The following is a 288,051-nucleotide window of genomic DNA, read 5'->3' as shown; positions in this document are numbered from 1 at the left end:
TGCAGTATTTTCGTTTCATTTTAAGCGTCATTTAGATCAGTGTAGCGACCATGTCCAATTTTGAGACAAATTTCTCAGCCCTCTGGGAGAGCATAAACCAGCCCGGGTGCCAGCTCCTGTATACCTATGGGTTTTGTGCCAGATAAGCCTCCCAGCAAAGGGAGAGGCCAGCTCTCCGGCAGTTACGGAGGATACAGGTGGTTAAGTAAACGTCACACAACTTAAACATTAACGTTACTTATAAAAAGAACAAATAATCTTTTACAGCGCACAAACGTGCTGGTTATAGAAGTGATCTCGCTTCAGATTAAGGTAATTCATTGTTGGTAAACTGTATGCTTATGGTAGCTTGTTACATCACCATCCTAACAAATGTGAAGGATTAAGAAAACTTTTAGCGGTGCTATCCAATATTGACGTTTAAATTTTTTCCTTTTAAAGATCTTTTTAAATATTTATTGATTTATTAATTTTAGAGGGAGAGAGGGCACGGGAGGAGGAGGAGCAGAGGGAGAGGGGGAATATCTCCTGCAGACTCCTCACTGAGCACAGAGCCCAACCTGGGGCTTGATCCCAGGACCCTGAGATCCTGACCTAAGTGCAATCAAGAGTGGAGGCTTAATCGACTGAGGCACCCAGGCATCCCATCCTTTACATTTTAATTAAAATTAAGTGACATGACAAAGATTCACTCCTCAGACAAATTCTACTCAGGTTCCTCTGAGCACTTTTTCAACTAGCCATTGACTTTTGGACTTCCCTGTTTCTCTTTAGCAAAATCATGCTAAGTCAGTTTATCCAGGTCCCCCTTAATACCTGATCACCCTCAATATTTAATCAGGTTTCTCATCTTCCACTATCCTCCCAATCATACCTGATCACCCTTGCCTGCCTTCAGCAAGAATCCTAGTAAGTCAGTTTAGTCAGAATGCCCCTGATGTTTTTTGTGTTAAAAACAAAATAACAGGGCAGCCCGGGTGGCTCCGCGATTTAGCGCCTGCCTTCAGCCCAGGCCGTGATCCTGGAGTCCCAGGATCCAGTCCCACGTCGGGCTCCTCGCATGGAGCCTGCTTCTCCCCCTGCCTGTGTCTCTGCCTCTCTCTCTCGCTCTCTCTCGCTCTCTCTCTCTCATGAATAAATAAATAAAATCTTACATAAAAAAACAAAATAACATTCTTAAAATGGAGTTGCTTGCTAAGCGTCCTGTCACCAAACCTACACTTAATTTCTGTTTCAGCTCTCTCAGAAATGGGATCTTGAAGCACCTGGGTGGCTCAGCGGTTGAACATCTGCCTTTGGCTCAGGTCGTGATCCTCGGGTCCTGGGATCTAGTCCCTCATTGGGCTCTCTGCAGGGAGACTGCTTCGCCCTCCGCCTGTGTCTCTGCCTCACCTCTCTCTCTCTCTCTCATGAATAAATAAATATTTAAAAAAAGAAGAAGAAGAAAGAAAGAAATGAGTCAATTAGGAGTCACCTGATCAACACTAGTTAGGTAATCTGTTGATAGACCCCTGCCATCCTCTGAGAAAAAGTAATCTTGCAATAACCTCCTTTTTTTTGCCTAGCATAAGTAACTTGTTCCTGCCCCCTTTGGCCTGTAAAAGTTTTTCAATTTGTACAGCTCCTCAGGTCATGTCCGTTTGCTAAATTTGATGATACCCGATTCATGGATCATTGAACAAAGCCAATATTATCATTATAATTTATTCAATTGAATTTTGTTTTGTAATACCTCTTAGTAATTTCCTATCTGCTGACCCCTCACCCTGGACCTTGGCTATAAACTCCCATTTGCCCAGTCTGTATTTAAAGTTGAGTAGTTAAACACTTGTAACACAATCAATGTGATTCATCATATCAGCAAGAGAAAAACCAAGAACCATATGATCCTCTCATTAGATGCAGAGAAAGCATTTGACAAAATACAGCATCCATTCCTGATCAAAACCCTTCAGAGTGTAGGGATAGAGGGAACATTCCTCAACATCTTAAAAGCCATCTACGAAAAGCCCACAGCAAATACCATTCTCAATAGGGAAGCACTGGGAGCCTTTCCTCTAAGATCAGGAACAAGACAGGGATGTCCACTCTCACCACTGCTATTCAACATAATACTGGAAGTCCTAGCCTCAGCAATCAGACAACAAAAAGACATTAAAGGCATTCAAATTGGCAAAGAAGAAGTCAAACTTTCCCTCTTTGCCGATGACATGATACTCTACATAGAAAACCCAAAAGCCTCCACCCCAAGATTGCTAGAACTCATACAGCATTTTGGTAGCGTGGCAGGATACAAAATCAATGCCCAGAAATCAGTGGCATTTCTATACACTAACAGTGAGACTTAAGAAAGAGAAATTAAGGAGTCAATCCCATTTACAATTGTACCCAAAAGCATAAGATACCTAGGAATAAACCTAACCAAAGAGGTAAAGGATCTATACCCTAAAAACTATAAAACACTTCTGAAAGAAATTGAGGAAGACACAAAGAGATGGAAAAATATTCCATGCTCATGGATTGGCAGAATTAATATTGTGAAAATGTCAATGTTACCCAGGGCAATTTACACGTTTAATGCAATCCCTATCAAAATACCATGGACTTTCTTCAGAGAGTTAGAACAAATTATCTTAAGATTTGTGTGGAATCAGAAAAGACCCCGAATAGCCAGGGGATTTTCAAAAAGAAAACCATATCTGGGGGCATCACAATGCCAGATCTCGGGTTGTACTACAAAGCTGTGGTCATCAAGACAGTGTGGTACGTGGCACAAAAACAGACACATAGATCAATGGAACAGAATAGAGAACCCAGAAGTGGACCCTGAACTTTATGGTCAACTAATATTCGATAAAGGAGGAAAGACTATCTATTGGAAGAAAGACAGTCTCTTCAATAAATGGTGCTGGGAAAATTGGACATCCACATGCAGAAGAATGAAACTAGACCACTCTCTTTCACCATACACAAAGATAAACTCAAAATGGATGAAAGATGTGAGATGAATGAATGAAATGTGATGAATGAAATGAATGAATGAAAGATGTGAGATGAATGAATGGATGTGAGACAAGATTCCATCAAAATCCTAGAGGAGAACACAGGCAACACCCTTTTTGAACTCGGTCACAGTAACTTCTTGCAAGATACATCCACGAAGGCAAAAGAAACAAAAGCAAAAATGAACTATTGGGACTTCATCAAGGTAAGAAGCTTTTGCACAGCAAAGGATACAGTCAACAAAACTAAAAGACAACCTACAGAATGGGAGAAGATATTTGCAAATGACATATCAGATAAAGGGCTAGTTTCCAAGATCTATAAAGAACTTATTAAACTCAACACCAAAAAAACAAACAATCCAATCATGAAGTGGGCAAAAGACATGAAGAGAAATCTCACAGAGGAAGACATAGACATGGCCAACATGCACATGAGAAAATGTTCTGCATCACTTGCCATCAGGGAAATACAAATCAGAACCACAATGAGATACCACCTCACACCAGTGGGAATGGGGAAAATTAACAAGGCAGGAAACCACAAATGTTGGAGAGGATGTGGAGAAAGGGGAACCCTCTTACACTGTTGGTGGGAATGTGAACTGGTGCCGCCACTCTGGAAAACTGTGTGGAGGCTCCTCAAAGAGTTAAAAATAGACCTGTCCTACAACCCAGCAATTGCACTGTTGGGGATTTACCCCAAAGATACAGATGCAATGAAACGCCGGGACAACTGCACCCCGATGTTTATAATCAATGTCCACAATAGCCAAACTGTGGAAGGGGCCTCGGTGTCCATCGAAAGATGAATGGAAAAAGAAGATGTGGTCTATGTATACAATGGAATATTACTCAGCCATTAGAAACGACAAATACCCACCATTTGCTTCAACGTGGATGGAACTGGAGGGTATTATGCTGAGTGAAGTAAGTCAATCGGAGATGGACAAACATTATATGTTCTCATTCATTTGGGGAATATAAATAATAGTGAAAGGGAATATAAGGGAAGGGAGAAGAAATGTGCGGGAAATATCAGAAAGGGAGACAGAACATAAAGACTCCTAACTCTGGGAAACGAACTAGGGGTTCGTTGGAAGGGGAGGAGGGCAGGGGGTGGGGGTGAATGGGTGACGGGCACTGAGGGGGGCACTTGACGGGATGAGCACTGGGTGTTATTCTGTATGTTGGTAAATTGAACACCAATAAAAATAAATTTATTATTAAAAAAAATAATAAAACAAAAAAAAATAAAGTTGAGCACTTAGTTCAATCCCAAGTGTCCATTGACTGATGAATTATATACATATATATCATTATATATATAATTGATCATTATATATAATTCATATTATATATATTCAACATATATAATGGAATATTACTCAGCCATCAAAAAGAATGAAATCTTGCCATTTGCAGTGACATGGATGGAACTACAGTGTATTAGGTTAAGTGGAATAAGTCAGTCAGAAACAAATACCATATGATTTTACTCATATGTGGAATTTAGGAAATAAAATAGATGACTGTGAGGGAAGGGGGGAAAAAGAGGATGAGAGGGGGGAAGCAAACCATAAGAGACTCTTGATGATAGAGAACAAACAGAGTTGATGGAGAGAGGTGGGTGGGGGTGAGGCTAAAGGGTGGTGGGTATTAAGGAGGGTACTTGTTATTATGAGGACTGGGTGCTATATGTAAGTAATGAATTCTACTAATTCTACTCCTGAAACCAGTATTAGACTATATATTAACTAAGTAGAATTTAAATAAAAATTAGAGTTCTATGAGACAGAGCTGCTTGAAAGGATTAAAATGCATAGAGGGAAAAAAAAAGTCCTTATACGCATAGTGAAAATTTTTACCAGTAAAAACAGTCAACTATGCAAGGTAGAAGAAATCACAGTAACAGAAAATTAAGGGGATCCCTGGGTGGCTCAGCGGTTTGGCGTCTGCCTTTGGCCCAGGGCTCAATCCTGGAGTCCCGGGATCGAGTCCTGCATCAGGCTCCCAAGATGGAGCCTGCTTGTCCCTCTGCCTGTGTCTCTGCCTCTCTTTCTCTCTCTCTCTCTCTCTCTATGTCTATGTCTATCATAAATAAATATTTTTTAAAAAAGAAAATTAAGCAGCCAACTAGCCTTTCTCCTTATGTGGTGTAATTTACAAATACATGGCACCTCCTCCAGAAATACCCCACAATCTAATGGTCCTGGTTTCTAAAGTTCTGTCACTGTAACTGATTATTTCTATTAAAAGCATGATATCTCCCAAGATTGTTGGGAAGGAAAAAGTTCTCCTACCCCTTCAGATTCTTTGGGTGTTTCAAATAATTCAAAATAAATCATTAACAAGAGAAAAAAACAAAGTTGGTTGTATACATATGGGGGCCCCATAAGACTATGAGACTCAAGGGTGAGGCTGGCAATTGAGACTAATATGCCATCTTGAGCTAAGGAATCGGATAGGGGCCTAGGGTTTCTAGAGGAGGAGGGTAATTCACAGAACAGTAAGAAGAGCAGATATTTGGTAATTAGATATTTATTCTGCCGCACAGAAAAGAAAAAAAAAATCTCTTGGTAAAAGCTCTCTTCCTGGACCAAGACCTCTATCTAAATTTTTTTAGGTGGTTAAGGAGAGGTAAAAGTTTTTCTTGAGTCTGCTGGGTCATGAGTGCCTTCAACTGAAAATAGGCCACATGTCAAAGTAGCACATTTGCGGGGACTTGTTCTGAACTCCTTACCTCATACATTTGAAACTTTCCCAAGAAGTTTCACAGTCCAGAATTTAAACTCCAGCTCAATGAACCAGGGGTCTCAGTCCTGAGAATAGGCCAGTTCAGTTAAACAGTTGTGTCTCATTTCAAGAGACAGTGATGCAAGTGGGCTCCCAATGTTAGGCCTATCGTTCAAGCAATCAAGTGTTTTACTAAGAGGCATATCGATGAATAAAAAAAAGAAAAACAAAGGTTAATAATTGGAGCTGATTATAATCCCAGTTTCTGAATTCTGAAGGCAGCTGGTCAAGAAGATTTCTAAATGTCCAGCTTGAAGCATCTTTGGATGGAGTGAGGGCAGGCAGTAACAGTTTGATAGATTCTCCTGATTTGCAGCTTGAATGTCCCTGATGGTCTTTCTGAATGGCCTACACAGTAGCAGGCATTACAATTGTCTATACGGGAATGGTTGTGGTGATTTCTTTGAAGTTTATATCAAGTTGTCCAGTTTTAGTTTGCATGGCTTCAGAAAAAGGGTAGTTTTAGTTCTCAATGATTCCAAGTCAAAAGGTTGAGAGAAAATTGGAAACATTGAAGAGAAATAGGTGAATTTTTGAGTAAATTAGAATAATACAGGATCTAGTCCAATTGTTGAGAAAACAAAATCTCAAAGACTATTAATAGCACTAGAATTTTATACCCAAAAAGGTATATTACTGAAACACAATTTTTCCCCTACAGTTTTGCTCATTTGTATCAAAGATAATCACAGCAAGACTAATTCATCTGCAAATCAAATCTAATTTCAATAAACTCGGCCTGATTATTTACATAAGTGCATCAAGGATAGTGATTGATCCCATAGGCTCTTTTATATGTCCTTGGTTGGAACTTTTCATAGGGAATCTAAGATTGAATTTTTAAAAGCCTCTTGAGATAAAGAAGACGCCCCAAGGACTCACATCAGACTGTGCCTGCGATACCTATAGAGTTGGGTGAGTTCCTCTTTTCTCTAGGTCCCCAAAATACCCTAAGATTCCTGTGCCTGCCAGTAAGCAACCTTTCTTACCTGCTGTTGGGAACCTTATAAGCAAGGTACCAGGCCAAATTTTCCAATGGACTTTATTGGCTTGGTAAAGTCAACTTTAGTTCCTTAAAGCTATCTTGTTGTATCTAAATCTATTTATGTCTCTCTCAAATATAATTAAGGCCTTAGTATTATAACCAATGCTTCTTTCTTTTTTTAAAAAGATTTTATTTATTTATTCATGAGAGACACATACACAGAGAGAGGCAGAGACACAGGCAGAGGGAGAAGCAGGCTCCATGCAGGGAGCCTGATGTGGGACTCGATCCTGGGACTCCAGGATCACAACCTGAGCCTAAGGCGGACGCTCAACCCCCGAGCCACTCAGGTGCCCCATAACCAATGTTTCCAATTGGGTCCTGTTACAAGGAGGGCAGAGGGACAGGCAGGCTCCATGCCCAGAGGCCGATGCGGGACTCGATCCTGGGACTCCAGGATCGCGCCCTGGGCCAAAGGCAGGCACCAAACCGCTGAGCCACCCAGGGATCCCCAGGAGAACAGATTCTTACTGAACTTATGAAAAAACTATACTGCCATGAAAATAAGATTACTCAGTAAGGAGCACCTGGGTGGTGCAGTGGTTAAGCGTCTGCCTTTGGCTCAGGTCATGATACCAGGTGGAGGGATGGACCCCCACATCTGAGCTCCCTGCTCAGCGGGGAGCCTGCTTCTCCCTCTCTTTTTGATGTTCCACCTGTTTGTGCTCTCTGGCTCTCTCCCTCTCTGTCAAAGAAATTTTAAAAATCCAAAAATAAATAAATAAATAAAAGGAATACTCACTAATAGCTTCTGAATTCTGGAGAGATCCAGCAGGAAGAAAAAAACTATTTCACCTCTACTTATCAGGGAATAATTTACCAAATTTCTGTAAGTCATTGTTAGCTTGAGAGGAAAGACCTTATATCTGGAAAGTAAAAACTTTTAAATCAGCAATAGTTTGTTTTTCTCTTTTTTTCTTAAAGTTTATTTATTTATTTGTTTGTTTGTTTGTTTGTTTTTAAGTAATATTGACACCCAATGTGGGGCTCAAACTCACAACCCTGAGATCAGGAATCACATGTTCTTCCGACTGAGCCAGGAAGTGCCTCAGGAATCAGCAATATTTTAAATAAAAACTCATAAATAATTATAATTCTCTTCCTTAGCTCATGTAGTCCCATGTAATTAACACTTGTTTTGCTTGAATCCAGATTTGTTTCCCATTTGTTCTAGAAATTCTTATCCAGTTCAGTTTCACAATCTTAAAGTTGCCAGAAATCTATCTTAGTCAAAATCCTTTCAACAAATCTTGAAGATGAAACACATTTGCAAAAGCATCAGAGTAAAACAATAACTGTCTATAAATAACAAAAACTTAAAAATGTGCATGGTTAAAGATCTGATGATAGTTCATTATAATGTAATTGACAAGGAAATTGGGTTGTTTTTGTGACATACAACATTTGAAGATCATATCTATAATTATTATACCAGGACACAAGAATTTTAGGATTTTTTAAAAAACATTTTATCTATGCATTTAAGAGAGAGAGAAAAAGAGCAGGAGCAGGGGGGAGGGACAGAAGAAGGAGGAGAAGCAGGCTTCCTGCAGGGAGCCTGATGCAGGACTCCATCCAAAGACCTCGGGATCATGACCTGAGCCAAAGGCAGGGGCTCAACCACTGAGCCACTCAGGTGCCCCAAATATCTAATTAAGACAAAAGGAAGGGTGCCTTGCTGACTCAGTTAGGAGGAGCATAGGACTCTTGATCTTGGAGTTGTGAGTTTGAGCCCACTAAATAAATAAACTTCAAAAAAAAAAAAAGACAAAATGAAGCACAGGACATTTTTTTAAATAAATTTATTTATTTAATTTTTATTTTTTTACTATTTATTTATTTGTTTATTTATTTATGAGAGGAAAAAATGTGTGAGTGGGTGTAGGGGCAGAGGGAGAGGGAAAGAGAATCCTAAGCAGACTCCATGCTGAGCATAAGACTTTATTTATTTATTTGAGAAAGACAAAGCACAAGCCTTGGGGAGGGGCCTCAATCTCACAACCCCAAGTCAGCTCATGACTTGAGCTAAAATCAAGAGTTGGAGGCTTAACCAAGTGAATCATCACCCAGGCTCTCCAGGCACAGGATATTTTGACAAAACACAGAATTTTTGTTTTCTAGGTAGATTATTTTAAGGGTAAGGAAAATCCTTTCACAATCTCTTATTATCAAGAGCAGACCAATACTCCAAGAAAGCTTTGTCTTTTTAACAGAGAGAAAACCAAATTTTAATTGTGTATCAGCTACTTTTGATATTAAAGCTCATTCACTTAATTAAATTTATTTCAATCCCAAACACCTCTGACCATACCCCCCCAAAAAAAAAGCCTTTCCAAAGATTCCTTTTCCACAAACCTTTTACAATTTTCTTTTTCCTCAATAAAACATACATTTGACTTTCCTTGCACATGAAGATGTTTCCCTTATTATTTCAGTAGCTCTAATCACATATATTAATTAGAATTCTTAACCTTTGGAAACCTTAATTCCTAGTGAAAACTAAAAAGTAAGCAATTGTGAACCATATCATACTAGCACTCTTTGCATTCACAAATTTACTAATACATTCATAATTTCTAGAAGCATGTGCTTATTCACAGTATAATATTTCAATATGACACATGTTTACCAACGGGTCCAAATATTTTTATTTTCCCTGTAATGGTGTTTTTAAAAACCCACAAAGCTCAGATGAGTATATTTGATGATGTAATTGGCAAAATGCATGAATCAAACAGAATCTTATGTAGCAAATGTTAAGGAGATCCATGGAGCTGAACAAAATTGAAGACTTTTGGCAGAAGGCCCAGTAATAAATGTTCAATATTTTCTTTTATTTGGAAGTTATCTAGATATTTAATAATTATCATCTAATTTAACTTAGTAAAACTTTAAGGTTTTAAGTTACCAAAATGGTTTGAGGTATTTAAAACATAAATATTGCTGACAAGTTCATTTACAAATTTTTATCTAACATCTACTTAATTCATTTTGCTTAACAACTGTGTCTGAATTAGTCATGACAATTTGATGTGATATTAAACAGCTAAGCCTCATCTTAAATGATCTTCTTGCTGATAAATTCTGTAACAGAGATAACATGAACTCATATGACTTTTAGTAAACCTAAGTGGACTAAAAGTATTATATTTAATACTAGAGACATGTCTGTATTAATTAAAACAACATACTTAAACTTGTTTTTATTTTATTTATTTTTAAGACTTTATTTATTTATTTGAGAAAGACAAAGCACAAGCCTTGGGGAGGGGCAGAGGGAGAGGGAGAAGCAGACTCCCCACTGAGCAAGGAGCCCCACGCAGGGCTTGATCCCAGGACCCTAAGATCATGACCTGAGCAGAAGGCAGACACTTAACTAAGCCACCCAGGCACCCCTAAACTATATTTTATTTACTTATAATTATTCTAGATCACAAGAATTTGAGAAATATTTGGATTAATTTCCATTTTATTTCAAGTTTTAGAAATGCTTAATTTATAAGTGATTAATTTTAAGCCAATTAAATAGAGCTCCTTTACAAATTAATTTTAGCAATATCTTTCAGGGACAGAAAAATATCACACGTCTAAATATATCCACATAGAAATACATAAGACATACAGACTGATGCAGAGATCTTACAGTTAGTAATATTTGTAGATATTTTTCTATGCCCAATTTCCAATACTTCCCCTCTCCTCTTTTTTTTTTTTTTTTTTTTTCTTCTTCTGTTGAGAAACTTCTCTCTAAATAATGCATTTCAAAGAATGGCTCTGGCAGTCCTGCAGCCCGGGTAGCTGAGCAGTTTAGAGCCGCCTTCCACCCAGGGCCTGATCCAGATGTCGCACTTCAGTCTCCCTGCATGGAGCCTCCTCCTCCCTCTGCCTGTGTCTCTGCCTCTCTCTCTTTGTCTCTCATGAATAAATAAATAAAATCTTAAAAAAAAAAAAAAAAGAAAAAAAAAGAATGGCTCTTAGGTTCTAGAGAAAATGGGAGATAGAAAATCATCCTCAAAAAGGCACCAAGAAAGTGCCCAAGTTCCTCCAATAAAAACGTTGGTTTCTTGAAGACAATACTTAACAAGTCTTTTGAGATAAAGAGTGGAGGTTTGAGAATTGGTTAAAAGGAAAGATTGACTTTGAATAGTTTCTGGGGTCATGTTTTTCCTTTTGCAAGGATTTGTAAAATCAGGACAGTTGCTTTTAATCCCTCAAGGAATTGGGTTACAACCTAAATGGCATCATAGATTGATCTACTCATCCAACTACATTATCCTCAATTTGTTTCTTTCCCTCTAGGTACATAGTTTTACTTTAGCTTAGCGGAAAAGACCTTAAAATTTTTTTTATCAGGCTGAATATCAGTTTCTAATCTGGCCAACTTTTGACTACAGAGCTACGTTTAAAAAAAAAAAAAAAAAAATTGGGATCCCTGGGTGGTGCAGCGGTTTAGCGCCTGCCTTTGGCCCAGGGCGTGATCCTGGAGGCCCAGGATCGAATCCCACGTCGGGCTCCCGGTGCGTGAAGCCTGCTTATGTCTCTGCCTCTCTCTTTCTCTCTCTGTGTGACTATCATAAATAAAAAAAAATTTAAAAAAAGGTCTCTTAGCCATCTTGCCAGTTTTCAGCCAGGACAAACAGCTTCAGGGTTTATTTATTTTATTTTATTAAGATTTTATTCATTTATTCATGAGAGACACAGACGCAGAGAGAGACACACCCAGAGAGAGGCAGAGACACAGGCAGAGGGAGAAGCAGGCTCCATGCAGGGAGCCTGATGTGGGACTCGATCCCAGGACTCCAGGATCACGCCCTGGGCGGAAGGTAGGCACCAAACCCCTGAGCCACCCCCGGGATCCCCAGTTTCAGCGTTTAATGCAATCTGTCTCTGTAAAGTCCGCATAAAGTGTTCTAACAAAGGCTTTCCTTCTGAGTGTGGGATTCAACCTTGGATCGATTCACCTTAGGGGAAAGGCCTCTCTATCAGCCCCTGAATATTGACTCTCAGCTAATCATTTGCAGGAAGGCCTAGGAGAAATTCTGGTCATCTGTTTCCTCTGGAGGGGGGATGTTCCAGAGGGTTGTCTCCCTGTCTGATAGCTGCAATATAATCATGGACGCAAGGATTCCCCTCAGCAGCCAAACAAGTTCCTTTTAAATGGGTTTATAAATAGCCATTAATCCTTTTTAATTTCTTTTTAAATTCAAATTCAGTGGGGTCCTCTGAAAGTGGGGATAAGGGAGTTTTATAAGGATCTGCTGCTGCTCAGGGACATGAATTCTTTGAGTCAGAGTCTAGGATATATCTGGAAGGATACTGCACGGGAAGACCTGAAGCTGGTGGAGCCAAATTACAGAACCCAGCAAAGCAAGCGCTACCGCCAGCCCCAGGTGCTCCTGACTTTCAGCTTGTACACAAGTCACCTGTATACCTGGGCCTGGGAACATCAGGCCAGAGTGCTCTCTATAAAGCTTGTAGGGGAAAGGGGAGTTAAAATAGGCAGATAGATGGGAGTTAAAATAGGCAGATGGATGGAAGTTAATAGTCTGGATTTTGAGAAGGGACATTTACATTGCATTTAATTTTTGTTCTAAGTCTAACTTCTTTCATCTTATTAAGGGATTCTCTAAGGCTAGCCCTCATACTTTTGTGTGTCTCCTATTCGATTTGGTCCTCCCATAAAAACCAATAACAGGGGTGCCTGGGTGGCTCAGTGGTTGAGTGTCTGTCTTTGGCTCAGGGCATGACCTGAGGTCCTGGGATCAAGTCCCCATCGGGCTCCCAGCAGGGAGCCTGCTTCTCCCTCTGCCTGTGTCTCTGCCTCTTTCTCTCTCTGTGTCTCTCAGGAATAAATAAATAAAATCTTTAAAACAAACAAACAAACAAACAATAATATAGTTGTTTAGATTGAGAGCTCTCTAAAAAGAAATTTTTGTTTCTTTCAGATATAGACAATTCAAAGAATCCATTGGCCACTGATGAGTAGGATCTCATTACCACAAAAGAATGCAAAAGATGCAGCCCTCACAAGATCTAAAGATCTAAAAAATTCACTCTCAGACCTAGACTGAGAAAGCAGTCTATCTTAGAGAGTAGCTATCCCCAAGCCCCTCCCAACTCCCAGGTATATAATTAGCTACCCCTCCCAGGCCTGGGGTAGCAGCTCTTCCTGCCCAGGGGTCCTGTCCTCAGGTTTAATAAAACCACCATTTTACACCAAAGACATCTCAAGAATTCTTTATTGGTCGTCAGCTACAGACCTCACCTATTTTGCAAAACTTCATCAGGAGCCACAGTAAAGTTTCTTTAAACAAATGTCAGTCTGGGATCCCTGGGTGGCGCAGCGGTTTAGCGCCTGCCTTTGGCCCAGGGCGCGATCCTGGAGACCCGGGATCGAATCCCACATCAGGCTCCCGGTACATGGAGCCTGCTTCTCCCTCTGCCTGTGTCTCTGCCTCTCTGTGTGTGTGTGTGTGTGTGACTATCATAAATAAATAATAAAAAATAAATAAAATAAACAAATGTCAGTCCAGTGAAAACCATGAACTCACCAGTCTATGAGGCTGGCCTGAACAGCAGGTTAATAGGGCCTATGCCTGCATTCTGCACTATGGGTTTTCCTCCGTAAAACAAACAACACAATGGACACAGAAACAAAAACAGCAACCATCTCTGCGAGGAAAAGGATCAATAAAACCAAGAGTGTTCATGACAAATCTTTAACAGGGTCACTATACCCAAGGAAACAGTTCCACAGATATTTTCTCTTGTTAATCTAAATGTAGAAAAATAAAAAGGACTCTCACCACTCTCATTTCCACCTGACTCTACAGGTAGAGCTCCAGGAGATAAATGAAGTTAGAATTTTATCTTCTCTGGCACTTCAGAGGCCCCAGGATCTCTCTGCTACAGCAGCCCGCAGTGTCCAGCCAGCAAGGTATCCTGCCAACTGTGCCCACTGTTGGGAAGGAAAATAATTGTATTATATACCCTTATAGGTTTTTTGGCTGGTCTAATAATCAAGTTAACATAAAACAATTTGACAGGAGAGAAACAAATTTGATTACATACATATGAGAGCCCCATAAGAATATGAGAGTCAGGGACAGACTGGCAATTGAGGCTTGCTAAGGAATGGGCTAGGAGTCTAGCCTTCAAAGGGGAGGAGGTGATTCATAGGACAATAAAAAGAGCAGATGTTTGGTAATTAGATGTTTGTCCTGCCATACAGTTTGAAAAGTTATCTCTTGGGAATAGCTTTCTTTCTGGGCCAGGCCCCCTATTTAAATTATTTTAGGGAATTTAAGGGAGAAGTTAAAGGTTTTCTTGAGTCTGCTGGGTCTTGAGTGCCATCAGCTGAAAATAGTCCACATGCCAAAGTAGCACATTTGGGGAGACTTGTTCTGAACTTCTTCAGCATCAATCAGCCTATCAGATTGCTTTCTAACCTGAAAATACATACTGTTCAATAAGGAAAGGCAATCCATTTGCCCATTTAGATGAACAAATTTTCTCCAAAGTTGGCATTAGTGGCGGTATTTTCCTAAAAGGAAGAGCATCTTGATCTAAAAGCAACAATCCAGGGATCCCGGGTGGCTCAGAGATTTAGAGCCTGCCTTCGGCACAGGGCGTGATCCTGGGGTCCTGGGATGGAGTCCCAGGATCGAGTCCCACATCGGGCTCCCTGCATGGAGCCTGCTTCTCCCTCTGCCTGTGTCTGCATCTCTCTCTCTCTCTCTCTGTCTCTCATAAATAAATAAAATCTTTAAAAGCAACAATCCAGATATTTACCATTCCTTTGGAACTCATTTGTCCACCTCCCTGCTTGCTCCTCTAACAGTCTGCCTTAGTTTGCTGGGTGCAGCTAAGTTTCTAAGGCAGTGGTTCTCACCAGCATTATTTACATCAACTCTGAGCTTGTTAGAAATGCAAATTTCAGTCCCCAGCTTGGGGGACTGAATCAAAATATCTGGTGATGGGAGTCCAGGAAACTGCTTTTACAAGCTCTTCAGGAGATTCTTACACTATTGAAGTTTGAAACTATTGCTCTAGAAGAATAGGTGTACAAGCCTTTCCAAAAGCTCAGAGATGAAAAGAAAACAATAAAGTAACTTGCTTCCAGATATTCTATGTACACAGGATGGCTTGTTCTCTATGGTATAATGCCCAACCCAACAAGGTCCTACCTTGCCAATTCCAAGGGCTGCAAATCTAGACCTTTGCCCAATCTGAAATTGAAATCAGAAGTTTTCAAGAGTTTTAAGTATCAGGTTCACCTTTTGCCTCTACATTGTTGAAGTCCCCTTGATAGTAGCTATACTCTTATGTACATGTATTTAAATATTTAAGGAAATACATAGCGAACAAATCTGTTAATTTAGAAATTCTTTTTAAAATACATTTTAATTTTAAAAAGCACCCATGTGTATTTTTTTTAAGATTTTATTTTTATTATTTATTCATGAGAGACACACAGAGAGAGTGAAGCAGAGACACAGGCAGAAAGAGAAGCAGGCTCCATGCAGGGAGCCTGATGTGGGACTCCATCCCAGGTCTCCAGGATCATGCCCTGGACCAAAGGCAGGCGCTTAACCGCTGAGCCACCCAGGTGTCCCCCCATGTGTATTTTTAAATGCATATTATATATATGTATGTATATGAGATATTTATTCATTTTACAGATAACGCTTGATGGATCATAGTAATGTTTTGGCCCATTCAGCTTCTGCTGCCACAGATTGGGAACCACTAGCCAAGACCAAAAGAAATGAGGCATGGCAAGAATTTAGAGTCCCTTCTTTCACTAGCATAAGGCCTGCTTTCTGAATTTCCATTTCCTAAGAAGTTCCTCTTCCCCAAATTAACATCAGAAATTTATAACCCTTTCAGGGCAAACCTACTTACTGCCATTAGGCCCCTTAGCTGGAACTTCAAAGGGACAAATATATCAAAATATAACTAAAAAGTGTACTGTCTGTACAGAAGATGTACATTTACAGAGCTGAGCATACTTTTGTTATGTTGCATAGTTTCCAGTGAGAATGGAACATCAATTAAGTACATGTATTTTTTTGAAATAAAACTTTTATTGAAATTATTTTTTTAAAAAATGGGTGGTAGTCCCTGGGTGGCTTGGTTGAACATCTGCCTTTGGCTTGGGTTGTGATACAGGAGTCCTGGGATCAAGCTCCATGTGGAAAGCCTGCTTCTCCCTCCACCTGCTGCTCCCCCTGCTTGTGCTCTCTCTCTCTGTCAAATATATAAATAAATAAATAAGATTTTTTTTTTCTTAAAGTCCAAAATGGAGTCACATGTGATAGGCCCTATGGCAGCAAACAAAGACCTCATATCTGAACTACTTGCAGTTTCAGCCTCTCCCAGGAATGTAACCTCTAACCAACCAATGTGAAGTCACTTGGTCAGCACTAGTGTAGTAGCCCACATGGTAGATCCCTACTGTCACCAGTAGGAAGGTGACCTTGTCTGAAACAATCCACTCTGTTACAATAACTTCTTTGCCCTGCCTTCTTCTGCCTATAAAATCTTCCATTCTATACAGCTCTCCAGAGCTCCTTTTTCCTTGCTATATGGGATGCTACCTAACTTATGAATTGTTGAATATAACCAATTAGGTCTTCAAATTTCCTCAGTTGAGGGATCCCTGGGTTGCTCAGTGGTTTAGCACCTGCCTTTGGCGCAGGGCACGATCCTGGAGTCCGGGAATCGAGTCCTGCGTCAGGCTCCTGGCATGGAGCTTGCTTCTCCCTCCTCCTGTGTCTCTGCCTCTCTCTCTCTCTATGTCTATCATAAATAATAAATAAATAAATATAAAAAAAAACAAATTTACTCAGTTGAATTTCATCTTTTAACAAAGTACACATACAGAAATATACACAAATCATAAATGTATAACAGTGAGTGTTTACAAAGTGAACACAGCTGTACATCAATACTCTAGTTCTAGCTGACCTCCAGAAGCCCCCTCTAGCTCTAGCCTAGATACCATATTAACCCTGGGTAATCAGCACCCTGCCCTTTAATACCACTGATTGGTTTTGCTTTTATTGTACTTTATTTAATTATACAGTGAATACTTTTTTGTGTCTGATTTATTTCGCTCAACACATTCATGAGATTCGTCCATATTGTTGCATGTAGAAATAGTTCATTCATTCTCATTGCTAAATAATATTCAATTGTTTGATTATTCCACTATTTATTTATTTATTCTAAATTTGGTTATTTTCAGTTTGGGGGTGTATGTCTGTGTTCAGCTTTACCATACATTGCTGAACAGATTTATGAGTGGTTGTCAACTGGTAGTTGTCAAATGGTAGTAAACTACCATTTGACTTCATTTATATGTGTAATCTAAAAAACAAAACAAATGAGTAAAGAAACAGCAAAATCAGACCCACATATATAGAGAACAATCTCACTCCCCTGAGATTGGACACAGGACAATGATGTCCATCATTATCACTTATGTTCAACATTATATAGCTGAGAAAAATTAAGAAATGGCATAATGAATGTAAAAGATCAAACAAAATTGGTATTATCACAACCAATACAATATACAAACAGAAAATCCAAAGTAATCTACAACCAAACTATTAGATTAATAAGTGAATTTAGCAATGTCATTGAATACAAAGTCAATATTTATAAAGGTCAATTGTAATTTTATCTAACTACAAACAAATAGAAAATTAAAAATTTTATAATATAAATTGTTGCAGGAAATATTTAACAGAAGATTAACAAAACCTCTAGGCTGAAAACCACAAACTATTACTGAAAGAAACTAAAGAACTACATAAATGGAAGGATGATGCTCATGGCTTGAAAACTTTAGTGTTATAAAGTTACCAATACTTCCCAAAGTGAGTATGGATTCAATGCAATCTCAGTCAAAACCCTGCCAGATCTTATTTGGTGGCGTTAAAAGAAAACTTTCCACAGATGATTTACTGATCTAGTAGGCTTTTATTCAACAATTCATGACTTGAGTAGCCTCCACTCTGGCATGTAGAAAGGAGCTCTAAAGAGCTGTACAAGGTGAGAGATTTGTATAGACAAAAGTGAGCAAAAGACTTTTATGCTTAATTTTTAAAAATCTGTAAAAGGAAGTTATATTGGGCATTTGCTGACTGGTTAAAGCAGGGCTATTTTCCTTGTATGGGGCAAAGGGAAGTCTTGGCTCTGGGTCAGACAAGTTGTGCTGAGCAGGCAAGTACAGGCTGCTTGACTTAGGCTTTCCTTTTCTGGGAGAGCCAAGGGTAGAAAGTTAGGTGAGTTCTATGGGGCTTAGCAGGAGGTAACTCCATCTTGAATTTGGCCCAACACTTTAACAGTGGAAATTGACAAGCTGAATCTAACATTTATATAAAAATGCAAGGAGCCGAAAATAGCCAAAATAATCTTGAGGAAGAGGAAACCGGAGGTTTTGCTCTGCTAGATGTTAATACATATTCTAAAGCTAATTTAAAAAGTGCAAAAATAAACAAATAGAATGAAACAGGATAGAATCCAGAAACAAACTCAAGGTTCCAAGAGTAGAGAAGAAGAAGAATGGATCTGGAGGATTCATCTCTCCAGGTATTAGGGTCTACAGTAGAGTGTGATATTAATGCAAGAGTTGACAAGTTGAACAGGAGAACTAAATAGAAAGTCAAAAAACAGGCTCATACATATGGGTGTGTGTGTGTGTGTGTGTGTGTGTGTGTGTGTGTGTATTTCACAGAGGCTGACTCGTACAATGAGGAAATGAAGGTGTCTTCAAATGGTGCTTGTTCCAAAAAAGTAGATACCATGTGTTTCTAATTATATCAAGTACAAACATAGGCAGCAGACATTTAAACGAAGATTATACAACATTTGAGAAGAGGCAGCAGAATAGTACCTATATGGCAGCCAGGGGATGGAGATGTTGACTGTGAAGGAGCATGAGAGAAATTTATAAGATTCTGAAAATGACAATATGGATGGATCTAGAAGGTTTTATGCTAAGTGCAATAAGCCAGACAGAGAAAGACAACTACCATTTGACTTCATTTATATGTGTAATCTAAAAAACAAAACAAATGAGTAAAGAAATAGCAGAATCAGACCAACATATACAGAGAACAAAGGGATCATTGCTAGAGGGGAGCAGGGTCGGGGGTGGGCAAAACAGGTGAAGGGGAATGGGAGATACAAACTTTCAGTTATGGAATGAATAAGTCTGGGGAATAAAAGGCATAGTATAGGGAATATAGTGAATGGTATTATAATAGCATTGTATGGTGACAGGTGGTAGCTACACTTGTGGTGAACATAGCATAACTTATAGGGTTGTTGAATCACTATATTGTATACCTGAAACTAATGTAACATCATTTGTATTGTAACTATACTCAAATTTTTATTTTATTTTTTAAAAAATATTTTATTTATTTATTCATAAGAGACACAGAGAGAGGCAGAGACAGCAGAGGGAGAAGCAGGCTCCCTGTGGGGAGCCCAATGTGGGACTCAATCCTAGGACCCCAGGATCACAACCAGAGCCAAAGGCAGACACTCAACCACTAAGCCACCCAAGTGTCCCGATACTCAAATTTTTAAAAAGGTCAGTGGTACTATTATATTTATGAATATATTTAGAAATATGTCTCACATGATATTTAATAGGCTTATGTCATCTAGTGAATATATAAAAAAAAAACTGTACACAGATTACAAAGCTACACAATGCACTTTGATTTTCTCGAATTGCCAGCAACAACAAAGTATGGATATGAAGCTCAAGGGATTAAGATGAGTCCACATTTTGGAGCCATAAACTATATCTGCTGCCTAAGTTTATATCAAATGCAATTAATGTATCTAACAAAAATGCTAATACTTATTCAATTTTATGCATAGCCTCCAAAATAACTTTGGTAAAAGCCCAAATAAGTTGTAGCTTTAAAGAAATTTCCCCAGCAATACAAGAAACAATAGGTGTTGATAAGGATGTGGAGAAAGGAGAACCTTCTTGCGCTATTGGTGAGAATGCAAACTGGTGCAGCCACTCTGGAAAACAGTACGGAGTTTTCTCAAGAATTTAAAATAGTGGGGGATACCTGGGTGGCTCAGCGATTTAGGGCCTGCCTTCAGCCCAGGACGTGATCCTGCAGTCCCGGGATCGAGTCCCGGGATCGAGTCCCACGTCAGGCTCCCTGCTTGGAGCCTGTTTCTCCCTCTGCCTGTGTCTCTGCCTCTCTCTCTCTGTGTGTCTCTCATGAATAAATAAATAAAATCTTTAAAAAAAATTTTTTAAATAGAGCTGTCCTATGATCCAGCAATCACACTACTGAGTATTTACTCCCAAGATATAAAAATACTAATTGAAAGGGATGCATCCACCCCAATGTTTATTGCAGTATTATTTACAATAGCCAAATTATGGAAACAACCCAAGTGTCCATCAATTGATGAATGGATAAGAAGATGCAGAATAGATATACAACAGAATATTAGTCATAAAAAAAGAATGAAATCTTACCATTGCAATGATGTGGTTGGGGGCTAGAGAGTATTACGTTGAGCAAAATAAGTCAGTCAAAGAAGGATAAATATCATCTGATTTCACTCATATGTAGAATTTAGGAAGCAAAACAAATAGCAAAGGGGAGAAAAGAGAGAGGCAAACCAAGAAACAGAATCTTCATCTCAGAGAACAAAGTGATGGTTACCAGAAGGGAAGGAGGCAGGGGGATGGGCTAAAAAAGTGATGGGAGTGTTTAATCACTACATTGTACACCTGAAGCTAATATTACTTACACTATATGTTAACTATACTGAAATTAAAATTAAAACCTTGAAAAATTTTCAAAACTAACTGCCTATCACAGCATATGTGATAGACTCTCAAAAGGACTTTCATGGTATCTGAGTATACTGGTTATCCATTTATTGCTTTAAAGCTCCAACATGTCATTTTCTTGTCTTTTGTGTGAAAAGAGATCTGAGCCCTTTAAGCATTTTCCCCCTGTGTTAGAAGGCAGCTCACACAATGTCAATCACTGTCAGTAGAGAGACTTTGCAAGAGCAAAGGGTTTGCTTCCTGACTTCCTGAGCTATTCCTGTAGCTCAGCAGGCTCCTGTAGCTCAGCAGTCTTCTCCAACTCTAAGCTCCTGAAGCACCCTGTTCCTTGGGCAGTTTTGTAGCAGACTACCTTCTCCCAGGGGCAGCTTTCCTGTGCACCCTAGACAGCTGATTCCCAGCAGCCTTCAGAAAACACTGTAGTGCATTGAATTTCAGCCTTCCAAATATATGTGTCCTCCAAACATGTGAGTGTGGCCCTATTTCAACCACAAAAGGATATTTGTGGTTGAAATAAGGTAAGGGCCTCAAGATGATATGATCATTCTAAGTTATCTGGGTAGTTCTTACATCCAATGACAGGTGTCCTTAGAAGAGCAGAGAGACATTTGAGACAGGAAATAGCAATGTGAGGATGGAGGTAGAGATTAGAGCAATGGAGCCACAGGAATACCTGCAGCCACCAGAAGCCAGCAGAGACAAGGCAAGATCTTTCCCTGTCTCCTCTATTGCCTTCAGAAGGAGAATAACCCTGAAGACCCCTTGATTTCTGACTTCCAGCCTCCAGAACTGGGAAAGAATGAATCGCTGTTCTTAAGCCACTAGATTTGTGGTGATTAATTTTGGCAGCCAGCTGTACAGGATTTCCAGCAAGTTCCAATGCTGCAGCGCCACGGGGACTTCTCTGCCATTCAGAATGTCAGGAGCATGACTTCTCAAGAAGGTCTGGCTCTCAGCCCCAAGGGGGTGTCTGTGGCAGGAGGTGAGCAGAGGGGGTGTTCTTGCTTGGGCACTATCTTCAGCTACAGGGGTGATGGCTGCTTCTTATACCTACTACTCTTTAAAATTTCATTTATTTATCTGAAAGAGAGAGCCTGAGCAGGGGTTGAGTGAGGCGGAGAGGCAGAGGGAGAAGCAGACTCCCTGTTGAGCAAGCAGCCCATTGTGGGTTTGATCCCAGGACCTCAAGATTATGACCTGAGCCAAAGGCAGATGCTTAACAGACTGAGCTATCCAGTTGCCCCTATACCCACTACTCATATTCTTTAGAGTTCCCTGTACTTTTTCTAGTAAATCCTTTGTTACCCCAGCATTCTGCTGTAGTTATTAAATCTTTACATTAAATTTTTTCTGTTCAGTTATTATGTGATTTCTCTCTTCTGATTAGACCCAGAGTGATACTCTGAGAAATAAAAAGACTTAAAAACTATGCTTTTAAAAAAAACTATGCTTTTAAATTTTTAAATTTAACTTCTTGAATGAAGAAAAGTCCACACTTTTTTCTTGATAACTGGATATATTTAATTACTGAATAAATGAATGAATGATACACATTCTATGGAATTCACCTACCTTGCCTTATGCACTCCCTTCCCTAATAAATAATTATGTCAAAAAAGAAGGATAAAAACAAAATTAATGAGGCTGAGTCAATTGGATAAGCATTTGGAAAAAAGAATCTTGACCCTCTATTGCAGACCATTCACAGCAAATAATTCTGAAGGACTAGAGAGCTAAACATGGAAAGTAAATAATAAAGATTTGGGGAAAAGAAACATGAAAAAAGACATATTGCAACCTTAATGGGACACAAGAAAAAATATGTTAGGCTACTTTAAATTAAGAACTTCTGTTCAGCAAGAGACAGCATTAAAAAAGGGAAATGGTAAGCCACAGATTGGAGAAGTGTTCCAAAGGATAGATCTAACAGATGACTCAAGGGCAGAATGCATGAAGAATGGCAACAAATTGGTATATAAAAGATTACTGGATAGGAAAATGGACAAGAGATCTGAATAGGCATTTTATGAAGAAGATATTCAGATGGCCATTAGACATTTCAAGAGGTCACTAGAGAATGCAAAATAAATCCACAGTGACATAATTTCTCATCCCCACCAGAATGGTGAGAACTGGAGCAACCACAATTTTTCCAGTAGGATGAATAAGTACATTTTGACTGGGGGAAGTAAAGCTCTAGCAAGTAGAGGCACTTTGAACCACCCCAGAGGACAAAAGTGGCATAAAATCTGTTAAAGGAGAAGTTGCCTGAGACGGATAAATATGTAACTTGTGACATCTTTTTGCCTTGAACAATCTTAGAAGGAAGTATAAATAATGGATAAAGGAAGGCAAAAACAGGGTAATGGTGACCAGGATTTTAAAATAATTCATTTTTTAATACTTCATTACAACCATAATCTTTTGTAAGTGCCAGATGGTTCTTAAGTCTCCTTAATTCTTGAAATTCTGGATGTTTCCATCAATGTCCTATGAAGAAAAAGCTGGTACACTCAAAAAGAATAATTAAAGAGTGTTGACGGACAGGACCATTCACAAAGTCGTGAACAAGATTAAAGGAAATCAATAAAGCGGGATGACACACCTAACACCTTAGGTTAGCAATGGTGGAGAAATCCTACAGGTAGGGGTCTGAAGGCACAAGGTAAGGGGACAGTTATCAAACCCAGATAGTGGGCAGGAGAGGGCTGCCAGATGGGCACAGTGGCTTTCTTTAGAGGAACACAGACACTGCAATCCCATGACTTCAGCGGGAAGGCACACTGTATTAGTTTCCTACTGCAGCTGTAACAAGTTACCACAAACTTTGTGGATTGAAACAAATTTATTATATTAAATTCTGGAGTTCTGAATCTGGAAATGTGTTTTACTTCACTAAAATCAAGGTGTTGGTGGAGCTGTGTTCCTTCTGGAGGCTCAAGAGGAAAATCTGATCTTTGTCTTTTCCAGCTCCTAAAGGCTTCCCACATTTTTTTGGCTCATGGACATTTCCAGCAATGGCATCACTCTGACCCCTGCATCCATTGTCATATCAATTCTTCTATTCTGACCTTTCATTTCCTTCTTTCATCTTTCAAAGGACCCTTGTAATTACATTGGACACACCCAGGTAATCTCCCCATCTTAAGATCTTTAATTTAACCACATCTGCAAAGTCCCTTTTGCTAGGTGTTGGAGATTAGGACATGGACAGTCTGAGGGGCCATGGTTCTGTCTTCTACACATTACCTGCTTTCCCTCTCCTGTCCCTGATATCCTGCTAATATCTCTCACTGCTGAGAAACAGGTAGCAGAGGCAAGAAAACCCTGAGGTCTATAGAAGTCAATCTCTGGGCACACAAGATGGAGAGAAGGGTAAAGTATGCATCTGCAGTTGCACATGCAGGCTATCTGGCACAAAGGCAAATTAAGGATTTTATACATATTGACAAATAATATCTTTGTTCTGGCTTAAAAAGTAATACATGTGCAGCTGACTGGACTAGAGATGGATGCCAAACTCAAGCTGAACCAATTGGAACCTCTCTCTCTCTCAGGAATTTAGAATCAGGCCTATCAGTTTGTCTCTGGAGGTAAATAGAATGAAAATACTACACCTAATGACCTAGTATTTAATAGCCTTACACCATTAAGGCCAGAGAAGCAGAGAAAGCATGTAGCTAGAAAAAAAGAATCACACACACACACACACACACACAGAGGGAAGCAGGGATTTTCAAACTCTCAATTTCAGAGTTAGAATAAATATATTTTCAGACATGCTAAAACATATGCATATATATGTTATATATAAAAATTTAAAGATGATCCAGTTATAAACTACAGAAAAAATTAATGTCAAAGAAAGGAAATAGTTTATTTTCCTTCAGTCTCTGTCCCGGTTAATGGCATCACTCACTTGCCCAAGCCACAAACCTGGAAGTTCTCTTCAACATTTTCCTTTATCGTAGGTTATTTGGTTCTGTTTGTTCATGCCCTCTAAGAAATTTTCCAAATCTATACTATACTCTCTGTTTCCTCCTGCTACTATTTTAGTTCATTTTCATCATTTTCCTATTTGTCTCCATCTTATCCAATTACATGGCATTTCATTTGCATATCCTGACTGCCAGCATAGTGCCTAGAATATAACAGATGCAGGATGATTGAATGAATCTTTGATGAACATTTAGATTGTTTGCAATTTTCCTATCATTTAAAAATCCTTTTTGGATATAACTTTTCCTTCCCTTTTTTTTTTTTTAAGATTTTTAAAATTTATTCATGAGAGACAGAGAGAGAGAGAGAGACAGAGAGAGAGAGAGGCAGAGACACAGGCAGAGGGAGAAGCAGGCTCCATGCAAGGAGCCTGATGTGGGACTTGATCTGGAGTCTCCAGGATCACACTCTGGGCTGAAGGCAGCGATAAACCTCTGAGGCACCCGGGCTGCCCTCTCCCTCCTTTTTTAAGGATTATTTCACTTGGATAACTACCCAGAAGGAGAATTATTGGCAAAAAAGTGTCATTATTATTTCCATAAGATTTTCCTAGAAGCAAGCCCTGAAGTGGAGATTTGAGTGTAAGTCAGCCATGTGGGAGGTGATACCAGGAAACATTGGTAAGAGAGTTTGGAAGGGGGACAGGGCAAGGAAAGGAAGCTAATAAAGGGTTTGCTAACAACCAGTTACCACCATAAGCAACCAGACCTCAGTACCACTGGGGAACTCTGAGAGGAAGTATGGAGCATATTGTTGAGTTAGCCAAATTGAAGGGCAAGGAAACTGGGATATTATCCACCAACGCCCAGTCATGATTTGAAGAATGCTTCTAGAAGCTATTAGCCCTCTGGCACTTCCAGCTTGTTCTGTGTGTAAGCTGAGTATATTCCTGGTATAAACCAAATGTATTCCCCAAAAATTTGAATGTTGAAATCCAAACCCCCAATGGTTTTAGGAGATGAGGACTTTGGTGTAATTAAATCATAATGGTGGAGCCCTCATGAATGGGAGTAGTGCCCTCATAAAAAAGACACCAGAGAGCCCTCTTGCTCCTTTTCCACCATGTAAGGTCACATTGAGAAGACAGAAGATGGCCATTTGTGAACCAGAAAGCTATCTCCTCTCAAACACTAAAACTGTTGGCACCATGACCTTGGATTTACCAGCCTCCAGAACTGTGAAAAATAAATGTTGTTTAAGCCATTCAGTCTATGATATTTTTGTTAAAGCAGCCCGTATGGACTATGACAGTGCCCATGGCCAGAACATCTTTAAGCAGATAACGTCTGAGAGAAGAAGTGAATGTTGCAGCCTATGGGCAAGGCATTTAGAGCATCTATTGAAGATGCTTCTATACCTTTTGAAATGCACTGCTAAACTGATTTATGAAAGAATAGAACCAAAGTATACTCCATGTAGAAGTATAAAATGATATGAGTTTATCCACATCCTTACTAACATTAGTAACTATAATCATTTTTTTTCTTAAGATTTTATTTATTTATTCATGAGAGACGCGCACAGAGAGAGAGTGAGAGGGGCAGAGACACAGGCAGAGGGAGAAGCAGGCTCCATGCAGGGAGCCTGATGTGGGACTTGATCCCGGGTCACCAGGATCAGGCCTTGGGCTGAAGGTGGCGCTAAACCGCTGAGCCACCCGGGCTGCCCAACCATAATCATTTTAACAAATTTAGGATATTTGAAGGCACTATGTTGTTTTCCTTTTGCTTTCTTTTTGTCTGCAATTCTCCCCACTTCCTATTATTTTGTGCTCATGTGTAAGTTGAGCTGCTTCTAAAGTAAATTAAAATGAAATTAATATAAAATCAGAAAGAAAAAAAAAAATCAGAAAGAATTGGGAATCCCTGCGTGGCTCAGTGGTTTAGCACCTGCCTTCGGTGCGGGGCATGATCCTGGAGTCCCGGGATTAAGTCCGACATCAGGCTCCCAGCATGGAGCTTGCTTCTCCCTCTGCCTGTGTCTGTGCCCCTCTCACTCTCTCTCTCTCTCTCTCTGTGTGTGTGTGTGTGTCTTTCATGAATAAATAAATAAATTCTTTCAAATAAAAAATCACAAAGAATTAATGTTGCAAAAACACTTTTACACCTAGGTGGGACAGAGACTATTCAGTTTTTTTTAAAGATTTTATTTATGTTTTCATGATACAGAGGGAGAGAGAGAGGCAGAGACACAGGCAGAGGAAGAAGCAGGCTCCATGCAGGGAGCCTGATGTGGGACTCGATTCCAGGTGTCCAGGGTCATGCCCTGGACAGAAGGCGGTGCTAAACCGCTGACCCACCCCGGCTGCCGTCTATACAGTTTTAATTAATATTTTTTATTAGAAAAAATCACAGGAAGTACATTCTTGCTTTTTTCTTTTTTTAAGATTTTGTTTATTTATTTATGAGACACAGAAAGAGAGGCAGAGACACAGGCAGAGGGAGAAGCAGGCCCCATGCAGGGAACCCGAGGTGGGACTTGATCCTGGGACTCCAGGATCACTCCCTGGGCCGAAGGCAGAGAGAGCTCAACCATTCAGCCACCCAGGTGTTCCTATTCTTGCTATGGAATACACATTCAAAAGCCCAAATCTTTTCGGTTACACCCAGCATCATAGCAATATGAATTCTGTTTCTGAGCACCTTTTACTTCCTGCCCTAGGGTCTCTCTGATGCTGTGCCATGGCAAAGCCTAAAGTACCCACTGTTCATCCAAACGTGCAAAACTCAGAAGTGCAGGGGTGCCTGGGTGGCTCAGTCAGTTGAGCATCTGCCTTCAACTAGGGCCATGATCCTGGAACCCTGGGATCCAGCTCCACATCAGGCTTCCTGCTCAGTGGGGAGTCTGTTTCTCCCTCTTTCTCTGCCTGCCACTCCCCTGCTTGTGTTCTCTCTCTCTCAGTCTGTCAAACAAATAAATAAATACAATCTTAAAAAAAACAACTCAGAAGTGCAGGTAAAGTTAGCACAAGTGGGGTCACCCTTAACAAATGATGATTTCCTCTTTCATCCCTCAGGCACACAATTCTGAGATATGTTTCTTAAGGTTTCTTATAAGGTCTCAGGAAGAATAGGCACCATTTGTCCCTAGAGATGGCCAACATGGTATGGCATTCTCCTCCTATTAACTTTTTCTCCTTCTGTTCCACTCCCCAGTCCTACATCATTGCTCTCTAGAAGTGCCTTTGCAGGTATTGTACCTGCACATAAGCCCTGTCTCAGACTCTGCTTTCAGAGTATTCAAACTAACTCAGAAGTTGCCATAGATAGTAGATTCTGGATGGGATTTTGGAGCTGCATTATACAGCAATAAGGAACCCATTGTTGGAGGTAACTGCATGCAGTAACATCACAATTGCTAAGGATCTCACCTCTGGTGGCTTGGGTGAGGTACAGGTGGAAGGTGAAATGTTGGATTATGTGACAGTTCTAGCACCTAAATGGTATTGGGGCAAGAGTAATTATAAAGATTCTGGAGGTGGCAGGCCTTTGTCAAATGTTTTGGAAGACTTCAACAAAGTAAAAGCAAGTTTAGGTCAGTAATATCCAACTTGAGTCAGATTGTAGAAACAAGGGGGTCCAATGGCAGTGTTCAAAGTTACAGCTTCTTAGCCACTGATTGTGCTGAATGAAAATCAGGGACACACACACACACACACACACACACACATACACACAAAATTATGTGGAGATGTGGAGGGGAATAAATGCATAGCCATAAAAAGATTTCTTCATCAAAGTCAAAGCCATTAGAATTATTGGGTAGAGAAGCCTGGGGATCTTGTAACTTCAATGTCTTTGGAACCTCCAGGCACCAGATGCACACCTTCATTCTTGCGAGGCTTACTAAAGATCTCACCTGAAGAGGTGTCCAAAATGATGCTTCTACTTCTCAAGATTTACCTCTGCCACTAATCAGGGTTCACTCTCAGCACAGCTTGAGTGGGAGAAAACAGTCCATACTCCAAAAAGAAAGTATATACAATCAAAAGATTTGTAAGATCTGGCTAATCTGCACAAATAGGAAGGAGAAGAAAATGGGTAACTGTAAAGGTGCTGGATAAAGGAGGAGGCAAATATAAGGATGGGTAGAAGAGAATTTTTTAAAAAAAGATTTTATTTATTTATTCATGAGAGACACAGAGAAAGGCAGAGGCAAAGGCCTTCCCCCCGTGGGGAGCCTGATGTGGGACTCGATCCCAGAACCCCAGGATCATGGCCTGAGCCCAAGGCAGACACTTAACCACTGAGCCACCCAGTGCCTTGAGAATATATTGATATGGAAACACACTCCAGTGATTTGGGAGTCCTGGTGAGAGCACCAAATCCACTTCTACTTTATTGCTGAGATAGCTTCTTGAAGCATGGACAGAATTATGACCTACAAAGATTGAGGTTAAGATGTTTGAATTTCCTTGGCAGAGTTCTAGAAAAATTCAGGGAGGTTGGATGTTAGAATAGTCCACTATGTGAGAGCAGAGAACTCACCACCTGGCTGTGTTCCTTAGGAGAACTCAGAAGAGAAACCCTTCACAAAACATAAAAACTACCCTGGCAAGGGAGGAATGGTCATCTTTGAGAAGTTTGTAGGTCATGAGTTGACCAGTGGAAGATACTGTCAATAGGCGGCCAAGTGTCAATGTGGATGGTAGGATTCTGAAGTGGCAGAGCCGAGGTACAGCACAAGGAGAATGATATTACTGAAATGGGCAGCAAGGCCAGAATGGCAATTAGAGTGCAAAGATCTGCAGTGGAGACTGATAAATCATTGTGCTCTGTTCTAGTGGGTGAGCTAGGATGAATATGTCCGTCAACTACGGTGAGTTTTGACTTGGATTAAAAAAAATCAAAAAACAAAACTTGAGTATTGGAAAGCTGAAGTTTGAAATTTACCACAGCAATGGAAAATCACAATACTTTATTCAATGTCCAAAGCTAAATCAATTCACAGACCTAAAAGCACATTGATTGAAGGGAAGGCTGCCAGTTCTCCTTTATGAAGGACTCTGCAACACCACTAACAGTATAAATGATAAATATTACCTCAATCCTTCCCCCAAAGAAACCTACAGCCATGGGTAGAAAATCTGGATCGACACAGATACCACAGGACCTGAAATACCATCTCCAGTTAAGTTGGGGCTTATGAAGGGCAGATAATACATGCAGCTTGATCCAAGTACACCCTAAACGGATCCACTGGGTCTATGGACCTGCCCTGTGGTTGTTTTCCCACCTCCCACATGTGTAATAAGAATAGAAACTTAGTAATTTGCAGAACCCTTACAATGATTTCCTGAAATGTAGAATAAGAGACAAAGGGAGAAGTCACTGAAACTGCACCCAACCAAGTTGATAAAAATTAGAAGCAATCCAGGGTGTGTGGGTGGCTCAGTTGGTTAAGCATCTGACTCTTTTTTTTTTTTTTAATTTTTTATTTATTTACAATAGTCACACACACACACACACACACAGAGAGAGAGAGAGAGAGAGAGAGAGAGAGGCAGAGACATAGAGGGAGAAGCAGGCTCCATGCACCGGGAGCCTGACGTGGGATTCGATCCCGAGTGTCCAGGATCACGCCCTGGGCGAAAGGCAGGCGCCAAACCGCCGCGCCACCCAGGGATCCCAAGCATCTGACTCTTGATTTCAGCTCAGGTCATGATTTCAGGGTCGAGAGCTCAAGCCCCATATAGGGCTCCACAGTGGGCATGGAGCCTGCATAAGATTCTCTGTCTCTGTCTCTGTCTCTCTCTGCCCCTCCCCCCACTCACATGCACTCTAAAAAAAAAGAAAAAAATTAGAAGCGATCCTAGGAGGAATTGCAGAGATTAGCACCACTATTAAAGACTTCAAGGCTGGAGGGGTGGTGATCCTCAACACTTACCTGGCTGCCCCTTATAACTCAGATGAATCATGGCAGACAAGGGTGGCCTACTGCAAACTCAACTGATGGTAGCCCAAATCACAGGTGCCATGCTCCATGTACTATGGACTGAACAATCAATGTTCAGTCAACAGTTTCTAGAAACAACAGTTTCTACAACTTGTTATGTGGCTATTGAGCTGTTAGTACTGTTCTTCTCAATATCCATCAATAAAAAGGATCAAAAGTAGCTAGCTTTTACTTGGAATGAACAGTAATACATACTTAGTCTTGCTCTAGGACTCTGCTTTGTGTCACAATATAGTCCTCTGGGATCTTGATCTGCTTGGCATCTACGAAATATCACACTGGCTCACTATTTCAGCAGTTCATTCCAAATAAAAGCTAACTACTTTTGGGACTCCCGGGTGGTTCGGCGGTTGAGGGTCTGCCTTCATCTCCGGGTGTGACTCTGGGGTCCTGGGATTGAGTCCTGCATTGGACTCCCCACAGGGAGCCTGCTTCTCCCTTCGCCTGTGTCTCTGCCTCTCTCCGGGTCTTTCATGAATAAATAAATAAAATCTTTAAAAAAATAAGCTGGGATCCCTGGGTGGCGCAGCGGTTTGGCGCCTGCCTTTGGCCCAGGGCACGATCCTGGAGACCTGGGATCGAATCCCATGTCCGGCTCCCGGTGCATGGAGCCTGCTTCTCCCTCTGCCTGTGTCTCTGCCTCTCTCTCTCTCTGTGACTATCATAAATAAATAAAAGTAAATCTTTAAAAAAAAAATAAGCTAACTACTTTTTTTTTAAGCTAACTACTTTTGATCTTCTTTATTGATGGCCTCCTCATTTGCGTGGATGGTCTTACTTTGGAACATGGGAATCATTGGCATGTTTTCTTGAGGCCCCATTTGAAATTAGGACCTCAGCTTCAATTTTTAAGTTGGCAATATTTATTTTTAAAATTTAGATTAAATATAATATGACATAATATTGATATTTGTTTATTCCATTTGATAGCTATATGGGTATTTGTCTTATAATTTTTTTCCTTTTTGATATTTAAGGTTTTTTTTTTTACTATGGTAAAATACACACAACACAAAATTTATTCTATTTTTTAAAAGATTTTATTTATTTATTTGAGAAAGAGTGAGAGAGAGAGAAGGAGCAGGGGGAGGGGTAGAGGGAGAAGGAGAAGCAGACTCCCTGCTGAGCAGGGATCCTGACACCGGGCTGATCCAAGGACCATGATCTGAGCCAAAGTCAGACACTTAACCGACTGAGCCACCCAGGCACCCCCTTATATTATTTTTTAAAAATAAAAGATTATGGGATACCTGGGTGGCTCAGTCAGTTAAGCATTGACTCTTGATTTCCATTCAAATCAGTGTCCTGAGATCAAGTCCCACATCAGCCTCTACGCTCAGCAGGGACTTTGAGTCTCTTTCTCCCTCTTCCTCTGCCCTTCCTCCAGCTTGTGCTCTCTCTCAACTGAATACATAAATCTTAAAAAATATATAATAATTTAAAAAGTATAATAGTAAATAAATTTTTAAAAACTAGAAGCAGAGTTTCCCTTCAAGGATGTTAGCAGGTGTCAATCATGATCACGCAATGCTCAGCAGAGAAGTGCAGAGGGCAAGGACAGCACAGTGTGGACTTACAAGACCTTCACCATCTGACTCACACTGAGTGCCTGAAATCTGAGCCCCTGAGTGAATTCCCTCTTCTTCCCATCCCGTCCCTGGCTACTCTACCCATCCTCCAGGTCTTGGTTTACGGACTTGTTTCCTTTGGGACTTCTTTCCTGTACCTTAACACTTAGCTATTATTTCCCTCATTTGTTGTGAATCATGCAAGTGCTACCTTGTAACATCTATCACTCTATTATACATTCCTCCTTGTTCATCTCATATCCTAGACTGTCAGCTTCTTTTTCTTTAAAAAAAAGATTTTATTTATTTATTCGTGAGAGACATACAGAGAGAGACAAGAGACACAGACAGAGGAAGAAGCAGGCTCCACACAGGGAGCCCAATGTGGGACTTGATCCCCCGACCCAGATCACACCCTGAGCCGAAGGCAGGCATTCAACTGCTGAGCCACCCAGGCATCCCAGACTGTCAGCTTCTTGAGGACAGGGGCTGTGTGGAATCCATTTTTATGGCTCCTACCCAGTGCCAGACCCTGAGCACATGCTTCTTACATTTCTGCTGCATCACATTGATTCTTGGCCCAGACAGGATGCTGCAGTGGGAATCTATGTTGGCAGAGGGTATAATGGAGATGCTAGTGGGAAATATTCAAGACAGCCACCTACTGGAAATTGTATTGCCTCATGCTGATTCTCAGGAAAGGAAAGTGAACTCACTCAATTTTAATTAAAAATACAACAGCTGATCTTCAGGTGTCATTTTCATTTTAACAATTCCATTTAAATGTCCCATTACAATTTATTTAATCAGTCCTTTATTGTTGGACATTTAGATTGTTTCCAACTTTTCACTATTATAAATAACAGTAAAATAAAGAGCATTTTGATGCGTATTGCCAAATTTCCCTCTAGAGACACTATACTAATTCACTTCCCATCAGTAGTGTGCTCTGTGTGACTGAGGCACGTTAGTCTGGAAATATGAATATGCTGTGAAGAACCAGCAAAGCCCCTAGGTTGTGCAGTGTCCTAGACAAATGCATACAACTTGTTTTAAAACAAATATATACACAATTTAAGAATGTATTACAAAATTCATAGGACCATGTGATGTATATGCATTTATTGATACAGATTTAGAATAGTGAATTGAAAAGGGATCTTTCAAAAAAAAAAAAAAGAAAAGGGATCTTTCCATATTCATTTATCACTTAGTTGGTACTTGTGAATATTCTTTGTGGTGTCCAGGCACCATCTCTTCCTGTTCTGTATTGTCAAGTCACCATTTGGCTAGTGTTAGAGTTGTCATTTTTGAGAAAAAAACAGCCATGTGGCCATTACTTGCAATGCCATGGCGCTGGCAACCTGTTTGGGTTGACACAATGGTGACTCTCCTGACTGTGGCTCCCTAGGACTTTATGCTAGAACTAATGTTGTACCATTGCTCAGGAGGCTGAGACATGCTGTCTGCCTGTTGCCATAAACACTAGCATCCACGGACTCTCTCCAGGTTGCTTTGTTGATGTGGCCACCAATGCCAGGATTACCCAGGGAGTGTAGGAAGATGCAAACAAAGGTTCATTTTCCAATGTTAGAAAGGATACTGTTTGGAGTTTTATAGCATAATGGTAAAACAACAACCTTCCAACCACATTTTTTCTTGATTCCTTTAGGCTATAGTCATTGCACTCTTAGAATGTGATCTCTTTCATTGTTGGCCTCACTATGCTTTCCATACTACCCCTGGAGTGAGATGGCAGGCAAGTAGCCCATGGACTGAGCAAGAAGTTTATTCTGAAAGATTTAAGACTGACCAGGTAAAACAAGGCATCATCACATTGACTGAGTATAAGAGAGGACATCAACTGCAAGCTCCTCCTGGGGTCTGAAAGCAAAGGTCACACAAACCCTCAGAGGAGATGACATATGTCATGGTACCTGCAGAGTGGCCAAAGTCACAACTTCGGGTACCAGAGGGGGCGCATAGGGTAAGGACACCTGCTGCCAGCCCTGCTGCCCTCAGGTGCTGTTGACCCCAGGCAACATCCAATCCAGATGGCCATATGGATCCACACACACGGACTATTAGCAATTCAGAGCCCTGAACCTACCATATACCAAAGGTGACTGAGATTTACCAAAACTGGTGTGTCAACACTACTGTGGTGACCCAATCTCTCAAGAGTCTGTGAAAGAGACACCGTACCAGTAAAAGGTTGTGATCTACTTGTGGTCCTCCAGGAACAGCCTTGGCCATAAGACCCTAGAACTACTCCATCAACAGAGAGTCCTCAGTCTCGTTGCCCTCCCTCCCCTTTACCCCTGGCTAGCTCATTGCTAAGGAGAATATAGAGTCAATGTGTGCACTAAAGAAGGTTCTGAGTTCCTGAAGGATCTGGTCTAGGACCACTGTGACCACCTATATGGTTCAGCCTCAGGGGGACATAAAGTGTTGAGAAAGGCAGTACAGGGTAGGCTTCTGACCTCAGCAATGAGGTCACCCATTCCTGAGAATACCACCCACAGCAATGGCTGAATGATTCTTTTGCAGTACATTCATGGACAGTGAAGATTATTTTTGTTGCCACTGTTAGTGATGAGTCCAACACCAGTATCGAGCAAATGTGGGAAGTCTTATGCCCTCTAGCCAGGGGCACCCCAGTGCTGTGCTGTTTAGCTAGATTGTTGGCAAATGTACGGGAATGGTTTATAGAATAAAGGAGGGAAAGTATGGGAACACATAGTTCTCATCAACTAAAAATAACTTTTTCATGTTTACTTTTTTTTTTTAGTAATACTACATCAGCTATAAATTTGCTTTGTATACTATTGGATCCTTTACTCTCCTTAGCTAAGCTCTGAAACTAACTTTTGTTAAAGTGTTATTGCAAGGCAGGCTAATGTTTTCATAGAGCTTGCCAAAATAGATAGGAATTACTTAAAAAAAAAACAGTTCCAGGAAATATGTAATGATTTTTTTTTTAAACAAAGAACTCAGAATCTGGAATTGCGAAAAATGTTGTATTGATGCCCCCTATAACATTTTTGGGATATTTTAAAGCAAAAGTAATAGGTTAATTAATTTTTAAAAATACATGATTTGAAGGACTGTGGAGTTGTTAAAATCTTTTAAAGTGAATTTTTTATCTTTTATAGGCTGGTAAGGACTTTTCCTTGTATTACAAGAGTAAATGATAATTGTTTCTTCATTACACCAACTTTAAACTTGATATTTAGTCCTTAACCATCCTATGTTCTTTAGGGTCTAACATCAGCTTTCAAATAAAAGCTTTATGTAAGCAGTTCTGCCCTTTTGTTTTCTTCCATGGAAAAAAGAGCAGAGGGAAGGGAGGGAGGCAGAAAGAAAGAGAGAGGTAAAATAGAACATTCTGGAATCACAGTTAATGGACCATCCATCTAATGACACCCATGTTATGCTGTATTTGGAGGTCATTATCAGCAGATGTCTCTTCAACCTGAATTCTCAGCAATGCCCCTTGCCAAGGCTGCTTGTATTTCTCTCTGGTCTACGCAACTGGCTTTTGTGGGGGGGCAGGCAGGAATTGATGAGAATTATTTTGGAAAACCGACTTCTCTCATTCAGACATAGCTTTTCCAGAGCAGAGTATTTTCAGAACATTTACTGGCAGCATAACATAGATGATATCACAGAAGTAATTCCCGCACTGCTGAGCTGCCTAATTCCCCAGTTAAACACTGCTCTGATGTCAACAGCCTCACAGCCAAGAGGACTGCCAAAGTCATGATGCACTTAAAAAGACATCTCACCACCCCAGGAATGCCACTTACCATTGATATTAATTTCAAATAATAAGTTATTCTTTTTCCTAATTAATATTTGATTTATTTTAGGTATATGGAGTTGTAGAGATTTAAAATTTTTTTAAGATTTTATTTATTTATTTGAGAGAGAGAGAGAGAGTATGAATGGGGGGAAGGCCAGAGGGAAAGGAAGAAGCAGACTCTCCACTGAGCAGGGAGCCCTACACAGGGCTCTATCCCAGGACCCCAAGATCATGACCTGAGCTGAAGACAGATGCTTAACCAATTGGGGCACCCAGGTGCTCTTGAGATTTGAAATTTTAAACCAAATTTGAAAATCTCAAATGATTGAGCCTTATCCTATCACTATACCAACATCATGTGGAGTCAGGGATATGAAAAGACATGAAGTTGTGGGTTTCCATGTTTGCTACACCTTTGTCCCAGGTGTACAGCATGTAAAAATATGGAAGAATCAAGAATATTGGCATTTTGTAGGAATGCATATTCCTTGCCCCCAAAAAGACATCAAAAAAGTTATCTTAGGGGCACCTGGGTGGGGCAGCAGTTGAGGATCTGCCTTTGGCTCAGGGCGTGATCCTGAAGCCCCTGCTTCTCCCTCTACCTGTGTCTCTGCCTCTCTCTGTGTGTTTCTCATGAATAAATAAATTAATAATCTTAAAAAAAGATATCTTATCCTTTCACATTTCTAGTCCTAAGTTTGAATGACTGTAAGATATAAAATGGCATTTTTATAGATTACCTCTATGGTCCTTATCATTCTAATAACTCACTGCTTCAGGAGAGCAGAGAAGAATTCATGCTTAGCAAAGGAGAGGATTTAGTGGCCAAGAAAGACTTTCACTACGAGTAACAGTCTTGTTCATATTGCATTGTAAGACAATGCGGAGACTGGTGAGGAGCGGGCCTGAGAAGGCACTCTGCTATTACAAGGTTGAAGCTGGTACCAGTTCAGTTTCAGTTAATCAACTTCTAGAAAGCATCATATTCACATCTTTATCATAAAACAGAAGGCATCCGTGGCTGAAATTTTAAGGAGGAGTTAATGTGGGGACTATTTTCAGAGCTGTCGGCAGGGTTCGGGGCACCCACAAGGGATGTTGAGGCAGCCAGGACTAGACATAGCAGAAGGGTGTGTTTCAGGGGCCAGTGGGGGTTGGCCTCATCCCTGGCCACAGCCCACAATGCTGAGGCTGACACTTCTCACCCAGGCAGAGCCAACCCACAAGCTCAGCTAAGCCAGTCAGGTATTCTTTCTCAAGAAGTTGAACTTAACAGCCAGAGATCAAGCCAATCATATGATGTGAGACCCTACAGCTATAAGCTCTGGTGGAGCTGCAAGCAGTCAGGAAGAGCCACCTGAAGGCAGAAGTTAAGAGAATCACAGGAATCTGGTCTGGGGAGAGAAGACATGGTCTTTAACTTCCACATCCTCTGTATCTATTCAGGTCACAATCCTAGGGTCCTGGGATCCAGCTCTGCATCATCAGGCTCTCCCTGCTAGGCAGGGAGCCTATCTGAATAGATACAGAGGATGCGGAAATTAAAGACCATGTGGCCCCAGAAACATAGAGAGACATTATCTCTGGTATCTTTAAATCTCTAGTGTGGCCCAGCTAAGTTCATTTCAGTCCTTAGCTATCATTGACTCACAGCACTTACAGCATTTGGTTACACTGGCCTAAAACAACCCAAATTTTCCTGAGACACCATTAATATTCAACTAGCTTGTAATGGCTGCACCATAGTCCATTTTATGAAATAAACCATACTTTATTTGTAAACCTCTCATCATTTCCAATATTTTGCATTGTAAACATCCTTGTAATCTGAATGAATTTTTAAAAATATTTTATTTATTTATTCATGAGAGACACAGACAGAGAGAGAGGCAGAGACACAAGCAGAGGGAGAAGCAGGCTCCATGCAGGGAGCATGATGTGGGACTCCATCCCGGGTCTCCAGGATCACACCCTGGGCTGAAGGCAGCACTAAACCACTGGGCCACCAGGGCTGTCCAATCTGAATGTATTTATCATTTTTTTCTAGAGGTAAATTCCAAGAAGTGGAATTGCTAGGCTATCTGGGTAGTTTGATGCATATTGTTTATTACTTTTGGTTCAACTAATTTATACTTGGATAAGCAGTGCGTGAACCCCTATTTCAACCCATTCTCTAAATACTGTCATTCTTATTTTTTCATACATGCTGGTATGTTTGGTTGAAAATATTGATGGGCACTTATATTTGTATGTGTGTGTTCTGAGTTTATGACCTTTGCTAACTTTCTATTGCTGTAGTCAGTTTTTCTTATTGATTTGTAAGAGACTTGAATTAACCCATTGTCTGTTACTACAGTTTAAGTATTTTTCTGGTTTATTGTTTGATTTTAAATTTTTGTTTGTGGAATGCCTGGGTGGCTCAGTTAGTTAAGCGGCTGTGTTCACCTCAGGTCATGATTCTAGGGTCCTGGGATCCAGCTCCGCATCATCAGGCTCTCTGTGCTAGGCAGGGAGCTTACTTCTCCCTCTGTCTCTGCCCCTCCCCCTGCATGCTCTTTCTCTCTCTCTCTCTCTCTCTCTATCTCTCTCTCAAATAAAAATCCCTACACAGAAGGGATTTTGATACACAGAAGTCTTGCAATTTTTTTCCTGAAGAGATGTTCGTCACATCTGAATGTTATAGCCATCTTATGATTTTGAGAACATGTGAGGCCATGTGCTTGTCCTTTGAGGCTAACAGAATGGAGAGAAAGAAACCTCAGGCCTTGCTAACATTGCTGAGCCACTGGGTCAACAAGGTAGAAGCCAGTTACCTCTCGATTTTTTTTCTCTCTTGATTTTTTTGTCATGTGAAATACCACATTTCATTTCATCTAAAACACCATTGATTGATTATAAGATACAACATTATTTTATGTACCACTTAGAAAAGAAAATGCTGCCAATTAAACCACAGCATGCTATCAGTTAGAAGACTTGTCCTGATTTCAGGGATTTTAAAATGTAAAAGCCTGGATTTTAGAACCCATGAAATATTATCATACATTTCTTCATTGTTTAAATCAAATGACTCATGAGATTTCTGTTACTTGCAGTTTTAAGTATCATATCTAATATATTCAAAACTTATCAACTTCTCACAGGTATACTAGCACATGTGTATAAAGACATGATAAGAAAATTCATAGGAGCAAAATCCTGACAAAATTAAATGTTTATCATTGTGAATAGGTCAAATAAATTATAGAAAAGCACCCAATGAATATTGAACAGATATTTAAAAAGAGAAAGAAGAGGGACAAGTGAGGGGCTCTGCGGTTGAGCATCTGCCTTCGGCTCATGGGATCCAGGATCAAATCCCACATTGGGCTCCCTGTGGGAAGCCTGCTTCTCCCTCTGCCTGTGTCTCTGTCTCTCTCTGTGTGTCTCTCACGAATAAATAAATAAATAAATAAATATTTTAAAAAAGAGAACGAGAAAGAAAGAAGAAAAGAAAAGCCTAATACTGCTGTAGAGAAAAATTTTCTAAGATTTCTTGTGAAGTAATAATAAAATCATGTTTTATGTGTTTGGAGAAGTGTTATGGTAACTCACAATTTGTGTAAGTATATGTGTCTGAATATACACATATACTTTTACATATACACATATATATATTTGTTAATCATATCTTTGCTTCAAATGGTACTGAAGAACTAGTAAACATGGTTTCTTCTTAGAAAAACAAACAAACAAACCCAGGAACTAGGAGGGATTAAGGAGAGAGAGACCTTTTTATTATACACACCTTTCTGCTATTTGATTTTTATTTTTTATTTTTTTTAAGATTTTATTTATTTGTTCATGAGAGACACAGAGAGAGAGAGAGAGGCAGAGACACAGGCAGAGGGAGAAGCAGGCTCCAGGCAGGGAGCCTGATGTGGGACTCCATCCCGGGTTTTCAGGATCACACACTGGACTGAAGGCGGCACTAAACCACTGAGCCACCCAGGCTGCCCTGCTATTTGATTTTTAAAATATAAGTATATATTATTTATATAAAATTGCATACATTTAAAAGAAAAGCTCTTCCTCATTCCAGGATTATCTAATATTTTCGTTCTGTCATATTATACTCTCCTAGTTTTCTTCCAGTTTCAATACTATTCTTTTTCAATCTATAAGTGCCCCCAGGGCCAGTTTTGGGCCTTCTTTTTATCTCTGGCTACACTTAACCCCTTAGTTATTTCATTTAAATCCTTGTCTATAAATACTATTTACATTACTAAAATACTATTAATCACTTAAGTGCTATTTATACTATACACGCAGGTTTCTGTCTCCTGCCACTGACTTTCCTTTGGACTCCAGACTCAAATATCCAACTGCCTGGTTGACATCTCCATTCAGTTAGCCAAAATGCATCTCAAACTGAACATGTCTGAATCAGATAGAATACTTTGAGCTCCATGTAACATAACTTGGATTCCAGGAGTTGTTGAAAAAGTCCTGTGGTAGATTGTCAACCAGCAGTAGTTCAATGAGCAGCATGACTTTTTACTCTTAGCACTGCCCTCCTGTGAGGCTGGCTTCATCCTCAAGCTGATTCAAGATGATTGCCACAGTTCCAGCCTCACTTCTCCCTACTACAGTGTCCAGAGGAAGAAGGGACATTGCTTTTTTTGATAGATCCCTCTTAAAAAAGAATAAACTTTGTTCTCATAAAACCCCAGAAAACTCCTCACCTGAACCCATTCCTAAACCTTCCCTCCAGCCAATGGAATGCCTTACAATTATTGGCTTAGGCCAGGACTCCTTAATTAGTTAATAACAGGAAGAGAGTGCAATTATCCTTAGACTAGTTGCCAAGTCTGGTGGAGAAGGTGAAGCCAGCTTTTCCTGAATCACTTGGGGTATATGAAAAATTGGTAAGTACATGAAAGAGTCAGAATGCTATTAAGCATGATGAGATGGACACTGACTAAGGCAGCTGACAGTGTCCAGATGAGGTTTATTTATTTATTTATTATTTTTTTTTTTTTTTTACTTCTTCCCTCCCAGTCTATTTCTTCATGGATCTCTCAACCTTAGTAAATTGCACTGCCATAATCACAACTGTCTTGGACAAAACCCTAGGAATCATATTTTATTCTTTCAGTTACCCACCCTTATCATCTGTATTATTATTCACATACATTTTATTTCTATGTATCTCGTAAAAGCCATGACATGTTGTTATTATTTTTCTTAAGCAATAAATTGATTTTTTAATAAATTGAGGAAAGAGGAAAATATATTTTATGTTTATGCATTTCTTCAGTATTTTTTAACACTCTTCATATCTTTGTACAGATCTGGATTTCCATCAGATAAAATTTCCCTTCTGCTTTCATTTAACTGAAAGTGTCTTTTTTTTTACCCGGTTTTTAGAGGATATCTCATTGGATGTAGAATTCTAAGTTGACAGGTTTTTTTTCCTTTCTGTGTTTTAAAAATGTCATCTCATTGTCTTTTGGCCTACCTTATTTCCAGTGAGAACTCAGCTATCATTCTTATCATTGTTCTCATGTAATCTGCCTTTTTTTGTTTGGCTACTCTTAAGATTTTCTGTTTATCTCTGGCTTTCAGCAATTAGACCATGATGTGTCTAAGTGTGGTTTTATTTATTTATTTATTTATTTATTTATCCTGCTGGGATTGTTTGTGTTTTTTAAATTATAGTTAATGTTTCTCACCAAACTTGAGAGATTCATGACCATTAATATTTCAAAATATTTTCTGTCCGTTCTTTTTTTTCCTCTCTTTCTGGGACATCAGTTACATTAAGTCCATAGAAAAGTAATGTGGGATTACTTGATATTGTCCCACAGCTCATTGCTGTCTTTATTTACTTTTTTTTTTTCAATTATATTCCCTCTCTTGCTTCAGCCTGAATAATTTCTAATGAATTTAAGTACACTGAATCTTTCTTCTGTAGTGTCAGTCTGATGTTAAATATGTCCAGTAAATTTAAAATTTTTATATGTTGTATATTTTTAAGAAATTTTAAAATAGAATTTCCATTTGCCTTTTGTAAAAAGATTTATTTATTTATTAGAGATAGAGAACACAAGCAGGAGGAGTAGCAGGCAGAGGGAGAGGGGAAGCAGGCTCCCCATTAAGCAAGGAGCCTGATGCAAGCCTCAATCCCAGGACTCCCAGGTCATGACCTGAGCCAAAGGCAGATGCCCAAATGAACTGAGCCAACTAGGTGCTTCCCATTTGTCTTTTTACAAAGTTTCTATTTCTGTCTTGAAACATTGATTTTTTTTCAGCTATATATATATTTTTATAAATCTTTTAATATATTTATAATAGTTTTTTTTTTTAAGTTCTTGTTTGCTAATTCCAGCAATGAGTTCTCTGTGGATCTGCTTTTATTGACTGTGTTTCCTCTTAATTATGGGTCATATTTTCTTTTTTCATGTGTGTCATTTTTTTTTGTCTCATTCTTTACATAGTGCAAAAAAAGAATAGTGTAGATTAAAATATAGATTTTGTGCTTGTATTTTGTTTATTTCCAAAAAAATATAAGTCATTTCCTTTGTTTGATTGCTAGAATGGGGAGCTGATCATTTATAATTTTCATAGAGTTGGGCTGAGTTGGTATTGGACCACAACTTCAATTAGACTGAGTTTATTTCTGATTAGCTTTCTCCTAATATTCTATACAGCAGTTACCTTGTTGATCTTCTCAGACTTTGATATGGAAGGAAGTTGGACTATAACTATAAGTATTTTTGATTCACCTTTGGATTCAATTTCATCAGGATTTCAGAATCCAAAAGCTATGAGGGATGCATGGAACTATATGGTTACTCTCTGCTTACCAGCTCCTCCTCAGCTACTTCTTTTCAAAATGTAGAGACGGAATGGGGAATTATTCAGCCAAGTGGTTTGTATTTGTGTTTGGTTTGTACTTTTAGATTTTAGATTCTAATCAATCCTACTAGTTTTCACTTTCATCTAAGGCTTAGCCAATTTTTTGTCCTCAAGTCTTCATTGATGGCAGGCTTGTTACCCCTGCCCATATGTGGTTGCCTCCGTATATGAAAGCTGATGCAACTCTGTCCACCTACGAAGGTCTCCTTTCTCTCTAAATTCAGTTAATTGGACCTTATTTTCCCCACTATTCATTAGGCAAAGTATGATTGTTATCTTATTCTGTTTTTTCTTGCTGTTTCTATCAGGGAAGAATTTTCATATCCTTTTACATCCTAACTGGAATCAGACTTCAAAATGTCTTAAATTTCCTTGATTCTTTTTTTTTTTCCTTCCTCACATCCAATTTCTCTGCAATTCCAGCAGCTACATCTACAGTATAAATTTTGAATCCATCCGCTGCTTTCTGTGTACCCCTCCAGTGATTCTACCAAAGTTACCAGCATCACTCATGTGGGTCACTGAAATAGCATACTAACTCATATCCATGCTTCTATTCTTGACAACTTCTATATTCAATTCTCCGTGGAGAAGCCAGAATGCTCACATAAATGAAAAATAAGATTCATTTTTGTAAAACCAACAATTGTTTCTTATTTTACTTGGACTAAAATCTAAATTCCTTATCACAGCCCACAGTGCACTACAACATGTGATTCCCACTCACTTCTTTAACTGCATCTCATACCACACTTTTCTCACTGACCAAACTTTTTTTTAAAGATTTTATTTATTTATTCATGAGAGACACACAGAGAGAGGCAGAGACACAAGGCAGAGGGAGAAGCAGGCTCCATGCAGGGAGCCGGACATGGGACTCAATCCTGGGACTCCAGGATCACACGCTGGGCTGAAGGTGGTGCTAAACCACTGAGCCCCCCGGGCTGCCCACTGACCAAACTTCTGCCCACACTGATTTCCTTATTTTCATATCACATCCCAATATCAGCTTTTCTTTCTGCTTCCTACTTACTGGCCTTTGCATTGCTATTGCTTGCCAAGGAAGTTCTCCCAGATTATCACAATTTTGGGCAGTCAGACTGATCCTCTCTGCATTGCATGGTACCAAAATCTGCAAACGCATTTCCTGAGATTCCCTTGCCTACTAGGGTTTTGTTTTGTTTTGTTTTAAGATTTTATTTATTTACTCATGAGAGACAACAGAGAGAGAGCCAGAGACATAGGCAGAGGGAAGAAGCAGGCTCCCTGCGGGGACCCTGGGATCACACCCTGAGCCCCTGATCCAAAGGCAAACACACAACCACTGAGCCACCCAGGTGTCCTTTGCCTACTAGGTTTTGCAAAAGCACCTACAAGAGATTAAACAGAGGGAGGGGAGAGATTATGGTATTCCCCTCACCTCTCTGTGAGGAACTATCTTTAGCAGTGATTGCATCTTCTCTGTGGTTCCAGCTCTAGCCTGGCAGCCCATGCCATAGTAATCCTATGTCTCATTTACATAGGACTGGGAGTGGATTTCTTTCCTGCTCATCTCTGGGTTGCCTTACCACACTCCGTTTGACTTTAACAACTCTTCTGACATCCATATGAAACAACCTCTATTTAACCACCTGGTATAATTGTTTTGTGTTGGTTTTATTTCCCATATAATTCAGCTGAGGCATTTGGCTATATATCATTCAATTCTGAGTTCAGCTAATATCTCTTCAGAAAAATATTCCTTGACCATCCTATGTACAGTAGTGTCCTAGTAACTTTCATATCACTCTTTATTATTTTACTGCCTGTTTTCTCCAATAGAATATAGGCTTTAAGAGAGTACAGACTTCATCCATCTTGTTTAGTGCTGTCTCCCTGTACCAAGATGGTATCTAGAACATAGTAACACCTCAATAAATATTTGTGGAATAAATGAAAGAAAATTTCTAGGACCTTTATGATTTTAAGTTTCATGTCTACATATTAATCCATCTAAAATTTATTTTTGTGTAGATGTATAGATATAATTTTTGCATAACATAGCCACTAGCATAAATCCATTTATTGAAAAACTATTCCTTCTGCCCTGTTTCATACTGATCCCTTTATCATATACTGTATCTTTACATATATTGTGTTTATATTTGTTACTGGATATAAATATAAAGATATCTTATATCTTTATAATACGTTGTAATTACTGGTGGGCCAAAACCTCCCCTCTTTTTTAAAAAAACTTGTACCAAATTAAATTTTTGGGTACAAATATTTGGGTAAAATGTTAAATACATTTTATGATCTAGATGTACTTGAGAATAAAATTTAAAGGCCCACAAAAATCTTATTGGTGTTTGGTTGAAACTGTTTTAAATACATGGATTATTTTGAGGGGAAAAATGACTTTACAATATTGAATCTTCTCATATAGAAAAACAGTGTTTCTTTCCATTTTTTCAATTCACTTGTGTAGAGTGCAGCACTTCAGTAAAGTTTTAGAACTCTTATTATGTAAATCCTGCATAATTTTTCTTCTTAATTAGCAGTGATATTTATTGACTTCCTACTACTTTAAATGTATTCACATAATTTAATGCACACAGTCATATAGAGAGGTACATTTACTACCATTATTCCTAAATAATTTATATTTTACTGTATTTATTGTTATGCTGAATGAGATGATTTCCTTTTGCATTTTCCAGCACCTTAAATATAGGAAAGCTATTAATTTTTATAAATATACTTTGTAACTGGGGCATGTCTGGTTTTTAAAAAATAAGTTAAAGTAATTACCAGCCTGATTTAAGAATGCTGCTCTATGATAAATAACATGATTATGCACACCCACATTCACAGAACTTTAGTAAACTTTATGTATTTATCATTAATCATATTTAACAATAAGAATTATAATTCTCAGGGCACCTGGGTGGTTCAGTTGGTTACATGTCTGCCTTTGGCTGAGATCATGATCCTGTAGTCCTTGGATTGAGCCCTGACTCAATCTCCCTTCTTAGCAGGGAGTCTGCTCATGCTCTCTCTCTCTCTTGAATAAATAAAGTCTTAAAAAAATAAACAAAAAACAATTACTACTATATAAGAAGATCCCACTATGTGACAAACACTATGCTTAATAATTTACATATGTGATCTCTTCTAATCCTTGGCTATTGTAAGAAGTATTATAATAAGTAATAGTAAGAAGTATTATACCCATTATACAGATGAGAAAACTGAGACTCAGAGAGATTAAGCAATTTCTCCTAGTTCACATATTTCTACTCTGCTGCTTTAAATTTAACTTATACGTATAACAACTGTTTTCATTTTTAAAAGTTAAATGTTTAAAACTGGGTCACTGGAGTGGCTTAGTTGGGTGAGTATCAGGCTCTTGGATGCAGCTTAGGTCATGATCTCCAGGTCCTGGGATTGAGCCCTATTTTGGGCTCCATGCCCAGTGGGAAGTCTGTTTGAGGTCCTCTCTCCCTCTGCTCCTATCCCCTGTTCATGCATGCATACTCTCTCTCTCTCAAATGAATAAATAAGTATATTTTAAGTTAATTATATAAAACTATAATTAGATTTTGATAGTATAAGATAAATATAAATGCGAAGAGTCAAATATGGTATGAATTTCTGCACTCTTAAAATTTTTATTTTGGGGATCCCTGGGTGACTCAGTGGTTTAGTGCCTGCCTTTGGCCCAGAGTGCGATCCTGGAGTTCCTGGATCAAGTCCCACATCGGGCTTCGGCATGGAGCCTGCTTCTCCCTCCTCCTGTGTCTCTGCCTCTCTCTCTCTCTCTCTCTCTCTCTGTCTATCATGAATAAATAAATAAATCTTTAAAAAAAATTTTATTTTGGAGTGAAGGTGTTTATCTCTTTATGCAATTTTACTACACTTTGAGGCAGGGAGATGTGATGCTATCTGAAGGTAGCTTCTGATTTCATACTCCTATGAATGTTTTGTTTCTCAAAAAGCTTTACTTTCTCAGAGTAGTGAGAAAAAAAACCTCAAAAGAAAATTATGTGTAATAAGATACCAAGGAATAAACTTAACCAAAGAGGTGAAAGACCTGTATACTGAAAACAATAAAACATTGATGAAAGAAATTAAAGAGGACATAAAGAAATGGAAAGACATTCCTTGCTCATGGATTGGAAGAACAAATAATGTTAAGATGTCTGTACTACCCAAAGCAATCTACAGATTTAATGCATTCGCTATCAGAATACCAAAAGAATTTTTCACAGACCTAGAACAAAAAATCCTAAAATTTATATATCCACAAAAGACCCTAAATAGCCAAAGCAATTTTGAAAAAGAAAAACAAAGCTGGAAGTATTACAATTCCAGACTTCAAGTTATATTACAAAGCTGTGTAATCAAAACAGTATGGGACTGGCATAAAAATAGACACGTAGATAATGGAACAGAATAACCCAGAAATAAACTCACAATTATACGGTCAATTAATCTTTGACAAAGCAAGAAAGAATATCCAATGGAAAAAAGACTCATCAACAAATGGCAGTGGGAAAACGACTCAGCTACATGCAAAAGAATTAAATTGGACCACTTTCTTACATCATACACAATAAATAAATTCAAGATGGATGAAAGACCTAAATGTGAGAACTAAAACCATAAAAATCCTAGAAGAGAGCACAGGCAGTAATATTTCTGATGTGGGCTGTAGCAACATTTTTCTAGATATGTCTCATGAAGCAAGGGAAACAAAAGCAAAAATGAGCTATTGGGATCATCAAGATAAAAAGCTTCTGTACAGTGAAGGAAACAATGAACAAAACTAAAAGACATGATACAGAATAGGAGAAGATATTTGCAAATGACATATTGAATAAAGGGTTAGTAACCAAAATATATAAAGAACTTATAAAACTCAAGGCCCCTAAAACAAATACTCCAACTTAAAAAATGGGCAGAATACATAAACAGACATTTCTCCAAAGAAAACATACAGACACATGAAAAGATGCTCAATATCACTTATCATCAAGGAAACGCAGACCAAAAGTGCAGTGAGATTACCTAGTCACTCACATCTGTCAGAATGGCTAAAATAAAAAACACAAGAAAAAGAAATGTTAGCGAGGATATGGAGAAAAAAGAACCCTCTTGTACTGTGGGTGGGAATGCAAACTGGTGCAGCCGCTCTGGAAAACAGTGTGGAGGTTCCTCAAAAAGTTAAAAATAAAACTACCCTAAGATCCAGTAATTACACTACCGAGTGTAATTGCAAATACAAAAACACTAATTCAGCAGGATATATGTATCCCTATGTTTATGGCATCATTATTTACAATAAGGCAAATTGTGGATGCAGCCCATGTCCATCGATAGATGGATAAAGAAGATTATATAATATATATGTTTTATATATATATTTATATGTTTGTATATATATACACACAAACACACACAAGGGAATATTATTCAGCCACGAAAAGACTGAAATCTTGCCATTTGCAACAACATGGATGGAGCTAGAAATATTATGCTAAGCAAAATAAGTCAGAGAAAGACAAATACCATATGATTTCAATCATATATGGAATTTAAGAAACAAAAACAAGCAAAGGGGGAAAAAGAAAGAGGCAAAGCAAGAAAGAGACTCAACTATACAGGACAAAAAAAATGGTTTAAATAGGTGATGGGAATTAAGGAGTGCACTTGTGATGAGCACCAGGTGATGTATGGAAGTGTTGAATCACTCTATTGTACACCTGAAAACAATATAACATTAATAACTATACTGGAATTTAAAATAAAATTTAATTTAATTTAAAAAAGAGAAAAGTCTGTGGCTAACTCCCCAGCCCCGGAAGTGTTTGCCTTTACTCTCAAAGTCTATTTTAAGCTATTGGAAGGCTTTATTTCAAGCTGTCTCATACACTTTACTTTTCTCCTCCATTTTAAATTTTGCTCAATTTGAATTAATTCACTAAGACCATTATCACTGTCACTATTAAGTTCTTCCATTCTCTTGAACCTGCCAGCACTCAGGCAGAAATTATGACAAATCTGTAAGGTTGTGCTATTTCTGGTACATAATGCTTAGTGTTTCTTTTTCTCTATATACAACACTTTTAGAAATTTTATCATATAGGAAATCTATCATTTTATAATTTTGCTTATAATGGAATACTCAACTCCCATTTTTCATAGCATGCCATGCATGGAACAAAAAAAAAAAATCTTTTTCTTCTGCTTAGAAACTATAATCTCTTTCTTTAAGAAAACTCTAGGGGCACCTAGGGTAGCTCAGTCAGTTAAATGTCCTACTCTTGGTTTTGGCTCAGGTCATAATTTCAGGGTTGTGGGATTGAGCCCCATGTCAGGCTCCCTGCTCAGCAAGAAATCTGCTTATCTCCCTCTCCCTGTGCCCCTCCTCCTACTCTCTCCCTCTCCTTCTCTAAAGTAAATAAATAAATCTTTAAAAAAAGAAAACTCTATGTCACAGGATTATTTTATAATTTACATATTTTCATGACAGTCTCAACGAAAAGCTGTCCTTACTGGCAAAATAGATGTAGAACACTACTAATCACTAGGGAAATGCAAATTATAACTGTACTGAGACAAGGCCTCACACCCATTAGGGTTATTACTATATTAAAAAACAGAAAACAAGTACTGGTAAGGATGTGGAGAAACTGTCTTTTGCACTATTGGTGGCAATGTAAAATGCTATAGCCACTGTGGGAAACAGTATAGAAGTTCCTCAAAAGACTAAAAATAATGTTACTATATGACCCAGAAATTCCACTTCTGGGTATATACCCAAAAGAATTGAAAGCAGGTCTTGATTAGATGCTTGTGCACCCATATTCATAGCAGCGTTAATCACAATACTAAAACATGGTTGCAACCCGTGTCCATCGACTACTGAATGGATTACCAAAATGTACTGTATTCATACAACTCAATATTATTCAGTCCTAAAAAGGGAGGAAATTCTTCAATATGTTACAATATGAATGAATCTTGAGGACATAACACTGAGTGAAATAAACCAGTCACAAAAAGTCAAATACCATATGATTCTACTTACATGAAATATTTAAGTAGTCAAAATCATAAAGACAGAAGGTGTAATTTTGGTTGCCTGGTCTGGGGAGGAAGGGAGAATGAGGCGTTATTGTTTAACCAACACAGTTTCAGATTTACAAGATGAAAAGAGTTATGGGGTTAGATAGTAGTGGTAGTTGCACAAGAATATAAATGTATTTAAAACCACTGAACTGGGGGCACCTGGGTGGCTCAGTCAGCTGAGTGACTGACTCTTGGTTTCAGCTCAGGTCATGATCTCATGGGTCGCAGAGTTGAGTGCCACATGGAGCTCTGCACTCTATGGGGAGTCTGCTTGAAGATGCTCTCCATCCGCCCCTCCCTCTGCTCATGCATGCACACACACTCTCTCTCAATTAAACAAATAAATCTTAAAGACAACAGCACTGAACTATTAAAAATGGTTAAGATAAGCAAGCAGAGTGAGGCACTGGAAGCATGCTGGGCCCATAACCCAGAGGTCAATGGATTGAAAAATGGCTAAAATGGTAAGTGATGTTATGTATATTTTAAAATAATTTTAAAAATTAAAATTAAAATTTGAAATAAAGAATTAGAGTCCATCAGTCATCTACGTTGTTTGCCTTTATGTAGATAATTAGGAAAGGCTGATTTTACTGAACCCAGGCAGGCCGTTTTGTGTGGATAGAATGCCCAAATCTAGCCAATGATAACTTCCATTCCACCTTTGCTGAGAATTAGTTAATAGCCTTCAGCATGATTTATTTATATAGCTAAATAAATTTGACTCCTTGGTATTGGAAACTCACAGACACGTTACTGGTATAGAGAAAAGAACAACGAGCTATGGTTTTGTAAAATGTCACATTAAAGAAGCATTATTTTATTAATTTAATGGCTTTTTGTGAAAGCTCCTGAGATCACTCAGACTCCTTCATAATGAAAGAGGTGTTGTGTCCCTCATTCCCATCTGCAAGCCTTGTGCCAAACTAAATGTTAAGAAGAACCGTAAAGGAAAGTTTCACTGCCAAACCACAAACTATGCTCTGAAAGTACAAAAGAGCAAAGAAGTAAAAAGTCAAACAAAAACAAACAAGCTTAGGGTCCTATGAAGCCAGAATAAACCGCAGAACATAGAAAAACACTTTCCCTTCCACGGCCTCACTATCATCATAGTAGAGGACCATAGTGAGCAGGGATTTTTGGGTCCAGCCAACCACCATCTTGGGACCTCAAACCTATCCATCATTTCCCCTCTCAGTGGATGTTAAGTGAAGATAGAGTGTATTCATGGCTGTGAGTGGTCTTTGTTGCTTCTCCTTCCACGATGGCATCCAGAGAGTCTTCCTGTTGGCTATCGTGGTCTCTGAATTGTTCAGAAAGAGCATCAAAGGAACTACCTCCTCAAGCAACTCAAATGAATCACAAGTTTGCATAACAAGTTGGTTATTTTCCAGCTGGGTAGCATTGATTAGGAAAGGAGTAAAAGACTCCATTTGTACCATCAAGTTGCTCCTTTCAGAATAATCTCTTAAACATTTTAATAGCAAAATAGATAGCTATTTACCAAAAAGCTCCTATAAGCACATAAAATTCCACATTTTAGTGGCTTAAGAAAAAGACATTTATCCATGGGACACTTACATGAACAATAAATATTTTGTTTTAATTAATAGTTTCTATCATTGAAAGGAGTAAAGTTTGGCATTAAGCAGCTCAGGATCATATTCAAAGATCTATAATAAATTTTCCTCTAATGATGAGACGCCTGGGTGGCTCAGCGGTTGAGTTTCTGCCTTCTGCTCAGGGCGTGATCCTGGGACCCGGGATCCTGTCCCACATTGGGCTCCTTGCAGGGAGCCTGCCTCTCTCTCTGCCTGTGTTTCTGCCTCTCTCTGTGTCTCTCATGAATAAATAAAATTTTTTAAAAAAAATTTCCTCTAATGAGAAACAGTATGTCAGTAAGCTTAGTAAAGAAGCATGCATTGACAAAAAAAATACACATCTAGAAAATAAATTTTTAAAAAAAAATTCTGACTCATTATTCAGGAAATATAAACTTTGTTCTTCTACCTAAAGTAGGGTGTAACTCAAAACATAATAGACCTAAAAATGAGATCTAAAGAAACACCACACAGTCCAGAAAACAGGTGGGATATTTCAACTGTAGTTGGGAACAAACTCCAGGTGTTTGGCAAAATATTTGTCGAATATTTCAAACATATTTATCAACATTTGGCATGCCTCATTGGATGAAAGCACCTTACTTGATCAAATTTATTGGTTTACTCTCCTGGTGGGCCAATGTTCATATTCATATCTTCACTCATCTCTCTAAAGTGAGAAATGAGACAATGGTGAAGCCAGGTCAATGTAAACCCATTGCCAAGGGCAAAATAGTAACACAGGGAGTTCCAGCTGCACACACAAGTGATCCATGTCATCACATTTGCATATGAACAGCAATATTGTTATTGAAAACTGCTAAATTGCTAGCATTCTATCCAGGTTTGTGGACAGGAGAGAAAGAAAAAGTCCCATCTTTCTCTTAAATTGTGGATAGTCTGGCATCAAGTAAATCAAATGCATGTGAAACAACATGAGGAGAAACTACAAATCAATGGATCAGCAACTGAAAAATGATAGAATGCAAATTTATGAGTATCATAAATCCCAAGAGTGATGGAATCTATGGTCCAGTGGTCCAGATACTTTATTTTCCAGCAAAGCCAACTGAGACCCAAAAAAGGCCAACATGTAATAGCCAGAACTCCAACTCATAGAGACACATAAACAGATGCAGGGGAGTAGGGGAAAAGGTTATTTTAACAGGTATTGTTACCAACTAGACCCCATGACCTGCTCTTTACTCCCTACCCGCTGTTCCCACTGATTTTTGTCCCACAATTATCCTTAAGCTCTTCTTTCTAGTTTATCTGAACTGAGGCAAAAGAACCAAGGGGCATACCATCCCATGATGGAAACTGAAACTACTCCTCAAGTAATACCACTGCCCGTATGAAGAGCTCAGATCAGTTTGAACTCAACCCCTGACTCACACCTGTGCACATGGGCCATGTAATGACTAACCTTTACCTCCTTGTAATACTAAAATCTCCACTCAAGGAGGAGCTTCAGCCTCATTTACATAACATACAATGTACATTTAGGCATGTTCCCTTAAGGCACATGTGTGACCTTACGCCTACCTCTACATACCATGAAAAGGCTTCCCTATCTAAATATTCATCCTGTTCCTAAATAAAAGGAACCCACTTACCCTCTTTCTGGGAATCATGGCTTTGGAGTTCTTCCCTGCAATCTCTTTATTTGCTGAAAAGGAAGTTTCCTTTCTGTGAAAACTCTAGTTTCTATCTGTGATTCACCAAAGAGCAAACTTTTGTTAGTTTGACTACTGTGCACCAAAAAACCTTTGGGGTAAAGGTGAGACCTAAATGCATGGTCTATAGGAGGGAGCAGAACAAAGTAGCTAGATGGTCTCTATAAGAAGTTAACAGGAGTTTCACAAACAAAACTTTAATTTTAGAATAGTTCCAGATTTGCAAATAATTGGGAAGGTAATGCCAGAAGTTCCCACATGCCACATACCCAGCTTTCCCTCTATTATTAACATCTTACGTTTGTATTGTGCATTGGTCACAGCTAATGAGCCAATATTGACCCATTATTAAAGTTCGTATTTTACTCGGATTTCCTCAGTTTTGTTTAAAAAAATAACAACAACACAAAATTCAACTGAGTAAACTGAAGATCTTAGTGGCTTTATTCAGTGATTTATAAATCAGGCAGCATCTTACCTTGTAGATAGAAAGGTCAGAAGACCTGAGCAAAATGGAGATTACTAGAGGCAGAAGGGCGCAAGGACAAGGAAGGAGAGATTTACCTTCTCTTTCTCTGGGGTCAGAAAGGGTCCATCAGGTGGGTTCCCTCACAAGTACTGACTAGGTGATTCCAGATTGACTGGTTAGAGGTAACATACCTGGGAAAATGCAAATAGGTTACTTATTAAGTCTTGGTTTGCTAATGTGGTGTTTAGCACAAGTGACTTCATTTTGGGCATGTTGTCTCTCTTTTTTCTAAAAACAGTTTTTTTCTAATATCATTTTTCTGCTTCAGGATCCCATCCAAGAAACTACATCACATTTGGTCATCATGTCTCCCTAGGTTCTTTGACTGGGACAATATCTCAGACTTTCTTTGCTTTTAATGAACCTACCAACCAGTTTTGAGGGATAAAAGGAGGTATTCTGTGGAATATCCTTCTCTTGGGGCTTATCTTTTTTTTTTTTTTAAGATTCTATTTATTTATTCATGAGAGACCCAGAGAGAGACAGGCAGAGACACAGGTAGAGGGAGAAGCAGGCCCCATGCAGGGAGCCTGACGTGGGATTTGATCCTGGGTCTCCAGGATCACGCCCTGGGCTTAAGGCATCGTTAAACCGCCAAGCCACCCGGGCTGCCCGGGGCTTATCTTTTTCTCATGAGTAGACTGGGGTTATGTGTTGCTGGATGGATAGAGGAAACCACAGAGATAAAGTGCCCTTTTCATCACATTGGAACAAGGGAACACACTGTCAATATGATTTATCACTGTTGATGCTAACCTTGATCACCTGGCTGAGCCTTGTCTGTCAGGGTTCTCTGGTATTAAATTAGTTTTTTTCCTCCTGGATATACTGTTCTCTTTTTAAAGAATTCACTATGTGCAGTCCACAATTATGGATTGGAGAGCAATGCTCCACCTCTTTAAGGATGGAGTACCTACATAAATTATTTGGAATTCTTCAGCATGGGAGAATTGTCTATATTCTTTCTTGTTTATTTATTTTTCAACTATTTATTAATATTGGGATAGACACATGGATTTTATACTTTGGGTTATAATCTAATACTACTTTACTTACTTTATTGCTCCAATTGTTCCATTGTTGGCCACGGGAGTTCCTTCAGCTAGCTGTTGTGTCCTTTGAACTGATACTAGACCAAGATGTGGGTGCTATCTGCTTATTGCTCCTGGGCTGTTGCTGCCTTTAGGTGGCAGAACAAGAAAATACATATGTGTATGCTGATATCTAGAAATATTTCTATGTGTAACTATTTGTATCTATATTAAGCTAAAGAGGTGTTCATACTGGTGTCTCCATCTCTATTTCATTATCATATGAATCATTGTAGCCTCTCCCTTTTTCTTATCTGAGACCTCCTACTTCAACAGAGAGAGACCTGTTTCACACCATATATCATCCAGTTATTAAATTGTTTAAAACATGTTTAATATATGTTTAATTATTAACCCCTACCCCCTGAAAGGAATTTTGAGGTAGACTTGAGCAACTAGAGAAAGAAGGGAAGGTTTGGGAAGAGCCAAAAGGGCCACAATGTGGTAGAAGTTATAAGTAGGCATGAGGGCCCCAGGAAAGTTTCTGGTGACAATGCCAGATTTATAAGAGCAAAGAGTTCTCCAACAAATGTGGAGAGATGTACAACCTCACTTATAAATAGAGAAATGCAGAGTTAAACAATAAGGACAGTGTTACTTATCATATGGGGATAAAACAGAAAAGCAAGATGACATCCCACTATTGTCTGGTGGCATGGGGAGGCAGTTGCCAAGACTGTGAACTGGCGTGAGTACTGAGAGAGATAATCTGTCAGTGCCATCATTTATGATGTATGTGCCCTTTGGTCCAGCAGTTTCACACTATGTTCATAATTGCACTGTATATAATAGCAACAAACTAGAATTAAACGTCCATCCATAGGAGACTGGTTAAAATGCCTGGCACATAGCAAACACTCACTAAATGTTTATTGGATGAATGAGTGCATATGTAAATATATAAAATGCAACATACATAGCAGCTTATATACATACATATATATGCATATACACATACACACAGATATACATGTACATAAAGAAGGCCAAGATAAATGAGTAAAAAGAGCAAATCACAAAATAATTTTATTCATAATAGGAGCCAACTTTTGAAAATAATGTTTATATATGCATAACAAATTTCTGGAAGGATACATAAAAATCAATTCTGACTCTTTCTGGAGAGTAGAAATAGGAAAAAGTGCTAAAGGGATATCTATCTTTCCTTTTTTTTTTTTTTTTTTTGAATTTTTAAATCACATGTGTTGATTACTTTTACAATAAAAAGAACAAACAATCTTGGAGCACCTGAGTGGCTCAGTCAGTTAAGTGATTAAGTATCCAACTCTTTATTTCATTTCAGGTCATGGGATTGATCCCTGCATCAGGCTCTGCACTCAGTGGGGAGTCTGCTTGAGTTTCTTTCTCCCTCTCCCTCTGCCCAAACCCCCAGATGCTCTCTCTCTCTGAAATAAATAAATAAATCATTAAAAAAAAAGAACAAACAGGGGATCCCTGGGTGGCTCAGCGGTTTGGCGCCTGCCCTTGGCCCAGGGCATGATCCTGGAGTTTCCGGATCGAGTCCCAAGTTGGGCTCCCAGCATGGAGCCTGCTTCTCCCTCCTCCTGTGTCTCTGACTCTCTCTCTCTCTCTCTCTCTCTCTTTATGTCTATCATAAATTTAAAAAAATAAATAAATCTTTAAAAAAAGAGAACAATCTCATTTCTACATCACTTCCTTTGTGTTTGTATGGCTCTTCGTATTCAAACTGTTTATATAAAGGTTACACAAGAAAAAAAATAGGTCTGCTATTCAATTTTAAGTGGTATTTTCACGACGTAAATGTTCTCTGTAACCCCAAATCTTAGTTGAACTTGGCCAGTCACTTAAATGCTTTGTGTGCATTTATTTTAGGGAAACCAAGGACAAAGGGCTGTGCTTTCATCAACATAGCAAAGAACAGAACACAGCACAGGAAGTGGGTGTGAGAGAGGTTGAGGGTCCTGGGCAGTGACCCTTGGAAATCAGGCGACTATAAGAAATGTTGGCTTGTGGGAACACTGAAACATGAAAGAAGCCCCAGTTTAGTTGTATCAGCCATACTAAACGGGGTCTTAGTTTGAGCCATATTTTACTCACACCCAAAAGAAAGGATGAGCTCAGCTAAGATTTAGGTTGCAAGTTAAAACACACAGGTTGGGCCAGGGGCCATGTTAGAGACGTACACCAAGGCTTCTGGGAGCACCCAGGAGGACGTGGCTGGCACTTTTCTCCACACAGTGAAGAGAACTTCACAAAGGATGGGGCATTGAGGCTCAATGGTGAGAAGTGGATGGGAAAGTCTGGTAGGGAGAGGGGTGTCGGGGCACTTCAAGAATAGGAGCCATCATGTGGTGGTGGACATTAATAGTGCTCACTGACTGTTGGTGACAGTGCCTCCTGGCAACCTTGCAGTTAGTCGGTGATCAGTCATTTTCAATGGACCATGAAAGAAAGTGAGGTGTGTCAGCTGCAGACTGAGGTAATGAAAAGTCCCTATACAGCCCGCTAGCTTTCTCCTATCCTGTGAGGGCTGCCTGGAAACCATGTGTTGGTGTGACGGGGCCACAGGGCATAAGTGTACTGAATCCCTGAGTTCTTACATGGAAACAGCTGTCATGGAAAGCCGAGGAAGACTGAATAAACAAAAAATGTAGACTATAGGGTTCATTTGCTGATATTTCAGGGTTAAAATGTGGCCGCAGGGTAATTTGGGCTACCCTGGTTAATAGACATATGCTGTTGTTCCAGGGTTTGACTCCTCAATGTCTAGCATCCAGCGGAAGCATCTTTGTGTGGACAAGATCACTCCTATGGTGTGCTCTTTGCTACCATCTCTGTTGCCTTCAAAAGTCTGTTGGTTCCCATCTATCCTCCAAGTCAGATCCTCCACCTCCTGTTGATTCTGTGAGCCCTGATACCTCTTCAACAAATTTTCCCCATGTTTAAGATTGCAACCAAGAAATCTAATGGATCTGTACATTAAATATGGTAAAACAAACAAATTCGCTGTATACCAGATTCCACTTACAGCAAGCAGTATTCTATTTCAGTTCTAGTATAATTGTAGAGGTATAGCTTTTGAAATACTTTGGTTATTTGCTAATAGACCAAACAAATCTCACGTCAGCCCATAAGTGGTTTGGGAATGAAATGAGATCTCATCACTTGATATGGATGTCAGAATGGAGCTTGGTAATTAGAAAGGCTTCTCGAAGATCAGAGGCTTCAGCTGAGAGAGATATCCCAGGTATTTCACAAACAAATAAAGGTACGTCAATAATAAGATGCTCAAAGTTGCTAGTAGGCCTATTGATTTAGTTGCAGTGGATCAGCTAAGGAGGATAGTAAATCAAGGAAATTACAGAAACACAGGGTCAAAAGCAAGTGGAGGGTAATTCTTTTCTATGGGGCTTAACATAATAAGCACTAGGGAAACCCAAGCGATTGTGCTATTCAAAATCAGAACTGAAGAAGAGAAATTGCAGGAGAATAATTATACACAGTGACATTACACTCCACAAAACACTATCATCTAAGTAATTGTATTTATTTACTGTTGTATTTTAAGACATATATTTATTGAGAGAGAGAGAGCACACACACACACACACACACACACACACACACACACGTGTGAGCAGGGGGAGGGGCACGGGGAGAGGGAGATGGGGAGAATCCTAGGCAGACTCAGAACTGAACATAGAGCTGGCTCGGGGCTCCATCTCACCATGAGATCATGCCCTGAACCAAAACCAGGAGTCAGATGCTTAACTGACAGCCACGCAGGCGCCCCAGTAATCTGTATTTAATCTTCAGTGTAACTCTGTGACCTAGGTATTATTATGCATTTTGAAAATGAGGAAAGCAAGCCTCAATCAAAGGAATATATTTGTTTTTACCTGGAAGGCATAAAAAGCAAGCCCTGTGGTGAAGGCTAAGTGCTCTATGTATTAAGAAATGCAGTTCTGAAGAGCAGGAGTATAGGCCTGGGGGAACCTTTACTCAGAGGGGTCCATCTGGGATAATGGTTAAGTTGGCCCTGCTGAATGCAGGTCGTGGTCTGTGGGGACAGTCCTGTGAGCTGCTGCACGACTAAATATAGGAAAGCAGGGGGAGCAAATGTCCACAGTTCCTGTGTCCTATTGGATGAAACTTCACCTTACAGGGAGTTAACGCCCCCACACTTCTGGGTTGTGCACATGTGGGCACAGAGGGGTGGGTTCACTCTTTCCACGCCTCATCATCAACTGAGAACCTGGGCAGGAGGCAAGAGGGACAGAAAGAGAGAGAGAGAGAGGGAAAGTGCTCTAAGGATGCACTTGCTGGAGCTCAGCTGGAGCCATGTGGAACTGATCCTGCAGAGGCAACTGGAGCCAGAGACAAGCATATAGAGAAGACCAGGGGTTTTGGGCAGCTGTCGAGAGGGATCTTGTTTGTTCCCAATCTTCCATTATATCCAGAGAATGGGTGCATATGCAAAAGTAGAGGAGGTGGTGGTCAAGTTAAATCCTAGGCCATAGGTAGTTTAAGATCCTAGAGGGTTTATATAATTTATGAGAATCCCAGGATTAGCTTTGGTATGATGTAGGACTTTCCATTTGTCTTAAAGTCTCTGTCCTAGTCAGAAACTGGATAAATTGTAGACATATATGAGTGCAATAAAAAATTTTAGCATAAAAGAGCATAGAAAGCTTTCACTCATTTATGATTTGAACAAATACATTTCCAAAATGTATTAATCATACGTTCCAGTTGGATGAAACTACAATCTGGGTACTGCGAGTATTGAAAAACTTTGGCAGAATTTGCCTTCATGTTTCCGAGGGATGAGCAAATTGTTTCTAGGTGGGAGTCCTGATTACAAACCTCTCCTCTGGAAGTAAACTTCAGTGGAGTATAAAAATCTTCCTTCTCACCTCCATCTTACACTCATAGGATAAATAAGGGTCCCACGTTAAAAACGCTTTTGATGCAATGGGAGAAACGGAATCAATATGCCGATGGATGAGTCACAAAAATATGTGACTCATATGTGACCTCAGTAGCCTGAGGTTTATTTTTAATTGACTTTCATCACTATTGCAGATTATTCAATGAAGATTGAGTTATTATTAGCAAGTTCTATCAGTTGCCTGGAAAACATCCATCACCAGGGAGAACAGGCACTAACAGGCAGACTTAGATGCTGTGCAGAAGAACCCATTACACTCTCCCACGTCACCGGAGAAAAATGACTGGTGATTCACGGCAAAGGCCTGCACTCTACAAGGACTTTATAAATACAATGTCAGCATATTCATTCATCACATATAGTGGCTAATATGTATTATTTCATGCAATTTTCTAAGAATTAGAATTTACTCAGATAGAAAAATATCTGTCATTTGTTTTTGTTAGCATTCTAGTTTATAATCATGAAAACCAATGATTTAATTTGAATTTCCTTGTCCTTCTTACCATCATCTAAATCATTATTAAATGAAACCAAATGATATGCTTCACTTTATCTCTAAGTGGAACTGCACATTCAATTTATTTTAAAACATTTAGCAAAGCAACATCACTTTCGGAAAGCACTTAATAATTGCCTGGCAAATTATTCCTGATGGTGCAGCGCTATTCTTGTCATATCCAGGAGCATCTTGATGCAGGAAAACCTCAGGGGACTGAATAAGCAACAGCCTCCCTGCCCTAAGGTTGGGCTGGAGGGGAAAGAAGCCCAGAGTCCTTGCTTTCTCCATAAACTTAAACGTTAAATTAGCTGTGCTTCTGCTGCCTGGCTCCCTCTGCTCCCATCTCTCTGTTGCACATGAACCCGTCCCTGCAGCATAGATACAGCCACAGAGAGGTGGCTGGGGTGCGGGCATCCTAGTTTCCAGTACTGCCTGCAAACTTGTGTTCAACACAAGTTCTACACAGGAGCTGCTTGCATGCCTTCTGTGTCTGCAATGCAGGGGAGATGATAAGAAATACAGAACGGCCAGGACAGCAGGGGCACTGACAAACAGGACAGATGTGCCCCAGCGGGCTGCACCAGGGCCTCCTGGCGATGGTCAGCCCTGTTCAAACCCCCGATTTGCCTCCTGAGCACTCCATCCACCTGGCCCCCAGACGATGTTTCTAGGTACAAAAGAGGAGCCAGAGCACTTTAGCGGACATGGCCTTGGGAAAGAAACATGGGAGTAGTGTTCTAATCTGGACAGATAACGGTAGGCGCCTCAAGGAAGATGGCAGGAGAAAAGAGAAATGACAGAGAAAGAATAAAGAAGAGAGACAAGGACACACACGCTCAGAGCGGTGGGACAGGTGCTGAGGGAGTCCCAGGATCTGCTCTGGGTCCTGCCAGGTAGCTGGGAGTTAGACTCTGCCTCCCCCAGCCAGTGGTGAAGGGGCAGGAAGAGCTGGGCTATTCTGCACCCCTGTAACTGGCAAGCACAGTCTCTGGGAACAGTTAGAAGGGGTGAAGCGGGTATGAAGCCCCCTCCGAATGTCCAAGGGTCTGCTTCCCGTGCCTGACAATACTGTCCTCCACAGGGAGTTTTAGTTGGCCGCAGGGTGTCCCCGGGAGGATTTGGGGGAGAACCTTCATGTCCAGCTGGGAGGAGGTCACCTTATTTTTCCCTCTGTGTAGTCTTTTCAGTGCAGAAAAGTTTGGTTTTCAGAGAAATCTGATGCCTTTTTACGTTGTTTGCATTTTTTGGTCAATTTTGTATGTTGTGACACCAATAGAACATTCACACATTTGTGGGTAGATCCCAGAATAAGAATGGTAATCTATAGGCCATAGCAGTGCCCTACCTGAAGCCAGAAATCACATTTCTCCAGCATTTCATGTTTCTTTCTGTGAGGAATCAGGCCTACTCACTGCCAGAGTTCTTGACAAAGGTTAGGAGATTTTTCTGATACCAGGACCTTTTTATCACCTGAAGCATTCTTCTGCTATTTTCCCCTAGTTGGTCTCAGGAAAGGAGGAATAGTCTAAGGAAGTCAACCAAGGATTGGCTAATTAGTGAGGCTTACTCTTTGAGGGTGCACCTGGCCGAAAGCCAACCTGTACTTGATTTTTGTTCAGAGGTCAGCTGTGTATGGTGATGATGATGACACTGAGGATGGAGCCCTGTGGCTAGTTGATTCACTAGAACGTGTGGTGTAGTGCCTGGCCACTGAGTGTGGCCCATGGGTCAGTATCAGTATCACCTGGAAGCTCAACCTTCTTAAATACAAGAACTTGGCCCCTACCAAACCTACTAAATCAGAATCTGCATTTAATAGCTTCCCGCTCACTCCCCACCCCCACCAGGTGATGCAGACCCAAGTTTGAGATGCCCTGTGTAGAGAGTAGGGTCCTGGACTTGGACCTGGAAAATTTGACTTCCGGTGACATTTCCAAGCTTTTCCAATTGTGTATCCTCTGAGGCCCAGCTATATCATCCACAAACTGGAGAAGATGGTCCTTTCTACTCCTGCCTCACAAGATTATTATAAGGTAACTCCACCTAAAATAAATATATAAAAGCACCTATAAACTATACATCCCTTTGACTAAAGCACAATGAAAATAAGGCCATGCTGCTTTTAACATTCAATGTTGACTAAACTCATTATGATCACTTTGCAACATACATATATGAAATAACTCTTATATACCTCAAACTTTGTACAATGTTATACGATTATATCTCAATAAAATGGAGAAAATTAAATTAAATTGAAAATTTTTAAATAAAGTAATATAAAAATTTGTTACCTCAAATATGGGTTCAATTCCTATATTGATCTGTTACCTACATGTGTGTCATCAGTCTTAGCCAGTTGTCATGCAGACACAAGCCTTGATCCCAAAAGAAGCCAGGTATGAGAGTGACCTGGTTTAGCACTACTGAATAGTTGACATACCTAGTGCCAATTTTAGTCTTGAAACTGCATTTGGAAAACCTGCAGTGCCAGATTCTGTGTCACTGTCCGCCAATGCTGACCATCCTACATCTCCTCCCTCCTTTCCCTTCCCTTATTTACTGGAAACAATCTAAAGCACAAGGAGTTTAAAAAACAAACACCTAGTGGAGATATTATTTTCAAGGATTTCCTTATATATCTATTTTTTTAAAGATTTTATTTATCTATTCATGAGAGACACAGAGAGGCAGAGACACAGGTAGAGGGAGAAGCAGGCTCCATGCAGGGAGCCCGATGTGGGACTCGATCCCGGGACTCCAGGATCATGCCCTGGGCGGAAGGCAGGTGCCAAACCACTGAACCACCCAGGCATCCCAATTTCCTTATATATCTAAAGTATTACAACCATCCCCTCCTCCCGTCCTCCCACACCAGTCTTTTATACAGGGCACACTATTTATTAATGGCCTGAAAACTTTGCCTAACATAGAATATTGTCTGTAATTATGGGAAATTTTAAAATGGAAGCTTGCTACTGTCCTGAAGATCCATATGTTAGATCCAAGATGCCATAGTCCATGCATGTGGTGTCAGTTACTAACAGTTCTGCATTTGATCTCCTTTAATTATTATGGCACTCTTCATGGGTCTATTATTAACTCAATTTTAGAGATAAGAAAATGAGGTACACAGCTGTGAAGTGACCGGCAAAGTAATTAAACAAGGATGCCATTAGACTGGGGTCGCTCCAATGCCTTGGCAGCCCACATAAATAAACCAAAACCAAAGCCAGAGTCAATGCACTCTAATCCGAGAAAATGAGACTTCTGAACAACCAATCACAGACAACTGGACTTTCCCAAATAGGGCAACTGTTTAAGCTACAGTCAGTCAAATCATTTCCTCAGTTTGCTTCAGTGTCTTCACTATAAAAACCTCTCCCCTGACACCTGCGGTGGAGCATTCCTACCCAGCTTCCTTTGTGCTGCCCCTTTTGGATTGCTGTACAAACTATTGAAAAAAATTTTTTTTAAGATTTTGTTTATTTACTCATGAGAGGCACACGGCGGGGGTTGAGGGTGGGTGCAGAGACACAAGCAAGCTCCACGCAGGGAGCCTGATGTGGGACCGGATCCCGGGACTCCAGGACCATGTCCTGAGCTGAAGGCAGGCGCTTAACCGCTGAGCCACCCAGGCATCGCAATCCTGAAATTTTCATGTGCCTCATTTTCTCTTTTAACATGACTCACCAAAGGTCACGCAGCAGGTGATTATGAAAGCCATGTCAACACCAGGCAGTCTGACTCCAAACCCTGCATGGCGAACCCCAATTTTGCCTTCCAAAGAAAAGGAAGTAAGTGCTAGATCAGTGGTCTCAACCTTCACGACATCGCGGAATCATCTTGGAATCATGCAAATGTCACACAGACCAGGAAAAAATATTCAGTTTATCTGACAAAAGCATTATATCCAAAATATACAAAGAATTCTCATAAATGAACAATAAAAAGACGAGCAAACTAGTGTTTAAAAATAGACGAAAGATTTGAACAGATGTTTCACAAAAGTAGGTGTGTGAATGGTCAATAAGCACATGAAAAGGTTTCCAATATTATTAGTAACAGAAGGACTGAAAATAAAACAACAGTGAGATGCCTTGTCACACCCAGCAGGGTGGTTACCATCAAAAAGAAGGATAACACCAAGTGTTGGCAAATATGTAGAGCAACTGAAACTCTTGGTTGGGTGTGTAAACTAATACAACCACATTGGAGAACTGTAGCAAAATGTGGGATTAAAGTAAAAAACACATTTAATCTTTAACCTAGCAATTCTATCTGACATACTTAATGGACAGAAAAGAATGAATAGTTTCCCAAGACAGACTTCTCCAAGAATGCTCATAGTAGCACTATGCTAGTTATTCAGTACAACTAAAACATCACCCCAAAGTTGATGACATACAGCCACCATTTTTCATGACCAATTCTGTGGCCAGGGATAGAGTAGGTACACAGTGGACCGGCTCCTCTGTGCCCCAACATGGACAATATCTGACACACCATTCCCAGATGGCTCACCACTCACTCACATCCAACTTGGCTGGAATGGTTGAAGTCTGGGCTTAGCTGGGACTTTCAACCAGAGTGTCTACTAAGCCTTTTAGCATGGGAGTCTCAGGGTAGCCAGGCTTCTTCCATGGCAGCTCAGGGCTTTCAGACAGGTGTTCCCAGAGAACTTCCCAGTTTTGGGAAGCTGCATGACCTTTTACATATTTTTAAAAAGATTTTATGTATTTTTTTGACAGAGAGAGAGCACACAAGTAAGGGGAGTGGCAGAAGGAGAGGGGGAAGCAGGTTCCCTGTTGAGCAGGGAGCCTGACATGGGACTTGATCCCAGAACCCTGAGATCATGACCTGAGCCAAAGACAGAGGCTTAACCAAATAAGCCACCCAGGTGCCCCATGACCTTTTACTTTAAAGCCTCAGAAATAAAGTCTGTATTAGTCTGCTAGGGTTGCCATAACCCTAAAGGTGCCAAATACTGCAGTCTTAAACAAGAGACATTTATTTTCTCATAGTTCCAGAAGCTGGAAAGTCCAAGATTGAGGGTTGGTGTTTGGTGAGGCCTCTCTTTTCCTAGCTTGCAGGTGGTCACCTTCTCACTGTGTCCTCACGAGGCCTTTCTATCAGATTAGGGCCATGGGATGCCTGGGTGGCTCAGCGGTTGAGCGCCTGCCTTCCACCCAGGGCATGATCCTGGAGTCCCGGGATTGAGTCCCACATCGGGCTCCCTGCATGGAGCCTGCTTCTCCCTCTGCCTGTGTCTCTGCCTCCCTCCCTCTCTCTCTCTCTCTCTCTCTCTCTCTCTGTCTCCCAAGAATAAATAAATAAAATATTAAAACAAAAGATTAGAGCCCTAGTCTTTTGATCTCATTTAACCTTAATGACCTCCCTACAGGCCCCATCTCCAAATATAATCACACTGGGGCTTAGGGCTTCCACAAAGGACTTTCAGGGCCACAGTTTAAGTCTGGAACAACATTGCTTCCACTGTTCTCTACTAGTAGAAGTAGTCACAAGCCTGCCCAGCTTCAGCAGGAGGGGATAAGAAGACCATTTCTCATGGAGTGGCAAAAATTTTGTGGCCATGTTTTAAAATCACTATATAACCTTACTCATAACAACCCAGAACTGTAAACAGCTACAAAATCCAACAACTTCAAAATAATTAAATAAATTGCAATGTATTTGTATAACCAAATACTAATCAGCAATCAAAAGGAATGTACAAGCACATGGATGAATATCAAAAACATCATTTTATCTCGGGATCCCTGGGTGGCGCAACGGTTTGGCGCCTGCCTTTGGCCCAGGGCATGATCCTGGAGACCCGGGATCGAATCCCACATCAGGCTCCCGGTGCATGGAGCCTGCTTCTTCCTCAGCCTGTGTCTCTGCCTCTCTCTCTCTCTCTGTGACTATCATAAATAAATTAAAAAAAAAAAAAAAAAAAAGAATGTTCAAAAACATCATTTTGAAGAAATCAAACCTATCCAAAAATATGTATTCTATTTACATGAAGTCCAAGAACAGGCAAAACTCACCTGTGGTAATAAAAGTCGGGAAGTGGCTGCCTCTTGGAGGTGGGAGGTGGTCAGAATTCACTGTAATGAGACATATAACTTTCTCTTGCAGTAGAAATATTCTATATAGGGGCAGCCCAGGTGGCTCAGCGGTTTAGCGCCATCTTCAGTCCAGGGTGTGATCCCGGAGAGCCAGGATTGAGTACCACGTCGGGCTTCCTGCATGGAGCCTGCTTCTCCCTCTGCCTGTGTCTCTGCCTCTCTTTCTCTGTGTCTCTCATGAATAAATAAATAAAATCTTAAAAAAAAAAAGAAATATTCTATATATTGTTCTGGGCAGTGGTTGCACAGGTGTATACAACTGTGAAAACCCTTTGAACTGAAGACCCAAGACATGGACATTTTATTGTCAGGTGGACTGTTTCTCTATTTTCTCTATTTTTGTTTCTCTATTTCTTATATTTACATATATATAATATATATATATATATACTTATGTATGTATATATATACATACACAAATAAATATAATATACAAATAAATATATTACAAATATACAAATAAATATATATATTACAAATATATATATACTATATTTATATATAATGATAATGCCTGGGTGCTACTCCCAGGGATTCTGATTCAATTACTCTGAATTATATCCTTGGTAAAAGGAGCTTCAAAAGTTCACTATGTGATTCCATTGTGAAGAAAAGGTCAAGGCCCTCTGCATCAGGCCAATACTGGCCTGAAGTTTCTTAGTGGAGGGAGAAGCCTGTGTAATAAAAGAACCCAGTGTTTGCTGTGTGTATGTGTTCCTACTGCTGCTGTAACAAATTATAACAAATTAAATTGCTTAAAATAACCTAAGTTTATTCTTCTGCAGTTCTGGATGTCAGTATTTCAAAATGAGTCTTAAGGGGCTAAAATCTGGGCTATGTCCCTCAGAGACATTCCAGGAGGGATATGTGCCTCACCTCTCACAGTCTCCAAAGACTGTCCACATTCCTTAGCTCCAATCTCTGTTTCTCATCACATCACCTTTTCCTGTGACTCTGGTCCTCCTACAACCTTCTCATAAGGACTGCTATCATGAGATCAGACCCACCTGCATAATCCAGGGTCATCTCCCCATCTCAAGACCCTTATCTTAATTCCATCTTCCCAGCTCCTTTACTATGTGAGGCAACCTATTCCCAGGTCTCAGGGATTGGGACATGGACATATCTGGGGGCCTACTACTCTGCTATTCATAATACAGTTTTTCAGGGCCACTTGGCTGACTCAGTTGGTGGATCATGCAACTCTTGATCTAGGGTCTTGAGTTCAAGCCCCACATTGGGGGTAGGGATTACTTTTACAATTTTTTTTTTCTAAATGCAGTTTTTCAGATGTCAGAGAGAGGACTGACTCCTCACTTAGAATGTTGGGACTCAAAGAGCCGAAGAAGGTCCCATAGCCATCTCAAACTATTTTTAAAAAATGACCTGCAAAAATTTTCCTTTTCTCTCTAGACTATATAGCATTGCACATCAGCTGTCCCAAATAACCAGGCCCTGGGGTAGTGATCGAATTAGGAGAAAACTCAATTTCTTTTTTCAGGTCCCAAGACAACAAGCCCCATTACAGTGTGAAAACTTGAGAAGAATAACTGCCCTCTATTGTGAGGGAAGAGAAAGTGCAAACATTAGTTAAAAGTGCAATAAGAAGGGGCACCTGGGTGGCTGAGTGGTTGTGTGCCTTCCTTTTGGTTCAGGTCGTGATCCCAGGGTCCTGAGATCGAGTCCCTCTGCCTGTGTCTCTGCCTCTCTCTGTGTGTCTCTCATGAAGTGCAGTGAGGAATATTTGTAGAGGCATATATATTCCCCCCTAAACTGTGATGGTAGATTCTTAGAAAGCTGACTCTTAGAACAATGTATGTTGGTAGAACCAAGTGTGAGACCTTCATTCTCTCTCTCCCCAAATGTTTTTGAGGGCTTGCCATGTGCCAAGCGACAAATAGGAAGAAGTGGCTCTTCCTTCTCCCCTCTCATTCTTCCAGTTCCCTCAAGAGGCATGATCATTCCTAGGACACATCTTTCTATGTTGTTTCCCTGCTGGTGGAGCACTGGTAGCTCTCTCCTGCCTAGGGGATGAAGACTTTGGTCTCTGTCTGATGTTTGGAGTCCTGTCCTGACTACCTAATATTCTCCCCCAATACTCACAAAATGAACTTCACACTCCAGCAGAATCTATCTAAATAGAGATATTGAACTCTTTTCTATTTTGTCACTTAAAGTCTTGACCTAAAATATCATAAAGGATCCTTCCTGTGTGTTACAGTGAAGGATATCAAGGCTGCTGGATTCCACCACTGCAGCGCATGGCTATTTCCAGACACCCACAGTGCATGATGCCTCATCTCTTATCCTGCTCAAGGCCACTACCTCCCACCTGGCCACACCAGCCAACCCAGGCACACCAGGACACACCAATCTCTTCTTGTTCAAACTCCTATCTATTCTATTTGATCCCCAGTCAAAAGGTGAACATCCAGAGGGCCAAATGAGTAATGCTAGGAGAGGGCTGGACCCCTGCAACCTATCCATAACGGCCTGAGGAGCCCTAGAACCTCAGTTTAAAAATTCTTGGAGAAGGCCATCTCTGAGGTCCTTTCTACTAATAAAATCTGTTGTCCTCTAATGTTACTCCTATTGTGTCCTTTTAATAAATAATACAAATTATAGTGTAAGTATAGATCCTAGAGAAGTGACCATGGAAAACCTGTGCTGCCCACAATCACAGGCATCCTTGTCCTGAAACACAGACCCTTGTTGGCAGTTCAATTCCCTCTGAACACTTTTCAGGAAAGAGATTGAAGGCTCAAATGGGGAGAGAGGCTAGACTAGCAAGTTTCCCTCTAAAACCTAGCCAGTGTTCTGGAAACAGTCTCCATTCTCACTAACCCGTTGTTGGACCTACATAGGAAGGTGACCTTCCTGGGTTCCTACCATCTTCCTCTGCCTTTCTTAGCATGACTGCTGCCTCTGCTGCAGCCACAAATTACCACCTTCTCTCTCTTCCCTAGCCCAAATCAGAAAGGAAAACATGTCCCCTAGCTCTCTAGACAGTTTAGACAGGCTATCCCTTCCAAAAGTCAGAAGAAGAGCAGCAAAGGAAGTCTGCATGACTGGATTCTCCATAACCCATTGGAGGGAGATAAGAGAGAGATGCCACCTTCTTGAATCCTCAGGAGGAGAACACCATGAGAGGCCACACACCTTTTACCCTGAGGACCAATGTCAGTGCTCAGAAGCCATCTTCTTATTTCTAGAGGTGCACCTCTTTCTCCTTTGCCAAATCTTCCAGCGGGAGAGGACCTCCCTTGCCCTCTGCAATCCTTGCATGTCTTACAAGCAAGATGCTGGCTTTTCTTTGCTTTGGATTATCTTTTCAAGAACATTTGTGTAGTGAACAGCCCTTCTCCAGAGCAAGGGGAGATTTGTTTGCACCATTAGTATGTAGAATGTCTTCCTCTGAAACAAAGGGATAGTCAGGTTTACTGCCCATTATCACATATTCAGAGTCCCTATGCTCAGAATTCCTTCTGAATTGCAGCCCCTTGAGTGCGCTAGTGTCACCTGGCTCAGGGAAATGATGGAACAGAATATAGGTGCTGGGGCGATTTCTTCTGTCGTAAGTAATAACATGGCTTCTGCCAGTCTCCATGAGACTGAGACAGCCTCACTTGTCTTCTTGCAAGTAGGGTAAAATCTCAGTCCTTTTCCAGATGTGGACACTCCCTAGTGCTGGATTAAGGTCAAACCCCTGCCCTGGCTTCGTGCCTTTTCTGTCAAGGCCTTTAAGTCTTGAGCACTTCAAGTTGATTGAGTCAGTTAGCAGTGAATTTAGGAACATAAAGATTTTATTTCCAATTTCATGATATGCTGTTTGTCTGTTGTAGACTACGGAAAATTTGGGACTTTGCCTACACCTAAGAATCTGCAGTTACAGGGCATTTCAAAGTTTACCCTTCAAACATAAGTTGTTTTAGTGCCACCTACAGGCTACTGTCTAGTGAGGAGCTCTAGACAACCAAGTGGCCTACTTTTGCAGTCTAACCACAATGGGATGGAGGGACCTATGCAAAGTAGCAATGAATCTCACAAATGTAACACAGAGTGAAAGAAGCTAGATAGAAAAAAAATGTATATTGTACCATTAACAGAAAATACAAAAGCAGGTGAAACTAAATGTGTCAGTTTTTCAGAGAAACAGAACCAATAGAATATAGATAGTACTTAAATTCCTTCAATCTTCTTTATATAAAATTAGTGATATATAATAATTTATATAAACTAAACCCATATATAAGCAGGGAGATAAGAAGGATAATACAGATATTTATATTAGGGATTTATTTTGAGGAATTGGCTCATGTGATTGCGGGGGATTGGCAAGTCTGAAATTTTTAAGTCAGGCTGACAGGCTGGAAATTCAGGCGGGATTTCTGTGTTACAATATTGAGGTTTCCCTGTGAAACCTCAGTCTTTGCTGGTAAATCTTTCATCTGAATAGACATGTCCCATCTACGTTATCAAGGGTAATCTTTACTTAAAGCAAGTGATTATAGATGTTAATCATATCTACCAAATACCTTCACTACAACATCTAGACTGGTATTTTACCTTACAACTAGACACTATAGTCTAGCCAAGTTGACACATAAAATTAACCATTGCAGTCAACCAATTGTCAACTTGGTACCAAAACTAATTTCCAAATAAAGACAATAACAAGGCCATAATTCTGCCTAGCATGATACAACTATCCTGCATGCAAGCAATCCCTTCCCCAAGAGAGGACACCAAGTCTTTGAGTGGCATTTACTCCTCTCTTTAAGTATTATGATATAAAGGCTAAATACTATAATGTAAAGTTAATACATTTTATGTTACACAAAAGGGAATAAGAGGGGAAGATGACAAAGGTATTTTATACACACGCACAAACACACATATTTGTAACCAAATAGGGAAGAAATAGTCATTATAATCACCATCCCCATTTCTGCAACTAATAATGTGGTGATAGCTGTTATTTGTAACTATCTTCTTCCACTGCTCATTCTGTATTTCCTTTGCCTTTAGAAAGTATCTCAGCTGGTCATGATTCTTTGCCTGGTGGGGTGACCCAAACCTTCATGCTTGCTCTGCTTGAATTGCATTATTGAAGTTTTCCACTGATCTTAATCTAGGGCATGATAATACTAAGAGGCACCCTAAGGGGTCTCCAGCATTTCAAACATAACTCTTTCCTACCTCCACTGTAGAGTAGCAGCTCAATTTCCCCTTAGTAGTCATGAGTAGTCACCTAGTAGTCAGCACAGTAATCCCTTCTTTGTCCACCGACTTAGAGACATGAGGAGCCCCCCTCATTAAGGCAGTAGTCTTAATTTCCAGTTCAATGGAATCATTTCTGCATCTCTGGGTGGAAGCACTCCTTCCTCTGAAACTAAGATTTCTAAACAAGCAGAGAGTAAAAATTTCTTAGTGGGTCACTATGGGCAATGGCAAGTGATGCCCCTCTCATTCCCACCCCTTGACTCCTGGTTATGGGAAAAATAGCACCATGTATTGGATACTGACTCAGAACAATACAGCCTCCTAGAGAACATTGCCCCTGCCCTGCCAGGTTTTCCTGCCTAGCTCACTACCTAGTCACTGACTGTAACTGAGTCTTTAAAGGCTGTGTCACCATTCTATCATGACTGCTGCTTCTGGATGTTACAGAACATAGTAAGACCAGTCAGTTCCATGAGCACAGGCCTATTGCCACCCTTCATTTGCTATTAAGTGAATTCCTAAATCCGAACCAATGCTGTGTGAAATGTCATTATGATGAATAAGACATTCTATAACTTCACAGATGGTAGTTTTGGCAGAAGTACGGTGTGCAAGGAAGGCAAATCCATATCCAGAATGTCTCTTCCAGTAAGAATAAAACACTGACTCTTCCATGGTGAAAGTAGTCCATCGTAATCAACTTGTCACTAGATAGTTGGCCAATTACCCAGGGGAATGTTGCCAAATAAGGGACTCAATATTGGTCTCTGCTGTTGGCAGATTGGGCATTCAGCAGTGGCTATATCCAGGGCATCCTTGTTGAGTGGCAACCCATGTTTATGAGTCCCTGCATAATCTCCATCCCTGCCACTTTAGGAATATTCATGAGCCCACTGGGCAGGGTGGCTAGGACAAAAAGCTGACTGGTGTCCACAGAACATGTCATCCTATCCACTTGAATATTAAAATTCTTCTCCGCTGAGGTCACCATTTGGTGACATAGGACACAAATATCTTCATGACTTTTTTTCCCATGCAGAGAGGTCTATCCATACATCTTTTCACCAAGTTTCCTTGTCACCAGTTTTCCTATCATGTTTCTTTGTATCTCTGACCTTCAAGCCACAGATTATGAACTGGTATAAAATTGTATTCCTGGCCATTTCTCTTTCCAAGCAAAAGGAACAATCAGAGGTATTGCTGGACGTTCTGCACACTGGGAGGATATACCTTCTCCATTGTCTTTCGGGGATGTGCCAGAAGGGAGCAGTAGTCCTGTAGCAGTCCGCTTTTGGCTGATGCCTACTTTTTAGGCAGAACCTCTGTATACATGGCTCAACTTTTCTTTTTCTCAGTCAATAGGTTATACGCAACTCCCCATGAGTTCACCAGTGGTGGTTGCAACAAGAAAGTAATGTAGCAAGAGTGGGAACCAAGGGGTCCACTCAATAATAGCTACTTTTGGGGTCATTCAGTAAATAGGCTAGAGTGATATACCCACATGAAGAATATATTGCCTCCAAAGTTCATCCAAAAAAGCTCACTACACCTTATACCTCTTTTTCAGTTGTAGGTGGAGGAAGATGCAACAATTTATCCTTGATCATATAAGGGATAACTATGAATGTCTCACTCCACTGGACTTCTGGAAATTTTTTTCTTTTTTTTCTTTTTGAAGTTGATTTGCCAACATATAGTATAACATCCATTGCTCAACCCATCAAGTACCCCCTCAGTGCTCATCACCCAGTCACCCCCTCCCCCTGCCCACCTCCCCTTCCACTACCTCTTGTTCGTTTCCCAGAGTTAGGAGTCTCTCATGTTTTGTCACCCTCTCTAATTTGTCCCCACTCAGTTCCCCTCCTTTCCCTTATAATCCCTTTCACTATTTCTATATTCCACATATGAATGAAAACATATAATGTTTGGCCTTCTACAAATGACTTACTTCACTCAGCATCATACCCTCCAGTTCCATCCACATCAAAGCAAATGGTGGGTATTCGTCATTGCTAATGGCTGAGTAATATTCCATTGTACCTATAGACCACATCTTCTTTATCCATTCATATTTTGATGGACACCAAGGCTCCTTCCACAGTTTGGCTACTGTGGACATTGCTGCTATGAACATTGGGGTGCAGGTGTCTTGGTGTTTCACTGCTTCTGTATCTTTGGGGTAAATCCCCAGCAGTACAATTGCTGGGTTGTAGGGCAGATCTATTTTTAACTCTTTGAGGAACCTCCACACTGTTTTCCAGAATGGCTGCACCAGTTCACATTCCCACCAACAGTGGAAGAGGGTTCCCCTTTCTCCACATCCTCTTCAACAGTTGTTGTTTCCTGTCTTGTTAACTTTCACCATTCTCACTGGTGTGACGTGGGATCTCATTGTGATTGTCATTCGTATTTACCTGATGGCAAGGATGAGGAGCATTTTTTCATGTGCTTGTTAGCCATGTGTCTGTCTTCTTTGGTGAAATCTCTGTTCATGCTTTCTGCCTATTTCATGATTGGATTTTTTGTTTTTTGGGTGTTGAGTTTAGTAGGTTCTTTATAGATCTTGGGTACTAGCCCTTTATCTGATCTGTCATTTGCAAATATCTTCTCCCATTCTGTAGGTTGTCTTTTAGTTTTGTTGACTGTTTCTTTTGCTGTGCAGAAGCTTTTTATCTAGCTTAAGTCCCATAGTTCATTTTTGCTTTTGTTTCCCTTAACTTCATAGATGTATCCTGCAAGAAGTTGCTGTGGCCAAAATAAAAAAGGGTGTTGCCTGTGTTCTCCTCTAGGATTTTGATGGATTCTTGTTTCACAAGAATTGTGGTCTTCCAGAAATGCATCCATATTTTCTAGATTGCCTAATTTGTTGGCATATAACTGCTCATAGTATGTTTCTAAAATCATTTGTATTTCCTTGGTATTGGTTGTGATCTCTCCTTTTTCATTCGTGATTTTATTAATTTGAGTATTTTTTCTTTTTAATAAGACTGGCTAGGGGTTTGTCTATCTTATTAATTCTTTCAAAGAACAAACTCTTGATTTTGTTGATCTGTTCTACAGTTCTTCTGGTCTCTACTTCATTGAGTTCTGTTCAAATATTTATTATCTCCCTTCTGCCTGGTGTAGGTTTTATTTCCTGTTCTTTCTTCAATTTCTTTAGGTGCAAGATTAGCTTGTGTATTTGAGTCTTTTCCAATTTCTTGAGGGAGCCTTGTATTGCAATATATTTCCCTCTTAGGACTGCTTTTGCTGTATCCCAAAGATTTTGAATGGTTGTTTCTTCATTTTCATTAATTTCCATGAATCTTCTTAATTCTTCTCTAATTTCCTGGTTGACCCATTCATCTTTTAGTAGGATGCTCTTTAATCTCCACGTGTTTGAGTTTCTTCCAAATTTCTTCTTGTGATTGCATTCTAGTTTTAAAGCATTGTGGTCTGAGAATAAGCAGAGGACAATCCTAATCTTTTGGTATCCATTGAGACTAAATTTGTGACACAACTTGTGGTCAATTCTGGAGAAAGTTCCATGTGCACTTGAGAAGAATGTGTATTCATTTGCATTCAGATGGAAAGTTCTGTATATATCTGTGAAATCCATCTGGTACAATGTATCATTCAAGGCTCTTGTTTCTTTGGTGATGTTGTGTTTAGAATATCTGTCTTTTCCTGAAAGTGCCATGTTGAAGTCTCCCACTATTAGTGTATTATTATCTAAGTATTTCTTTACTTTGGTTATTAATTGATTGATATACTGGGCAGCGCTCATATTAGGGGCATAAATATTCATGATTGTTAGGTTGTCTTGTTGGATAGACCCTTTAAGTATGACATAGTGTCCCTCTTCATCTCTTACTACAGTCTTTGGGATAAACTTTAATTTATCTAATATGAAGATTGCTACTCCAGCTTTCCTTTGAGGACCATTTGAATGGTAAATGGTTCTCCACCCTTTCTTTTTCAGGCTGGAGGTGTCCTTAGGTCTAGAATGAGTCTCTTGTAGATGGCAAATAGATGGGTCTTGCTCTTTTATCCAGTCCGATACCCTGCATCTTTTAATGGGATCATTTAGCCCATTCGTGTTCAGAGTAACCATTGAAAGATGTGAATTTAGTATCATTGTAATACCTATTCAGTTCCTGTTTTGTGGATTATTTCTTTGGGCTTCCTCTTTGTTTTATAGGGTCCCCCTTAATATTTCTTGCAGAGCTGGTTTGCTGGTCATATATTCTTTCAGTTTCTGCCTATCCTGGAAGCTCTTTATCTCTCCTTCTATTCTGAATGACAGCCCTGCTGGATATAGTATTTTTGGTGGCATTTGGTGGCATGTTCTTCTCACTTAGTACCCTGAATAGATCATGCCAGCTCTTTCTGGCCTGTCAGGTCTCTGTGGAGAGGTCTGCTATAATCTAATATTTCTCCCCATATAAGTTAAGAATCTCTTGAGCTTCTTTAAGTATTTTCTCTTTATCTTTGGAATTTGCAAGTTTCACTATTAAATGTTGAAGTGTTCAACGGTTTTTATTGATTTCTGGGGGGGCGGTTCCTCTCTATCTCTTGGATCTGAATGCCTGTTTCCTTCCCCAGATTTGGGAAGTTCTCAGCTATGATTTGTTCAAATATACTTTGTGGCCCTCTATCCTTCTCGGCCTCTTCTGGAATCACAATTAAATGTATATTCTTCCTTCTGAGGCTGTTATTTTTTTCCCCTCAGCCTTTCCTCGTCGTCTCTTGATTGTTTTTCTCTTTTTTTCCTCAGCTTCCTTCCTTTTCATCAAGTTGCCTTCTATGTCACTCACTCTTTCTTCCACCTCATTAACCCTAGCAGTTAGGACATCCAGTTTGGATTGCATCTCATTTAATTGATTTTTAATTTCGGCCTGATTAGATCTCAATTCTGCAGTAATGAAGTCTCTAGAGTCCTTTATGCTTTTTTCCAGAGCCCCAAGTAGCTTTATAATTGTGCTTCAGCATTGGCTTTCTCACATGGAATAAAATCCATATTCTGTAACTGTGGCAGAGTACTGCTTCTGATTCTTTCTTTTGTGGTGAATTTTTCCTTCTAGTCATTCTGTCCAGTTCAGAGTGGCTGTCTGAGTAGGGTGAGTCAAAATTATCAGCCACAACCTAAGTAAATTCCATTCTAGATGATTCTGATGAGGTCAGAGACCCGAAAGTGAAAAAGAAGATCAGAAGAAAATAAAACAAAAGGACCACTAAAGTGAAAAAAATTTTTAAAACAAAGTATCAAAAAATAAAAGGCCAAAAATCCCAAAGAAGAAGAAAAAAGAGAAAGAAAAGAAGAAGAAAAAAAAAGAAGTAAAGAGGAAAAAGAGAAAAAAGAAAAAAGTGGGGAGCTGAGGGCTGGTGGTGGTGAAGAAGTTGTAGTGGAGAGAGAATGTAGTCTACCTGAGGGGTCCTAGAGGGTGATCCTTTTGGTTCTGAGTGTATTTTGTTCTGTATGTTAGAAGATGCTCAATCCCAAATTTATACAAATCAGCAATACTTGTAGAAAGCCCTAACACTGACCATCAAAACATAAACGAGATAAAAGAGGGGGGCAGAATGGGAATGAAGGGAGAATATAATCTCACAGAATGAACCAGCATGATATTCCCCTTGGTTCTGGGTGCACGCTGGTCATGTTTTAGAAGATATTAACTTCCACCATTGTAGAACAAAACAAGGCAGAGAAAACAAAACAAAACAAAAAAACAAAAACCCATATCTCATATATCTCCCAAAATTAAATTGAATATGTTGAAGGGAATCCAGAAGTGAAAAATGTATCTAAGACATGTAATTGTAGAAACATGAAAGGCAAAAGGAAAACTCAACAATGCAGAGCTGGTAAAATATTGTAGTTACGGTGGAAAAGGAGAAAAGATATTGGAAATTTTTAGTCTGATATAAAGAAGAGTTGTAATGGAAAAAGGAAAAGAAATTTTAAAAAGGGGAGGACCTTCTCATTCTATATACTATATTCCCTGATTTTCCCTCAGTCCTGAACTTTCTAGTGCTGCTTGGTCCAGAACTTGCTCTTCCCCTGTCCTTCCAGCTGGTCCTCTGGGAGAGGGGCCTACTGTGCTGATTCTCAGGTGTGTGTACCTGGGGGAGATGCCTTGCCCCCTGCCTGGTGCCGGGCTCAGTGGGAGCTGTTTACCCCGTGAGGCCCCTGTCCCCCGGCAGCTCCGCCCCTTGCAGGTACAGGGTGACTCCAGGAGGAACAACAACACTGGCAGTGCCCAGATCTCCAGTTCTGGAGTCAGCTCTCCACAGGTAACTACCCATAGCTTCCCAGTCCACACTGGCCTAGGTGCTCTAGGGCGGTGGTGGGAGGGGTGCTGATCTTCACAGCTTGGGGGTGCCCGGCAGCAGGAGAGTCCTTGCTGTCCTGTGTCCTCCCCAATTCTGCCTTTCCCCAGGGGGAGTGCAGGACTGTGGGCTGTGTCTTGGGGCCCCTGGGATCCGGGGACCTGCTCTGCTGAAATCATGCTCTTAGGGTCTGCCTCTCCCGAAGGAAATGGGGTTCAGCTGCCTCCGACCGGAGCCACCCACCTAACTGGCTGGCTTCTCCCAAATGTCCTGAGAGCTGCGGTGCTCCAGCCCTTTATGGAGATAAGACCATGGTTTGCAGTGCGCTCTCCCCTGGGCGCCCCTCCTCTATTAGTGACTGCAGGAATCTGGAGGCTTCACTGTCCCTCCTGCGATTCTGCATGATTTCCCTGCTGAGCACTTTTCCATCAGGGGAGACTCTGTCATGGATTTTTAAAGTTCTGCTGCTCCAGGGCTGGGCTCTCCCGACCAGAGGCTCTGCTTTAGCCTGGCTCCTTCCTGGGCACCTCCCCACTTGATTCTTTTGTATTTATTTATTTTTTCTACCTTCCAATCTTGCTAGAAGTGAAAACCCTTCTCTCTGTAGCATTCTGGCTGTTCTCTCTTTAAATCTCAGGTCGAATTTGTAGGTGTTCAGGATGTTTTGAAAGTTACCTAGGTAAGTTGGTGGGACCAGGTGAGTTGAGGACCCCTACTCTTCCACCATCTTGCCCCTCCCCTAGAAATTTCACTAAGGTGGAAATCTCCTGAATTTTTGTCAGATTTATTTCCTCTGACATAAAATGTCTTACCAATAAGTCTACAGTAGTTGCTTCTTGTCACTCACTAGGTCCAATCAGCATAATATCATCAATTTAATCAGTGAGTGTGATATTTAATGGAAGAGAAAGGTAATTAAGATCCTGGTGAGCTCAAAATTTCCAAAATAAACATGTCTCCAGCACCAGGAATCTTTTTTTTAAGGTTTTATTTATTTATTCATAGAGACAGAGAGAGAGGCAGAGACACAGGCAGAAGGAGAAGCAGGCACCATACAGAGAGCCCGACATGGGACTTGATCCCGGGTCTTCAGGATCACGCCCCGGGCTGCAGGCGGCACTAAACCGCTGTGCCACCAGGGCTGCCCACCAATAATCTTTTCTAAGTGAACTTTGGCAAGACAGTTAAGACGTACAGTGCATGTAGGAAATGTGGTTTGTTTAGAAAATCTCAAAATAAGATATTTGATTAGCTTTAGTGCATTTTAGTTGTTATTATAGCCAAGAACTATAGATTATAATAAAGTTACTTAATTTAAAAATATATTTTATTTATTTGAGAGAGAGAGAGAGAGAGAGGATAGAGAAGGAGCAGGGGAAGGGCAAAGGGAATGGGAGAAGCAGACTCCCCACTGATCAGGGAGCCCAACATGCTGCTCTGTCCCAGGACTCCGGGATCATGACCTGAGCTTTTGAAAGGCAGATGCCCAACTGACTGAGCCACCCAAGTGCCCCATAAAATTACTTTATTAAAAGAAATCCCTGTGAACTAGGAGTGCCTGGCTGGCTCAGTCAGTGTAGTAAGCAACTCTTAATCTCAGGATCATGAGTTCAAGCCCCATGTGGGGTGTAGAGATTACAAAGAAAAGAAAAGAAAAAATCCCTATGAACTAAAACATGCCATAAAGCTGGAGAGCTGATATACTCCTGAGGTAGGATTGTAAAGGTGTATTGCTGGTCTTGCCAGGTGAAAGCAAATTGCTTCTGGTAGTCTCTTTTGACAGATATAGAGAAAAAGCATTTGTCAGATCAATAGCTTCATGCTAGGTATCAGGGGATGTATTAATTTGCTCAAGCAATGAAGCCATATCTGGTATTGCAGCTGCAAGTGGAACTACCAATGCACTAGGGGTTGGGGCTTCAACATATGAGTTTTAGGGACTTGATATGACTGTCTTTGGAGATCGGGTCTACAGAGAAGTAATTAAGGTAAAATAGGGTCATAGAAATGGGACCTAATCTAATAAGACTGGGATTCTTATAAGAAGAAGAAGAGACACCAAAGATATCCCTGTGTTTTCATACACATAGAGGAAAGATCAGGTAAGGACAGAGTGAGAGGGTGGATGTCTGAAAGGAAGACAAGCTCTTACCAGAAATTCAATTTTCTTGTATCTTGATCTGAGACTTCTAACCTCCAGGCAGAATTGTAAGAGAATAACTTACACTTATAACTTAACTTTAAGCCACACAATCTGGGATATTTTATTGTGGCCAACTAGGCAGACTTATACAATAGTGAAGGTTCATTATTGGTCTTGTTGGCTGAAGGCAAGTTGTTTCTAAAGGAAGTATTCTTAGGGACGCCTGGGTGGCTCAGCAGTTGAGTGTGTCTGCCTTTGGCTCAGGGTGTGATCCCAGGTGTGGGATCGAGTCCCACATCAGGCTCCCAAAGGGAGCCTGCTTCTCCCTCTGCCTATGTCTCTGCCTCTCTCTGTGTATATCTTATGAATAAATAAAATCTTTAAAAAAAATAAAGGAAATATTTTTAATAAGTATTGAGGAAAAAGCAATTGCTTGATCAATAGCTGCAAACCAGGTACCAGTGATGTGCTAATTTCCTCAAGCAATGAAAACACATCTGTAACAGTAACTTCAAATGTACTGACTGCCCAGGTAAGTTTATGATAATCCCCTGTCGTTCTCCAGGATCCCTTTGTTTTCTGTACCGGCCAAATAGGTGAGTTGAAGGGGGATGTGGTAGGGATCACCACTCCTCATTCTTCAAGTGCCTAATGGTGGCACTAATCTCTGCAATACAGTATTGCCTTTGCTGTTCTGTTTTCCTAGGTAGAGGCAGGTCTGTGGCTTCCACTGTACTCCCTCTACTTGTCAGAACACCCACGTGAAGATTCTCTATGTCTATTCCAATATGCATTCCAGAACTGGGGAAGTAACCATGGAATGGGCTTGGGGACCCACTGTGAGATAAACCCCAGCCTAAAACTCCTCTGATTTCCCTAAACCCCTACTCTGACTGGTGGGCCAGTGATGTTTTGGGTCTCCTGGAATTAGTGTCAGTTCAGAGCTAGTGTTTAGCAATTCCTGTAAAGTCTACTTATTTCCTTTTCCCCAATGCATAATCACTATGGTAAAAGGCCATAGGTCCCTGAGGGAAGGCTGAGAGGAAGATTAACAGTACATATTTCTGGCAGTGCGGTACGGTCCTTCCTTAAGGGGATCTGGCCTCCCTTTTAATTCAAGGGTTTGTAGGTCTGTAAAGTGGGTCAAGTCAGGAATGGATTGAAAGGCTGTGACTCCTGGTTTTACGATATAAATTAGGTTTTTGTGCACTTGACCTAGAACTCTTCCACTTTTACAGAACAAGGAAGAATTTGATAGAATACCTATTTTCTTCCAGGGACACTGTGATCTTTTAAGCCAATGCCATAGGTCTCTGCCAGTGAGACTATTCTGATTACTACTTTGAATCTGTTGTCAATTATGGTAACTAGTCTCACTTTGTCTTTGGCAATTATCTCTATATCCTGGGATTCAATTATTCCCGTTGCATATAGGGATCCTAGATTGGAGGCAGCAGTTCCCAAGTGTTGTTTCTTTTTTCTTTTTTTAGTTTTTATTCAAATTTCAGTTAGTTAACATACAGTGTAATATTAGTTTCAGATGTACAATTTAGTGATTCAATACTTACATACACCAGGTGCTCATCACAACAAATACCCTACTTAGTCCTGTCATTTGTTTAACCCACCCACCCATCCCCACCTTTCCTCTGATGGTCATTGGTTTGTTCTCTATAATTAAGAATCTGTTTATTGGTTTGCCTCTTTTTTTTTCTTGCCCCTATGATCATCTGTTTAGTTTCCTAAATTCCACATATAAGTGAAATCATATGGTATTTGTTTTTCTTTGACTTATTTCACTCTTTCCAGCTCCATTCACATCATTGCAAATGGCAAGATGTCATTCTTTTTGAGAATAGCTGAGTAATGTATATATTAGCCATGAAACCTGAAACCACCCCTCAGGTGATGCCCTGACAAGACCTCCTGCTGGCCAGACCACTCAGACCTGGTTGAGTTAAACCCCTGACCTGTGCAGATTGACCCTGGAGTGACCCCTTGAATGATTGGCAATTGCCTTTACCTCCTTATAATACTAAAATCTCCACTCAAGGAGGAGCCTCAGCCTCATTACATAACATAGAATGTATGTATAGGTATGTTTCCTTAAGGCACATGTGTGACCTTATGCTGGCCCCTATGTACAATGACAAGGCTTCCCCATCTAAATTTTCATCCTAACCCTGAACAAAAGGGACCCATTCACCCTCTTGGTGAGTCATGGCTTTGGAAGCTATTTCCTGTGATCTCTTTATTTGCTTCAAATAAAGTTTACTTTGTGTGACAACTCCTGGTGTATTTGTGACTCACCAAGGAGAGAACTCAAGTTGGTTTGATTACAGTGATAAGAGATAAAACATTCTTTCAGGGCCAGATATAGACACTTGCCAGTTATGTGGTGCTTGAGCTGGGAATTTAAAGCCTTGAACTCTTCTTTTCCCTATTTTTCCAGCACAGAGAAGAGCAAACAGCCAATGTCATTATACTCGTTAGTTTAACAAAAAGATTCTAAGATATCAAATATATGGTAAACCTCAGAACTTTGTTTCTCATATGTATTTGAGTAGGAGTGTCCAATGTTGGTATTCTGGGCAACTGTTTTATAACATCATGCCATGGAAAACTGATGTCCCCTTCCCCTCTGGAAATAAAGTGATTATAGCCTTTAAATTGATTTGGATTAGATAACCAATTCAGAAATTCATCTTTAAGATTCTCTTCCTTTATTAGAACCACTCTTGGTATTAAAATCTATATTATGGGATCCCTGGGTGGCTCAGTGGTTTAGCGCCTGCCTTCAGCCCAGAGCATGATCCTGGAGTCCCAGGATCGAGTCCCACATCAGGCTCCCTACTTGGGGCCTGCTTCTCTCTCTGCCTCTCTCTCTCTGTGTCTCTCATGAATAAATAAATAAAATCTTTTAATAAAATCTATATTAGAGTTCTTCAGATATATATTTTCTATCGGTTCTGATCTCTATATATTTTAGGGAATTGGCTTATGTGATTGTGGGGATTGGCAAGTCTGAAATCCATAGAACAGGGAGGCAAACTGGGAGCTCAGGTAGGGTTTGTGCATTATAGTCTCAAGGCAAACATCCTTATTTTCCCATGGGAAACTTTGGTCTTTGCTGATGAGCTTTTCAACTGAATGGATGAAGCACATTCACATTATTGATGGCAATCTCTTCTACTTAAAGTCAACTGAGATGTTAATCACATCTACAAAATACCCTCACAGCAACATCTAGACTAGTGTTTGAACAAACAACTGGGTGCCATAGCTTAGCCAAGTTGACACATAAAATTAACCATCATATTAACTTAGACTTTTGGAAATGAGGATGGTGGTTACCCTTGGGGCAGGGGTATAAGGACCAGAAGGGAGCATAAGTAAGCCTTCTGGAGTGCTGGTCATGTACTATTTCTCAATCTAATAATGATTGCATGGATGTGTTCAGTTTAGAAAATTCAGCAAGCTGTACACTTATGATTATGTGTACATTTTGGAATATATATTTTACTTCATTAAAAAGAATAAAATGTCAAGAAAAAAGACAATAGAAACAAGAAAAAAGCATTACATCAATGTTTTTTTTAATTATAAGAAATTACCAGATGTAACTTTATATTGATACATTTAAATATCTTGGTGAAATGATTAATTTTTAAAGGAAAATAATATTCAAAATAGACTTGGAATGGTGGAATTCTAGAGACCAATAATTTTTTTAAAAGATTTTATTTATTTATTCATGAGAGACAGAGAGAGAGATGCAGAGACACAGGCAGAGGGAGAAAGAGGCTCCATGCAGGGAGCCCAATGTGGGACTCGATCCCGGGACTCCAGGATCATGCCCTGAGCCAAAGGTAGGCACCAAACTGCTGAGCCACCCAGGGATCCCCAAGACCAATATTTAAAAAAAATTTTAAAGATAATTAAAATCAACCACTCCCTCACTACCATAAGTGTCAGGCCTATATAATTTTGTGCATGTCATCTACAAAATCTTTGCAGAATAGCAGTTCCTATGTTTTTGTTTTTTTGTTTTGCCAAACAATAGAGCTTTATTGATAAAAGGTTACCTTCAATGGATACAAAATTGCTGTGTAAAATAAGTTTTCAAAATACATTTATATAGGTAAAGATCTCTTAGTAAAACCAATTATCTATAAGTAAAAGTATTTCTTTAGATTTGGACTGCAAAACAAAGGCGGATTTAGAAGTGAGATAGTGTGGGTCCACCACCCCTGCAGAACCCTTATCAGGTGGCAGCTGGGCCTAGTAGTTTTACTCGAGCATACACAGACCCTGCATTCACCACTTGCAGCTTTTACTAGGGTAATGACAAAATAACCCAAATAACTGGCCTTGCATCGAGGTTCTCTAATGTCATTGAACATTTTCTCTTAATAAGAACTTTGTACACCTGCGCATAAACCTAAGGCCTGTGATTCGTCACCATTATGGGACAGTGAGAAGACCAAGTTCTTGAGATACTGATTATTGTCTGTAGCCCACCTCTGTGACTAATATGTTTTAACCATGTCACTTTATTTGGTCTGGCCCAAACAAAAAGTCTTCCCATCTTCAAGGGAGGTGTTTTCTGCATCTCAATCCCTCTTGTTAGAGCAAAACGAAAACACTGAGCCAGTACCTGCTCCCTGTGGCTCTCCTTTCACCCATCACTTTCTGGCGACTACTTTCCCAGTATCAGTATAAATGCTGAAAAAAGCAAGCCTGGGAACCTCAGCACCCCTTGGAGGAAGGGAAGGGCTACTGTCACAGAGCACAGGAAACTGATCTACTGATGGCGTCTAGCAGTCAGACCATGGTGCAGATATGAAATCTCATTCAGTCTCACCCGATACACAGGGAAGTTTGTAGGACACATAACAAAGGACATGATGGTGGCTGAAAATGGACAAGTCTGCACATAAAAAAAATTGCTGCTATTTGCCTCCTTTCAGAAAACTATTAAAAATTTTAAAGAACGAGTCACCTGGGTGGCTCAGTGGTTGAGCGTCTACCCAAGCCAAAGGTCCTGGGACAGAGTCCTCCATTGGGCTCCCCACAGGGAACCTGCTTCTCCCTCTATGTCTCTGCCTTTCTCTGTCTTTCATAAATAAATAAAATCTTTTTAAAAATTAAAGAATTAGTTAAAGGAAAGCTAAATCAGGAAAACCTGGTCAACATTCAGGCATCATGGGCCATGGGCCTCACACCGGTCTGGGTTCACAGGGCTACCATCAAAGGACCCTGATTCTCACCCCTCAGGCACATCTCATACACCTGTATTAGGAGAGCACATTAAAATGCTAGATACAAGTATAAAAAGGCTAGCTTCTGTTTTTTTTCTTTTTTTTTGGAGTTCAATTTGCCAACATATAGCATAACACTCAGTGCTCATCCTGTCAAGTGCCCCCCTCAGTGCCCTCACCCAGTCACCCCAACACCCCTGCCCACCTCCCCTTCCACTACCCCTTGTTTGTTTCCCAGAGTTAGGAGTTTCTCATAGTTTGTCACCTTCTCTGATTTTCTGATTTTTCCCACTCATTTTCTCTCCTTTCCCTTATAATCCCTTTCACTATTTCTTATATTCCCCGTATGAGTGAAACCACATAATGTTTGTCCCCCGATTGACTTACTTCACCCAGCATAATACCCTCCAGTTCCATCCATGTTGAAGCAAATGGTGGGTATTCGTCCTTTCTGATGGCTGAGTAATATTCCATTGCATATAGAGACCACATATTCTTTATCCATTCATCTTTCTATGGACACTGAGGTTCCTTCCACAGTTTGGCTGTTGCGGACATTGCTGCTATAAACATTGGGGTGCAGGTGTCTTGGCATTTCACTGCTTCTGTATCTTTGGGGTAAATCCCCAGCAGTGCAATTGCTGGGTTGTAGGGTAGCTCTAATTTTAACTCTTTGAGGAACCTCCACACAGTTTTCCAGAGTGGCTGCACCAGTGCACATTCCCACCAACAGTGGAAGAGGGCTGAGCCACCTGGGCTGCCCTTGTCGATTGTTTTAAAGTTTTGAACCAACCTTGCATCCTGGGGATAAATCCCACTTGGTCGTGCATAATCTTCTTAATGTACTGTTGGATTCTATTGGCTAGCATCTTGGTGAGAATTTTTGCACCCATGTTCATCAAGGATATTGGTCTATAATTTCCTTCTTGGTTGGGTCTTTGCCTGGTTTTGGAATCAAGGTGATGCCGGCTTCATAGAACGAGTTTGGAAGTATTCCATCCCTTTCTATCCTTCAAAACAGCTTGAATAGAGTAGGTATTATTTCTTCTTCAAACATTTGATAGAATTCCCCTAGGAAGCCATCTAGCCCTGGACTTTGTGTCTTGGGAGGTTTTTGATGACTGCTTCAATTTACTTGCTGGTTATTGCCTGTTCAGGTTTTCTATTTCTTCCTGTTCCAGTTTTGGTAATTTGTGGTCTTCCAGAAATGCATCCATATTTTCTAGATAGCCTAATTTCTTGGCATATAAATGCTCATAATACATTTTTAAAATCATTTGTATTTCCTTGGTATTGGTTGTGTTCTCTCCTCTTTCATTCGTGGTTTTATTGATTTTAGTCTTTTTCTTTTTAATAAGACTGGCTAAGGGTTTGTCTATCTTATTAATTCTTTTAAAGAACCACTTCCTGGTTTTGTTGATCTGTTCTACAGTTCTTCTGGTCTCTATTTCATTGAGTTCTGTTCAAATCTTTCTTATCTCCCTTCTGCCTGGTGTAGGTTTTATTTCCTGTTCTTTCTCCAATTCCTTTAGGTGCAAGGTTAGCTTGTGTGTTTGAGTCTTTTCCAGTTTTTTGAGGGAGCCTTGTATTGTGATGTATTTCCCTCTTAGGACTGCTTTTGCTGTATCCCAAAGATTTTTAACGGTTGTATCTTCATTTTCATTAGTTTCCATGAATCTTTTTAATTCTTCTCTAATTTCCTGGTTGACCTATTCATCTTCTGGTAAATGCTCTTTAACCTTGACGTATTTGAGTTTTTTCCAAATTTCTTCTTGTGATTGAGTTCAAGTTTCAAAGCATTGTGGTCTGAAAATATGCAGGGGACAATCCTAATCTTTTGGTATCAGTTGAGACCAGATTTGTGACGTAGCATGTGGTCAATTCTGGAGAAAGTTCCATGTGCACTTGAGAAGAATGTGTATTCATTTGCATTCAGATGGAAAGTTCTGCATGTATCTGTGAAATCCATCATTCAAGGCCCTTGTTTCTTTGGTGATGTTCTGCTTAGTAGATCTGTCTTTTGCTGAAAGTGCCGTGTTGAAGTGTATTACAATAGTGTATTACTAATACACTATTAGTGTATTAGTATCTAGGGTGAGATAAAGTAAAAGCAGCAGTCCACCCTGTTATAGATGATGTGCCGCCTGTTCGTGCAGACACCATTCAAATGTACATCAATGTAGGAGATAATTTTCTTAAAACAATCCCTGTAGTGAATGGCATTCCCGTAGCTGGGTGTGTCTACCACTGTCAGGTGCAGCTTGACCCCTTGATCCTCAATTTCCACAGACAAAGCCTCAATCTGGACAGTTCTTTAAATTTTCTCTGTGGCTCCAGGTATGATTCTTTCCATGTAAAGATCAGTCAGGAAAAGGCTGTTTATGAGAGTTGATCTTCCTAGACCTGATTCACCAACCACCATTAGTGTGAACTTAAAACCTTTCTTCACTGTTTTTTTTTTTTTTTAGATTTCATTATTTATTCATGAGAGACACAGAGAGAAAGAGGCAGAGACACATGCAGAGGGAGAAGCAAGCTCCATGCAGGGAGCCCGATATGGGACTCGATCCCCGGTTGGGGATCACACCCTGAGCTGAAGGCAGATGCTCAACCAGTGATGGTCGGCTCTATTTTCTCCTTCATATTTCCTGCTCTAAGAGTGAGAACAGTTTCCTACAGTTATTAATCTCTGGGTTCCCTTTTTGCTCTTAATTTATGCTTCCAAGATATTTATAACCATTTTCCTGTGTTGAGTTCCCTGTTTCAAATAACTTGAATGGATACTGTTTTTGTGATTGAATACTGATACAAAGTATCTATACCTCAGTATTTGCACTTATATGATTTTTTTTAACCTATGTACCCAAGAAATTCAATGTAGAAGCTAATTGAACTAGAGGCCCAATAAGAGAATACAAAATAAGCATACAAAATTTAGGTGTGCCTGGGTGGTTCAGTTGATGGGGCATCTGACTCTTGGTTTTGGCTCAGGTCCTGATCTCATGGAACCCTGCATCAGGATCTGTGCTCAGTGGAAGTCCGCTTGGATATTTTCTCTCTATGCCCCTTTCTCCACTCTCTCTGTCAAATAAGTGAATAAATCTTTCAAAAAGTAATCATATAGAATTAAATAGCTTTCTTTTTTTTAAAAATAGCTTTCTTATAAACAATATAAAAAAGAAGAGTTCTCTCTGCCAAAAAAAAAAAAAAAAAAACCATTCACAACAGTTTCTTAAAACTGTTAAGGGGTCCTTGGGTGGCTCAGTAGATTAAGCATGGCCTCCGGCTCAGGTCATGATCCCAGGGTACTGGGATCAGGCCCCGCATTGAGTCTCACAGCAGACTCCCTGCTCAGTGGGAAGCCTTCTTCTCCCTCTCCTCCCCACTCCTGCTCTCTCTCACTATCTCTGTTGCTATCTCTCTTTCTCAAATAAATAAATAAAATCTTTAAAAAAAAAAGGAAACTGTGAAAAGATTTAATACACTTAAGAGAAACATGTACAACTATATGAAGAAAAACTTTGGAACTATAAATCAGCACATATAATTAAACTTACATGAACTTGCTATGGTGATCTTCACATGTTAGTACATTAGCAGGAAAATGGTTAAATAAACCACAATTCATCCATGTTTTGGACTGCAAAGGTAACAAGACTGAAAAAATGAACTGGGGCCATGTAGAAAGATCTCCAAGACATATTGGATATTTTTTAAAATGCAAAAAATGGTATAGTATTTGCAAATTTATTTTCAAAAACCCAAACTTTCTGATACTAGGTACATATATATATATATATATATATATTATGTTCTGTAAATCTGTAGAAAATGTGTGAAAAGGTAACAGAGTAACAATCACATTCTTTGGGCAGGAAGATTAGATTGTGGGGTAAAAGGGAACTTTCTTTTTTTTGTAACAGGGAACTTTAACTTTTTACTCTATATAAACTTGTATTTTCAAATATTTCTTGTAATAAATAGTCTCATAAAAATCATGTAAGAAATGGCCAACAGAGTGAGAAGTCACAAAATGGGAGAACATATTTGCAAAAGAGACATCTGATAAAGTACTATTATCTAAAATATACAAAGAATTCTTAAAACTCAGAAATAAAACAAAAACCTGGTGTAGAAGAGGAGGCAAAAGCCTTGGGCACTTCATCAAAGATATACAGACAGCAAATAAGAAAAGATGCTCCATATTGTATGTCATCAGGAAATGGAAATTAAAACAATAATGAGATACCACTACACACCTATTCAAATGATGAAAATCTAAAACACAACACCAAATGCTGGTGATGATGTGGAACAATAAGAACTCTTATTCACTACTGGCGTGGATGCAAAATGTTATAGCCAGTTTGGAAGACAGTTTGGTGGTTTCTTATAAAACTAAACATACAGGCAGCCCCGGTGGCTTGGCAGTTTAGCGCCACCTTCAGCCCAGGGCGTGATCCTGAAGACCTGGGATTGAGTCCTATGTCAGGCTCCCTGCATGAGGCCTGCTTCTTCCTTTGCCTGTGTCTCTCCTCTGTGTGTGTGTGTGTGTGTGTGTCTCTGGGTAAATAAATAAAATCTTAAAAAAAATAAAAATAAAAATAAACATACTCTTACCATATAACACCTCAATCACAGTCCTTAGTATATATCCAAAGACTTGAAAATTTATGTCCACATAAAACCTGGACATGGATATTTCCAGCAGCTTAATTCATACTTGCCAAAACTTGGACACAGGCAAGATGCCCTTCAATAGGTGAATGGATTGATAAACTGCAGTATATCTAGACAATGGAATTCAGCACTTCAACGATACTTCAAAATTTTTTTAAAACGTCTGCTATACATCAATTAAAAAAATACTATTTGGTGCTAAAAAAATGAGCTATCAAGCCCTGAAAAGACAGGGAGGAAACCTAAATGTGTATTACTAAGTGAAAAAAGATGATCTGAAAAAGCTATATATGATTCCAACTTTACAATATTCTGGAAAAGAAAATATTTGGTAACAATGAATGACAGGTCGTTGTAAGGGATGGGGGAGGGGGTGGGAAGTGGGATGAATAGGCAAAGCACAGAGAATTTGTAAGTCAGTGAAACTATTCTGTATGATACTAAAGTTGTGGGTATATGTCACCAAGCATTTGTCAAAGCACATAGCGTGTACAATACCCAGCATTAACCCCAAAGTAAACTATAGACTCTGGGTGATAGGATGATGAGTCAACACAGGTTCATCAGTTGCAAAAACTATACCACTGTGTTGCTAGCAATTGATAGTGGGGGATGCTGTGTGTGGGCTAGAGGAGGCTTGTATATGAGAACTCTTTATTTCCTGCTCAATTTTACTGTGAACCTAAAACTGCTCTAACAAAGTATTGAAAAAAAATCCTCTGTACTTCACCTATTCAACCTGGAAAATATTAATCTGTTTACTGTCTCTGAACTTTATTTTTTTTAAGATTTTATTTATTCACGAGAGACACAGAGAGGGAGAGATATAGAAAGAGGGAGAAGCAGGCTCCCTGTAGGGAGCTGATTGCAGGACTCCATTCCAGGACCCTGGGATCATGCCCTGAGCCAAAGGTAGATGCTCAACCACTGAGCCACCTGGGTAATCCTGTCTCTGAACTTTAAAAAGTTCTTTTAATTTAAAACATATTTTAAAGTTTTAGAGCTTTTAGGGGCACTTGGCTGGCTCCTACAACTCCTGATCTTGGAGTAGTGAGTTTGAGCCCCACACTGAATGCAGAGCTTATTTACATAAAACTTAAAAAAATAAAGTTTTAGAGCTTTTCTAAATTGATTGGAATTTGTAGAAAGTGAGTATGTTTTTTTGGAAATGAGTGTCTTTGACCTTAAAGCAGTTACAGTTGTTATTCGTAATCACACTTGCAACTCAAAGATTTGGGGCCTGTCAAAGTACCAATAGTATCTCTTTCTCTCTTCTCTCTTTTTTAGAGAAGGAGGGTTGTGGGGGAAGAAGGGCAGAGAGAGAATCTTAAGCAGGCTCCATGCTCAGCACTGAGCCCTACATGGGGCTCGATCTCACAGATCATTATCTGAGCCAAAAACAAGCTGGATGCTTAACCAACTGAGCCACCTGAGCATGCAACGTCTTATCATTTGTAGTTTAAAAAAAAAAAAAAAAGGCAAGTAATGAAATTTCCAGAAAGGCTAAGTCATTTCTCCACCTACTTTTGCAGGTTTCCGTGCAATTCATCAGGGGATAGCCGGGACTAATTATTTTGAAAACTTTTTAGCCTGCTAATTTCACCATGCCCCACATTCTTGTCATTTCTCATTTCTGGCCATAATCCAAAATATAAAACGTTTTTGGAGGTTTATTTATTTATTTATTTTTCTATTTTCATTCCCTTGACCTAATATTCCACCGTTTCCCATCCTAATTTTGTCACTAAACCCTCTGGAACGCCTGTAACCCGAAATACCTGAATCTCTAAACTCTGCAGAATACTGGTATCCCTTGTTTTTCTAAAGTTCATGTTACACCACCTTGCTTTTATGCAAGACCTACATCAGTACTCGTTTTTGCTAACAGAAAAAAAAATATACAGATTTTTACTGTTACAGAAAGAGGTGAAAAGTGAAAATAACATTCCGTGTGTGTTCTGCAGCTAGCTGTTACAGACGCAGCAGTAACCCTGGGCATCAGTTGCACCGCAGAGCTCCTTTCCGGGGAAATATAAGGCATCTGAATATCAAGCCCTCAGGGCTCTGACCCCTGTGAGCATCTGCACCTTAGGTTATTTTGTGCATCCATTAACATGAAAGTATCAGAAGAGCTTAAGAGAATTCATTTGTTGGGTCTGGGGCAGCTCAGAAAAAGTTTCCATGGAAACTTACGGTAATTGCTTCTTTTATGCCATTTGAGCTTAGGAAAGGTTTTATCAGAACCTCTACTTTCTGACAGGCCAGGGAAACCTGTACGCCTCTACTTCCCGGGCCTGACAGAACCTTTGATTGGAGGGCTCGTTTCCACTGGCTGCTTCCCAGGGTTCCCAGGGTTCTGGGTGTTTGACTTACTTCTTACTGAGAACTCTGGCTCCGCACTCCCGAGTTTTCCAGTTCATTCTGGATCCTGCCATTCTCCTGGGTGACTTTCTTATTCACGAATAACTTTTTTTTTTTTTAAAGATTTATTTATTTATTCATGGAAGACACAGAGAAAGAGAGGCAGAGACACAGGCAGAGGGAGAAGCAGGCTCCATGCAGGGGGCCGCGCGGGACTCGATCCCGGGTCTCCAGGATCACACCCCGGGCTGCAGGCGGCGCTAAACCGCTGCGCCACCGGGGCTGCCCTCCCTTCCGTTTTCAAGCCCGCCCGTGTCCCGGGGTGGGGATTGGACATTGACCTATACTGACTCGGGGCCCAGGAACTGTGGATGGTTTCTCCGTTTTTCTCGCTTTCCCGGTTATATTTCTTTTTTTTTAAACCTTTAAAGATTCTATTTATTTATTCATTATAGACAGAGAGAGAGAGAGCGAGAGAGAGAGAGGGACAGAGACACAGGCAGAGGGAGAAGCAGGCTCCATGCCGGGAGCCCGACGCGGGACTCGATCTCGGGAGTCCCGGATCACGCCCTGTTATATTTCAACAACAAATTCTCCCCGTCTTCATTACAGCAACAGCAACGCCCACTCAGCCGTGAGCCGGGCCCTCCCGCTGCGACGCGCTCCCGGGAAGCGCATGCGCAGTCGCCGTCGCGTCTCCGGGCGTGAAGGGCAGGGGGCGGGGCGAGCGCGGCGGCGCGCGGGCAGCTGGCGCGGTGCAGTGCGCGCCCCGGCAGCCGCGGGGTCCGGGTGGGCTGCGGTCCGGACGCCGCCCGCGTCCGCCCTCTTCGGAGGTGGGCGGGGCCGGCGGAAGAGACGGGCCCTGTCGGAAGCCATGTTTGTGGCGCGCAGCATTGCGGCGGACCATAAAGATCTCATCCACGATGTCTCTTTCGACTTCCATGGGCGACGGATGGCTACCTGCTCCAGCGACCAGAGCGTCAAGGTGTGCGCGAGGCTTTGGGCGGGGCGAGCTCGGAAGGGGGGTTGGGAGAGCACACCTGGCGGTTAGAGCGGAGGGAGCGGCGCTTGGAGAGGGGACTCCTCCCTTCCCCATTTTGAGGTGCGCCGCTGGGCACGACGTCTGGAGCCCACGGCGGGCGGGCGGCGGGCGTCGTCCGCCATCCTTGTCCGCGTATTGTGGGGTCACAGACACCCCGGGGCGAAGGCACGTGGCCCCGCGCCTGCGCGGAGGGGGAGGGCGGGCGTCGTCGCCACGTGCGCGCCCCCGCCGCTGGGCCTTGGGCGCCTTGTTCCGGGCGCAGGCTCGGCTCCCGGAGGGCGGGAGCGCCGTGGCGTCGTCAGGCGGGGCGGCGCGGCCCGGCCGAGCCTCTACCGCGCGTCGCTTCGGCTGGCGGACCTTGCCCTGCGGCCCGCCGTGCGGTTAGCTCGCCTTGCCCCTGTTTGGGGGATGGTCGTCTTGTGCTTAGGGAGGAAGCTCAGCTCTCTTCGCGATGGAAGGAACGTGAACCCATGTATATCTGGTGACGGTCTCCACTCGCGATTGAGAAAGTGGAGTGTCGGTGTCTGTACCCTGCTCTGACTTTCTGGATGTAGGAACTGCAGATATTATGGAAAATGATAATGGACTTGAAGACGGAAGCCGGAGTGTGGATGATGTGCGTCCTCGAGGACTTGGAGATCACACGATCTGAAGGACAGTTTAGACCACCTGTGTTTCTCAGACGAGTCGGATAGCGCTGATTCCCTCGGAGAGCCTCACTACCGACAGCTAGCTTCCGGGGCCTGGGCGGCTCGGCGGAGCGCGCACCCCGCATCCCGGCTCTCGGGGTCCTGACCCGAGGCGCCCCGCCCCGCCCCCCTCGCTCCGCCCCGCCCCCTCGCTCCGCCCCGCCCCACTGCACTTGGGCGTCAGTGCTTTGGCTCACTCTCTCCCCAAGTAAAGAAGCACCGTCATCCGCTGTTTTCTTCTGAAAAATAGTGTTGCCAAATCTATGGAATAACTGTAGCGTTGTGATTCTTTCTAAAAGGTTTAAAATCACTTAAGTCTTTTGAAATTGTGGTAAACTAATCATCTTAATACGCCATAGTTAGCACAGCATCACGTTGTGCTGTCATCGCCACTATACATCTCTGGAACTTAAACTAAAACTCCTTCCCCACAACCCCCAGCCGCTAGTCACTTCTAATCCTCTTTCTTTATAAATTTCACTGCTTGGTAGCTCATATAAATGTAACCATCCAATATTTATTCTTTTGTTAGTGGTTCATTACACTTATCAAGATGTTTTCAAGGTAGCATGTATCTTAATTTCGTTAAGATTGAATATTTTGGGGATCCCTGGGTGGCGCAGCGGTTTGGCGCCTGCCTTTGGCCCAGGGCGCGATCATGGAGACCCGGGATCGAATCCCACATCAGGCTCCCGGTGCATGGAGCCTGCTTCTCCCTCCACCTGTGTCTCTGCCTCTCTCTCTCTCTCTCTGTGACTATCATAAATTTAAAAAAAAAAAAATTTATTAAAAAAAAAAGATTGAATATTTTGTATGTGTACACATTTTGTTTATATATTCATTTACTTGTCGAATATTGCATTAATGTCTGTGAAGTGAATAAGCCAAACATTTTTTTCCTTATCCATTTATTATGGAGTCTTTCAATCTTTCAATTTGTAGGTTTTGTCTGTCTGAAGTAGCATTGCACCGAAAATCTTCATTATTTTAGCTTTTCATGTGTTTTGAAGGATTTCTTTAACCTCATTCAAGTAGAGAAATTAGTGAATATTTTAAAAGCTTTTGTGAATAATTGCCAGATTGCCTTTTCCAAGGTTATACTATTTTACACTGCCAGTTAATAGGGTCATTATCCATGTTAGCCATTATTAACATTTTTTTCTTTAATTTTGTGGTAAAGGGGATCCCTGGGTGGCTCAGCGGTTCAGTGCCTGCCTTTGGCCAGGGGCGTGATCCTGGAGTCCTGGGATCGAGTCCCCTGTCAGGCTCCCTCGATGGAGCCTGCTTCTCCTTCTGCCTGTGTCTCTGCCTCTCTTTCTCTCTCTCTCTCTCTATATATATATATATATGTATATCATGAATAAATAAAATCTTAAATAATTTTGTAGTAAAATACACATAATTTACTATCGTGACCATGTTTAAGTGTATAGTTATGGGGTATTGAGTACATTCATGTCTGTGCTACTATCGCCACCATTCTATGTACAGGACCTTTTCATTTTGCAAGACTGAAACTCTGTACCCATTCTCCCTGTCATCACCCCCTGGCAACCAACATCCTTCTTTCAGTCTCTATAAATTTGACTACACTAGGGATCTCATGTAAGTGGAATCATACAGTAGTTGTCTTTTTTGTGGCTGGCTTATTTCACTTAGCATGGGGTCTTTGAAGTTTGCACATGTTGAAACATGTTAGAATTTTCTTCCTTTTTAAGGCTGAATATTCCATTATATGTATTATAAATACTTTTTAAATTTTGCTTATCTTTCAGTGGACTTGGGTTGGTTCTAGGTTTTGTTTTTTTGTTTTGTTTTGTTTTGTTTTGTTTTTAATTGAAGTCGATTTGCCAACATACAGTGTAACACCCAGTGCTTACCCCATGAAGTTGCCCTCCTCAGTGCCTGTCACCCAGTTACCCCCCCACCCCGCCTTGCTTCTAGGTTTTTGGTATTGTGGGTAATTTTGCTAAGACTGTGAGCGTACAAATACTTCTTTGAGACCCTGCTTTCAACTCTCTTTTGGATATATACCCAGAAGTGGGATTGCTGGATCATGTGGTAATCCTATTTTTAGTTTTTTGAGGAGTTTATCACTACATTCTTTAAGTAGTTAAAAGGTCTCATTATTTTATTTTTTATTTATTTTTTTTTCTCATTATTTTAATGTATATTTTTTGTTGGTGGTTAAGATTCAATTTTGCTTTTGTTTATTACATATACAGTTGGTCCTCATTATTAGCAAATTCTGTATTTGTGAATTTACCTGCACTCTACAATTTATTTATAACCTCAAAATCAGTTCTCCCAGTTATTTGTTGACATGAGCAGAGTAGCAAAAAATTGAGGTCGCCTGATGTACATTTTCCAAGCTGAGGTTAAACAGAGTGATGCTGCTTTCTTATTTGGGCTTTCATTCTGTAAACAAGTATCCTTTTCATTGTCTATTTTGTGCTGCATTTTTCACATTTTTATTTGTTGATTTCACCGTCTAAAATTGTCCCCAAGTTAGTGCTGCTTAGTGTTCTTATGTGCAAGAAGGCTGTGATATGCTTCACGGGGAAAATGTATGTGTTAGGAAAACTTCATTCGGACAGGAGTTGCTGTTATTCCAGCGTTAATGAATCTATAATGTACACTTAAAAGGTGTCTTTAAACAGGTACATTGATTGACAGATATCTTGTGACCATAGGCTCCTGTGAATCTCACCTTATATTTTTCCCTTGGCTGGGAGCAGTGTTCCTTACTTGCTGATTCAATTTTTACAGCAACATTGTAAAACACTACTACTACAATAAGAAGACTTGACTGCAACTGTATTTGTCTTTGTTACCTATTAGAGCAGAGATCCTTGACGCCCTCAATGCTTGGCCTGATTTCTGGCACTCACCAGGTTCTCAAGTCTCTGAATGAATGAATATTTACTTACTGGATGTGTTGTTTTGTGAATTTATGTTCACTTCTTTTGCCCTAATACTGATTCCATATTAATTTTTTCATGTTTGTAGGAATATTTTGTATAAAATATATCTTATTTTCTTATAGGTCTGGGATAAAAGTGAAAGTGGGGATTGGCATTGTACTGCTAGCTGGAAGGTTAGTATTTTTACGGTACTTTTTTTTTAAAAATTGAGATGTTCACTATTTGATGGCATCATTGACTTGCTCTTCATCTCTGAGAAAATTATAAAATGCATACTTCTTTTCCTAAAATATTTTTTAACTATTAAAGTAACAAAAATATACTTAAGAAAATTTGAGAGTAGGAAAATGTGCAGTTCTCTAGCATTCTAATATAACTATTTTTAGTATCTTGGTATTATTTTTTTTCTTTGAACATGTATATATTTTTTAAGCCCTAACACAGGGCTTGAATTCACTTTCCTGAGATAAAGACCCGAGCTGAGATCAAGAGTAAGACTCTTAACTGACTGAGCTATTCTGCATATTTTTAATAGTTGTGATGTTTGGTACAGGTTCTATTTCTTTTTTATTTTTTTATTTTTTTTATTTATTATTATTTTTTAAATTTATTTATGATAGTCACAGAGAGAGAGAGAGAGGCAGAGACACAGGCAGAGGGAGAAGCAGGCTCCATGCACCGGGAGCCCGATGTGGGATTCGATCCCGGGTCTCCAGGATCGCGCCCTGGGCCAAAGGCAGGCGCCGAACCGCTGCGCCACCCAGGGATCCCCTATTTCTTTTTTAAAAACTGCATTACTCAGGTAGAATTTTACCTAGCCCTAGCACCACTGAACTATTTTCTTTCTCTGTAGTTTTACCTTTTCTAGACATTGTATATAAGTGGAATTCTACAATATGTAGTTATTTATGGTTGGCTACTTTCCTTTTCCTTGAGGTTCCTTTATGTTGTGTGTATCAGTAGTTTGATCTTTTATAAACAATTAATAGCACTTACTACATTACAGTGTTTACCATCAACTCTATTCCAAAACTACATCACTCTGAAAGGAAACCCCTATTTCTTGCTTTTCAGTTTAGCAGCTTATTTCAGAAATACTTTTTTTTTTTTTTTAAGATTTTAAAAATTTATTTATTCATGAGAGACAACACAGAGACAGACAGACACACAGGAAGAGGGAGAAGAAGCAGGCTCCATGCAGAGAGCCTGATTCGGGACTCGATCCCGGAACCCCGGGATTACACCCTTAGCCAAAGGTAGACGCTCAACCGCTGAGCCACCCAGGTGTCCCCGGAAATACTTTGGTGGATTTTAAAGTGTCTTAAAAAAACATGAGTATAGCAGTAAAACATAAGTATACCAGTCAATATGCCCTGTTCTTTCAACTGATAACTGATTTCCTTTTTATTTTGATGAACATCTCTGTGTAATCTTTATGTCTTTAGTTAGATTGCGCTTTATTGGAAATCTAATAATTAATAAAATCGCGCCACTCTAGTGCATTTTTTACCTAATAGCCTGTATAAGAATTAAAAGTGAAACAAAAAAGACTAGACAAAATAGAGGATAAAAAATAAGGGTGCAAAGTTTGCCTTTGGATGACATAATTTACCATGTAGAAATTACATGATTATGAAAGTGTCCTGAGATTGTTGAGTGTAAAAGTGTTAGATATACAATAGTGTAAAACAAACTTTATCAACATTATTGATGGACTGATGCTATTGTCATGTTGTGTCTTTACTGGAAAGTACAAATGAAATTCTGTGGATGTGAATTGCTTTAAGACCTATCTGTTCTTTGCTTTTTTGGTCAACATGAAGAGTTGAATAGTAATTTGACAGTTTTCAAATAGTAAAGGTAATGGTACTGAGCTTTAAAATATTTTCTCAGAATACAAGGATTTGGGCTTTTCTAAGTTTGATCATTCATTGCCTCTTTTCCTAGAATAGTCCATTGTCTAGCCAAGTATCAGAATCATTGTTTTATTGCTACAGGTTCTATTTATTAGGCTTTTGAAGCAAATAATTTTGATTAGTCTTATTTATTTTATCAGGTGGCTGTTTCCTGTCGAGAGAATTTGCAAGTAAAAACAAAAATGATGAACTGGTAGATCTTCTTTTTAAACCCTGGTTAGGATAAACTCTGAAGAAGTTAGTGTTGGAAGAGGTCAGCTTTATCCAGCTGGATTTTTCTTCATTAGTAAAATGTTAGAAGAATTTGACTCTAGAAGGGCCACAATCCTATCTAAAAGTTAAAAATTTCTGGAACTTACCTTTTTATTTAAACGTGAAATTGAATAGCTTTCTGTTCTTATTGAAGTAAAAATATCTGTACTGTTTACTCAAGTAAAACTTTATATGTGTGAAATGTAAAGTCAGGTTTGTTTGTTTTTTTTTTTATAATTCCTCAGACACATAGTGGATCTGTGTGGCGTGTGACGTGGGCCCATCCTGAATTTGGACAGGTTTTGGCTTCTTGTTCTTTTGACCGAACAGCTGCTGTGTGGGAAGAAATAGTAGGAGAATCAAATGATAAACTGCGAGGACAGAGTCATTGGGTGAGACATTTGTTGGTTTTCTGGGAGTTGGGAGGGTAGAGTGGGGGGGAGGAGTGCATGAACATCCCAGGAGCATGACTTTCCAAGAATGCTTCAGGCACTTGATGAGAACAGTGGTAACATCTTTATATTTACTAGTTCCATTTTTTCTCTTCTATGTTTTTCTCCTACTTGTTTAATTTTTTAAAAAAGATTTTATTTATTTATTCATGAGAGACACAGAGAGAGAGAGGCAGAGACATAGGCAGAGGGAGAAGCAGGCTCCCTGAAGGGGACCTGATGCGGGACTGGATCCCAGGACCAGGGATTATGCCCTGAGCCAAAGGCAGACTCTCAACCACTGACTGAGCCACCCAGGCGTCCTATGTAAATTTAATTTTGTCTCGGGCCTGAAATGGTACTCAGGAGCACTCATGGCATTGTTTAATTATAACTTTTATGATGAATCTTCAGTATTTGCTTTGTCATACAGTGAGTGCCTTCTTTTTTTTTTTTTTTAATTTTTTAAAGATTTTATTTATTCATGATAGAGAGAGAGGCAGAGACACAGGCAGAGGGAGAAGCAGGCTCCATGCAGGGAGCCCGATGTGGTACTTGATCCTTGGTCTCCAGGATCGCGTCTTGGGCCAAAGGCAGGTGGTAAACTGCTGCACCACCCAGGGATCCCCCAGTGAGTCCCTTCTGAAAAGCCATTAAAAAATTGCTTTTTCTCTTTTGTGGTTACCTTTGCTTTCTTATATACTCTTTGCTTCTGCTGTTCTAGCTCTCTCCCAATTGGATGTTTGAATTTTAACAAGAGTGTAGTGTATTAGTCATGTTCCTTGTTTATAAAGTGAGAGAATTGAACTAGATTATCTTTAAGACTCATTCCAATGTTTTCTTTTTTTTCCCTCTTTGTTAGAGTAGGTGCAAGGTATGAAATGCAGAAGGTGCAAATGAATGTATACGGTGATAACTTCCTCCCTTTGGCCTGCTTTCTAGAGGCAACCACTATTAGGAATTTTTTCTGTATCCTAGATATATTCTCTGCTTTTTTAAGGGTATAAATACACCCTTTTTAAGGGTATTTTCTTCTCTGTTCCTAATAGTCCTCTCCTCCTTTCTCCCAATACTAAAACTTGCATGTTGTCAATACTACTATTTTTTTTCTGCTGCATTTTAGAAAATGTAGAATGTACATATTTATTGTGTAACTGCAAGTGTACAGTTGAGAGGCATTCATTACATTCACAATGCTGTCACCAATATCTATATCAAAACTTCTCATCATTCCCAACAGAAGCTCTTTACCATTAAATAGTACCTCCTCCTTCCATTCCCCCAATACCTGGTAACCTCTATTCTACTTTATCAGTTTGACTGCTCTAGGTACCTCATAAGTGGAATCATACAGTATTTGTCCTTGTGTATCTGGCATATTTCACTAGGCAAAATGTTTTCAAGGTCTATCCATGTTGTTACATATACCAATTTCATTCCTATTGTGGCTGAATAACATTCCATTATGTGTATATCCCACATTTTGTTTAGCCATTTATTTGTAGATAGACTGTTGGATTGTTCCTACCTTTTAGCTATTGTAAATAATGCTGTAACCGAATTCAAGGGATTTGTCACCTAGGGTACATCAAATTGAACACAACACAAGAAGTATTGAAAACAAAAAGCTTTTTATTATTTATTATAAGTAAGTAGACAAAGAGATAGCTTCCAAAGTACTGTCTTGCATGGGGTTAGTACAGGAAACTTTTATTCATTGCATTAGGGGCAGGGGCAGGGGCAGGGAACTTGCATAAACACTTCAGTTGCACATGCCTAGCATGTCAGCATGCTAGTGCATACATCCATGTTCAAAAAATGGTGCAGGGACGCCTGTGTGGCTCAGTGGTTGAACGTGTCTGCCTTCTGCTCAGGTTGTGATCCTGGGGTCCTGGGCTTGAGTCCTGCATCAGGCTCAAGGAGCCTGCTTAAGTCTCTGTCTCTCTCTTTCTCTCTGTGTGTCTCATGAATAAATAATTAAGATCTTAAAAAAAAATGGTGGAAAACTCTGCCCATAGAAGATCTTAATATAATGAGCTAAAGGTCAGGGGCTTCTCTGAAGCTCCAATCCAGCTCAGACTGGCTTACGTTAGGGGCTGTCAGGTGAGGCACACTTAGTAAAGGACTATCAGGTGAAACACTTAGTTGAATATCTCTTTGGCTGGAACTGTTGGTTCTCCAAAACAAAATATATTCCTTCGCTGCTTTTCTCCCTTCCCCTCTCCCTTCTGTTGATGGCTTTCAGGTTTTGTTTTGCTTTGCTTTCAGCCTAGTTATTTGTGTAAATTCCCATTGCATCCTAGCTAATATTGCTATTGTGAACAGGTATCATATAGATACCTGACCTGTTTGAGACCTTGCATTCAATCCTTTTGGGTATGTGCCCAGGAGTAGGATTGCTGGCTTATATGGTAGTTCTGTGGTTAACTTCTGAGAAACTACTAAATTATTTTTCAGAATGGCTGTACCACTTTACATTATCATTAGCAATGCACGAGAAATATATACCGGTTTCTCCAGGTCCTTGTCAATGTTTGCGGTTTTTTGTGTTTTCATTATAGCTATCCTAGTAGGTGTCAAATGATGTCTTTTTGTTGAGGTTTGGTGGTTTTTTTTTTTTTTTTTTTTTTTTGTTGAACATCTTTTTATGTGCTAATTGGCCATCTGTATATCTTTTTTGCAATGTTTTGATTTATAAGAAATGTTTTTGAAAAAAAGACACAGAGACATAGACAGAGGGAGAAGCAGGCTCCCTGTAAGGACCCTGATGTGGGTCTTGGTCCCAGACCCTGGAATCACGCCCTGAGCTGAAGGCAGACACTCCAACCGCTGAGCCACCTGGTGTCCCTATGAGAAAAATTTTCAGATACATTTCGTCTTCCTAACACAGTTCCTAACTTACAGCTCCCAGAACCCTTGGAATTTTTTGAGTGTTGAAAGTGATGAGATCTCTTTTGTTATGTTAATGAGGTGACTTTGGAAAAGGCCTGAGGTTGGGGACTGGTTGTCTTTGGAGCTAACCCTGTGATTAGAGGCCTGGAACTTTCAGTGCCATCCCCTGACCTCTGGGGATGGCAGAGGGGCTAGAGGTTGAAAACAATCACCAATGGCCAATATGTTAATCAAATCATGCCTCTGTAATTCAGTCTCCTTAAAAACCCCAAAGAACATGGGTTTAGAGTTTTTTTGGGTTGATGAACAGGTGGAGATGTGAGAAGAGTGGTTAAGCCTGAAGAGGGCATAGCACTCCTCATGCTTTTTGTTACCTTACTCTATGCATCTCTTCCACTTGGCTGTTTCTGAGTTATATTGTTTTGTAATACATTGGTAATAAGCAGACTATCTGTCTGAGTTTTGAGAGCTTCTCAGGTTTCTGAAGTGCAGGCAGTATTACAGAATTGAACCCTTTACTGCTGGAATCTGATGTTATTTCTGGGTAAATAGTGTCAGAATTGAGTTGAATTCTTGGACAGCCTGCTATTCAAGAATTATTTGTTGGGGGGGGGATACGCCCTCTCCTTCATCCCCTGAATTGGTATTGGGACCAGAATCCTTTACTTTTTTAGGGAAATGTCTGTTCAAATCCTTTGCCCATTTTTAAAATTTGGGTGTTTTTTTTTTTTTTTTTTTTTTTTTTGCTGTTGAATTGTAGTTCTTTATATTCTGGATAGTAGTGCTTTCTCAGGTATATGATTTGCAAATATTTTCTCCCATTCTCTCTTGACTGTGTCCTTTGATGCACAAAATTTAAAAATTGTCATGAAGTCCAATTTATTTTTTTCTCGTTTCCTGTGTTTTTGGTGTCATATTCAAGAAGTCATGGCCAAATCCAATGTCATAAAGACTTCCCCCAAAGTTTTATATTGAGTATTAAAATTTTAGCTCTTACTTTAAGGTCTTTTGTTCATTGAATATGGTGTAAGTTAAGTGTGCAACTTTTTAAAAAGTATTCTCTACCCACCACGTGGGCCGAAACTCATGACCTTGAGATTGAGTCACAGTCTACCTATTGAGCGAGCCAGGAGCTTCCAACTTTATTTTTTTGTATGTTAATACCTAGTTTTCCTGTTATCTTTTATTGGAATGACTGCTGTAGGTAGAGGTTGCTTTTAGACCATAGGCTTGAGCAATGGAATGTAAAGCAAGGCAAAAGGGCCCACTTAAAATCCCTTGCTGAATATAAACAGGCCCAGAGAGGCCACTTACCTCAAAATATCCACAGGCCCTAACTAACCAATGGGCTACTTAAAACCAAGTCAGTTACCCAACAAGGAAGGATTCCAAATGTCTCCATACCTCGTTCGCCTTCCTTAAATGCAGCTCCCACCCACTGCAGCTGAGCAGGCAACCTCTACTTTGCTATCCTGCCCCCCACATCTATTTCCTTTGTTCTGGCTCTGGTGAATCCTTTTACTGCCCGTGTCTTAGACTTCCATCCAGTCGGTTTACCCCACGTTTGGGGGCTCCCACCCAATTGGGAGAGATGCCACTGGTTCCCCTTTGAATGGTCTTGGCATCATCATTGAAAATCAATTGACCATATATAGAGAGAAGGTTTATTTCTGGACTATATTCTCTTCCATTGGTCTATGTCTCTTAATGCCGTTATCATACTCTTTTTAATTAGGTTTATAGTTTGCATGCTATTCACAGTTTTACAAAGTTTTTTAAAGATTCATTTAAGTTATCTCTACACCAAACTTGGGGCTTGAAGTCATGGCCCCTGAGATAAGAGTCCACAGCCACATGCCCCTACAATTTTTTATTATTGGGTGGGATTGGTCTCATTGCCTTCCCTCACATCTCCCTAAGGCAAACAGCTGCTTGAGGGGAGGGGAGAAGAGAAACGTATGTAGTTGGAGGGATTTTTCTTTTAAAGGTTTTATTTATTCATGAGAGATAGAGGCAGAGACCTAGGCCGAGGGAGAAGCAGGCTTCCTGCGGGGAGCCCAATGTAGAATTCTGTACCAGAACCCCAGGATCACACCCTGAGCCAAAGGCAGACACTCAACCACTGAGCCACCCAGGCATCCCTGAAGGGATTTTTCTAATAGAGGTGAGTCAGTTAGTATACTGTAGGTTGGGTTGAGGCGTAGTGGCATATAAAGGCTTTTTATTTGAACTTAAACATTAAAGATTTCCCCCATTATATGAAACGGCATTCTTAGGACAACTTGCATAAGCTGAAATGGCATAAAGTAGAGAATCAGTTACCACTAACTTAATGGAAACATTTTTGAGTATTCCCAAGCCAAAAAATAACCTCTTTTAGGCTTTTCTGATGCCTTAGGGGACACACTTTGCTAATGTTTGCACTACATAAATCAAGATAAAGCATAGATGCTCAAAGACTCAGTTCAAAGTTATTGAGGCTTGATGCTGAGATGCTGTGTATTCCCATGGAAGGAGCTAGGCAGGGCCAGCATTGCATATAAGGGTGTGTGCTGCCTCTATAATGACTTGGAAAACGAACAATGCATGCTATTTTCATTTGTTACAAAAGCAAAAACCCTCTTCAGATTTCTTTTGGTTAGGAAAGGTACTAAAGTAGGTTTTTTTATAAAATGCAAAGTGGTATAACATACACCTTTGAAAGCCGGAGGATATCTGCATATTTATTTGTATTTAGTTAAATCAACTGTCATTAATACATTTACTAGTTCAGCTATTGTATTGATATTGATTATTCATTGGTGTTTATAGATAAAAATTCGCAAGGATGCGATCTTTGGAGTTTATGTGATATTCTTTTAATATTGAGACTCCTTCAAATATTATTTTAGTATCCATAGACAGTAAAATGTTGATTTCTATGTTTTGTTGATATTTTCAGTCAGAAGTCTAGATGCCAGAAAGTGGCTTGTACATGCTCTGTTGGCTTTTTGTAACTATCACAATGCCAGCTTCGTGCCATTCTCTTCGTCTCCAATAAACACCTTTTCTTGTGAGTAGATGGTAGGGATCTAAGTAGGGCTAAATAGCATTTATGCTTGAAGGAACAAGTTACATGCTTTCCATTTTACTGCTAAAGAATCTTAATTCCTTTAATTTACTGCTTGCAACATACTTTGTAAGACAAAAACCACCTAAGTGAAAATTTGAACATTTTTCTAGTTTAGTGACTGGTCAGCTCAAGGGAGAGTACTTACTCTTAATCAAGTTACACTTCTAAGGCCAACTTTTTTTTCTACCTTAAAAGGAATAATTGATTATAGGTCACTAATTTGTTATGGATTGTGACTTGTGTATGTGTGGTATTTTGCTGTGGAGGAAATTGAGACCTAGGTGGTTTTTAAATAACTTATTCAAGGTTATATACCAAGTAAAATAGCAGTGTAATTCCAGTGTTCTTCCCACTGTATCATCCTTTCTTTTTGTATATAAATAATCTTTTTCCCCCCCCCCCACCCCCAGGTTAAAAGGACAACTCTAGTGGATAGCAGAACATCTGTTACTGATGTGAAATTTGCTCCTAAGCATATGGGTCTTATGTTAGCAACCTGTTCAGCAGATGGTATTGTAAGAATATATGAAGCGCCAGATGTTATGAATCTCAGCCAGTGGTCTCTGCAACATGAGATTTCATGTAAGCTAAGCTGTAGTTGTATTTCTTGGAACCCTTCAAGGTAAGCTTACCCAGCAAACCTGACAATAAAATCCTTGTAAAACAAGTTAGTAATTTTTAAGCCAAGTATTTGATGGTTTAATTTCCTTAAAATGCTCTCCTTAAGAAGTCATGTTTATTACTTTTAAAAATATGTCTTGTAGAATCAAGATTCTCCTAATCTACTCTTACCATGTCATGTCTTTTGTACCCTATTTTTATTCCTTAGAAGAAGCTAACTCTTGTAAATATTTAGGTGTGCAACTTCTGGGCTTATTCTGTGTAAATACAAATACTTAATGTTGTTTATAAATACACAAATATATACCAATACACATTTATACTATTGTGTAAAGTTAGACACAAAACACTCAGATGTATATAAACATACATTCTCCTTACTTGAAATTTGCCTTTTTCATTTACAAATACACTGTGGTTATTTTCCAGTGCATTAGTATATTTAGTCCTACCTTATTTTTTTAACTTCTGTATAGAGTGTGACAGTATCATACTTGCTTTTTATGAAATTATTTCTTAAAAATTGAAAGAATAATGAATCACTTGGTAAAGAAAGAAATTTCAGGGGCACCTGGATGTCTCGGTTAAGCGTCTGCCTTTGGCTTGGGTCATGATCCCAGGACTCTGGGATGGAGGTGTCCTGTGTACCCCCGAAGTCCCCACCCTCGTGTTGGGCTCCCTGCTCAATAGGGAGTCTACTTGTCCTTCTTCCTCTGCCTCCCCTCCCCTACCTCGTGCTCTCGCTTTCTCTCTCTGAAATAAAATCTTTAAAAAGAATTCAGATAATCTAAAAGGATAGAAAATAAAAAGTTCCCCTATGTGCTAAAAATGCTCTTAATAGTTTTGATTTTAGATTTTAATTTTGCTAGTTGCTATTATATTTTTATTTTATTTATTTGTATTTTTTAAGGGTTTAAATTTTTAAGTAATCTCTATACTCAGCATGGGGCTTGAATCCACAGCCCCAAAATCAAAGGTCATGCGCTCTTCCAACTGAGCCAGGCAGACACCCCAGTAGCTATTATATTTTTTAATGATTTACTTATGCCTCTACTTCGTGTTATGTTAGCTTTAAACGGTTTTTATACTCACTATACAAAAGGTGAATTTAGCACACTTCCAAAGCTTTCCACTTCCCAAAGTAAGACTAGATATCTCTTTTTTTTTTTTTTTTTTTAAGAATTTATTTTTAAGTAATCTCTACCTCTAATTTGGGGCTTGAAGTTACAACCCTGAGGTCAAGAGTTGCATGCTCTACCGACTGAGCCAGCCAGATCTCTTATTTGTGGAAATGTTGATGGTTTTTTAGTTATATTGGTAATTATCATAATTTCAAATGATATATTCATTTTCTATATAATTTGTCAAGTTTTAGATTACATATGGCCTCACCTCTTTAAGAAGAAAAGGAAATTGGCTTATTTTGCTTCTACCTCCCATTCACCTATTTTCTTTTTTTTTTTTTTTTTTTTTTTTAAAGATTTATTTTTATTTATTTATGATAGTCACAGAGAGAGAGGCAGAGACACAGGCAGAGGGAGAAGCAGGCTCCATGCACCGGGAGCCGGACGTGGGATTCGATCCCGGGTCTCCAGGATCGCGCCCTGGGCCAAAGGCAGGCGCTAAACCGCTGCGCCACCCAGGGATTCCCATTCACCTATTTTCTAATATTTTTTTACATTGCTTATAACTGTTAACGGGACAACTGAGTATTTCACTCCTTGAGGAGAATTGGGGGCCTTTGATCACATTTTTGTCATCTGATAAATACTTAACCTGCAGTATTTTATTTTTTTTCTAAGATTTTATTTATTTATTTATTTATTTATTTATTTATTTATTTATTTATTTATGAGAGAGAGAGAGAGGCAAAGACACAGGCAGAGGGAGAAGCAGTCTTCATGTAGGGAGCCCAATGTGGGACTCAATCCTGGGACTCCAGGATCAGGCCCTGGGTCAAAGGCAGGTGCTAAACTGCTGAGCCACCCAGGGAATCCCCTGAGTGTTTATGTTTAAAGGTACTTTTTTTTTTTTTTTTAAGATTTTATTTATTTTTATTTATTTGAGAGAGAGACACAGAATGCACGCATGAGGGGGCAGGGGAGGAGCAAAGGGAAAAGTAGATTCTCTGACATGGGGCTCCCATCTCAGGGCTCCAGGGTGATGACCTGAGTGGAAGGCAGATGCATAACTGCTTAACCCACTGAGCCACTCAGGCACCCTTAAAGATATCTTATTTAGCATATGTTGCTGATTCATTAACCTTGAACTCCACCAACGGCATTAAAACTCATACCTGAACACAGCTTATCTAACACAGTATTTTCTCCATAAGGCACATCATAGCCTTCTTGCTAAGCTTAGAAACACTAGGCCGCACTTCAGTACACCATGTTTGGGGACCATTTTAAGCAGTGAAATCACCAACACAAGCACAAAAATGCAAAATCAAGGTGGTAAATAGAGCGCAACACTTGTTTTCAGTGTGAGACCTGAAATAGGCAGCAGAGCCTCACCTGGTTTGACCTCAGCATGGAATGTGTGGGGTCAGAAGACTCAGCGTTTTTATAGAGCTGCTCCCGGCATATTCATGAGTGACCATGAAAGCCTGAAGTATTGGATTTTGGGGGTTACAAATTTTAGTAAGCAGGCCAATTTAGAAATAACCTGCAAACAATGAGGATCGGCTGTGTCTGCTTTCTCAGAGATCCATTTGTATACCTCGGTGTTTATTTTCACACATCTTGTTCTCCTTACGTGTTAGTCTTTGCTTAATCTTTTTGTAGTTCTGATTATATTGGTATTTTTCTCCTGTTAGGTGTTCTATTTTCTTAGTAGCTCACTCTCTTACCTAGGGCTTGGCTGAGTTTCATCTGAGTAGGTGGAGTGAGTGCATTGGCAGAATTTCCTTGTAGGGAGTGTATATATATATATGTGCGGCCAAAGCGAGCACTACTTGTAGGGAGTACAAAGGAACCGGCAGGCTGGGATACCTCCAGATTGACTCAGTCAAAAGGACTTGATGTTGAGGATGGAGCACCTTAACATATTTGTTCCTTCTTGTCCCTCTCCCTGCTAGTTTTAAGAGTGCTATTTTACTTCAGGTTCTTACCTGTCCTCAAGTTCTGATCATCTTACTAGGGTCCTTTCTCAGACTGTCTAGCCAGAGCATAGTCAGCTGCCAGCCAAAGAGTCTTCTTTTTATTTTTTATTTTTGGAGGTTTTTTTCTATGTATATATTTTTTAGTTGAAGTTTGGTTTTTGCCAACACATAGTGTAACACCCAGTGCTTATCCTGTCAAGTGTCCCCCTCCGTGCCCATCACCTAGTCACACCATGCTCCCTCCCACCTCCCCTTCCACTACCCCTTGTTTGTTTCCCAGAGTTAGAAGTCTCTCATGTTCTGTCACCCTCTCTAATTTTTCCTACTCATTTTCCCTCCTTTCCCCTATAATCCCTTTCACTATTTCTTATATTCCCAAGGAGTCTTCTGATTGCAATTCTTTAAATGAGTCACTTCATGATTACCCCATTACTCATTCCTATTTGCCTTTTTTTCTCCTATTTACATTTATAGATTGGAGGTTGGAGCTTGTGGAATTTTACCCTTACTGATACCAATAGGACTCTTTTCTTATCCCCTTGAGCATATTCTCTGTCTTCTTTCTGCTTCCTATTTTCCTGGAATTCCTTTAAATTTCTTAATTTCTGATGGAACACCAATTTCTAGCACTGTTACAGTGTTATTCTTTCATCATTTCCATGGAGTCTTAGGAGGGAGAAGAAAGAGGTTTAAGTGATCAATCTACTTCAATTGGAGAACTGGATGGTTTGTCTCACTTTTAATTGTGAGTCATATTTGAGACACGGTTAAAATGTGAACAGCTTATTTCTGGATGTACAAATGAGGTAATCCTCAATTCAAGTTGTTACCTAGATGTTTTATAATTTCGTTTAAAATTGCTTTTTTAAAAGATTTATATTTTCAATAATTTTAGAATATGTTATTATATAAATGTATCTTGTACCTTGCTCAAATATTTAACATTGAAAAAAACAAAGTTACATTTGAACACTGAAAAAAGGAAGTTTGTGAGATACAGAAACTACTTGGAATTTATATGTCTTTGGTCAAGATTTATTGTAACTTGTGGTTTATTTTATTACTGAACCAATTTGTAGTTTACTAGGTATTTTTCTTTTATTAGACTTGATCTCATTTATCAGAAGCTTTAGTAGTAAAGCTTTAGCAATAAAGAACTAAACTTTTTTTTAAAATTACTATATTCTGTGTTCAGCTTAATGAGGTTGCCACATGACAACAGTATCAAGATCAGAGGTTAAACAAGGGGTCATGTTCATGGGGTCATTACTTAATCTGGATGAAGGAGGCAAAGGAAATCAATATTGATGTAATCAGGCATAGAAATAAAAAAAAATTATTTAACCTAGAACTCACTTCAGTAGAGTTCATTCTCTTCTTACTTATCCTTTGCCTTTTTAAAAATGAAGTTGACCACAAATGAGAAGAGAATGACACGTGGGGAACATGCCTTCTTGAGGTCTTTTTTTTACTTTTTGTCCCTCTATCAGGCTTTCTTCATTTTGTACAAAGCACTTAAAATCCTTTTGCCATGAATTGGTCACGATAGTATTACTTTTTATTTCATAGTTAATAACCGTATCTTTCAGGAAGAAAAATTCTAAGAGCTCTTCGCTGTCTCTCTCTATATGTAGTTATTTTTTAAAAAGATTTTATAATTCACGAGAGACACAAAGAGGCACACATAGGCAGAAGGAGAAGCAAGCTCTCTGTGGGGAGCCTGATGTGGGACTCCATCCCAGGACCCTGGGATCACACCCTGAGCTGAAGGCAGACAGACGCTCAACTGCTGAGTCACCCAGGCATCCCCCCCCCTTTTTTTTAATCTGCTGAATGCTTGAAATCATTTGGGAAAAGAGCTACTTTTTTTTTTTTTAATTTTTTTAATCTATTTATTTTAGAGAGAGTGTGCATGATCTGGGAGAGGGGCAGAGGGAGGAGGAAAGAGAGAATGTCAAGCATACTCTGTGCTGAGTGCGGAGCCTGGCATAGGGCTCACCCTCACTACCTGAACCAAAATCATGAGTTGAATGCTTAACCGACTTAATCACTCAGGCACCTCAAGAGCTACTTTCTATCAGCAAATAGTGATATCATTTGTCCCCATGTTGAGCATTCTCAAGGACATACCCACCCAAGGTGTGGCTGTGTCAGATGGATGGCAAGGCTCTAGTCATGGTAGTGGCATGCTTTTTTGTGAAGTTGTGGAGTTACTTGATACCAGGTTTTTCTAATTCTCTGAATTAGATGTATATAAATTTATAATTGTGTAAAACAGTTTTTACTTTTCATTTCTAGCTCTCGTGCTCATTCCCCCATGATAGCTGTAGGAAGTGATGACAGTAGTCCAAATGCAATGGCCAAGGTTCAGATTTTTGAATATAATGAAAACACCAGGTTAGTACTACTTTGGTTTTAATTATTGTTCCAAATTGCATTTAATTTTTAAAAATGTTATTTCTTTATTCACTGAATTATGCATGATTAATTACATATTTACTAATTTCCTATGATATGCTAAGTTCTGTGCTAGGCTCTGACAATACAAAGTTGAATTATACAGAGGAGAAGATGACTGATTTCCTAGTATGTACCTTTTCACAGGGAAAACAGAAATATTAAAAAGTGGTGATGAGTTTTATAAACTGGGAGAATCAGGATGTGAAGGGTTTACTACACCTAAGGGGAGAGGGCCAGGAAGGTTTACTCCAGACAAGATTTATAAGATGAATAAAAGTTAGCTGAAGAGGCAAAATGTTCCAAATGGAGAAAACTATAGATGGTAAGGTATGTGAACAAGAGAGAACCGATACATTTTCATTCTAGTTGAAACTGTATAGGCGAAAGGGAGTGTAGTTAGAAATACAGGTCTGTAAGACCTTGTGTTCTATGTGTAGATTTGATTTTATGGGTAATGTGAAGCCATTGAAAGATTTTAAGTTGGGGAATGATAGCCTTGGATGGTAGTTTAACTATTCCATAGGTATGGAAAGTATTTTGGAGGGCAACAGTCCAGGTGGAAGATTGGGATAGAGTAGTGGCAATGGGGATTGAGAGAAGTGGACAATTTGAAAATAATTTAAGAAATATTATCAATGCTGACTGATGACTGCATGTGGAAGGTGAAGGACAGGGGGAGCTATTGAAATGATATTCAAAGTCTGGTTTAATAGTTGAATGAATGGTATGTAATTTCTTGATAAGGACATCTGGAAACAGGACAGATTTGGATAGAATAGCAGCATTTGAAGGAAAATTTATGTTGCATCATGTCGAGATACCTGCAACACCTCTGGGAACTATAAGTTCTGTGTCAGAAGTGTACTCAGAGTTTTATAGGAGAAAAGAGCACACATCCATTGATCAGATGGGCTTCACATGTGCTGGACACCATCTTGGATGTAGGAGTCAGACTACATTGGATAGGATAGGGCTAGAAGCAGAAGAGAACTAGAGTTGTCACCCTTATCTGCAGGGGATATGTTCGAAGACCTCCAGTGGCTGCCTGAAACCAAAAAATAGTTTCAAGCTATGTATATACTGTTTTTTTGCTGTGTGTATATATACACCTATGGTAAAGTTTATAAGTTCAGCAGAGTATGAGGTGAACTACAGTAGCTAGTGATAGAAGAATTAAAATAATACATAAAAGTTACACGAATGCAGTCTTCTCTCTCTCAAAATATCTTTTTCCTCCTGTGATGATGTGAGTCGATAAAATATGTGATGAGATGAAGTGAGGTGAGTGATGTAGGTATGTGACATACAGTGTTAGGCTACTGCTAACCCTCTTGACAGCACATCAGGAGGATCGTCTTCTAGATGGCAGTTTGATCGTGGGTAACAAACCGTGGGAAGCAAGACCGGCTAAGGGGAGGGGACCGCTGTATTTTAATTCCTGTGGGCTCTGCAATTCAGAGTGTTACTAGGGTGTTTGAGGGGTTCTTCAATCAGCCCTCTACCTTCCCAAATTCTCAATTTCTTCAGAGAGGCTCTGTCTACAGCAGTGCTGTCCAGTAGAACTTGCTGTACTGATGGAAATGCCCCATACCTGTGCCAACTAAGAACTGCAGTTGTTCATTTTTACAAATTGAAATTTAGGCACATGTGGCAAGTGGCTGCAGTATTGGCCAGCATAGTTCTAGAATATAGGAGCCTTCCTCTAGAACTTTTTGAGGCTTTTGTAACCTTTTCAGGTATTAAAGCCATGAACCACCTGAATAGCACGTTGTTGTTGTTTTTTATTGTTTTTCTTATAAACTTTTTTTTTTTAAGATTTATTTATTGGGGGGATCCCTGGGTGGCTTAGCAGTTCAGCGCCTGCCTTTGGTCCAGGGTGTGATCCTGGAGTCCCAGGATCGAGTCCCGCGTTGGGCTCCCAGCATGGAGCCTGCTTCTCCCTCTGCCTGTGTCTTTGCCTCTCTCTCTGTCTCTCTCTCTGTCTATCATGAATAAATAAATAAAATCTTTAAAAAGATTTATTTATTGGGATGCCTGGGCTGCTCAGCGAATGAGTGTCTGCTTTCGGCTCAGGGCATGATCCTGGGATCGAGTCCCACTTCCGGCTCTTTGCATGGAGCCTGCTTCTCCCTCTGCCTGTGCCTCTGCCTCTCTCTTTCTCTCTTTCTCTCAGTGTCATGAATAAATAAAATCTTTAAAAAAAATTTAAGAGAGAGAGTGTGCATGCACACTCATGAATAGGGGAGGGGCATGAGGACAGAATCTCAAGCAGACTCCCTGCTGAGCACTGAGCCTGATATGGGGTTTGATCCCGTGACACTGACATCATGACCTAAACCAAAACCAAGAGTTGGACACTTAACCAACTGAGCCACTCAGGTGCCCCTAATAGCACATTTTAAAGAGGATTCATGAAGAGTTAATGTTGTTAAAGTAAGTTCTTTCAACTTTACCTAAACAGAATGATTTTGGAAACATAAATCTAAAACTGAAAAGGTGGACCATTTCTAAAACATAGGAGAATGAAAAGTACTTCATAAATAACATTTGAGTAAAGGGATATGTAGAATTTGCCGTTAGTTCTGAAAGAAAATACAGGGCAGATAGTAAGTACCTAAAACTTAAAAGAATTCAGTGATAAACGTAATCCGAAGTTATATATGAGTCTTTTAACTAGTAGAATAAATCTACATTATGGTCAGGATGTCCTTGTTATTTCCTATAACAAGGAGCCTGGCATTGGAGCAGTTCTGGGGTTAGATAAGTGGTTCACTTGGTATAGTGATGACATCAAAGGCCTTAGTAGTCCCCCTCCCCCCCTTTTTTTCTCTTTTTGCTGTCATACTTAGGGTGTTGGTTACAGTTTCCTCTTAGGATCCTAAGAGTATTTTGAAGTTTTCACATGCAGATATAAAGAAGGGCATTTGCCTTCATATCTTATTATATTAGGGAGAGAGAAAATTTTCTGGAAGCATCTTCGCAGGCTTTTTCATTGTGTCCTACTGGCCAGAATTGGGTCACTTACTATGCTTTAGCTGCAAGGGAGTCAAATAGCAAGTGCCTGGTGTCTTTTGCATGTGACCAGGAAATGGCATTGGGTAGGTAATGGTGGGATTGACTTGGGAAGTCATCAGACCTTTTAATTTCAGTCAATTTTGGAGTTTTGGGTCTGATTCCGTGAAGTAAGAGTTGTTCAGAGGTTCTTAAATAGATTAAACATGTCACATAGAGTATATGTGATAATGGACTATGTAGCATCCAATTATGAATAACCTAATTAATCTTTCTGTAAGTAGTAACACCATTTAGTACACAGGAAACATTTGTCTAACCAGTATTGGATATTTTTCTGTTGATGCATGAAAATATTAAGATCTGTCTTCGTAGTGACACAAGCACCTGCATTTATATAAGTTATGAGGTGTTTTCACATATTTTATGAAACTTAGATTCTAACAATTACCTTACGAATAGGGTGGGTAGATTTTATATTAGCACCATTTTAAAATTAAGAAACAGATCAACAAAGTAAAATGATTTATCTAAGATCAAACATAGAAGTCAGGACCACACAGTAGAGGCAGCAAGGTTGTGAATTAGATTATTCAGGGTGGGGCAGCCCAGGTGGCTCAGCAGTTCAGCGCCGCCTTTGGTCCAGGGCATGATCCTGGAGACCCGGAATTGAGTCCCATGTCGGGCTCTCAGCATGGAGCCTGCTTTCTCCCTCTGCCTGTCTCTCTGCCCACCCCCCCCCCCTTTGTGTCTCCATGAATAAATAAGTAAATAAACCTTAAAAAAAAAAAAAAAAGATTACTCAGGGTGATCATCTAGGGTGAGAAGAAGTCAAGGAAAGAACTTTGAGGCATGTCCTAGCTTGGAGACATTTGAGAAGAATGTTGGGGTGAAAAGAAGGCCAAGCATAGAGTGTTGGGAACACCTCTCATTTCATAGTAGGGTACTGAAAAGGGAAGATAGGTACCTATCTCTAACTCCCTCTTTTTTTTTTTTTTTTAAGATTTTATTTATTTATAGAGACACAGAGAGAGAATGAGAGGCAGAGACACAGGCAGAGGGAGAAGCAGGCTCCATGCAGAGAGCCTGACGAGGGACTCGATCCAGGGTCTCCAGGATCACGCCCTGGGCTTCAGGGGGCGCTAAACCGCTGCGCCACCGGGGCTGCCCTCTCTAACTCCCTCTTACACAGAGGGTTATGTGCTTCACTTCTCTCCTTGATATGTAATTGATGATGTAGAAAAACATAATATAAAAAAGTGCTTATCTCGGGGATCCCTGGGTGGCGCTGTGGTTTGGCGCCTGCCTTTGGCCCAGGGCGCGATCCTGGAGACCCGGGATCGAATCCCACGTCAGGCTCCCGGTGCATGGAGCCTGCTTCTCCCTCTGCCTATGTCTTTGCCTCTCTCTCTCTCTCTCTCTCTCTCTCTCTCTCTCTGTGACTATCATAAATAAATAGAAATTAAAACAAAAAATGCTTATCTGTTGTCTCCATTGATTTCTTCTCTATTGGCAGATGGAGAGTTGTAAGGATGAAACATACTTTGGTATAGCTGCCTTTATCACCACTAAAAAAACTATTCCTGCTGTTATCAGCCTCATTTTTCTATTTATACTCAAATACTTAGGAAATTCAATTATTCTTTTCTTGAAAATGATATTAATGGCTGATAAATCAGGATCTTATTCTAAATAAATTTTGTTAAACTATTCTAAGCTAAACTTATCAAAGAAAGAAACCTGAGAGGCTTTATTAGTTTACAGAGCTACAATAACAAATTACTACAAACTAATGGCTCAAAACAGAAATTTATTCTTACAGTTTCAGAGGCTAGAAATACGAAATCAAGGTGTGTGAGAGCCATGCATCTTCCACAATCTTTCCTTATCTCTTCAGGCTTCTGGTGGCTACTGGAGGTCCTTGGTGTGTGGTAATCCCAAATCTCTCCTTCTGTCTTCACATGGCTGCCTTCTCTGTTTCTCCTTTTCTGTCTTTTATAAGGATGATCCAGGATGATATACTGAGATCCCTAATTATATATGCACAGACCCTTTTTTTAAATTAGGTCGCATTCAGTATCTGGGGTTAGGCCTTGATCATACTAAATACTTCAGGGGTAAGCGCTGCTTCACTGTGAGCAATATGAAAAATATTGAGGTACCTTAACATGTGGGTTTAAAATATTTTTTCATTTCTGGGGGATCCCTGGGTGGCGCAGCGGTTTAGCGCCTGCCTTTGGCCCAGGGCGCGATCCTGGAGATCCGGGATTGAATCCCACGTCGGGCTCCTGGTGCATGGAGCCTGCTTCTCCCTCTGCCTATGTCTCTGCCTCTCTCTCTCTCTGTGTGTGTGTGTGTGACTAAAATAATAAACAAATAAACAAGTAAATAAATAAATAATTTTTCATTTCTGAAATTTTGAATGTCAATTGTTTTTCCATTAGGAAATATGCAAAAGCTGAAACCCTCATGACCGTCACAGATCCTGTACATGATATTGCCTTTGCTCCAAACTTGGGAAGGTCTTTCCATATTCTAGCCATAGCAACCAAAGATGTGAGAATTTTTACATTAAAGCCTGTGAGGTGAGTTTTTGAAGCAATCACTAATTTAAAAATGCTCTTAACTCATGATTATTTTCGTTTGTGGAGGAGAGTGAAGAGGCAACTGTGATCTAAAGAATGGATTCTTTATTGAGCATTTTATCTATAAATATATGAGTGTTGGGATTGGGGAATGAATAAAGACAGGAGATTTTTGTTTTCTTATTTGCATTTTTTTTTAGGCTGATACGAATTTGTTCCTCTGAATATAATTGGTACTCTGTAAATGTCTGAACAAATGAGAGGTGGCAGTTTACTTAGAGACAGTTAAATTAGCACTAAGACATTGTTGCGAATAGCCTGTTCAAGCTTTAATTTTGGAATTGTGAGTTTCAGTTCTTTTCCCTTCTTCCTTCTCCCCCTCTATTCTTCCCCTTTTACTGCTTTCCTTTTAAAATTAATTGTTACGTATTTTATTTCTCAGTCTTGTTTGAAGGAATACAATCCTCTTTTGTTCTTTCTTTCTTTCTGTAGAGAGTTGGGGGGCAGGGAGGGGCAGAGGGAGAGAGAATCTTAAGCAGGCTCCATGTCTAGCATAGAGCCCAACGCAGGGCTCGATTTCACAACCCTGAGATCATGACCTGAGCCGAAATCAAGAGTCGGACACTTAACTGACTGAGCCACCAGGCGCCCCTGTTGTTTCTTTCTTCCATGAACTAATCGCTGAATAATTTTTACATGGTAGGATTATGCCAGGTACTGGTGAGTTAAATGAAAGTAACATGGCCCAGTTCTCAATGAGTAAAGGTGGCGGTGTGTGGAAGGGAAGGTGGTGGCTATGGATATGCACATTTTTATAAAATAATATGGTAAATATGTGAGACTGTATTATTTTTTACTTAGAACTGTGTGTGTGTATATGAAATCTGTTCTCAGAATTTCTCAAGAAAATTTTTTATTGATAGGAAAGAACTTACTTCCTCTGGTGGACCAACAAAATTTGAAATCCATATAGTGGCTCAGTTTGATAATCATAATTCCCAGGTTTGGCGAGTGAGTTGGAATATAACAGGAACAGTGCTAGCATCTTCAGGAGATGATGGCTGTGTAAGATTGTGGAAAGGTAAGATTTTAATGAAGGAATTGTTACTCTATGTTGCTACATCAGAATTGTCACTTAGAAATGTAAATTCAGAAATCTTTTGGGGAAAGTTATCTTTCTACAGTTACTTTAAAACTAATGTCTTATGTTAATTTGTGTAATTTTGAACCCCCATCAGTTTATCTAGTTTATAGCAGTGATGACTGATTGAATTTTATAAGTTTCCATGTGGAACAAACCAACTTTTATTTTTTATTCTTTTATTTTTTTAATTAAAAAAAATTATTTATTCATGAGAGACACAGATAGAGGCAGGCTCCCCACAGGGAGCCCGATGCAGGACTCGATCCCAGGACCAGGACCCTGCCCTGAAGCCAAAGGCAGAAGCTCAACCGCTGAGCCACCCAGGCATCCCACAAAGCAACTTTTAAAACTAAAAGTAATTAGGGGGATCCCTGGGTGGCTCAGCGGTTTAGCGCCTGCCTTTGGCCCAGGGCACGATCCTGGAGTCCCGGGATCGAGTCCCACATCAGGCTCCCAGGCGTGGAGCCTGCTTCTCCCTCCTCCTGTGTCTCTGCCCCTCTCTCTCTTTCTCTCTGTCTATCATAAATAAATAAATAAATCTTTAAAAAAAAAAAAACTAAAAGTAATTGTAAAAATGTGCATTATGTTGGAAAGGTACAGATTGCTATTTGTGTAACCCGTGTAACTGCTCTACAAACTTAGAATAAGACCACAGACATCTCTTACTAAATAATTGCTTTAGCCAACCTGTCCTTAATAGAAAATCCAGTATCTTCCCTGCTTCCTCCCTGCAACTTTCAGAAGGTCAAGAATGTTCTGGTTACTGATTGTGAAAGTTTCCTATAAGTGCCATGCTGATTGAGAATTGTGTCTAATAACTTGATGCTGACTGTGTTTGTTGTAGCATGGCGTCTTCACTTGTCCATGGACGTTTATTCACTGGCTGAAGTGTCCTTGGCCCTTGGGCCACTCTAATCGGTGGTATCCCACACTTACGATCCAAACTTAAATAGCTTGGTTTGTGTACCCCGAGCAATTATTCTTTCTCAAAATGCAGTTTGGCTGAGTCTCCCTAGGTCAGTTTTAGGCTGTGGTAGAACCAGCCCAGACCTCAATTTCCACAGTGTCTTTTGATATCAAGGGCTTTGCTTCCTCTTCTTGTCTCTGGGCTTTAGTCAGGACCACCCAATTTCACCCCAGCACGCTCACTCACTTGGGCTTCGGGACCCAGTGTCTCCAGTGACCTATTTTGCATTTGAAGAATTAGGCCATGTTGGGTAAGCCACTCAAACCCCAACCTTACTTATGTCATCTCTGACGACATTAGATTCCCCCATGACTTACACTTGTGTAAAAAGAAGACACCTCCCATTACCCTACATATGCACATAAATGAAATCTATTTTCATGAAGATATTTATTTTGATACTAATGTTAATGTGGCAAATTAGAGAACTGTCTTTGTTAATACTTATCTTGTAAGGAAGAGAAATGGTAAAAACTTTGTTTTATAAATTAATAATTCTTATAAAATTTAATAAAAAATAATTGTTAAAATTGAGATATATGTATTTCATTTTATTATTTTGTTTTGTATTTCATCTTAAATATCTATAACATTTATCTTGAGAGAAATGTAGTCTTCTGTTTTCTTAATTGTAGTTTAAGGACTTGACCACAAATTTATGCCCTTGAACACGGCTATTAGTCATGTTAATGTATTTGACCATTTCTTTTCAGCTAATTATATGGACAATTGGAAGTGTACTGGTATTTTGAAAGGTAATGGGAGCCCTGTCAATGGGAATTCTCAGCAGGGAAACTCAAATCCTTCCCTAGGTCCAAGTATCCCAAATCTTCAAAATTCATTAAATGGATCTTCTTCTAGCAGGTAGGCTGTTTTGTGGGAAAACTAGAAATTGTCTCCTTTTTAAATCATTTGGTAGCTGTACTAAACGTGTGTGATTTCATGGGTTTTAAGATTGAATGAAGAAATTCATACATAATTATGATAGTAGAAAAAAATTACTTTGTTAACTCTAGCTTATCTGGTCAATATTTATAGGTAGATTATTAAGTCCTTAAACTAAATTATATTCTGAATATATATATATATATCTATATATATATCTGAATTATAGTCTATCAGAAATGTTTATGACTTTAAGATTTTACTTTGCTTTTAAAGTGAGATGAAGAGGAATTCTAGGATAATGCTGAGAATTTTCATCCTAGATGAGCATTAGTATGTTAGTGGTAGCTGTGCAGCCTTTGAATCAGGTCAAGCTGAAATTTTAAATAATGTACGTTAACTAAGGCTTCATAGGAGAGAGTGAGTTAGATGTGTTTTGTGTGTGTGTTTAAAACTTTAATGGAGATTGTAAGAGGAAATGCTAAATTCTGATTTCTTGATTTTTAGAATTTTTAACATATTTTAGATTCCTGTTTATCTGAATAAACATGTTTGATGTGATCTCAAGAGTCATCCTTTGTTTTCATAATCAAATTTCAAATACATGAATTTGTAAGATAAACTTATTTTAGTATGGCTTTGTGAATAATTTGGAATACAATTCAGGAAACTTCAAAGCACAGCCTTAGCAAATTGTTCTGTGGTTATCCTGTTGTCATCTTAAATAACAGAATTCTATTTAAAATTTCAACTATTTTTATATTGTTATATTTTTATTTAAAAATTCCTGCTATTTGATTTTGAGGTTTAAGTATTTGTATGAAAACAATTTCAGGTTACCACAAAAGATAGTAGATGATAAAGATGATTTCATGAAACAAAGGATACTACTGTTAATCAGAAAAAAATAATCTAGTTTTTGTTGTTGCCTATATTGCATATATTGTAAAGAGCTTTGAAGTTTTGATCTGTATTCTTATTGTGCCAATAACCATGCGTGTTAGATCTGTGATGCATTTTCCCTTCTCCATTTGTATTATGTCCTTTAACAGAAAGCACAGCTGAGTACCAGCTAACTGGAGTAACTTTGCTGTTTTGCTGCTTGTTGCATGCACACAGGAATGGAAAGCGAGCTCCTTTTCCCCTTCCCCAGCGCCGTTTGACCTCTCCCAAGATACACCAGCAGCCTGCTTACTACTAAACGCAATCCAAAGGCCTTTAAAAATACAGTGTATATCATTTTTTTTGTACTAGCCAGTTTATTGACACTATTTGAAGCTTTTGAAATATAAATGGAGAGGCTTTTTGTTGAGACGTTGTCACCAAAACAATTTTTTGAAATGTTCCTGAAACTAACATGGGTTTTAAAATTAAAAGGATTGTTACTATCCTTATAAATAGTTGGGAGGAGGGAAAATATCACTTTATTCCACTTGGAGAATGTAGGTTTAGTTCTTTTGTTTTCTAAAACATCTACAATGATGAATTTTTATAATTTTAATTTGAAGGTTGAATAAATATTTTTCATAAAGATTGTTTTGAGTGCTAATTTGTTTACCTTTTGTAGAATTGGTTTATACATGATATTATTTAGTACAACTCTGTCATTTCTTTGTAATACTTAAAAAATATCAGTAAAGGAGTGAGAGAAATAGTAGTAGAATTAAAGTGATTTTGATTGTACAATTTGTGGCCAAATTAAACATTTGGTAGTGCTTCATTTTATAATTTGGTAGTAAAATGAAGATATCTGTAAATTTTCAATTCATATTTACTAAAGAGCTAAACGTTTCTAATATGTGCTTGTATGTTTTTTATGGTATGATTCCATGGCTTAAGTTTTCCTTCAAAATTTGGAAACCTACTGTAAGAGGAGCAGTTAAAAACTTGCTAAAATTGTGCATGCATATTAACCTCCACATTCCAAGGCTCAGGAATTTAATTTAGTTGACTGCTTCATTTAGTTCATATTCTGTAGAACTTTGATGATAAAGCTGTAAGTCTTTGCTAAAATGCTTAAGTATTACGGGTAAGTTATAAAATGGCAAAAGAATAACAGACATGTTCTTTGAGCTCTTTTATCAAAATTTTGTACTATTTAAGGTTTTTGCAGAAAAGCAGCTAAGTATTTTCAAAGACTGTAATTCTTCAGAAGTACATTGCAGTAGTTGGCCGTACTTAATTGAAAGTATATTTCAATTGGTTCTCAGTGTCATGTATGCACTAAAAAACATGTGCCTGCTGCTACTACAAATGAAGCATTGCTTAAATAAAAAGCTTATTAGATTTGTAAATTTACAGGATAGCATCACATGTGTTCCCGAAAGTTTAGAAAATGTTTTAAATTATAAAATGTCTTTTTTTGTAACATTCATACTGATAATTTTTTTAACATTTTAAGTTTAACAGATTGTATTTCTTTCTTTAAAGTTTCTATACTTGCTTAAGCAAGCCTGATTTGAGTAAGGGTCTTGATTTTTGCAATTATGTTCTGTTAGTTTTGGCATGAATATACTAAAGCTTTTTTTTTCAGCATGTGTTTTCTCTTTGGTTCTCTTTGTATTTACTACTTTTCTCTTTTTCTTCTGTTTTTTCTTTTTTTTTTTTTTTTCTGTTGTTTTTGTTTTGTTTTGGTGTTTTGTTCCTGTCTTCATTGTTTCAGGTATTTCTTTCCCCCTCTGGATTCCCCACGGGCTGGATCGAGATGGTCCAGTTATGCCCAGCTCCTTCCTCCTCCTCCTCCTCTGGTAGAGCACTCTTGCGATGCTGACACTGCCAACCTCCAGTATCCTCACCCTCGCAGACGATCTCTCTCTCGGCCTCTTAATCCCTTACCTGAGAATGAAGGGGTTTAAAACACTGATTTAACACTTAAAGGCCTTATTCAAGTGCTTGTAAATGCTTTCATTCCTGGCTGCTTTTCGTTTTTCTTCATTTTCTTTTAGAAGATTTTTCTAATTTAGGGTCTGTCTTGCATGTATTACAACCAGAACACAGTGTTTGGAACCTAAATGTGTTTGTGCTTCTGCATCAAAGGAACATTTGCCTCACTGGTTGATAACCTTTGATGAATGAGATAAGTACAAGTAACACAAATTGTGAGTTACAGTAGCTGATTTCAATTTCAAAGTGCCTATTCTATAAGTTTTATTTTGAATTGTTACGGTGTTAATTTTATTATGGTTTGTCATTCTGGTTAATGTGAAAGGATTATCATCAAGTTCACTTTGCCTTTGAGACATATTAAGAAATGTTTTACATTTGACAGGCTAATGTTGCAACTGACTAGTTTGTAAAATAAATCATTCCTGTGTATAAAGCAGCAAAACATAATAATGGACTGTTTGGTCTTTTTTTTTTTTTTTTTTTTAAGGAAATTTTCTTTTAAACTACTTGGAATTACTGTTTAAAGCTTTTGTAATTATTCTCCAAGTAGATTATTTAATAAAATATATTTTAAAAGATATGAATCTCTTGCCTTACGAAAACGGAATGTACAGCTGGCCCTTGAACAACATCTGTTTGAATTGCACTGGTCCACTTATAGATTTCTTTTTTTTTTTCAATAAATGCAGTACAATAAATGGAGTTTCTTTTCCTTCTGACTTTCTTCATAACCTTGTCTCTAGCATACATTATTGTAAGAAAACATCATAATTTGTATAACATACAAAATAGGTGTTAATTGACTATTATTGGTAAAGCTTCTAGTCAAGGACAGGCTATCAAGTTTTTGGGGAGTCTAAGGTTAGACTCAGATTTTTAACTGCAAGTATATTGGTACCACCTAACCCCTCAGTTGTTCAAGGGTCAACTATATTCTATTTGAGAGATGGTAAAACTTGTATCTCCTTATAATATGTTGCAAAAAAAAAAAAACCCAAACAATAAAAAATTAGGAGATGAGTGGGACGTTTATTTAAAAGGTAGACAAATCAGTATGTAGACTAACATCTACAACTGACAGATACTGACTTCCAACCTAATTACACATTATATTATGATACTTTTAAAATTTGAAATCAGAAAATGACAATAATTATGGTAAAGTGATTATGAGACTAGCAATATTCTTTTTGGTTCAGTTTTCTCAAGAATTGCCAAGGATTTAATATTCTTTAGGACTAGAGAAGATATAATTTGAGCAGCATTTCATATGTGTCTCAGTTAATCGCATGTAGATAATTGTTATAACCATATAATTTATAATTAATTTTCAAAGACACCTTCCCTCTGTATAGTGTCATATCCTTGAAACTTCTTAACATGCAAAGGATAAAAAGCTGGTAAGAGATTAACTTTTCTTGAGATTAATTTTAACTTAAGGAATATTTGAGTTTTGTTGTGACTAATTAAAACATTTTGCCTGTAAAGTTAGCATTTTAGCATTCCAATTTATGAAGAAAAATCTTTTCCAAGTAATTCTCAAGTCTTCTGTTAAAGGACTTGTTTTAGACTTGCTGGTTTATTTAGGTTCAAAGCAAGGGATCTAACTTCAGGCTGAATCTAGCTCGGAATTAAGAATTCACGTCTTTGAGATTTCGATCACTGTAGAGGTGCTTGGGATTAGAATGGGATGATGGAATGAGACAGATTCTCCAATTAACGAATATTGAACATCTTCTGTGTGCCAGATACTGTACTAAACACTCTGGGCTATGTAAGAAATAGGTAGTCTACATACAAAGTCATTCTAGTGGGAGAAGGCATTTAGAAATTACAGAATTTGCAAAAGATAATGAGGATTTAGTTTCATAATAAAGGTTGAAACAGTGATTTATTTGATTTGCTCAGGTGTGGAAGCAATGTGGGATTTCTACAGGTAGTGGAGTAGTTGAAGTGGAGGAGGATAGGAGTTCCAGGGTGATGGCCCAGAGGTAAGAGGACGGGGGTGTGTTCAGGCAGCAGGATATAAATATTAGACTGATGGAAGGTTCATTTGGGGAGCTGGTGGAAGATAAATCTAGACTCAAACTTTGTGTTACATTGTATATGGCTTTGGATACCTGCAGCTGAGGTTTGCCACTTGAAGCAGTTGGTAAAGGGAAACTGGGAGATGACTGCCTTTTTTTTTTTTTTTAACTGGATATACATCACTTCTCTAATTAATTCCCTGGGAAGCATCCCTAGCCTTGGGACTTCTGCAAGATCTACCCAATATCTAAGGAGATTTGAAATTCATTGGGAGCTCTATGCCTCCTTTTCAGATGGCAAGTGAGTTTGGATGTTTGTATTTGTTGAGTACACACACCCATGTGCCAGTGCTCTCCTAGATACTAAATGTAAATTAGCTAGTTAATTCTTGCATCAAATGTCTGAGGCAAATGTTCCAATTACTCCTATTATACATGTGAGGAAATCGGCAGGTTAAAGCTACTTGCCCAAGGCTGCACAGCTAGGAATTGAGAGCCAGGATTGAGGTTTTGGCAGTCTGGCTTCAGTCTATGCTGTCCTGCCTGCAGATATTTTGGATTATAAATCATTAGTGTCCCAGCAAGTTGCTAGGTGTCATGGGGAGAGCTCTGGTCACTTGGTTTTTATGGAGGAAGGACATTTTATTGACTTGGGTAAAAGGATACAGGGTGACTGAATAGATAAATTCCAGTAGTTCACCTTCAATGTATGATCATGGTGTAGATAGAGTTAAGATACTTTGTGAAACAGGATTGCTCATTACACTCAAATAGCATCCTTTCAGTTCTAAAGCTAATAGGTTTATTTTTCAGGATTCAGAAAATCTTGAGATTTTCTCCACTTATGTTTGTTCATTGAGTGTAGACAAAGGTAGAATAGGGATATTTACAGTTTGCAATTGCCACGGTTGGAAGGTTTCAAGAAAAAAATGCCACGAGAATTGTAGAGACATCAACTGAATTTGACAGGAGACTAGTCCACATAAAGTGTTAGAATAGTACCAGGAAAAAAAAAATAGTACGCAGGACCAAAGCAGATACCATCGGATGAATGACAATAAGGTGTGAAGGTGGAGGTAGTTAAGGGAAGGAGAAACAAGGAAGGGTGAGTTGGTTTAGGTTTTGAGGGGAAAGATGCAGCATTTCTAATGGCAGGAATCAGTAGAGAAGGTGTCCAGGTTGAGCAGTGGTTTAGAGGATGCAGAAAAGAGATGGGATAAACAGATGTCCTTCCCCAACAGGCTAAATTAGGAGCAGCTGTTAAACTCTACTCCCAGGTTTGCTGATGGGTCTTAAAGCAAGAACTTGCATGAATGAAGTTAGTTAGCTTTGTGGAAGAGATTTTGATATGAAGGTGAGAGGCAGAGTTGAAGTATCCCAATGGTTTCAGTAAAGTCGTAAAGTCGTTCTAAGCAGATGTCAGTGGTGGTATTGGTGGCCTTGAGAACAGAAGAACGTGATTACGGATGAATTAGGTCTCCTCAGCTCTTTCCACCCCAAGTCAACCTTACTCCGGCACAGAGGCGGTTAGGTGGAGTGAACTATCCCGAAGCTCGGATCTCGAGACATGATGTCCTCGTTGAAGCTTTATTGCAGTGTGTAACAAGGCGAACGAGGACACATTTCAGCGTCTGCTGAGCAGCAAAACGTCTGAAGACGGATTGACAAACAGTACTAAAGTCAGTGTAGCGTCTGGTGACCTGGTGGCTGGAAATATTGTATGAGGTGACCGACGACATTTTGGGGTTGTAGGCCGAAACGGTAGGCGTTTTGTGTTTTTTTTCCAAGTCGGCAAAGGCTCTCACCGCGCTGCCCTCGGTTCGGCTGCAGCGGGAAGCTACCTCACTGAGCTCCACCTGCAGGGTGCGGCTTCCGCGCTTCAAATTCGGGGACTGACCGTTCTCGCCCAGTCATCGGCCTCCTTTCCGCCCCGCCCCTTGGCGCCGTCCAATCCGAGGCCAGCTCTGAGACCCCGCCCCGTTGCTCGTGCCGCGAACGGACGTAAAACCCGGGGCGCGCGGTGCGGCCAGTCTAGGTAGCCGCGGGTGCAGCGGAGGATTTGCGCACGCGCGTTTGCTGCGCTACCAGGCCGCCGCCTGCCTCCGGGCATTTGCGTTCAACTCTGGGCTCCCGCTGCTCGAGTGGCGGGCCTGGTGAGGAGGGGTTTCCTGTGTCCGGAGTGCGGTTCGGCCGGGGTCATGCGGACTCGCTTTCCGCACGCATTCCGGCTGGCGGGCCGCTTGGGCAGTGGCTGTTGGGCGGGGGCCGGGGCCGGGGCCGGGGCTGGGGCCGGGCGCGGGCTGGGGGCGGGGGCCGGAGGCCGAGGGGTGGGGTGGGAGTGGGGGTGAGGGGCCGGGGGGGCCGGCCGGCTCCGTCCGCTCCGTCCGCTCCTTGGTACCAGCCGGGCTGCCGCGCCGCACTCCGCGCGGTGAGTGCAACCCCGCGCCTCTGAGAGATTGGCTTTTACAGCGATGGACTTGGAGTTTGGGGGTCACGTCCTCGTATTCTGCCCCCGCCCGGCTTCCAAGGATGCGCTTCGGTGTGGAGGTTCCTCTCTGCAAAGCGCTCTGGACCGGCGGCGTTGGCTCCGTGTGCGTCGGCACAGGGTTCTGTTTCTCCGTTTGGCCCCAAGCTGACCCGCGAAGGAGCATCGTCAACTAAACGTAGAGGCTCCGCCCGAGGCACCCGGTGCTTCGCTTCTCGTTTTGGTTGCTGCTCGGCCCTTCCCATTTACCCCCGTACCTTCCTTGCCTTCCTTGCATCTGATTTCTTTATGGACAAACAAAACCTAAGAGAAGACATTGTTTAATGTCACTTGTACTTTTGATTTCTCTTCATTACAGACTCTGTTTAATAAAACATGAGGTCCCTTTCGAGGCAGTCGTTTGGAGGACAGCTGTTTTTATGAAAGTATTTCCATTTGCTGTTACCATTTTGAGGTCATTCGACTGGAGTTTTTACTGCTCCAAAATCAGTCTTTTCACCGAATTTCCGTTTTGTGATCAAAGTTTACGGTAAGCTTTGAAAAGTAATATGTGAAATGCCTATCTAATTATAGATTATTTCGTAGCACGCTGAGAGTTAATGATGAATGTTAGGGGAGCTTAACAGCCTGTGCTTTTGAATGTGGTTAATTATATGTGTAGACAATTAATGACTAAGGTAAATGATATTTTATACATCCAGGAATGTAACTAAAGCAGTTAAATACTAGTAAGTTCAAGTGTAAAATTTTGAGGTTAATGCTTTAAGGAAATAGCAAGAGAAATCCTGGACATGGCTCTTGAGTTCAGATATAGTAAAAGATCATGTTGTATTCTTTTCACTTTAGGAGGAGGGGTGGGAATTGCAATATAAAGGGAATTTAGGGAATTTTTCCTTCTAGGAGAACTTTAGGAATGTGGTATGTCCATGGATGGTTTATTTATTTATATTTATCTTTTTACATGGATGGTTTAAACAAGTGTAATCCTCATTGGAAATGAGAGACTAGGTGTTGGGTGACATCTTCCACTGGCTTGTATTGCTACTGCACCTATGGCCAAGCTCCATTTCAGCTCTTAATACTGTCATAATTAACAGGGATTGTAATTGATAAGGGTCATCTGCTCCCTGAAGGGCGCTGCTTTATATTTGCATTTTCAGTGATAAGTAGAATGTGTTTCATGGTTTGTGTTTGGTAAAGATTGTTGTGTGAATATTTGCTTACTATCTGAATTTTCTAGGATTTCACTCTAAACAGGAAGAAATCCTTGAAAATTTGATGCATAATTTAATGTGGTTTACGTGTCTGTAAATGAATAAATAATTACCGGATTGGATGTGGGAAGGCTAGTTGGAAGACTTGTGTAGTAGTTGAGATTAAAAAGTGATAGGTGGTAGGCATTGGCAATATAGAAGTGGATCTCAGCTCCAGAGATCTATTTGGAGTTAGAGGCATTAGAATTTGATAGAATTTGATAACTAGAATTTGATAACAACTGGATGGCTTAGTTGGTTAAATGTCTGTCTTTGGCATTAGACATTAGTTAGAGGCATTAGAATTTGATAGAATTTGATAACTAGAATTTGATAACTAGTAATACAACTGGATGGCTTAGTTGGTTAAATGTCTGTCTTTGGCTTGGGTCATGATCCTGAAGTCCTGGGATCGAGCCCCACATTGGGCTCCCTGCTCAGCGGAGAGCCTGCATCTTCACCCTCTGCCCCTCACCCTGCTTGTGCTCTCTCTTTTTCTCTCTAATAAAGAAGTAAAATCTTAAAAAAAAAAAAAAAAAAAAAAAAAGATAACTAATGGAGAGAACAAGAGAAATAGTCCTAAGTGCCTGGCTTGCGTAACAAGAGAATAGGGATAACATAGGTCAAACTAAAGAGCCGGTAGAGAAAAGCTAATGAGTTTGGTTTTATATTTGCTAGCTTTGCATCACTTGAGAGTGTGTTGGGGTAGGGTAGATGTCAGAGAGCCATTTGGAAATCGTCCAGAGCTCAGAGGTCTGAGCTGAAGTGGATTTGAAAATGAGGAAGATGGCATTGGTGCAGAGGAAAGACTACTCTGGGGCAGACTTGCCTGGCCATAAATTCTCTGCGTCCACATGTGCTGTGTGGCCTGGAAATTTTCTCCTAATTCCCTCTCTTGGCCTCAGTTTCTTCAATAGTGAAGATAATAGCTACCTTGCAGATTTGATGGAGGGATTAGAGAAATGTATATAAAATGCTTAGTGCATTACTTGACAATAGTGTAGACACCATAGGTCAGCTAGATAGCTAGGGAGTATAGATTATTTCTTTCAACTCCTTTTTTTTGTTCAATTCATATTCCCAGTTCTGTATCAGCTACTGGGAATATATGGGTGAACAAGTTTGAAATGTCTCCAGGGTATGGCTATTCTAAAGTCAAAAGATGTTGGGGCACCTGGTGACTCATTTAGTTAAGTGTCTGACTCTTGATCTCAGCTCAAATACTGATCTCAGGGTCATGAGTTCAAGCCCCTCCACACCCCGTATGGAGCCTACTTAAAAAAGAGAGAAATAAACCAATGTCATAAAGTCAAAGATGTTGAAGATGCTGTCAGTCATTCATAAATATTTCATAAATATGTGCTAGGCATTACAAGTGTTAGGTAAGAGTGATGGACAGATAGGCAAGGCTTGTGCTCTCAGGGAGCAATCTTTTCAGTGGGGGAAGAAAAATACAAAAATAGTGATTTGCTGGAAGAAATTAAAACAATTGTGGGACTATATTTGATTAATGATAAAGAATCACCTGTTTTAAAAGGTAACATTTAAATTAAGGTGAATGTTAGGAAGGAGCTAGCTGGTGCTGAGATCTAACAAAGTACTCTAGGCCCCACGGTAGGGATGAGGCTTGGATGTTACAGGAACAGAGACACCAGTATGTGGTGAGTCATAGCCTCAAGGATGTGTTTGGAATATAGACCTGTTTTGCCCTCTGGACCAGGCTCTACTAGTAGATCTGTTTGATTTGGTGTTTCTTACCGAATTGAAATGTGTTCAGGTGGGGTCTGTAACTTCCAGTTGCTTTCCATTTAACAGTCCTGTTGTCTGACAGTCTTTGTGCCTGAAAGCATTTGAGTTTGAGATCCCTACTTAAAAGAGTGTAAGATGTATGGTACGTGACAGAAGGTCTGAGATCAGAATCCTGGGTATCCCTACTATGTAAGGAACACATAGAGGAAAAAGATATCAAGTAAGATATAGAAGTCCTAGTTTGGATTCTTCTAAGACACTTGGCTGTGAAGGGGAGGTGAGAAAGTGGTGGCAGGAAGTATAACTGAAGGATGGGAACAGGTTTCCTACTTCCTCCATCTTAATATGGGATGGTTTTGAACATATTTATAGAAATCCAGAAAATGAAATAGAAATATTAAAAAGAAAATGCTGGGATATGATCTGAGAGAAGGGTGCTTATATGATAGTTGGTGCTAAATTTGCTGTGTATTATACATAGTTTGGAGACATTCAGGAAATTTATTGAGAATCTACTCTGGACAAGTCCCTGCTTAGGTAGAAATTCAGTGGTAAAATAGGCCAAGTCCTTGCCCTCATGAAGCTTACATTCTAATATGGAGAAAAAAACAGTTAAACAGTTGAATTATATAGCATACTGGATGGTGGTCAGCACCACAGAAAAAAGAAAACAGGGTAAGGAAGTAGGAGTCGATGAGGAGGTTGGTGAGGGAGACCAGACAGGTAAGTGGACTTTTATCAAGACCTGAAAAAAGTGAAGGGGCAAGGTGTGAGGCTATCTGGGGCATCAGTGCGCTGGGCAGAGGTTAGAGCCAGGGCACAGTCCCTTCAGGCCGGTGCTCTGGCATGTTGTGGGGATAGCAGGTTGGTGAGGATGGAGAGGATGGAGCAAGCAAGGGACAAGGGCAGTAGGAGATGAGATTGGATTATTCAGCCCCTTGTTGGCTATTGGAAGCATTGACTTTTAGTCTGAACGAGGTGGGAAACCCGTGGAGGGTTTTGAGCTAAGGGGTGACAATAGTTGACTTATTTAACAGGGATAATTTTAGTGTGTGCAGAATAGACTAAGGGAGGAAGAGTGGAGGTGTGGAGATAGTTGTAAGTCTCTTATAGTGAGTATCCAGGCAGGAGGTGGTGGTGGCTTGACCAAGGCGGTAGCAGTGGAAGTAGTGAGAAAGTACAGGTTCTGGTTATATCATCAGGTACAGACATCAGGGTTTGCTTAGGGATTGCTTTTAGTGTGTGTTTGGGGGAAGGGTGGTAGTTAGTAATCTATGGTTTTTGGTTTTAGCAACTAGAGAATGGAATTGTCATTTTCTCTGTGGAGAACTCTGAAAATCAAGCAGGCTTTCTTGAAGGGGTTGGAATGAGATCACATCAAAATTCAGGTGTAGGAGTCTATTAGATATCTAAGTGAAAATGTCTAGAAGGTAGTTGCATATCTGAGATTCAGGGGAGAGGCCCAGACTGGAGATAGAAGTTTCATGTTGTATTTAAAACTGAAGCTGAGGGCAATCACCCAGAGAGGGAGAGTCCGTCGAAGGGATCCAGGAGCATGCCCTGAAACCCTCACTGTGTGGAGGTCTAGGAGATGAGGAACCAGTCAAGGAGAAGGAAAAGAAGCAGCTGGGGAGGTTGGAGAACCCAGACAGTTGTGTCTTGGAAAACAGTGAAGAAAGTAGCTCTTTGAGGAAGGAGTACAAATTCCATATGGGCATGTGCTCTCTCTGTCTCTCTCTCTCTCTCTGTGTCTCTCTGTCTCATGAATAAATGAATAAAATCTTTAAAAAATTCCATATGGTTAGGTCAAAGAAAACGGGACTGAAAATTGACTGTGGGATTATGGGGTTTGGCAATAGGGAGCTCAGTGGTGATGGTGACAAGCATTTGGATGGGGTGGTGGGACAAGAGCCAGCTTGGAGTGGGCCCAGGAGATGACAGGAGTGGACTTAGATGCCTATAGTGATTCCTTTTTGTATCCCTTTTGGTAAAGGGAGTGTAGAGAGAGTGAGGAACAGGGAATGAGAGAGGGGAAGGCTTTTTAAAAGATGAGGAACTACCGCATGCTGGTGGAAGTGGCTGCACAGAGATTTGACAGTAGTTAGGAGGAGGGCCAGTTGCTGGAATGGATGTCGCTGCATTGGTGACAGGGGTGGGATCAATGGGAGGTGGAGGGGGGAGCTTCCAAGGGGAGCATGGATATTTCAGAGTCAAATAAGATTTATAGCTCTCTCTGTTGTCTTACAACATTTTCTACTTTATAGAGTAATTAAGTTAGCCCAGTTCCTCTAAAACCTATACTTGGGAGCATCTGTCATTGGCCCCAGCCTAGTCCATCATTGTCCTCTATCTCACCAGTTGTGGTAGCTCTTTGAATATCCTTCCAGGTGTTAGTCCCTCTCCCTTTCTCTGCTAGGGTCAGTCCTTCCCTGGGTTGTAGAATACAGTCCGTACTTCCTAATATACCTTTTAAGGTCTTTAGAATCAGACTCCATGGTGTCATTCACCGTGTTATTTTGTACATCCAGCCATACTGCCAGAACACGTTGGAGCACTTGGCTATTGCCACCACCCACTTAGTGCTTAGAGCGGATTTTGGAATCAGACCTGGGTTTGAATTTTACTAATTGTGCAATATTGAGTAAATTTAGCTAATTTAGTCTGTTTGTTTCTTCCTTCATAAAATGGGATAAATGAGTTAAGGTAGTGGGTATGCAATAAATCATAATTCTCTTCTACCTTTGCTCATGTTTATTTGTCATTGTTAAAAGACCTCTCATGTCATACTTGGCCTATAAAAGTTCTCTCTCTCTCTTTTTTTTTTTTTTTTTTTTTTAAGATTTTATTTATTCATGACAGACACAGAGAGAGAGGCAGAGACACAGGCAGAGGGAGAAGCAGGCTCCATGCAGGGAGCCTGACATGGGACTTGATCCCGGGTCTCCCGGATCACACCCTGGGCTGAAGGCAGCGCTAAACTGCTGGGCCACCAGGGCTGCCCAGTTCTACTCATTTTTGAATGAGCAAGGCCAATACCCATTTATTGAGCCTTTTGTGATTAAATTTTTTACTGAGTTCCATATAGCCCTTACGTGATAAACACTCTGAAACATTTCAGAGATTACATATCCTAAGTACTGTGATCAGGGTTAAGTAGAACCAATGTAGGCTGGGGGAATCTCTCAATAATACAGATTCAGTGCCGGTGTTTTCTAGAGTTAGTCCTTTGTATACCAGGCTGACCATTTTTGCCTGGTCTGTGGGCCAGCTATACTTTATTTAACTTACATTTTTCCTTCAGTGGACTTCTTTTTAAACTAATATTTACTCATCCTTAACAATATCTGAAATCAGGAGCTAGATTTTGCTGGTTCACTTTTTTTTCTATTCTATGTTAGAATGAGTACCTCATTCTAGGTAGACTTTTAAGTTCATCCTGAAATCATCTGTATGTTCTTCAGTGTTGGGTCTTCTTTGTTTCTTTACTACATAAGTGTGGCAATTGATATTCTTTACTATAGCAAACCAGAAGCAAATTAAGCTGTGTTGTATTTTGTTATGTTTATTTATATAATTATAAAAATTATTATTTATTATTTATATAATTATAAAAAGATAGTTTGGCATTTATAGTCTCAGCTATGAAGTAGCAAAGTATTCTGGAAATTACTTTACCTCTCAAGGCTTGCTGATTTTATCCCCTTTGTGCTGTTCCAAAAAAAAAATGATTTTCCCCTAAGATTTATTAGCTTTCTAAGATTTATGAAACTTTTAATCATTTGAAAAGGTTTTGTAGTAATATTTGATTTTTTTTAAAAAACTTACTATTTCAGTGAGATGGAAAATTTTCGAGGAATAGCCGAAGAGTCGATTCCAAGCTTTTTAACCAACTCATTACTTGGTAATAGTGAGATTTTGGAAAATGTCACTCTTTCTTCAAATCTTGGCTTGCCTGTTGCCGTTTCAACACTTGCTAGGAATAGATCCGGCACTGACAACAGGTAAGAATTGCTTGGACAGATGGCTTTTTGGTAAAATCTAGAAAGCCTGTAACATTGATACTTCTGTAAAAATTTCTCAGGCAAGGGGGTGCCTGGGTGGCTCGATTGGTTAAGTGTCCAACTTTTGGTTTCAGCTCAGGTCATGATCTCAGGATCCTGGGATTGAGCCCCGTGTTGGGCTCCACACTCAGTGGGGAGTCATCTTGGGGATTCTCTCCTTCTCCCCTTCACCCCTGCTTGCTTGCACTGGTACATGTGTGTATATTCTCTCTCTCTCTCTTTCTCTCAAATAAGTGAATTTAAAAAAATTTGTCCGCCAAGCTTGAGCTTTTGCTTTATGTATATTGTATATATATGATCTCTCTATATACATGTATATCATATGTATTCATGTATATAGTTATTGTAAAAGATTTCATGTTTCTCTATTCCATTGCTTTAATCTGTAGTGGGTGGGTGGATTTGGAACTGAGTACCAGTGACCTTTTGGTCTGCTAATTGTTTTCTCTGTTCATAGTGTTTGGATTTTGTATTAGTTCAGTCTTATTGGTGGCTAGTAATTTGAGTTGCATCTCCATATATGATGTGCACAGTTCATCCATCTTGTATGATGTGTAAAGTTTGCTCATACTTAAATAATCTAACTACTTTTCTGTCTTCCTTTCAACCTAAACATTTGGTAAGAAGCATTGTCTTTATCTTTGGAATGAAGGAGTTAACTCTAAAAACTTTTAGCTTTGAGGTTTCTGTGACTTTTGTTTAATACATTTCATTCCTGATACATAGATTTTTCAGTGCTTTGCACATGAGATGATGGTTTTGAACACCGAGGGCCCTGTGTTTTTATCCACTAGTAGTTGGTTTTATAGTCATGTGGCCCTAATGTCATGGTGAATTTTAAATATGTATTATTTAATCATTAACAAATTTTTTTGTGTGTAGGTATCCTGATACAGAGGCTTCTTATTTAGTAGAAGGGAGGTTTTCTGTTCCATCTGAGTCCTCTCCCAGTAGCCAGAGTGAAGCTGAACCAAGAGAGAAGTTACACCTTAGCTTTCAGGATGATGAGTAAGTTCATATCTTGTTTTTTTACCATGTTAAAAGTAGGTCTTAATCTTATGGGAAATGAAAGTGTGACTGTGTCTCTGAATAATTCTAAATATAAGAATCTTGAAGAGTTTTCTTTTTATGATCTTGATCAAAAACCTTTTTTAGCTTTTCAGAATATTTTTCTCATTCCAAAAGTAATAGAAGCTCATTTTATTTTTATTTTTATTTTTTTAGAAGCTCATTTTAAAAAGCAGAAAATACAGAGACCTATCAGGAAGACAATAAATCTGTAATCTTATTAACTAGAAAATAGTCTTCAGGCACCTGACTGGCTTAGTCCATAGAGCTTGCAACTCTTGATCTCAGGGTTTTGAGGCCCATGTTGGGTGTAGAGATTACTTAAATATAAGATCTTAAAAAAATGAGAGAATAGTCATTGATTATCTATAGTCCCAGTCTGCTTTCTTTCTTTTTTTTTTAAGATTTTATTTTATTAGAGTGAAAACAGGAGCCAGGAGAGGGGCAGAGGGACAAGAAACAGATGCCCTGCTCAGTGCCAGGCCTGAAATGGGTTCATGATCCCATGAACTTTATGCTCCCACTAAAAGATGTACATGAGCATGCCTACTTCTTGGAGCCCTCCCTAGCATTTGGTGGTATTTTTATTCCTTGCTTTTAGAAGTAAAAAAATTGGTACACATGCATAAATGCATAGAAGAAAATCTGGAAGGCTGTACACCAAAATGTAAATAAATGGTAGTTATCTCTTGCTGGTGGTATTTTAGGCATTCTAAAGTTTTCTTTGTTTGAATTCATAATGGAGTGTTTATGGAATTGAACATACTTTAATGTTTATTCATTACTTACAGTTTTGTTGTGAATTTGCTTCTTGGTAACATTTGGATGCTTTCTGTATATTAAAGATGTTAACTCTTTGAAAACTCATTGATTCCATGTGTATTTTTGACCGAATACCTACTGTGTGCTGGTACTTCTCTAAGTACTTGAGAAATACTGGAACAGATGTTAAACAAAAAGACATTAAAAATGTATCCGTTTTATAGTATACTTGAAGGGAAAAGTGCTAGAAAAGAACGTGATAAGGAGGATAATTCAGTGAGCTGAAGGGAGTGGTCAGTATGGGCCTCATTGAGGAGGTGTAAAATATGAGCAAAGACTTGAAGGAGGCCTACGGCACCTGGGTGGCTTAGTCAGTTAAGCCTCTGCCTTTGGCTTGGTCATGATTGGTCCTGGGACTGAGTCCTGCATGGGCTCCCTGCTCCACATTGGGACTGCTTCTCCCTCTCCCTCTGCTGCTCCCCCTGCTTTTGTATACTCACTCTCTCCCTCTCTCTCAAACAAATAAAATGTTAAAAAGACTTGAAGGAGACAGCCATGTAGACGTTAGGATGAAGAGGATTTTAGGTGGAGGCTGCACTAAGGTAGGAGCATACCTGTGTTCAAATAGCAGAAAGGAGGCTGCCATGGAGTGAGCAAGGATTTTGAAAGGTGGAAACCATTAGAGGGTTATGTCTTCAAAGGTTCACTCTGGCTACAGTAGAGTAAATAGATTGATCGGAGGTAAACCTGTTAGCAGAAAGACCACTTAGGAGGCTAGATTATCAAAGGGGTGGGGTAGGTGGAGAGGAGCACCAGGTTGCCATGTTGGGGCACTTCCATGTTTAGTTGGGAGAGGAGGGATGGATATAGAGATTGAGGATTAGCAGCTGGAGCCAGGAAGAAAACTGTCTCAGAAGCCACAGAAAAAACTTATGTAAAAGAAGAGACAGGATCCAATGTGCTCAATAAAATGAGGTCTAGGATGTGACAATTGGAGTTAGTGTAGGTTAGGTTGTTGGTAATCCTGACAAGCGGTTTTGGTGGAAGGAGGAAGAGGCATAGTAGCGTAGGAGAGTGAGTTTAGGAGCGAATGGGGGTGAGTATTCGAGATGGTGAGTTTGCTGCCAAATGGGTCTTTGTGGTGGGAGAAGTTACTGCATGTTTACATGGTCATAGGAATGATCTGGAAAAGGAAAATCTGATTATGTAAAAGAAGGGAATTGGTGGAGCAACACCTTTACAAAAATAGGAGAAGCGGGGATCCAATGTGCTGTGGAAGGAAATGACTATAGAGGGAGGACTGTGGATAATTTCTCTGTGTTAGCAGGTGGGAAGGCAGAATGTGTGGGTGCATGTTGTGCTAAGAAGCTGGGAAAGTTGCCTTTTCAGGGTTCAGGGTCTCAGTGCAGTAGGAGCCATGACATCCACTCAGGGTAGAGGAGAAGGGAGGTGTAGATGGTCATGGACCTGTAGAAGAGTGAGCGGAGAGGGAAATAGTGGCATGTCAGCATGAGGAGTCAGTCCCACTTGAGGGTCGTGTCATGGGTCTAGTGTGATTGTGATGTTTTCTCCAACCCCATTCAGCTGTAGGGGTCGCTGGCAAGGTACGAGGAGAGAGCTGGCTTTAACTAGGCTTGTGGTTTGATGAAAGCAGTGAGGGATGAGGAAGTTGAGGGTGTGTGAAGATCGGCCATGAGGTTTAGGTTAAGGAAGAGGCAAGGATAGCAGAAGGGCAAGGGAGTGTGAGATGTGGTTGTAGGAGTGGATTGGGGGCTTGGGTTGCATCAAAGGATTACAGAGTTGAGGTATTAAGGCAGATGACATAAGGGGGTCATAGGTGACTCCCAAGCTAGGGGGCTTTAGTAAAGGTGATCTGGGGTGATATGTACTAAGGGGACATGCTGATGGAGACCCATATTCCATCTCCATGCCCAGTGATTCCAAGGCTGTGGGAGAGATGGACAGTCTCCATTTGCCAGTGTTTAAGGGGGTCATTGTCCTCTTAGGACATCCTCATTTTTCCTGGAGAGATGAAGTGAAAGGGACTTCAAATGTCAGCAGTAAGGAGTCCTGGGCTTGGTGAAGGGCATCATGAAGTTGGTCCCACCAAACTGATGTTGGCAATGAGACAGGAGACATGGGGGAGACAGGAGGAGAATATTGGAAGTAACCTCTTCACTCTTTGATGCGGACTAGGAGATCTGGGACGTGGTCTTGTCTCTTGCTGTTAATGGAAGATAAGAGACCTGGTAGGGTGGCCTAGATGCTCTGTACTGGTGGCCTCACTCTAGACTTTCATTGGGTAGAGGCAAGTGCTTTGGGGCTATTCCTTGCCTGCATTGAGTAGTCTGAAGATTGGGGTTGTTAGTCTGAGAGCCAGCACTTCCTGTGGCTGCTGTCATGGTGGGTGCACAGCCTGCAGAGGCATGTTCTTAGTCCCTATGTGAAGGATGGCTTCTGTGGCTCCTTCTGGGGGAGGCTGGAATTTATGTTTTAATAATACCCTTATTCTAACTTTGGAATCAGTGAATATTTTAGCTGAGGATAGGATTCAAAGATGAAAGTAACTTTCACAAATATAAAAAAACCTTCACAAAATTTTGAAGGTATTGTTACATAGTGTGAGAAGCCTGATGTCATTTTGGTACTTGACCATTTGTAAATGAATTTTTTTCTCCCTGGAAATTCTCAGAATCTTTCTGAGTCTGGGTGGTTATGCCCCACCTCAACTAAATGCTAATTGGCATCAATCCTGATATATATATTTTAAGATTTTATTTATTCATGAGAGACCCAGAGAGAGAGGCAGAGACACAGGCAGAGGGAGAAGCAGGCTCCTCTGAGGGAGCCCAATGTGGGATCGATCCAGGATCCCAGGATCACGACCTGAGCCGAAGGCAGAGCTTAACCACTGAGCCAGTTAGGCTTCCCCAATCTAGAGATTTGTGTCCTTTCATTCTAGATAATTATTATTACTGTGGTAATTTTTTATTTTTCTTTATGAGATTATGGTTTTGGATTGCATGGGTTGGTCTATTTCTATTGTTTTTTTTCCCTTTTTTATTTTATTTTTTTAAATATATATATATTTTTATTGAAGTTCGATTTGCCAACATATAACACCCAGTGCTCATCCCATCAAGTGCCCCCCTCACTGCCCGTCACCCCATCCCCCTTCCTACCTCCCCTTCCACCACCCCTTGTTCGTTTCCCAGAGTTAGGAGTCTCTCATGTTTTGTCACCCTAATTTTTCCCCACTCATTTTGTCCTTCCCGTATAATCCCTTTCATGATTTTTTATATTCCCCGTATGAATGAAACCACATAATGATTGGTTTGGTTTTGTTTCAGTGCAAATAGACAATGTTCTAAATAAAGTTCCTAATTTATTTTTCCCTACCCTTCTATTAAATCATTTGGCAGTCATAATTTTGAGAGCTCTTTTTTCTGGTCTTTTTTTTATTATTTTAATTTTATTTTTTATAATGGCTCCTTTTTGTGGGTGTAATAGCTACTTCAATGTTTTCTGAGAATTCTAATTGAGATTTTTTGAAGTTCTATAAATTATTATTGTCTCTGGGATTGTTTACTTTGTTCATCTTTATTTTTATCCTCCAAGCTGCTGCTTCTCCGTCATTTGATTTATGGCTGTCTCTTAGGTTGCTAGTGCAGGCTCGCAGGTATCCGGGTTTCATTTCTGTTAGGTCCTCATGTGAGCTGGGCAGTTTTCCTGGATGGCTTCGTCTTAGGGTGAGCAGGCTGAGGAGCCTTCCATTCATGCTAGGTGTTTAATGCTGCTATCACCACCATAGTTTCACTCTGCACAGCCAGTTCTGTGCCTTTTCTGGCAAAGAACCTTCCTGGGTGTGTAGCATCATGTTGACTCTGCTGTTTTGTTTGTATGGGTTGGGGAGCAGGAGTGGAATATTGCCCAGCATGGGCATCTGACAGACTTAAACTCAGCCTCTCCCTCTGGACTCCCTTCTGCCTTCTCTTCTACTGTAGTCAGGAAACATTTCTGCAGTTCTTCCTAGCAAATTTGTTTTCTGCTTCCAGGCCCTTTTGTTCTTGTTCTGGGCCACAACCTTCATTTCTTCTACATACCCCATCTGCTTTTCAGATTTTAGAATCTGAGGTAAGCTTGGCTAGGATTGGTGGCTCTCATCCAGATGGCTTCACTTTTATAGATGTCCTTACTGTCATTTTCATGCACTCCTAGAAGTTACTTTTGTCACTTTTTTAAAAGATTTTATTTATTCATTCTTGAGAGACACAGAGAGAGGCAGAGGGAGAAGCAGGCTCCCTGCAGGGACTCCGGGATCATGCCCTGAGCCAAAGGCAGACGTTCAACTGCTGAGCCACCCAGGCATCCCACTTTTGTCACTTTTACTTGAAGGTTATTTTACCTAATATTTGACTTAGTTTGAAGAATTTTGATGGGCTAATGAAAATAAGTGATAGATATGTATAGTTTTGAGGAAGTGGATTTAGGGGGAGGTGGTTAATATAACTGGCTGAGTTATCATAAAGTTCTAATGGTTACACTACAGTTGACCCTTGAACTGCATGGGTCCACTTACATGCAGATCTGTTTCAATAAATATGTTGTACTATAAATGTATTTTCTTTATAATTTTCTTAATACATTTTCTTTTCTCTAACTTTATTATAAGAATATTGTATATAATACATATACAAAGTGTGGGTTAATTGCATATATTACATGTAAGGCTTCTAGTTAACAGTAGTTGAATTCAGTAGTTAAGTTTTGGGGGAGTCAAAAGTTAGACATGGATTTCTAATTATGCAGGAGGTCGGTGTTCCTAACCCCCATCTTGTTCAAGGGTAAAGCGCACATGCTCTTCTTGGAGTGAGGGGGCCTTTAAAATATAAAATTATCCTAAATGTCATGACTTGTTTTTTTATTTCATGTCACCATCTTGCCTTCCCGTATAATCTTTTTTTTTTTTTTTCGTATGACACATAGGGATTTTTATGATCTTTCTTTTCCCCTTCAGATTCTTTTTATTTATTTGAAATATAATTGATACATAACCTTGTTAGTTTTAGTTGTACAGTGTAATGATTCAATATTTGTATATACTATGAAATGATCGACACAAGTCCAGTTAATATCTGTCACCTTACATAATTATAGAAATTTTTTTTTCTTGTGATGAGAACTCTTTAGATTTACTCTCTTAAGAACTTTCAAATTTGCAATACAGTGTTATTACCTGTAGTCACCATGCTATACATTATATCCACATGACTTAGTTATATCTGAAAGTTTGTACCTTTTGACTCTCTTTACCCATTTCTCTTGCCCCTGGTCCCCCACCTCTGGGAACCATTAATCTATTTTCTGTAGCTATAAGCTTAGCTTTTTGTTTTTATTTTTAGGTTTTACATATAAATGAGATTATGTGGTATTTGTCTTTCTCTTATTGTAACACCCTTAAAATTCATCCATGTTATTACAAATGGCAAGACTTCCTTCTTTTTTTTTTATGGCTGAATAGTACCCCATTATGTATATATACAACATTTTTTTCATTCATCTATCAGTGGACACTTAGGTTGTTTCCGTCTTGATTATTGTAAATAATGCTGCAGTGTGGGGATCCCTGGGTGGCTCAGCGGTTTAGCGCCTGCCTTTGGCCCAGGAGGCGATCCTGGAGTCCCGGGATCGAGTCCCGCATCGGGCTCCCGGCATGGAGCCTGCTTCTCCCTCCTCCTGTGTCTCTGCCTCTCTCTCTCTCTCTCTCTATGTCTATCATTTGTAAATAAATAAATAAATAAATAAATAAATAAATAAATAAATCTTTAAAAAAAATAATGCTGCAGTGAACATGGGTACCATATATCTTTTTGAGTTAGTATTTTAGTTTTCTTTGGATAAATACCCCTAAAGTGGGATTGCTGGATCATGTGGTAGTTTTATTTTTAATTTTTAAAGAACCTCCCTTTGTTTTCCATAGTGACTGCACATTCCCAGTGTACATTTCCCCCAGCAGTGCACATCCTCACGAACACTTGTTATTTCTTGTCTTTTTTTCGTTTTTTAAAGATTTTATTTATTTGTTCATGAGAGAGACAGTGACGCAGAGACACAGGCAGAGGGAGAAGCAGGCTCCCTGTGGGGAGCCCGATGCGGGACTCCATCCCAGGACTCTGGGATCACGACCTGAGCCAAAGGCAGACGCTCAACCACTGAGCCACCCAGGTGTCTCTATTTCTTGTTTTTTAATAAGAGTTACTATAGGGTGCCTGGTTGGCTCAAGTCAGTTAAGCATCTGCCTTCTGCTCGGGTCATGACCCTGGGGCCCTAGAATTGAGCCTCCATGTCATTGTGCTCCCTGCTGAGTGGGGAGCCTGCTTATTCTCCCTCTGCCTGCACTCTGCCTGCTTGTGTTCCTTCTTTCAGTTAAATAAATAAAATATTTTAAAAAAGTTATTATAACAGGTACTAGGTGATGTCTCATTGTGGTACTGATTTCCATTTCCTTGATGATTAGTGATGCTGAAGATCTTTTCCTGTACCTGTTGGTTATCTGTATGTCTTTGGAAAAATATTTTCAAATCCACCCATTTTTTAATCATATTGTTTGCTTGTTTTTTTGTTTTTTTTTTTTTGTTGTTGTTGAGTTGTAGGAGTTCTTTATATATTTTGGATATTATCCCTTTATTAGATATGATTTACAGATCTTTTCTCCCATGCTGTAGATTACCCTTTCATTTTGTCAGTTTCTTTGTTGTACATACCCCCCCCACCTCTTTTTCTCTCTTCTCTATCATACAACTTTGTATCCATTTATAGTCTTTCCACCTATCCCTACCTTCTGTGTTACTCAGCTTCTGTTTGGGATGAAACTTTTCTTTATCCACCTGTGAATGCACCTTTGGATTGAGCTGTTGGTGGTGGCTTTCTGTGTATTATAGTCCCAATACAGAGATGGAGAAACTGGGAGGTAAATTAGAGTGGGGAGTTGCCTCAGCACAGAGGGTTAGCACTTGGAATATGTGGGAGGACTGTCTTCTCTTCATCCATCATAGTCAGATTTAAGCCTGGCCCTAGGTATCAGTGTGTCAGATGATGAATTTATTACATCTAGAGGGCTTTCTTTAAAAAGCTTATCATACTCCTCCTCTTGCTGGTCAAAGGCTTTGGAGCTGCATTAGACCCAAAAGCTTTTGCAGAAGATTGGGAGGAAAATTGCCTTTAAGGAAAAACATTGTCATCCATATATAAAACAACAAAGATACAAAAATGGGGACAGGCCAGTGGCAGGTGCTAAAAGTAAAACTTTTAAAGCATTTAGTAATTCAGAGAACCGCTTCTTGGCAAATATGCTCATATCCTTTTAAGTCTATTGTTTTTAGAAAGCTGAGTTTTTCTCCATGTGTGATAGATTCAGAGATACTTAGTTAGGAAAGAAAAAAACCTTTTTATCACTTGAAAGGCAGAATAGCAATGTGATGATGTATTTGATTTTGGTAGACCGTGTATCTCTGGATCCAAAATGGTGTCCAGTTCCCAGGGCCCCTGCAGTGGAGCCAATTTCAGTTTCTGGGTGGTCCTAGAAATTTTTCTTTTCACTGTATTCATTTTTTTTCTTTTTCAGAGATTAAATACATAACTGGCTAATCAATATTTTATTTGTTCTATTTTCTGATAAGTTCTGTCTCTAAGAAAAAAAATCCTATAGAAGGTCAGCATTTGTCAGATGCTGCTCTTGGAGAGTCTTCTTTGCAAAGTGATATAACAAGAACAGGAGAGGAGCAAGCTACAACTGCAAAACCCTTGCAGAGCCAAGATCCTTATGATAGGATTTCACCACTGGAACAAGTGCAAGGTACTGAACTTGCAGAAATTACTTCCTAATGTATATATTTAAATTTCCTTTCTCATTTGTCTATCTTTGGTGTTTATCTTAAGCTATGATATGGTAAACTGAAAACACTTACAGTTTGGCAATTACCTGTTAATATTTTTACAGGAAAAAGTCTCTTGGGTAATCTTCTAATTGTCTTCACTGATTAAGCTGAAAGCTCCTTTCCTTTGGAAACCATGCTGTCAGGTGGCCACAGCACACATTGTGTTCAAGACATATCTTTCACATCCTCACCCCACCAATCAATTTATATTACTACTAGTCATTTTTTTTTTGTTTTTTGTTTTTTTTTATTTTATTTTATTTTTTTTTTGTTTTTTACTACTAGTCATTTTTGTTCCTAAATTTAATTTTATAGAAGTTCATGAATTATAAATTCTAAAAAAAATTGTTTATAAGAAAACCAGGTTGAATACTTTGGAGTCATTTGAACAATTGCTATCAAATTGGATCTGGCAAAGAAACTATAAAAATAGGGACTCCTGGATGGCTCAGTGGTTGAGCATCTGCCTTTGGCTCAGGGCGTGACTTTGGGGTCCCGGGATTGAGTCCTGCATCAGGCTCCCTGCATGGAACCTGCTTCTCCCTCTATGTCTCTGTCTCTTTCTCTGTGTCTCTCATGAATACATAAAATCTACTAAAAAAAGAAAGAAACTACAGGAATGAGGGGAAAATGTAAATTGTAAAAAAAAAAAAACAAAAAAAACTTTCTGATTGCTTCTAAGTACTCTATGTTCTCTTTGTCAGAGAAATTAAAGCTAGGTATTTTAAACTATGTATTGTATTTTTATGTAGTGAAGATTCCATGTCATTCCAAACTTTGTGGTTCAGTACTTAAGCCCATATTATAGGATTGATGAGTGGAAGGTACTTTTGTATGTTTGTTAAAAATCCTTTTTTTTTTTTTTTTAAGATTTTATTTATTTATTCATGAGAGAGGCAGAGACATAGGCAGAGGGAGAAGCAGGCTCCATGCAGGAAGCCCAATGTGGGACTCGATCCTGGGACTCCAGGATCACGCCCTGAGCCAAAGGCAGATGCTCAACCACTGAGCCACCCAGGCATCCCTGTTTGTTAAAAATCTTAATGGGTGTTTGTATTTCTCTTGATGAAAAATGTCAAATATGTATGAACATAGTGAGAATGGCATTAATTCCTCACACTTAAAAACAACAAAAGAAAAAATTGGTAAATTAGACTTCATTGAAATTAAACTCTTGTGCCTCAAAAGACTTAAAAACAGTGAAGAGGCAGCACAAAGATGGAAGAGAATATTTGCAAATCACATATATGGTAAGGGACTGGCATCCAGAATACATGTCTTACAATTCAATAAAACAAAAAGACCAAAAACCAATACTGTATAACGGACAAAGGATTTCAATGGACATTTGTCTAAAGAAAATGGCCAATGAACACATGAAATGATTTTAACATCTTTAGTCATCAGGGAAATACACATCAAAACCATGAGATAATTACTTTGCACCTACTATAATAGGGATAATCAAGGAGATGGAAAATAGCAAGTGTTGGTGAGGATATGGAGAAATTAAAACTCTCATCTGGTGCTGGTGGGCATGTAAAATGATGTAGTTGCTTTGAAAGTATTTTGACAGTTCTTCAAAACTTTAAATGTAGCACTGTCATATTAGCCAGCAGTTCTAGTACTAAGTGTATACCCAAGAGAAATGGGAAATATGTCCAACCAAATCCTTGAACATGAATATTCATCGCAGCAGTAATCACAATAGCAAAAGAGTGGGAACAACTCAAATTTCCATCAACTGATGACTGGATAAACAATATATAGTGTGTCCATACAGTGGAGTATTACTGAGCCATAAAAAGGAATGAAGTATTGATATGTACTGTAATATGGATGAATTTTGAAAACATTAAGCTAAGTGAAGGAAGACAGATACAAAAGGCCATGTGTTGGGCAGCCCCAGTGGCGCAGCAGTTTAGCGCTGCCTGCAGCCTGGGGTGTGATCTTGGAGACCCGGGATCGAGTCCCACGTCGGGCTTCCTGTGTGGAGCCTGCTTCTCCCTCTTCTTGTGTCTCTGCCTCTCTCTCTCTCTCTCTCTGAATGAATGAATAAATGAATGAATGAATGAATGAATGAATAAATAAATCTTTAGAAGAAAAAGCCATGTGTTGTAAGACTCATTCACAGACATCTGTAGACTGAATCAACAAAATCCATAGAGTCAGTAGATTAGTGGTCCCCAGGGGAAGGGGAGAGTGGGGAGTGACTGCTAGTGGTACAGTGTTTCTTTCTGGAGTAATGAAAATAAAACCTTGAGAATATACTAAAAACCACTGAATTGTATGCTTTAGGGGGGGTGGTGATTTCACGCTAGGCAAATTTTATTTCTTTAAAAAAAACTCCTACTTACCCACAATGTCAGTTAGTATAAGATTTACTTCATACTTGCTTTATCCCTTCTGGTTTTTTTTTATTACTTTTTTCTGGTATTTTAAAATTCCTAATTCATTTTATTCCTAGATATTTTAGTATGCACCTCTAAAAATACAGACATTTGCTTATATAACCACAGTTATTTTTTTTTTTTTTTTTTTTAAGAATTTATTTATTCACTCATAACAGACATAGAGAAAGAGGCAGAAACACAGGCAGAGGGAGAAGCAGGCTACATGCAGGGAGCTTGATGTGGGACTCGATCCCGGGTCTCCAGGATCACACCCTAGGCTGAAGGTGGTGCTAAACCACTGAGCCACTGGGGCTGCCCCCACAGTTCCGTTAATATTGCTAACATACTTAACAGTTCTTTTATTATCATATAGCACTCTAGTCCATATTCATTTTACTAATTATCTGGGTTGGTTTGCTTGGAGTCCAGAGAAGATTATCTTATGGTATATTATTTATTGTATGTCCTAAGTCAGTGCCTGTGAAAAAAGCTTGGTCAGTCACCTGTAGATTGTCTCATGATTTGTCATCCTGTAAATTGTCCCATGATTTGGATTTGTCTATATGCTTAGGCATGGCTGTCATTTTTCTTGTTTTTCTTTTCCCTCTATAAAGCAAAAGTTAGCTTTAAAGTCTTGATTCATAGTCAAGTTTTTTTGGAAGGGAGGGTGGCACATGTATAATTTTTCATACTTCCCAACCCTGACAGTTTAACTGACCAGTGGTAAGTTCCTATACTATCATTTAAAAGTGCTCTAGGGATCCCTGGGTGGCGCAGCGGTTTGGCGCCTGCCTTTGGCCCAGGGCGCGATCCTGGAAACCCGGGATCGAATCCCACGTTAGGCTCCCGGTGCATGGAGCCTGCTTCTCCCTCTGCCTGTGTCTCTGCCTCTCTCTCTCTTTCTCTGTATGACTATCATAAATAAATAATAAAAAAAAATTGTTTAAAAAAAAATAAAATAAAAAAAATAAAAGTGCTCTATTCTGCTTAACGGGAAAATATGTTTAGTTCATTAATTTGATATTTTTAGGGATTGTTGGGTATTTAGTTGATAAAATAATTTTTTTCTCAAACAGATTCACCTGTTGATGTTTGTTTGCAATCATGGTTGAAGAAAAAGGACAACAAGGTAATCTTTCATATGTTATCAATTTCTGGAGTGTTATTGAGAGAGTACAAGGTCCTGTTTCACAGATGCAGGTGTTAGATAGTAGTAATATTAGTTAAAGTCTTGTACTTTAAATAGCAGAAATCCATGTTACTGCTTCAAGTAACCAGGACATGAGAGCAGTCCTGGTCCAGGGTTCCATGTGTCATCAGGACTTTGCCACCTTTGCTCTACTTCACCCCTTGCTGGCTGCCTCTAGAATAATGGCTCTGGGAGGGAAAGGGTTTCTCTCTGTTTCATGTATTTTATCTTGGGTGCCTGGCACATGGTTGGTACTCAGTAATTGATTAAGAGGTATCTTCACTTGTGGGCAATCCAAGGCTACATTCTTAATATTCGTGATAAAAAAAGAAGATTGTGATCTTCCTTTGAGAGTAAATTAAAAAAAAAAGAAAGAAAAGGATGACAACTATAATGAGCTCACTAGGGTCCTATGTTCTTCTCTATGTAAGTCACTGTTTCAAGGGGTAAGTTGGAATAAAATACTGTTTGTTGAGCCTGGACTCAGGCTGCTTCTGTGTGTGTTTACACACAGATTGGAGTGCAGCTGACAACCCCCCCAGGTCCACACAATGTAAAAAGAGATGAGCTCCTCAAAGGAAAAGATGCTTAGCAGAGCAGTAGTTCGTGTCCAACACAAACCATTGGCAGGAATTTCAAGTCTGGAGTCTTGTATTTATATTTTATAAACAAAAAGGTCAGAGTTAACAGAAAATACAGAAAATAACAGAGTTATTTCTCTGTGCTACAGGTTGGCAATCTGTACCTTATTGTCCAAATCCGATCTGCCCAATTCTGTAAAGTTTTGTTGGAACACAGCCATACCCATTTGTTTCTGTATTGTTTAGGGCTGCTTTGTGCTATGATAGCCGAGTTGAGAATTTGTGACAGAGACTGTAAGGCAGACAAAACCCGAAATCTTGCTAGCTGACTCTACAGAAAATGTTTGCTGACCCCTGCTCTATACACTTGCTACTTGTATTAACAAACTTTCAAATTTGAGAGGTGCCTTTTAAAGGAAATTCAGGTGTACTCAAATTGAAGTTAAGTCAGAAAGCATGATTTCTTGAACATTTAGAATGCCATAGTTTCTCAAGGGAAAGAACATAACTTATCTTCATGGTAGGAAATTTGTTTTTTTAGGATGGCTGAAGAATTGACTTCCAAAAAGTATTAAAAGCCACTGATAGGGGGATCCCTGGGTGGCGCAGTGGTTTGGCGCCTGCCTTTGGCCCAGGGCGCGATCCTGGAGACCCGGGATCGAATCTCACATCGGGCTCCCGGTGCATGGAGCCTGCTTCTCCCTCTGCCTGTGTCTCTGCCTCTCTCTCTCTCTCTCTCTCTCTCTGTGACTATCATAAATAAATTTTTAAAAAAATTAAAAAAAAAATAAATAAAAAATAAAAGCCACTGATAGTAAGGGAGGGACCATAACACTGGAAAGCAGCAAAGCAAGTATAGAAACATGAGATACTTGATAAAAGGGAGATGATAAAGTAAGAGCAAGAGGGGAAAAAAATGTTAGAAAACATAGACCAGAGGGAGCTATTACTGCATTTGACGTGTGTGTGTGTGTGTGTGTGTGTGTGTGTGTGTGTGTGTGTTGGTGAGCATAAATCTAATTTTAAAGATGGCAATGTCTGACATCTATTTAATATGATTGTGAAATAAAATTGACACATAGAAGGCAATGTTCTCTTTTATTCTGGGCCTTGAATGCCCTTAATAAACTGCTGTGTGCCCTTAGGGTTATGTGGTCCCTGGGTTGAGGAACAGGAAACTCAGCAATGCCATCGTAAGTTGCAGAGTCCAACTTGGCTGTTACCTTCACTTCCTACCCCAAGCCTTGTATTGTTCAAATTCAGTTGGGTATTAGCATACTAACTATATGACTAGGTCTTTTGAGCTTGTGCATACAATATGAGATATTAAATTTTACTAATGTCTCAGTGAGTGGATCAGGAGAGGAAGGTGGCATGGGGGTCAAGGAGAGTTACTGATACACATAAAACAGGTAGACCTTTGTTGCCTAAGTTGTGAATTACAAATACTGAGCACATTAGGGTCCTTTTTGCAACCTTGTACTGGCGTCTTCAGAGTAGTGAGTTTGCTTCTGTTACTTGCATTTTATTTCTTGTAGATTGTTGTTCCTCATGCTGGAAGACCTTTTGAAGACAAGAATCCACACAGTGACTTAAGCCACACTAGTTTATTAGAAAATGAGAGACTTCCATCACTGAGAAGCTTGGAGGATTCTTCTGGTACTGTAAAGTGACTTGTGTTTTCCTAGTCCTTACCTGGCTATGCCACATCTTCCTACGTCTTTGTTTCAGTAGTTACTTTGCCAGCTTTTGATTTCTTTGTTTTCTCCTTTCACTGCTCCCTACCAGCACTCAGATGGCTGCTTCTGTTGAGTGATGTAACTTTTTAAAGTTTATTATGAAACCTGATAAGATTATGCTCATCCCTCAGTTTGTTATCATTAGGATACAGAGTATAAAGCACTATATTAAAAAATTGGGGGTACAGTGAAATACTTGGCCTCTGAAAGGTCTGCCAAGTAAGAAAATTGATGCACAGCTAACCCTCTGACTACAGTAAGTGTTTCTCAACAGAACAATTTGTGCAGGAATCCTAGGAGGGTGACAAGTTCTGATTGAGGAAGGTATCTGTGAAGCTTTATTAAAAGGGGATGCAATTTTTCCTTTTTCTTGAAAATACCCATGATAGGCCTTAACATATATTTAGGAAGAGAAGTGTTTTTCAGGACTTCAATAAAGGCCCTAGGTGGAGGCCTTTTAGGCCATGATTGGAGAATAGCCAAACTCTTGTGGTTTTGTGTGGCATGTTTAAGTACTTGTAGAAGGCTATTTTGGGAAGTAAACTCAGAAGAGTAGGAAGGGACCAAATTAATGACAGGTTTGAAGGCCAGGCTGATGAGCTGAGTGGGATAAATAAAAATTATAAATTCAGAAAAAAAAATTATAAATTCAGGATAGGTTTTGCTACCAAAGTTTTTAGGTATATTTGGATTATGGAATTGTGAATAAGGAATCATTAAATTCAGACAGATCTTTGTTTTAGTAGGCGAGGTTTTTAGAGGTGAAATACCTAAGTAAAAAATTATGAGCATTTTTAAGGCTCTTAATGCTGACTGCAAAATTAACCTCTTGAAAAGGCAGTGACAAATTACATTACTGTTACTAGTGCTTGAGAGTCCTAGTATTTATCCTGGCTTTGCTGGACTGGATGTTAGAACACTAAAAACCACTGGTAGTGTTTTGTTTATTTACAACTTTTTGGTTTTGATGGGAGTTGAGTAATTTTTTTCGTATCTCTTGGTATTCAACTTTGCTATATATTTTTTCCTTAGTTGCTTCTTTCTCAATATCAGGTATTGTTTGAAGTTTCATTTTATACTTAATCATTAACTCACCAAGAATATTTTTTTACTTCTCCTGTTACAGGCTTATCTGTCCCTTTTTGATAGTTACCCACTGGCACACTGTTTTCTAAGGACCTATGCTTTTCCCACTGATCTTTGATGCCACATTCATTCTAACTTTTGCCATATGCCAGAATTTTTTTCTGTGCTATTCTCTCAAAGAAGATTAAATATTTAGTTTGTATTAGAAGGCTCATAATGATTTATAGACTGAAGTTATGAATAGTTTTTTCATTACATGGATGTTAAATTTACATGGACTGTTGACCCATGTGTTTTATTGACTTTTTTTTTTTTATTTTAATTCCAGTATAGTTAACATACAGTGTTATATTACTTTCAGGTATGCAATAGAGTGATTTAATCAGTTTTGTGCCTTACTTCTGTTTATCATGAGAAGTGTGCTCTACATTACCTATTTCATGGCTTCCCACCACCCTTCCCTCTGGTGACCATCAGTTTGTTCTCTGGAATTAAAAGTCTGTTTCTCAGTTTGTCCCCCTTTCACTTTGTTTTCCCCTTAGCTTGTTTGTTTTGTTTTTAAATTTCACATAGGAATAGAGTCATATGGTAGTTCTTTCTGTGATTACCTTATTTCACTTAGCATAATAGATTCTAGCTTGATCAATGTTGTTCAAAATGGCAACATTTTATTCTTTTTTTATATTAATTTTTTTTTTACAAAGGATTTTTATTATTTATTTGGGAGAAAGAGGCAGTGCAAGAAGGGTAAAGGGATAGAGGAAGAAGCAGACTCTCCACTGAGTAGGAGCCCAGTCAGATCATGACCTGAGCTGAAAGCAGATGCTTAACTACCTAAGCTACCTAAGTGGCCCAGGATTTTATTTTCTTTTATGGGTAGTATTCCTGTGGGTGTGTGGACCACATCTTTGGTATCCATTCATCAATGGATAGACACTTGAGCTGTTTCCATAGTTAGGCTGTTGTAAATAATGAGGCAGTAAACATAGGAGTGTGCATATAGCCCTTTGAATTACTGTTTGTAAAAAAAAAAAAATACTATTTGTATATGTTTTGGGTTTTTTTTTGATTGGGTTAAAATTTTTGCTTATATTTTTCTCATTTTTTTTAATTAAAGTTTTTTAAAAAATCAGCTAACTTACATAGCGTATTATTAGTTTCAGAGGTAGAGTTCTGTGGTTTATCAGTCTTCTAGAACACCCAGTGCTCATTACATCATGTGCCCTCCTTAATGTTCATTACCCAGTTACCCTATTTCCCCCACCCCCGCCCCTCCTCAGTTTGTTTCCTGTGATTAAGTCTCTTATAGTTTGTCTCCCTCTCTGATTTTGTCTTCATTTTTTCTCTCTTCTCCTATGATCCTCTGTTTTGTTAAATTCCACATATGAGTGAGATCATACGACAGTTCTTTCTCTGATTGATTTATTTCACTCAGCGTAATATCCTCTAGATCCATCCATGTCTTTGCAAATGGCAAGATTTCAATTTTGATGAATGAGAAGGATTCCATTGTATGTACGTGTGTGTATGTATGTGTGTGTGTGTGTGTGTGTGTGTGTGTATACACACACACCACATTTTTATACATTCATCTGTTGATGGACATCTGACATCTGGGCTCTTTCCATAGTTTGGCTATTGTGGATGCTACTGCTATAAACATTGGGATGCAGGTGCCTCTTCAGATAACTACACTTTTATATTTGGGGTAAATACCTAGTGGTGCAATGGCAGGGTTTTAGGGTACCTCTTTTCCACTTTTTGAGGAACCTACACATTGTTTTCCAGAGTGGCTGCACCAGCTTGCATTCTCACCAACAGTGCAAGAGGGTTCCCCTTTCTCCACATCCTTGCCAACCTCTGTTGTTTCCTGACTTGTTAATTTTAGCCATTCTGACTGGTGAAAGGTGGTATCTCATTGTGGTTTTGATTTGTATTTCCCTGATGGCAAGTGATGTTGAGCATTTTTTCACGTGTCTGTTGGCCATGTGTCTGTCTTTGGAGAAATGCCTGTTCATGTCTTCCACCCATTGCTCAATTGGATTATTCTTTGGGTGTTGAGCTTGATAAGTTCTTCATAGATTTTGGATACTAGCCCTTTATCTGATAGGACATGTGCAAATATCTTTTCCCATTCTGTCGGTTGTCTTTTAATTTTTTATCTTGATGATAGTTCATTTTTGTCTTTGTAGACAAAATGCCTTTGGAGATGTATCTAGCAAAAAGTTGCAGTGGCCGATGTCTGTAGGAGTTGCTGCCTATGTCCTTTAGTATTTTGATGGATTTTTGTCTTTTTTTCATCAATTTTGAGTATTTTTTTGTACAGTGTAAGAAAGTGGTCCAGTGTTGTTCTGCATGTGGCTGCCCAATTTTCCCAGCACCATTTGTTGAAGAGACTTTTTTCCATTAGATATTTTTTGCTGCTTTGTTGAAGATGATTGACCATAGAGTTGAGGCTCCATTTCTGTGTATGTTCTGGTCCATTGATCTTTGTGTCTGTGGTTGTGCCAATACCATACTGTCTTGATGATGAGAGCTCTGTAATACAGCTGGAAGTCTGGAATTCTGATGCCACCAGCTTTGGTTTTCTTTTTCAACATTCCTTTGGCTATTTGGGGTCTTTTCTATTTCCATACAAATTTTAGGATTGTTTGTTCCATCTCTGTGAAAAAAGTTGAAGGTATTTTGATAGGAATTGCATTGAAAGTATAGATTATTCTAAGTAGCATAGACATTTTAACAATCTTTGTTCTGACCATGGAATGTTTTTCCTTTGTATCTTCCTCAATTTCTTTCATGAGTGTTCTATAGTTTGCTGCATACAGGTCCTTTGCTTCTTTGGTTAGGTTTACTCGTAGGTATCTTATGGTTTTGGGTGCAATTGTAAATGGGATCAACTCTTTAATTTTTCTTCTGTCTAATGATATGTATAGAAATGCCACTGATTTCTGTGCATTGATTTTTGTATCCTGCCACTTTGCTGAATTCCTGAATGATTTCTAGCAATTTGGAGGTGGAGTCTTTGGGGTTTTCCATGTAGAATGTTAAGTCATATGCAAAGAGTGATGACTTTGCCGATTTGGGTGCCTTTTATTTCTTTTTGTTGTCTGATGCTGAGGTTAGGACTTCTAGTACTATGTTGAACAACAGTGGTGAGAGTGGACATTTCTGTCGTGTTCCTGCCTTAGGGGAAAGGCTCTCAGTTTTTCCCCATTGAGAATGATATTCGCTGTGGACTTTCCCTTGATGGCTTTTATGATATTGCAGTATTTTCCCTCTATCCCTACACTGTGGAGTATATTTTTTTATTGTGTATTTTTTGTATATTTTTATTTTTTGGTATTTTTTTTAATTGGAGTTCAGTTTGCCAACATATAGCATAACACCCAGTGCTCATCCCATCAAGTGCCCCACTCAGTGCCCGTCACCCAGTCACCCCATCCCCCCACCCACCTCTCCTTCCACTATCCCTTGTTCGTTTCCCAGAGTTAGGAGTCTCTCATGTTCTGTCACCTCACTGATATTTCCCACTCATTTTCTCTCCTTTCCCCTTTATTCCTTTTCACTATCTTTTATATTCCCCAAATGAATGAGACCATATAATGTTTGTCCTTCTCCGATTGACTTACTTCACTCAGCATCATACCCTCCAGTTCTGTCCACGTTAAAGGTGGGTATTCATCGTTGCTAATGGCTGAGTAATATTCCATTGTATATATAGACCACATCTTCTTTATCCATTCATCTTTCGATGGACACTGAGGCTCCTTCCACAGTTTGGCTATTGTGGACATTGCTGCTAGAAACATTGGGGTGCAGTGTCCTGCCATTTCACTGCATCTGTATCTTTGGGGTAAATCCCCAGCAGTGCAATCATAGGGTAGCTCCAGTTTTAACTCTTTGAGGAACCTCACACAGTTTTCTAGAGTGACTGCACCAGTTCACATTCCCACCAACAGTGGAAGAGGGTTTCCCTTTCTCCACATCTCTCCAACATTTGTGGTTTCTTGTCTTGTTAATTTTCCCCATTCTCACTGGTGTGAGGTGGGATCTCATTGTGGTTTTGATTTGTATTTCCCTGATGGCAAGTGATGCGGAGCATTTTCTCATGTGCTTGTTGGCCATGTCTATGTCTTCCTCTGTGAAATTTCTGTTCATGTCATTTGCCTATTTCATGATTGGATTTTTTGTTTCTTTGCTGTTGAATTCAGTAAGTTCTTTATAGATCTTGGATACTAGCCCTTTATCTGATCTGTCATTTGCAAATATCTTCTCCCATTCTGTAGGTTGTCTTTTAGTTTTGTTGACCGTTTATTTTGCTGTGCAGAAGCTTTTTATCTTAAGTCCTAATAATTCATTTTTGCTTTAGTTTCCCTTGCCTTCATAGATGTATCTTGCAAGAAGTTGCTGTGGCCAAATTCAAAAAGGGTGTTGCCTGTGTTCTCCTCCAGGATTTTGATGGATTCTTGTCTCACATTTAGATCTTGCATCAATTTTGAGTTTATCTTTGTGTCTGGTGTAAGAGAATGGTCTAGTTTCATTCTTCCACATGTGGCTGTCCAATTTTCCCAGCACCATTTATTGAAGAGACTGTCCTTTTTCCAGTGGATATTCTGTCCTGTTTTGTCAAATATTAGTTGACCATCGAGTTGGGGGCCCATTTCTGGGTTCTCTGTTCCATTCATCTATGTGTCTGTTTTTGTGCCAGTACCATACTGTCTTGATGATCACAGCTTTGTAGTACAGCTTGAAATCTGGCATTGTGATTCTCTTGGCATTGGTTTTCTTTTTCAGTATTCCCCTGGACATTAGCAGTCTTTTCTGATTCCATACAAATCTCAAGATGATTTGTTTCAACTCTCTGAAGAAAGTCCATGGTATTTTGATAGGGTGTAAGTTGCCCTGGGTAGCATAGACTTTTCCACAATATTAATTCTTCCTATCCATAAGCATGGAATTTTTTTCCATCTCTATGTCTTCCTCAATTTCTTTCAGAAGTGTTCTGTAGTTTTTAGGATATAGATCCTTAGCCTCTTTGGTTAGGTTTATTCCTAGGTATCTTATGCTTTTGGGTTTTTGGTTGTAAATGGGATTGACTCCTTAATTTCTCTTTCTTCAGTCTCCTTGTCAGTGTATAGAAATGCCACTGATTTCTGGGTATTGATTTTGTATCCTGCCACACTGCCGAATTGCTGTATGAGTTCTAGCAATCTTGGGGTGGAGTCTTCTGGGTTTTCTATGTACAGTGTCCTGTCATCTGCAAAGAGGGAGAGTTTGACTTTTTCTTTGCCAATTTGAATGCCTTTTATTTATTTTTGTTGCCTGATTCCTGAGGCTAGGACTTCTAGTACTATGTTGAGAAGCAGTGGTGAGAGTGGACATCCCTATTGTGTTCCTGATATTAGGGGAAAAGCTCCCAGTGTTTCCCCCATTGAGAATGATAATTGCTGTGGGCTTTTCGTAGATGGCTTTTAAGTTGCTGAGGAATGTTCCCTCTCTCCCTACACTCTGAAGAGTTTTGATCAAGAATGGATGCTGTATTTTGTCAAATGCTTTCTCTACATCTATTGAGAGGATCATATGGTTGTTGTTTTGTCTCTTGTTGATATGATCTATCACATTGATTGTTTTATGAGTGTTGAACCAGCCTTGCTTCCCGGGGATAAATCCCACTTGGTCATTAAACTGTGGAGTTTTAATCAAGAAAGGATGCTGTACTTTGTTACATGCTTTTTCTGCATCTATTGAGAGGATCATATGGTTCCTGTCCTTCCTTTTATGATGCGATGTATCACATTGATTGATTTGCAGATGTTGAACAACTCTTGCAGCCGAGGAATAAATCCCACTTGGTCATGGTGAATAATCCTTTTAATATACTGTTGGATCCTGTTAGCTAGTTGTTTGGTGAGAAATTCTGCATCCATGTTCATCAGGGATATTGGTCTATAATTCTCTTTTTTGTGGGATTTTTCTGGTTTTGGGATCAAGGTAATACTGGTTTTAGAAAAAGAGTTTGGAACTTGTCCTTCCATCTCTATTTTTGAAACATTCAGAAGAATATGTATTATTTCTTCTTTAGATGTTTGGTAGAATTTTCCTGGGAAGCCATCTGGCCCTGGACTCTTGTTCGTTCTTTATTTTTTGATGACTGCTTCAATTTCTTTGCTGATTATGGGTCTATTCAGGTATTCTGTTTCTTCTGTTTCAATTGTGGTAGTTATGTTTCTAGGAATGCATCCATTTCTTCCAGATTGCCTACTTTGTTGGCATTTAGTTGCTCATAATATGTTCTTAGAATTGTATTTCTTTGGTGTTTTCCTCTCTCATTCGTAATTTTACTTATTTAGGTCCTTTTCTTTTTGGTAAGTCTTTTTGATCAGAAGGTTATCCATCTTTATTCTTTTCAAGCTCCCAGTCTTGTGATCTTGTCTACGGTTCTTTTGGCTTCTGTTTCATTGATTTCTGCTCTAATTTATTATTTCTCTTCTCCTGCTGGGTTTAGGGTTTATTTGCTGTTCTTTCTCTACCTCCTTTAGGTATAAGGTTAGGTTGTATATTTGAGACCTTCTTGTTTCTTGAGAAAGGCTTGTATTACCTCCTTCTTAGGACTGCCTTTTCTGCATCCTGAAGGTATTGAATAGTTGTGTTATTTTCATTTGCTTCCATGAGTTTTTAAAATTCTTTAATTTCCTGGTTGACCCTTTCATTCTTCAGTAAGATGCTCTCTAGCCTCCATGTATTTGAGTTCTTTCCAAATTTCCTCTTCTGATTTTGAGTTGTTTCAAAGCACTGTGGTCTGAAAATATGCAGGGATTGATACCAATCTTTTGGTACTAGTTGAGACCTGATTTTGACCCAGTATGTGCTCTATTCTGGAGAATGTTCTGTGTGCACTCACAAAGAATGTGTATTCTGTTGCTTTATGATAGAATGCTCTGAATAGGGACACGTGGGTGGCTCAGTGATTGAGCATCTGCCTTCAACTCAGGGCGTGATCCCGGAGTCCTGGAATTCAGTCCTACATCAGGCTCCTCGCAGGGAGCCTGCATCTCCCTCTGCCTGTGTCTCTGCCAGTCTCTCTCTCTCTCTGTCTGTGTCTCTGATGAATAAATAAAATCTTAAAAAAAAAGAATGCTCTGAATGTGTCTATGAAGTCCATCTGGTCCAGTGTGTCATTCAAAGCCCTTGTTTATCTTCTTTTAGGTGACCTGTCCATTGAAGAGAGAGTGGAGTGTTAAGGTCTCCTACTTTTGTATTATTATCAATGTATTTCTTTAATTTTGTTATTAATTGGTTTATATATTTGGCTGCTCCCATGTTAGTGGCATAAATATTTGCAATTGTTAGAACTTTGGGTTGGATGGACCCTTTAATTATGATATAGCATCTTTCCTCATCACTTATTACAGTCTTAGGTTTAAAATCTAATTTGTCTGATATAAGGATTACTACTCTAGGTTTCTTTTGATGTCTCTTAGCATGATAAATGGTTTTCCACTCCCTCTACTTTCCAATCTGGAGGTGTCTTTCAATCTCAAATGAGTCTCTTATAAGCAGCCTATCAGTGGGTCTTGCTTTTTTATCCAGTCTGGTATCCTTTGTGTGTTGATTGGGGCATTTAATCTGTTTACCTTAAATATTAAAAGATATGAATTTAGGGGTGCTTGATTAGCTCAGTTTAGTTAGCTTCTGCCTTCAGCTCAGGTCATGGTCTTGGAATCCTGGGATCAGGCCCTTTATTGGGCTTCCTGCTCAGTAGAGACTCTATTCCTCCCTCTTTTGTGGGCACTTTCTCTTTCTCTATCAAATAAATAGGATATGTTTTTTTAAAGATATGAATTTAGTACTATTGTATTACTTGTAAAGTCACTGTCTCTGTTCTTTTCTTGTCTTTGTTACTTTTGGGATCTCCCTTTGCTTAAAGGATCTCCTTTAATATTTCTAGCAGGGCTTATTTAGTGATTCCAAATTCTTTTAGTTTCTGTTTGTCCTGGAAGCTTTTTATCTCTACTTCTGTTTTGAATTACAGCCTTGCTGGATGAAGTGTTCTTGGCTGCATATTTTTCTTAAACATCGATACTCAGTATTTCTTGTTGGTTTCTTGTGGTTTTTTACTTTAGCTATTCTGACAGTATGAAGTGACATCTCATTGTGGTTTTGATTTGTGTTTACCTGATGATTGATGTTGAGCATCTTTTCATGTGTCTGTTGGCCATCTGTATGTCTTTTTTGCAGAAATGTATGTTCATGTCATCTTGCCCATTTTAAAAAATTGGATTATTTTGTTTTTTGGTGTTAGAGTAGTTCTTCATATACTTTAGATAAGAACCCTTTATCAGACATTTTGTTGATTGTTTCTTTTGCTGTTCAGAAGCTTTTTATTCTGATATAGTCCCAATAGTTTATTTTTGCTTTTATTTCCCTTGGCTCAGGAGACATTGGTACAAAAATGTTATGGCCGATATCAGAGTTACTGCCTTTGTTCTCTTCTACGATTTTTAATGGTTTCAGGTCTCACATTAGGTCCTTAATCCATTTTGAGTTTTTTTGTGTGTGTGTTTGGTGTAAGAAAGCGGTTCAGTTTCATTGTTTTGCATGTTGCTATCCAGTTTTCCTAACACCATTTGGTGAAGAGATCTTTTCCATTGTGTATTTTTAGCTCATATGTTGAAGAATAATTGACCATATAATTGTGGGTTTGTTTCTGGGCTTTCTTTTCTGTTCCTCTTGATCTATGTGTTTATTTTTGTGCCAGTACCATTTTATTTTGATTACAACAGCTTTGTTGTATGTATTGTTATGATACCTCTGGTTTTGTTATTTTTCAAGATTGCTTTGGCTCTTGGGGGACTTTTGTGGTTCCTTACAAATTTTAGGATTGTTTATCCTTACCTCTGTGAAAAGTACTGTTGGTATTTTGATTTTTCATAGGGATTGCATTAAATCTATACGTTGCTTTTGCTCATGTACACATGTTAACAGTGTGTGTTCTTCAAGTTCATGAGTATGAATATCTTTCCATTTGCTTGTGTTGTCTTCAATTTCTTTCATCAGTCTCTTAGTTTTCGGAATACAAGTCATTCACCTCCTTGGCTACATTATTCCCTGGTATTTTATTATTTTTGCTGCAATTGTAAATGGGATTTTTAATTTTTCTTTCTGCTACTTCATTATTAGTGTATAGATACGCAATGGATTTCTGACATCGATTTTTGTATTCTATAGTCTTACTGAATTTATCAATTCTAGTAGGTTTTGTTTTTTGTTTTTTGTGGGTTTATTATTATTATTATTTTTTAGAGTCTTTAGGATAGCCTATATATGGCATCATGTCATCTGCAAATAGTAAAAGTTTTACTTCTTCCTTACCAATTTGGGTTCCTTTTATTTCTTATTTTTTGTCTGATTGCCGTGGCTAGGACTTTTAGTACTATGTTGAGTAGAAGTGGTGAGTGGACATTTTGTCTTGTTCCTGACCTTGGGGGAGAGCTCTTAATAGTTTTCCCCCATTGAGTATGATGTTTGCTTTCTGCTTTTCATATTTGGCCTTTATTATGTTGAGGTAGGTTCCCTCTAAACCTACTTTGTGGAGGGTTTTTACCATGAATGGATGCTGTATTTTGTCACATGCTTTTTCTGCATCTATTGAAGTGTTCATATGGTTTTTATCCTTTTTCTTGTTAATGTGATGTTTCATGTTGTTTGTGAATTTCAACCCACTCTTGCATCCCAGGAATAAACCTCACTTGATTGTGATGAGTGATTTTTTTTTTTTTTTTTTTTTTTTTTTTTATGTATTGTTGGGTTCAGTTTGCTCATATTTTGTTGAGGATTTTTGCATCTCTATTCATCAGACATCTTGACCTGTAGTTCTTTTTTTGTAGTGTTTTTATTTGATTTTGGTGTCAGGGTAATGATAGAATGAATTTGGGAGCTTTCTTTCCCATTTTAATTTTTGAAATAGTTTGAGAAGAATAGATACTAACTTTTCTTTAAATTTTGGTAGAATTCACCTGTGAAGCTGTCTGGTCCTAGAGTTTGGTTGGGTGCTTTTTGATTACCGATTCAATTTCTTTGCTGGTAATCAGTATGTTCAGATTTCTTTTTTTTTTTTTTTTCCCTGATGGACTTTTGGAAGGTTATGTTTCTATGAATTTATCCATTTCTTCTTGGTTGTCGCAGTTTTTTGGCATGTCATAATATTCTCTTATAATCCTTTGTATTTCTTTCAGTTTTTCTCTTTTTTTCATTCCTGATTTTGTGTGTTCTCTCTCTTTCCCTCTCTCTCAAATGAATACTGCTAAGATTTATCAATTTTATTGATCTTTTCAAAGAATCAGCTTCTGGTTTCTTCTATTGTTTTTTTTAGTTTCTATTTCCTTTATTTCTACTCTATTATTTCTTTCCTTCTACTGGTCCTGGGTTTTGTTTGTTCTCCTTTCCTAGCTCCTTAATTTGTAAGGTTAGGTTGTTTATTTGAGATTTTTCTTGCTTCTTAAGATAGGTCTGTGTTGTTATAAAGTTGTTACTCCTTAGAACAGCTTTTGCTGCATCCCAAAGATTTTGGACTGTTGTGTTTTCATTTTCATTTGTTCATGTATGTTTTTATTTCCTTTTTGATTTCTTGGTTGACCCATTCATTTCTTAGTATCATTTTATTTAACTTCTGTGTATTTGTGTTCTTTCCAGATGGTTTCTTGTGTTTGATTTCTAGTTTCATACATAGCCTTGTGGTCAGAAAAGATGCATTCAGTCTTTTTTAATTTGTTAAGACTAGTTTTGTGGCCTAAAATGTTATCTATTCTGGAGAATATTTTGTGCTTACAAAGTATTAAGATGTTTTAAGGTGGAATGTTCTAAATTTATCCGTAGATCCATTTGGTCCAGTGTGTCATTCAAAGTAACTGTTGATTTGTCCATTGCTATAAGTGGGGTGTTAAAGTCTCTTATTGTTACTGTGTTATTCTTCATTAGATTTTGCATATTTGTTATCAGTTGATTGCTGTATTTGGTTCTTCCCATGGTGGGTGCGTATATATTTGTTAAATCTGTTGGATTATCTCCTTTATGTATTGTCCATTGTCTGTTGTTACACTCCTTGTTTTATAGTCTGTTTTGTGCTTCCTACTTTTCTTACTCCTACTTATCTTTCTTCTTAAAGAATTGCCTTTTAACGTTTCTTTTAGGGCTAGTTTAGTGGTCTTGAAGTCCTTTATATTTTGTTTGGGAAAACTGTGTGTGTGTGTGTGTGTGTTTCTTTTAAAAAAAATTTTTTTTAATTTTTATTTATTTATGATAGTCACAGAGAGAGAGAGAGAGAGAGAGGCAGAGACATAGGCAGAGGGAGAAGCAGGCTCCATGCACTGGGAGCCCGATGTGGGATTCCATCCCGGGTCTCCAGGATCGCGCCCTGGGCCAAAGGCAGGTGCCAAACTGCTGTGCCACCCAGGGATCCCTCTTTCTCTCTTTTTAAAGATTTTATTTATTCATGAGAGACAGAGAGGCAGAGACATAAAGGGAGAAGCAGGCACCCTGTGGGAGCCTAGTGTGGGACTCAGTCCCATGACCCTGAGATCATGCCCTGAGCCAAAGGCAGATACTCAACCACTGAGCCACCCAGGTGCCCCTTTGTCTCTCTTTCTATTCTGAATGATAGCCTTGCTGGATAGAGTATTCTCTACTGTTTTTTCCTTTCAGCACATTGAATATATCATGCTAGTCCCTTTGGCCTGCAAAATTCTGCTGAAAAATCGAATAGCTTTTTAGGGTTTTCCTTGTATGTAACTGTTTTTGCTTGCTGCTTTTTATTTTTATTTTTATTTTATATCTACTTAAGGCATGGAGCCCAACATGAGGCTTAAATTCATGGCCCTGAAATTGAGAACTGAGCTGAGATAGGAGATCAAGAGTCGGATGCTTAACAGACTGAGCCACCCGGGCACCTCAACACTCTTGCTGCTTTTAGAATTCTCTATCACTTTTTTTTTTTTTTTTTTTTTTTTGCCATTTTGATTGCTATGTGTCTTGGCACATACCTCCTTGATTTGATTTTTTTGGGGGCTCTTTGTGCCTTCTGGATCTGGATTTCTGTTTCCTTCCCCAGATTTGGGATGTTTTCAGCTATTATGTCTTCAAATAGATTTTCTGCCCCCTCTTCTCTCTTTTTCCCCTTTTGGGATTCCTGTAATGTGAATGTTAATACATTTGATGGTGTTGCTGTGTTCTCTAAGTCTATTTTCACTTATTTTTTTTTTTTTAAGATTTTATTTATTTATTTGAGGGAGTGGAAGAAGCAGGCTCCCTTCTAAGCAGGGAGTCTGAATTGGGGCTGGATCCTGGGACTCTGGGATCCTGACCTGAACTGAAGGCAGACACTTAACCAACTAACTGAGCCACTCAGCTGCTCCTATTTTCACTTTTCTATTACTAATTTTTCTCTTATGTTCAGCTTGATTGTTTTCTATTACCCTGCCTTCCAGGTTGCTAATCCATTCCTCTGCTTTATCTTGTCTATGTATTCCATCTATTCATTCAATATATTTTTGATTTTAGTCATTAAATTGTTTATCTTTGGCTCTTTTATGTTTTCTATCTCCTTGTTAAGGGTTTCCTGATGTCTTTTACTCTTTAGTCTACTGCATATCTTTATGACCATTACTTTAAATTCTTTATAGGAATTCTGTTGCTTTGAGTTTGTTCTTTCATTTAGGACATATTCCTCTGTCGTCTTCTTTTGTCTGACTCTGTTTCTATGTGGTATGACAGCTACATCTCCTGCTCTTAAAGTGGTGGTCTTAGGAAGAAGAGGTCTTGTAGTGCCCTTCTGTGCAACTTCTCCTGTTTTCCAGAACCTGGTGCTTAAGAGGTATCTTGTGTGTGTTGTGTGTGCCCTGCTGTTATGGCTGAACTGCTTTTGCCTTCGGTGCAGTCATCTGCAGAGTTTCTCTTTTTCTGTTGTGGACAGGATATGGTCCTTGTGTTGTAATGGGGCAGTCTGGGCTGCTTGGGCTTAAGTTGAGTCAGACCAGATGTTTACCAGAGCTATTGTAGGCACTTTCTGTGCATTGTCCCCTGAGAAGGTTTCACTGGTGGGTGAGGTCTGCAATCAGATCAGCTATCTGGGGCAGCCCTGGTGGCCCAGAGGTTTAGCGCTGCCTTCAGCCCAGGGTGTGATCCTGGAGACCCAGGATTGAGTCCTGCATCGGACTCCCTGCATAGAGCCCACTTCTCCCTCTGCCTGTGTCTCTGCCTCTCTCTCTCTCCTTTTGTCTGTGTCTCTCATGAATAAATAAATAAAAATCTTTAACAACAACAAAAAATTACTTAAAAAAAAAGTCAGCTATCTGTCCTCAGTCTACTGCTGGAACCAGTCTTGATATGTGTGTGGTGATCTTTCTCCCTCTTTGGAGCAAAAGTCACTTTGGAGTGGCGCTGGACCTTGTCAGGACTGCTTGCATAGTGCTAAGCTTGTGGCACTATTTTGGATCAGTTCTGACCAGGAGCATATTGGAAGGGGTGTGTCTGTAGCAGAATGTGTGGCAGTGTGCACTGTTAGCACACTGAGTGTGCTACTGAGTGTCTTTGCCCTACTGGTCCCCAGAGGTGTTTGTGTATTTAGGCTGGGGGTTAGGGAAGGGAAATGGTACCTGCCAGCTCCTTTGTTCCTGAAGTCTCCCAGAGATCCCTGCTCCTCTAGCACATGCCCCAAAATTAGATAACAAATCTCCCTCCCACATACCTTCAGTGGTTTTCAAACTGCTATTTCTATGTTGTATCTCTGGGGTTGTTTGTTGTGTTGTCTCTTTAAAGATAAGGACTCCATTTCCTCTTGCCCTTTCAGCTCTGCCAGAGCCAAGCCCACTGATTTTTTTTTTTTTTTAAAGTTCCAGGTGTTATGCCCGAGTAATTGTATGAATTTGTGAAATTTGGCCCCTCTGGTTTTCAAAGCCAAATGTCATGGGGGTTTGTCTTCCTTGTGTCTGGGGTGCCTGGTATGAGGGTCTGTTTCCCCTCTCTTCACCTTTGGAGTCCCTCCCTTTTGCAGACTATCCTATGGTTTCATTTAGCTTCTGACCGTGTCTCTGCCCTTCCTAACCTCCTTGATGTGGCCTTTTTTCCACGTTTAGCTGTGGAGTATTTGTTCTGCCAGTCTTTGATCCTTTTCTGGGTTTTCACACTTAGGTGAGTGTTATCTAGGTGTATCCCTATAGCGAGGTGAGCTTAGGGACCTCCTGTTCTGCTTTCTTCCTCAGAAGGCTTTTATCAACATTTTGGTTAAATAACGTTTATTGTTGAGTCAGTACTTTAAAATGTTTCCTTTTTTTTTTTTTTTCCATTTTACTAGTAGATGATGATATTGATGATGAAGAGTTTTATGATGAACATTTAGAGGCTTATTTTGAGCAACTAGCTATTCCAGGAATGATATATGAAGACCTAGGACAGGAACCTCCAGAAAATGATTTTAAATTACCTACAAGTGATTCATGTCAGGTATGTTCCAATTTTATGGTTTTTCAGAAATTTGACTTTAGAAAACTATTACTGGTCTCATAAAACATAAACTTTTGGTTTTCTTTGATCTGTTTTTCAAGATAGAAAGTGATAAGAAATACCTTACCCATCCTTTCTTGCTGCTTCTTCCTTTTCCTTCCTCTGCAGAAAAATTGAAGAATATCACAGTGAATGTGTGTATGCCCCTCATCCAGATTAACCAGTTGTTAACAATTGACCATCTTTGTTTTCTTTGTCCTTCCATGAATACTTTTTTTGTGTATCATTTAAGAGGAATTTGCAAGTATTTTGACATTTCACTATGATACTTTGACATTTTCTCCTGCAAATAAAGCTATTTTCCTGTATAATCTCAATTGTATTACTAAGTTTGATATAGTAATGTAAATGAATATGCAGTCTGTATTCACATTTATCCGATTGTCTCCAAAATGTCCTTTACTTTTATTGTTTTTGATCTAGGATTTAATCAAGGATTACAGTTGCATCTGGTTGTCCTGTTTCTTTAGTATTTCAATTTAGAGTAGTTCTTCATGTCATTGAAGTTTTTGTAAAATGGCCAATAAGCTAGGTGTATCTCATTGCTTTTTTCCCCTCCTAATAAAAGATTTTGGCAAGAATTCATATAAAGCATTTTTATTACAAACAGATAAAGATTAAACATAAGGATATTGTGTGCTTTTGTCTAGACAGATCTAGACATCTGTTCGTCCCGCTATTGATGAAGTTGTATTTGATAATCTTGGTTAATGTGGTATTGGGTAGATATCTCCTTCTGTAGGTGCCTTTCTTTTTTCCTTTGTTATCTATGAGTAATCTGGGGAATGGTGCATTAAGGCCATGTGAACTTTCTGTTCCCGAAGAACCTTTCACAAACTGGATTTAGTATCATTGCTGAAGCCTTCTAGAAACAGTTATTTCTATGGTGGTTATAATGGTGATATTTCCAATTCTTTCTACATTAATTGCCTGGCATCGTTTTGTCAAGAAGTCATTCTCTGTTTCTTATGTTTCTCCCCTAAAAATGGTTATAATTTAAAAAATCAATACATCTATTTTTTCAACAGGCAAATGAAAATGGTAGTTTAAACTATAAGTCTCAAGCAGAAAATAACAGCTCTCCGATTTCTGATGGCTCACACTCTTCAGGAAGTTCTGAAACAACCCACAAAGAGTCTGAAGTAGGCCATGTTGTTTGTCTGCCTGGGATCAGTAAGTATTGAAATATGACTTGACTGTTCTTAAATTCTGTTTGATTTTGCCTTTTCTCTTCAATTAATTAATTAAATTAAAGAATTAATTTCTTTGGTATAATGTAACCTGTATTAACCATTGTATTCCTTCAGATTTTTAAACAGTCTAAAACCTTTCAAAAGAATACCTTAGTAGTATTAGACATACTGTAGTGTATATTGCATGCGTTGCTTATTACGAATGAGTGTATTTTATTCAGACATTTGAGAATTAAAAATTCTCTGTGTGGTCAAAGTTTGTTGCACTTACTGATGGTTACTTTTTCTTATATGCAAATTGCTGTATTTGTCATATGATTGCTAAATACTAGGTTTGCATAAACTTGAGTGGCAAGAAGCAGTTATATTACTGAGACTTTGACATTGCTCTGTTTTTTTTTTTGTTGTTGTTGTTTTTTTCAGGTAATTTTATAGATACTGAAGATAGTAGAAGGCACGTAGGTGGTGTATTATCACTTTCTTCTAGTACTCGGGGAATTGAACAAGAGAACGAAAGGGAAGACAGTTTGAAGGGCATTGTCCCACATCATGGCAGAGTAAGTTTATATGCATTTTCTTCAGATTTTCTATGAAAAGGATAAAGTCTTTTGTGTCAGTATTTTTTTTTTCAAAGCAACAACTGTTGATTCTGGAAAATGTATAAAAAGTATTAAAGCTTCCCTACTGATAATAGTTTCTATGTGTGTGTATGTATCTTTGAGATCACTAAGATTATATTAAATATACAATTATATACTTTTTTTTTAAAGATTTTATTTATTCATTCATGAGAGACAGAGAGAGAGAGAAAGAGGCAGAGACACAGATAAAGGGAGAAGCGGGCTCCATGCAGGGAGCCCGACATGGGACTCGATCCTAGGTCTCCAGGATCCCACCCTGGGTTGAAGGCGGCGCCAAACCGCTGAGCCACTGGGGCTGCCCTATACACATTTTCTTAAATTTAAGTGTTTCTTGACCTGCATTTAGATCATTCATTTGAAAAGTTCTTCAGCTTAGTATCAGAACATTAAATAAAAAGGCAAACTGTTCATTTTTAACTTTGCTCAAGCATGTTTTCCATTCTTGGTTTTCTGTCTGTTATTCCTACACTTCAAACTTGGTAGTTATTTCTGACTCTCACCAATTCTTCATCACCTTTTCAAAAGTAAATGTATGTCTTAGGATTCCATGATGACTTTTAATTTAGAGAGTCTGTCTGTGTTGGTATATGTAGAAATAGTTACTCCTCTTCATAGTAATCCTTTGAGTGATTAAGGCAGTAAGTAATGATGGGATTGTCAATTTAAAGACAGTGAAGCTCAGAAAACCGAAATTTCTTTTTTCTTTTTCTTAAGATTTTTAATTTATTTATTCATGAGAGACAGAGAGGCAGAGACACAGGCAGAGGGAGAAGCAGGCTCCATGCAGGAAGCCTGACTTGGGACTCGATCCCAGGTCTCCAGGATCATGCCCTGGGCTGAAGGCGGTGCTAAACCGCTGAGCCACCCGGGCTGCCCAAAAAAACAAAATTTCTTTCAATGTGTTCTCAGGAATGTGTCTTCGGTTTATTGTTTCCTGTTTGTTTCCTTTACTATTGTTCAAGTTCAAGATGCTTTACTATCTCATGTGTGATTTATGGTGCCATCTCAAGTATTTTTACTATTCTGTTATATTTGTCAACACCAGGTTAATCTTGTTACAATAGCCTTTAATGTATATAATATATATAAATATTCCCTATGCCTCATTGTTTCAAGTTAATAATCCTTAAAATGCTTTATAACTTGGCCTCATATTAATCTGTTTTTCTCTAATATTTCTACAAATTTCTATTTCTACAAATTTCTACAAATCCCTATTCCTATTTTGTTTTCTTTCTTCCTTGATCCAGATTATGATCATCTTTCCAATCTTTCATAAAGTCCCTGATTACTTTTCAGTAACTCTAGACTACATTTATTTTTCTGAATTCTTATTACACAGATTGTATTCTTTTTTTTTTATTTCCACAGATTGTATTCTACAGTATAGTACTTTATTATATATAGGAATATTTTACTTATCCAGAAGTTGCCTAGTCAGCAGCTTCAAAAATTTCTTGGACTCATCCAAAGAACCAGTTATGTACAAATACAGGGCAAAGCCTCTTGCCTCAGGTAACTGGAACAAGTGTTCAGAGTTCATGGATTTTTTTCTTCTAGAACAGTGCTATGGACACCTCGTCTTATGTATAGTCCTCTGAAAGTGAGGAGTTATAATTCTAATATATTTAGTTAATAGTCCAGCCCTCAGCTGATTAGAGGAAACCAATGAGAAAAAAGGAGACAGTGTTTGTTAATCTTGACTTTGTCAAAATGTCATATTTGATAAATTTTATGTCTGTCTGTCCACGGATATTTAATTTTAGGCTAATGACCTTGTTCTGTTAGAATTATTTTTCTAATTAGCAATTACTTGTTAAAAACCAATAGTTTTAATATTGTTGAATATTCACAAATTACTCACAAATTGCTTGGTATCTTGGTCAGGCCATTTTAACAAAAAATCCTTGGTACCTTCTTGGTGATAGGTATATGGTACTTGGTATTGTAGGTCACACAAAGATAATCTTCCTTCATGAAACATAACGGAAATAGCCAGATTCTGGAGGAACATTTAGGCCCCAGGAACACAAAGCCCTGAAGCCTTCAGCTGTGCTTGAAGGAGGGCATCGAGTATGGAGGGATGGTGAGAACTGGCCTCTGTCTGCTGAGCTTCCAGACAGTGTGGAATAAGCACTTCCATTAAAGCTTTTTTGCTTGGTTGAGGGGGAATTCCTACCTGTGGGTCAGCCGTAATGTGTGTTACATTATTTCATGAACAGTCTTATTTTTCCCATATGATAAGGTCATGTAGTTTGTGTTACCATGAGGTGACAACATTCTGTCCTTTTGGCAAGATTAGCAGCCCATTTTCCTTAATTACATCTAAGGAATTCAAAAATTATAAGTTACTAATTTTGAGTTCCCAAAATTTACTGTAATAGTAATATAGTATAATAGTAATAGTCTACTATTGACTGGAAGCTTTACTGATAATATAAGTAGTGATAAACAAATCTTTTGTATGTTATATATGTTATATATTTACAGTAAAGAAAGTAAAGTTATTAAGGGAATCATAAGAGAAATACATTTACAGTTCTGTACAGTATAAAAACAAAGATCCACATATAAATGGAAAAAAAACAAAAAAACAAACTTCCTAGCTTTTATCTGGGGAAAAAATTATCTTAATTTTTGCCTCATTTTTTCCCCCCTGTTAGAGTGTGCACATCACATGTCCTTGCGCCAGTAAAGGAGGAGGGGTATAGGGAGCGAGAATCTCAAGTAGGCTTCATGCCCAACATGGAGCCCAACACAGGGCTTGATCTCACAACCCTGAGATCATAACCTGAGCCAAAATCAAGAGTCAAATGTTCTACTGACTGAGCCACCTGAGAGCTCCCTTTCCCTCATTTTTTAAGGACAGTTTAACCAAATGTAAGATTCTTGGTAAGTATTTTTCCCTCTCAGCACTTTGAACGTATCAGCCCATTCATTGCCTTCTGGCCTGAAGGGTTTCTGTTGTGAAATTTGCTGGTTATCTTTCTGAAGATTCCTTGCATGTGACAAGGAGCTTCTCTTGCTGTTTTTAAGATTTTCTTGTCTGTCTTTTGACAGTTTGATCATACTGTCTCGGTATGGGTTTCTTCAAATTCATCCCACTTGGAGTTTGCTGAACTTTGATGTTCAAATTCCTGTCTTTCGTCAAATTTGGGAGGTTTTCAGCCATAATTTCTTTGCCTTTTATCTCTCTTCTGTGTTTTCCAGAAAGTGCTGTTGGTCCCCAGTGTGTTGATGATATTCCATAGGTCCCTTAGACTCTGTTCCTTTTTTCTGAAGCTTTGTAATTTCAGTTGTCCTATCTTCAGGTTTGCTGTATCTTCATCCTGCTAGTGCACATCTGTTTTTTAACCCCTCCGGTGCATTTTTCACTTCAGTTATTGTACCTTTCAGTTCCAGTATTTCTTTATGGCTCTTTTAAAAATAAACTCTTTATTGTTACACATTCTATGCATTGATCATTTTCTTGCTTGTCCATATCTTCTTTTAGCTCTTTTAAAATAACGGTCTTAAAAATGCTCAAAGTCTTTTATCTCATAAGTCTGATGTACAGGTATGTATGTTCTCTGTTGATTTATTTTTTTCTTTTGAATGGAGCATGCTTTATTTTTTTTTTATTTTTTATTTTTATTTATGATAGTCACACAGAGAGAGAGGCAGAGACACAGGCAGAGGGAGAAGCAGGCTCCATGCACCGGGAGCCCGACGTGGGATTCAATCCCGGGTCTCCAGGATCAGGCCCTAGGCCAAAGGCAGGCGCTAAACTGCTGCGCCACCCAGGGATCCCCTGGAGCATGCTTTCTTATTTCTTTGTTTGCCTTGTGTTTTTTTCTTTGTTGCATACTGGACATTCCAATCTTATGTGATAACTCTGGAAATCACAATCTCCCTTTTCTCTAGGGTTTGCTTTTTAATTTTTGTATCATATGTCTATGCAGGGATGAGGATATGGTGGAAATTAAGATTTTACAGGTCTTTTCTTAGCCTGTATTTTTTTCCTGGACATGTGCAGTAAGTCTCTTAACTTTCTCTATCCATGGTTGTTTTAGAATACTTAAAGAAATAGCTATGACCCCTTTAAATATGGTGGAGGTCACTTTAGCTGGTGGGGGTTGAATCACTGGTGACCAGGCTCCGTGCCTGCAGCTCTGCAGTCAGAAGCTGCAATCTATAGTCAGAACACAGAAACCTGATAATTGGAGACAAAATCCTTACTGCTTCTCTGGCTCCAGCAAACCATACTAAAAACAGGGGTTGCCCTCCCCACGATCGTCTGCCTTGGAGTTCAGGGTGGGTAGCCATGATCATTCTGAAGCCTGAGTGATGGACATTATTTGCAATTTGTCAGTCAAGCTTTTCTCTGGTAGCTCTAATTGTTCAAATAGATTCCAGAGTTCCAAAATAGTTACTTCAGAAGTTTTTGCCAGTACAGTACAGTGCTTGTCTGGTGGAAAGGCAGATTCTTGGTGCTTTCTCCTCTGCCATCTTTTCTGATGTTACTTCTTGTTATTTCTAACTTTATAGGCTTATTATAATCAGTATCTGGTCTGAAAAATCTAACCCTTCTACATCTTTTGAGTAAAAGTGTATATTTATATGTGTGTTTCATGGACATAAGAAAAATGAAAACTAAATGTGTTTTTTTGAAGAATCTTTGGTTTTAAGTTATTAAGATATTTAGTACATTATTCAAAATCTCTATGATCACTTTTATTTATTTTTAAGATATTATTTATTCATTCAACAGAAAGAACACAAGCAGGGGGAGAGGCAGAGGGAAAGGGAGAAGCAGGCTCTCAACTGAGCAGGGAGCCAACACAGGGCTCAACCCTGGGATCTTTACCTGATCCAAAACCGAGAATTCGCTAATCAACTGAGCCACCCATGCATCCCATATGATCACTTTAACTTTTATGTACTAGATGTATCAATTGCAGAAAAGATGAAACAAAGTTTCCAATATTTTTTTAAAAGTTTTTTTTTAACTTAATTATTCATGAGAGACATAGAGACACAGGCAGAGGGAGAAGCAGGTTCCACGCAGGGAACCCGATACGGGACTCAATCCAGGACCCCGGGTCACAACCTGAGCCAAAGGCAGATGGTCAATTGCAGAGCCACCCAGGTGCCCCAAAGTCTCCAGTTTTTTTTTTTTTTTTTAATTTTTTTTTTTTTAATTTTATTTATTTATGATAGGCACACAGTGAGAGAGAGAGAAGCAGAGACACAGGCAGAGGGAGAAGCGGGCTCCATGCACCGGGAGCCCGATGTGGGATTCGATCCCGGGTCTCCAGGATCGCGCCCCGGGCCAAAGGCAGGCGCCAAACCGCTGCGCCACCCAGGGATCCCCCAAAGTCTCCAGTTTTAATTGAATTTTTACCAAGTTATTTTTGCACCTCTGATTTTTTTTCTTTATGTACTTCTCTGCTCTGTTTACTGATTTTTTTTTATGTACTTCTCTGCACTGTTTACTGAGTATGAGATTATAGAATCATAACCTCATTAATTTAGAGTACTTTGTTAGTAATACTGCCGTTTTTTTTTTTATCCTGTTTAGTGGCTTCTAATCTTAAATCTTAAATTCTCCTTTGTATGTTAGTTTGATACCCTTGCTTTTTGTATTTTGTGTATGCTTGTTATCTTCTTTTGTATCCCCTTTACATTTTTCTTTATCATTTGTTTAGAGGGTTTCTAATAAATAGTATGTGGCTAGGTTTTACTTTTTAAAAATATTTTATTTATTTGAAAGAGAGTGTGTGCCAGCCCACACAAGTGGTGGTAGGGGAAGCCATTGGGGAGGAGCAGAGGGAGAGGGACAAGCTGACTCCATGGTGAGCATGGAACCTGATGTGGGGCTCCATCTCATGACTCTGAGAGCATGACCTGAGCCAAAATCAAGAGTGGGACACTCAACAGACTGAGTCACCCAAGGGTCCATAGGTTTTACTTTTTAATATAATCTGGTCCTTTGTTTTTTGGATGAACTAGTTAATCCTTTAACACTTAGTGTAATGGTTAATAATCTTGATTTTTAAAAAATATTTACTTCATTTAATATTTACATTATTTTTATCATGTTTAAAATTTTTTTTTAAAGATGTTATGTGTTGGAGTGAGAGAGCACCAGAGAGAGCACAGGAGCAGAGAGGAGGGGTAGAGGCAGAAGCAGGCTCCCCACTAAGCCAGGAGCCTGATGTTGGCCTCAATCCCAGCACCCTGGGATCATGACCTGAGCCGAAAGCAGATGCTTAACTGACTAAACCGCACACGGGCCCCTTCAAAAATTTATTTATTTGTTTGTTTGTTTGTTTGTTTATTTTTAAGCCAAACCTCAAAGAGAACACTTTAATTCTGGCCTAACAGCTCCAGGTGCAATGTCTGGGGACAGACTCTGGGTACAATGCTGTGTGGCAACCACTCACTCACACATGGCTCTGAGAAGGCCCCTGAGGGGGACTTACCTTCAGGGGGCTGAGCCAAGGAGGGAAGGGGTGGCCCCAGAGCAGGGGGCAAGGGCGGCAGGCAGGAGGGGAAAGTGCTACTTCTTGGCAAAAGAGATCTTCATGGCATTGTTCTGGGTGATCTTGAAGCCCTGCAGTGCGTTGCGAGCGGCCCCTGCCTGTACCTCATTGTCAAACTCCACAAAGGCAATGTCGTGCCACCCAGGGTCCAGTCGTACCTCCTTGAAGCCAGGGAACTGGTTGAAAAGTATGGATAGCCATGAGCTTATTGGTCTCCTCGGGCAGGTTGGTGAGGAATAAGAAGTGATTTGGTGGACTTTCTGAAAGAGGCTGGGCTGGTGGCATCTGCCCCGGCATAAGCTGCTGTGAGAGCATGGCCCCTGGCGGGATCTGTCCAGGTGCCAGGCCTGGAGGCGGGATCATGCTGGGAGGCGGCATGTAGGGAGGCTGGTCTGGCATGTGATGCATGAGTCATTGGGGGCCTACCCGGGACAGGGCCCGGGATAGGGCCCTGGACAGCCCCCACCACAGGGGCGGCGGCCACACCCTGCACTGCCTTCTTGGCTGCTGGGGTCTCCTGGCTCTTGGGCTTCCTCTTCTCCCACTTGCGGTCCTGCTCCACGAAGGTACCCTTCATCTTGGCAATAATATCCGAGTCAGTCTTGGCATACTGAATGCTCATGGGCTTGACGTAGAAGGGAAAACCCTGCATGGAGCGCAGGGCATTGGTGGCACGGCTGACCTCCTTGAAGATGACAAAGGCCTGGCCCCTCATCTTCAAGCTTCGAGATACCAGGATATTCAGGATCTGGCCAAACTGGGAGAAGATGGCATAGAGGGACTTCTTCAGCTCATCCTTCTTGATCTTCTCGTTGAGGTTGTTGATATAAATAGTGTGATTGGGGCAGGTCTCGGGAACTGCCATGGAGAGAGGTGCCGAGGTAGAGCTGAAAGAAGGGGGAAAAGGTTAACTTCAGCCCCGGGTTTCTCCAAATCCTCTGCCCTAAAGCAGGCTTAAGGAGCTGCTCAGGGATGTTCCTTCCAGGAGGAAGTATGTGGAGAGGAGGGAAGGAGGTACAGTTAGGAAACAAAGCGAAAACAGGATACCCCCCTTCAAAATTTTTATTGTACTATTTAGCCTGCTGTCCCCCTCCCCCTTCCATCTTCCTTCCTTAAGCATTTAGAATGTCTTTGATTTTTTAAAAATTTATTAGACGTATATTTTTCATATTTTAACACTTCTGAAATCAATATGTGTCATATAGTTACTATATGTCATAGTTTAATGTTCTCTCTTGGCACATACAATAATGGCATCTTAAAATCAGTGTTTGGATTCTATGAGGGAGGCTGGTTTTCCGTTATCTGAAGGGCATTTTTTCTCTTCCTTAATTCATTGTCAGACATGTTTTTCAGCCATTATTTGAGATGACATCAGCATGTTTCCACTAGGGCACTTTGTTGCCTTTTTGTTTCTCTTAGATGCCAATAAGATGGGACTTTGAAATTTTTAAAATTTTCAAATAAACCTATTTATTTGAGAGAGAGAGAGCGCGCATGCAGGGGGGAGACCTGCAGAGGGAGAAGGAGAAGCAGACTCTGCTCACTATGCAGCCTGCCATGGGGCTCGATCCCAGGACCCCAGGATCAGATGCTGAACCACTGAACCAACCTGGCTCCCTCAAATAATTTCATTATCTCCTTTCAAAACCCCACCTCCTAAGAGAACTTTGGGTTGCTTTTCCTTTTTCTTTCTCCTCCCATTTCTTAGCTCAAGTGTTGGCTGGGAGAGTTACACTGTCAGAATATAAACAAAAACGTATTTTGTGTTTAGATTTAAAAGCAGGCAGCCCTGGTGGTGCAGCGGTTTAGCGCAGCCTGCAGCCCAGGGCGTGATCCTGGAGACCCGGGATAGAGTCCCACATCAGGCTCCCAGCATGGTGGCTGCTTCTCCCTCTGCCTGTGTCTCTGCCTCTCTCTCTAGCTGTGTCTCTGAATAAATAAATAAAATCTTAAAAAAAAAAAAAAACTCTCAAAGCAAAAAACTCTTTATGTTATTTATTATTATTTATTAGATCACAGCAAGGAAGCTCCTCTGTTATGGAGGGAACCCCAGCTCAGAAGTGGGTCATCTATGAAAGGGTTTAGTACCAGGTTCCCCAGTGACAGTACATGTGTGTGGGTTTGCCGGGCTGACTGTTGAGGCCTCATGTCACCGTGTTGTCATTTAGCCTGGGTGGGATTCTGACATAGAGGCTTGCAATCATAATCCCACAGATGCTAGCTTGGCCCCATTGGCTCCTCAGCCAAGCACATAAAGGATTCACATGCATTCCATCAGCAAGCAAAGGGACTCTGGAGACTATTACCTGGCTGCATTCTTTATTCAAGGCTGTTTTAAGTAGCTTTACTGAGGAGATCGCTAGTTGGCAGCATTCTGACTTTTATTTTTAAATTGAAGTATAGCAGATATACAAGATTATATTGATTTCAGGGGTACAACATCATGATTTGACAATTATGTATGCAATGATATGCTCACCTTGATAAGTGTAATTACCCTCTGTCACCAAAGTTAGTATGATATTACTGTATTCTCTGTGCAGTACTTTTTATCCGTGTGACTTACTTATTTTATACCTGGAAGTCTGTACCTCTTAAACCTCTTCACGTGTTTTACCCAACATCCCTTTACCCTCTTCCCATCTGGCAATTACCAGTTTATTCTCTGTATTTATGGGTCTGTTTCTGTTTTGTTTTTTAGATTCCACAAAGAAGTGAAATCATATGGTATTTGTCTTTTTCTGACTTAACTTTACTTAGCACAATACCCTCTGGGTCTATCCATATTGTCACAAATGGCAGAATCTTTCTACAACTGAGTAATAATCCTGTGTGTAAGTGTGTAAATCACATCTTCATTATCCATTCATCTATTGATGGACACTTGAGTTGCTCCTGTACCTTGGCTATTGTAAATAATGTTGCAGTAAACATGGAGGGTGGATATATCTTTTTAAATTAGTATTTTCAGTTTCTTTGAATAAATACCCAGCATTGGGATGGCTGAATCGCATGGTATTTGTTTTTACTTTTTGAGGAAATTTCATATTATTTTCCATAGGGCCTGTACCAATTTACATTCCCACCCGACAGTTGCACAAGTGTTCCCTTTTCTCCACATCCTCACCAACACTTGTTTCTTGTGTTTTTTATTTTAGCCATTCTGACGGGTATGAGGTGATACCTCATTGTGGTTTTGATTTGCATTTCCCTAATGAGGATTGATGTTGAACATCTTTTCATGTGTCTCTTGGTTATCTGTAGGTCATTTTTGGAGAAATGTCTGTTCATGCCTTCTTCCCATTTTTCATATGGACTGAGTTTTTTTTACTGTTGAGTTTTAGGAGTTCTTTATATATTTTGGATATTAAGACCTTTTTTGATATATGATTTATTTATACCTTTATAAAGGTATACCTTATACCTTTAGTAGATTCATTTGTCATTTTGTTGATGTTTTCCTTCACTGTGCAAAAGCCATTTAGTTTCATGTACTCCCAGTTGTTTACTTTTGCTTTGGTTTCCTTTGCCTAAAGAGACAGATCTAGAATACTGCTAAGGCTGAAGTCTAAGAGATTATTGCTTATGTTTTCTTATAGGAGTTTTATGCTTTCAGGACTTATGTTTAGTTCTTTAATTTGTTTTGAGTTTATTTTTGTATATGGTGAAAGCAGGTGGTCCAGTTTCATTCTTCTCAATATAGGCGTCCAGTTTACTGAAGGTGTAATTTTTCCCCATGGTATATTCTTGCCTCTTTGTCATAAATTTATTGACTATATAAGTGTGGGTTTATTTCTGGATTTTCTATCTGTTCCATTGATCTTTGTCTATTTTTGTGCCAGTACCATAACTGTTTCTTTTTTCTTTTTTCTTTTCTTTTTTTTTTTTTTATTTTCCAGTATTCTTGACACCTAACATGGGGCTTGAACTCACAACCTGGAGATCTAAGGTCTCATGCTCTACTTGAGCTGCCTCGGTGCCCTGTAACTGTTTTGATTACTATGCTTTGTAGCATAGTTTGAAATCTGGTATGGTAATACGTCAAGCTTTGGTTTTTTAATTTATTGTTCTAATTTAAATTCAGTTAATTAACATATATTATTAGTTTCAGAAGTAGAATTCAGTGATTCATCAGTCTTATATCCAGTGCTCATTACATCATGTGCCCTCCTTAATATCCATCATCCAGTTATCACATCCCACCACCTCTCTTCCCTCCAGCAACCCTCAGTTTGTTTCCTATGATTAAGTCTCTTACAGTTTGTCTCCATCTCTGATTTCACCTTGTTTTGTTTTTTCCTCTTCCCCATGATCATCTGTTTTGTTTCTTAAATTTCACATATGAGTGAGAGTCTATGATATTTATCTTCCTCTGATTGACTTATTTCACTCAGCATAATACCCTCTAGCTCTTTCCATGTCTTTACAAATGGCAAATTTTTTTTTTAAGATTTTATTTATTTATTCATGAGAGACAGAGGGGGGGGCGCAGAAACACAGGCAGAGGGAGAAGCAGGCTCCACATAGGGAGCCCGACATGGGACTTGATCCCAGGATTCCAGGATCACGACCCAGGCCGAAGGCAGGTGCTAAACTGCTGAGCCACCCAGGGATACCCCCCGCCCTTTTTTTTTTTTGATGGCTAAGTAGGATTCCATTGTGTATGTATACACGACATCTTTATCCATTCATCTGTGGATGGACATCTGGGCTCTCATAGTTTGGGTATTGTGGACATTGCTGCTATAAATATTGGGATGCAGGTACCCCTTCGGACCACGATACTTTTATTTTTGGGGTAAATACCTAGTAATGCAATGGCTGGGTCATAGGGTAGCTGTCTTCAACTTTTTGAGGAACCTCCACATTGTTTTCCAGAGTGGCTGCACCAGCTTGCATTCCCACCAACAGTGTAAGAGGGTTCCACTTTCTCCACATCCTTGCCAACCTCTGTTGTTTCCTGACTTGTTAATTTTAGCCATTCTGACTGGTGTGAGGTGGTATCTCATTGTGGTTTTGAATTGTATTTTCCCTGAAACCAAGTGATGTTGAACATTTTTCCATGTGTCTGTGGGCCATTTGTCGTCTTTGGAGAAATGTCTGTTCATGTCTTCAGCCCATTTCTCAATTGGATTATTCTTTGGGTGTTGAGTTTGGTAAGTTTTGTATAGATTTTGGTTACTAGTCCTTTATCTAATAAGAGACATTTGCAAATATCTTCTCCCATTCTGTCAGTTGTCTTTTGGTTTTGTCGACTGTTTACTTTGCAAAAGCTTTTTATCTTGATGAATTCCCAGTAGTTCATTTTTGCCTTTGTTTCCCTTGCCTTTAGAGACGTGTCTAGCAAGAAGTTGCTGCCTTTGTTCTCTAGGATTTTGATGGATTCCTGTCTCACATTCATCCATTTCCAGCTTTGTTCTTTGTCATGATTGCTTTGGCTATTTGGAGTCTTGTGGTTTTATACAAATTTTAGGATTGTTTCTTCTAGTTATGTGAAAAATATTATTGGCATTTTGATAGGTCTTGCATTAAATCTGTGGATTTCTTTGGGTAGTATGGAAATTTTAACAGTATTATCCCAGTCCATGAACAAGGTTTTATCTTCCCATTTATCTGGGTTGTCTTCAGTTTCTTTCATTAGTGTCTTAGAGTTTTCAAAGTATAGATCCTTTACTTTCTTGATTAAATTTATTCCTCAGTATTCTTTTTGATGCTATTGTAAATAGGATTTAAAAAACTTTTTGCTACATTGTTATTAGTGTACAGAAACACAACAGATTTCTGTATATTAATTTTGTATCCTGCATCTTTACTCAGTTTATTAGTCTTAGTAGTTCTTGGTGGAATCTTAGGGTTTTCTATTTGTAGTATTATGTTATGTGCAAGTAGCAACAGTTTTCCTTCTCTTTTAATTGGAATATGTTTATTTCATTTCTTGCCTGATTGCTGAGCTAGGCCTCCCAGTACTATGTCAAATAAAAGTGGTGAGAATGGATATCCTTGTCTTTTTCCTGCTCTTAGAGGAAAGGCTTCCAGCTTTTCACCATTGAGTAGGATTCAGTTGGGGGTTTGTCATATATGGCCTTTATTATGTTGAGGTATGTTTCCTCTACATCCTCTTTTGGAGAGGTTTTTATCATGAATGGATATTGAGATATGTAAAATATTTTTTCTGCATCTGTTGAGATGATTGTCTGATTTTTATAATTTACTTTGGTAATTACTTTGTTTTTGGTAATTACTTTGATTTATGAATATTGAACTACCCTTCCATATCTGGAACAAATCCCATTTGATCATAGTAGATGATCATTTTAATGTGTTGTTGAATTTCATTTGCTTATATTTTGTTAGTGATTTTTGTATATATTTTTATCGGGAAATCTATAATTTTGGTGTCAGGTTAATGTTGGTTGTGTGGAATGAATTTGGAAACATTACTTCTAGTTTTTTGAAATACTTTAGGAAGAACAAATGTTAACTTTTTCTTAAGTATTTGGTAGAATTCACCAGTGAAGTCAACTGGTCTTGTATTTTTGTTTGTTGGGAGTTTTTTGGTTACTGATTTACTGGTTAGTATTAATCAGTCTACTTAGATTAGAGGCCAGAAGGAGACCACAGGAACCAGGTCTTGTATTTTTGTTTGTTGGGAGTTTTTTGGTTACTGATTTACTGGTTAGTATTAATCAGTCTACTTAGCTTAGAGGCCAGAAGGAGACCACAGGAACCAGGTCCAGTGATTCAGTCTTGGAAGATTGTATGTTTCTTGAAATCATTCCTTCCAGGTTGTCTAATTTGTTGGCTTATAATTTTTCATAATATTCTCTTATAATCCTTTGTATTTCTGTGGTGTGCGTTGTATTCTTTCATTTCTGGTTTTATTTATTGATTCTTTCTTTATCTTGATAAACTGAAAAAAAATTTAGAAAAGCTTATCTTTTCAGAGAACCAACTCTTAGTTTCATTGATTTTTTTTTTTTAATTTAAATTCAGTTTGCCAACATACAATCTTTTGTTTTTTAAATCTCTATTTCATTCTGGTTCTTTTTAATTTTTGCTAGTATTATATATCAAAAATAGATGCCTGTTTTTAAATGGCATTTCTTTGTTTCCTTGTCTTTTTTTTTTCTTTTGGAATACTCATAATTTAAGCATTGATTTTATAAACTTTCTGTGTCAAGAGATATTTTGATTCTTACACAGTTTTATTTATTTGGCTCAAACAATAGAAATTTATTTTCTCAATATTTCTAGAAAAGTCTGAGATTAAAGTTTCAGCACGGTTGGTTTCTTTTTATGCTTCTCTCCTTGCCTTATAAATGGCCTTTTTCCCGTGTCTTCAGATGGCTTTCCCTCACTGTCATTAGGCATTTTAGGTTTTATTTATTTATTTTTAAAGATTTTATTTATTCATGAGAGAGAAAGGCAGAGACATAGGCAGAGGAAGAAGCAGGCTCTCTGCAGGGAGCCTGATGCGGAACTTGATTCTGGGACCCTGGAATCACAACCTGAGCTAAAGGCAGACTGTCAACCACTGAGCCACCCAGATACCCCACATTTTATGTTTTAATGTTTGTATTTGTTTCTTAGGGCTGCTGGAACAAATTACCAAAATTTGGTAGCTTAGAACAATTGGAATTTATTCTCAAAGTTCTAGAGGTCAAAGTTGGAAATCAAAATATTGGAAGATCTAAACTCCCTCCAAAGGCTCCTTTCTTGCCTCTTTCAGCATCTGGTGGCTCCTGGTTTTCCTTAGCTTGTGGCGGTTTCACTTGACTATTTGCCTCCGTCTTCACATGGCCTTTTTCTCAGGGTCCCTGTGTCCTACTTAATCTTTTTTCTGTCATAAGGACATTGCTAATTGGGTTAAAGGCCCATTCTAAATCCAGGATGTTTTTATTTCATGATCTTTAACTTCAGCTTCTTATCTGAATGAAATCCCAATAGTTCATTTTTGCTGTTTCCCTTGCCACCAATGATGTGACTAGTGAGAAGTTGTTACGGCTGGAGTCAGAGATGTTGCTGCCTGTGTTCTCTAGGATTTTGATGGATTCCTGTTTCACATTTAGGTCTTTCATCCTTCTTGAACTTATTTTTGGGAATGGTGTAAGAAAGTGGCCCAATTTCATGCTTCTGCATATTGCTGCCCAGTTTTCTCAACATCATCTGTTGAAGAGACTGTCTTTTTTCCATTGGATATTCTTTCCTGCTTTGTCAAAGATGAGTTGACCAGATAGTTGTGGGTCCATTTCTGGGTTTTCTGTTCTGTCCCATTGATCTAGGTGTCTGTTTTTGTGCCGGTACTATACTTGATGCCTACAACTTTGTAATAGAGCTTGAAGTCTGCTATTGTGATGCTTCCAGCTTTGCTTTTCTTTTTCAGGATTATTTTGGCTATTTGGGGTCTTTTGTGGTTCCATATAAATTTTCGGGTTGTTTTTTTCTAGTTCTGTGAGAAATCCTGGGGATATTTTGATAGGGATTGCATTGAGTAATAGACATTTTAACAATGTTTGTTCTTCCAGCCATGAGCATGGAATGCCATTCTGTTTCCTTGTGTCCTCTTCAATTTCTTTCATAAGTGCTCTGTAGTTATCAGAGTACAAATCTTTTACCTCTTTGGTTATGTTTATTCCTAGGTATCTTATGATTTTTGGTGTAATTTTAAATAGGATTAATTCTAAGAGGTATCCATATATGTTTTCAAGGGCTGTTAATTATATTAATTTTATGAGTTTAGTTATATTAATGGGCTTGCTATCTTTGCAGAGAGTTTTAGTGGTAATTAGAAAAGTTAAACTGCATTTCTTATATATCCTGTAATATAATGAACATGTCGGACCCACTTTTGATATCTGAATCTATTGATAAATGGTTTGCAATGACCACATTATAAATTTTGGTTTTGGTATATTGGTTAAAATTGGTTCATATATAGTTTAAAAGAATACAGTGAGTACTGTATAGTCTGGTTCATATAATCATTTATGTCTACTACATAATTTTTTCCCATAGAGTTTGGAATAAGTTATGAAAAACAAAACTTATGGCTCCTCTGTTATGCATTTTTAAAGGAAATCTCAAGAGAAGTTCCTGTGAAGACTATCCAAGCTGCTAATGCAAAACTTAACCCTGTTTATTTTCATGACGCAAATGCCAATAAAGGTGAATTTGACTTAGTGGACCTTTTGAAGCTGGATGCCGTCTCTCTTCATGAAGATAAGCATTTGGCATCTAATTCAGAAATAATTTTGCCTATGGATAAACGTTTAGACACTGAAACTCCTAAAGTGTCTATTCAAAAATATGTGGACAAAGCATCTTTGAAGCCTGTTAGTGACAATGGAATTATTTCCCCTAATACTCTACGATCACCAACTATTGAAAGGCGAATATATGAATGTTACGAGTCCATTGAAAAGAGTAAAGAACGTAAGTAGATTTTTTAAAAAATGAAAGTAAAATGTATAAAATGCTTATACATTTTGAATAGGATATATTTTTAAGTGGAACTTGCCTAATCTTTTGTGTTAAAATATTAAATATTTTGTGGATTAGAAATTGTATCTAAATTCACAGATCTAGTGAAAATGTACTACTCTTAGTTTTCTTTTTCTTATTCCTCTGGTTCTCCATTATGGATTTTTACTGGATTAAGACTGGCTTCCCCACCAGGAGAGAACTCTTCTTTTGTGGGAATGAGTTTCTTTTTTCTCTTTAGTTTTGGGCAGATTTTAGTATTGTTGATGTATAAGATAAGTCAACTAAGTAAAATTATTTAAGAATATTATATCATTTTGTTTCATATGTCATTGGATATTCTTGGAATTTTTTAGAAACAGATCTATCACCGAGTGTGATCTATCAAAATGAAGAAGGCAGATGGGTCACTGACCTTGCGTATTACACATCTTTTAATAAAGAGCAAGTTTTAAATATGTCTCTAGCTGACGAGATGAATGAAGACTTCAGATCTGGTTGTAAGTTTATTGATAACCACTCTGTTGTAACATTTTCATTGTTTTTGATGGTGTGAGATTACTCTATATATTGGTTAGCCACATCAGATCACTTGTAGAGTATGCATTTGAACCTTGAACAGTATGGGGGATTAAGGGACACCGACTCCTTGTGTATTTTAAAATTTGCATGTAACTTTTGACTTTCCAAAATCTTGGAAATCTCCTGCTGTTCATGTTATTGCTTAAGGCCTCTGGTAAACAGTAAATTATCACCTATTTTGTATGTTACATGTATTATATACTGTATTCTTACAGTAGGGTAAGCTAGAGAGAAGAAGTTAAGAAAATCCTATGGGAGAGGGGATCCCTGGGTGGCTCAGCGGTTTGGCGCCTGCCTTTGGCCAGGGCGCGATCCTGGAGACCCGGGATCGAGTCCCACGTCGGGCTCCCTGCATGGAGCCTGCTTCTCCCTCTGCCTGTGTTTCTGCCTCTCTCTCTCTCTCTCTCTCTGTGTGTGTGTCTCTCATGGATAAATAAATAAAAATCTTTAAAAAAAAAAATCAAAATGTATCTAATAAAAAAATCCTATGGGAGAGAAAATACATTTATAGCACCATACTATATGTATAAAAAAATAAATCTGTGTGTAAGTAACCCTGTGCAGTTCAAACCTGTGTTGTTCAAGGGTCAGCTGTAATACTGAGCTTATCAGTATGAAGAAAGGCTTGAATTGATCCGTGGTAATCATTGGCAGAATGAACTGAGCCTTTTCCTTAAGCAAGGACAGTGAGTCAGGCTCTCATTCTTTTACATTAGTTTAGAACATTCAGATTGCAGAGTTGGAAGGGGACCTTAGGCTTTATATTTTCACTTTTAAAATTCTGTCTTGAATGAAAAAAATATTCTGATGAATGAGCAATTCAGAATCCAATCCATTTTGGATAAAACCTAAGAAATATGGAGATGATGGGAGAAAAGTGACAGAAAAGATAAATCTCAAAGTGAGAGAGCATTAGGAGTATCAGCTAGGTTTGTTGATTAGCAGAATCTGTCTGTGAAGTGAAAAACTGGTTCAAGACTGCAGAACACATGGCCTTTGAGCCTTAGTCTGTGGAGATGCTCTGCCACGGAGGTCCCCAGTGCCTGAGCATCTCTGAACCTGCAATAAGGATTCAGTGGCCTGGTAAGCCTAGTCTTATTTTTAATAGGCTCATAACATGCCACAGGGAGAAATGATTCTAATGACTGTACTAAGTTCCCCTTAAACATCTAACAATCTGGAAGGTAGAGATAAATAAGGTATTTTTCCAGCCTCTAAGAAATTGTCCATCACCTGAGAGGGATAAGACAAGAGTATAAAACAACAATCAGCATCCTAAGAGACACAAACTAAATGATTTTGGAATTTAGAGGAAAAATAACTTTTGCGTGAGTGGGTAACAGGGATTTCACATACAAAGTGGCTTTTGAGGTGAGAGTTTCAACTGGTAAAAGTTTGGGGACTTGAGAAATTGCAAATGGAGGGCATCCCGGGTGGTTCAGTGGTTTAGCACCTGCCTTTGGCCCGAGATGTGATCCTGGAGTCCCGGGATCGAGTCCCACGTCGGGCTCCCTGCGTGGAGCTTGCTTCTCCCTCTACCTGTGTCTCTGCCTCTCTCTCTCTCTCTCTCTCTCTGTCAAGAAAAAATAAATAAAATATTTTTTTAAAAATTACAAATGGATAGAAAACTCAATGAAAGAGAATTAACTGAGGACGCCTGGATATGTTTTGAGGATGGTAAATAGTCCACTGTAGCTAGCACTTATGACAAGATATGGAAAGAAGAGAATAATAAAAGGTGAAAAGGTGAAGTGTAGAGGTAAAGTAGGGCCAGAGAGTGGGTTTGGATTTGACTACCATGTCAGGGTTGAGGCTTGTGTGGTAAGCAATAGGGAGCCACAAACTTCCTTTGTGAGTTATCTTTTTGCATGATTGTCAGTTGATTGGGAGATTCCTTAGGATGCTGTGGAAATATAGGTGTCACATTGAGAATGAAAAGCAAATAGATAATGAAAGAAATGGAAATAAAACGATTAGAATTTGGTGACTGGATTTCAATAGGTAGTAGAGAGGCAAGAAAAGATTTGTGGTCTGATGTACTTGGGAAAATGGCAATACCGTGAACTGAGATGGGCCAATCAGAAGAAATTGTATAATTTTGAGTGATTGCAGTTTGATGTGGAGATATACAGTAGTTGGAAGTGTGAGTCAGAAAGTGGAAGTTAAGTTAGTTAGAGCTTGCTCAACAATATGTTGATTTAGAAAGAACAAGGGGGTACAGATTAGACAGTGGATATTGACTGTGTCACTTAAAAAGTCGAAGGTCATGGAATTCTCGTGTAACTAGTGGGAGTGTAAAGTGGTAGAACCATTTTGGAAACTTCTCTAGGAGGAGCTTTTGGGGGTGAACTTTATGAACTTTATGCTTTCAGACCCAGCAGTTCTGCCCCAGAATATGTACCCAGTGTATAGATATACTCTTCACCAAAAGACTAAAATATTTATAGCAGCACTATATGATTAACTCCAAATTAGAAACTCCCAAATTCTCATTAATGATAAAATGGATTGTGTTTATTCATACATTGGAATGCTATGTAGCAAAGGGAATGAATGATGTGTAGCTACTCGTAGCAGCAGGGATGAATTTCACAAGTATGTTGAAAGAAATAAGGCAGACTAAGAATACTTGCTATATAAATCTATTCGTGTGTTTCAAATGTACCGTGCTCTATGGAGTAACAAGTAAGATAGTGGTTTTCCTCTGGGCATGTAGTGATGGGAAGAAAACTTGATTGGCCTTTTGGTGATACTAGCAGAGTTTTCTTTCTTCATTTAAGGTGTTGATCTAGCCACACAAATGTGCTCATTGAGCGGTACACTTACATATACTTTTTATATGTATATTATGCTTTGGTAAACAATTTTTAAAAATTAGCAATCAAACTGAGAAATATTTGCAATATATGTTACAGGTTAAGGGCTTATTTTCCTAATGTGTAAGCAATTCTAATAAACAATAAGAAAAAGACCAGCTCAGTGTAGAATTGGGCAAAAGATATAAACAGTTTAGAGAAAAGGAAATGAAAATGGTTGTTGAATGTTTAAAAAAAATTCATGGAACTTATTCATGGAAAGAAACCACTCCATAATAGTATTTTTCAGTTATTTCACTGGCAGTGATCCTAAAGTTTGGTAATGAAGGAAACAAACAAGTATTGTAGTACTTTATGACAGAGTGTCTAGGTAGAGCAGTAGTATAGCATCTAGCAAAATTACAGATGTACATACCCTGTAACCAAGGGGTTCTGCTGGGAATTTATTTTTCAGATATGCTTGCAGAAATGGTGTGTGATATATGTGTGAGGCTAGTACTTGTACATTGTTTATTAATAACATAAGTCAAAAGCAATTTGGATGTACAAAATAGAGGACTAATTAAATAAAGTACAAGAAATATACTGTGGCCATTAGAAAAAGGGAAAGAGGCTCTTTAAGTACTAATATGGAATAATCACTAAAATTATTTAAGTTCTAAGACATAGAAAAACATAAAATATTCTGAGATTTGTGTAAAAAGGTGAAAGCAGGGAGGACACACTTATATTTATAAATACATATGGTGGAAAGATATTTTAAGAAGAAAGAAATGGATTGCAGGAATTCCTAGCTACTAATCTCAAAAATCAAATAGATTCAATTAGAGATTTCAGGGGTCCTTTATATATTATTGGTTGCTTTTGGAGATGTGGGACATAGGGTCAGGGGTGAGAGGGAGCCTTTGCAGTATCATATTCCCTTTTTTGTCTTTGGTTAACTTCTAAAAACTCCTTGTTGAAGCATAATATACGTATATGTACCTTTGCATTTTGAAGTAGGTTGGTGTGTTAGTATTAAAGGAAAAATAAAATAGATAAAAGGAGAAATTTAATGAAACCATCCTTGTGGTTAGGGAATGAACAATGGCTAGGTTGGACAGGATGAGTGGTGAAGAAACGGAGAAAATGATTATGGAATACTGTGGGGGGAAAATAGTGTAATAAAAGGAAAGAAAGAATGAACTAGGTCAAGGGAAATCAGGGCCAGGGGAACATGCATGCAGGGGAAGCATTTTTTATAGGAAAGGGAAGGAAATTCTTAAAATGTAAGAGGAGATAATTCAGAAGAGGAAGGTAGACCAAGGCATAATTTCATAATGTCAGAGTCGTTCAAAATGAAAATTTATCTACTTAACCAACTTTATTCAAAAAATAAGAGATATGATGCCCTCTTCCCCATTTCTGCCTTGCCTCTCTCTCTCTGACAGGACCATGCATCTGAGTCACTACCTCACTTGGGCTTATGGCCTAGGATTTAAACATGATTAGGAGGTTGGGATATATGATCTTCAAAATTTACCAAATAAAACATCAGGGACATTTGAGAGGACTGTTTTAGATTGTTATAGGACATAGATTCATATAAAAATGAAGTTCTTTTTTCTCATAATTGCTGATTTTTGATAATCATACAAGGTAGCAATATTACTGTAGATTTTTCTTTAAGATTCTTCAATAAAAGTTTAGAGAAAAAGCACTTAGAATATTAAAAATAGCAGTTGGAACTGTTTACTTAATGATGTGAAAAAATTTGATATTTAACTAATTGAAGTAAACTTAAGTTTTTCCAGGTTAGTTTCTTTAATGGTCTGATTTCCCACTTCCCCTCTCTTGGCTGTTAGATTTGCTTGGTTGATGCTTTCACATTTTAGGGAAATGGTTTTTAACATACTTTGCATCATGGGCCCCATAGAGAATCTTTACGGAAAAATTTTTATGTGAAAGATTGTATTTTTCATGTGATTTTTGAGAGTTTCATGATTCTCCTGATGCCTATTCGTAGACTGCTACGTTAAGAATGTGTTTATATAAGAAATGATGGGTTTACGAGGTAAAGAGAACCAACACTACCCTAACATGTAAGGATCTGAACTATCTCTCGTGTTCTGTTTTTCTGATTGGAAATATTCTCCCATTTCTATTCTAATGTTGTTTCTCAAGATATTAATTTTGAGCTGTCAGACTTTCCAAAAGGGCAGTTTCTATCTGATTACCCCTGGTGGATTAATAAGAATGGGGGACATCTCTCCTGTTTGGGCTCCCGTAGACTCTCTCTCCAGGTTGCATGAAACTTCCATTGGAGTCAGTCTCCTGGAGTACCAGGCAGAGGTCTGGAGTGGGCAACAAGCAGGCAGAGAACCTGGGACTTTTTGATTAGGCAACATGTTTAAAATCCTTTTTGATTGTAATGCCTTGAGCAGGATCATGTGCTTTCTAGTTTATCACTGCCCCACTATTCCCTATTGTCACACCTTGTCCTCTGGCCTCTGAGGCATTGTAGTTTGTAGCTTTGGTTTATTTTTTTTATTTTTAAAGATTTTATTTATTCATTAGAGAGAGAGAGGCAGAGACACAGGCAGAGGGAGAAGTGGGCTCCGTGCAGGAGCCTGATGTGGGACTCGATCCCGGGACTCCAGGATCACATCCTGGGCCAAAGGCAGGCGCTAAACTGCTGAGCCACCCAGGAATCCCCTGTAGCTTTGGTTTAAAGATTAAAGGTGTCTAGGCCCCGTTCATTTCCCTAAGGTGAACTGAGTTGCTCAATAGGAACTTTGAAGGCAGCTAGTGTGTGACCACTTGTTTTAGTTTGCGTAGGCTGTGAGGCTTGCTGGGATGTGGAACTTTCCTTTCTAAAACTGAGACAGTGCTGGGCAAACAGGTAGTTGGGTACCCCAGCAGACCTCTTCACAATTAGTTTACAGAGTGATTTATTGTTGTGATGGTTTCAGATAAAATTTCACCTGTATTCATGGTAAGTACCTTAAATCAGGTGTGCCAAAACCTTCAAAAGCTAAAACTAATGTGAATCTTTCACAAATGAAAAGCTTACATTTTAAGGCCTTTTAGTAAGTCAGAACAGGTTAGTAACTGATAAAATCAGTAACAGTAGAGTGTTCATTACCAGAAGTTTGAGAACTATAGACTTACATACTTAATACAGATGTGTCAGTTGTACAATGAGAGCTTTCATACACTTTTTTCAGTTATTTTCTTTAGTATTTCATTTTCCTAACTAGTTAAGTTTTATATATCTGCTAGTTTTTAATTAGGCATTAGTATAATTTAATTATATAAACCAATTCTTTTTTAAGCTGAGGCACTGGATTTGATTGATCAAGATGAAGAAGAATTTAATAGAGAGCATCAATTTATGCAGGTTTGTATTTTACTGGCATTAACCGAAGTTTAAAATTTACCTGTATTCTTTCTGGATAGATATAGTTTGTATGGAATATATCTTGTTTTCTTATGTTTATACCATTTCTGCTTTTTCTTTCATATTCTCTATTATTAATTGAAAAATAGCTGGCATACTAAAGTAATATTTAATTCACCTAGAATCACCTAAATAGGCTTTAAAGTTTTTCCATAGTTTTTTTTTTTTTTTTTTTTTTTTTTTTTTTAGTGTTTATAGTTTTTAACCATGTTTTAAAATGAAGTAATGCTATTTAAACAAATAAAACATGTTCATTACCTTATTATTAGCTACTTAAGCTTGAATTTATCCTAATTTTTTAAGACTTAAAATGTTTAAATTTTCTTAGTTAAATTTTCTTATTTTCGCATATTAGAAAAACAGAAAGAAGCCTTTCTAGGGAAATAAAATGAAACAATAACTTTCTCCCTAGGAAGAAAATATAGATGCCCAGAACACTTCAGCTGCACTAGGTGATACGTCTTGGGGAACTTCAATTAATTACAGTTTGTTGAGGAAATCACTTAGCACATCAGATTTGGACAAAGATGATGCCAGTTATTTACGCCTATCATTAGGAGAGTTCTTCGCTCAAAGATCTGAAGCTCTTGGCTCCCTTGGTGGTGGTTACAATGTGAAAAGAGTAAGTATGATATGTGCTAGAAGTGGTTGAATTCACAAGCCCTTACATTTTGAATGTTCTGATGGTATTACCTATAGCATAGTATCTTTACAGCAGGGACAGAATAGGGAACAGGATAGAGTTGTGGTAGTCAGACCGTGACTCCAGTCCTACTTCTATCTTTCAACTAATTCTGTGACAGAGATTAAGTTAACTCATCTGTGCCTTGATTTTCCAATTTTTATTTATTTTTTAAAGATTTTATTTATTTATGTGACAGAGCACACACAAGCAGGGGGAGTGGCAGGGAGAGGGAGAAGTAGGCTTCCCACAGAGCAGGGAACTCAATGCAGGGCTCCACCACAGAACCCTGAGATAATGACCCAAGCTGAAGGCAGATGCTTAACCGACTGAGCCACCCAGGCATCCCAATTTTCCAGTTTTTACAATGGAGTGTTATGTAGGGTTTCATAAAAATTAAATGTGGTGGGACATATAAAGTATTTAGCACCATGACTAACTTGCAGTAAATATTCAATACCTGTTAGTTGATATTGCTATTGTTACATCATTGGTTGATGGGAAGAAAACGATTTTTTTTTTAACCTCTTTTCTGAAAACATGTTTTGAAATACAAGAAAGTTTTGGTTTGAAATATAGGAAAGTTGTGATACATGTAAACATTTGAAAATTCAAGCAATGCATTTCAATGTGGTAAGTTCAAGCAATGTGGTAAGTTCTATGAAGAATGGCAAGAAGGAATTGTTTTAGTTGCAGTGATCAGGGCGACCTCTGAGGAGATGGCATTGAACTGAGACCTACATGATGGGAAGAAGGAAGTTGCCAAAAGATCTGGAGACAGGATGTTCTCAGCAAAGGGAGACTATGTATGGGAGGCTTGGAGGTAAAACCGGAGTGGCATATGGAGGACAGAAAGCAGGCTGGGGGGGGCTAATGTAAATGGGGGGGAAGGATGGTTCATTCAATGGTAGAAGAAATCCAGGGCCAGATCACGAGGGGTCCTTGTAGGATGGGTTCATCTGAAATTAATTGGAAAGAGGGGCATGGAGGCAGGGAGCAACCTTGTCGTGGTGCCAACCCCATCTCCATGTGTAACTTGATACTACTGTATTTGGAGCCTGGGTAGAGAGGGGCAGTCAACCAAAAGGAAGAATAGCAGCAGATAGAGGCTTAGTGCATCGGAAGAGTTGTAGTAAAGGCCGAGGTCTAAGAATGATTGTACAGATCCAGAAAAAATCAAGGATTCAAGACTGCTTTTGGATATAGAGTCAAAAGCCTTGATAAATTCCACATAGGGAGTTGGGTTATTGGAGGGAGACATATTAAACTGGATTTCACTAAACTACAGTTTGAAATAATAGCCATGGTATTAGCATAGTCGATTTACAGAACTTAAATTTGAGACTGAACTGATTTTGATACCTTCAGTTTCTTTGACTGTCCTGATTGCACCTCAGAGTAGTGTTGAAGAGAAATGATGTTGGGGCTCCGACAAATCATATCCCTATACATTCCTATTTGTGCAGTGCATTAATTAAAAAAATGAAAAGAAGTGCTTCAGAGAGACTGATTTTCCATCTAGATTGATTGGGATTTTTGACATTATGAGACAAGTTGAAGAGTAAATGAATTTCTTACAAAATTCAAAACAAAGCACTGGCTCATGGAAAAATAGATCTGTCATTTAGAATTTCTGTTTTGGTTTTAGTTTATAAGATGTTATTTGCATTCAAGTTGCTTGTTCAAGGGAAGAAATTTCCACATGAAGATAGCCAAAAATCAAGTGCATTTAATGAATTTACATTTCAGGTCTATCAGGTGAAAGTTGTGTGAGAAAGACAAGTGGGAATTCCCTGCTCCTTAACACTTTCATCCAAGTGCTAGGAACATACCTAATCTTAATACAGATTTTTGAGGATATAATATATAAAAGTAGTATATAAAATAAATACCCTTATGCTATAAGTTTTTTGTTGTTTGTTTTTTTGTTTTTGTTTTTTATGCTGTAAGTTTGAAGAAGGCAGGACATTTTCTTTTTTTTCTCATTAATATGTCACACTGATGATTAACAGTTCTTGACATAGTAGGTCCTCAGTAATTACTGAAGAAATGTCATTTCTGGGCTATTTGAATTTAGATTTCTTAGTAAGAGCAGCTTATTTGACAGTATTAGTTTTGATGATTAAAGACAGCAGTAAGGAAATAAAACTAGACTTTTAAAGTACATCTCTAGTTACTTGAGTTTAAATAAAAAGAAAATTATTTGTTGAAGTAATTTAGCTACGTTACCCATAGTAAGATAAAATAGAATTTCTCAGGGACGCTTGGGTTGCTCAGCGGTGATCCTGGAGTCCTGGGATCAAGTCCCACATCGGGTTCCCTATATGGAGCCTGCTTCTCCCTCTGCCTGTGTCTCTGCCTCTCTTTTCGCTCTCTCTGAATGAATAAATAAATAAATCTTTAAAAAAAATTTATTCATGAGAGACAGAGAGAGAGAGAGGCAGAGACACAGGCAGAGGGATAAGCAGGCTCCATGCAGGAAGCCCAACGTGGGACTCAATCCCGGGTCTCCAGGATCACACCCCGGGCTGCAGGCAGCACTAAACCGCTGCGCCACTGGGGCTGCCCTAAATTTTTAAAAAATAGAATTTCTTGAGAACAGTTGAAAATTAAGGAAATAATTCACGTGTTTATTTTGTAGCCATCGTTTGGTTATTTTATTAGATCACCAGAGAAGAGAGAACCTGTTGCTCTAATAAGAAAATCTGATGTATCCAGAAGTAATTTGGAAAAAGAAATGACTCTTGTTAACCATGATATATTTTCAGGTAATGGATTAAATGAAGGAGTTTTTGTAACTTTTTTTTAACCTATAAGTTAGTGGTTATGTGGTCATGTTCTTATGAGTGAAAATGTATATATTGTTTTGAATTTTTTCAGTATTAGAAATTTTATTTTTATATAACCCACATTACCTTTTTAGCTGGGAACAAGTCAGCCAAAATCCACTTAAATCCTTTTGTAAAAAGCCAAACCAAACAAAATATAATTTGTTCAAATGGGCTAGTTAATTTTGGTCTATTAAACTACTGAGACAGTGAACTCTAGCTGTTACATTTAGGTAGACTTTGGTTAAAAAAGTATTCTGAGATTTGGACTATGATAGTCTATGATAAATATCTATGATCTTTTTTATAAAAATGATTTATTTCTTTGTCTTAGTGGAGTGGGAAGGAGAGAAGGGGAGCGAGAATCTCCTGCAGATTGCTGAGTGTGGAGCACAGTGCAGGGCTTGATCTCATAACCCTGAGATCATGAGCTGAGCTGAAATCAAGAGTCAGATGCTTAATTGAGCCACCCAGGCACCCTTCCATGATAAATATTTAAAATCAGACTTTTTTGATAATAACATTTAATTATTGAACAACTACTTTTTTGCTAGTACAATGCCTGGTGCTGTACAATGCCTGGTGCTGAGAGTATCATATAGAATTGTACAAGATATGCTCCAGTCCTTACAGAGCCTATATCTAGTGGAGGAGTTGGTTGGGATAAAGAGGCTATATAGGTAATTAGTTGATGTTCTACGATTGTAAAGAAGTACTCATTTTTATTTATTTATATTTAAAGCATGTGTGCACATGCACAAGCAGTGGGGAGGAACAGAGACAGAAAGAGAGAATCTCAAGTAGGGTCCACACTCAGTGGGGAACCTGACACGGGTTGTTGATCTCACAACCCTGAGATCATGCATGACCTGAGCTAAAAACAAGAATCAGACACTCAACTGAGCCACCCAAGTGTCCCCAGAAGTTCTCATTTTTAAATTCAGCTTACTGTATATTTGTGAAAATTTAAAGCTGAAAGTATTAAGTGAATTTGTCAGTATTTGCAAGGGAAGATTAAAACCCACAATCTTCTTCAAAGTTTAAACTTGGCAAAATCAAATTAATAGTGCTCTGATCCAGGAACGTCTGGGTGGCTCAGCAGTTGAGCGTCTGTCTTTGGCCCAGGTATGTCCTAGTGACAAAGGATATTTAAATAGTATATGTAAAGTATATTTAAATAGTTTTTGTGAAGATGACTGATACGGAGGTCCAAAGACGCTTCCCTGGCAATTTATCATGTTGAGTCCTTATCCCGTAGATTGTTTCTCTGAGGAAGTGTATATGTATATATTGAAGTTGAGTTATTGTATATTTTCTACAGGAGACTTAAAAACACAGCCAAACGAAGGATCAGTTACACTTCAGGCTGAAGAACTGGAGAGCATTTCACAAGTGGATGAAAGTGATAAGACATTAACTGTCAATAACAGCAAAACAGAGGTATCTTGAGCTTTCCATAGAGAAACTAAAACTGCATTGTCATTCTTGTTTAAGATCAACATAAGGTCAGGTGAAAAACGTGCAGTATAACATTGGTTTGGATTTTTTGGATTCAAAATTTATTATAAATGTCCTTAAAATTTTCAGAAACATATGAATCAATGTATAAATACACATGCTAAGTACATACCTATATAGAAAACATAACCTATATAGAAAACAAAATTTGTTTATAAAAAAACTTACAATCAGTTATCACAGCTTACTCATGTATACTCCCAGGTCAAGAAAGAAAATATCACTAGTATTCTGAAAACCATTATTTTGCCCCTTCGGAACACTACTCCTCCTATCTAATCTCTAATACTTAGTTTTCCTTGTTTTGGAACTTCATGAGAAATCAAATACCATGTATTCTTTTTCTTTAATTTTTTTTTCACTTTTGTTTACTAAATGCAATTATGTTGTTAGGTATAAAAGAAGCAGGGACATCTGGGTGGCTCAGTGGTTGAGCATCTGCCTTTGGCTTAGGTCGTGATCCCAGGGTCCTGGGATTGAGTCCCACATTGGACTCTCTGTAGGGAGCCTGTTTCTCCCTCTATGTCTCTGCCTCTCTCTCTGCCTCTTTCATGAATAAATAAAATATTTTTTAAAAGCATAAAAGAAGCATATTTTCATTATTGTATATAGTATTCTATTGTATGAATACCCTGCATTTGCTGTGCACATTAGATCTGTCTGTTGGACATTTGGAGTCTATCTTAGGTCAATATGACACTGTTAAAATACTGTGGCTTTATATGTCTTGATACCTTATTTTTCTTGTGAAGTATCTTGGCTATTCTCAGGCCTTTGCATTTCCATATATATATATTTTTTTTTAAAGATTTTATTTATTTATTCATAGAGACACACAGAGAGAGAGGCAGAGACACAGAGGGAGAAGCAGGCTCCATGCAGGGAGCCCAATGTGGGACTCGATCCCAGGTCTCCAGGATCACGCCCCAGGCTGCAGGCAGCACCAAACCGCTGCACCACTGGGGCTGCCCGTATATATTTTTTAAATCAAATTGCTACCTTCAGCAAACCAGCCAACCAGTTAACACTGTTAGACTTTTAACTGGGTTCCACTGAACTCGTAGAACCGTCAAAATGACATCTTTATAGTACTTAATCTTATAATTCATGAAAATTATATATCCTTTCACTTAGGTTTTAAATTTTGTCTATATATTATGATTTTCATGTGTGTGTGTGTGCAGAGATTATTGCACATCTTTTGTTAGATTTCTTCCTAACTTGTTGAAACAATGTTTGTTTGTTTTTAAGATTTTTATTTATTTGAGAGAGCATGAGCAGGGGGAAGGGCAAAGAGAGAGAAGCAGACTTCCCTCTGAGCATGGAGACCAGTGTAGGGCTGGAGCCCAATGGAGGGCTCAATCCCAGGACCCTGAGATCATGACCTGAGCTGAAGGCAGACACTTAATGACCAAGCCACCCAGGTGCCCTGAAACAATGTTTTAATACCTTTCTTAGCTTCACTCTTCTTTTCTGTGGCTAAACAGAAATACATGTTTTTAAAAAATACTCAACTTGTATCTAACAGCTACGCTAAATTTACCAATAACTATTATCTGTAGATTCTTTGGAATTTTCTTTATATACAGTTTTACCATTTGAGAATAACAATACTTTTGTTCCTTTCTGATTTTAATACCTTCAGTTTCTTTGGCCTTACCTGACTGCCTCAGAGCAGTATTGAAGAGAAGTGATGATGCTGGGGCTCCCTGACAGGGTGGGAAAGCTCTTCAGTATTTTATTTTTAAATTGGTTGTGTGCTACTGTGTGGTCATTTCCTCTTTGACAAAGCAGGAAAGACTATCCAATGGAAAAAAGACAGTCTCTTCAACAAATTATGTTGACAAAACTGGGCAGCAACATGCAGAAGAATGAAACTGGACCACTTCTTACACCATACACAAAAATAAATTCAAGAAGGATGAAAGACCTTGATGTGTGAGACAAGAATCCATCAAAATCCTGGAAGAGAATACAGGCAGCAACATCTCTGACCCCAACCATAGTAACTTCTTGTTAGACACATCATCGGAGGCAAGGGAAACAATAGCAAAAAATGAACTATTGGGACTTCAGATAAAAAGTTTCTGGACAGTGAAGGAAACAATCCACAAAACTAAAAGACCGCCTACTGAATGGGAGAGATATTTGCAAACGATGTCTCTGATAAAGGGCTTGTATCCAAAATAAAGAACTTAATAACAACACTGGAAAAATAAAAAAACCCAGTTAAGAAATGGGCAGAAGACATGAATAGACATTTCTCCAAAGAAGATATCCAGATGACTAAGAGACACGTGAAAAGATGTTCAATATCACTCATACAACCAAATCAAAACATCACAAATACAAACCAAAATCACAATGAGATACCACCTCTCACCTGTCAGAATGGCTAAAAATAACACAGAAGAGAACAGATATTGATGAGGATGTGGAGAAAGGAGAACCCTCTTATACTGTTGTTGGGAATGCAGGCTGCTGCAGCCACTCTAGAAAACAGTATGGAGGTTCCTCAAAGAGTTAAAAATAGAACTACCCTACAACCTCATAATTGCACTACTAGGTATTTACCCAAAAGATTAAAAAATACAGATTCGAAGGGATACATGCACCCTGATGTTTATAGCAGCATTATCAACAGTAGCCAAACAACTATGGAAAGAGCCCAAGGGTCCACTGACTGATGAATGGATAAAGATGTGGCATATATACACGGTAGAATGTTACTCAACCATCATAAAGACTGAAATCTTGCCATTTCAATGATGTAAATGGAGCCTAGAGTATATTATACTAAGCAAAATAAGGTAGAGAAAGACAAATACCATGTGATTTCACTGATGTAGAATTTCAGAAACAAAACAGATGAACATAGGGAAAGAAAAGAGAGAACACAAGAGCCTTTTTTTTTTTTTTTTTTTTTTTTTTTTTTTTTTTTTGTGAAGAGCCTCTTAACTATAGAGAACAAACAGTTGCTGGAGGGGACTTGAGTAGGGGCATGGGCTAAATGGGTGATGGGCATTAAGGGAGGGCACTTGTTAGGATGAACACTGGGTATTATATGTAAGTGGTGAATCATTACATTCTACTCCTGTAACCAGTGTTACACTCTATTAACTAACTACAATTTTAAAATTTGGAGGAAAACATAAATTGGATGTGTGCTGTAGGTTTTTATTTATCATCAATTTTTTAAATTCCATTCTGATATTTGTCTTCTAGTTTGTTTTTAACTTGTAAGGACGTTGAATCCTGTCAAATGCTTTTTTGCATCTGTCAAGGTAAACATAAGCTTTCTTTTTTTCTGGTAATGTGGCAAATCATAAATAGTTTTTGACTATTATACTGTTCTATAGTTGGAATAAACCTATCCTTTTTATAGATCATTGAATTTGCTTTGCTTATGGTCTTTTTAGAAGTTTGCATCTGTGTGAGTGAGAGGAACATCTTTTTGGTTTTGGGATCAAGGTTTTGATGGTCTCATTTTTGTCTATTTTTCTGAAAGAGTGTGTGTAAAAATGGTGCTGTTTTAAGATGGGTGCTGTTAGATTTGGATAGAATACATTGATGAAATCTTCTGAATCTGGAGTTTTCTTTAATACTTTTTAATTGCTAAATCAATGTCTTTTAAGATTTTATTTATTTGTGGGGGAGAGAGAGAGCATGTGAGCACAGCAGGGTGAAGGGTAAAAGGGAAAGGGAAAGGAACAAGCAGACTCCCCACTGAGCAGGGAACCTAACTTCGGGCTCGATCCCAGGATCCCAAGATCATGACCTGAGCTGAAGTCAGATGCTTCACCAGCTGAGCCACTCAAGTACCCTTCAATTTCTTTAATAGTTATAGGACTATTCTGATGTGTCAGTTTTAGTAAATTGTGGTTTCCTAGGAATTACATCTTTTATCTAAACTTGAAAATATATCACTCCATATAAATTGATAAATATTGACCATAATATCCTCTTGTGACTGCTTGATTGTTTAATATTTTAGGTTTTTTTTTTTAACCTTTTATTTATTCATGAGAGACACAGAGAGAGAGGCAGAGACACAGGCAGAGACTCAGGCAGAGGGAGAAGCATGTTCCCTGCAGGGAGCCTGATGGTGGGACTTGATCCCAGGACCCCAGGATCATGACCTAAGCCAAAGGCAGACATTCAACCACTGAGTCACCCAGGTGTCCCTAATTTAATTTTAAGTTCTTAAGGGACATCTTTATTGTTATGTATTAGCTTTTTTCCCTCCCTTTTTTCTAAGTCATTCTTTCCAGGTATTTCTCAATTTTATTAGTTCACTAATTTTATTTATTCTCTGTTTTCTATTCATATTATTTGGTGCTTATTTCCTTCCAAATATTTTCTGTGGATTTAATTTGTAGCTTTTCTAACTTATGGAGATAACCGTTCAGCTTAACTTTTCTGCCTTTCTGCTTTTCTTATATAAACATCTGATGTACAAATCTCCCTTTTAAAGGAAGGATTTTTTTGTGTCCCATACAATTTTTTACATCATATATGTCTAAATATGTCATACTATCTTTATTCCATTTAATGTATTTCCCAATATCTCTGGTCCATTGTGTATAACAGGTGTATTGCATAGTTTCCAAACATTTGGGGATTTTCCAAAATTTTAAATAGTGATTCTAGGCCTGTTGTACTGCAGTCAGAGAAACCTTGGTTTTAGTCCTTTGAAATTTTTTGAAACATGATAAATAGCTCAGGATTTGTTCCATTTTTATTTTTTATTTTTATTTTTTTGAACTATTTTATTTATTCATGAGAGACACAGAGAAGAGAGAGAAGCAGAGACACAGGCAGAGGGAGAATCAGGCTCAATGCAGGGAGCCTGATGTGGGACTTGATCCCAGGACTCCAGGATCATGCCCTGGCTGAAGGCAGGTGCTAAACTGCAGAGCAACCCAAGGATCCCCTGTTCCATTTTTTAAAAATATTTTCTATGCATGTGACAGGAATGCCTGTGGTGTGATCCTTGGTTGCTTTCTTCTCTATATTTTATTCAGGTAAAACTTATTAAATCAGAGTGTTGAAACTATCTTTAAAATTATTGTACTTGTTCTTTGGGTTACTTAGATATTAAACTGTCACACTGTCATTATGAATTTGTCTGATATTCACTTTTATTCTGGTAGTATTTACTTTAAAAATTTTTGAAGCTATGTTTTTTAGGTACATACAAATTAGAATTGTTGTCTTTCTGAAGAGGGACACTATATCATACTTAAAGGGTCTATCCAACAAGAGGACCTAAAAATCCTCTTAATGTGGCATTTCATTGGTATTGGTTGTGATCTCTCACAACCCTTAATGTGGGAGCCCTTCATGTGGGAGCTGCCAAGTATATCAATCAATTAAAAACTAAATAAAGACCTACTTAGATAATAATACACTAATAGTAGGAGACATCACGGCACTTTCTGCAAATGACAGATCTTCTAAGCACAACATCTCCAAAGAAACAAGAGCTTTAAATGATACACTGGTCCAGATCGATTTCACAGATATATACGGAACTTTGCATCCGAACTCAACTGCATAAACATTCTTCTCAAAAGTACATGGAACTTTCTCCAAAATAGACCACATACTGGTCACAAATCAGGTCTCAACCAATACCAAAAGATTGGAATATTCCCCTGCATATTTTCAGACCATAGTGCTTTGAAACTTGAACTCAATCACAAGAAGAAATTTGGAAGAAAATCAAAACACATGGAGGTTAAGAGCATCCTGCTAAAAGATGAATCAGTCAATCAACAAATTAGAGAAGAATTAAAAAGATTCATGGAAACTAATGAAAATGAAGATACAACTGTTCAGAATCTTTGGGATACAGCAAAAGCAGCCCTAAGAGGGAAATACATTGCAATACAAGCATTCCTCAAAAAATTGGAAAAGACTTAAATACATAAGCTAAGTTCGCACCTAAAGGAACTGGAGAAAGAACAGCAAATAAAACCTACACCACGCAGAAGAAGAGAGTTAATAAAGATTTGAGCAGAATTCAATGAAATAGAGACCAGAAGAACTGTAGAACAGATCAACAAAATCAGGAGTTGGTTCTTTGAAAGAATTAATAAGATAGATAAATCATTGGCCAGCCTTATTAAAAAGAAAAAAGACTAAAATTAATAAAATCACAAATGAAAAAGGAGAGATCACAACCAATACCAAGGAAATACAAACGATTTTAGAAACAGATTATGAGCAGCTATACACCAATAAATTAGGCAATCTGGAAGAAATGGACTCATTTCTGGAAAACCACAAATTACCAAAACTGGAACAGGAAGAAATAGAAAACCTGAACAGGCCAGTAAACCAGGGAGGAAATTGAAGCAGTCACCAAAAACCTCCCAAGACACAAAAGTCCAGGGCCAGATGGCTTCTCAGGGGAATTCTATCAAACATTTAAAGAAGAAACAATACCTATTCTACTTGCAAGATACATCTATGAAGGCATGGGAAATAAAAGCAAAAATGAATTATTTGGACTTAAGATAAAAAGCTTCACAGCAAAAGAAACAGTCAACAAAACTAAAAGACAACCTACAGAATGGGAGAAGATATTTGCAAACGTCATATCAGATAAAGGTCTGGTATCCAGGATCTATAAAGAACTTCTTTTTTTTTTTTTTATTTTTTTTTTTTATAAAGAACTTCTTAAACTCCATACCCAAGAAACTAACAATCCAATCATGAAATGGGCAAATGACATGAACAGAAATTTCACCAAGAAGACCTACACATGGCCAACAAACACATGAGAAAATGCTCTGCATCACTTGCCATCAGGGAAATAGAAATCAAACCACAATGAGATACCACCTCACACCAGTGAGAATGGGGAAAATTAACAATAGAGGAAACAACAAATGTTGGAGAGGATGTGGAGAAAGGAGAACCCTCTGGCACTGTTGGTGGGAATGTGAACTGGTGCAGCCACTCTGGAAAACTGTGTGGAAGTTCCTCAAAGAGTTCAAAATAGAACTGTCCTACGATCCAGCAGTCACACGGCTGGGATTTACCCCAAAGATACAGATGCAGTGAAACGCCGGGACATCTGCACCCCAGTGTTCATAGCAGCAATGTCCACAATAGCCAAACTGTGGAAGTAGTTTCGGTGTCCATCGACAGATGAATGGATCAAGAAGATGTGGTCTCTATATACAATGGAATATTACTCAACCATGAGAAAGGATGCATACCTACCATTTGCTTTTACGTGGATGAAACTGGAGGGTATTATGCTTTGTGAAGTAAGTCAATCGGAGAAGGACAAACATATGGTCTCATTCATTCGGGGAATACAAAGAATGATAGGGATTAAAAGAGAAAGGAGAGAAAATGAGTGGGAAATATCAGTGAGGGTGACAGAACATGAGAGACTCCTAACTCTGGGAAACCAACCAGGGTAGTGGAAGGGGAGATGGGTGGGGGGGTTGGGGTGACTGTGTGACGGGAACTGAGGGAGACACTTGATGGGATGGGCACTGGGTGTTATGCTATGTTGGCAAATAGAACTCCAATTAAAAAAATATAAAGAAAAGAAAATAGAATTGCTATCTCTGGTGAATCAAACCTTCTAGAAGTCCTTGTGTATGACTGCCTTTGTCTGCAGTTATACTTAATAATCTTAGGTCTAGTCTTATATTAACATCGGTAACAGTAGCTTTCTTTAGTGTCTAGTTATTTAGTGCTTGCATGTTCTATCTTTTCCTATTTTGGTTTTAACCTTTCTAAATCTTTTAGATGTTTCTCTTCTAAGTACATAGCACTGAATTTTATTTTTCAAGTAGTTGCACAGTCTATTTGTATTTAGTGGAATTACCAATATATATAGCATTTGAATCTGCTCTCTATTCATTTTCATTCTTTTTCTTTTGTACATTCTGTGGTTTTTAAAAATTATATTATTCAGTTTCTTCCATTTATTAATTTGGTGATTATTTATTCTTTCCCTGTTATTTTAGTAATTACCCAAGAAATTATAACTTGTTTTCTTCACTGACTAATGTTGAATAAAAATTGGGTGGTGGTTGTTTTGTCTTTTTTGCCTTACTAAACATTACAAGGACCATAAAACACTCAATTTTTTCCGCTTCAGTCTTAAAAGATACCCCAAAGATAATAAAAAATATACTTAAAAGATACCCTTGTTTCTACTTTGTTTTATATTTTAATTCTCTTTTTAAACTCCATAAGCCATTATGATGATGATGGTGATGGTAATTACTGTTATTATAGAAATTCAGTATGCATCTCTAATTTTCCATCTGAGATTAGTTTTCTTTTGCTTGAAAAATATCCTTATAATTATCCTTATAATTTCTTTTAGTAAGGGTCTGCTTGTAATGAATTTTCTGTTTTTGTCTCTAAAAATCTTTATTTCACTTTTATTTTTGAAGCATATGTTTGTTTAGTACAGAGTTCCATGTTAGAAATAGTTCAGCAATTTGAAATAGATCATTTCCCATTTCATTGTAAAAGTCTGTTCTCAATCTTATTGTTAACTTTACTAAAGATAATGTATTTTACTATCTCTGGCTGCTCTAAAAATTTTTATCTTTGATTTTTATCTATTTTACTGTGATGTGCTTAGATATCTTTTGTTTTATCCTGCTTAGTGTTTGTAGACCTCCTAAAGTCTTGGATTGTTGACTTTCACAAATTTTAGAAAATTCTTAGCCAGTATATCTTCCAAGAAACCATTTGTTCCATTTTCTGTTCTTTTTCTTTTGAGAGTTCAGGTACAAGTATGTTAGGTTTTCTCAGAGTAGCCCCTTTTTCTGTTCCTACTGTTCTGTTGTGTATTTTCTGTTACTTTCTCTTTCATAGTTCATTCTGAATTTTTTTTCATACTTCTAAGTCTCATTCTTTTTTCAATTTGTTATGAAATTGAATCCAATTTGTTATGAAATCCATCCACTGGGTTCTTAATTTGTTACTGTATTTTTTATTATATGATTTACATTTAATTCTTTTTAATAATTTCTAGTCCTCTGATTCTCAGTATTGTCTTTTATTTCCTTAAGTATGATTTAGAGTTTATGTTTTAGATACTTTAGATTTACTTGTGTTTTGGATTCTGATAACTTCATTGCTGTATATTCCTCATGAGTCTGTTTCTCTGTGATTTGGGCCGCATTATCTTGGAACATCATGTGTCATTCATTAATGGAAGGGTGGACTTTTACATGAAATATCACTGAAATAATTTGAGGCCATGGGAGGTACAATATTCTTGATAGGATTTGTTTGCTTCTAACATGAATGAGGAATATTAGCAGTCTCAGATCACTTCAGTCCAGTTACTGAGATTGAGCTGATTGGAGCTGGCCCTGCGTCCTTATGAGGGCCAGCCTAATTTTGGTTTTCCTTTTCTCCGAAGGTGTGTAGCCCTTTGTGGTCTCATCTGAAAGCATGGGTGTTTACTACTACTACTCCCTACCCCTAATCATTGTTGGGCACGGAACTCTGTTTTTATAACCTCACTCCCATAAGAATAGCTTTACTGAGTTTCTTCTTAAACTGTTATCTCCAGCATCATCTGGAAGCAACAGATCCCCTACAGGGAAGAACCTCCTCAGTACTGGTATTGATTCTTGTCTTGGATTTTGGTCCAGTAGTTTCTTGTTTATTTTTTAGCTCTCCAGTGCCTTCTGAGAGATGCTTCTGGATATGCTATCCACCTCTAATTGCTCTCAGCCAGAGTTAGTTTGCATTGCTTAGTTTGCCATTACTGGAGGTAGAAGTCTTAACTTGGATTTTTAAATAATTAGGTAGGCTTGTGTTTCTTTGCTTTTGGTTCCATTTCAGTTGTTTGCCTATGGTTCCTATTTATGTCTTGTTTATAAATAACTGTTAACAATTGAATGAAACTACCAGGAATTATAGTTGGAATCACAATGGCCCAGTGGTTTCTCAATCTCAGTATCTTAATTTTTTGTTTTGTTTTTTAAAGCGTTTATTTGTTTTTTGACAGAGAGAGAGAGAGAGAGAGAGAGAAAGGGCCCAACCAGGGGAAGAGGAAGAGGGAGAAGCAGATTCCTCCCTGAGCAGGGAGCTCAATGCAAGGCTCTATCCCAGGACCCTGGGATTATGACTTGAGCTGAAGGTGGACACTTAACCAATCGAGCTACCCAGGCGCCCCAATTTTTTGCTTTAAATTATTGTCTGGTTCAGTTTTAACACCTTTTTAGCATCTCTTTAACTCCTGAAGATTTTTATGTAATTGATAATCCAAGTCTGTGAGTAACCCAATACTCTATAGTTAAAGTTGATCACAAGTGTCTTTTTTTTTTATTAGGGTATTTAATCGGTATACCATTAACTTCTAGCTGCTGTTAAATTTTAGGTAATATCTAAAGATTAAACTAGTATGTACGTGTCCACGGAACTGAGTAAATTTATCTGATGTGGATTTTCTTCTTTCTAGGACAATTTCTTCATGAGTAGTAAACCCCAAAGAGACAAAAGCAAGATACCTACTGGTGGTGATTCTGTACTTAGGATAAGCACCATTGCTTCAGCCATTGCAGATGCGTCAGTGAGTACTGATCCTTCCCAACTTGCTGCCATGATCAAGGCACTTTCAAATAAAACCAGAGAGAAAACTTTTAAGAAGGATAATAAACAAAAGGACTATTCCACTGTGTCTCATTTCTTACCTAGTGATACAGAAAAAAGTGGTGGCTCCAGCATGTTTGATATGGAGAAATACCTTAAAAAAACAGAAGTTAGTAGATATGAAGGTGGACTGGAAAACTTTTCAAGAGCTAGTACGTCTGATATTTGGGATTTATCTTTGCCCAAAGAACGGACTACACAAGACATCCATACAGTGGACTTAGGTGCTACTAATAAAAATATAAGGGAACCAGAAGAAAATACAGTATTTACTTTTTATGGTGAAAATGGAAAGAGTGAGAATCAAGAATCATTTAGAACAAACTTTCCACATTCAATTCTTACAAATCGAAAAGAGAGTGAAAATACAGTAGTTGATGTGAAGACCTGTCCTATTGACAACAAATTACCAGACATTGGTAACTGTGAAACAGCTCCATCAGTATCCACTCCAAAATCTGATAGTTATTCATTAGTAAGGAATCCCAGGATAGCATCTGTTTGGCTGTCAGAAGAGTGTGAAGAAATACCAAATAATGGAGAAAATCAGAGGCAAAATGAATGTGCTAGTGAAGCAAGCAACAGTGAAAAACATGTGACTTTTGGAAAACATTGCATAGTTGCACCTAAAAATGTTGGTAAGTTGAAGTAACTGGTCATGTTCACAGAATTATAAGTGATTTTGTTGTTGTTCTCATTGAAAAATAACACCTTTCTGATAGATTTGGAAAATCACTGTCCTGAACATGGTGGACATGGCTCAGAGGATGACCAGGATAGCTTCAGACCTTCCTCTTCTCCACCGAATCATTCTTCTCCTAGTGAAACTTCTGGAACAAGTTTATCAGGGTAGGTGCTTACCTTTTTTTTTTTTTTTTTCTATAATAAAAATACATGTTCAGTATAAGAAAATTGAAAAAAGTGTAGAGAAGAAAAATGTCATTTATAGGTTCATTTCTCAAAGGTAGCCATTGCAAATATTTTTTTAATTTGTTTCAAGCCATTTTTCTGTGCAAATTTATATACTTTGTTGTTTTCACTTATAATGATTCTTTTTATTTAAGAGAAAATTAGTAATGTTACAGTCTACACAGTGAATCAGTCATGGATTATTTGATGCCCTGGTGGATAATGGTAGATACTATATTTTATTATGTTTTGCCATTTTATTTTTTGTCTGTTTTGCCATTTGAGATGAACAACTTTGCCTATAAAAATTTTTTTTGTTTTGTCTGACTTCATAAGGCTAGATATCTAGAAGTGAAACTATTAGCAAATTATTTTTTAAATAGGTCTTAAAGACTCATGTTCTCACCTCAGTGTATGATGAGAATATCAATCTCACTGTTTTCTTAACAGCATTTGAAATAGCTTAAAGGTTTGGATTTTTTTTATCTTATAGTATTAATTTGATTTTTTAAGACTTGAGATTGATAAATACTAGAAAAAGAATACTGATACTTCATAGATTTTAACTGAAGCTGTAAACTAATTTAACCATCAAATTATAAGGACTTTTTAAAACGTAATTTTTAAAAATGCCATAATTTGCATTATTCAAAAACTGCATACATATATGGGTATATGTGTGTATAACTTTTGAACAATGTAAATTCATTGCTTTATGAAATGTATACATGTGTATTTATGTGTAGATGCACTCATGCACATGTGTTGTATTTTCCTTCATTACTGTGTTCCTTGTCTGCTTGTTCCTGACTCCCTTCCCACCACGGAACTGCTGTATTAGTTTCTTAGGTATTCTAGAGTTTCTTTATGCATGCATAACAAAATATAAATAAATATTCTTACTGTCATCCCTTTTTATACTCAATATCGGGTCCTTTTCACATGTTTGACTATAGAAGGCTTCATTTGTATTATAGTCACTTTGGTCATGTGAAATTGATCTATAGGGTAATTTCTCAGAAATGAGCTTCTTGGGGATCCCTGGGTGGCGCCGCGGTTTGGTGCCTGCCTTTGGCCCAGGGCGCGATCCTGGAGACCCGGGATCGAATCCCACGTCGGGCTCCCGGTGCTTGGAGCCTGCTTCTCCCTCTGCCTATGTCTCTGCCTCTCTCTCTCTCTCTCTCTCTCTCTCTCTCTCTGTGTGTGTGTGTGTGTGACTATCATAAATAAATAAAAATTAAAAAAAAAAAAAAGAAATGAGCTTCTTGGATCAAAGAGTATTTGTATGCATACTCATAGTTAAATTAGTACAACCACTCCATAAGGGTACTGATTTAGTTTTCCTACCAACAGTTTAAGAGAGAGCCTGTTTTCCCATACCCTCATCAACAGAATGTTTATAAAACTTTTTGATGGTTGACATTTTGATAGGCAAAAGAAATAGTATCTCAGTATAACTTTAATTCATATTTTTGAGGTGTGATGGTGAGCATCATTTCCTCTGTATTTGCTATGACTATCCATGTTTGTTGCTCCTTTTTTTCATGGATTTTTAGTCTTTTTGTGGTTTCCATTTCTAGGAACCCTTGATGTATTAGGGAGAATGAATAGCCCTTTGTAAAGAAGGAGTTATAGTTCCAAGTCTTTAGAAGTATTTTTTTTTTTTTGGTTTTACTTTGCTTGTAGTTTTTTGCCATACAGAAAGTTGATTATTAAATTTACAAATTTTGTCTTTTATGGCTTTTTTTTTCTTTTTTGAAGAAGGCAGGGAGGGAGAGAGAATCTTTTTTTTTTTTTTTTTTTTTTTTTTTTTTATGATAGAGAGAGAGAGAGAGAGAGGCAGAGACACAGGCAGAGGGAGAAGCAGGCTCCATGCACCGGGAGCCCGATATGGGATTCGATCCCGGGTCTCCAGGATCGCGCCCTGGGCCAAAGGCAGGCGCCAAACTGCTGCGCCACCCAGGGATCCCTGAAGAAGGCAGGGAGGGAGAGAGAATCTTAAGCAGTCTCTATGCCCAGCGTAGAGCTTGATGTGGGGCTCAGTCTCACAACCCTGAGATCATGACCTGAACCAAAAGCAAGAGTCAGACACTTAACTGACTGAATTACCTAGGTGCCCCTCTTATGGCTTTATAAAAGATTTTTATATGTTTCCCTATTGCAAGATTTTAATTAATAGAAAAACTTACCTAAACAGTGAAATTACCAAAAATGTTCAGTAATTAGAAACAGGTTGAAATTAAATCTGATTTCAAAGTTACCTCGTAAGTTTTTCCCTAGTTGCCATTGGAGTTTTGCATATTTATCTGAAGTGGTACGGGTAAGCTAGAACTATTAGTAGAGGGCTAAAATTCTTTCCTGTTTCAGTGACACTTAACACTTTTTCATATGCACAGCCTCCACTTAACAGTTTATGTGTGTAAGACATTAGAAATCCTCTAGCCCAACCAAATTTGAAGGTTATCTGTCCTTGACTTGTCATGACTGATGTCATCTACTGATTTTTCTTCGTCTCGCCTCTAATAATTGTCTGTAAAGTTATCTGAGCATTTATCTTTGTACTGTTTAAATATGCTTCTGCTTCTGACACTTGCTTTGCCAGTTTTTAAATAATATTCTTTGAGTCCCATTTTATTAGTTTCCCATGGCTGCCATAACAAAGTGTCACAAACTGGGTGGCTTAACACAACAGAAAGTTATTGCCTCACACTCTGTAGGCTGGAAATTCAGGCCACGTTCCCCCTGAAGCTTTTAGGGAAGGGGATACCTGGCTGGCTCAGTTGGTAGAGCCCGTAACTCTTGATTTGAGGGTTGTGAAGTCTAGCCCCTTGTCGCGTGTAGAGATTACTTACAAATAAATCCTTTCAACTGAAGCTTTTACAGGAGAAAGCTTCCTTACATCTTCCACCTTCTGGTAGTCGTAGGCATCCATTGGTTTGTAGACAAACTAATCTGTCTCTGTATTCCCATTGGATTAAGAGCCCAGTCTATTCCACTTTGATCTTATTTTAACTAATTACATCTGCAGTGACCCCATTTCCAAATAAGGTCCGTTTACTTAATACCATTCTGAAGTATCGGGTCTTAATACTTAAACATTTTTTTTGGAAATACTCAACCCATAATAGCATCTTTGGCCAATGACACAATTAAGGAGCTCATTCTCATGTTCTTTCGCTTTCCACCTTTTTCTTTTTTAGTTATGTAATTTCTACATTGGCATTTCATTTACATTTTGATTCATCACCATATCCTACACTTGTTTAATTTCTATTCTGTAGTTAAATATATTCTTTTCTAGCCATCAGGTGTCCGCCGCCCCCCCCGCCCCCCCGCCCCAACTGACTAAAGTTTGTACTGTGGTCGTTTACTCAGAGGACAGAGGAAACAGTACTTGCTAGGCTCTTTTATGTTCCACGGTTAAACTGTGGCTTTTATAATGAAAGCATAGCAGGCTGTGTTTCAAATTGTTTGCTTCTGCTTTCATTCTATATATATATATATATATATATTTATTTATTTATTTATTTATTTATTTATTTACTTATTTACTTATTTATTTATTTATTTATTTATGGTAGGGATTGTTTTCCTGTTTCTGTGGAATGTAAGAGGGAAATCTGAGGCACCCCAGTTCTTCTTGCCTCACAATTGACTTGATTTTTTTTTTTTTTGTAAGCTTCTGCCAGAGATGCTCTCTTTCAAGTCTAGTTTAATTTGATTAGGCTGTATTTCTTGTTGACTCTTAATAGTTACTCTTCAATATATGGATTCGAGCATTTATTTATTAAGGAAAATTTGCTCCAGCCCCCAGACTTCAGTGATGCAAACGTGGGATCTGTTTTGCTTGACTTCGGCATTTATTGTCTCTTTAATCCGTTAAGAACTACTATTTTGGAAAAATTATAGATCCACAGGATGTTACAAAGATCTTACAGAGGGGTTACCATTTCCCCTAGTAGTTACGTCTCCCATCATTAATGGTGTCTGCACCAGGAACTTGTCCTGGGTACAGTGTCATGTTATCACAGATGTGAATTCATGTAACTGCCACCCAAAAATCAGAGATACAGAACTTCAGCATCACCACAGTGATCTGCCTCTTTATTGGTTTCATCTTGTTTGCATTTCACATTTTAATCTCTGCATTCCTTACAGTGTTTTCTGCAGTGTTCTTTCCTCCTGCGTACTTTCCAGTTTTATCTTGTTTTCTGTGGTTTTGGTATTTCTTAAATTGTATATGAAGGCATTTAATAAAAACTCTTAAGTACTCTTATCTAAAGCCTTCCATTATTATTGTTTTCCTTCACACTGCTCTTAGAGGCAGAATGCTGGCTGGCTGGTCTTACTCTTGGACCCACCTGATTTTGTGTGTGTGTATATGTGTGTGTGTGTGTGCATGTGTGCACTTCTAAGAAAATTATCTATTATGTGTAAGAAAGAGACCTTAGGGAGATACTGAAGTTTCTCATGAACTTAGTCATGATATTTTGAATGAGGGCATGATGTTTAACCTCTCTGGAGTGACCATGGAATTGATTAGCTAGCCAGGCACCTGCACCCCCACCTCTTAGTGTGGGGCAAAACCACAGGACATAATGGGAAAAGGCCAATTTAGAAGAGCATAAGTGTGCTCTGAATTAAAATCACTGAGGAAGATGAAACGAGAGTGATGAGATGTTGCTGAGTTGCTCAGCATACGTGTTTTGCTACTATAGCCACTAAAGCAAATAATACCACTGGAGATCTCTCCATCAGTCTCTGGCCTGTAGATTAACCCATGAATCATTTTGGGGTGTGGTTTAGTCTACTAGCATGCTTACTGTCAGGTTTCTGGCTCATTCCTAACCTAATTTTAGGCTTTCACAGTATGCATTGTTAGATTTTTACTGATGTATAATTAACATACAGTGAAATACACAGATCTTTGGGGTTTCATTCAGTGTTTCTGGACACTTACATACCTGTTTAAAACCACCACCTAAGATATATAGGACATATACATCCCCCGCCATTCACAGTCCTTTGCTGTTTTCATGTCAGTTGTCCTCCTTCCCCACCCCCACTCAACCACTCACTTTTTCTTTTTTTTTTTTTAACCACTCACTTTCTGGTTTGTATCATCATAATTTAGTTTTGGCTCTTACTACATTTGAATGGAATCGTACATTTTTCTGTGTCTAGCTTCCTCCGCTTAACATGTTTCTGAGATTCATCCTTGGTTACCTGTACCAGTAGCTCCTGGTGCTCATAGCTGTTGGAGCACACTGTCGAGTGACTGTGGCCGTGCTGTGTATCTGTTCTCCTGTTGCACAACATGCATTGTCATTTAAGCCTCATTTCCAGGTCTGTTTATTTAGGTTCCTATTGCAGCTTTCTCTCCTTTTTCCCTTATCACCTTGAAATGCCTCTGTCAGTTTCTTAGTTGGTTTTCCAGGATTATGATAAACTGTATGCACAGTTAATTTCTTCAGCTGAGGAAGTTTTTTGTTTTCTGTTACTTTTGGTAATTGGCTGGGTTCCACCTATTCTTTCTTCCTTTTGAGAACGCTGGTTTCCAATTAGTTAACATTCCCTTCTCTGGTCATTTATGACTGTTTCCCTAATTTTCATTTTTTATACATTCACTCTACTGTGGGTTAGCTGCTCAAGGGTTTATTCTCTGTATCACTGATTTTCTGTAGCATCAATTATACTTTTTATTGCTGCCAGCATCGACTTTGATTTTGTATTTATTTTAATTGAAGTCCTCCTTTACTTTTTAATTATGGTAAAATGAGTGTGATTTATTTTTTTGAGTGTGATAATTTTATTCTTTTTCTCTGGTTTCTGCCACCTGGTATTCTTGAGTGTTGTGTGTGTTTTAGACTATTGATTTGAGATAGAGAAGTGCACAGATGGAGTTGGAGTGGGGAGGGGAAGGGCAAACAGAGAGGGAGAAGCAGATTCCCCACTGAGCAGGAAGCCTGACTCGGGGGCTTGGTGCCAGGACCCTAAGTTCATGACCTGAGCTGAAGGCAGATGCTAAACTAATGGAATCACCCAGGCTCCCCTAAGTAGTAGTTGTTTATATTCACAATATACTGTTGGTCAAAATTTTCATCTCTTCAGTGGCAACATTTTTATGGAAAATGTACTTTATCTGTTAAGTTTTGCTGCTCATTAGCATTCCTTTTAACTAGCTGGTCTTCCAGCTGGTTTCCAGCAGGTGCATAGAGGCGACATAGGCCTTCAAGTTCCAGAAACACTTAGGTATCTGTGTGGCTGACGCCTTGGCAGTTGTGAATTCCTTTGAAGTTTGACATCTCAACTAAAATTTCTCTTTATTTCCATGTTCGTTTGTTTTTTTTTTTCAGCAGGGGAAAGGCAGAGGGAGAGGGAAAGAATCTTAAGCAGGCTCTGTACCCACGCAGAGCCTGATGTGAAGCTTGATCTCACAATCCTGAGGTCATGACCTGAGCTAAAAACAGGAGTTGGATGCTTAACTTACTGAGCCACTCAGGAACCTCTATTTCCAAGTGTTCTGACGGTACACTTCTCATTACTTGAAATAATACACCCAAAATGCATTTGTTTCTTTCAGTCAGAGGAACTAGACTAGCACCTGGGTGGCTCAATTGGTTAAGCATCTGCCTTTAGCTCATGTCGTGATCCTGGGGTCCTGGGATCCAGCCCCGCTTCTCCCTCTCCCTCTACCCCACTCATGTTCTCTCTCCTCTCTCTTATTCATTATTCTCTTTCTCTCAAGTAAATAAATAAATAACTTTTAAAAAAGAACTAGACTAATATACCACATTACCCCCAATAACTTAGAATTTTTTGTATCATGGTGTGTGTGTGTGTGTGCACACATCTGTGTGCATATGGGAACCCATGTAGATACATGTCATGCACAAGCTAAAATAGGCCTGAAGCAATTTGGTTAATATTCTGTCTCCGTTGGTTAGAAATTAACTAACTAGATTTTGTCAATACCACTGTGTTGATTTGGGGCTTTTTAAAAATCCAGAATTCAGAATGAGACTTTCTTTGTGTTTGTTGCCCAGCTTAGTATTCTGAACTTTGTGCAAAAGAAGGGTTTTGGTAAAATTCTGTCCAATAAGGGCTGAACTGAAACTAAATGGCAGAGTGTACATGCAGCAGGTGCAGCAGCTGACATTGGCAGCAGTGCTTCCTGTCTGTTGGGACTGTGCCATTCTCTTCAGGTGGTGCTGCCTCTTTCCTCTCCTTACATCGGGCTGGGTTGCCCCTGTGCTAGGGATTGGCTCACAGAAGGTGGTGTGTATATGAGATAGATGTGGGATCTAACTATATTTGTTGTTTTCTAATCTTTTTTCTTAATGTCCTAAACATCTTTCGGAGTCAAGGGATAGTACTCAACAGCATAATTTAAAATAGCTGAATAGTGTTTTATTGCATGTTTGTGCCATAATTTCCATAGCCTAATTTCTCTTACATGTTAATACCTATCCTTTTGGCAAAATCTTTATGGTTAGCATTGATTTCCCCTAATTAATTTTAGGATTAATTCCTAGACTTAGAATGTCAGAGTCAAAGTGGCTTTGATATGCATTGCTTAATTGCTCAGTCAGAAGTTGTCCCACTTCATATTCCACTCAGCAATGTACAACTGATTTCATTTCTTTACACTTAAGTACGTGATTGTTTTCTTTTTTTTAATATTTTATTTATTTATCCATGAGAGACACAGAGAGAGAGAGGCGCAGAGACACAGGCAGAGGGAGAAGCAGGTTCCATGCAAGGAGCCCGATGTGGGACTTGATCCTGGGTCTCCAGGATCACACCCCGGGCTGCCGGCGGCGCTAAACCACTGCGCCACCGGGGCTGCCCACGTGATTGTTTTCATCTGTGCTCTTTGAGGCCAGGAACTTTTGAATGCTTAACTTGATGCTTTATATCAGGTATTCAGTAAGTGTTTATCAAATGAATAGCTAACATTGTTAGGCAACTATATATGAGGTTTATTAATGAAAATGCCACAGCCTTGGGACGCTTGGGTGGCTGAGTGGCTGAGTGGCTGTCTGCCTTTGGTTTGGTGTGTAATCCCGGAGTCCCAGGATCGAGTCCCACATCGGGCTTCCTATATGGAGCCTGCTTCTCCCTCTGCCCATGTCTCTACCTCTCTCTCCCTGTGTCGTTCATGAATAAATAAATAAAAATATGTTTTTAAAATGCCACCTAAATAAATAAATAAATAAATAAATAAATAAATAAATAAAAAATTTAAAAATGCCACAGCCTTTTTCTTTTATTATAGTTTACCAAGTATTTCACTCAATAGGAATATGATTTAGAATTTAAGATAATTAAGACTGAAAATCCATGGTTGAGTTATCATATATGGCAGCTAGAGCAGAGACTTAGATTAACAAGCCCATTGGGCAGGCAGAAATGGCTTTTTGTTAGTGTAGATAAAGTTAGATAAGGGAATGGAAAACTAATCATGAGATGTTTGCCCTTTCAGGTGTGCTTTAGAGTCTTTTGGTTCAGCAGCTCCTCAGAAGCCCCCCTGTGAGAGTGAGTCATCTCCATTGGTGTGTCCACCAGCCAGTGTGAGTAGGCTGACTTACGTGTCTGAACAAGAGAGCACCTGTCCCACTACAGCCTCAGATCATGGCCTTGAGGATCGCAAGGTGGGCAGCATTTCTGTTATTTCTTTAGGAAGGCTTATGGCTTTAAAGTGATACCGATGTAGCAGTCAGAGTGAAGTTTAGGCCTGTGTAATTTCTGTTGCTTGTTTTACCTTTAAAACGTGTGTGTGTGTGTGTGTGTGTGTGTGTGTGTTTTGATCAAATAACTACTCATGCTAATAGGCAGTAGAAGTACAGCTCTTTAGTATCTGCTCTCTAAAATCTTTCAGTCTGGTGGAGGGTACTTGCCAGACACAGTGGAATGAAGTAAGTACACTGTGATCCATCCACCTATGCTGTGGGATTTAGAGGGAGGTAACTACAAATCTGACTGGACCTGATGATGGTTCAACAGAGCTTTATGGAGGGATAAGTAATGTATTGAAGCTGTATTTTGTAAGACTACTTGGCAGGGAGGAAGTAGACAAACAAATGGGGGAATGTATGGAGTTGTAAAATAAACACTGCGTTTGAAGGACCCTCGGAAGTTTGGAATGTCTGCAGTGAATTGTACATGGTGAAAGGAGGAAAGGCCAAACGTGAAGAGTCTTGTATGTAAAATTTGGGAGTTCGAAGGCATAAGCAAGACACTGATGTGATCTGTGTTGATATTTAATTTTTTATTTTTATGTTTTGAAGACTTTATTTGAGAGTAAGGGAGTGCAAGCATGTGCATGAGTGACTGCAGGAGCCAACGTAGGGGAAGGGAAGAGGCAGAGGGAGAGGAAGAAGCAGGCTACCCCCTCAGCAGCTCTACCCCAGGATCCTGGGATCATGACTGGAGCTGAAGGCATGTGATTAACCGACTGAGCCACCCAGACACCTCTGTGTTGATGTTTTAAAAGCTCATGGCACTAGCACTGTGGAGGAGGCATTAAGCAGGGGCAAGATTACAATCAGGAAACTTTGACACGAGGCTGCTATAGTCAGGCAAGACATGGCGTGAGCCTGGATTAAAGTAGTGGCAGTGGGGTTGGGAGAGAAGCAGGTAGATCTGAAAGATTTATGTGTGAGAAACTAGACATTTACTTATTTTTATTTTTTAAAGATTTTATTTATTTGAGAGAGGGAGAGAGAGAGAACATGAGCAGGGAGAGGAAGAGGGAGACACAGGCTCCCCACTGAGCAGGGAGCCTGATGCAGGGCTCAATACCAGGGCCTTGGGATCGTGACCTGAGCTGGAAGCAGGCGCTTGACCAGCAAAGCCACCCAGGCACCCCGAAGCTAGACTTTTATTATCTATGTGTGTGTTTTGTGAATATGACAGTATTCAATTTTTTAGTGGGCTGAATATGAATATGGTATGCAATATAGCTCTACTCCACCAAGCCCTTACTAAATATATCCAGTAAAGTTACTATATGTATGGTGTCATGTTGGACAAATCATTGAAAGCCATCTTTTTGATGACGCCTTTGAGCGTTGGGTCTCTGTATTCTTAGCTTGTGGTTTTATAGGCTGAGTTGTAGTTACATGGACTCTGCTACTTTCTGAGATAAACTGTAACTTCACTAAGCTTGTTTCTTCATCTATGAGGAGGGACAGTGATATGATAACAGGGCTTGGTACCAAGAAGTTACACTGAATATATGCTGGTGGTTATTTATTTTTATTGATTGGTTGATGATATCTGGCAAATAAATTTGTTTATTAATGTCTCTATGTGGTCTAAAAGAAATTTTCAAACCAAGTGCAGAGAATAGTCTGTTAGTTGCATCTTACATGTCAATTCCAGTTGGTCTACCCTGCAGCCTGTAGACTTCACTCCTAAGGTGATGCATTATAATGAAATGAGTATATGAACGTTGACTGTGGCTGTTCCTTCTTACCTAGGAAGACAGAAGAACCACATAATCTTAGGCACTGGAAAAGACTTAGTGCTCATAGAAATTAGCATCTTCGAGTGTAACAGCAGCATAGACAAAAAATGGGAGTGGGGAAGCTTGTGAGCTCTATTGATTCTTCCTGAGGTCGTGTCAGCTTCATTTGAAAGCTTGCTCAGCCTCCACTCCTGTGTTATTAGTTTATTTAGATTTTTATTATATATTTTCCAGGAAAACAGCCCCTAAATTTGAATGAAAGTAATTATCTCGTCCTTTGTCTATATAAATTTGTCAGATATAATTGCTATGTATCTCCTCTTTAGTCTCCTCATAATTATTTCTGTGAAACAATAACTGCACTTTCTGACCTTGAATCTAGAATTTCACAGCTGCAAAAAGTTGGCCTTTTTTTGTCAGAGTTTATGTCCTGCAGATCTCTTCTTTATTTGAGATTATATCAGGATGCTTTGAATTTGTGATAGTTCATGGATTATTTAACTTTTTTTTTTTTTGTCACACACAGAGTGATGTCACCAGTGAATTGAGCAGCACAATTATTCAAGCCAGTCCAGTTCCATCAGAGGAACGGGCAATAGAAAAGCAGAGAGAAAAAGGTCTGTTTCAAAGTAGAAGTAAAGTAGCACTGTCCTATAATCAGAAAAACGCAGATACAGACAATGTGACTGAAATGACTTCTCTGAGTAGCAGACCTGAAGATGTAAAGCCTTACTTCAGATTGGGTAAAGATCTTTCCTCCAAAAGTGGAGACCTATCAGAAACTGGTGCAGTAGGGTTGACCTCTAAACCCAGTGAATTGGACCAGATCAGCCTGGGTCTACTGAGCAAGTCAGGTCTCACCCACCCAGTTGTGTCAGCGACGCCACACCCTGTGTCACACCAGGCGTTTGTGAACAAAGATGAAAGAGTAGCCTCTGAAGATATGTTAACTGCTGGCAGTGCAGTAAGTGGCCAGATTCCTCATTGGATGGCCCCTGGAAACCAGGGCGCCCCTGTTCCCAGCACTATGCCTTGTAGCTCTGCTCCTGAGATGCAGAACATGCTCACTGCAGTTCCTACACTCTTGACTCAACATTCTTTTACCCAGCAGTATTTGGGAACACTGCCTCAGTGCCAGGCTGGCAGTGCCACCGTCTGTGGATTCTCAGGAAGCTGTCCATATCCTGCTGTCGCAGGAGAACATGTTCAGAACTCTGTGGCCATGGGAATTTGTCTAGGACAAAATATCGGCTCTGGATTGATGGGTGCCTCTTCCCTTTACAACCCATATTCTAACGCCTTAAATCAGAATCTTCTAAATACAGCAAAACCTTTTCCTATGCAGCCTGTTGGTACAAACTGTGGAACTGAACCATGGGATTTAGGAATACTGTCAGGATTTGGTAAGATGTTTTTTCTTGGTTATTGCTTATTGTTGCTTGCTATTATTTAAAAATTGAGTTTTGTCGGGCTCCCTGCATGGAGCCTGCTTCTCCCTTTGCCTGTGTCTCTGTCTCTGTCTGTCTCTCTCTCTCTCTCTCTCTCTCTCTCTTTCTCTCTCTGTGTCTCTCATGAATAAATAAATGAAATCTTTAAAAAATAAAATAAATAAAATAAATAAAAATAAAAATTGAGTTTTCTCAAACGAGACCACAAAATGAGTTTGTTTCAAGAAGATACTGGTTGGTCTGAATTTCTCTTAATTTTATTCTTTGTCCTAAATTGAGAACACAGACCATAATATATTTCTGTGCAAGGGTCCCTAACATGGCCTTCGAAAAACACAAACACTTAATACAAGTGAGACTCTCAGTGCTTTTGTCTTCCTGTCTCTCCTGTACTCTGTACTTAGATTTCTGTTACTCTTTCGACTAGGAACGGTCCAGTTTAGAGTTGACTCCCTGGAGAAGTGAGTCTCTTCCCACTTTTTAAAGGCTTTGGGGGATGACAGTTGTGAGAGGCAGCACCCTTCCACACTTGTCTGCAGTGGCTGAAATACCTCCTGGATTCTTCTGCTAGGGACAGCCACTCTGAGCGGAGCTGGATGCTATGCTTTCACACAGTGCACATGACCACTGGTATTCTGTCCTTGTCTCTACCCCCATTTTCTTCTCAAGGAAATTCCGGTTATTGCATAAGAATGGAGAAAAGATTGGTCTTATTAAAAATCTGGCTAGATGTAGACCTTCAAAATTAGAGCTCTCCGTAGTTTCTTAACAGGTTAAGTGTAGTGGCTTATATTTGTGGTAGAAAAAAGGGAGAGATTACTAATAGGCAATAACATCAAAGAATTGATTGGCTGTAAATTGTGGTTTGATCAGTTGTACTTGTTCTTCCTGGGCTGGATATAATGGGAAAAAAATTGTTGGCCTATGCTGAGGCTTATACAAGGTCAAGGACTCCTACAGCGGCAGGGCACTTGATATCATAGCTCTTGGGTGTCAACAGGTAGTATCGTGTAAAAATTTCCATCCATCCAGTTGTGCTTTTAATCAGGTGTTTTTCTATAACCTGCATTTGACCATGCTTTATCTTTACCCAGGGAAGGTAAGAGTACCTGAAGAACTGAAGTTTCCTCATGCTTGCTGTGTTGGCATTGCTTCACAGACCTACCTTAGTGTACTTAATCCAGCTGACCGCTGGCTACAGGTCAGCATTGGGGTTCTCACCATTAGTATCAATGGTGAAAAGGTAAGCTTTCTGTGTTTTTCACCTTTGAATTAGTAATTGCGTTATGATTAATGCTGGATTTCTCTCTAGTACTACCTTTCATAAGGGTGGGGGGAGGTCCTGTTCTCCTATCCTTGTATGCCTTGCACAGAATCATTGCAGTGGTGTATAGAAGAATAACATATCTTTTTCTTAACCCTCTCCTTTTGTTGTAGTACGTTCAGAATTGAAATCTGAATTTGTTTCTCATTTTTCTATTGGTTACTTCTTATATTTGGTTATTTATTCATCAGACCATGTAAATGTTCTTTTAGTGCTATTTAAACCACTGAAAGGTATGATTTTTGTTATTTGTCGGTTTTGTTAAATATGATTGAATATAAGTTACCATCACTTACCAAAAAAAGTTACTCTTGGGATCAGTTGACTTCATACAGTAAGTGGAGTCTTTTTGACATTTGTCTGATCACGTTCTTACATGATCTTCTTAATTACCTGGAAATACAATTTTAACATTAACTCTTAAAGCAAGGGTCACTCACATGATTAGCTAGAGGTGCTAAAGTACAATATTCTAAATCTCCTTTCACGATTAGAGTGACACGTGTGGACATGGTAGGTGGGGATGTGGCAGATGGTCAGCAACTCCTGTTTTAGAATGTCATGGTTTTGTGACTGCTGCTTGCAGATGAGTGTTGGTGGCTGAGTTTACTTTTTCCCTCTTACCTCCCGGTAATAACCCTTTTTTACCTGGCAAAATGAGATTGTGTCTACTCACCATCTTCCCTTTTCCTGGTCTTTCTTCTCTAGTCCTGAGCTCAGATGGAAAGTGTGTGATTGGAGGAAAATGGTAAGGGTGAGAGGTGAAGCTGCAGGCTCTTTTCGAGGTGTGTAAGAATTAGTGTTGCCTCTGAGTGTGGGCAGAAAGAATGCTCTTGTGTACAATGAGGAGGGAGGGTTTGCAGCAAGTTGTAATCATGCCCTTAGAGGCCTGATGAAAACCTCGGAGGTCAGTCTAATCCCCTGATTGTACAGCTGCAGACACCAGCTCTGGATGACGTGTGGGGCCTGGAGTACTGCTGTTTCCAGGAGCTTTTGCAGTGTAAGTGAGGGTATAGACCTTGTGTTTACTTTGAAACAGATGAGGGAACACATTCAACTCATCTTCCTAAGTCTTCATGATTTTAGCTAATTGTGCTTTACAGATAATGAGTTACAGGACTTGAATATTTTGGAAGAGGTCATAAATTTTCGGATTTGGTAGTTTGAGTGACTGGGGGAAAAAGGGATCTTAAACTTGATTCTAATTCTTGATTCTCCTTGTGAAGCCATTTTTTTATGAACTGTGTGGCTCTTTTTTTTTAAAGGTGGATCTTTCAGCATATCCTTGCTTAGTCTTCAAGAATAAAGTCATCATAAGACCTCATGCCACGGAAGAGATAAAAGTACTTTTCATACCATCTGATTCTGGGATTTTCAGATGTATATTCAGTGTTGCTTCTTGGCCATTTTCAGCAGATGCTGAGACCATAGCACAAGCAGAAGCCTTGGCAAGCCGAGTCATTCTCACGGCTGTCGCGGAGACCCCTGTGATCGAGGTAACCACTTGTAAGCAGATCTCTGTCATACCTGGCATTTGAATGATGGCTGTTTAAATCTTAGAAGTAATATTTGGGAAATTTGAATATGTGGGTAAATACCACCACAATATTATTTTCAAGCTAACCATTGGTTCTTAATATCTTTTTATTTTAGAATTTAAAATTATTTATTTTACAGAAACAAAATATACTTGCTAGATGTATTAGTTTGGAGTATTCTGAAAAGTCACTAGACATACTGGGTTATTTTATTTTATTTTTTAGCTTTTTTTTTTTTTTTAAGATTTTATTTATTCATGAGAGAGAGAAAGAAAGAGGCAGAGGGAAGAACAGGCTCCATGCAGGAAGCCCAATGTGGGACACAGTCCCAGGACCCCGGGATCAAGCCCTGAGCTAAAGGCAGATGCTCAACTGCTGAGCCATCCAGGCGTCCTGGGTTATTTGTTTTAAAGGAGACTAAGAAATGTAACCAGTGATATCCCTCATGCTATATGTAAACATTAGATGTTCTGTGTTAGCTTTTATTTTTAATTTTTTATTTTGTTTAAAGATTTATTTAAGTAATCTCTGTAACCAATTTGGGGCTCAGATTCACAACACCTGAGATCAAGTTGCCTGCTCCAGCGACTGAGCCAGCCAGGTGCCCCGTATTAGCCTTTTAAATATCACTTTAAGAAACAACACCGTAAGTGGTTAGGTAGGGAAAAATCTTGAATATATGTATATAGAGAAAATAAGAACAGCTGCCCTATGTTACATGAATGCATGTCCTAACTTGGAATGTTCAGTGAATCACATCATATAGGGATTTTAAAAAGTGTTGTCATGGGATCCCTGGGTGGCGCAGCGGTTTGGCGCCTGCCTTTGGCCCAGGGCGCGATCCTGGAGACTCAGGATCGAATCCCACGTCGGGCTCCGGGTGCATGGAGCCTGCTTCTCCCTCTGCCTGTGTCTCTGCCTCTCTCTCTCTCTCTCACTGTGTGCCTATCATAAATAAATAAAATTTAAAAAAAAAAAAAAAAAGTGTTGTCATGTCAATTTGGATGGACATGAGGACTAAGCTTTGTCTCGAGTGATGAAGTCACCAGTGTTGATGATCTTCCAGAGTTTGAGTACAGTTGTTTTCTCCCTGGAGTACTTCTCCCATACACTCTCTCACTTTTTCTAGATATCACCTCATACTGTTGATAGAATGGCAGTTCCCCTCTGGCCCCTCATCCCCACACACTTACCTCCTCCCTTTGGCTCGCTTTACTTCTCTGCTTAGCATTTTCAGCGGTGATATACTAAATACTTACCTGTTTATTGTCTGATCCTCCTTGCCCCCACTAGAGTGTTAGCTGTTTGGGGATCAGGACATGTGTCTCTTTTGTTCCCTTCCAGAATAGTGCTTGGCACATAGTAGGGGCTCAAGTAATAGTTGCTGAACTGTTTTTGGACAGAAGGTGGAAATAGCAATACTTCTAAATGTATATGGTTTTTGAAATATTATATTACATATTACATATATGTGTACCAAGACCAGTGAATATAATCAGCGGTTTCATCCATATTGTTAAAGATGTATGTATTAAGTCTGGCCAAGGAAGACATTATGGATTGTCTCTAGGGGAAATTGGATCGTTACATGTTTTAAAGTATATTTATGGGATCCCTGAGTGGCGCAGCGGTTTGGCGCCTGCCTTTGGCCCAGGGCGCGATCCTGGAGACCCGGGATCGAATCCCACGTCGGGCTCCCGGTGCATGGAGCCTGCTTCTCCCTCTGCCTGTGTCTCTGCCTCTCTCTCTCTCTCTCTCTGTGACTATCATAAATAAATTAAAAAAAATTAAAAAAAAAAATTTTTTTTTAAAAAGTATATTTATAGTTTGAGGTATTTTTTTGAGATTTTATTTTGAGAAAGAGCACGTTTGCATGAGTGGAGGCAGGGGCAAAGGAAGAGGGAGAGAATCTCAGGCAGATTCTGTGCTGAGTGCAGAGCCTGACATGGTGCTTGATCTTACAACCCGGAGATCATGACTTGAGCTGAAACCAAGAGTTGGACACTTAACTGTCGGAACGACCCAGGTACCCCAAAAGTACATTCATAGTTTACAAATTTTTTAGGGATGTTGCAGCTGCCTCTCCTCTTCACACTCCCCACATTGGAGTCAGAATATGGGTTGGGGGGGAGGAGAGAGATTACATGGCATAGTATGTGTTGGATTTATGTTAGTATTTGTGTGCTTGAAAAGAAAGGCTTCTGAGTGCAGAATTCTTTCATATGTCCTTAGCTCTGATTTGGTACTGTGTGGTTCCAGTCTTCTATATCATTATTAATATTTCTGTGTACTTACTCTTTTGGCCTCTGAGCGATGTGTTTGTGGATTTGCCTGTTTCTCCTTATAATTCTATTGATGTTTGTCTTGGGTATTCTGAGATCTGAGGTTTTGTGTATTTAGACTCTAGATCATTTTTATCTTCTAAGTGAAATCATTCCATTTATTTTATGTTTTTAAATATTTATTTATTCATTCATTCATTCATTCATGATAGACATAGAAAAAGAGAGAGAGAGAGAGAGAGAGAGAGGCAGAGACACAGGCAGAGGGAGAAGCAGGCTCCATGCCGGGAGCCTGACGCATGACTCGATCCCGAGACTACAGGATCGCGCTCTGGGCCAAAGACAGATGCTAAACCGCTGAGCCACCAGGGATCCCCGAAATCATTCCTTTTTAAAATAGCAGTTCTCTTTCATCTTTCTTTTGCATCTGTATTAGTTTCGAAGTTACACATTTCTGTTCCCTTTTTATTCAAACTGGTTATTCAGTCTAAAATTAATTAACAGCTCTGTTCTAGCCCAAACAACACAAAAAGCTACAGTTATTTTAATGCTGATCTTTTCTTTCTGTAATATCTTTCATTAATATTTTAGTCCCAAATGGTTTTAAAATCCCAACATTGAACTTTTTTTAACAGACTGATCAAGCTCATTATATTCTTTTTAAATGGTTTTAAAATCCCAACATTGAACTTTTTTTAACAGACTGATCAAGCTCATTATATTCTTTTTGTGCTCAACATTGTGTCTTGAATCTTCTGTTTTTATCTTTTTCATAGACTCTATTATCTGTATTTAAAATATACTTACAATTCAGATTATTTGTAGTTCCACAGGTGCTGATTCTTCTGCTAGTTTTGCCAGGTCTTCCCGATTACTTTCTTCATGTAGTTCTATTTTTTTAGGTTTTTTTTTTTTTAGGTTTTTTTTTTTTTAGTTCTAATTTTTGAATTGATACTTAAATTTTTAAAATGTGAGTTCACCTCATGGAGGCTGCTCATTACTATAGAAATCCCACATGTCTTCGTTTTTTGAAGTGTCTGTAGAGTGGTTTGTATAACTTTGGTGGGTACTAAAGGTCTCAGTGATTTTCTTTCCTTCCTTTTTTATTATTTTATTGAAGTTCAATTTCCCAACATATACTAGAACACCAACTACTCCCTCCTCAGTGCCCGTCACCCCAACCCACTGCCCACCTCCCGTTCCACTACCCTTTGTTCGTTTCCCAGAGTTAGGAATCTCTCATGGTTTGTCACCCTCTCTATTTTCCCCACTCAATTTCCCTCCTTTCCCTTATAATCTGTCTCACTGTTTCTTATATTCCCCGTATGAGTGAAACCATATGATGATTGTCCTTCTCCAATTGACTCATTTCACTCAGCATAATACCCTCCAGTTAAATCCACGTTGAGGCAAATAGTGGGTATTCGTCCTTTCTGATGGCTGAGTAATATTCCATTGTACATATAGACCACATCTTCCTTATCCATTCATCTGTCGATGGACACCGAGGCTCCTTCTACAGTTTGGCTATTGTGGACATTGCTGCTATAAACATTAGGGTGCAGGTGTCCTGCATCTATATCTTTGGGGTAAATCCCCAGGAGTGCAATTGCTGGGTCGTAGGGTAGCTCTAGTATTAACTCTTGAGTAACCTTTACATTGCTTTCCAGGATGGCTGTACCAGCGTGCATTCCCACCAACAGTGCAAGAGGGTTCCCCTTCTCCACATCCTCTCCAACATTTGTGGTTTCCTGCCTTGTTAATTTTCCCCATTCTCACTGGTGTGAAGTGGTATCTTATTGTGGTTTTCATTTGTATTTCCCTGATGGCAAGTGATGTGGCGCATTTTCTCATATGCTTGTTGTCCATGTGAATGTCTTCTTTGAAGAAATTTCTGTTCATGTCTTCTGCCCATTTCATGATTGGATTTTTTGTTTCTTGGGTGTTGAGTTTAAGAAGTCCTTTATAGATGTTGGATACCAGCCCTTTATCTGCTATGTCATTTGCAAATATCTGTAGGCTTTTAGTTTTGTTGACTGTTTCTTTTGCTGTGCAGAAGCTTTTTATCTTGATTAAGTCCCAATAGTTCATTTTTGCTTTTGTTTCCCTTGCATTCCTAGATGTGTCTTGCAAGAAGTTGCTGTGGCCAAGTTCAAAAAGAGTGTTGCCTGTGTTCTCCTCTAGGATTTTGATGGATTCTTGTCTTACATTTAGATCTTTCATCCATTTTGAGTTTCTCTTTGTGTCTGGTATAAGAGAATGGTCTAGTTTAATTCTTCTGCATGTGGATGTCCAATTTTCCCAGCACCATTTATTGAAGAGACTGTCCTTTTTCCAGTGGATAGTCTTTCCTGCTTTGTTGAATATTAGTTGACCATAGAGTTGGGGGCCCATTTCTGGGTTCTCACTTCTGTTCCATTGATTTGTGTGTCTGTTTTTGTGCCAGTACCACACTGTCTTGAAGATCACAGCTTTGTAGTACAGGTTGAAATCTGGCATTGTGATGCCCCCCAGCTCTGGTTTTCTTTTCAGTATTCCCCTGGCTATTCGGGGTCTTTTCTGATTCCACACAAATCTTAAGATTATTTGTTCCAACTCTGGAAGAAAGTCTCTGGTATTTTGATAGGGATTTAATTGAACATGGAAATTGCCCTGGGTAGCATAGACATTTTCAGAATATTCTTCCATTCCATAGGCATGGAATGTTTTTCCATTTCTTTGTGTCTTACTCAATTTCTTTCAGAAGTCTTCTGTAGTTTTTAGGGTACAGATCCCTTACCTCTTTGGTTAGGTTTATTCCTGGGTATCTTGTGCTTTTGGGTGCAATTGTAAATGGGACTGACTCCCTTAATTTCTCTTTCTTCAATCTCATTGTTAGTGTATAGATATGCCACTGATTTCTGGGCATTGATTTTGTATCCTGCCACTTTGCCGAATTGCTGTATGAGTTCTAGCAATCTTGGGGTGGAGTCTTCTGGGTTTTCTATGTACAGTATCATGTCATCTGCGAAGAGAGAGAGTTTGACTTCTTGGCCAATTTGAATGTCTTTTATTTCTCTTTGTTGTCTGATTGCTGAGGCTAGGACTTCTAGGACCTTGTTGAATAACCGTGGTGAGAATGGACATCCCTGTCGTGTTCCTGATCTTAGGGGAAAGGCTCTCAGTGTTTCTCCATTGAGTATGATATTCACTCTGGACTTTTCATAGATGGCTTTTAAGATACTGAGGAAAGTCCCTGTATCCCTACACTCTGAAGAGTTTTGGTCAGGAATAGATGCTGTATTTTGTCAAATGCTTTTTCTGCATCTATTGAGAGGATCATATGGTTCTTGTTTTTTCTCTTATTGATGTGATCTATCACGTCGATTGTTTTACAAGGGTTGAACCAACCTTGCATCCCAGGGATAAATCCCACTTGGTCATGGTAAATAATCTTCTTAATGTATTGTTGGGTCCTGTTGGCTAGTATCTTAGTGAGAATTTTTGCATGCATGTTCATAAGGGGTATTGGTCTATAATTCTCCTTTTTGGTGGAGTCTTTGTCTGGTTTTGAAATTAAGGTGATGCTGGCCTCATAAAACGAGTTTGGAAGTATTATGGCTGTTTCTATCCTTCAAAACAGCTTTAGTAGAATAGGTATTATTTCTTCTTGAAACCTATGATAGAATTCCCCTGGGAAGCCATCTGGCCCTGGATTTTTGTGTCTTGGGAGGTTTTTGATGACTGCTTCAATTGCCTTGCTGGTTATTGGCCTGTTCAGGTTTTTTATTTCTTCCTGTTCCAGTTTTGGTAATTTGTGGTTTTCCAGAAATGGGTCCATTTCTTCCAGATTGCCTAATTTGTTGGCATATTGCTGCACATAATACGTTTTTTAAATCGTTTGTATTTCCTTGGTATTGGTTGTAATCTCTCCTCTTTCATTTGTGGTTTTATTAATTTGAGTCTTTTTTCTTTTTAATAAGGCTGGCTAATGATTTATCTATCTTATTAATTCTTTTAAAGAACCAATTCCAGCTTTGTTGATTCTGTTCTACAGTTCTTCTGGTCTCTATTTCATGGAGTTCTACTCAAATCATTATCTTCCTTCTTCTGCCTGGTGTAGGTTTTTCTTAATTTTAATTTTAATTTTAATTAATTAATTAATTTATTTTCTGGTGTAGGTTTTACTTGCTGTTCTTTCTCCAGTTCCTTTAGGCGCAAACTTACTAGTTTGTGTATTTGAGTCTTTTCCAATTTTTTGAGGGATTACAATACAAGCGTATTGTGATGTATTTCCCTCTTAGAACTGCTTTTTCTGTATCCCAAAGATTTTTGAACAGCTGTATCTTCATTTTCATTAGTTTCCATGAATCTTTTTAATTCTTCCCAAATTTCCTGGTTGACCCATTCATCTTTTAGCAGGATGCCCTTTAACTTCCATGTGTTTGAGTTTCTTCCAAATTTCTTCTTGTGATTGAGTTCAAGTTTCAAAGCATTATGGTCTGAAAATATGCAGGGGACAATCCCAATCTTTTGGTATCAGTTGAGACCTGATTTGTGACCCAGTATGTTTTCTATCCTGGGGAAAGTTCCACTCGTGCTGGAGAAGAACGTGTATTCAGATGGAAAGTTCTGTATGTATCTGTGAAATCCATCTGGGTCCAGTGTATAGTTTAAGCCCCTTGTTTCTTTTGTGATGTTGTGCTTAGATCTGTCATTTGCAGAAAGTGCTGTGTTGAAGTCTCCTACTATTAGTGTATTATTATCTAAATGTGTTTTTACTTTGGTTATTAATTGATATACTTGGCAGCTCCCACATTGGGGGCATAAATATTCATGATTTTTAGGTCTTCTTGTTTGATAGGCCTTTCAAGTATGATATAGTGCTCCTCTTCATCTCTTACTACAGCCTTTGGGATAAACTAATTTATCTGATGTAAGGATTGCTACCCAAGCTTACTTTTGAGGACCATTTGAATGGTAAATGGTTTTCCACCCCTTCATTTTCAGGCGGGAGGTGTCCTTAGGTCTAAAATGAGTCTCTTGTAGACAACAAATAGATGGGTCTTGCTTTTTTATCCAGTTTGAAACCCTGCGTCTTTTGATGGGATCATTTAGCCCATTCACGTTCAGAGTAACTATTGAAAGATGTGAATTTCATGTCATCTTAATACTTGTTCAGTCCCTGTTTTTGTGGACTGTTTCTTTGGGCTCCCTCTTTTTCTTTTACAGGGTTCCCCTTAATATTTCTTGCAGAGCTGGTTTGCTGGTCACATGTTCTTTCAGTTTCTGCCTATCCTGGAAGCTCTTTAGCCTTGCTGGATAAAGTATCCTTGGTGGCATGTTTTTCTCATTTAGTACCCCGAATAGATCATGCCAGCCCCATCTGGCCTGCCAGGTCTCTGTGGAGAGATCTGCTGTTAATCTGGTATTTCCCCCCATATAAATTAAGAATTTCTTGTCTCGAGCTGCTTTAAGAATTTTCTCTTTATCTTTGGAATTTGCAAGTTTCACTATTAAATGTTGAAGTGTTCAACGGTTTTTTTTTTTTTTTTTTGGTGGTGGGGGTCTCTTCTCCATCTTGGATCTGAATGCCTGTATCCTTCCTCAGACTTGGGAAGTTCTCAGCTATGATTTGTTCAAATATACTTTGTGGCCCTCTCTCCCTTTAGGCCTCTTCTGGAATCACAATTAGATGTATATTCTTCTTTCTGAGGCCATCATTTATTTCCCTAAGCCTTTCCTCATGGGCTCTTAATTTTTTTTTTCCTCAGCTTCCTTCCTTTCCATCAACTTGCCCTCTATGTCAGTCACTCTTTCTTCTGCTTCATTAACCCTTGCAGTTTAGGACCTCCAGTTTGGATTGCATCTCATTTAATTGATTTTTAATTTCAGCCTTATTAGATCTCAATTCTGCGGTAACGAAGTCTCTAGAGTCCTTTATGCTTTTTTCCAGAGTCCCCAGTAGCTTTAAAATTGTGCTTCTGTATTGGCTTTATGACATGGAATAAAATCCATATTCTGTAACTCTTGGCAGAGAGTACTGTTTCTGATTCATTCTTTTGTAGTGAATTCTTCCTTCTACTAATTTTTTCCAGTGCAGAGTGGCTATATGAGTAGGACTAGTCAAAAGTATCAGCCACAACCTAAGTGAATTCCACTCTGGATGATTCTGATGAGGTCAGAGACCAGAAAATGAAAAAGATCAGAAGAAAATAAAACAAAAAGACCACTAAAGTGACAAACAAATTCTAAAACAAAGTAGTAAAAAATAAAAGGCCAAAGACCCTAAAGAACCGTGCTCCCAAAGACTACCTCTCCCAAAGGGAATGGGGCTCAGCCACCTCCATCTGGATCTGTCCCTGTAACCAACTGGCTTCTCCCAAATGCGGTGAGGGCTGTGGTGCTCCAGCCCTTTGTGGAGATCACCGGGTTTTGCGGTGTGCTCTCCCCGGGGTGCCCCTCCTCTACTAGTGACTCCGGGAATCTAGAGGCTTCACTGCCCCCTGCGATTCTGCCCAATTTCCCTGCTGAGCAGTTTTCTGTTCCAGAAAACTCTGGTGCGGAATTTTAAAGTTCCCACTTCCCTGAGGCTGGGCTTTCCTGGCCCAGAGGCTGTTGCTGCTCTGCTTTAGCCCAGCTCCTCGTGGGGCCCTTCCCCTACTTGATTCTTTATTTTTTTCTGCCTTCCAACCTTATTAGAAACGAAAACTCTTCTCTCTGTAGTGTTCCAGCTGTTCTCTCCTTAAATGTCAGGTCGGATTTGTAGGTGTCCGGGATGTTTTGAAAGTTTCCTAGGTAAGTTGGTGGGACCAGGTGAGTTGAGGACCCCCTACTCTTCTGCCATCTTGCCCCACCTCCCCCTCAGTGATTTCCAACTTGGAGTTCCCATGCCTCATGTGGTATAGGCTTGAGGTTTTACTTTCTTGCAAAATGATCTCCGGACAATCTTCCCTGTTATCTCCTCAGCCATGGAAACAGTTTTTCCAGGTCCCTTTTCATAAAAAGGGCACTTCTTTGAATTTCTGCATTTGACATTGGGAGTTTAAATTCCATTCCAAAGCCTTGCCCTGCTCCCGTCAAGCTCAGGGTCCTGCCATCTGTTCTCAGGCAGGTGTTGAAACTCAACTACCTTGGGAGTGGATTGATCAGACCTTCATGGTCCACCATGGAAGTCGGCTCCCATTTGCCAGTCTGTTTTTTACTTCCTTTTATATTCAACCAGGCTAAAGAAATGTATGTATATTTTAAATATTATCCAACATTTCTACATGTATGGGTATGAGGGTCTGTGTTAAGTTGTTCTCCAGTGTTTAAAGAAGTCATCTGCTGTGATGACAGGCCCTCATTCTAAATTTTGATGTCTGTTTTGATATATATTTTAAACACTTTCAGTTTTGTCAGAAATTTGGACTTAATCTGAAAATGCCAATGTACATTTTGAAGGGAATTGAAAAGTTAAAATTGTATAATAGAGCTCATAGCTCAATGAAGGGAAGCTTATATATGTTATAAAATGGTCTTTCTTAATATCTAACAGTCTTTTCAAAGTAGCAACAACAAATATATTGCTTTGTCGTATAGTATATATCTGGGTACAAGGACTACCTCAAAAAACAAAGAATTTAACATTATTTTTGTAGAAAATAGCAGTTGTAAAATTGCCTAGGGAAACTTAGATAAGTTCACATTTCATGACAACTATTTGTGGCTGTAAAGAGTGGTGATAAGAATATAAGCTGTGAAGTTTATTAATACATTGCTTTTTAGAAACCGGTCTTTTTTTTCATAATTAGGTAGATACAGAAAAGAAAGATGTTCTTGATTTTGGTGACTTGACTTACGGAAGCTGGAAAGCTCTGCCATTAAAATTGATAAACAAGACTCATGCCACTGTGCCAATCAGACTTGTTATTAATGCTGTAAGTACTAACATACAGTAAGAAAACTTTACAGAGCACATTGATTTGGAATTGTAGACACCGCTAATATCATTCTTGATTAATTTTTCTTATGGAAATAAATTTTTTTTAAGGATTCTGTCCACAAATTTAACATCACACCAACATTGGCCTAGTGGCTTTATTGAAACTGATTCTCAATTTCTGAACAGAATGCTGTAGCCTGGCGCTGCTTCACATTTTCCAAGGCACCCATCCATGCCTCTTGGAAAGAGACTCCATATGCCGATGTGATTGCTCAGCTTGCAGCTCCTTCTGTGGTCAACCACGTGATGCCTGCTAGTTATGATGGACAGGTAAGATGGGGGATTAAAGAACTACCTTAGATTTAAAGAGGAAGTTAAGTTTCCAAACAACTTACCTTTCATTAAGGTTTAAATCTTAATGCTAGTGTAAATTTATTTTATTTTGTTTTATAGGATCCAGAGTTTCTGATAATTTGGGTTCTTTTCCATAGTCCAAAGAAACGGATCACTTCTTCAGGTAGCATGTGTATATTTTTTGGAAATTGCTTTACTTTGTAGATAAATAAGCCACAAAATTGAGGAGTAGTTCCTCCATCAGTAAATGTGAATACTTTGAGTAATTTGTCAAATATTTTATGTTGTTTTAAAGATGGGGCAGAGACCATGCTGTTTTGGGTCAAACTCCTGTGTAGGTAACCCCAGCAAGTACTGCTGAAGACCTGTTGGGATCTTTTCTGTTCACTGATTTTGTCACATCTACCAATTGGATATTTTCTTTTTCTCCTTCCCCTCTACTCATTTGTTTCCTCTTTGAATTCATTAAAAAGTCATCTTGCTTAGGATTTCTTGTGACCCCTGAAGGCATAGTGCTGGACCACATGAGGCATTTAGAACTGAATAACTCTCAGGCACCTGGATGACTCAGAGGTTGAATATCTGCCTTCAGTTCAGGTCATGATCCCTAGATCTTGGGATTGAGTCCCACATGGGGCTCCCAGCAGGGAGTGTGCTTCTCTCTCTGCCTGTGTCTCCGTCTCTCTCTTTCTGTCTCTCATGGATAAATAAATAAAACTAAAAAAAAAAAAAAAAAGAACTGAACAACTCTCAGGTCTGTAACTAAAAGAATAAACTTTTACAGAGATCTTGGACTCAGCAGAAGAGTTCTTGGCAAGAGTGGATATAGAAGTTGATAGCCCAAACCCTACACCAGTCATTAAAAGTGTTCGTCTCCAAGCAAGAACAGGAATAGCTAGGATACATGCTCCAAAAGACTTACAGGTATCCATACTTCTCTTTGCCATGATTTTATGTTAAGGTTGATTTCATTCTTGTTGTGATATTATTTTAAATGTCGGTTTTACCCCATCCTCTAGACTATGCACTTGCTTGCCAGTGTGGCTTCCTCAACAAAGCAGCACTTACCTTTGAAAAATGCAGGGAATATTGACGTTTACTTGGATATCAGGGTAAGAATTTGTGTCAGAATGCTATGACATGGTATTTCCTTAGACTGTGAAATGGAAGTATATCCTCATATTGTGGAGGTTGCTCAGCTGCCACCTTGGCAGAGTGCCATGGGGGTCAAATGCAAGAACCTGTGTGTGGGCTTTAAAAGCTGGTGGTTAAACTAGTATGAAATAGATGGTAGGGCACTTGAACTTTGACATCTGATGTTTTAACAAGTAAAAACCAAGTTCTTAGATTAGTTCCCGGAATCTGTGTGTGTTATCCTATAGACAGGTAGAATTGGAGGAGAGTGATCACGTATGGAGACATTATTTCTGAGACATGTGGGTGAGCTAAAGGATATTAGGAGTAGGGTGGGAGATGAAGTTTGTTATGGAAGAGGAAGTGCCCTTTCCAGGAGAGTAAGACGAGGCAGGGCAGTGACAGACAGGCACAAAGGAAAAGTCACCTGTCAGAGTAAGTGAAGAACGGGAGGAGTGGACTAGAAGCCCTTTTTGCAGAAGTTGGCATTTAGTAATAATTGTGTAAATATTTAGATTCCAGATCAAGGAAGTCACTTTTCAGTGGATCCAGAGAATCTATTCCTTAAAACTGGAGAAGAACGAGAAGTTACAGTTACATTTACTCCAGAGGACCCCAAGACCTATGAGGAAAGGTAATATAAAATTATTTATAATGGCAAGCTTTAACTTTTTGCTCAAAACAGCTGCTTATAGACCTGTGCTTCATTCCACAGCCTGAATGAGTACATGTTTTCTCTCACCTAATAATGTAGCTCCGTTTAGCCTCTTTTAGCCTCAGATTTTCTTTTTTGTTTACTAAAACTCTCCTTTTAAACCAGCTGACTAGAAATGAAGAAATTACTATTTTCAAGAATATTCTGACAAAAGTAAATAATAAAACATCAGTCTTAATGTTTCTCATGAACTTTTCCTCGCTCTCCAAGGAAACCATCGCTAGTTGTTAAAGACACTTCCCTTACTCCCATCCCTTCTCCAAGCTTGTGACATTTTGGTGCCCAGATCCTCAGTGAGTATTACCTGGCAGTGATCAGAGCACCATCGTCATTAGTATTTGAACTTGCTTGGTAAACAGAGCTTAGAAGCATGCTCTCCTGAGACATATGTGGTCTGGCCTCCATGTGGGTTATAGATACCCTAGTGTGCTCAGTCTGTTACGTGATCTTACAGAGAGGGGCTAGCTTGCACAGATGTGACTACTTTTGCCTGGTGCACATGCCTGCAACTTCACCGAGTTAATTCTCTCATCTGGGAAGCTTTCCTCGGCTCTTCCCAAATTCCTCATAAAGAGTAGTTGCTAATATTCCTGTGGCCCTCTGAACTTGCCCGCTCCCATTATGTAGATGATATTATGATCGTCTCTTTCCTTGTCTGTATTCTTCTCTGGAATATAAGCTGTAAGGGTGGGAATGTAATTGTTTTCTCAGCACTCAGTCCAATCTCTTGGGACAAAGGACGCTTGTGGGGAATAGATACCAATAGAAGTGAACTTTGGACGTTAAATTTAGATGGTTTTCTTTGTTAGGATCTTGAAAATATTCGTGCAGCCCTTTGGACCTCAATATGAAGTGGTGTTAAAAGGTGAAGTCGTTTCTTCAGGAAATAAACCTCTGACACCTGGCTCTTGCTGCTCAGATGTTCCATCAATTTTGTCCAACAAGCAGTTTCTGGCCTGGGGAGGTGTTCCTCTTGGTAGAACACAGTAAGTATGCATGTAGCAGCTTCTGAATGTGAAGATTCTGCTGTCTTCCCATAGCGTTATTCTCTGCTTTGATAATTATGACCATGTTATGTTTTTAGAGTTGAAATAAGGCTGTCTTACGTTCCTTAATCTTCCGATCATGAATGCAGATGTTTTAATTAAAATTTTCACCTCTGCAGTCCAAAAAACTAAGTTTCCACTTTCTTAAGCTTTTTTTCTCTGCTGATTACCAAGTTCAGGCAATTAAGAGTTTTTTCCTTCTCTGGAAAGCCCTATGGAAGGATAGGAAGAAAAAATACTCGAAAACCTTGCATTCTGCTAAAGGAGTTTACAAAGTCACTAGTGAATACTTTGTATTTTAAAGAGTATAAGACATATTTAACAGAGCAGATATATTTTGTCCTGTTTAATGTGAATTACATCTGGAATCTTATTTTTATATGTGTTTTGATCATACATTTTGAATATGAACTCTGAGTAGATTGACCTATAATGTATAGTATAATATTTTTCCCTTCGTAAGCTTAGCAATATAGCTAAATTTTTATCAACCTCAAATATACTAATTAATAACCTAGTAATTATTAAACCTCAGTGTCTCCTTTCATATTTTGCATTTTTGCATTTTTGTATATGACCTGAATGTTTTATCAATACATTTCTGTGGTCCCTGAGAGATAAGAACCTCCTGGCTGAATCTATACTATAGGGTACTTCTTTAAAATTATAGTTTTGTCTGTGCAAAAAGGATCTAATTGAACCTCCTTACTTTACAGAGGTCATACATCTGCTTAACTATTCATGTAGTCATCTGTATCTTGTCATGTTCCAAAATTAACTTTCAAAAAGACACAGTAAGATAAAAACAGTTGAGGGCTAACTGCTGTGGGGAAAAGGGACATCAGCACCATAGGTAGTGCCCAAAGGCTCACCTGCAGACCCTGTACACTTGCCTTGAGGTGGGTCTTGTCCTGGGTTCTAACTCTTCTCCCGGGTTCTGACTCGTCTCGCATCATCCTGAAATAAGTTAGTGTTCAGAAGTTTAAGAACAAACCATTGCTGTGTGAGAGAGGATAAGCTGTTCCTTCTACATACTTTAGAAAGATGCTTCTTCCAGCGGTCCTTTTAGAGAGAGATCCATACAATATAGTGAATCTCAAAATAAAACAACTTCATATTAAATACTCCCATCAGGATGCTTCCCCTTTGAGGTGCTCAGTCCAGCATGGACGTGTCACATGTGAATACTCAGCTCGCAGCATTTCCTGAAGCATGTGGTGGTTTGATGGAGACAGCTGAGGCACCTAGAAAAATGGTGGGCTGTGTGTGCTCTTGAAGCAGCTCTCAGTAAACATTCTCTCAGCTAGATCTTTAAAAAATCCTGAAGGGCAGGGAGTTTGAGGTATTGTGCCCTCAATCATTTGCAGCAAATTATTAATAGAGTAGGGATGCTGCTCCAGATGCCATGACATCCTGAAATCTTACAGTTCATCTGAAACAAAATTAATGTGTGCTAAACTTTTTATTTTTATAAGATTTTATTTATGAGAGACAGATAGACAGACATAGAGGGAGAAGCAGTCTCCCCCCACAGGGAGCCCGATGTGGGACTTGATTTCCAGGCCCAGGATCATGCCCTGAGCTGAAGGCAGATGCTCAGCCACTAAGCCACTGAGGCATCCTCCCTGCCCTTTTATTTTAAATAAGAAATTACATGAGTTAAGTTGGAAATGGGGGCACCGTCTTGTGCGTACTTCTGGACTTGTCAGTGGTATATCCTCCCCCCTGCCCCTGTCCTCTCCTGAGGGAGGGGCCGTCATGCTATTCTCCTTTATTTCTTGACTTGCGTTCCTCGTGAAGATTCATGGCTGCCTTCTAATCCAGCAGATGGAAGTGTAATCCCTGTGCCACCCCAGGGAATTGACCTGAGGAGCTGTCATGCCTCCTGTTTATAGTTGGTTAGATATTTTAACTCAGCCTGGAGGAGCTTGCCAGTCACGTGAGAAGGATAATACCTTAGTCCGTGGATTCTACGCCCCATGATGGCTAAAAGTGGGTTTGTTGAAGGCAATAGATCCATGGGAAACATGTATGTACAGTTTTGAGTGCAGCACTTGCCTAGCTAGACTATGAACCTATGTTTCTGTAATCCCCTTACCTCTGTGATAGTGTCCTACACAGAACGATTATTTTTCCCATACCAGTCATCTTTGCAACTCCTTTAAGGATGTTGCAGCAGAATTTATGATAAAGTGGTACACTGTCTGCCTAGAAAGAGATCTTCCTATTTTCTGTCCATTAGGAATGTCCTAGGAGGTAGTGGGGCTGTGACCCAATGGGTGCTGGGAGAGGACGCAGAAACAGAGGGTGAGGGATGCTGGTGCCCTTCCGTGTGGCACTTGCTGCTCCCTGCCTGCCTTTGTGGAAGAAGGTGCTTAGTGCAAAATGGAGATTTGAAATGAGTTCTTCTTTGAGAGTAAAGAGAAAAAAATTCATATATAATGTGGGGGGGGGGCAGTGTTCTCATCAAGTAATGCGTTATGCCTCAGTAAAGATAGAAATGATAACTAATAAATTAAAATTTTATTTTCTAAGGGTAAGTTATCCAAATGGTATTTCATTCCAATGTTTTTGGATTTTTTAAATGTTTTTGAAGCATTTTTCCATATATTCATTCATTCCAGTTTCTCTCTCGTAAGTCTGCATATGTACTTTGACTATTTGTTGGTTAGGATTTAGTATTTTTTTCTAATTAATTTGTGTGGACCCTATATAATAAAAAAGTTAACCCTTTTTATATAGTTCCATTTTTTAAACAATTTTTTTAAAGATTTTATTTATTATTTATTCATGAGGGAAACAGAGAGAGAGAGGCAGAGACACAGGCAGAGGGAGAAGCAGGCTCCATGCAGGAAGCCCGATGTGGAACTCCATCCCGGGTCTCCAGGATCCCGCCCTGGGCTGAAGGTGGTGCTAAGCCACTGATCCACCCAGGCTGCCTGTATAGTTCCTTTTTAAAATTAGAAACTGAGCGCCCCCCCCCCCAATTGATAACTCTTCTACTTGAAAATGACAACCAATTTCTTTAAAACTAACTAAATAAATAAATACAAGCTTTTAAAGCATTTTTTTTTTTTTTTAGTGAGTCTTACCCTGTGTTCCTGTGAATGCTTTTCTCAGGTATGCTGATAACTGAAGGTCTTAGATTTTATTCTGAGGTTAAGCACAGCAACCTTCTCCTTTAACCCAGGGTGGACAAGGCATAGACCACAGTTTAAATAATTTAACTGCCATCGTTCAAAATTTGAATAAAATGGAGATTTATTCATGATTTTCTATCCTCCCAATGAAGAGAGGATTTTTAAATTTTCAGATTGAAGGATTGTTTTTTATTTTTACCAGCAGCCAGCTATTATTCATAAGTCTATTTTAGCTGCATATTCTAACTTTCTAAAAGTATGGTTAATTCAGTGTACTCTTTAAAAGACTACTTTGTGCAGACTACTGAGTCAAAAAAATCTAAGCAATGTGCTAGGGATTCCTTGTTCCCATGAAAACTAGAAATTCAAGCTAAGCATGGTGTTGACTCAGTGATTTAATGAATTTGTTACTCTGGATTTTCATTGATTGCTTTAACAAGACAGGTAAGACTTGATAGTATAAATAGTAAGGTCGGCTAAGTAGCTATAACAGGAGACTGATTAAATCAGAATTTCTCTGACAAGATGAATATGTTGTGAGGATGTTTTCAAAAATGTGGAATCCTAGGACAGTGGAGACCCCTCCTGGGCTGCTAATACAGTGGCGTGCATAATCCAGTTCATCTCTTGACATTGCAGTCAAGTATAATTGGCTTTGGTTTTATACTCGTAGCAATGTTCGTGGGGGAAAACTGCATTTACAATGTGTAATTGTTTCTAGGCTTCAGAAGCTGGCTTTAAGAAATAATTGTACAGCTACAACTCAGCATCTGCGACTCCTCATTAGAGGACAAGACCAGGACTGCTTTCAGGTTTGTACAGTACGTGGTGCTGTTTCATCTTCTTTCAGACCACTTACACGCACAGACCCTCATGTGGTGCTTCAGCTTTGAAAGTTTGGGTTGATGGTAGTTGTATTTGTGCTCCTGCTATGTTGTATGCAGTAATTGTTTTTAAATTGTAGCTTCAACACACTTTTGGTTCTGAAGAACGACTAACCAGTAACTGTGAGATTAGAATGTGTCCAAAAGAAGATGTTCACATCTCTGTGTTATTTGCACCTACTCGATTATCTTGTATGTTGGCTAAACTAGAAATTAAACAACTGGGAATTCGATCGCAACCAGGCATTAAGTTCACGGTAAGATGATCTTATTGCTTTTTTTCCTCCCATGGAGTTTCTGACATGTTATAATTATTAGTTCAATATTGGTAAACTGTGTATACTCTGCTTTTTTATAAGTCAGAATAGATATTTGCCTCGCTTTACAAATAAGTTAGGGAGTACGTATGTGCTTTGTACAAGTGTAATGTTCTAAAAGTAGCCTCCATATTATTCTTGTGGGAAACCATCTCTCATGCCTCTAAGTTTCATTTCAGCTGGAGCATTTTGAAATGTACCCAACTTTACAGGAACACACTTTTTGGTAAATCCAGATCAAACTTTAAGAATATTGACTTTCCGGGATCCCTGGGTGGCGCAGCGGTTTGGCGCCTGCCTTTGGCCCAGGGCGCGATCCTGGAGACCCGGGGTCAAATCCCACATCAGGCTCCCGGTGCATGGAGCCTGCTTCTCCCTCCGCCTGTCTCTCTCTCTCTCTCTCTCTCTGTGACTATCGTAAATAAATAAAAAATTAAAAAAAAAAAAAAAAAGAATATTGACTTTCCAAGTAAATTGTACTTTCTCTATTCAGTAAAATACCCACTGACACCATTTACTAGACTGTTCCAGAACTAGGGATACAAAAACAAGAGCTTTTATATTTTGTTCCTTCCCAGTGTAATTTTTAGAAAGGATTTCAACTCATTTCTTTAGATATAGTCAGAGCAGTGAGAAATAAAGGTGGTAAATCATTGAGAAAAACAAAGAAAAGAATAATCAAATGAAACACACATTCTATAAATGTGCATACCTTAAAGCTACACAGTTTTTGGCTGTGGGGCTGAACTAAAATTTTGGTCCATTTTTAGTGTCAAAGAGGGAATGCAATGAGTTACGAGATTAACAGTACCAAAAGCTTGAAATTATTTTGTTTTGAGAGAGAAACAAGAGTGAACAGGGTGGGGTAGGGTGATGGCAGAGGGGGAGGGAGAAAGAATCTTAAGCAGGCTCCATACCCAGTGAGGATCCTGACATGGGGCTTGATCTCACGACTCTGAGGTCATGACCTGAGCCAAAATCAAGAGTTGGGCACTTAACCAACTGAGTCACCCAGGAACCACCAGACAGTTGTTTTAAAAAACAGTACATCTGGGATGCCTGGGTGGCTCAGCAGTTGAGCATCTGCCTTTGGCTCAAGGCTTGGTCCTGGAGTCCCGGGATCAAGTCCCACATCGGACTCCCTGCATGGAGCCTGTTTCTCCCTCTGCCTGTGTCTCTGCCTCTCTCTCTCTCTCATTCTCTCTGTGTCTCTCATGAATAAATAAATAGAATCTAAATAATTAATTAATTAATTAAATAGTATAGCTTTATGGCAAACATAGCTTTTTTTGTTGCTGAAGCTTGACATATTCTCTGTGGAGCTCTTCCTTTGGCTACATGAGCTGTGGTGGGCAAAGCTGTTTAAAGATGTAAGTAGTTGGGCTGGCTGGCTCAGTCAACACAGCAGGTGACTCTTGATCTCAGGATTGTGAGTTTCAGCCCCATGTTGGGGGATGGGTTTACTTAATTAAAAAGAAAAAGAAAAAGATGTAAGTCGTTGTCTCTAGGAACAACAGTCTTTTGTGTGAGTTGAGGACACAATGCCAAAGTACCACATACCCTGATGATCTGGTTTCAAGTAAGAAATCAAGTGGTTTGGGGGATCCCTGGGTGGCGCAGCAGTTTAGCGCCTGCCTTTGACCCAGGGCGCGATCCTGGAGACCCGGGATCGAATCCCACGTCGGGCTCCCAGTGCATGGAGCCTGCCTCTCTCTCTCTCTCTCTCTCTCTCTGTGTGTGTGTGTGTGTGTGTGACTATCATAAATAAATTTAAAAAAAAAAAAAAAGAAAGAAATCAAGTGGTTTGTGGAGAGAACTGGAAGGGACTATCCTGAATAGATTTCTATAAGTTTCATGTTTACTAGCCAAGATGTTAAGATTATTCTTAAGAATTTCTGGAGAACTAAAAAAAAAAAAAAAAAAAGAATTTCTGGAGAACTAATAATTCCCTGATTGTTTAGGGCAGGACCATTTGATTTGACAGTCACCCAACAGAAGTACAGGCTGATGTTCTCTTAAGACAAACCAGAACCCTAGGGGGAGACCTGCCTATGTAAATGCCACCTGTTCTCTCAGAGGTGGACTAAATGGGGACCTGAAGTGCACAGATGAATATGACTTTTATCCAAGTCTCACAAGACTTGGACTACCAGCACTAATGTATTTTTGTGGAGATAAAGAACCTGGTACAGTGGTGCAAGAGCACTTCACTGTAGCGATGAGAGATTGGGAATAGCTTTGCTTCTGTTCTTCACACTTACTCTGGATAGTCTCCACTTGCTCATGCTTCACTCACTTATCTTCTTGGTTTGGTTCTGAGAAATAAGTGAAATTATGCTTTGTGTACCATAAAGCATTGTGGGACTGCAATAAAAATATATTGATTGGATGCTGAGTATATGCCAGGCCCTACTCTTAATTGTCACGACATGGAATACCACACTTTATCTTTAAAAGGAACTACCTAGTTCATTCCACTGTCTCTATTCTACACATAGGGAAACAAACCTAGACAGATGCTTGGGATGGTGGTGCATCTCACACAGCAGTAAGTGGTCCAGGGTTCACATTCAGACTACCTGGCAGCAAAGCTCACTTTTATCTATTGTATGGGCTCTGAGTGTTCATCCTGCCTCTGTTTTCCAGTCCTGCGGAGCAGCAGTTTTCAACCAGAGGCTGTTTTACCCTCCAGGGGACATTTGGCAATATGTGGACATATTTTTGGTTGTCATAACTGAGGGTAGGAAAAGGGTGCTGCTGGCACCTAATAAGTAGAAGCCAGGGATGTAGCTAACCTCCCTGTAAGGCGCAGGCTGGCCCCACCACAAGGAATGATAGAGCTCAGGGTGTCCATAGTGTGAGGTTAAGAAACCCTTCCCTGGAACAGTAGTTTTTCCTCTTGAATCTTTGGATTCTATTAGCCTTGGTCAGATTTTTTTTTATTTAATCATACTTTTTCTTTCTTAACTATTTACTCAGCAGTTAATTTGTGATTCCTTAGGCTTTGAAAAATACAGGAAAAATACTTCTGTTGAGTGTTTTCAAAGGCTGACTTTCCCATTATTTTCTGGTTGCATACGTAAAATCTACTGCAAGTTTCTGTGGGAAGAGAAATTAGAAACACTTGGCTTTCAAAACTACCAAGAGCTCACTCTGAATGAGGAGGGATTTGTAGGAGCTTCAGATCTGAAGCATTTTAAAATGCTACCAATCTGTACTCATTTTGGCAAGCCAGTACCAATTTATGAGGTCCCTAAATTTAATTTTTTAAATGTTATTTTGAGTGCATAACACAACTCAGAATAAGCTGTTGATATTTTCAAGTTTGCAAGGTATACTTTGGAACACATTTTATTTGTTTTAAAGATTTTATTTGTTTGAGAGAGAGAGAACATGAGTGGTAGGAAATGGTTGGGGTAGAGGGAGAAGGAGACTCCCCACAGAGCAAAGAGCCTGACAGTGGGGCTCAATCCCAGGACCCTGGTATCATGACCTGAGCCAAAGGTAGATGCTTAACCAGCTGAGCCACCCAGGTGCCCCCGGAATACATTTTAATAGTTAGCAGTGATCATTTTTAAAAGAATACCTTTTTATCTTTTTTTTAAAGACTTATTTATTTTAGAGAGACAGCATGCATGCATGAGCTGGGAGGGAGCAGGGGAGAGAGAGAGAGAATCTCAAGCAGACTCATCACTGACCGAGGAACTCAATCCCAGGATCCTGAGATCATGAGCTGAGCCAAATTCATCAAGAGTCGGATGCTTAACCAACTGAGCCACCCAGGCTCCTCTTAAAGGAGTACGTTTTAAAGGATATGGAAAGTTTGTTTCCCAGCAGCATACCTATCTTCCTGTATTTTTATTTATAGACTTTATTTTCTGAATCCTTGTTCCCTGGTAGTGCTGACCCCTGTGGAAGCAGCCTGGCTTAGAGACAGCACCGGTTGGCACCTAACGCCTGCCTTCGGTCTGCACTCTGGCTAGGATTCTGTCCTCTGAGAGCTGTTTGAGTTCTTGGCTTCTATTTGGTCCCTCTAGCACACTTCTTTCTCACTCTGGAAGATGAAAAGCTAATAGGATTATAGAATAATAGATGTTTTTTTCACCAACACATTTCATTTTCAAAATTGAGAATTACTGGGAAGTTGGAAGAACTGTGTATGGTGAACCGTCACATACTCTACTACTTACATTCCATATTTACTTTATCCCATATCCAACCATTCATCTCTTTTTTTATGCATTTAAAAGTAAATCACAAATATCAGTATGTTTCACCTTAAACACTTCCTAAGCAAGTTTATCCGTACAAATTTTTTTATTCCTTTATCATCTAAGCTTGCTTTTATGACAATGAAATAATTTAGCATATTGGAAGGTAAATAATTTTGCAACTCTTTGTTTTTGTTCTAAAGTTCTTTAATATAATGCTGGAATGGAAGTGGGGTAACTTCTAGCTAACGTACACAAATAATAATTATAATTTTAATTATATTTGGGGGTTTTGCCCATAATTTAATCTTTGCTTTCTGCTTACATAAAAATAATTCTGGATGTATATATCTTCTGCTTTTAGATACCTTTGTCTGGATATGGAGGAACAAGTAATCTTATTTTGGAAGATGTTAAGAAGTTATCTGACAGTTACATGGTAACAGTGAATGACTTAATACCTGGCAAAGAAAGTAGAATTGTTTTTTCTGTTCATAACACCGGCTCTCGGGCAGCTTTTGTTAAAGCAATAGGTTTTAAGGATTCTCAGAAAAAAGTTTTGCTGGATCCTAAAGTACTAAGGATTTTTCCAGATAAATTTGTGCTCAAAGAAAAAACACGAGAAGTAAGTATGTCTCAGCACTAAAAATACGAACTCATTTTTAAGTGAAATTAAGAATTATGTATTTTATGGCTAAAAAATAGTATTTGAAAGTAATAAAGGGGTGGAAATACTTACCTGATCTTAGAAGTGCTGTCATATGCACCCATGTCTACTGATTGTGTAGGCTCATATTAGAGTTAATTCACAATGAAGTGACTCAAGGAAAATATTTAATATTCACTCCTGATTTTTTTTTTCTTGGCATCAGGATGTTACTCTAATATATAATCCATTAGACAGAAAGAACAATTACACAACCACAACAGAACTGTCAACTATATACTTCTTTGGTGGTGATGAAATTTCGAGGCAGCAGTATCGAAGGTAGGTTATTTAGATGGTTTGGGAAACTGTTCAGTAGAAATAATGAAGACTTAAAAACAATTTGGAATTTGAAAGTTATAGATATAGAACATGGTCAGCTACTTATTAGTGAACTGGTGGATGAAAAGCTTGATAAAATTTGTATAGCTGGTAGTCCGACATGTGAGGAAGAAATGCCTGTAGGAAACTCATCTGCTATATTTGTAATGTGCCTTCTTTTCTAAACATATGTATTGTATTGTGCCTCTTTTCCTGTATGCAAATAGGCACCTCAGACTTCTTATAATAGGACCATCTTCCTAATGATGGTAGGTCAATTTTAGAAAAGATTTAAGAACTATTGAAAGAATATTTTGTGTATAAACACACCTGACTCACTTGTAGTATTTCTGGGAATGTTGTGAATTATTTGAAAGGATCAAGTTGTATTTAGAAATGTGTAGGGTGTTTAACTTGGCTAACTTGATGCATGTGCTTCTAGTAAATTTGGTACCTCTAAATATCGTTTAATATACAAAAATCTTGTCAAACTTAGACGTTTAGATTTAGATGTGATTTAAACATAGGTAACTTTTTTATATGTTGAATTCAGAGTTCTTGTATGATAAAATTTTGTTGCCTTAGCCTAGAGGGCCTGAATATACTAAAATGAGTGAGACTCACAACGTTTCATGTGTTCATTAGCTCCTAGGAGGGGAGGGTTATACACTTATACCAGCATTTCCTTCTTCTAACCCTTTGTGCTCTGCTATATTTTATTCTGATACATAATTTAGGAAATTGTTTTATTTTTGATCTGTTGAGTGAGGGGTTGTTGAGATGTTTAAAAAGAGACTTGAATGACAGGCTGCTACATAATGTTAGAATAGACCCAATATAAAGAGCTCAACTTTGAATCTGGTTTTGTTTCTCACTTAAGTATTTTAGATATGGAAACAGACATTTGGAGAAATTAGATGACCAGGTTTGGGCTTTCCCCCCCTCATAAAAACCTCTTTGCCACATGTATATAGCAATGAGGTTTCTTTGGTTTGTGGACATCTGAGTATTAGAAATTTACATTTTAGTTCTCTCACCTCAAAGATTCTTTTTTTTTTTTTTTTTTTCACCTCAAAGATTCTTTAGAAGAGGTCAGGTAAATATAGTTATATGGCGATTTAAATGTCTCTCTCTGACATCTAACTTATATTATGTTCTTGGCATATTCTTTTTTCCTTGAGACAAATTCCTAACTATGATCAAATTCTTACAAATGAAAATGTAAGACCTGAAGAGAATCTAATTTTACTCTTCTCTCTACTTCTATATTAGGGAGCTCGTTTGATGTTCATATTTAACTGAAAGCAATGACTATGCTACCATGTATAACTTTCAAGGAAATTTCCAAAACAAATTTTCTTTTAAAAATACCTATATTAGGATTTAAGACGTGAGATCTATATACTAATGCATTATGCATGCTATTTGTGAGATTTGTCATGTACACTAAGGAAAATCTAATTTATGTAAAATCATTTTTTAATAAAATCCTCTATTGGCAGAGCCCTTTTGCATAAACCAGGGATTATAGAACAAGTGCTTCCAGAACATAGTGTGCTGCAGAACATTGATTTTGCTGAGACATTTCAGGATGAGTTACTAGTAACTGAAGGTAAGAATTTCAGCATGTCTTAATACTACCAATGACCCAGAAGATGTATCTGGATCCAAGGATGTGTTATAAAGAAGATGAGTATTAGTTTAGATTATGGAATCAGGCTGAGTTTGAGCCACACATCTGCTGTATGACTTTGGATGTCACTGAGATTGTTTTCTTTTTCGTAAATGAGAGTTATAATATCTAACTTCTCATCCATACAGAACTGTGAAGATAACATGAGAGAGCCTTGCTATGTAAATGTTAGATGTTATCACGTACTATGGCACCTATTCTTTGGGTAGACTTATAAATAGGAGGAGAATGGTCATTATTGAATTCAAATTACTATTTAAGATTTAGTGATTGCAGGAGCAGCCCTGGTGGCTCAGCGGTTTAGCGCCTGCCTTCAGCCCAGGGCATGATCCTGGAGACCCCAGATCGAGTCCCACGTCAGGCTCTCTGCATGGAGCCTGCTTCTCCCTCTGCCTGTATCTCTGCCTCTCTCTCTCTCTATCTCTCTGTCTCTCATGAATAAATAAAAACCTTAAAAAAAAAAGGATTTAGTGATTGCAGACTCAAACTCAGTTTGAGATTTCTGTGTCTGTTGTACAATTTATGGAGGATATAATGTTGGAAATAAAAATCCAAAAAAGACAGCAGTGGAATAATTCCAACCTAGATATTTAATTCTATTTGAGCTGAGTTGTTTAAGCATCTAATGGTGTTTATTACTGATGTAAAAAGTATGTATTGAGACATACAAATTATGTAAAAATGGACATATTTTCACCACAGTATTGTTTATAACAGAAAGAAGTTAAAAGTAACCTAAATGTCCAAGAGTAAGGCATTGTTTAATTATGTAATAGAATATGTTGAAGCAATTAAAGCAATGATATGATTCTATAGTAAATGACATGAGAAAGCTCTTCATTAATAAAAATTATTTTAAAGTTTACATACTAAGATCTCCTGATAAAAATAATTTAATGTGTCTATATACATCTACATAGATAAAATTGCAGGAGTATACACACCAAATATGGTATGGTTATGTTCTGGTAGTAGAATTTCAGGTGGTAGTGTTTTTTTCCCTCATTTTCGTTTTCTCGTTTTTTAATGGTGAAAGATCTATAACTTGTAAAATATGAAATGATAAAAGGATATTTATGCCTATGTAGAGGTGATGTAGAATAGTTCATGATCTTTTTGGTAATTAGGCTAGATCATCTGCTCAAAGGGACAGTAGGGAGGGGTGAGTTAAAAATAGTGAAAAGAGAGGATCCCTGGGTGGCGCAGCGGTTTGGCACCTGCCTTTGGCCCAGGGCGCGATCCTGGAGACCCAGGATCGAGTCCCACATCGGGCTCCCGGTGCATGGAGCCTGCTTCTCCCTCTGCCTTTGTCTCTGCCTCTCTCTCTCTCTCTCTCTTTCTTTCTCTCTCTCTCTGTAACTATCATAAATAAATTAATTTTAAAAAATAGTGAAAAGATTTGAAAATTGATCTTGTCAGCAATGTGTTAAGGGAGCAGAGTATGGAAAGACCTTGGATTTGGAATTGAAACAATTCAGGACCCATCTTTGCCATTTAATCTCCTCTCAGCTTTATCTTCTTTATCTCTTCTTCGTAAGAAAGATCCCCCAAAATAAAGGAGTTAAACTGAATTATGCTTTGTAGATGAAAGCACTTAGTAACACATGACAACAATCCTGAAAATGTGATTAAAAGTAGGTAGGATGAGTTCGCACAGTTGCATGATTCAGCAACATTTCATTTATTGATTGTAGAAGTGAAAGATGCAGTCCTTGCCCTTTAGGTTCCTCCAGACTAAGGGGAAGACAAGTGATTAAAGTAGGATATGCAAAGGGCCATGATGAGCTGTGTTTAAGAATCTGGAGAATTAAAAAAAAAAAAAAGGAATCTGGAGGATACAGAAAAAGGGTACCCCATTTAAAATGAAATGACTTTTGAGGTATCTTGAAGAATGAGGAGTTGACAAGATAGAGAGGCTGGGGACCAGCATGGGGAAGGATATTCCAAGGAAAGGGAGCTGCGTGTACAGAAATTCAAGAAATGCATATTAAGGGTTGTGTTGACATACCTAACTAAGAGCTCAAGTAACCCATCAAGACCACCTATCTAAGATGGGGTTGAGTTGGGACTTCAGGTAGGGCCTGTCTCTTTGAGACACTAGAATACTAGATTCCTTGAGATGGTGTAGTTATTGTCCAGAGGAAGGGAAGAACCATTCCCACTTTGTGTTGCATTGGTTTGTATAGTAGATCACCTATGGAAATGTTGCAGTTGAACTTTTTTACATGATTATTTTGAATAGCATTTGTTTGAGCACATTGCTATTACAGGTCTTTATAATCTTGCTTTTGGAAATTTGTGATTTGTGGCAAATATTTTCACACTTGATTTAAACGATATCTTTGTTATTATAAATTTCAATTTATGCTTACTATATTCTTTTAACAATTTTTAATTTAAAAAGTCTAACTCTTGGGCACCTGAGTGGCTCAGTGGGTTGGGCATCTGCCTTCAGCTTCGGTCATGGTCCCGGGGTCCTGGGATCGAATCCCGTGTCGGGCTCCCTGCTTGGTGGAGAGCCTGCTTCTTCTTCTCCCCCTGCTCATGCATTCTCTCTCTCTCTCTCAAATAAATAAAATCTTTTTTAAAAGTCTAATTCTTAATGTCTAATTTACTATTTTTTTTAAGTAGGCTCCACATCCAGCATGGAGCTTGAACTCATGACCCTGAGATCAAGAGTCAGATAGATGCTTAACTGACTGAGCCACCCAGGCACCCCTCTTAATGTCTAATTTAAGTGTAGAATACAAGTACCTTCTATAAAATTTCTTGTATATAAAAATTCAGGTGGACTAATATAGAGATATTCAACTTTAGAACTATTTTATTAATCGGCAATATTTAGTTACATTATTGCCTGGTTTCTAGATTTGCTAAAGTTAATGTCTGTGAGACCACCACTTATAAATTGTGAATCCTTACCTCTTTGTGCTTCAGATTCCTCATCCTTGAAGTGGAGATAATATATACCTACCCCCAAAGAGTTGTGAAAGCTAACTAGATTAATATGCATGAAGGAACTAGAACAGTACCTGGCCCACAGTCAGCTTCTTGTATATGTAGCTTTAAACACATTGTACTTTAATGCTCAGGACAACCCCTGAGAAAGATTGTTACTTGATATTATCTTTGGGGAGACTAGAGTTTAGAGAAGTGAAGTTACCACATCCAAGGCCAGGACCTGAGCTGCCTATAATTTCATGCTAGTCAGTGGCAGTAAACCTCAAATGTCACCCACCCTCAACCTAAGAAAATAATATTCTGTGGCTGTAGATGTATAAGTTTATCTGTTACTTTGTGGTGTGATTATGTGAAGACTCATGTATTTCAAATATTATTTTCTGTTTCAGTGTATGATCTTCCCCAACGACCAAATGATATTCAGCTCTTCTATGGAAATATGCGCAAAATTATACTTTCAGTAATTGGAGAATTCAGAGATTCTGTGTCTAGCAGTGAATTCCTTCAGCCTTCTTCCAAACTTAGCTTAGAATCTAAAAGGTAAGACAGACAAAACATCTCACCAGATTTCAAGATAATTTAATTCATAGTAGAGTTCATTTTTTCTTTACTTTTTTTTGCCTCAACGTGTTTATTATTTCATCTTTATATTTTAGTTTAAGTTGAAATAATTTCAAATTTACAGAAAAGTTTAAAAATGGTAGATATGCTTCTTTCATTGAGATTTCTCAGTTGCTAACATTTTACCACATTTACCGTACTGTCTTTCATGTATATATAACTTATTTCTGAATCATTTAAAAGTAAGTTGCCGGCATGATGACCAGTTTGTCCTAAGGTTCCTAAAAACACAGACCCTCTCCTAAATAGCTATAGTAAGCCCATCAAAATTAGGACCTTAATATTGTTAAAGTACTGACATCTAGTCCACAGATTGCATGCAAATTCCCCAGTTCCCTAATAAAGTCCTTTAACAATTAAAGAAATAAGCAAGAAACTTCCTCTTTCCTTTTCCTCTTTGGCCCAGAATCTAATCTGAGATCACACATTACATTTATTTAGCGTGTCTTCTTTTACCATCTCTTTCTTTTAAATTTTTTTAATTTTTAAATTATATTTTATCTATTTTAAAAATGATTGTATTTATTCATGAGAGACGCACAGAGAGAGGTGGAGACATAGACATAGGCAGAGGGAGAAGCAGGCACCTCAAAAGGAGCCTGATGCGGGACTCGATCCCTGGACCCTGGGATCACATGCTCAACCTCTAAGCTACCCAGGCATCCCTAATTCTATCTTATTTAAATTGGCAAATCCAATTTGCCAACACTCAGTGCTCATCTTATGTGTCCTCCTCATGCCCTTCACCCAGTCACCCTATCCCCACCCACCTTACCTTACCCTCTTTCAATATAGAGCACTTCCCCCATCTGTCCTTCTCTTTCATGACGGAAGACAGAGGGTTGGATCATCAGATCAGAGCCACAAAATCAAAGATACTACCCAAAACTAAGTTTTAGTAATAATTTTAGATGAAACATGAGGAAATCAGGATTGCTAATGATGCTTCCTAGGCCCTTTTTGCAACATTAATACTCTACCCTGGTTCAAATTTAACCTGAGGTCTCTGAGTTGTGCATGTGATACATTGCTCACACAAAAGGGGGAGCTGTTTCAATTGCAAAAGCTCTGTTTTATACTTGTATAATTACATACCTTATGTGATACTTTTTCAAACAGCTATGCTGCATAAATTCATAAATTTCAGATTTCTTTACCACAGCCAATTCTAGACAGACCAGGAACATTCTGTTATAAGCATTCCATAGAAAAGTAAATTAGTAGGCTTGCTGGGAGATGTCACTAGGAAGATCACAAGGGGCTTTGACCAAATGAGCTTTCTTTTTTCCTGGGCATTCCCTAGTAAAAAATGAGAAAATAGGTACAGGCCAGCTGCTTGTCCTTTTCTCATCAGTGACCTTGATGTTTTTGTAGAATATAGACCAGTTACTTTATAAAATGTTGCTCACACCACAGAAGTGATGCTGTTTGTTTTCTCCGTGTATCTTCTATCAACTTCATTAAAATGGTGTCTGCCAGGTTTCTCCACTGTAGCTAACTAATGTCTTAAAGGGAGATCCTTAGAGATGATGAGTTATCTTGCTCCTTATCACACTTGTAGTACCCCGTGATGATTATTATGTGAATCGCGTTAGTAGTCTTACTTACCAAATGGTGATTTTTCTGATTCTGTCTACGTTGTTTACCAAATGGTGATTTTTCTGATTCTGTCTACGTTTACTAGTTGTCATTCCACAATAAGGAAGAGATTTACTTTACTCCCTTTTGTGTATTTATATCAGGATGGACTGATGGATTCAGTAGTAATCCTTTACTGTCATCATTTGGTCACTTAACCTGGCTCATTATTCACTGGCACAATGGATATTCTAGGTTTGACATACACTTTCCCCATCCTAGCCCTGGAATAGAAGTTCTAGTTCCTTTTAATGGAGAGAATAGTATTAGAAACTGGGATGTAAATAGTAAGTGTCCTACTGCTTTTCAGGTGTTACTATTTCTAGGCCCCCTCAGTGGATAGAGCTAGGAAATATATATGCATTTATATATAAATCCATGTGTATCCATACCTGTTTATAAATATCTTGAAATCCTGAGCTTACACTGATATTTCCAATACTGAGAATCCTGGCTTCATTATCCTCAGTATATTTGCATTTACTCAATGCTCCTATCAGATGGGCTGTTACCCTGACACAGTGTTGCCAACTCATACTGGCTGAGAGTTTTATGCAAATCCCAGCCACCAAATGAGAGCTCACACACCCACATGGGGCATCCCAACTCATCCTAGCTTGCCATCTTCCCTATAGTTAAAAAAAATATTGTAGTATAACTCACAATATCCTATTAGTTTTAGATGTACATCATAGTGATTGGATATTTTTATACATTATGAAATGGTCCCCACACTAAGTCTAGTTACCCTCTGTTACCATACAAAGTTTTTGCACTATTATTGACTATATTCCCTTTGCTGTATATTACATCTTCATAATTTATTTTTAAATTTTTTTTTTTTTTTTTTTTTTTTTTTTTTTTTTTTTAATTTATGATAGTCACAGAGAGAGAGAGAGAGGCAGAGACACAGGCGGAGGAAGAAGCAGGCTCCATGCACCGGGAGCCCGATGTGGGATTCGATCCCGGGTCTCCAGGATCGCGCCCTGGGCCAAAGGCAGGCGCCAAACCGCTGCGCCACCCAGGGATCCCTATCTTCATAATTTATTTATAACTAGAAGTTTGTAGCACTTAATCCCTTTCACCTGTTTCACTCACACCCAGCTGCTCTCCCTGCCTCCTGTAACCAACAGCTTACTATATCTAAGAGTGTTGCTGTTTTGTCTGTTCATTGATTTTGTTTTTTAGATTCCACATGTAAATGAAATCATTACAGATTGATTTCTGTCTGACGTATTTCACTTAGCATAATACCCTCTAGGTGCATGTTGTCACAAATGGGGTTAGATTTCATTCTTTCTTATGACTAATACCCAGCGGGTAGGTAAACCACATTTTTATCCATTCATTTATCATGGACATAGGTGCTTTGATATCTTGACTATTTTAAATAATGCTGCAGTGAACATCAGGATGCAAGGCTCTCTTCAGATTGGTATTTTCATTTTCTTTGGATAAATACCTAGAGTAGAATTGCTGGGTCAAATATGCTAGGTTTATTTTTATTTTTTGAGGAACCTCCATACTATTTTCCACAGGGACTGCACCAGTTTGCATTCTAAATCCTCTGCTCAGAATTAATATTGTAAAAATGTCAATGTTACCCAGGGCAATTTACACGTTTAATGCAATCCCTATCAAAATACCATGGACTTTCTTCAGAGAGTTAGAACAAATTATCTTAAGATTTGTGTGGAATCAGAAAAGACCCCGAATAGCCAGGGGATTTTCAAAAAGAAAACCATATCTGGGGGCATCACAATGCCAGATTTCAGGTTGTACTACAAAGCTGTGGTCATCAAGACAGTGTGGTACTGGCACAAAAACAGACACATAGATCAATGGAACAGAATAGAGAACCCAGAAGTGGACCCTGAAATGTATGGTCATCTAATATTCGATAAAGGAGGAAAGACTATCCGCTGGAAGAAAGACAGTCTCTTCAATAAATGGTGCTGGGAAAATTGGACATCCACATGCAGAAGAATGAAACTGGACCACTCTCTTTCACCATACACAAAGATAAACTCAAAATGGATGAAAGATCTAAATGTGAGACAAGAGTCCATCAAAATCATAGAAGAGAACACAGGCAACACCCTTTTTGAACTCGGCCACAGTAACTTCTTGCAAGATACATCCACAAAGGCAAAAGAAACAAAAGCAAAAATGAACTATTGGGACTTCATCAAGATAAGAAGCTTTTGCACAGCAAAGGATACAGTCAACAAAACTAAAAGGCAACCTACAGAATGGGAGAAGATATTTGCAAATGACATATCAGATAAAGGGCTAGTTTCCAAAATCTATAAAGAACTTATTAAACTCAACACCAAAGAAACAAACAATCCAATCATGAAATGGGCAAAAGACATGAAGAGAAATCTCACAGAGGAAGACATGGACATGGCCAACATGCACATGAGAAAATGCTCTGCATCACTTGCCATCAGGGAAATACAAATCAAAACCACAATGAGATACCACCTCACACCAGTGAGAATGGGGAAAATTAACAAGGCAGGAAACAACAAATGTTGGAGAGGATGCGGAGAAAAGGGAACCCTCTTGCACTGTTGGTGGGAATGTGAACTGGTGCAGCCACTCTGGAAAACTGTGTGGAGGTTCCGCAAAGAGTTAAAAATAGACCTGCCCTACGACCCAGCAATTGCACTGTTGGGGATTTACCCCAAAGATTCAGATGCAATGAAACGTCAGGACACCTGCACCCCGATGTTTCTATCAGCAATGGCCATAATAGCCAAACTGTGGAAGGAGCCTCGGTGTCCATCGAAAGATGAATGGATAAAGAAGATGTGGTTTATGTATACAATGGAATATTACTCAGCAATTAGAAACGACAAATACCCACCATTTGCTTCAACGTGGATGGAACTGGAGGGTATTATGCTGAGTGAAATAAGTCAATCGGAGAAGGACAAACAGTGTATGTTCTCATTCATTTGGGGAATATGAATAATAGTGAAAGGGAATATAAAGGAAGGGAAAAGAAATGTTGGGAAATATCAGGAAGGGAGACAGAACATAAAGACTCCTAACTCGGGGAAACGAACTAGGAGTGGTGGAAGGGGAAGAGGGCGGGTGTTGGAGGGGAATGGGTGACGGGCACTGAGGTGGACACTTGACGGGATGAGCACTGGGTGTTTTTCTGTATGTTGGTAAATTGAACACCAATAAAAATTAATTTAAAAAAATAAATAAATAAATCCTCTGCTCATAGCCTGCTTTTAATCAGGCTATTATTTTTTTTTGATACTGAGTTGTAGAAGTTATTTATCATTTGGATATTAACCTCTTATCAGATACTTGATTTGCAAGTATCCCCTCCCTTTCAGTAGGTTGCCTTTTTATTTTGATGATTTCCTTCACTGTACTAAAGCTAGTATCTGTCCTTCTAAAATTATTCCAAAAAATTAAAGAGGAAGGAAGGCTTCTAAACTCATTTTATGAGGCCAACATTATCCTGATATGGAAACCAGGCAAAAACACTGTAAAAAAAGAAAATTACAGGTCAGTATCCTTGATGAACACAGATGCAAAAATCCTCAACAAAATATTAGCAACCTGAGTTCAATAATATATTAAAATTAAAAGAATCCCTATACTTTAAATGATAGTTCTTTTCTAAGATATTCAATCAAAGAATTAAAGGTCATAGTTACAGATGTTAAAAATTATCTTGAAAACCACATAAATTGTGAGGAACTAGTTCTTAGAAAACTAAACAGCCAAGGAAGTAGCTTTATAATTTTTTTTAAATTGTTTCTCACTTTTGTTTGTTGCCTCCATTATATCTCTGTTCCTGGGGCAGTCTGATTGGAAAAGGAGCAGATAAGAGGGTGAGGAGAAGATTCCTCTGTTTGCTAAATGACTACTTTAAACAAAGATGGAGTTCTGCTGTATAGTAGGAAAATTTGGGCAATGCCCCAATGAACTTTAGTTAAATCATGTGCTTCTGTGATTATAAATTTCATTTGAATTACCAGTTTTTTGTAATCTAAAGCTAAACACTTCTAACACTTAATAAAAATCCCCTTAAACCTTATCAGCATTTCTTACCATAGTATTTTGCCCAGACACTTTCTTTGGTGTTAGCATCATGAAACCATTTACTATTATACAGTTAGAGATACATTAAGAGTTTTGTTTTTACTGTGGAAGGAGGCTCGGTGTCCATCGAAAGATGAATGGATAAAGAAGATGTGATATATGTGTAAAATGGAATATTACTCAGCCATTAGAAACGACAAATACCCACCATTTGCTTCGACATGGATAGAACTGGAGGGTATTATGCTGAGTGAAATAAGTCAGTTGGAGAAGGACAAACTTTATATGGTCTCATTCATTTGGGGAATATAAAAAACAGTGAAAGGGAATAAAGGGGAAAGGAGAAAAAATGAGTGGGAAATATCAGAAAGGGAGACAGAACATGAGAGAATCCTAACTCTGGGAAACGAACAAGGGGTGGTAGAAAGGGAGGTGGGCGGGGGGTGGGGGTGACTGGGTGATTGGCACTGAGGGGGGGCACTTGATGGGATAAGCACTGGGTGTTATGCTATATGTTGGCAAATTGAACTCCAATTTTAAAAAAATGTAAAATAAAGACTTAGCATGGCAAAAAAAAGTTTTGTTTTTAAAAAATTCTTAATATTGGGTGGTTTTCCAATCTTTTAAGAGACTTAAGATGGCATGCTAAAGTCAAGACAGGAAAGAAATTACTGATGAAAGATTAGTATAACAATATTTGACGTATAATATATTTTTATTAAGAATTAATATTAATAACATTAAGAATACACAATGAAGAATTTTTCTTCCATGAGACATACATAGTATATTACATAATACACTTTTAGTTTTATCCAAATGTTTTTAGACTTATGAAGAATTAATATAAAAATGTGACAGTCGAGCTTCTTATCTTTTTTATTAAGCAGAACATTATTATATTTAATATACAAATTCTGTACAACCAGAAAGTAAAAACCTCACAGTAAAATGTTGGTGAGAAACCATGGTATTTCATTTGCAGTGTTTGACAGATAGTTAACATTCTTAGTCATAAGCTTTTTATCATTTTTTATTTTTTTCATCTCCCCCTTTCTCTTTCTCTTCAGTGAATCTGACAGTTCTGGGAAACATGGTGGCAATGTTTCTTTGGATGTTTTACCAGTTAAAGGTCCTCAAGGTTCTCCACTTCTTTCACAAGCCGCTTGCCCACCTCAAGATAAATCATCCTCCAGGGAAATGTGGACTGTCCAACCTGAACACTTGATTTTGATGGCCCCTTCTCCTTGTGAGTATATCAACAATACCACAATAGCAGTGCACTTTGGAAACCAAGGATGTACTCACTCTGATCCCATTGCTCATCTAGGAAATATACTTGAACTATATGCAAATGTGACCTACGGCTTATGCAGGTCCTCCCCTCCCCTACTGAGACCCACTTCACATTCATCCTGAGCACTGTCCAGCATAAGGCCATTGTCCTCATACCAAGCTCCCAGTTCTCTGTATGGCAGGGCTGCTCATCCATGGGCCCTTCCTCCCACCTCATCCCTCACCCCAAAGAACTCATTTGGTACTTGATGTCTTTTGCTCTTAACATTGACACAGTTGGTTCAGAGTAGGAACAAATCTAGTATGAGTGTATGTGCCCAAGATAAGACCAGTGGTAACAATTTCCAGATGTCCTTTTTTTTCTCTTTGTTCAGTGTCTTTGTAGTTTAAAAATAAAATGGTCTTATTTTATAGGGATTTGAAATTCATATAAAGCAAAATTAAGTTGGTAGACTAGGATTTGTTTTTACTGCTTATTAACACATGGAGTGTTCTGGTTTTTTCTCTCCACTAATACTAAACAGAAGTTACATTTTATTTATCTGATAGGTGGTCTGGCAAAAACTGCACGTTTCCAGATTTTAAATAATTCCATTAGGTTACTAAAATTTGAGTTATACTGGCCGGCACATTGCCTTACAGTAACACCACAGCATGGATTTATCCCACCAGAGTAAGTATGATTTCCCTTTCCTCCAGGTAGTATTCAGATGTTAGCATGGTGACTTTTGAAGGATCAAATATTTGCCATTTTAATTTATTCAGTAGAATTTTATCATATGCTCCCTGTGCAGAGCTCCATGTGGTTTTGTGGGACTACAGTGTCATTCAAGGCTCATGCTCCTTAGCAGAGTAGAGCCCATGTCCACAGAACTTATGGTGTATACAGCCTAAAAGGGTTAAGGGACATGAATGAGGTGGGAAAGATTTCCTGGAATGGAAAATATCAGATTGTGCGGATATATTACTCTGTGTAGCAAATTAAAAGCAAGGGATATGACTGAGCAGATAATGAAGGATGGTGGTTTTTAAGGCCCAGATGGTTCTGTCCTTCATTGCCCTGGGTTTGGCTCAACTTATTCTGCTGGTTTTGTCTAAAGGACATTTTATAGACAAAGCTTCCTGACTTTTAATATGTCTGAATCTTACCTAGCTTGCTATGTTTTACAAATAGTATTCTAAGAAGGAAGTCTTGGGGACCAAATACTGATAAGCAGCTGTCCTTTCTGTGCAGCTTAATTATTGATAGGAGCTGCAGTTCTGCAGCTTTCCAGGGGCTTCATCTGGGTTGGCACAGAGCATTCACATCTGAAAGTTACTTCCTATTTGGGAATGGCAACTTTGCAGAAGAGCAACATGAAGTTTATTTACTTTTGCAAAGTGATGAAGTGTCCATTTAAGGAGAGTTCAGTTGGTTAATACTGACTTAAGGTATGGTTAAGCATAGTCCGGGGAAATATTCCTAGGAGCAATCTATTAAACATTTACTAATTAATGGTTGAAAAGATAGGGAAATGATAGATTGTTCCACAAATTACTTTTAATATCACCCCACATACTTAGCTATTAGCAAAGGAAAATACTCTTGCTCTGCCATTTTCTAAAGATTTTATTTATTTGAAAGAGAGAGTGAGAGAGCAAGCATGAACAGTGCAAGAGTAGCAGAGGAAGAGGGAGAAGCTGGGCTGAGCCAGGAGCCCAACATGGGGCTCAATCCAGAACCCTGAGACCATGACCTGAGCCAAAGGCAAATGCTTAACCATCTGAGCCACTCAGGTGCCCTTGCTCTGCCATTTTTGACATGTGTGCCGAAGTGTCTTTTGTAACTAGTCGTTTCTTCTGAGTCACAGATCTGATTATGTTGTCCACATTTAAAAGTCTTCTTTGAGGGCAGCCCGGGTGGCTCAGGGGTTTAGCGCTGCCTTCGGCCCAGGGTGTGATCCTGGAGACCTGGGATCAAGTCCCACATTGGGCTCCCTGCATGGAGCCTGCTTCTCCCTCTGCCTGTGTCTCTGCCCACCCCCTCTCTCTCTCTCTCGTGAATAAATACATTTTTTAAAAAATCTTTTTAAAAAAAGTTTTCTTTGACATTCCATAGCTCTTGAGGAGAATGATGAGCGTGGGAAGTTTTAGCAATTGGGTAAAAAAGTCTTTATTCTTTTCTTTTCCACCCCACTTTTTCTTCCAGTTTCCTTTCCAGCTCTTTCATTCTCTTTGTACTGTGACTGTATCATTCTTTATTATCAGGTGGCTCAGAGCTTTTGTATATTGGTCTTTCGCTCCAGAAATTTTTTTTCTGAATTGCTTTTAAATGATATTTCTATGGTATGGTCTGTTTTCACATGAGTTTTCCCCTTAGGTTCATGGTTTTATGCCACTCGACTTTTTGTTAGTCACTGAGTTTAGGGGTGATGTAGAAGCATACATGTATGGGATCTCACCTCTTGTCTGTTCTTTATTAGCAACAAGGAAAGAGTTGTTCATTGATAAAACATATTTATAATTCTTGTGGTTATTGCTATTAAAGTATGGGGTACTCTTGTTTTTTATACTGAATTCTTTTTTTTAGGAGTAAGCTACAAATTCTTGTGAGTCCTAATTCCTCTTTATCCACAAAACATTCAATGTTTCCATGGAGTGGTTTCATCTATATACATTGTGACAATGGACAGAAGGTACTTTGTTTTTTTAAGCAACATTCTTCCTATTTTGCAGCTTAACTGTCATGATCCTTACTGGCCCTAGTATTTCAGACATGAAATGAAGGCTGTTCTTTCAGCCCAGCTAGACTTATTCAGATGGAGAAGTTAGCACAGGGTTTTCCTGTTAGTGATCTGAACAATTCTCCTGGGTAGGGGCAGGAATAGAAAGTGGAGCCTAGAAACCATTATTAATTTGCAAAATCTGCTTTAAAAAAGAAGAGAGTTGGGAGAGAGAGGTGAGAGTCACAGATTTACTTTGAGTTTTTTTTGTTTTTGTTTTTGTTTTTTTTGTTTTGTTTTTTTTTTTTACTTTGAGATCTAAATAAACTTCCTCTTCCTCCATGTTTCATTTGTTTGGCATTACTTTTCTCCACCATGTTTCAAAAATCAGAATTGTTTCTTTAAAATGATAGCTCCACTTGTGTCTTATCTCCTTTATTTGGCTCTTTTCAGAAAGTTGTGAAAGTTCAAATTCGAGAAGACTTGACCCAGAAAGAACTTACTCATTTGGCCTCCAGCTCATTTGGAATCCTTTCACCAGAAACTGATCCTTCTGTTAGTCATCTGATGAAGCCGATGACAAAACCACCTTCCACAAAAGTTGAAATAAGAAATAAGACTGTTACTTTTCCTGCAACAGAACCTGGTGAAACTTCAGGTGTGGTATCACAAGGATATACAGTTCAAATGTCCACTGATCTGTTGACTCTAACACTCTGTTCTTAGTGACCCTTATTGGGATAAATAAGGGATAGGGATCAAATTGTCCCCTCTTTCGGGAGAGACTCAGGTGGTCCTTGGCAGTCATTTCAGTGACAGGCCAGATTTGGGGCAGTCTAAAAATTGAAAAATGTTTAAGAACTGTTTATGTTCCAGGAGTCTCAGATTCTCGCTGGTCAGAACCATCCCTCCCCAGCTCTCATTAGGTCTTTTACCAGAGCTGCTAGTAAGTTAGCAGCAGAAGAAAAGAAGAAAGAGGGGAAAACTTGGTTCTGCCCCTCACTAGTGAGACTTGAGGCGCTAGAGAGGCTAAATGGATAGACTCAGTTTCCCCATTTGCAAAATGTCCATCATAATTGACTCGTCTCACAGAGGGCTTTGAGGGATAAATGAAATAATACATATAAAGCACTTGGCATAGTGTGTGTCACCTAGTAGGCCCTCAGTATTGCTAGTACTCCCCCAGCGTCTGGAGAATACTGCTTTTGCATTTCCTCTCTCCCACCTCCCTCCCTGTGATGGCTCAGTCTGCATGACTGGGATTGGAAAGGGTTTACGCCTTCTGTCACCTGGCCCTCACACCATGCCTCTCCCACTGGCTGTCTTGCACTCATGCTCAGTTTCCGCTGCCTGTCAAGCCTGTCCGTTGCGGGTTATCACCCATCCCCTCGCTCCATTGTCCCCACTCACATCCTCTGAGTTCCAGCGGCTCTTTGGCCTCAGTCAGACATCCAGGCCACTCTCCAGCACCCCAGCCTGGGCTGCCTGGGCTTGAATTCTGTGGTCTGTCTCTGAAATCACTGCCTTAGGAGCATTCTTAACTGCCATGTGCCCTTCCCTCTGCATTCCTGCCTGGTGAGGTTCCAGGCCTTATTAGACCAGCCGTCTACCAGCTTCAGGTCTGTACTGGAGCAGCACAGCACTGCTGCAGGAAACTCTGCCTGTGCCCACAAATTTGTCATCTCTGCTCTCAGAAGCCGCTCAGCACCAATCTCTACTAGCAGCCCTCTTTGTTTGCTAGACTCGTTTGACAGCTTCTCTCCTTTTTTTTTTTTTTTAATATATGTATATATTTTTATTGGAGTTCAATTTGCCAACGTACAGTATAACACCCATTGCTCAACCTGTCAAGTGCCCCTCTCAGTGCTTGTCACCCAGTCACCCCATCCCCCCACCCACCTCCCCTTGCACTACCCCTTCTTAGGAGTCTTATCCCAGAGTTAGGAGTCTAACCCTCTGATTTTTCCCACTCATTTTCTCTCTTTTCCCCTATAATCCCAATCACTATTTTTTATATTCTCTGTATGAGTGAAACCATATAATGTTTGTCCTTCTCTGATTGACTTACTTCACTCAGCATAATACCCTCCAGAACCATCCACATCGAAGCAAATAGTGGGTATGCATCCTTTCTGATGGCTGAGTAATATTCCATTGTATACATAGACCATAGCTTCTTTATCCATTCATCTGTCAGTGGACACTGAGGCTCTTTCCACAGTTTGGCTCATGTGGACATTGCTGCTGTGAACACTGGGGTCCAGGTGTCCTGCCGTTTCACTGCATCTGTATCTTTGGGGTAAATCCCCAGCAGTGCAATTGCTTGGTCGTAGGATAGCTCTAATTTTAACTCTTTGAGGAACTTCCACACAGTTTTCTAGGGTGGCTGCACCAATTCACATTCCCACCAACAGTGGAAGAGGGTTCCCCTTTCTCCACATCCTCTCCAGCATTTGTTGTTTCCTGTCTTGTTAATTTTCACCATTCTCACTGGTGTGAGGTGGGATCTCATTGTGGTTTTCATTTGTATTTCCCTGATGGCAAGTGATGCGCAGAGCATTTTCTCATGTGCTTGTTGGCCGTGTCTATGTCGTCTTTGGTGAAATTTCTGTTCCTCTCTTTTGCCCATTTCATGATTGGATTTTTTGTTTCTTGGGTGTTGAGTTTAATAAGTTCTTTATAGATGTTGGATACCAGCCCTTTATCTGATCTGTCATTTGCAAATATCTACTCCCAATCTGTAGGCTTTTAGTTTTGTTGACTGTTTCTTTTGCTGTGCAGAAGCTTTTTATCTTAAGTCCCAGTAGTTCATTTTTGCTTTAGTTTCCCTTGCCTTCATAGATGTATCCTGCAAGAAGTTGCTGTGACCAAGTTCAAAAAGGGTGCTGCCTGTGTTCTCCTCTAAGATTTTGATGGAATCTTGTCTCAAGTTTTTTTTTTTTTTTTTTTTTTTTTTTTTTTTTTTTTTATGTTAGTCACAGAGAGAGAGAGAGAGGCAGAGACACAGGCGGAGGAAGAAGCAGGCTCCATGCACCGGGAGCCTGATGTGGGATTCGATCCTGGGTCTCCAGGATCGCGCCCTGGGCCAAAGGCAGGCGCCAAACCGCTGCGCCACCCAGGGATCCCTTGTCTCAAGTTTAGATCTTGCATCCATTTTGAGTTTCTCTTTGTGTCTGGTGTAAGAGAATGGTCTAGTTTCATTTTTCCACATGTGGCTGTCCATTTTTCCCAGCACCATTTATTGAAGAGACTGTCCTTTTTCCAGTGGATAGTCTTTCCTGCTTTGTCGAATATTAGTTGACCATAGAGTTGAGGTCCCATTTCTGGGTTCTCTGTTCTGTTCCATTGATCTGTGTGTCTGTTTTTGTGCCAGTACACACAGTCTTGATGATCACAGCTTTGTAGTACAACTTGATATCCAGCATTGTGATGGCCCCAGCTCTGGTTTTCTTTTTCAATATCCCCTGACTCTTCAGGGTCTTTTCTGATTCCACACAAATCTTAAGATAATTTGTTCCAACTCTGTGAAGAAAGTCCATGGTATTTTGATAGGGATTGCATTGAATGTGTAAGTTGCCCTGGGTAGCAGTGACACTATCACAATATTCTTCTAATCCGTGAGCATGGTATATTTTTCCATCTCTTTGTGTCTTCCTCAATCTCTTTCAGAAGTGTTCTGTAGTTTTTAGGGTATAGATCCTTTACCTCTTTGGTTAGGTTTATTCCTAGGTATCTTCTACTTTTGGGTGTAATTAGAAATGTAATTGACTCCTTAATTTCTTTCTTTAGTCTCATTGTTAGTGTATAGATATGCCACTGATTTCTGGGCACTGATTTTGTAACCTGCCACACTGCTGACTTGCTATATGAGTTCTAGCAATCTTGGGGTGGAGTCTTTTGGGTTTTCTATGTACAGTATCATGTCATCTGTGAAGAGGAAGAATTTGACTTTTTCTTGGCCAATTTAAATGCCTTTTATTTCTTTTTGTTGTCTGATTGCTGAGGCTAGGATTTCTAGTACTGCTGAATAAGTGAGAGTGGACATCCCTGTTGTGTTCCTGATCTTAGGGGAAAAGGCTCTCAGTGTTTCACCCTTGAGAATGATACTCAGTTTGGACTTTTCATAGATGGCTTTTAAGATACTGAGGAAAGTCCCTGTATCCCTACACTCTGAAGAGTTTTGATCAGGAATGGAGGCTGTATTTTGTCAAATGCTTTTTCTGCATCTATTGTCTTTTCTCTTGTTGATATGATCTATCACATCAATTGTTTTTATGAGTGTTGAACCACCCTTGCATTCTGGGGATAAATCCCACTTGGTCATGGTGAATAATCTTCTTAATGTACTGTTGGATCCTATTGGCTAGTCTCTTGTGAGAATTTTTGCATTTGTGTTCATCAGGGTATTGGTCTATAATTCTCCTTTTTGGTGGGGTCTTTGTCTGGTTTGGGGATCAAAGTGATGCTGGCTCATAAAACGAGTTTGGAAGTGTTGTGTCCTTTTCTACTCTGTGGAACATCTTTAGTAGAATAGGTATTATTTCTTCTTGAAACATTTGATAGAATTCCCCTGGGAAGCCATCTGGCTCTGGACTTTTGTGTCTTGGGAGGTTTTTGATGACTGCTTCAACTTCCTCCTTGGTTATTGGCCTGTTCAAGTTTTCTACTTCTTCCTCTTCCAGTTTTGGTAACTTGTGGTTTTCCAGAAATGAGTCCATTTTTTCTGAATTGCCTAATTTATTGGTGTTTAGCTGCTCATAATACTTTTTTCTTTTTTTAAAGATTTTATTTATTTATTCATGAGAGGGAGAGAGAGAGGCAGAGACACAGACAGAGGGAGCAGGCTCTACGCAGGGAGCCCCATGTGGGATTCAATCCCAGGTCCCCAGTATCAGGCCCTGGACTGAAGGTGGCACTAAACTGCTGGACCACCCGGGCTGCCCTCATAATACTTCTTAAAAATCATTTGTATTTCCTTGGTATTGGTTGTGATCTCTCTCTTTCATTCATGATTTTATTAATTTGTGTCTTTTTTCTTTTTAATAATGGTGGCTAATGGTTTATCTTATGAATTTTTTCAAAGAACTAACTCCTGGCTTTGTTGATCTGTTCTACAGTTCTTCTGGTCTCTATTTCATTGAGTTCTGCTCAAATCATTATTATCTCCCTTCTTCTGCTTGGTGTAGGTTTATTTCCTGTTCTTTCTCCAGTTCCTATAGGTGTGAGGTTAGCTTGTGTATTTGAGTCTTTTCCAATTTTTTGAGGGATGCTTGTATTGTGATGTATTTCCCTCTTAGGACTGCTTTTGCTGTATCCCAAAGATTTTGAACAGCTGTATCTTCATTTTCATTAGTTTCCATGAATCTTTTTAATTCCTCTCTAATTTCCTGGTTGACCCGTTCATCTTTTAGTAGGATGCTCTTTAGCCTCCACATGTTTGAGTTTCTTCCAAATTTCTTCTTGTGATTGAGTTCAAGTTTCAAAGCACTGTGGTCTGAAACTCTGCAGAGGACAATCCCAATCTTTTGGTATCGGTTGAGACCTGATTTGTGACCCAGTATGTGTTCTATCCTAGGGAAAGTTCCATGTGCACTTGAGAAGAATGTGTATTCAGTTGCATTTGGATGGAAAGTTCTGTATATATCTATGAAATCCATCTGGTCCAGTGTATCATTTAAGCCCCTTGTTTCTTTGGTGATATTGTGCTTAGAAAATCTGTCAATGGGCAGCCCTGGTGGCGCAGTGGTTTAGCGCCGCCTGCAGCCTAGGGCGTGATCCTGGAGACCCTGGATCAAGTTCCACGTCAGGCTCCTGCATGGAGCCTGCTTCTCCCTCTGCCTGTGTCTCTGCCCCTCTCTCTCTCTCTCTTTCTCTCTTTCTCTCTCTGTGTGTGTGTGTGTGTGTGTGTGTGTGTGTGTGTGTGTGTGTCTATGAATAAATAAATAAGTAATCTTTTAAAAAATAAAAAAAAAATCTGTCACTTGGAGAAAGCGCCATGTTGAAGTCTCCTACTCCAGTGTATTATTATCTGACTATGTCTTTACTTTGGTTATTAATTGATATACTGGGCAGCTCCCACATTAGTGGCATAAATATTCATGATTGTTAGGTCTTCTTGTTTGGTAGGCCCTTTAAATATGATATAGTGTCCCTCTTTATCTCTTACTACAGTCTTTGGGATAAAATTTAATTTATCTGATATGAGGACTGCTACCCCAGCTTTCTTTTGAGGACCATTTGAATGGTAAATGGTTCTCCAACTTTTCAATTTCTGGCTGGAGGTGTCCTTAGGTCTCAAATGAGTCTCTTGTAGACAGCAAACAGATGGGTCTTGCTTTTTTATCCAGTTTGAAACCCTGCATCTTTGATGGGATCATTTAGCCCATTCACGTTCAGAGCACCCATTGAAAGATATGAATTTAGTGTCTTTGTAATACGTATTCAGTTCCTGTTTTTGTGGATTGTTTCTTTGGGCTCCCTCCTTTTTTTACAGGGTTCCCCTTAATATTTCTTGTAGAACCGGTTCATGGTCACATATTCTTTCAGTTTCTGCCTATCCTGGAAACTCTTTATCTCTTGTTCTATTCCAAATGACAGCTGGATAAAGTATCCTTGGTGGCATGTTCTTCTCATTTAGTATCCTGAATATATCATGCCACCACTACTGGCCTGCCAGGCCTCTGTGGAGAGGTCTGCTATAATTTGATACTTCTCCCCATATTAGTTAAGCATCTCTTGTCTATCACTTCTTTAAGGATTTTCTCTTTATCTTTGGAATTTTTAAGTTTCACTATTAAATGTTGAGGTGTTCAATGGTTTTTATTGATTTTTGGGGATGGGGGGCCCTCTGTCTCCTGGATCTGAGTGCCTGTTTCCTTCCCCAGATTTGGGAAGTTCTCAGCTATGATTTGTTCAAATATGCTTTCAACCCTCTTCCCTCTCGGCCTCTTTTGTATCCCCAGTTATATGTAAATTCTTCCTCTTTAAGCCATCATTTATTTCCCTTAACCTTTCTTCATGGGCTCTTGTTTTTCTTTTTCCTCAGTTTCCTTCCTTGCCATCAACTTGTCTTCTGTGTTGCTCACTCTGTCTTCCACCTCATTAACCCTAGTAGTTAGGACATCCAGTGTGGATTGCAAATCATTTAATTTTTAATTTCGGCATGATTAGATCTAAATTCTGCAATCCTGAAGTCTCTAGAATCCTTTATTATTTTTTCCAGAGCCATCAGTAGCTTTATAATTGTGCTTCTAAATTGGCTTTCTGACATCGAATTGTAATCCATATGCTGTAGCTCTGTGGCAGAGATTACTGTTTCTGATTCTTACTTTTGTGGGAAGTTCTTCCTTCTAGTCATTTTGCTCCGTGCGAAGTGGCTGTATGAGCAGGCTGAGTCAAGAATATCAACGATGACCTAAGTAAATTTCATCCTAGATGATTCTGACAAGATCAAAGACTAGAAAATGATTAAGATCAGAACAAAATAAAAAGGACTACTAAAGTGATCAATTTTAAAACAAGTAGTGAAAAATAAAAGGCCAAGAATCCCCAAAAAAAGAAAAAAAGAAGAACAGAAAGCAAAAGTAAAGAGGAAAAAAAGGAAAAAGGATACGGGAAAATAAATAAATAAATAAATGAGTGAATGAATGAATGAATGAATGAATGAGGGGGGTCTGGGAGATGGTGGTGGTGAAGAAGTGGTAGTGGAGGGAGAATGTAGTCTACCTGAGGGGTCCTAGAGGGTGATCCTCTTGGTTCTGAGTATATTTTGTTCTCTGTGGTAAAGGATGCTCAGTCCCAAATTTATATAAACCAATACTTGTAGAAGGCCCCAACATTGACCACCAAAACATAAACAAGATAAAAGAGGGGGGCAGAATGGGAATGAAGAGAGAATATAATCTCACCAAATGAACCAGCCCAGTATACCATTTGGTTCTGGGTGCATGTTGGTCATGTTTTAGAAGGTATTAACTTCTACCATTGTAATACAAAATGAGGCAGATAAAAACAAAAAAAAACAGAAAACAAAAACCTGTATCTTGTATATCTCCCAAAATTAAGTTGAGTATGTTGAAGGGAATGTAGAAGTGGAAAATATATCTATGACATATGATTGTGTAGAAATATGAAAGTCCAAAAGGAAGAAACTTAAAAATGAAGAGGTGGTAAAATATTACAGTTAAAGTTGGAAAAGAGAAAAAATACTGGAAATTTTTAGTCTGATATAAAAACGAGTTGTACTGGTAAAAGGGAAAAAAAGGAAGGGTACCCTCTAGTTCTATATACTATAAATCCCTCGACTCCCCCTGGAGCTTTCCAGCGCTGCTCGGTCTAGGACTTGCTCTTCCTCTGTCCTTCCAGCTGGTCTCTGGGGGAGGCGCTTACTGTGCTGATTCTCAGGTGTGTACACCTGGGGGAGATTCCTGACCCCCCCAGTCGGGTGCCGGCTCAGTGGGAGCTGTTTACCCAGTGAGGCCTCTGTCCCCTGGCAGCCCGCCCCTCCCAGGCACAGGGTGACACCAGGAGGAACAACCACACTGGCAGCAGCCAGGTCCTGACCTGTTATCAGCTCCCCGCGGGTAACTACCCTAGTCTCCCAGTCCATACGGGCCTGGATGCTCCGGTGGTGCGGGTCGCTGACCTGCACAGCTCAGGGGCGCCCAGTGGCAGGAGAGTCCTCCCTGTCCTATGCACTCCCCCTTCTACCTGTCCCAGGGGGAGCACAGGATGGTGGGCTGTGTCCCAGCACCCTGGGATCCGGGGCCTGTGCTGCTGGAATCCTCCCGGGGCATCCAAAGTCAACAGGGTGCCCTTTGATTAGCTGCCCACCTAATCGATTGGCTTCTCCAGATGCACCAAGGGGTTTGGTCCAGTTTGTGGTGCATTTCTCCCCCCGACCCCCCTCAGGCACACTTCCTCTGTTAGTGACTCAGGAAACTGGTGGCTTCACTGCCCCTCCTGCGATTCTGCCCAATTTTTCTGATACGTGCTTTTTCATCTGGGAAGAATCTGGTGTGGATTTTTAAAGTTCCTGCATCTCAGGACTGGGCTTTCCTGTCCTGGAGGCTTTTGCCACCCAGCCCTTAGCCCGGCTCCTCACGGGGCCCCTCCCCGACTTGATTCTTTTTTTATTTTTTCCCTTCCTTCCTACCTTGTTAGAAGCGAAAACCCTTCTCTCTGTAGCGTTCCGGGTGCTCTCTCTTTAAATCTCAGGTCGAATTCATAGGTATTCAGGATGGCTTGAGATTTATCTAGGTAGTTGGTGGGGCCAGGTTAGTTGAGGACCCCTCCTCTTCTGCCATCTTGCCCCCTATTTGACAGCTTCTCTCTTCTCAGTGCCCCTCCCCTACTCCTACTCTCGCTCTTGCAAGCTCTTCAACTCTGCCTCACACATCATTGCAAATATAAAGGCCATTAGGCTAAATCCAAGGCTTCCGCTTCCATCTCTGGCAAACCCTTCTGCTTGGAATCCAGGCCCATCTCTTCATGCCTTCTCGGGCCCTTCCTCCTCGCCTTCTCTCTCCCATGTCCTCAGTTTCCTCCCTCTGTTGATGCCTTTCCATTGGCACACAATTCCCTCTGCTATCACCTGTTTAAGGAATGCCTTCCTCAACCCCATGACTCCTTGCTGCTCTCCCTGTTTCCTCGACACCCCTCCCTCGTGGAAAGATTGTGCTCCCTGCTTTTATTTCCTAAGGCCGTAACTGAGCTGGTGCTACCACCTCGCCCTTACCTGCTATCGGGGTCACTGAAAAGGGAGTGTCTCTTCTGTGGGCCTTTGTTAATTTGACCTCTCAACACTGGTGGCCGCTCCTTCCTCCTTGGACTGTTTGCTCCTTGCGCCTCTCCTGGTTTTCCCTGCCTCACTTGCTCCTTCTCAGATTTCCTTGATGACTCTTCTTCCTGGGCCTGCCTGTGTTCTCTTCTTTCTCTCTGGTCTCCCTGCACCCTGCCCAGCTTCTGCGTGTTGGCGTCTCACAAAAAGAACTCGTTTTACCCATGAAACCTGCCTCTCCTCCAGCCCACCCTATGTGATCAAGTGACACCACTGTCTGTCTGTTAAGCCAAATCCCTGGAAGTTATTCACTCTTTCCTCCCCTCCTCTTCCCATATAGTCCACTAGCAAGTCCTTTGCGGTCTGTTTTCTCAATGGATCCCCTGTCTGCCTGCTGTTTTTCCTCCCACTGTAATGATTCAGGCCTGCTGCAGACCACCCCACATGCCCCCTTTCAACCCAACTGCTGCTTTGGCGTCTTACCAGGGCTCCTCATCCATTCCAACCCCCTAGCAGTGTCTCTTCTCCACAGCAGCCAGTAACTCTTTAAACATGTAAATCATCTTATAGCTCCCTTTTCATAAGCCCTTCATTTTTTATTCTGTTAGAAAATATTATAAATTTCCATTGGGCTCCTCTGGGGATCTCATGAGTGTATTTTTCCTCTATGATGAGGTAATAACTCATTGTTACACATTATCACAGTAATCTGCTTGTTTACTTCCCTCTCCAAGAATTGTTTGAATTGTGACATGTATGTTCCTTGTAGAAAATTGTCTGGAACTTGAGAATCATGGTAATGCAGAAGTGAAGTGGCATCTGTCATCTTTAGCTCCACCTTATGTCAAGGTCAGTAATAATTGCCTTAAACATATTCATTTCAATGTTTAAACTTTATTCAGGGTGTTTTTTATACTGAATTACGAACATAGGTTGGGATTATTGGGTTTTTGTCCTACTAATTTACTTCCTTGATTTCCTCTATAGATGGAGCTAATACATGCCCCATCTTTTGCACAAGGTGGTTTTTAAAGTCAAATCAAAGAATGTGTCTGAAAATAGGCGCTAGCTCATTTAACAGTACCTCCTACAGTTTTAATTTTTATCTGAAATAACTTTATTTTGAAAAAATACAAAAATTTTATTATGGAACATTGTGTGTACACATATGCATTTTTCTTTCCCACATTCTGAATACTGATGTGTGTTTTTAGCCAGGAGGAGTCAGTGTAAGAGACAGAATGGAATGTTCTTTGTCTGTGAGTCCTAGCCTACTCTGTACTGTAAATAGTCTCCACCATTGGGCTCTACCTAAATAGAGCATGTTGTCATGTATGTGGTTTGGAATACTCTGGCCTTTCTGCCCTGTATTTCATATGAGACTAGAAGCTTTGAGCCCTAATACTATCAAAATGTGTGCAAAAGATAGTGCTGTACCCACTGACAAAAAATAACTCATATTGCATGTGATGTTAAAATGCACATTCAGCAGGGTCTTTGAGGAGAAGGCAGTCCTTCCACATCATGAGCACCATTCTGAAGATAACTGTAACCAAAGAGGAGTGGCTGGTGATGGAGAGGAGAGTAGTGGGAGGTCTTGTATGAGCAGAGTTAAGTAGCGCTCCCACTCTTAGGCAAGCATTGAGCTCTCCTATCCCCTGCAAAAAAAAGGGGGGGGGCAGTTTGTGTGTCCTTGGTAACCATAAAGGTAATGGTCTCGCTTAGAATTGATCTACTGACTTTGTTGTTTGTTTGCTTGCTTGTTTAAATGACTATAGGGAGTTGATGACAGTGGAGATGTTTTTAGAGCTACCTATGCAGCATTCAGATGTTCTCCTATTTCTGGTATACTGGAAAGCCGAGGAATTCAGAAGGTGAGTCTTGACATTTTTTTCATAGCCATTGGCAAGAACATGGTGTTGATTGACCAGGAGTGCCTCATTTGTTGCCACCCAGAGCAATTGCTTCCCCTAGACCAGTACTGCTAACAACCAGCTTGCCATAGGAAAGGAGGCCTGCCTCAGTGCACATCAGTGGACTGCTTCCTACAGCAGAGGTCTTGCTTTCTAAACAACTAAACAAAATGCCATGCTTAGTGGTAGGATTGATTTACATTCTGATATAAGGATTTCATGTGGCCACAGACTACCAGTACTTAGAACACACTCTGAGTAGCTCTGATCTAGGCAATAGTTTTGTCCACCAGCCATAATAGAAAAATCTGCCACTACTCAAAAACAACTCTGTGTTCATGTTATAATAAACAATATATTTTCATGGGCCAATGGTGATGAATCTTTTTAGCACCATGATCCTCTTAAGTTCTAATTCACTTGTGGACCTGATACAGCTTTTTCAAATATCTCTTAGGGGCAGTCATCATTCACTTGGCCTCAATATTCTTTTTTCACGCTAACAGCTGAAAGTCATTTAAACTATAGCATTTATAGGATATTGGTCTATTTATTCAGAGATTCAGACTTTTTTTTCTTTTTGAGATTCAGACTTATAATCAGTTCTAGATTATAGTTGTGAACTCATTACTGACTGTACAAGAATCTTTGAGCATTGATAGTCACAAACCCTGTGTACTTTACTAGGTCTGTATAACAGGCTTCCAGAGGGTTTCTGACCTTTTTGGAAAGACATGCTGTACTGCAGCATAGTTGATTTCATTTCCCAGCCCACAGTAGGGGCAAAGCAGCATAATAGGGAACAGACACATTACTTAACAAACGTTCAACATTGGGATCCCTGGGTGGCGCAGCGGTTTGGCGCCTGCCTTTGGCCCAGGGCGCCATCCTGGAGACTCGGGATCGAATCCCACGTCAGGCTCCCGGTGCATGGAGCCTGCTTCTCCCTCTGCCTATGTCTCTGCCTCTCTCTCTCACTGTGTGCCTATCATAAATAAATTAAATTAAATTAAAAAAAAAAAAAGTTCAACATTTAGGGCAAAGGCAGTGAGGAAAGGGTTGCCAAAAAAAAAGAAATAGCCAGCAGGAAAGACATCCCATGGTCATCGATCAGAAGATCTAATATTACTAAAATAGCAGTACTCCCTAAATTGATGTACAGATTCAATATAATCTCAATCAAAAATCTCAGCTGTTGTTTAGGTTTATTGTTTGTTTTTCTTAAAGAAATTGACATGCTGATCCTAAAATTCATGTAGACCTGCACAAGAACCAGAATAACCAAAGCAATCTTGAAAAAGATCAAAGTTGTAGGATTCACTTTCCATTTTCAAAACTTACAGTAATCAAAACTATAGTATTGACATAAGAATAGATGTGTAGAATATGTGGACTTGAGAGTCCCCAGATAAACCTCCCTATTTATGATCAGTTTATTTATTTTATTTATTTATTTTAATAAGGGTACTGAGACCATTCAATAAAGAAAGAATATTTTCAGCAAATGGTGCCAGGACAACTGATACCCACATGCAAAAGAATTAGTTGGATCCTTACTTCATACTGTATCCAAAAAGAAACTTGAAGAAGACCATAGACCTAAATGTTAAGAGCTAAAACTATAGAATTTTTGGAAGATAACATAGTAAACATTCATGGCCTTGGGTGAAGCCTTGATTTCTTAGATATGACACCTGTAAAACACAAGTGACAAAAGAAAAAAATAGCTGAATTATCGAAATATAAAATTCGAGTGCATCAGAGGATACCATTAAGAAATGAGAAGTCTGGGGATCCCTGGGTGGCGCAGCGGTTTGGCGCCTGCCTTTGGCCCAGGGCGCGATCCTGGAGACCCGGGATCGAATCCCACGTCGGGCTCCCGGTGCATGGAGCCTGCTTCTCCCTCTGCCTGTGTCTCTGCCTCTCTCTCTCTCTCTCTCTGTGACTATCATAAATAAATAAATAAATAAATAAATAAATAAATAAATAAATAAATAAATAAATAAATAAATAAATAAATAGATAGATAGATAGATAGATAGATAGATAGATAGATAGATAGATAGATAGGAGAAGTCTGGGATGCCTGGGTGGCTTAGCAGTTGAGCGTCTGCCTTTGGCTCAAGGGTGTGATCCCAGAGTCCCAGGATCGAGTCCCACATTGGGCTCCCTGCATGGAGCCTGCTTTTCACTCTGCCTCTCTCTGTCTCTTATGAATAAAATCTTAAAAAAAAAAAAAAGTAAGAAAGTGAAAAGTCTGGGGCACCTAGGTAGCTCAGCTGGTTAAGCATCTGCCTTCGGCTCGGATCATGATCCCAGGATCCTAGGATCAAGCCTAGTATGGGGCTCCCTGCTCAGTGGGGATTCTGTTTCTCCCTCTGCTCCAACCCCCACCCTGGCTCATATTCTTTCTCTCAAATAAATAAATAAAAATCTTAAAAAAAAAAAAGTGAAAAGGCATCCCAGATTATGGGAGAAATTGTTTAGAAATCATATATTTAATGAAGGATTTGTATCCAGAATGTATAACAAACTCTTACAACTAGACAATACAGAGACAAATAACCAGTTTAAAAAATGGGTCAAAGATCTGAATAGACATTTCTCTAACAAAAAAGATACAAGTGGACAATAAATACATGACAGCATATTTAGAATCACTATTCATTAGGGAAATGCAAAACAAAATCACAGTGAGTTATCACTTTACACTCTTAGGATGACTGAGTTTTTGAAAATCAGACCGTAACAAGTTTTGGTGAGTATATAGAGAAATTAAGCCTTCCTACACTGCTGGTGGGAATAGTAAATGGTATCACTGCTGTTGGAAAACAGTTTGACAGTTCTTCAAGTTAGATGTAGAATTACTGTATGACCCAGGAACTCCACTTCTGGATATATACCCCAAGGCGTTGAAAATCAGTATTCAAACAAAAATACTATACAGATGTTTGTAGCAGCCTTATTCAAGATAGCCAGAAAGGATAGAAATAACCCAAATGTCCATCAGCTGATACAGTGATAAAGCGTATATCCATACAATGAAAGATTACTTGGCAATAAAAAGGAATGAAGTACTAATAACATGCTACCACATGAACCTTGACAACATGCTAAGTGAAGCAATCCAGACACGTAGTTATATGACTCAATTTGTGTGACGTGTGAAATAGGTCAATCTGTAGAGTCAGAAAGTAGATACATGGTTGTTCGGGCTGGGAGTGAAGGTGGAGAGTGGGAAATGGCTGCTAATAGTATAGGGTGTTTGGGTTTTTTTGGATTGCTGAAAATACTTTTTTTTTTTTTTTTTTTTCTGAAAATACTTTAAAATCAGATTACACTGGTGGTTACACAGTTCTGGAAATATACTAAAAACCCTGACTATGCTTGAAGTGGGTGAATTGTATGGTATATGAATTCTATCTCAGTGAGGCTTTGAAAATAGAAAAACAAGAATGCAGGACTAGATTGTCTCCTGGGAATTTCTCCTTTTACACAATACCTAACATAAAAAGGAAACCTCAATGAGATCTTTGATTTGTGTCCATCACTGCATATCTTGGACTGAACTATTTGCTTAGCGCACTGTCAGGTCACATTGTCAACTGAACTCCAGGTCTGGGTACTTAATTTATATTAAGGGAAAAGAAAGCAAGGTAATATCATACTGGAACCGTTTAGGTAAGTACTCCCCAAAACCATAACTATTGACATAGTGATCCAGAAGGAAGAAAAAATTAGTTACCTATTTGAATGGGATTAAAGTTCCTATTATGTGTCTTAATGTGTGTCACATAGAATAATACTAGGTTTTCTCCTCCTCTTTATTTTTGGTATTGGAAGGCAATGTTAGGTGAGATTTGTAGAGTCCCTGGGTGGTGCAGCCCAGTGATTCCAGATAATTTGTACATATTCACCATTTAGGACATGGTTGTTTTCATTCTTCTGTGATCTTCTCAGCGTCCACATCTTCTTTAATGGTGTAATTCCCTGATACTGATAATCGCCTCTCCTCCATCAGTATCTTGCCTTTGCCTCCACACTCTAAGACTTGCTGGCTGCGTTGTTTCTTATGTTTTGTATTAACAAATTGGGTCACTTAACAGTTTTAATGTTAAGTCCAGACTCAAATACACTGATTAGTGGTTAACCTAACCAATAGTAGTACTTTTAACACTAATTTTTTTTTTTTAAGATTTTATTTATTAACTCATGAGAGACACAGAGAGAGAGAGAGAGGCAGAGACACAGGCAGAAGGAGAAGCAGGCCCTATGCAGGGAGCCTGATGTGGGACTCGATCCCTAGTCTCCAGGATCACGCCCTGGGCCAAAGGCGACACTAAACTGCTGAGCTACCCAGGCTGCCCAACACTAAATTTTTTGATAAAGGAAGCACTTAACACTGGTAAACTTTATAAAAGTCTATTTTTAAATCTTACAACTTTCTCATTACTGAGCTTTTACAGGTTGTATGCATATAAATCGTATGTATAACTTTGAGGTGTATAGTTGAAGTAACTGTTTCTAGGCCTTAGGCCTTTACTGTGTGGCCAGCAAGAGGGTTCCATAAGCATTTCAGTGAAAGACTGGATTGTGTTACTGGGGTTAACTATCTTGATTTAGGTCTTGTACTTGACAGCTCTAAAAATTTTTGATAATGTAAATAACATTTACATTTTGAGGAATATATTACATAGAACCTGAAAGAAAAGTGTATTTTGGATATGGTGTAATTTTCTACCAAAAGTAGAATCGTTCAATTTCATTTTCAATTAGTGGCAAAACCATATAGCAACTACATGCATATGAGGCTCAGGATCTAAATTTCTCCCCTGGATGTGTTATTTTGTAGGTCTCCATCACGTTTTTGCCCCGAGATAGAGGGGATTATGCTCAGTTTTGGGATGTTGAGTGTAACCCCCTTAAGGAGCCTCATAGGAAACATACCTTGAGATTTCAACTCTCTGGGCAAGTGAGTATCACACTGAATTTAGGTAAATTATTGTGTGTGTGTATATTAAAAACATTAAGTGAAACTGACATGGAAAAGTGTCCTGAAAATGCAAACTGTATTCCTGGTGGTATTCTAATTTCATTAATCCTGTTGTCTGGCTCTGTAATCTTAATTTTCTTATTTGCCTTTATTGATGGGTATGTTTGAGGTCTGGGTTTGGCTCTATGAAATTTGTTTGACTTGATTAGGTAAGATTGTGTGTGTGTGTGTGTGTGTATATATATATATATATAAAAGAGGCTGAACAGTAAAAAATACAGGAATTACAATTCAGGGCATTTACAAATCTTAAATTTTCTTTTAAAAGTTATGAGGGAAATAGGGATCCCTGGGTGGTGCAGCGGTTTGGCGCCTGCCTTTGGCCCAGGGCACGATCCTGGAGACCCGGGATCGAGTCCCACGTCGGGCTCCCGGTGCATGGAGCCTGCTTCTCCCTCTGCCTGTGTCTCTGCCTCTCTCTCTCTCTCTGTGACTATCATAACTAAATAAAAATTTATAAATAAAATTTTTATTTTATTTATATTTTATTTATTTTTATTTTATTTATTTTATTTATTTTTATATATTTTATTTATGATAGTCACACAGAGCGAGAGAGAGAGGCAGAGACACAGGCAGAGGGAGAAGCAGGCTCCATGCACCGGGAGCCCGACGTGGGACTCGATCCCGGGTCTCCAGGATCGTGCCCTGGGCCAAAGGCAGGCGCCAAACCGCTGCACCACCCAGGGATCCTTAAATAAAAATTTAAAAAAAATTATTAAAAAAAAATAAAAATAAAAGTTATGAGGGAAATAGTAGAATTCAGATAGGTAAATGTCCATATATTTTTCCAAGAGTATTTATTTCTCCTTTCTCACCCTTCATTTTCTTTTTTATAGAGTGTCAAAGCAGAAAATGAGCCTGAAGGTTCACAAATTTCCACAAACTCCCTCATTAAACTGGATAATTTAGTTAAGCCCCGAAGACAAGGTGTATCAGAGACTGCTCTCATACCCAGGTATGTTGTTTTTGCCATTCTTTTGACATTTTCTCCAGTACTTTGAGATATAATTACATTCAGTAAAGTGCTCAGTGAGCTTACCTATGAGCTTTCATGCATTGCTACAACTCTAATGAAGATCGAGAATATTTCTCTCACCTGAAAACCTCTTACACATCCCTTTGCAGTCAGCCCCACCCTCAACCCAATATCCATTCTGATCTATGGCCATAGGTTGGTTTTGTTGAATTTCATACACATACACAGTCCTTGAGTCTGGCTGCTTTCACCACACATAATGTTTTTGGGATTCATTTGTGTTGTAGAGCATATATGTAGTTTGTCCCTTTTCATTGTCAAGTATTGCTTTATGTGAACATATCACAGTTAATTCATTTTCCTGGTGACATTTGGGTGGCTCCATATTTGGGGCCATTATAAGTGAAGGTGGTATGAGCATTATTATATGTGTATTTTTGTGGATGTACCTTTTAATTTCCTTTGGGTAAAAACGCCTGAAGAATAGAACTGCTGGGTCATATTGTACACATGTGCTTAACTTTAAAACAAACTGCCAGGTAGTTTAAACAAAATGACCATACCATTTTATGTTCCCTGGAACACTGTGTAAAAGTTGATTCTTTAAAAACTTCTTTTTTTATTTTTATTTAATAGTTTATTTATTATATTTCTTAGTAATCTCTACACCCAACTCATGACACCAAGATCAAGAGTGGTACGTTCCTCTGAGCCAGCCAGACGCTCCTTAAAAACTTTCTAAAAAAAATTTTTTTTCCAGGAGCTTATACAGCTCTAATGATAGTATTTAAGTATTTTACCTAATAAACATGTTTCTTACAATCCTTAATTAACTAATGTTTAGATCTAACTTTGTTCTGGAGGAAGATGCTTGTGAGAAAAATTAAATGTTAAATACCTGCTAAATTTAATATACATGTTGTCATTTATTTTTTAATGGAAGTAAATAATGCAGTTTTTAAGAAATTAGGCTCCTTTGAAGAATATGCATTCTTACCACACTCTTTTGATGCCATTTACTCATTTGTTCATCTCATCTTTACGGAGTGCTGCCATGTAGTGGAAGCAGAACTGCCCTCGTCCTTGCTCCAGGGACTTCATCTCCTGGAGAAGGAGCCCCATCACAAATAATCTCACTTACCATCCATGGAAAGGACTGAAAGGAAATAAATGAGAAACATGACAGAGGAAGCTTGATATGTGATACCTGGGAAGAGCCTCCCTGAAATTGGACCTTTGAGTTGAGGAGGATGAATAGAAATGATGGAGGTGTAAGGACTGGGTGGTTGTTGTTGGCCCTTGCAGAACCAAAGGCCTAGAACCCAGAGGGAGAGAGAGTATTGTGAACTGAGGCCAGAGGGCTGGTGGGGAGAAGCAGACCACACAGGGCCTCACCTGTCAGATGTTAATTTGGGGTTTATCTCGGAAGCTGTTGGAAGCCATTGAATGACATGATCAGATTCCAGTATTTGTAGAAAAATCCTCTGGCTAAGGTACAGTCTGATTAGAAGGAGGCAAGAGTAGATATGGTAAAATGAGTCAGAAGCTATTTTTAAGTAGTCCAGGACTAAAGTAGTGTCAAGAAAGATGAAGAGAAATGGACAGATAGGAGAAATCTATAGAAGGAAATTCAGAGGACTCAGTAAATGGGTTTGAGTAAGGGGGCTTGAAAGAGTACAGTGGTCACAGTTGGCTCCCAAACAGAAATAAACTCGAGGGTCAGGTTTGAGAAGATCCCAGGTTTAATCTGTATTTGTGGAGACAGATCACTGTATGGTGATAGGCGTGTTGCCTAGAGGCTCAGTCTAGGCTGAGATACAGATCTGGGAGTCAAATGAGGGTGGGGTTGCTGGATCACCGCTCCGGAATTGCCTAGGGAGACTGCGCAAGAGCAGTAGGGATGTCCAGGATCCAGCCCCAGAGGACACTAGCATTGATTGTGAGGGAGTGGGAATGAGCTTGCACAGACGGCCTGGCATCTAGGTCACTGCATCAAATGCTGCCGAGAGACTAGAGCTTGAGTCCTACCATCAGGGTAGTGTGTCAGGAAAAATGAAGGTCATCCAGTGGACTGCATGGTGAGTGGTACGGGTAACGTGAACTAAGGCAACAGGAGCACCTACATGCACATGGGGTGTGAGGTGAGCAGAGAGGCTTTCTCCGGGGAGAGAGGAGCTGTCCTGTCCCACGTAGCAGCTGACCCTACAGCTTGTCAGACTGTTGTGGTGGTGTTCGATCTTCACACACAGTAATGAAGCTGCCATTACAGAACTAGTTTCCAGCTGAGTTGTGAGAGAAAATACAAATCAAAACACAAAACACTTCCTAACTGCATATAGACAAGTAGTTTAAATTACTTACCTGGATTTTAAATAGTTGATTTTTCAATCTGTTTCCAAAGCAGGCAGCTTGACTTGACTCACCGTGGGGTTTATGCCTCAGAAGATGTGTATCGGTTTCTGCCAACTAGAGTAGGGGAATCCAGGACATTGAAGGTCAATTTGCGAAATAATTCTTTCATTATGCACTCTGTAAGTTGGAAATAGTATTGTGGGTTTTGGGAAAGTGGATGTGTTCAACTATTTGATAAATATTTTCCTAATAGAGGGAGATAGAACATGAGAGACTCCTAACTCTGGGAAACGAACTAGGGGTGGTGGAAGGGGAGGTGGGCGGGGGGTGGGAGTGACTGGGTGACGGGCACTGAGGGGGACAGTTGATGGGATAAGCACTGGGTGTTACTCTATATGTTGGCAAATTGAACACTGATAAAAAATAAATTTATAAAAGATATATATATAAAATTTCCTGATAATTTAGGAGCTCATTCTGTAGTTTATACTTGAGTTATAATAATGAGTTGATTTTTTTTTTTTTTAATGCCTTATACTGTGTTTGAAAACAGACTCCTGGGAAATTCATGAGTTTTTATCTCAAAATCAGAAATATTTAGCATTTGTTTTCATATTTTCATTTTAAAATATTTCCTTGTTTTCTTTTTCTTCTGTACCATCACACCAACATATTTCTGGATAACATTTACTCTAATTAGAACTAGAGTAAATTCATATTAAATTATTTTAAGTGCGTTTTCATGAGCATTTATTGTCTTAATTTTGTGACTATACTGAAATTTACTAGACACCTTTAATTAAAGAAATGCGTGGCGTGTTTTAAGTATGCTCAAATATCTAACTTGCATAACTTAATAAAGTGTTTCATCTTAAATTCCAGCTGAAATTTTTAAGTCCCAGAGAGCCTTTCTACGTCAAACATTCAAAATACTCTCTGAGGTGAGTTTATCACAAATCAAAATGTTCTCATCCTAGTGCAGGACTTTCTTTTCAGGGCTTTCTCCTGGGGGTTGGGACTTGTGAGCTCTCCGCATTCCACGATAGCTCGTCATCACCATCACCAACCCCACAGAGCATTCCTTATCATGTTTTTGAAAAAAAAGCTGAGGAACCTGCAGGGAAAGCATTTCATGACTGCATATAAGTGTGCTTTACTATCTAGCAACCCAAACTTTGTGAGATGGTTTGGATTTAGCATGTGATTCCTGCTACCTGGTCTTTTGCTCGTCACATAAATATATAAAATATTAATTATCTTATGATTTAGAATAAATCCTGCTTTAAATGTTATTTTTACTATGCTGAGGATCAGGGAGTTAAATTTTCAATAATTGGGACAAAAACCTTCCCAGATTAACTGGGAAAACTTTTACTATATTTGTCCTTCTTCAAATACCCTATACTTCTTAAACTAGGGCCTCATTTTCTTGTCATCCTTGCTACTCTTTGTTTTCCATATGATCTATATATTTTTTTAATTTTTTATTTATGATAGTCACACAGAGAGAGTGAGAGAGGCAGAGACACAGGCAGAGGGAGAAGCAGGCTCCATGCACCGGGAGCCCGACGTGGGATTCGATCCAGGGTCTCCCGGATCGCGCCCTGGGCCAAAGGCAGGCGCCAAACCACTGCGCCACCCAGGGATCCCATATGATCTATATTTAGATTGAAATCTCAAACTGGGTTGTTACTGTTATATAGAATTTTAACAGTAGGGTTCTGTTGGACTTACCACTGAAGAATAATTTTATCTCTATCTTTGAATCTTTAATTAAGCTATTTAATTAATTATAAGATCTTTTATTTTAGTGTTAGATGATTCCAAAAACATGTTATGTTCCATTGAAAACTTGGCGCACCCTGTAAACATTCTAGGACTGCCTCTGAAGCACCAAGACTAGCACCAGGACCAGCCCCATGGATTGTGATAGAACAACACGTTTTCACGTCCCTTCTTTTCTTATAAGTCCTTAAAAAGCCACATGGAAGAGAAAGGTCTAAGTTTAAAACACCATGACTACACATTTTCTAGCTTCTGCGCTCTGAGTCCTTGACTTCCAGCAGACATGCAGGCCTCCAGTTAAGGAGGCTTTCTTTGCCATACTGATCTAGGATGGGTGGTGTTAGATTGTGTTCACAGTGGGTGGGCACTACTGAGTACGTGAGGAAGAAGACGACCAAGTGAAGTCAACCCCAAGTCATTGAAATCATCTCTCATGACCCGGTTCCATAGGCTGAAATTTTACATTTTAAAGTAAGAATGACTTCTTTCATCTTTGGAGAAGAAGCAAAACTTTGCTATGGTATCTCACTTGAAAATTTTACCATAAAACTGAAATAATAGTGCCTGTTCTTATTGTAAGTGTTGAGTGCTGTTGTGCTCATGAAATACAAATGCTGGTTGAGAGCAACGTCTAGCTTGCTTTGGCAGGTGGAAGAAACCTATTCTGAGGGTCTGAGAGGCAGTTGCCAGCTTTTCATTAGTGATGTTTTTGTTAATTAGATCTCTCTCTGCTCTATGACACCATTAACTCCAGCCAGAGTAATAACGTGACTCTTTAGTCATCTATAGAGTACATGAGGTAATCCGTGCCTTACTCCAAACAGGCACCTTCCCCATGGCACTCATGAGGCCTGACGGGGCTGTTCTCCTGCTGAAACGTGAAAGCTGCCCAAGGCCTTTGGGACTTAAACTGACTGCAACATAGTCAGGAGAGCTTCCCCCAGAGGCCACAGGACTTTTGCCTAGTTCAGAGGTGGGGAGCATGAATGTATGTGGGGGATGTAGCCCCCTTAAAGCGATAGATTGTAAAGAATGTAATAGGGAAAGATAAACCCTGATTATCACTTTTTTGGTAAAGTTTGTTTTGAGGACCTGAGGTGATCATTTCTGTCATAGCTGTGTAAAAAGAATTCATTCATGTTCCACTTAACCCTGAAAAGCATTCATCTGTTAACCTATTGTTTTATTCAAGTCTAATCTGCTTAGACAGTAGAGTAACTCATTTCTCCCCTCCTGTGCCCACGTCTGCCTGCACCCAGCATCCTGGCAGGCTCCTGCTGCAGAGCTACCCAACTCTGCTATGTCATTCCAGAGGATAGGACGGTTCTCACACCAAGTCACACTGGGGACAGCACTGTCGTTACTTCTTACCAACACTAGGAACCAAGGAGTTTTACTTCATTTTCTTTGATAATGATAATACCTTGGCTATGCTAAAGGGCTACTTTTTTCCTGCACAGAGTATTCCTTTTCAATTAAAAAGAGAAAGAAAAATTATGGTTTATATAATTTGTAGGTTCTATAGATGGGGACATGTAGTTAAGGAGGTGGTTTAGAGTGCTTTTCCACAGCTACTGCTTCACTCTCTTATGCCTCTTTGGTCTTTGTGTGCCTTTGCTGTAATGTTGGTCCTCAGCTAGTTAAGGGATTTTGAACTAGACGTCTCCTCTGGGTCTTACCTTTTTCCGTGTGTGTGTGTGGTGTTTGTCTGTAGAAGACAGAGGTCAAAGCAGTTTTTAATAATAGTACAAGGTTAAATATATCCATCTTGTAGTGTTTTAGAGCTGCGTTCAATTTCACAGTCCTTTCTAAATTACATTCTAGTTTATTCAGAGTATCTATAAATCTAAAGCAAACAATATGTTTATCATAATACATTCTTAAAACATTCTCAGTTGAATATAGAACATTTCTGTTCCATATTAAAATTTGTTAATGATGGATCTCTCAGATGTATTTCAGGATATTTTATTACTTTCAGTAACTTATAAGGTATAAAGCCTCTTAAGTTAGCAAACTGTACTACATTATTTTGGGTGCTGAAATGCTAACGTGAGGGACGTCCGGGTGGCTCAGAGGTTGAGCACCTGCCTTCACCCCCGGGCGTCATCCTGGAATCCCAGGATCGAGTTCCACATCGGGCTCCCTGCGTGGAGCCTACTTCTCCCTCTGCCTGTGTCTCTGCCTCCCTCCCTCTCTCTCTCTCTCTCTCTGTCTCATGAATAAATAAATAAAATCTTTAAAAAAAAAAAAATAAGAAATGCTAATGTGAAAGATAAAATGATAGTTTGTCAGTGCCAAGGACTAGGTACCATTTTTCTTAAAGTCACATTGCTTTGATACAGGAAATTAGAGTACAATGCATTTGGGGAAAATAACCCAGATGTGTGTGTGGTGTGTGTGTGTGTGTGTGTGTGTGTGTACACGTACATATACATATATTTTTTAAATTCTGCCCTGCCCCTATCCAGGAAAGGGGCTCTGAAATACTAAAACTGTTCTCCAAAATACTAAAATACCCAAAAGCCAACACTCTACTGAGTTTTATCAGGAAACATAATTCCAACATATATTGGAAACAAAAGCATATAACCGTTCTGATTGCTGAACTTTAAAACATGTAGTTCAGAGATGAGACTTAAGGATGAAGTACCTTCCCTCTGAGGAAAGTCTAAAAGCTATAAATTTTCACTTAAAACAATTAAGACTAGGGATCCCTGGGTGGCGCAGCGGTTTAGCGCCTGCCTTTGGCCCAGGGCGCAATCCTGGAGACCCGGGATCGAATCCCGCGTCGGGCTCCCGGTGCATGGAGCCTGCTTCTCCCTCTGCCTCTCTCTCTCTCTGTGTCATAAATTAAAAAAAAAAAAAAAAACAATTAAGACTAAACGTCAGTGACATCACATAGGTTGTGATAAAGTATATGTGGTTTCAGTCACCATAGGAATAAAGGGGTTTTGTTGTTGTTGTTTTTGAAGCTCTTGGGATCGAGTTTTATGAACAGAAACCTCCTAACATGATACTTTTTAAAAATGATTTTTTAGGGATCCCTGGGTGGCGCAGCGGTTTAGCGCCTGCCTTTGGCCCAGGGCGCGATCCTGGAGACCCGGGATCGAATCCCACGTCGGGCTCCCGGTGCATGGAGCCTGCTTCTCCCTCTGCCTATGTCTCTGCCTCTCTCTCGCTCTCTCTGTGACTATCATAAATAAATAAAAATTAAAAAAAAATAAATAAAATAAAAATAAAAATGATTTTTTAGAGAAAGAGAACACATGCAAGCAGGGGGAGGGACACAGAGAGAGGGAGAGAATCTCAAGCAGTGTCCGTGCTGAGTGTAGGGCCTGACAGGGGCTTGATCTCATGACCCTAAGATCATGACCAGAGCTGAAACCAAGGGGTAGATGCTCAGCCCAACTGAGCCACCCAGGCACCCCCAACATAATAGTTTTAGAGACAGGGCACTCATTTCCTGCCTCTGTATACAGTTGACCCTTGAACAATGCAACGGTTAGGGCTGCCAACCTCCATACAGTAGAAAATCTGTGTATAACTTTTGACTCCCCCCAAATTTAACTTTTTATGGTCTGTGGACCAGAAGCCTGACCAATAATAGCATTTTTGTATATGTCTTATATACTATATTCTTACAATAAAGTAAGTTAGAGAAAAGAAAATGTGATCAAGAAAATCATGAGAAAATACATTTTATTTTAAAGATTTTATTCATGAGACACGCAGAGACACAGGCAGAGGGAGAAGCAGACTCCCTGTGGGGAGCCCGATGGTGGGACTTGATCCCAGGATCCTGGGATCTCAACCTAGCCAAAGGCAGATGCTCAACCACTGAGCCACCCAGGTGCTCCAAGAAAATACATTTATAGTACTGTACTTTTCCGGGGGGGTGGGGGGGAAATCAACACATAAATGGACCTACTTATTTGAAACCTGTATTGTTTGAGGGTCAAATGTAATCTGAAAATAAATTTTCAAGAAAGTTTTTTATAACAGTTGATAAGAATACTGGAGCAAACTCTGCACAGACCTGTTGATGATGAGCATGGGGCAGGTTGGTTAAATATCCTTCCCAGGAGCTCCTGGGTGGCTCAGTTGGTTAGGTGTCTGCCTTTGGCTCAGGTCGTGGTCCTGGAGTCCCAGGATCAAGTCCCACATCGGGCTCCCTGCTCTGCAGGAAGTCTGCTTCTCCCTCTACCTCTGCTCCCCCCACTTGTGCTCTCTCTGTCAAATAAAAATCTAAAATCTACATATTATATTTATTTCTGCTGGAGGTTGAGTATGCTGCTGGAGGAGGATGGTCAGGATATGTCAGGTGTTCTCTCACTCTTAGGCCATTCTCTGCCTCTGCAAACAGAACACAAAGTTCCATACACAATAGCACAGACCTCTCGTTTCCCTTTTCCTATTTTTGTTGAATAGCCAGGAATATATATGCAATACTGTTTGAATCAGATTTTACATGGCCCTCTCCTCCATGCCAGTTTCTTATTAAATAGCATCAAAGAAATGAGAACTAAACTTAAACTGAATGTAACTCTACTAAATCCTTTCATGAAAATCCAATTGTGCTCTCAGTGATACATTTCCGTGATGCACTTGCTGCTGTAGCATCAGGCTGATGACCTTTCCTTTCTCTTCACAGAGCCCAGCATTACATCAACATGCCTGTGCAGTTCAGACCCAAGTCAGTGGGCAAATTTGAAGCTTTGCTTGTTGTTCAAACAGATGAAGGCAAGAGTGTTGCTATTCGACTAATGGGTGAAGCTCTTGAAAAAATCAACTAGATACATTTTGTGTAAAGTAAATTACAAAAGTTATGTTTTGGTAACTTTTTCTTACACTACAATATTCTTTTGTATATATTTTGTAAGATTTTTGTTTTCTTGAGAAGCTTATACTGAAAACCTAAGATATCATGTATGTAGCCTATATTATTATACTTAACATTTTTAAGGGGAGAAGAGAATTCTATTTTTGCATTGATTATGATACTTTGAATAAATATGGCATATATTTTACTGTGGTGTATCCAGAAATAAACTTAATTTCCAATGAACCTTTTTTATATGGTGTCTTACAGAAATCAGAATATTGCTTTTTTTTGGCTATTTTTTTCAAGCTGCTGTGATTTTTTTTTTTCCCCTCCATTACACAGTTTGTTTTTCTAAGAAATTCCTTCTCTGGTCCTTCTGTCTCTTAGCTAATTGCCCAGACTAGAAAGGAAGTGTACTTTTAAAGAAATTGTTTTTCTCTAGAGTAGGGGAATTCATATTCTGTGCAAATACATTGGAGAGGTTGATGTATTTTAAAATAGATTTATTGTGATGAAAGCTAAATGGGACAGCTGCTCCAGAACGCTGCATAGAAGGAATGCTCCTCAAGCAGGTGCGGGGGTGGGGGGGGTGAGTCCCTGTGGGAGGATAAATGCCCAATGCAGCATCTTGAGCTGTGAGGTAGAAAAGGTGTGACAGTTACCTGGTTTTACCCAGGAAGAATATGATTATTAATTGCTTCTCTACCAATACTATTAAGTCCCCTGATAAAGTTTTCTCAGCCCCAGCTAACAGCCTTGTTTGGAGCAGATTGTGAGCAGTTGTGTAGTGGCTTGGGATGATCACAATTGGATATTATTGATGGAGCAGAAAGACCACAGAACATGCAAAAAGCTTCCTGGATGGCTTAAATCTGCAACAGTTTGGAACCAGTGATGGTGAGCTGGAGCTAGAAAAACAAATTTCTTCTCTCTTTAAAGTAAAGAAATCTTTAGAAAAGGGAGGGGGCAGCTCACTTGGTTAGGTGTTCAACTCTTTGTTTCAGCTCAGGTCATGATGTCAGGGTCGTGAGATCAAA

At 39.1% G+C, this 288,051-nt stretch overlaps 2 protein-coding genes and 1 pseudogene across 9 annotated transcripts; 2 read left to right on the top strand and 1 right to left on the bottom strand.

Moving 5' to 3' along the window:
- The first annotated feature begins 92,696 nt into the window (after positions 1-92,696).
- On the top strand, positions 92,697-124,101 carry SEH1L (SEH1 like nucleoporin). Of its 3 annotated transcripts, none has more exons than XM_041764753.1 (9): positions 92,703-93,463; positions 97,256-97,306; positions 99,547-99,693; positions 106,147-106,358; positions 111,759-111,857; positions 117,377-117,517; positions 118,441-118,598; positions 120,342-120,492; positions 123,176-124,101. In XM_041764753.1, exons 1-9 carry the CDS (start codon positions 92,999-93,001, stop codon positions 123,366-123,368), a joined length of 1,617 nt encoding a protein of 538 aa, XP_041620687.1. In that variant the 5' UTR covers positions 92,703-92,998; the 3' UTR covers positions 123,369-124,101. The 3 variants fall into 3 exon arrangements, with proteins under 3 accessions (XP_041620688.1, XP_041620687.1, XP_041620689.1); XM_041764755.1 differs by lacking the exon at positions 123,176-124,101 and adding an exon at positions 121,566-122,046 and having other exon boundaries at positions 92,709-93,463; XM_041764754.1 differs by lacking the exon at positions 97,256-97,306 and having other exon boundaries at positions 92,697-93,463.
- A 3,362-nt stretch (positions 124,102-127,463) lies between these two features.
- CEP192 (centrosomal protein 192) lies at positions 127,464-287,257 on the top strand. 6 transcript variants are annotated; one of them, XM_041767448.1, is made up of 46 exons: positions 127,464-127,579; positions 128,270-128,440; positions 134,747-134,914; positions 135,857-135,982; positions 144,484-144,659; positions 148,211-148,263; positions 150,443-150,563; positions 166,080-166,225; positions 167,314-167,458; positions 167,902-168,035; positions 183,721-184,078; positions 184,483-184,626; positions 190,839-190,903; positions 191,376-191,585; positions 194,287-194,413; positions 195,795-195,913; positions 206,451-207,279; positions 207,364-207,490; positions 216,036-216,204; positions 218,548-219,424; positions 220,564-220,712; positions 222,059-222,289; positions 232,389-232,514; positions 232,706-232,849; positions 232,973-233,036; positions 233,658-233,797; positions 233,893-233,985; positions 234,523-234,641; positions 235,532-235,708; positions 239,630-239,720; positions 239,873-240,049; positions 244,685-244,945; positions 245,193-245,308; positions 246,850-246,959; positions 250,391-250,541; positions 257,402-257,580; positions 258,177-258,300; positions 260,197-260,302; positions 260,783-260,987; positions 270,877-270,956; positions 271,886-271,981; positions 276,873-276,992; positions 277,913-278,031; positions 280,457-280,583; positions 281,287-281,345; positions 286,844-287,257. In XM_041767448.1, exons 2-46 carry the CDS (start codon positions 128,331-128,333, stop codon positions 286,983-286,985), a joined length of 7,710 nt encoding a protein of 2,569 aa, XP_041623382.1. In that variant the 5' UTR covers positions 127,464-127,579; positions 128,270-128,330; the 3' UTR covers positions 286,986-287,257. The 6 variants fall into 6 exon arrangements, with proteins under 6 accessions (XP_041623382.1, XP_041623374.1, XP_041623377.1 ...); XM_041767440.1 differs by having other exon boundaries at positions 280,454-280,583; XM_041767443.1 differs by having other exon boundaries at positions 166,077-166,225.
- On the bottom strand, positions 174,661-175,722 carry LOC121497727 (annotated as a pseudogene).
- Positions 287,258-288,051: the final 794 nt, after the last annotated feature.

This window comes from Vulpes lagopus, chromosome 1 (assembly GCF_018345385.1).
Source record: "Vulpes lagopus strain Blue_001 chromosome 1, ASM1834538v1, whole genome shotgun sequence".
NCBI lineage: Eukaryota > Metazoa > Chordata > Mammalia > Carnivora > Canidae > Vulpes > Vulpes lagopus.
This window is presented reverse-complemented; position numbering and strand designations above follow the sequence as displayed.

What these genes read in the sequence shown, in the direction of transcription:
- SEH1L (XM_041764753.1), top strand. Translation starts at nt 92,999, where the DNA reads ATGCCGGGAGCCCGACGCGGGACTCGATCTCGGGAGTCCCGGATCACG. An exon ending in CCAGCGACCAGAGCGTCAAG is followed by an intron (nt 93,464 to 97,255) that starts GTGTGCGCGAGG and finishes ATTTTCTTATAG; the next exon opens with GTCTGGGATAAAAGTGAAAG. An exon ending in TTTACATTAAAGCCTGTGAG is followed by an intron (nt 117,518 to 118,440) that starts GTGAGTTTTTGA and finishes TTTTATTGATAG; the next exon opens with GAAAGAACTTACTTCCTCTG.
- CEP192 (XM_041767437.1), top strand. Translation starts at nt 128,331, where the DNA reads ATGAAAGTATTTCCATTTGCTGTTACCATTTTGAGGTCATTCGACTGG. An exon ending in TAACCATGATATATTTTCAG is followed by an intron (nt 194,414 to 195,794) that starts GTAATGGATTAA and finishes TATTTTCTACAG; the next exon opens with GAGACTTAAAAACACAGCCA. An exon ending in TTAGTATCAATGGTGAAAAG is followed by an intron (nt 220,713 to 222,058) that starts GTAAGCTTTCTG and finishes TTTTTTTTAAAG; the next exon opens with GTGGATCTTTCAGCATATCC.